General features: G+C 57.2%; 11 protein-coding genes and 1 long non-coding RNA gene across 64 annotated transcripts; 6 read left to right on the top strand and 6 right to left on the bottom strand.

Annotated features, from left to right (window-relative positions):
- Positions 1-9919: 9919 nt before the first annotated feature.
- LOC132593483 (uncharacterized) lies at positions 9920-18596 on the bottom strand. The gene is made up of 3 exons (XR_009559059.1): positions 18038-18596; positions 11398-17414; positions 9920-11297 (listed from the first exon to the last, which is right to left on the bottom strand). It is a non-coding gene; the product is annotated as an uncharacterized lncRNA (long non-coding RNA).
- An 83144-nt stretch (positions 18597-101740) lies between these two features.
- SAMD11 (sterile alpha motif domain containing 11) lies at positions 101741-124260 on the top strand. 7 transcript variants are annotated; one of them, XM_060284814.1, is made up of 14 exons: positions 101741-102581; positions 103679-103770; positions 107294-107472; positions 109041-109091; positions 113102-113226; positions 116197-116286; positions 116489-116599; positions 118322-118484; positions 119436-119551; positions 119777-119855; positions 119944-120440; positions 120665-120789; positions 121096-121206; positions 121322-121683. In XM_060284814.1, the coding sequence occupies exons 1-14, from the start codon at positions 102065-102067 to the stop codon at positions 121565-121567; spliced, it is 2502 nt and encodes an 833-aa protein (XP_060140797.1). In that variant the 5' UTR covers positions 101741-102064; the 3' UTR covers positions 121568-121683. The 7 variants fall into 7 exon arrangements, with proteins under 7 accessions (XP_060140797.1, XP_060140792.1, XP_060140789.1 ...); XM_060284809.1 differs by having other exon boundaries at positions 116465-116599; XM_060284827.1 differs by lacking the exon at positions 101741-102581 and adding an exon at positions 102608-102840 and having other exon boundaries at positions 116465-116599.
- On the bottom strand, positions 121652-134018 carry NOC2L (NOC2 like nucleolar associated transcriptional repressor). 4 transcript variants are annotated; one of them, XM_030882523.3, is made up of 19 exons: positions 133934-134018; positions 133638-133790; positions 132277-132451; positions 132072-132188; positions 131368-131485; positions 131191-131281; positions 129413-129491; positions 129192-129302; positions 128715-128828; positions 127829-128017; positions 127515-127654; positions 126580-126691; positions 125680-125793; positions 125327-125428; positions 124018-124161; positions 123799-123912; positions 122865-123018; positions 122610-122666; positions 121652-122313 (listed from the first exon to the last, which is right to left on the bottom strand). In XM_030882523.3, exons 1-19 carry the CDS (start codon positions 133957-133959, stop codon positions 122201-122203), a joined length of 2223 nt encoding a protein of 740 aa, XP_030738383.1. In that variant the 5' UTR covers positions 133960-134018; the 3' UTR covers positions 121652-122200. The 4 variants fall into 4 exon arrangements, with proteins under 4 accessions (XP_030738383.1, XP_030738376.1, XP_030738398.1 ...); XM_030882516.3 differs by having other exon boundaries at positions 121653-122313; positions 131368-131488; XM_030882538.3 differs by lacking the exon at positions 122610-122666 and having other exon boundaries at positions 121653-122313; positions 131368-131488.
- Positions 134019-135415: 1397 nt separating this feature from the next.
- Positions 135416-142086, top strand: KLHL17 (kelch like family member 17). Of its 3 annotated transcripts, none has more exons than XM_060284917.2 (12): positions 135418-135670; positions 136523-136782; positions 136870-136991; positions 137152-137373; positions 137851-137967; positions 138056-138362; positions 138636-138780; positions 138865-139032; positions 139452-139540; positions 139623-139696; positions 139896-140077; positions 140414-142086. In XM_060284917.2, the coding sequence occupies exons 1-12, from the start codon at positions 135558-135560 to the stop codon at positions 140640-140642; spliced, it is 2028 nt and encodes a 675-aa protein (XP_060140900.1). In that variant the 5' UTR covers positions 135418-135557; the 3' UTR covers positions 140643-142086. The 3 variants fall into 3 exon arrangements, with proteins under 3 accessions (XP_030738420.1, XP_060140900.1, XP_030738412.1); XM_030882552.2 differs by having other exon boundaries at positions 138149-138362; positions 140414-142085; XM_030882560.2 differs by lacking the exon at positions 140414-142086 and having other exon boundaries at positions 135416-135670; positions 139810-139947.
- On the top strand, positions 142077-149902 carry PLEKHN1 (pleckstrin homology domain containing N1). Of its 3 annotated transcripts, none has more exons than XM_030882595.2 (16): positions 142077-142207; positions 142307-142406; positions 144904-145050; positions 145137-145217; positions 145340-145412; positions 145711-145838; positions 145908-146039; positions 146150-146230; positions 146999-147074; positions 147193-147341; positions 147466-147603; positions 147800-147940; positions 148104-148235; positions 148419-148628; positions 148890-148938; positions 149021-149901. In XM_030882595.2, the coding sequence occupies exons 1-16, from the start codon at positions 142125-142127 to the stop codon at positions 149134-149136; spliced, it is 1836 nt and encodes a 611-aa protein (XP_030738455.2). In that variant the 5' UTR covers positions 142077-142124; the 3' UTR covers positions 149137-149901. The 3 variants fall into 3 exon arrangements, with proteins under 3 accessions (XP_030738455.2, XP_030738459.2, XP_030738448.2); XM_030882599.2 differs by having other exon boundaries at positions 145944-146039; positions 149021-149900; XM_030882588.2 differs by having other exon boundaries at positions 145711-146039; positions 149021-149902.
- Positions 149609-163802, bottom strand: PERM1 (PPARGC1 and ESRR induced regulator, muscle 1). 9 transcript variants are annotated; one of them, XM_060284880.1, is made up of 4 exons: positions 151592-163802; positions 151087-151350; positions 150908-150967; positions 149609-150646 (listed from the first exon to the last, which is right to left on the bottom strand). In XM_060284880.1, the coding sequence occupies exons 1-4, from the start codon at positions 153597-153599 to the stop codon at positions 150561-150563; spliced, it is 2418 nt and encodes an 805-aa protein (XP_060140863.1). In that variant the 5' UTR covers positions 153600-163802; the 3' UTR covers positions 149609-150560. The 9 variants fall into 9 exon arrangements, with proteins under 9 accessions (XP_060140863.1, XP_060140833.1, XP_060140837.1 ...); XM_060284850.1 differs by having other exon boundaries at positions 149609-150967; positions 151592-153739; positions 153831-163802; XM_060284854.1 differs by having other exon boundaries at positions 149609-150967; positions 151592-154015; positions 154094-163802.
- A 7222-nt stretch (positions 163803-171024) lies between these two features.
- HES4 (hes family bHLH transcription factor 4) lies at positions 171025-200329 on the bottom strand. 6 transcript variants are annotated; one of them, XM_060284961.1, is made up of 7 exons: positions 199860-200326; positions 195140-196235; positions 173890-174802; positions 173364-173583; positions 173181-173276; positions 173005-173092; positions 171025-172916 (listed from the first exon to the last, which is right to left on the bottom strand). In XM_060284961.1, exons 3-7 carry the CDS (start codon positions 174228-174230, stop codon positions 172531-172533), a joined length of 1131 nt encoding a protein of 376 aa, XP_060140944.1. In that variant the 5' UTR covers positions 174231-174802; positions 195140-196235; positions 199860-200326; the 3' UTR covers positions 171025-172530. The 6 variants fall into 6 exon arrangements, with proteins under 6 accessions (XP_060140944.1, XP_060140937.1, XP_060140923.1 ...); XM_060284954.1 differs by having other exon boundaries at positions 173181-173583; positions 199860-200329; XM_060284940.1 differs by having other exon boundaries at positions 173005-173276; positions 199860-200321.
- On the top strand, positions 183621-184968 carry ISG15 (ISG15 ubiquitin like modifier). The gene is made up of 2 exons (XM_030882484.3): positions 183621-183727; positions 184183-184968. Exons 1-2 carry the CDS (start codon positions 183725-183727, stop codon positions 184816-184818), a joined length of 639 nt encoding a protein of 212 aa, XP_030738344.1. The 5' UTR covers positions 183621-183724; the 3' UTR covers positions 184819-184968.
- On the top strand, positions 186886-219497 carry AGRN (agrin). Of its 11 annotated transcripts, XM_070046231.1 has the most exons (40): positions 186887-187185; positions 189319-189580; positions 201169-201216; positions 204614-204829; positions 205035-205259; positions 205348-205572; positions 205761-205967; positions 207043-207261; positions 207336-207530; positions 207682-207882; positions 207965-208113; positions 208199-208304; positions 209025-209141; positions 209224-209388; positions 209544-209687; positions 209794-209918; positions 209993-210098; positions 210191-210505; positions 210585-210722; positions 211172-211299; positions 211454-211568; positions 211648-211767; positions 211885-212232; positions 212458-212650; positions 212764-212979; positions 213446-213675; positions 213768-213902; positions 214001-214097; positions 214203-214367; positions 214464-214575; positions 214811-214822; positions 215050-215166; positions 215293-215485; positions 215569-215656; positions 215830-215853; positions 216559-216591; positions 216897-217121; positions 217605-217708; positions 218061-218247; positions 219098-219497. In XM_070046231.1, the coding sequence occupies exons 1-39, from the start codon at positions 186979-186981 to the stop codon at positions 218216-218218; spliced, it is 6183 nt and encodes a 2060-aa protein (XP_069902332.1). In that variant the 5' UTR covers positions 186887-186978; the 3' UTR covers positions 218219-218247; positions 219098-219497. The 11 variants fall into 11 exon arrangements, with proteins under 11 accessions (XP_060140768.1, XP_069902332.1, XP_060140750.1 ...); XM_060284767.1 differs by having other exon boundaries at positions 210242-210505; positions 218061-219497; XM_060284742.1 differs by having other exon boundaries at positions 218061-219497.
- A 1673-nt stretch (positions 219498-221170) lies between these two features.
- Positions 221171-235457, top strand: LOC115857865 (tyrosine-protein phosphatase non-receptor type 11-like). Its single transcript, XM_070046222.1, has 15 exons — positions 221171-221194; positions 227050-227172; positions 228169-228366; positions 229048-229234; positions 229311-229430; positions 229628-229741; positions 229896-229992; positions 230235-230314; positions 230639-230794; positions 231006-231137; positions 231842-231996; positions 232104-232171; positions 232361-232679; positions 233651-233747; positions 234209-235457. Exons 1-15 carry the CDS (start codon positions 221181-221183, stop codon positions 234344-234346), a joined length of 1998 nt encoding a protein of 665 aa, XP_069902323.1. The 5' UTR covers positions 221171-221180; the 3' UTR covers positions 234347-235457.
- RNF223 (ring finger protein 223) lies at positions 234487-241119 on the bottom strand. Its single transcript, XM_070046230.1, has 2 exons — positions 237162-241119; positions 234487-235711 (listed from the first exon to the last, which is right to left on the bottom strand). Exon 2 carries the CDS (start codon positions 235700-235702, stop codon positions 234944-234946), a length of 759 nt encoding a protein of 252 aa, XP_069902331.1. The 5' UTR covers positions 235703-235711; positions 237162-241119; the 3' UTR covers positions 234487-234943.
- A 143-nt stretch (positions 241120-241262) lies between these two features.
- On the bottom strand, positions 241263-269533 carry C1H1orf159 (chromosome 1 C1orf159 homolog). Of its 17 annotated transcripts, none has more exons than XM_060284716.1 (13): positions 269420-269533; positions 250960-251189; positions 250785-250873; positions 250361-250535; positions 249719-249859; positions 249368-249531; positions 249183-249258; positions 246515-246601; positions 246134-246199; positions 244356-244490; positions 243738-243763; positions 243593-243623; positions 242343-243225 (listed from the first exon to the last, which is right to left on the bottom strand). In XM_060284716.1, the coding sequence occupies exons 3-13, from the start codon at positions 250854-250856 to the stop codon at positions 242819-242821; spliced, it is 1380 nt and encodes a 459-aa protein (XP_060140699.1). In that variant the 5' UTR covers positions 250857-250873; positions 250960-251189; positions 269420-269533; the 3' UTR covers positions 242343-242818. The 17 variants fall into 17 exon arrangements, with proteins under 17 accessions (XP_060140662.1, XP_060140673.1, XP_060140676.1 ...); XM_060284651.1 differs by having other exon boundaries at positions 249719-250535; positions 250960-250998; positions 251139-251189; positions 269420-269482; XM_060284669.1 differs by having other exon boundaries at positions 249719-250535; positions 250960-250998; positions 251139-251170; positions 269420-269445.
- Between the last annotated feature and the right edge of the window lie 5732 nt (positions 269534-275265).

Here is a 275265-nt window from a genome sequence, read left to right as displayed (position 1 = left end):
GCTATAAAGAGGAAATCAACAGTAACACAATAATAGCAAGGGACTTTAACACCTCACTTACACCAATGGAGATCATCCAGACAGAAAATTAATAAGGAAACACAAGCTTTAAATGACACAATAGACCAGATAGATTTAATGGATATTTATAGGACATTCCATCCAAAAACAGCAGACTACAAGTTCTTCTCAATGGCACACGGAACATTCTCCGGGATAGATCACATCTTGGGTCACAAATAAAGCCTCAGTAAATTTAAGAAAACTGAAATCATATCAAGCAGCTGTTCCGACCACAATGCTATGAGATTAGAAATCAATTACAGGGAAAATAACATAAAAAACAAACACATGGAGGCGAAACAATACGTTTCTAAATAACCAAGAGATCACTGAGGAAATCAAAGAGGAAATCAAAAAATACCTAGAGACAAATGACAACAAAAACACGATGATCCAAAACCTATGGGATGCAGCAAAAACAGTTCTAAGAGGGAAGTTTATAGCAATAAAAGCCTACCTTAAGAAACCAGAAAAATCTCAAATAAACAATCTAACCCTACACCTAAAGGAACTAGAGAATGAAGAACAAAACCCAAAGTTAATAGAAGGAAAGAAATCATAAAGATCAGAGCAGAAATAAATGAAATAAAAACAATAGCAAAGATCAATAAAACTAAAAGCTGGTTCTTTGAGAAGATAAACAAAAATGATAAACCTTTAGCCAGACTCAAGTAAAAGAGGGAGAGGACTCAAATCAATAAAATTAGAAATGAAAAAGGAGAAGTTGTAACAGACACCACAGAAATACAAAGCATCCTAAGAGACCTCTACAAGCAACTCTATGCCAATAAAATGGACAACCTGGAAGAAATGGACAAATTCTTAGAAAGGTATAACCTTCCAAGACTGAACCGGGAAGAAATAGAAAATATGAACAGACCTATCACAAGTAATGAAATTGAAAGTGTGATTAAAAATCTTCCAACAAACAAAAGTCCAGAACTAGATGGCATCAGAGGTGAATTCTATCAAACATTTAGACAAGAGCTAACACCCAATCTTCTCAAACTCTTCAGAACTTTTCAGGGGAAGGAACACTCCCAAACTCATTATATGAGGCCACAATCACCCTGATACCAAAACCAGACAAAGATACTACAGAAAAAGAAAATTAGAGACCAATATCACTGATTAATATAGATGTAAAAATCCTCAACAAAATACTAGGAAACAGAATTAAACAACACATTAAAAGGATCATGCACCATGATCAGGTGGGGTTTATCCCAGGGATGCAAGAATTCTTCAATATACACAAATCAATCAATGTGATACACCATATTAACAAATTCTAGAATAAAAATATGATCATCCCAATAGATGCAGGAAAAGCTTTCGACAAAATTCAACACCAATTTATGATTAAAAGTCTCCAAAAAGTGGGCATAGAGGGAATCTACCTCAACATAATAAAGGCAGTATATGACAAACCCACAGCAAACATCATTCTCAATAGTGAAAAACTAAAAGCATTTCCTCTAAGATCAGGAACAAGACAAGGATGTCCACTCTCACCACTATTACTCAACATAGTTTTTGGAAGTCCTAGACACAGTAATCAGAGAAGAAAAAGAAATAAAAGGAATACAAATTGGAAAAGAAGAAGTAAAATTGTCACTGTTTGCAAATGACACGATACTACACATAGTGAATCCTAAAGATGCCACCAGAAAACTACCAGAGCTAATCAATAAATTTGGTAAAGTTGCAGGATACAAAATTAATGCACAGAAATCTCTTGCATTCCTATACACTAACAATGAAAGATCAGAAAGAGAAATTAAGGAAACAATCTCATTCACCATTGCAACAAAAAGAATAAAATACGGAGGAATGAACCTACATAAGGAGGTAAAAGACCTGTACTCAGAAAACTATAAGACACTGCTGAAAGAAATCAAAGATGATATAAACATATGGAGGTATAAACCGTGTTCTTGGATTAGAAGAATCAATATTGTGAAAATGACTATAGTACCCAAAGCAAGCTACAGATTCAATGCAATCCCTATCAAATACCACTGGCATTTTCTACAGAACTAGAACAAAAAAATCTTAAAATTTGTATGGAGACACAAAAGACCCCGAATAGCCAAAGCAGTCTTGAGGGAAATTAAAAGAGCTGGAGGAATCAGACTTCCTGACTTCAGACTATACTACAAAGCTACATTAATCAAGACTATATGGTACTGGCACAAAAACAGAAATATAGATCAATTGAACAAGATAGAAAGCCCAGAGATAAACCTACGTACCTATGGCTAACTCATCTATGACAAAGGAGGCAAAGATATACAATGAAGAAAAGACAGTCTCTTCAGTAAGTGGTGCTGGGAAAACTGGACAACTACACGTAAAAGAATGAAATTAGAACACTCCATAACACCATACACAAAAATAAACTCAAAATGGATCAGAGATCTAAATGATAGACCAGACACTATAAAATTATTAGAGGAAAAGATAGGCAGAACACTCTATGACATAAATCACAGCAAGATCCTTTTTGACCCACCTCCTAGAGAAGTGGAAATAAAAACAAAAATAAACAAATGGGACCTAATGAAACTTCAAAGCTTTTGCACAGCAAAGGAAAACATAAACAAGACCAAACGACAACCCTCAGAATGGGAGAAAATGTTTTCAAATGAAGCAAATGACAAAAGATTAATCTCCAAAATTTACAAGCAGCTCGTGTAGCTCAATATCACAAAAACAAACAACACAATCCAAAAATGGGCAGAAGACCTAAATAGACATTTCTCCAAAGAAGATATACAGACTGCCAACAAACACATGAAAGGATGCTGAACATCACTAATCATTAGAGAAATGCAAATCAAAACTACAGTGAGGTATCACCTCCCAGCAGTCAGAATGGCAATCATCAAAACATCTACAAACAATAAATGCTGGAGAGGCATTTACTGGAGAAAAGGGAATGCTCTTGCACTGTTGCTGGGAATGTAAATTGGTATAGCCACTAGGGATAACAGTATAGAGTTCCTTAAAAAACTAAAAATAGAAATACCATACGACCCAGCAATCCAACTACTGGGCATTTGCCCTGAGAAAACCATAATTCAAAAAGAGTTATATACAACAATGTTCATTGCAGTTCTACTTACAATAGCCAGGACATGGAAGCAACCTAAGTGTCCATCGACAGATGAATGGATAAAGAATATCTGGCACATATATACAATGGAATATTACTCAGCCATAAAAAGAAACAAAACTGAGTTATTTGTAGTGAGGGGGATGGACTTAGAGTCTGTCCTACACAGTGAAGTAAGTCAGAAAGAGAAAAATAAATACCGTGTGCTAACAGAGATATATGGAATCTAAAGAAAAAAAGTTTATGAAGAACCTAGGGGCAGGACAGGATTAAGGACACAGACGTAGAGAAAGGACTTGAGGACACGGGGAGGGGGAAGGGTAAGCTGGGACGAAGTGAGAGAGTGCCATGGACATATATACGTTACCAAATGTAACATCGATAGCTACTGGGAAGCAGCCACATAGCACAGGGAGATCAGCTCGGTGCTTTGCGACCACCTAAAGGGGTGGGATATGGAGGGTGGGAGGGAGATGCAAGAGGGAGGGGATATGGTGATATATGCATATGTATAATTGATTCACTTTGTTATACAGCAGAAACTAACACTCCATTGTAAAGCAATTATACTCCAATAAAGGTGTAAAAGGAAAAAAAAAAAAAAAAAGAAAGAAAGCCCAGAGATAAACCTATACACCTATGGTCAACTAATCTATGACAAAGTAGGCAAGACTATACAATGGAGAAAAGACAGTGTCTTCAATCAGTGGTGCTGGGAAAAATGGACAGCTACATGTAAAAGAATGAAATTAGAACACCCCCTAACACCATACACAAAAATAAATTCAAAATGGATTAGAGACCTTAATGTAAGACCGGACAGTATAAAACTCTTAGAGGAAAACATAGGAAGAATACTCTAACATAAATCACAGCAAGATCTTTTTTGGTCCACCTCCTAGAGTAATGCCATAAAAAAGAAAACTAAACAAATGGGACCTAATGAAACGTAAAAGCTTTTGCAAAGCAATGGAAACTACAAACAAGACAAAAAGACAACCCTCAGAATGGGAGAATATATTTGCAAATGAATCAATGGACAAAGGATTAATCTCCAATATATATAAACAGCTCATGCAGCTCAATATTAAAAAAACAAACAACCCAATACAAAAATGGGCAGAAGATCTAAATAGACATTTCTCCAAGAGACGTAGAGATGGCCAAGGAGCACATGAAAAGCTGCTCAACATCACTAATTATTAGAGAAATGCAAATCAAAACTACAATGAGGTATCGCCTCACACCTGTTAGAATGGGCATCATCAGAAAATCTACAAACAACAAATGCTGGAGAGGGTGTGGAGAAAAGGAACCCTCTTCCACGATTGGTGGGAATGTAATTGATACAGTCACTATGGAGAACAGTATGGAGGTTCCTTAAAAAACTAAAAATAGAATTACCATATGACCCAGCAACCCACTACTGGGCATATACCCAGAGAAAACCATAAATCAAAAAGACACATTCACCACAATGTTCATTGCAGCACTATTTACAATAGCCAGGTCATGGAAGCAACCTAAATGCCCACAGACAGACGAATGGATAAAGATGTGGTCCATATATACAACGGACTATTAGCCATAAAGAGGAATGAAATTGGGTCATTTGTAGAGACGTCGATGGATCTAGAGACTGTCATACAGAGTGAAGTAAGTTAGAAAAACAAATATTGTATATTAACGCATATATGTGGAACCTAGAGAAATGGTACAGATGGACCGGTTTGAAGGGCAGAAATAGAGACACAGATGTAGAGAACAAATGTATGGACACCAAGAGGGGAAAGCTGTGGGGGGGGGGGGAGGAGTTGGGAGATTGGGACTGACATGTATACATTTATATGTATAAAATAGATAACCAATAAGAACCTGCTGTATAAAAAATAAATAAAATAAAATGAAAAGTAAAATTTTTTAAAAAACGGAAAAAAGTTATTCCCTTCACATACATGTATTTATATGAATGAATTATTTCCATGCTTATATCTATAAGTACAAAAAAGAGGAATAAAACCTACCTTGAACCAAAAAAGAAAAAAAAAAACAGAACCCACCAGTTATACAGATGAAAACCCTATCAGGGCACTTGCTCCAGTGGTAGACAATTCTGAAGTTGGTCAGAGGTGGGGAATCGTCTCGCATGCAGCCAGCAGCCCCCCCGCAAGGAGTGTCCTCATTGCAAGCCTGGGGGACCGTGCCGAGGCGTCTGTGAGTAAACGTGAGCTGAGCCCCAGGCCAGCTGCTGCTGAACTGTTCCCACCCTTCCCAGGTAAAACACCTGAATATGTACAAGGACTTGAAAGCCTACAGGAAGGGCCGTGGAGCCACACCAGCGACAGCACGCTGGCCGACTTGGTGCCTGCAGGCCAGCAGGATTGTCCTGGCCCCGGGCGCTCTTCTGGAAGCTTTCCATTTCCCTGCCTGAGATACCCCTCCTGTCCAGGCCCCCACTGCTTTTCTCCTTCCTCACCTCTGCCCAGGGAGAAATTCCAGTGGCAGTTACGCGTGACACATCCTCTTCTTTAGCAGGTAGCAGCTTGGCAACTCCTGCAGAAAGTCCAGCAGAGCCCACTCACACCAGGCCACCCACAAAGCCGTGGCCCCTCACTCCCACCCACCAGCCCAGCCCCGACACTGCTGACGGGGCAGAGAATATGGCGTCAGGCACAACTACAGGGGCCCTTGCTGCCTGGAGCGGTGTTTATATTGACCTCAACCCAGGCACACCTGGGGAGGGCTGGCCGGCACGGTAAGGCTGCCCAGGTCAGCCAATCATCACCCCTCAGGGGCTCACAGTTGCAGAAAATGGACCTTGCTGAACTGGCCAGGTCCAAGGAACAGGTGTGGGCTCCTGAGTCAGGATAGACAAGGGGCTGCAGCTCTGGCTTGTTTTCTAATCATTTTATCTGGCCCGTGAGTGGGAGACAACTTCAAGAAGACCCTCTCCTAATGAGAGGAACCCAGGAGTCAGGGAGAGGAGGGGTGGTGGGTGGAGACAGAGGCCTGGTGCCCCGGCTGCAGTGGAAGCCTCTGGAAGACCAGGCGGAAGGAGACCACACAGAGTGAAGCCCAGGGTCACAGACGTGTCCCGGAGCTGCTGTTTGTTAGTTCAGGTCCTGCTCTGAGGTGCTCTGTGTCAGCTCTGACCGACAGGTGGGCTGGGGGTGCTCTGCAATGAGGGCTATGTGCACGGTTCCTGTGTGTCCAGCCCTGCCAGGGTACCTGCCCAGGGGGGCTCCGTATCCTGGGAGGGGCCGGACCACGAGAGCCCCGTGGGCTGCTGGGTTCCTGCCCAGGTGAGCTCCGTACCCTACGAGGGGCCTGACCACGAGAGCCCCGTGTTCTGGGAGGGGGAGGTGTGTATGAGCGTCCTCTCTGTACAGCCGGCACAGAGTTGCTTAGCAACTTCCCTGTGGGCAGTGCTGGGATGAAATGAGAACCGGGAGATGCCACGGGCCCCCTGAACCCCTGTCCATCTAGAGTGATGAGGTCAGTAGGCAGGTGCTGGCCACTGTGCTGCATGAGGGAGGCCCCACGGGTACCTCTTGTGTCTTCCACCTGACACCACGGAGGCTTCCCCAGGACAGAGCAGACAGCCTGTCTGGGGCAGGTGGGAGCTCCTGGTGACGCTGCAGGGGACATGAGAGGGACAGACCAGGCAGGAGGGGGTGGGAGCCCAGGCAGAGCCATGGGGCTCGGGGCCGAGGGGGCCTTTCTGGGTCTGAGCTGAGAGTGGACGTGCAGGTGGTGCGTGTGATCCAGGAAAGCTGCCCTGGTGATGTGAGGCTGATCCTGCTTCAGTGACAAGCCTTCCGGGTGATCCCAGAACAGGACAGTGAGACGGATCCTGTTAGAAGAAGGTAAGTGAATCCCCCCAAGAGGAGGCTCTGTGAGCTGGTCCCGGGAGGGGGTGAAGGGAACAGGCATGGAAGCTGCAGGGAATGGGCCGTCCCCCTGGGCGGGTGGCGGGTGCAGACCCCACTCCGTGGTCCCACAGCTGTGCTTCCGGCTGGATTACTTGGCTTCTGGGAGCCTCAGCTTCCTGGTCTGCTCCTGGGGTGATGGTAGCATGGACTGACTAGTAATTTGCTCAGAACAGGGTAGGAAGGGGTCTAGTGGAAATTCCACAGAACACCGTCAGTATGGGAATCGCAGGCCCTGTTTCCCGCAGGTCTGTCTTCAGGATGGGGAGAGCAAAGCCGAGCAGACTTGTAGCAGAGCCTGGGGACGGGCTCCGTTTGGTGGGTCCCCCTGTTTCCTGAGTCTCGGAAGGGGCAGCTCCAGCGGGCAGTGGCAGGTTCACCCCACACCTGGGAGCATCCAGACCTCAAGGCCCAGCAGCCCCCGAGCCCTGTGTCTGGGCCCCCGGGAGGCAGACGGGACAGGCCAGCGTCCTCCTCAGCTCTCTTCCTGCCCAGAACATTCGGGGTCCGGGCCGTCATTAGGGAGAAGCAGGAATGGGGGTGTCCCATGTGGGAACAGGACATGGAGCGGCTTGTGAACGTGAACGTCCACACCGGGAATGTGGGTCTGTGGGACGCGGGCACCGGGAGGGGCAGGCGGTGGGCCTGAGGAAGCAGGGCGGGGCCGGGGTTCGGGGCGGGGGGAGGTACGAGCTTCGCCTGTGCCGGGCCTCAGACTCCACGGGGCTTCCCTCCCCTGGTCACTGGGCAGGAGGGGCCGAGCAGCGTTGGTGGAGGGACCCCTCGCGTCCCCAGGCCCTGGCAGCATCAGCCCTCCAGGCTCTGGGTCGGGGAGCCTGAGGGGCGCAGGCCCAGCTGTGCCCACAGGGAGGCCTGGAGGGGTCGGGCGGGAAGCACGGGTGTGGTCTCGCCTGTGCAGAAGCTCCCGAGCCAGTGTCCAGTGGGAGCCCTCACCTCGCACGTGGGTTTCAAGTTCACAGCTCAGATCACCTTCTAGCCGTTTGGTTTGTTTTCTAGACACAAAGTCCTAATATCTCCTATGTCCCCTGCCCGTGAAAAGGCACGTCTCACCTGGCACCAGGTGCTGCCTCTGGTCCCCCGACTGGACGCCCAGCAGCCAGTGTCACCACGTCACGACTGTCAGGGGGTGTCAGGCGTGGGGGGATGAGAGCACACAGTCCAGGCCCATGAGGCGCCGTGCCATCCACGGAGCCGGTGCTGTGGCTGTAGGTGTTCCCTCCCCCACCCCATGGGCAGAGACCACCGTCCCCTTACAGACTGTTACCAGGTGAAGTCATGTGCACCCTGCTCGGGCCCCAGCCTGCGAGGTGCTCTGCCTCAGCGGGGAAGGTTTCCTTTTCCCACGTGGGTTCAAGTAGGCAAATAACAGAACCAAAGCCGAGACCAACACAGCACAGGCTCTACCCAGTGGCCAAAGAGTGGAGAAGCGGGAACTGAGTTCACAGATCGCCTTCTCGCCCTCCTGGAGAGAGAGGTTTAATTTTAGAGTAAAGACAAAGGGAGGAGCAGTGAGGTTAGTGGTGGGATGAAGAGGCCTTCCGGGGAAGGGGCGGGGCTTCTTCCAAGGGGCTGGGGTGCCACCTCCTTTTACCCGTTTCTGGTCCTTCGTGTCCAGCCACGGCCGCCGGTGGGTGTGTCACTTAATATGCTGATGTAGTAAATTCAACACGTGATGAGACTCGGGGTCGGTTGGAGGTCACACTCATTGCCATCTTGGTCCCAGCTGGTTCCATCTGTTTGTTTGTTTGTAGCATCGTTTCTTATCTCTGGACCCCTTCACTTAAATACTTAGGGGAACTCCTGCTGAAGGTGGGGGTGCAGGACAGCCCTGTGAAAAGTGGGTACACGGGTCCTGAACAGAGCCTGGAGCAGCTCTGACAACAACAGGAGGCTGAGACGGGCGGCCAGTCTGACGCCCACACTGGGGCCTGTGGTCGACATGCGGAGGGGGTCAGCCGGGGGCACGTGTCAGGGAAGGTTCTCAGTGTTTACACAGAAGATGTGAACGTGGGCCCAGATGCACAGCTGCCTGCAGACGCTGCTACAGAAACCGCTGATTCTTTCTTGAGAAAACTGGTGGGCGGTCATTCAGGCAACAGGGCAAACAGCTTGCTCTGGAGGCTCTTGTGGGGAAGTGGGGACTTAGTAACAGGGGCTCAGCCTGCGTAACCCCAGAAGCCCTCCCAGGACAGCCCCAGAACCACTTCTGGAATGGCAAGGAGAAGTGGGTCTTCCACCTACTAGGCGTGGTGGAGAGGGCTGGGGTCTACAGGGCCGCCCTCACCTTCAGGGACTGGCTGGGAGGCTAACAGGACCCAACGTATGCTTGTGGCTTGTGTCCTCACAGGTGATATGGGTCACAGCATGCAGTAGGCATTACCTCGAGGCAAGTGCGCACGCTGAGCGTCCCGTTAGTGAAACAGCATGGTAGCATGCTTTCTCCTTGAGAAGGGTGACTTCAGGTACGAGGTCCTCGAAGAATTCTAAGCAGAGTGTTTTATCATGGCAGCTCAGACAAGGGCCATGACAAAGACTTCCATGTCACATCAGACTAGCCAGAAATGTGGTCCTGAAGGCTATTCGTGGACTATGGAAATGTAGCTCTCCTTAAGGAACGTGCAGTGTGTTGCCCATCACTCGGCATATGCAGAGGGCCTCCGAGGGACTGACCTATGGGCCTCGATGATGGTCAGCAGGCCCACAGGGGTCTGGAGGTACTCAGTGATCCTGGAGGGAAATGATGCACACCAGAGGGGCCTAGGAGTCCTGAAAAGGGTACTTCCTTTAAAATAAAGAGGAACAGCGACTCAGACCTCATGGAAACAGCTGCATGCCTCCCTTTCTGTACGGATACTCAAGGCCTTTCCTCGAGGCAAGTACTCACGTTGCGTTTCCCTTTAGCTCTAGAGCATGGCAGGCTGAGCTCCACCCCGGCCATAGAAGCACCCGCTTTAGATAGAGGAAACTCATTTTCTTCCCAGAACCAGGCCTACAGTGGCTAGTGGCCTGTCAACAGCAGTGAATTTCAGGTCCCTCAAGGCACCATGCATGGCGCTTTCAAAACGGGAAAGCAATGCTAGTTCCATCAGTGCCCCTTTTCCATGGGCACAAGCGGCATACATCCCTGTGGTTTCTAACAAGTCAAAAGGGACACAGGTTACCCAGTGTTACCTTCCCCGTATCAACTCCTCGAAGCAGAGTGTTCTGCATCTACTTAACTGCCTCAACCAAGGTACGCCCTAGCTAGGCTTCCGGGCCTGTGGCTCTTCAAAAGCCGGCAGTGTTACATGAAGAACTGGGTTTTAGATGCAGTAGGAACGCAAGACGACTTTCTCCTGGAGGCAGGGTGACTTCAGGCAGGAGGTCCTACATGGAATGCGAAGCCGAGGGTTTCTCTCAGTGCAGCTCAGACTAGGGCCATGAGTCAGCCTTCCCTGGCATGTTGGACGTGCTAGACCAGTGTTGGTGACACTCTGGGAGAGCTGGGGATTTCAAGATGACCCAAGAAGGACTTCAGGGTGTTGCCCTACACACGGCATACACAGAGTGGCTGTGAAGGGCCACGGGCCTGGAAGTTGCTTAGCAGGCCCAGGGGGAAATGGGGTGACGCACTGTTCCTGCCAGGAACAGGGTGCCCACGCTGGGCTCCTAGGTGTCCTGAAAAGTGTACTGCAGTTAAGATAATGCATAGCAGCGGCTTCAGCCTCATGGAAACTGCTGTACGACTCGGCTTCTGCACGGAAATTCAGGGCCTTACCTTGAGGCAAGTGCTCATGCTGAGTGTCCCAGTTGTGACGCAGCATGGTAGGATGCTGAATTCCTCCTCGAGCAGAGTGAATTCAGGTACGAGGTCCTCGAAGAATTCTGAGCAGAGTGTTGTCCCATGACAGCTCAGACAGTGGCCATGACGAAGACTTCCATGGCAGGTTGGACTGGCCAGAAATGTGGCCCTGAAGGATGTTCGCAGACTATGGGAATGTAGCTCGCCTTAAGGAACGTGCAGTGTGTTTCCCATCACTCAGCATACGCAGGGGGACGCTGAGTGACCGACCTATGGGCCCCGATGTTGCTCAGCAGGCCCACAGCAGTCTGGAGGTACTCAGTGATCTTCAAGGGAAAAGGATGCACACCCGAGGGCCCTAGGAGTCCTAAAAAGGGTAGTTCCCCTAAAATACAGCAGAACAGCGAGTAAGACCTCATGGAAGCAGCGGCATGCCTCCCTTTCTGCATGGATACTCAGGGCCATACCTCGAGGCAAGTACTCACATTGAATTTCCCTTTAGCTCTAGAGCATGGCAGGCTGAGCTCCACACCGGTCATAGAAGCACCTGGTTTAGATACAGGAAACTCATGTTCTTCTCATAGCCAGGCGTATAGTGGCTAGAGTCCTGTCCACAGCAGTGAATTTCACGTAGCTTTAAGGCAGCATGAATGGAGCTTTCACAATGGGAAAGCAAGGTTAGTTCCATCAGGACACCATTTCCATGAGCACACGCACCATACAACCCTGTGCTTTACAACAAGTCAAAAGAGACACAGGTTGCCAAGTGGTTCCTTCCCTGAATCAAATCAAATCCTCTAAGCAGGGTGTTCAGCATGTAGTGAACTGCCCTAACCAAGGTACGCCCTAGCTAGGCCTCCGGGGCTGTGCCTCTTCAAAAGCATGCCGTGTGACACAAAGAACTGGGCTTTCGTGGCAGTCAGAACGCAAGCCGACTTTCTCCAGGAGGCAGGGTGCCTTCAGGCAGGAGGTCCTAGATGGAAAGCGAAGCCGAGGGTGTTTCCCAGTGCAGCTCAGACTAGGCCAATGAGTCAGACTTCCCCGGCACGTTGGACGTGCTAGAACAGTGTTTGTAAACCTATGAGAGTGCTGGGGATTTCAAGCTGTCCCAAGCAGCAGTGGAGTGTGTTGCCCTACGCTCAGCATACACAGAGTGGCTCCGAAGGGCAACGGGCATGGAAGTTATTTCGCAGGCCCAGGGGGGCCTAGGGGTACTCAGTGTTCCTGCGGGGAATACGGTGCCCACGCGAGACTCCTAGGTGTCCTGAAAAGCGTACTGCTGTTAAGATAACGCAGAGTAGCAGCTACGGCCTTATGGAAACTGCTGCACACCTCCACTTCTGCTCGGCAATTCAGGGCCTTACCTTAAGGCAAGCGCATCGCTGAGTATTCCGTTAGTGACACAGCATGGTAGGATGCTGAATTTCTCCTAGAGCAGAGTAACTTCAGGTATGAGGTCCTAGAAGAATTGTAAGCAGAATATATCCCCATGGAAGCTCCGATGACGGCCATGATGAAGAATTCCATGGCACATCGGACTAGCCAGAAATGTGGTCCTGAGGCTGTTCGAGGGCTTTGGAAATGTAGCTCTCCTTAAGGAACGTGCAGTGTGTTGCCGATCGCTCGGCATACAGAGAGGGCCTCCAAGGGATCAAACTATGGGCCTAGATGTTGCTCAGCAGGAACACAGGGGTCTGGAGGTACTCAGTGATCTTGGAGGGAAATGATGCATGCCCAAGGCACCTAGGAGTCCTGAAAAGGGTACTTCCTTTAAAATAAAGCAGAACGGCAACTAAGACCTCATGGAAACAGCTGCATGCCTCCCTTTCTGTATGGATACTCTAGGCCTTTCTTTGAGGCAGGTACTCACGTGGAGTTTCCGTTTAGCTCTAGAGTATGGCAGGCTGAGCTCTACACCGGCCATGGAAGCACCTGGTTTAGATAGAGGAAACTCATTTTCTTCCCAGAGCCAGGCCTATAACTGGCTAGAGGCCTGTCAACAAAAGTGAATTTTAAGTAGCTTCAAGGCAGCATGAAAGGAGCTTTCAAAATGGGAAAGCAAGGCTAGTTCCATCAGGCCACCATTTCCATGGGCACATGCAGCACACATCCTTGTGGTTTCTAAAAAGTCAAAAGAGACACACGTTACCCAGTGGTTGCTTCCCTGAATCAACTCCTCGAAGCAGGGTGTTCTGCATCTAGCGAACTGTATCAACCAAGGAACACCCTAGCTAGGGCTCTGGGCCTGTGGCTCTTTAAAAGCCTGCAGTGTTACACGAAGACCTGGGCTTTAGTGGCAGTCAGAACGCAAGCCGACTTTCTGCTGGAGGGAGGGTGACTTCAGGCACGAGGTCCTAAATGGAATGCGAAGCCGAGGGATTTTCTCAGTGCAGCTCAGACTAGGGCAATGAGTCAGACTTCCCTGGCATGTTGGATTTTCTAGAACAGTGTTTGTGGAACTCTGGGAGTGCTGGGGATTTCAAGTTGTCCCATGAAGGAGGGCAGTGTGTTGCCCTATAATCGGCATACATAGCCTGGCTTTAGTGGCAGTCGGAACGCAAGCCGAGTTTCTCCTGGAGGCAGGGTGACTTCAGGCAGGAGGTTCTAGATGGAATTCGAAGCCGAGGGTTTTTCTCAGTGCAGCTCAGACTAGGGCTATGAGTCAGACTTCCAGGGCATGTTGGACGAGCTAGAACCGTGTTCGTGAACCTGTGAGAGTGCTGGGGATTTCAACCTGTCCCAGGAAGGAGTGCAGTGTGCTGCCCTGTACGTGGCATACACAGGGTGGCTCGAAAGGGCTATGGGCCTGCAAGTGGCTTAGCAGGCCCAGGGGGGGCCTGGGGCGACTCACTGTTCCTGCCGGGAACAGGGTGCCCACGCGAGGCGCCTAGGTGTCCTGAAAAGCGTACTGCCATTAAGATAATGTGGAGCAGTGTCTTCGGCGTCATGTAAACTCCTGCATGCCTTGGCTTCTGCACGGCAATTCAGGGCCTTACCTTGAGGCCAGTGCTCACACTGAGTGTCCCGTTAGCAACACAGCATAGTAGGAGGGTGAATTTCTCCTCGAGTGGAGCGACTTCAAGTACGAGGTCCTGGAAGAATTGTAAGCAAAATGTTTTCCCATGGCAGCTCAGACGACGGCCATGACGAAGACTTCCACGACACGTTGCACTGGCCAGAAATGTGGTCCTGAGGCAGTTCGAGGGCTCTGAAAATGTAGCTCTCCTTAAGGAACGTGCAGAGATTTCCCCATCACTCGGCATACACAGAGGACCTCCGAGGGACCGACCTATGGGCCTCGATGTTACTCAGCAGGCCCACAGGGGTCTGGAGATACTCAGTGATCCTGGAGGGAAATGATGCACACCCGAGGGGCCTAGGAGTCCTGAAAAGGGTAGTTCCTTTAAAATACAGCAGAACAGCGACCAAGGCCTCATGGAAACAGCTGCATGCCTCCGTTTCTGTATGGAGATTCAGGGCCTTTCCTCGAGGCAAGTACTTACGTTGAGTTTACTTTTAGCTCTAGGGCATGGAAGGCTGAGCTCCACCCCGGCCATGGAAGCACCTGGCTTAGATAGAGGAAACTCATTTTCTTCCCAGAGCCAGGCCTAGAGTGGCTAGAGTCCTGTCAACAGCACTGAATTTCAGGTATCTTTAAGGCAGCATAAATGGAGCTTTCAAAATGGGAAAGCAAGGCTAGTTCCATCAGGCCCCTATTTCAATGGGCACACACACCACACATCCCTGTGCTTTCCAACAAGAGACACAGGTTACCCATTGGTTCCTTCCCTGAATCAACTCCTCGAGGCAGGGTGTTCTGCATCTACTGAACTGTCTCAACCAAGGTACGCGCTAGCTAGGCCTCCAGGCCTGTGGCTCTTCAAAAGCCTGCAGTTTTACACGAAGAACCCGGCTTTAGTGGCAGTCGAAATGCAAGCTGACTCTCCTGGAGTGACGGTGACTTCAGGCAGGAGGTCCTAGATGGAATGCAAAGCCGAAGATTTTTCTCACTGCAGCTTAGACTAGGGCAATTAGTCAGACTTCTCCGGAAGGTTGGATGGGCTAGAACGGTGTTTGTGAAACTCTGGGATTGCTGGGGATGTCAAGCTGTCCCATGAAGGAGTGCAGTGTGTTGCCCTGTACTCGGCATACACAGAGTGGCTCTGAAGGGCTACGGGCCAGGAAGTTGCTTAGCAGGCCCAGGGGGACCTGGGGGTACTCAGTGTTCCTGCCGGCAATACGATGCCGACGCGAGGCTCCTAGGTGTCCTGAAAAGCATAGTGCCGTTAAGAAAATGCACAGCATCGGCTATGGATTCATGGAAACTGCTGCACGCCTCCGCTTCCGCACGGCAATTCAGGGCCTTACATTGAGGCAAGTGCTAACGCTGAGTGTCCCGTTAGCGAAACATCATGGTAGGATGCTGAATTTCTCCTCGAGAAGAGTGACTTCACGTACGAGGTCCTCGAAGAATTATAAGGAGAATGTTTTCCCATGGCAGCTCAGACGATGGCAATGACAAAGAATTCCATGGCACGTCGGACTGGCCACAAATGTGGTCCTGAGGCAGTTCGAGGGCTCTGGAAATATAGCTCACCTTAAGGAACGTGCAGTGTGTTGCCCATCACTTGGCATACATAGAGGGCCTCCGAGGGACCGACCTATGGGCCTCAATATTGTGCAGCAGGCCCCCAGGTGTCTGGAGGTACTCAGTGATCCTGGAGGGAAATGATGCACACCCGAGGGGCCTAGGAGTCCTGAAAAGGGTAGTTCCTTTAAAATACAGCAGAACAGTGACTAAGACCTCATGGAAACAGCTGCATGCCTCCATTTCTGTACGGATACTCAAGGCCTTTCCTCGAGGCAAGTATTCATGTTGAGTTCCCCTTTAGCTCTAGAGCATGGCAGGCTGAGCTCTCTCCCGGCCATGGAAGCACCTGGTTTAGATAGAGGAAACTCATTTTCTTCCCAGAACCAGGCCTACAGTGGCTAGAGGCATGTCAAAAGCAGTGAATTTCAGGTAGATTGAAGGCAGTATGTATGGAGATTTTAAAATGGGAAAGCAAAGCTAGTTCCATCAGGACCCCATTTCCATGGGCACATGCAGCATACATCCGTGTGGTTTCTAACAAGTAAAAAGAGAAACAGGTTACCCAGTGGTTCCTTCTCTGAATCAACTCCTCAAAGCAGGGTGTTCTGCATCTAGCAAACTGCCTCAACCAAGGTACGCCCTAGCTAGGCCTTGGGCCTGAGGCTCTTCAAAAGCCTGCAGTGTTACACGAAGAACTGGGCTAGGGGAGTCAGGACACAAGCCAACTTTCTCCTGGAGGCAGGGTGACTTCAGGCAGGAGGTCCTAGATGCAATGCGAAGCTGAGGGTTTTTTTCAGTGCAGCTCAGACTAGGGCAATGGGTCAGACTTCCCCGGCACGTTGGACGTGCAAGAACGGCGTTCGTGAAACTCTGGGCGTGCTGGGGATTTCAAGCTCTCCCATGAAGGAGTGCAGTGTATTGCCCTATACTCGGCATACACACAGTGGATCCAAAGGGCAACAGGCCTCGAAGTTGCTTTGCAGGCCCAGGGGGGCCTAGTGGTATTCAGTGTTCCTGGTGGGAATATGGTGCCCCCGCGAGGTTCCTAGGTGTCCTGAAAAGCGTACTGCCATTAAGATAACGCAGAGCAGTGGTTATGGCCTCATGGAAACTGCTGCACGCCTCGGCTACTGCATGGAAATTCAGAGCCTTACCTTGAGGCAAGTTCTCACGCTGAGTGTTCCATTAGCGACACAGCATGGTAGGATGCTGAATTCCTTCTCGAGCAGAGTGACTTCAGGTATGAGGTCTTAGAAGAATTGTAAGCAGAATATTTTCCCATGGCAGCTCCGACGACGGCCATGACGAAGACTTCCGTGGCACGTCGGACTGCCCAGAAATGTGGTCCTGAGGCTCTTCGAGGGCTCTGGAAATGTGGCTCTCCTTAATGAACATGCAGTGTGCTGCCCATCACTCAGCAAACACAGAGGGCCTCTGAGGGACCGTCCTATGGGCCTCGGTTTTGCTCAGCAGGCCCACAGGGGTCTGGAGATACTCAGTGATCCTGGAGGAAAATGATGCACACCCGAGGGGCCTAAGAGTCCTGAAAAGGGTACTTCCTTTAAAATACAGCAGAACAGTGACTAAGACCTCATGGAAACAGCTGCATGCCTCCATTTCTGTACGGATACTCAAGGCCTTTCCTCGAGGCAAGTACTCATGTTGAGTTTCCCTTTAGCTCTACAGCATGGCAGGCTTAGCTCCAAGCTGGCCATGGAAGCACCTGGTTTAGATAGAGGAAACTCATTTTTCTCCCAGATCAAGGCCTACAGTGGCTAGAGGCCTGTAAACAGAAGTGAATTTCAGGTAGCTTGAAGGCAGCATGCATGGAGCTTTCAAAATGGGAAAGCAAGGCGTGTTCCATCAGGCATCCACTTCCATGGGCACACACAGCATACATCCCTGTGGTTTCTAACAAGTCAAAAGAGACACAGGTTACACAGTGGTTCCTTCCCTGAATCAACTCATCGAAGCAGGGTGTTCTGCATCTAGCAAACTGCCTCAAACAAGGAACGCCGAAGCTAGGCCTTGGGCCTGTGGCTCTTCAAAAGCCTGCAGTGTTACACGAAGAACTGGGCTTTAGTGGCAGTCAGAACGCAAGCCGACTTTCTGCTGGAGGGAGGATGACTTCACGCAGGAGGTCCTAGATGGAATGCTAAGCCGAGGGTTTTTCTCAGTGCAGCTCAGACTAGGGCAATGAGTCAGACTTCCCCGGCATTTTGGACGTGCCACAGCGGTGTTCGTGAAACTCTGGGAGTGCTGGGGATTTCAAGCTCTCCCATGAAGGAGGGCACTGTGTGGGCCTGTACTCGGCATACGCAGAGTGGCTCCGAAGGGCTACGGGCCTGGAAGTGGCTTAACAGGCCCAGTGGGCCCTGGGGGTACTCACTATTCCTGCCAGGAATAGGGTGCCCACGCGAGGATCCTAGGCGTCCTGAAAAGTGTACTGCCGTTAAGATAACGCAGAGCAGTGGCTATGGCCTCATTGAAACTGCTGCACACCTCCGCTTCTACACGGCAATTCAGGGCCTTACCTTGAGGTAAGTTCTCACGGTGAGTGCCTCGTCAGCAACACAGCACGGTAGGATGCTGAATTTCTCCTCGAGCAGAGTGAATTCAGGTACGAGGTCCTTGAAGAACTGTAAGCAGAATACTTTCCCATGGCAGCTCAGACAACGGTCATGACAAAGACTTCCATGGCACATCGGACTGACCAGAAATATGGTCCTGAGGCAGTTCGAGAATTCTGGAAATGTAGCTCTCCTTAAGGAACATGCACCGTGTTGCCCATCAGTCGGCATACACAGAGGGCCTCCGAGGGACCGACCTATGGGCCTCGATGTTGCTCAGCAGGCCCACAGGGGTCTGGAGGTACTCAGTGATCCTGGAGAGAAATAATGCACACCCGAGGGGCCTAGGAGTCCTGAAAAGGGTAGTTCCTTTAAAATACAGCAGTACAGCGACTTAGACCTCATGGAAACAGCTGCATGCCTCCCTTTCTGTCCAGATACTCAGGGCCTTCCCTCAAGGCAAGTACTCAGGTTGAGTTTCCCTTTAGTTCTAGATCATGGCAGGCTGAGCTCCACCCCGGCCATGGAAGCACCTGGTATAGAGAGAGAAAAATCATTTTCTTCCCAGAACCAGGCCTACAGTGGCTAGAGGGCTGTCAACAGCAGTGAATTTCAGGTAGCTTCAAGGCAGCATGAATGGAACTTTCACAATGGGAAAGCAAGGCTAGTTCCATCAGGCCTCCATTTCCATGGGCACATGCAGCATACATCCCTGTGGTTTCTAACAAGTCAAAAGAGACACAGGTTACCCAGTGGTTCCTTCCCTGAATCAACTCCTCGAAGCAGGGTGTTTTGCATGTAGCAAACTGCCTCAACCAAGGTACGCCGTAGCTAGGCCTCGGGCCTGTGGCTCTTCAAAAGCCTGCAGTGTTACACGAAGAACTGGGCTTTAGTGGCAGTCGGACTGCAAGCCGACTTTCTCCTGGAGGCAGGGTGACTTCAGGCAGGAAGTCCTAGATGGAATGAGAAGCCGAGGGTTTTCCTCAGTGCAGCTCAAACTAGGGCAATGAGTCAGACTTTCCCGGCATTTTGGACGTGCCACAGCGGTGTTCGTGAAACTCTGGGAGTGCTGGGGATTTCAAGCTGTCCCATGAAGGAGTGCAGTGTGTTGCCCTGTATTCGGCATACACAGAGCGGCTCCGAAGTGCTACGAGCCTGGAAGTTGCTTTGCAGGGCTAGGGGGGCCTGGAGGTACTCACTGTTCCTGTCGGCAATAGGGTGCTTACACGAGGATCTCAGGTGTCCTGAAAAGCGTACTGCCATTATGATAATGCGGAGCAGCGACTACGGCCTCATGGGAACTGCTGCCCCCCTCTGATTCTGCCCCGCAATTCAGGGCCTTACATCGAGGCAAGTGCTCACTTTGAGTGTCCCGTGAGCGACACAGCATGGTAGGATGCTGCCTTTCTCCTTGCATAGGGTGACTTCAGTTACGTAGTCTTCAAAGAATTCTAAGCAGAATGTTTTGTCATGGTCGCCTAGACAACGGCCATGACGAAGACTTCCACGGCACGTCGGACTGGCCACAAATGTGGTCCTGAGGCAGTTCGATGGCTCTGGAAATGTAGCTCTCCTTAAGGAACGTGCAGTGTATTGCCCATCACTTGTCATATAGAGGACCTCCGAGGGACCTATGGGCCTCGATTCTGGTCAACAGGCCCACAGAGGTCTGGAGGTACTCAGTGATCTTGGAGGGAAAAGGATGCACACCCGAGGGGCATAAGAGTCCTGAAAAGGGTACTTCTTTAAAATAAGGCAGAAACCCAATGAAGACCTCATGGAAACAGCCACATGCCTCCCTTTCTGCATGTCTACTCAGGGCCTTACCTCGAGGCAAGTACTCAAGTTGAGTTTCCATTTAGCTCAAGAGCATGGCAGGCTGAGCCCCACCCCGGCCATGGAAGAACCCTGTTTAGCTAGAGGAAACTCACTTTCTTTGCAGAGCCATGCCTACAGTGGCTAGAGTTCTGTCAATAGCAGTGAATTTCAGGCAGCTTCAAGGCAACATGAAGGGAGCTTTCAAAATGGGAAAGCAAGGCTAGTTCCATCAGGCCCCCATTTCCACGGGCACACGCAGCATACATCCCTGTGCTTTCTAACAAGTCAAAAGAGACACAGATTACAACTGGTTCCTTCCCTGAACCAACTTCTCCAAGCAAGGTGTTCTGCATCTAGTGAACTACGTCAACCAAGGAACGCCCTAGGTAGGAATTCGGGCCTGTGCCTCTTCAAAAGCCTGCAGTGTTACTCGAAGAACTGGGCTGCAGTTGCAGTAGGAACGCAAGCCGACTTATTCTTGGAGGCAGGGTGACTTCAGGCAGGAGGTCTTAGATGGAATGCGAAGCCGAGGGTTTCTCTCAGTGCAGCTCACTAGGGCAATGAGTCAGACTTCCACGGCATGTTGGACATGCTAGAAAGGTGTTCGCGAACCCGTGGGAGTATTGGGTAAATCAAGCTGTCCCAAAACACAGTGCACTGTGTTGCCCTACACGCGGCATACACAGAGTGACTCCGAAGGGCTATGGGCCTGGATGTTGCTTAGCAACTAAGACCCTACTGCTGATCCAACAAAGGCCCTGATGCTGCTGCTACACCATGCCCTGACAGTGTCCCCAGCTAAGGGCCTGACGCTAGGCCTCACTCAGGCCCTGTCACTCTCCCTAAGTCAGGCTCTGATGCTGTCCCTACCTGAAGCCATGATACTGGTCCTAAATAAGGCCCTGATACTGTCAGTAACTAAGGTCTTGTCACTATCCCTAGGTCATTTCCTGACACGATCCCTAAACTTTACCTTAACCCTATCCCTAGCAAATGTCCTGCCTCTTAAGCTAAGTGAAGCCCTTATGCTGTGAATACCTCAGACCCCGTATTTAGTCCCAAGGCCCTGACACTGTCCCTAACTAAGGCCTAGATGCTTGTCCTAAATCCGGCCCTGACACTGTCCCTAACTGAGGCCCTAACACTATTCCTAACTCAGTCCCTGACACTGTACCTAACAAAGGCTCTGATATTCGTCCTAAGTCAGGCCCTGGCACTGTCACTAAGGCCCTGCTGCCGTCAATATCTAAAGTCCTGACATTATCCTGAGCTAATATCCTGACCCATGTCTTACCAAGTTCCTGAAACTGTTCCAAAGTAAGCCATGACCCTGTCCCTAAGTGAGGCCCTGAGGCTGTCCCTAACAGAGGCCCTGAGAATGTCTTTAACGAAGACCCGAAGGCTGATCCTACAGAGGCCCTTATCCTGCTCCTAGGTCATGCCCTGACACTGTCCCTCACTCAGGCCCTAAAGACAGGCCTCACTGGGCCCTGTTGCCGTACCTTAATTAGGCTCTGATGCTGTCCCTACATCAAGACATGACACTGGTCCTGATTAAGGCCCTGACACTGGCCCCAGCTAAGGCCCTGATGCTCTCAATAACTAAGGTCTTCACGCTATCACTAGCTCATTTCCTGACACTATCCCTGGCCTGGAAGCTGACTCTGTCCTGAGCTAATTTCCTGCCTCTTATCCTCACTCAAGCCCTAATGCTCTCCATAACTAAGACCCAGACTAGTATTAACTAAGGCCCTGACACTGTCTCAAACTAAGGCCCGGAATCTGTCCCTAATGCGCCCTGCTGCCGGCAATGACTAAAATCCGGACACTATCCTGAGCTAACATCCTGACTCATTTCTAACCAAGGTCCTGACACTGTCCCTAAGAAAGTCCTGTCGCTGTCCCTAAGTGAAGGCCTGAGGCCGTGCCTAACTCAGGCCCTGAAGCTATGCCTACCTGAGGCATTGACGCTGTGACTACCTCAGGCCCTCATCATGTCTTTAACTAAGACCCTATTGCTGATCCAACAAAGGCCCTGATGCTGCTGCTACATGATGCCCTGACAGTGTCCCCAGCTAAGGGCCTGACGCTAGGCCTCACTCAGGACCTGTTGCTCTCCCTATGTCAGGCACTGATGTTGTCCCTACCTGAAGCTCTGACACTGCTCCTAAATAAGGCCCTGATACTATCAGTAACTAAGGTCTTGTCACTATCCCTAGGTCATTTCCTGACACGATCCATAAACTTTACCCTAACCCTGTCCCTAGCAAATGTCCTGCCTCTTAAGCTAACTGAAGCCCTTATGCTGTGAATACGTCAGGCCCTGAATTTAGTCCCAGGGCCATGATACTGTCCCTAACTCAGGCCCTAAACCTAGGCCTCACTTAGGCCCTGTTGCCGTACCTTAGTTAGGCTCTGACGCTATCCCTACATCAAGCCCTGACACTGGTCCTGATTAAGGCCCTGATGCTCTCAGTAACCAATGTCTTCACGCTATCCCTAGCTCATTTCCTGACACTATCCCTGGCCTGGAAGCTGACTCTGTCCCGAGCTAATTTCCTGCCTCTTATCCTCACTGAAGCCCTAATGGTCTCCCTAACTAAGGCCCTGACAACTCCTAACTAAGGCCCTGACACTGTCTCTAAGGCCCGGAATCTGTCCCTAATATAGGCCCTGCTACCGGCAATAACTAAAATCCGGACATTATCCTGAGCTAATATCCTGACCCATTCCTAACCAAGGTCCTGACGCTGTCCCTAAGAAAGCCCTGTCGCTGTCCCTAAGTGAAGGCCTGAGGCTGTGCCTAACTCAGGCCCTGAAGCTATGTCTACCTGAGGCCTTGTCGCTGTGACTACCTCAGGCCCTCATCATGTCTTTAACTAAGACCCTATTGCTGACCCAACAAAGGCCCTGATGCAGCTCCTACATCATGCCCTGACAGTGTCCCCAGCTAAGGGTCTGACGCTAGGCCTCACTCAGGCCCTGTCGCTCTCCCTAAGTCAGGCACTGACGCTGTCCCTACCTGAAGCCATGATACTGGTCCTAAATAAGGCCCTGATACTCTCAGTGACTAAGGTCTGGACACTATCCCTAGGTCATTTCCTGACACGATCCATAAACTTTACCCTAACCCTGTCCCTAGCAAATGTCCTGCCTCTTATGCTAACTGAAACTCTTACACTGTGCCTAACACTGACCCTGAATTTAGGCCCAAGGCCATGACACTGTCCCTAACTAAGGCCTAGATGCTCGTCCCAAATCCGGCCCAGAACTGTCCCTCACTAATGCCCTAACACTATTCCTAACTCAGGCCCTGACATGGTAGCTAACAGAGGCTCTGATGCTAGCCCTAACGCAGGCCCTGACACTGTCTCTAACTAAGGCCCTGCTGCTGTCAATATCTAAAGTCCTGACACTATCCTGAACTAATTTCCTGACTAATCTCTTACCAAGGTCCTGAAACTGTCCCTAAGTAAGCCCTAACGCTGTCCCTAAGTGAAGCCCTGAGGCTGTCCCTAACAGAGGCCCTGATAATGGCTTTAGCAAAGCTCCTGAGGCTGATGCTACCGAGGCCCTTATGCTGCTCCTAAGTCATGCCCTGACACTATCCCTAGCTAAGGCCCTGACACTAGGCCTCACTCAAGCCCTGTCACTCTTCCTAAGTCTGGCTGTGACGCTGTCCCTACCTGAAGCCCTGACACTGGTCCTGAATTCGGCTCTGATGCTCTAAGTAACTAAGGTCTTGGCACTATTCCTAAGTCATGTCCTGACACTATCCCTAGACCTTAACCTAACCTTGCCTTTAACTAAGGTCGAGTCTCTTATACCAACTATATCCCTGACGCTGTCCCTAACTAAGGCCCTGAAATTGGTCCCAAGGCCGTGAACCTGTCCCTAACTGAGGCCTGGAGGCTCGTCCTAACTCAGGTCCTGACACAACACCTAACTCAGTCCCTGACACTGTACCTTACAAAGGCTCTGATGCTCGTCCTAAGTCAGGCCCTGACACTGTCTCTAAGACCCTGCTGCCATCAATATCTAAAGTCCTGACATTATCCTGAGCTAATAACCTGACACATGTCTTACCAAGGTCCTGAAACTGTCCCAAAATAAGCCCTGACCCTGTCCCTAAGTGAGGCCCTGAGGCTGTCCCTAACAGAGGCCCTGAGAATGTCTTTAACGAAGACTCTAATGCTGATCCTACAGAGGCCCTTATACTACTCCTACGTCATGCCCTGACACTGTCCCTCACTCAGGCCCTAGAGATAGGCCTCACTTAGGCCCTGTTGCCGTACCATAGTTATGCTCTGACGCTACCCCTACATCAAGCCCTGACACTGGTCCTGATTAAGGCCCTGACACTGGCCCCAGCTAAGGCCCTGATGCTCTCAGTAACTAACATCATCACGCTATCCCTAGCTCACTTCCTGACACTATTCCTGGCCTGGAAGCTGACTCTGTCCCGAGCTATTTCCTGCCTCTTATCCTCACTGAAGCCTTAATGCTCTCCCTAACTAAGGCCCAGACTAGTCCTAACTAAGGCCCTGACACTGTCTCTAACTAAGGCCTGGAATCTGTCCCTAATATAGGCCCTGCTACCGGCAATAACTAAAATCCGGACACTATCCTGAGCTAATATCCTGACCCATTCCTAACCAAGGTCCTGACGCTGTCCCTAAGAAAGCCCTGTCGCTGTCCCTAAGTGAAGGCCTGAGGCTGTGCCTAACTCAGGCCCTGAAGCTATGCCTACCTGAGGCCTTGTCGCTGTGACTACCTCAGGCCCTCATCATGTCTTTAACTAAGACCCTATTGCTGATCCAACAAAGGCCCTTAATCTGCTCCTACATCATGCCCTGACAGTGTCCCCAGCTAAGGGCCTGACGCTAGGCCTCACTCAGGTCCTGTCGCTCTCCCTAAGTCAGGCTCTGACACTGTCCCTACCTGAAGCCCTGACACTGGTCCTAAATTAGGCAATGATGCTCTAAGTAGCTATTGCCTTGACACTATCCCTAGGTCATTTCCTGACGCTATCCCTAGACCTCAAACTAACCTTGTCTTTAGCTAATGTCGAGCCTCTTATGATAACTAAATCCCTGATGCTGTCCCTAACTAAGGCCCTGAATTTAGTCCCGAGGCTGTGAACCTGTCCCTAACTGAGGCCTGGAGGCTGTCCTTAACAAAGGCCCTCAACTTATCTTTAACTGAGGCCCTGACACTCTCCCTAATTAAGGACTGAGGCTGTCTCTAACTAAGGCGCTGAGTCTGTCTTTAACTAGTGGCCTCACTCTTTCCCTAACAAAGGTCCTGACACAATCCCTAACTAAGACCCTGATACGGTCCCTATAACTTGAGCTGTCCCTCATTAATGCCCTGATGTGGCCCATAAATGATGTACTGAAGACGGCACTAAGGTCCAGACAATGTCACTAATGACCCAAAATGTCTCTTACTAAGGCACTCAAATTACCTCTGAGGCCCTAATTATGTCCATAACTAAGTCCCTGACACTATCTCTAAGACCCTCAAGTTATCTTTAACTGAGGCCATGACAGTGTCCCTAATGAAGAACCTGACACTGTCTCTAACTAAGGCCCTGAGTCTGTCTTTACCTAACAGCCTCACTCTTTCCCCCAACTACTCCCTGACGCTGCCCCTACCCAAGGCCCTGACGGTGTGCCTAATTGTCTGAGCTGTCTTTCACTAATACCCTGACCCTGTCCATAACTAACACCCTGATGATGTCCCTAACGAACAGCCTCAAGTGTCTCTTACTAAGGCCCTCAAGTTTTTCTCTGAGGCCCTGACACTCTCCCTAATTAAGGCCTTGACACTGTCTGTAAGTAATGGCCTGATGCAGCTGCTACCTGAGATGCTGATGCTCTCACTAAGACCTTGAAGTCTCTACCTGAGAAGCTGACACTGTCTGTAACTAATTTCCTGACTTTTTCCTTAACTAACATCCTAATTTTGTCCCTAAATAACGCCCTGACACTGGTCCTAACTACGGCCCTGACGCTGACCCTATCTAAGGCCCTGACGATGTCCCTCATAGACTTAGATGTCCCTCACTGGGGTCCTGATCCTGTCCATTACTAAGGCCCTGAATATGTGCCTGAGGACGTCTCTGACCCTGTCCTAAGGCCCTGACCCTCTTCCTAACTAAGGGTCTTGATGCTGTCTCTACAGAAGGCCCTGACACTGCCCCTAAATAACGGCCTGACACTGGTCCCAAGTATTGGACCTGATCCTGACCATAACTAAGGCCCTGAAGATGTCCCTCATTATGTCTCTGACACTGCCCTTAATACGCCTCTGACATTGTCCCTAGCTAATGGCCTAAGCTATAATTTACAAAGTCCCTAACACTATTCCCAAGACTGTGACATCCTCCCTAACTTAGACTTTGATGCTGTCCCGTAGTGCCTAAGCGGTCACAAAATAACACCCTGATTCTGTTCCTAAGGCCCTGAATATATCCCTAAGAAAGTCTCTGAAGTGTCCCTAACTAACGGCCTAAACTGTCTCTTACGAAGGCCCTCAAGTGATCTCTGAAGGCCTGACAACACTGTCCCTAACTAAGGCCCTGTTGCTGGCCCTAACTAACGTCCCGATGCTCTTCCTAACTAAGGCCTTGATGCCGATTCTACCTGAGGCCCTAAAACTGTCTGTAACTAATGACCTCTTTCCCTAACACCCTAATTTTGTCCCTCATTAATGCCCTGACACTGGTCAATACTACAGCCCTGATGCTGGCCCAATCTAAGGCCTTGACGATGTCCCTAATAGCCTTAGATGTCCCTCACTGTTGGCCTGACCCTGTCCCTCACCAAGGCCCTGACCCTCTTCCTAACTAAGGCTGTGATGATGTCTCTACCTGAGGCACTGTCACTGTGTATAATAACGGCCGACTCTTTCCCTAACACGCTGATGCTGTCCCTAATAGCCTCATGTACCTCTCAATAACGCCCTGATCCTGTCCATAACCAAGGCCCTGAATATGTCCCTAAGTATGTCTCTGACGCTGTCCTTAACTAAGGCCCTGATGCTCTCTCTACCTAAGGCACTGACACTATCTATAATAATGGCCTCTTTCCCTAACTAATACCCTGATGCTATCCCTAATTGAGGCCCTGAAGATGTCCCTAATACCCTTAGGTGTTCCTCTGTATCACCCTGATCCTGTCCATAACTAAGGCCCTGAATATGTCCTAAGTATGTCTCTGACGCTGTCCTTAACTAAGGCCCTGATGCTCTCTCTACCTAAGGCACTGACACTATCTATAATAATGGCCTCTTTCCCTAACTAATACCCTGATGCTATCCCTAATTGAGGCCCTGAAGATGTCCCTAATACCCTTAGGTGTTCCTCTGTATCACCCTGATCCTGTCCATAACTAAGGCCCTGAATATGTCCTAAGTATGTCTCTGACGCTGTCCTTAACTAAGGCCCTGATGCTCTCTCTACCTAAGGCACTGACACTATCTATAATAATGGCCTCTTTCCCTAACTAATACCCTGATGCTATCCCTAATTGAGGCCCTGAAGATGTCCCTAATACCCTTAGGTGTTCCTCTGTATCACCCTGATCCTGTCCGTAACTAAGGCCCTGAATATGTCCCTAGGTAAGTCTCTGACGCTGTCCCTAACTAAGGCCGTGATGCTGTCTCTACCTCAGAATCTGAAATTCTAATGTCCTGACTCTCCCTAACGAACATCCTAACGCTGCCCCTAAGTGAGGCCCCGACACTCTTCTTAACTAAGGACTTGCCGCTGTCTCTACCTAAAACCCTGACACTGTCTGTAACTAATGACCTGACTCGTTCCCTAACTAACACCCTAGTTTTGGCCCTAACTGACGCCCTGACACTGGTTCTAATTATGGCCATGATGCTGGCTCTAAAGCCCTGAAGATATCCCTAAGTAACAGCCTGAACTGTGTCTAACTAAGGCTCTCACGTTCTCTCTAACTGAAGCACTGACACTGTCCTTAACTTAGGCCCTGATGCTGTCCCTTAGAGTCTAAGCTGTCACCAAATAATGCCCTGATCCTGTCCATAACTAAGGCCCTGAACATGTCCCTAAGCACATCTCTGACAATGTCCTTAACAGCCTGAACTCTCTTCAAGTTATCTCTGAGGCTCTGACACTGGCCCTTCCTAAGGCCTCACCCCGGGGTTGTCCCAGGCTTCCGGGCAGTTTTCTCTTGTCCGGATCTCTAGCCAGCTGCCTGCCATCAGCCACTCTAAGATTCTGCGATGCAGTGGTCCCATGTGGGATGTGCCTGTGTAGGCTCACCTGCGGGAGGAGAGTCATGGCCACTCTGCCCTCCAGGGGGCTGCGGTCAGGGTAGGAGTCTCTCAGCCAGTGTCTGGACACAGGGTTCTGTGTCCTTGTTTGTTGTAAATCCCTTGGAGTTACCTCTAACATCTTTTAAATGGATATCCCCCTCAGCATATTTATAATATAAATTACTTACCACACTAAAATCCAGGAATGACATTATTAGAATGAGCAGGAGACACTGGATGCCCCCCCAATGATCTATTACTTGGAGGATTTAAAATTCTAATGAGAAAACACTCACTCTCCTCACCCTCTTGGGCGTCAGCACAAGGCGGGAATCAGCTGCATCCTTTATTTATCCCTCTGATTTTCCAGAACCTTCCCTTCCAGGAGAAATCTCTGGGCTCTGCGGGAGCTGTGAGTGGTGGCCGTCAGGTAAATCTGAGACTGAAAAGCAAGAGGAAGAAAGACAGAGGAGGAGATGAGAATCGGTGACAGGGAGAAGCAGGGGCGTCCAGGTTCAATCTCAGGCTGAGAGTCTGGGTTACTCTCCAGCGAAGCTAAGGACCACCAGGGTCCGGCCCCACTGGCCTTGTCACCTGGTGTGGGGACTGGGGACAGCCAAACCCCCATGGCCACTCTCAGAGAAATCAGGGAGGTGGGAGGGCACCCCTGAGAGCCAGATTGAAAATGTTCACGCTGTGAAATAATAAGATGCCCTTTCCGAAAAGTGAAGACTGTCCCCTTGGTTCTCAAAGACTTGCAAATACTCTGTGTCCTTCTGGAGGCATGCTGAAGCCTTCAGCCTTTGAGGGCAGTAATGGGAGTGCATCTGGGCTGAAAACCATCCAGTATTCACCCCCTGAGGGTGCTGAGGATGACCCGTGTCCACCCCTCGGGTGCTGTGGGGCCTGAAATCCCCTGATCACCGAGGACGGGAGGGGCCGCACAGACACTCCCCTGGACCACCGGGGGCTTGGCTGCTGGGCTACAGTCCTTTATCAGATACATGGTTTGCAAACATCTTGGGCCATTTTGGATGGTGGATTATCTTATTCCTTGCTCCTTTTATACACAATTGTTTTTCACTTTGAGGAATTCCAATTCATCTATTTTGTCTTTTGTTGCTTGTGCTTTTGGTAGATCTAAGAAATCATGACCAAATCCAAGGTCATGAAGATTTACTCTCATGTTTTCTTCTATGAGTTTTATAATTTTGGTTCTTGCATCTAGGCCTTTGGTCCATTTTGCGTTGATTTTGTATATGGGGTGGGGGGAGGTAAGGGTCCAACTTTACTCTTCTGCATGTGGGTATCCAGTTGTTCCAGAACCTGTGCTCACTGTTTGGGCGAAAATACCTGCAAATGATGCGACCAACAAGGGCTTAATTCTAAAATATACAAACAGCTCATACAACTCAAAAAAGAAAAAAAATCAAAAAATAGGCAGAAGGTCTAAACAGACATTTCTCCGAAGACATACAGATGGCCAAGAGGCACCTGAAAAGATGCTCCACATCACTAATTATTAGAGAATGCAAATCAAAACTACAGTGAGTTATCACCCCGTACTGGTCAGAATGGCCATCATTAAAATGTCTAGAAATAAATGCTGGAAGGGGTGTGGAGAAAAGGGAACCCTCCTACACTACTGGTGGGAATGTAAATTGATGCAGCCACTATGGAAAACAGTATGGAGGTTCCTCAAAAACTAAAAACAGAATTACCATATGAACCAGCAATCCCACTCCTGGGCACACATCCAGACAAAACTATAATTCGAAAAGATACGTGCACCCCAGCATTCACAGCAGCACTCTTCACAATAGCCAAGACACGGAAGCAACCTGAATGTCCCGCAACAGATGAATGGATATAGAAGATGTGGTACATATATACAATGGAATATTACTCAGCCATAAAACAGAATGAAATAATGCCATTTGCAGCTACATGGATGGACCTAGAGATTATCATACAAAGTGAAGTAAGTCAGACAGAGAACAACAAATACCATATGATATCACTTATATCTGGATTATAAAATGAGACCCAAATGAACCTATCTGCAGAACAAAAACAGACTCACAAATATAGAAAACAGACTTGTGGTTGTCAAGGGGAAGACAGGGGAGAGGGATGGATTGGGAGTTTGGGATTAGTAGATGCAAATTATTATATATAGGATGGATAAACAAGGTCTTACTGTACAGCACAGGGAACTATATTCAATACCCTGTAATTAATCATAATGGAAAAGAATATGAAAAATATGTATAGGACTTCCCTGGTGGTGCAGTGGTTGAGAGTCTGCCTGCCGAAGCAAGGGACACGGGTTAGTGCCCCGGTCCAGGAGGATCCCACATGCCACAGAGCGGCTGGGTCCGTAAGCCATGGCCGCTGAGCCTGCGCGTCTGGAGCCTGTGCTCCGCAACAGGAGAGGCCACAACAGTGAGAGGCCCGCGTACCGCAAAAATATATATATATATATGTATGTATGTATATATGAATCATTTTGCTGTACAGTAGAAATTAACACGACATTGTAGGTCAACTATACTTCAGTATCAATTAGTTTGAAGGCACTTTTATAAATTAGGTCTTATTTCTCTTGTCCTTTCATCCTGGGACAAATGTGTAACAGAAACATTTGTTTACCTCCAGTAATAACCTGGATTACTCCGGGATGAACTCATATCACACAGAACTTTAACTGTTGAACAAACCATGAATACCAGTTACACCATGGGATGTCCTGATCCAATATAAAGTTTGTAAACCTTGTATCAAGCCTGCAGAATCCACTAAATTTGGAAATTCAAACTGAAATGAAGCCACCTACCCCATGACTTCTCCACAACTAGTTATACAACATCAACTGGAAACCATATACAATCAAATGAATGTAGACAGAAACGACTATAGCCTTCCTTTTTTTGCCTTTTACATGAAGATGGTATTTAAGGTGATGTCTTGGGCTGTTTCAGGGTGTTACTCAATTTCCTGGGTATCTGCCATGCACACAGGAGGTACCCATGTTAGTTAACTTGCTTGTGCAACTATATGAAGGTAGTTAATACCACAAAACTGTATACGTAAAGTGAATTAAATGCTAAAGTCGTGTTTTGTATTTTTAATGACAATGAAAAAAAGTGCAGCGCTGATATTTGTTACAAAAATGAACATTAAAAACATTCTTAGTGAAAAAAGCCATATAGAAAAGGCCACCTAGATCCCATATTCATCTTGTCTGCTTCAAATCCATCACGGTTGTCCAAATGAGGGGGAAACTCAGTAATGGGTCCAGAAAAAGAAAACCGGATCAGGCTGGAAAAAGACATTTTCATACAGTTGGGACAGTACGTGAAAGTTGAAGTGGGGCTGAGTATTAAATTATAATGTGGACATCAGGATTTCTTCATTTAGGGGTTATGTGCTGGTTCCGTGGGCAAAACACACTGAGCATTTTGTGTGAAGTGGCAAATGTGAGTACTTTTTGCCATTATTGCAACTTTTCTGTACATTTTAAATTACTGGAAAGTAAATTACTTTTCTAGACAACGATGTCAGTATCATGCCAGAAACTCAGATAAGACAGACATCAAATTTTGTTATAGAGGCCAAGACTTCCCCAGACCACGTTCAACCAAAGTTGTGATACTTATTTCCCTTGGCGGAGTCCGCATGGTATGAAGAGGCACCGTGGGAAGAGTATATTAGTAGCTACCATCTCTTGGGTCCTGTGGACTACCTGGGGTGCAGTAGAAACTGTGAGATTTTAGCATTTAAATTTTTCACATTACTTCAAAAAATATGTTAAAAAATAAATTCAGTAAAGTTGCAAAATATGGAATCAGTATACACAAATCAGTTTTGTTTCTATACACTAATAATGATCCACCAGCAAGAAAAATTAAGAAAACAATCCCATTTACAATTCCATCAAAAAGAACGAACTATTTAGCAATAAATTTAACCAAGGACATGAAAGACCTATACTCAGAAAACTATAAAGCATTGATAAAGATACTGAAGACAAAATCAAAAACAGTATTCCATGCTCATGCATCAGAAAAATTACTATTATTAAAGTGTTTGGGAGAGGGGGAAGATGGCGGAAGAGTAAGACGTGGAGATCACCTTCCTCCCCACAGATACACCAGAAATACATCTACACGTGGAACAACTCCTACAGAACACCTACTGAACGCTGGCAGAAGACCTCAGAACTCCCAAAAGGCAAGAAAGTCCCCACGTACCTGGGTAGGACAAAAGAAAAGAGAATAAACAGAGACAAAAGCATAGGGACGGGCCCTGCACCAGTGGGAGGGAGCTGTGAAGAAGGAAAGGTTTCCACACACTAGAAGCCCCTTCACGGGCGGAGACTGCGGGGGCGGAGGTGGAAGCTTCGGAGCCGCGGAGGAGAGCACAGCAACAGGGGTGCGGAGGGCAAAGCAGGGAGATTCCCGCACAGAGGATTGGTGCCAACCTGCACTCACCAGCCCGAGAGGCTTGTCTGCTCATCCACTGGGGCGGGCGGGGCTGGGAGTTGAGGAGCGCAGGGAGAGGACTGGGGGTGGCGGCGTGAACACAGCCTGCAGGGGGTTAGTGCGCCACGGCTGGCCGGGAGGGAGTCCGGGGAAAAGTCTGGACCTGCCGAAGAGGCAAGAGACTTTTTCTTCCCTCTTTGTTTCCTGGTGCGTGAGGAGAGGAGATTAAGAGCGCTGTTTAAAGGAGCTCCAGAGACGGCGCGAGCCGCGGCTAACAGCGCGGACCCCAGAGACGGGCATGAGACGCTAAGGCTGCTGCTGCCACCAACAAGAAGCCTGTGTGCGAGCACAGGTCACTCTCCACACCTCCCTTCCGGGGAGCCTGTGCAGCCCGCCACTGCCAGGGTCCCGGGATCCAGGGACAACTTCCCCAGGAGAATGCAGGCTACTGCAACATCACACTGGCCTCTGCTGCCGCAGGCCCGCCCCACACTCCGTGCCCCTCCCTCCCCCTGGCCTGAGTGAGCCAGAGCCCCCGAATCAGCGGCTCCTTTAACCCCGTCCTGTCTGAGCAAACAAACAGATGCCCTCCCGCGACCTACACACAGAGGCGGGGCCAAATCCAAAGCTGAGCCCCGTGAGCTGTGCGAACAAAGAGTAAGGGAAATCTCTCCCAGCAGCCTCAGAAACAGCGGATTAAAGCTCCACAATCAACTTGATGTACCTGCACCTGTGGAATACATGAATAGACAACGAATCATCCCAAATTGAGGAGGTGGACTTTGAGAGCAAGGTTTATGATTTTTTCCCCTTTTCCTCTTTTTGTGAGTGTGTATGTGTATGCTTCTGTGTGAGATTTTGTCTGTATAGCTTTGCTTCCACCATTTGTCCTGGGTTCTATCCATCCGGTTTTGTATTTTTTGGGGGTTTTTTTAAAAAAAAATTTTCTTAATAATTATTTTTTAATTTAATAACTTTATTATATTTTATCTTACTCTATTTTATTTTACTTGATCTTCTTTCTTTCTTTCTTTTATTCCTTCCTTCCCTCCTTTCTTCCTTCCTCCCTCCCTCCCTCCCTCGTTTCTTTCTTTCCTTCTTTCCTTCTTTCTTTCTTTCTACTTCTACTAATTCTTTCTTTCTACTTTTTCTCCCTTTTATTCTGAGCCGTGTGGATGAAAGGCTCTTGGTGCTGCAGCCAGGAGTCAGTGCGGTGCCTCTGAGGTGGGAGAGCCAACTTCAGGACACTGGTCCACAAGAGACCTCCCAGCTCCACATAATATCAAACGGCTAAAATCTCCCAGAGATATCCATCTCAACACCAGCACCCAGCTTCACTCAACGACCAGCAAGCTACAGTGCTGGACACCCTATGCCAAAAAACTAGCAAGAGAGGAACACAACCCCACCCATTAGCAGAGAGACTGCCTAAAATCATAATAAGTTCACAGACACCCCAAAACACACCACCAGACGTGAACCTGCCCACCAGAAAGACAAGATCAAGCCTCATCCACCAGAACACAGGCACTAGTCCCCTCCACCAGGAAGCCTACACAACCCACTGAACCAACTTTAGCCACGGGGGACAGACACCAAAAACAACGGGAACTACGAATCTGCAGCCTGCAAAAAGGAGACCCCAAGCACAGTAAGATAAGCAACATGAGAAGACAGAAAGACACAGCAGATGAAGGAGCAAGATAAAAACCCACCAGACCTAACAAATGAAGAGGAAATAGGCAGTCTACCTGAAAAAGAATTCAGAGTAATGATAGTAAAGATGATCCAAAATCTTGGAAATAGAATGGAGAAAATGCAAGAAACATTTAACAAGGACCTAGAAGAACTAAAGATGAAACAAACAACGATGAACAACACAATAAATGAAATTAAAAATACTCTAGATGGGAGCAATAGCAGAATAACTGAGGCAGAAGAATGGATAACTGACCTGGAAGATAAAATAGTGGAAATAACTACTGCAGAGCAGAATAAAGAATAAAGGATGAAAAGAACTGAGGACAGTCTGAGACCTCTGGGACAACATTAAACACACCAACATTCGAATTATAGGGGGTCCAGAAGAAGAAGAGAAAAGGAAAGGGACTGAGAAGATATTTGAAGAGATTATAGTTGAAAACTTCCCTAATATGGGAAAGGAAATAGTTAATCAAGTCCAGGAAGCACAGAGAGTCCCATACAGGATAAATCAAAGGAGAAATATGCCAAGACACATATTAATCAAACTGTCAAAAATTAAATACAAAGAAAACATATTAAAAGCAGCAAGGGAAAAACAACAAATAACACACAAGGGAATCCCCATAAGGTTAACAGCTGATCTGTCAGCAGAAACTCTGCAAGCCAGAAGGGAGTGGCAGGACATATTTAAAGTGATGAAGAGGAAAACCTGCAACCAAGATTACTCTACCCAGCAAGGATCTCATTCAGATTTGATGGAGAAATTAAAACCTTTACTGACAAGCAAAAGCTGAGAGAGTTCAGCACCACCAAACCAGCTCTACAACAACTGCTAAAGGAACTTCTCTAGGCAAGAAACACAAGAGAAGGAAAAGACCTACAATAACAAACCCAAAACAATTAAGAAAATGGGAATGGGAACACACATATCGATAATTACCTTAAATGTAAATGGACTAAATGCTCCCACCAAAAGACACAGACTGGCTGAATGGATACAAAAACAAGACCCATATATTTGCTGTCTACAAGAGACCCGTATGCTAACACATATATATGGAATTTAAGAAAAAAAAAATGTCATGAAAAACCTAGGGGTGAAACAGGAATAAAGACACAGACTTACTAGAGAATGGACTTGAGGCTATGGGGAGGGGGAAGGGTAAACGGTGACAAAGCAATAAAGAGGCATGGACATGTATACACTACCAAACGTAAGGTAGATAGCTAGTGGGAAGCCGCCGCATAGCACAGGGAGATCAGCTCGGTGCTGTGTGACCGCCTGGAGGGGTGGGATAGGGAGGGTGGGAGGGAGGGTGACGCAAGCGGGAAGAGATATGGGAACATATGTATATATATAACTGATTCATTTTGTTGTGAAGCTGAAACTAACATACCATTGTAAAGCAATTATGCACCAATAAAGATGTTTAAAAAAAAAAAAAGAACCTAGGGGTAAGACAGGAATAAAGACACAGACCTACTAGAGAATGAACTTGAGGATATGGGGAGGGGGAAGGGTAAGCTGTGACAAAGTGAGAGAGTGGCATGGACATATATACACTACCAAACGTAAAATAGATAGCTAGTGGGAAGCAGCCGCATAGCATAGGGAGATCAGCTCGGTGCTTTGTGACCACCTAGAGGGGTGGGATAGGGAGGGTGGGAGGGAGGGAGATGCAAGAGGGAAGAGATATGGGAACATATATATAACTGATTTACTTTTTTATAAAGCAGAAACTAACACACCATTGTAAAGCAATTATACTCCAATAAAGATGTAAAAAAAAAAAAGTTTATTCTACCTAAAACCATCAACAAACAGTGCCAGGAAAACTAGACACCAGTCTCCAAAGAACGACACTGGTCACCATGTACACTGCACATAAAACTAACTAAAAGCGCACAGTATTCCACATTAAACCCTTTCTCTCCTGAGTGCCCTGAAGATGCACCCCGCCCACCCAGCGGTCAGCTGCACAGGAGGATTCTCCACACTTGCTCATTTTTTCCTCTTGTGGAGTCTCCTCACCAGTGGTTCCTGAGAAAACCCAGCTCGTCAGTGTGGAGAATGCCTCATGGTCCAGAAACCTAAGCCCTGACAGGAGACAAAGCTCCTGTCTGCTTTTCACAGAGCAAAGTCTGTGGGCAGGGTGCACCTGTGCCCCCAGGGTCAGACAGGTGGGTTCGGCGCCACCTGTGGGATGTGAGAAAAGTGCCGGGAGTGCTGCATCCACAAACCCAGAGGCCTCATCTGGAAGGCAGTTCTGCTGTATATACTAAGTTTGGAAATCCAAACTGAAATGGAGCCAAGTGTCTCACTGTATCTTCTCAAAAGAGGGTTAAGGAGCAATTAATTACAAACCATATGTAATGAAATGAATGTAGACACAAACTTTACAACTTAAACCAAAATTCACTCAAAATGCCCATAGACAAATTTAAATTACCAAACTATAAAAATCCTAGGAAAAAAAAAGATAATCTACATGACTTTGGGTCTGGTGACCTTATTCAGAAAACCGGAAGACAAACCACAAACTGCAAGAAACTATTTCCAAAACACATGTCTGGTAAAGGATTTGCACTCAAATTATGCCAACAACGCCATTAAAATTTGGTAAAGGTAGAAACACACACCTGCCCCAAGAAGATAAACAGGCAGTAAATAAGCATACAAGAATATACTCAAGATGCTGGTGGAATGCATGTACAACCAGCTTTGGAAGACACTTTGGCAGTTTTTTCCAAATCTAAAAAGTCTCACCTTAGGATCCAAGAAGTGTACCTCTTGTATTTAGACAACTGCTTTGAAAAACTGTGTTCAAACCAAAACTAGCATCAAATAATGCACAGCAGCTCTATTCATAATGGCTAAAAACTTAAAGATATCAGGATGTCCTTCTGTAGATGAATTCATAAGCAAATTAGGGCACATACATGTCAAGGGGTGCAGAATACACCACCCCAAAATATGCCCATTTGACAAAAGGATTATTTTGGACTGATTAATTTAAGAAACAGCAGACCCAGGAGAATCTTTCAAAACCAAGTAGAAAATGCCCTTTTAGGAGGTACATTTACATTTATTAAGGATATCTCCATTTGTAAGAGTATGTCCCTCTCTGGACCAGGAATTGAATGATGACTAAATATCAAGAAAAGTTTGTTGGGACTCCCCTGCTGGTCCAGTGGTTAAGACTCCATGCTCCCAATGCAGGGGACCAGGGTTCAATCCCTGGTCAGGGAACTAGATCCCGCATGCTGCAATTAAGAGCCCGCATGCCGCAACTCAAGATTCCACAGGCCGCAACTAAGACCCAGCGCAGCCAAATAAATAAATGTTTAAAAAATTAAAAAAAGCTTTTCAATGAAATAGACCTGGATGTAAATCTGTGTAACAACCATACCCTTGTTTACTGGGCTTTGACTAATAACATCCCTTAAATGGCTGCCTCCATTCCCTAACATCTTGCTTTTGTTCTGAAGATAGCATTTAAGGTAACGGCTTGGGCCATTTCAGGGAGTGACTCAGTTTTCCTGGGTATCTTTCAAGTATACCAGAGGTACGCATGGTATATATTAAACTTCTGGTTTTTTTCTCCAGTTCATCTCTTTTTCATTACAAGGGGGATCTCAATAAAGAACATAGAAGTGTAGAGGGAAAATTATTTTTCCTCTCATATACATGCAGTGCGATAGTATTCAGAGATATAAAGGAATGGACGACCATCAACCCGTGCAAAAAAAAAAAAATAGATGCACCTAACACTTACATTGCTAAGTGAAAGAATCCAGTCTGAAGAGCTACACACTGTATGACCTCCTTTATATGACATTCTAGAAAAGGCAAAACTGACACGGTAAACAGTTTACGGAATATGTGGCTGAAATAGTCCATATGATACTTCAGTGGTGAATACCTGTCACTATGCATCTGGCTACACCCACAGATCTTTACAACCCAACAAGTAAGTTACAATCTATCCAAACCTAGCTACTTAGGATATGGGAGTGTCAAAGACTGCAATACAGAAGGTAACGAAGAATCTAACTGATTCAGAAATGTATGAAAAAACTCGCTGTTGGTAGTGGGACAAATGGGCTGACCTAAGTTAACTTTGGAAATGAGCAGAATCTGTAGGCCAAAGACAAAATGTGCCATACGTACACAGGGGACTCTATGTTCTTTCCCAGGAGGGGCAGCAGCTAACAGTACTGAAACTACGATATCAGTCGTCAGATGGAACAAGCACTGAATGTAATAAATGACAAATGGTGGAAGCCAGGTTTCTTACCACTGGAGTTGGATGTTACAGTCAAACAAAGGGAGAAGGTTACAATATCCATGTCATAACAGATCCCCTTGGAGATATCAGTATAAACTCTCTTTAGCCTGCACATAGTTCCACATGGAAACCTTTATGATTCTGTGTATGTGCACAGGCTGGGGTACATGCATATATTTCGATGTACTGTCAGCTGAGCACAGTTAGCTCCCACATGTAAGTTCTTAATACCATTCTCTAATAAAACGAACAAGGGCTCTGTGAAGAAAGGGCTGCTGCTAGGACTGAGACAGTAAATCTATGAAGCAGGATAATCTTAAAATATCAGAAAGTAAAGAAGTACCAAAAATTTTTTAAACCCACAAAAGAAAAATTATGTAAAATGAAAACAAGGGCAAATGGAAAAAGCTCTCAACAGCCAAAGCAAGAATTAACTAAGCAGTGTAATAATGTAGTGCTGGATTATAACCAAAAGTTTACACTAATTATTCACGTGTCCCAACTGGTAAAAATAAATTACACAGTTTTTGATGAATGGTGTTAAACAGAAATCTCCTATGCAGAAAGCTTCTAAACAATGTATAGAGCCACTCAGCTGTCCATCAAGGATGTGAAGCTAACCCTTCTCTCCTCAAGTGTGGCTTCTGCATTATGACTGCCTCCTACATAAGACACACAGGATGGACATGGGAAAAAATTAACCTCACTGTGGGAAAACTTGACAAACATTACCTCAGCTAGGTGACCAAAATTAAGAATATAAGGGAGAAGTTCCCTTAAGAACCTGTCCTCTTGATATATAGTGAAGAGGAAGCACTTCACCTCTGTGGTCTGCTTTTTCAAAGCCACGTCTAACCACGACAAAACCACCAAGCAAATCCCAGCGCCCGGCAGTCTATACAGTACCTGAGCAGCCCTCCTCCACGCTGTCAAGGTCATGGAAACAAGGAGAGTCTGAGCAACTGTCAGAGCCCAGAAGAGTCTAAACAGACATGATGACCATATGTCCTCTCAGATCCTGGAACAAGGAAAGGTATAACAAAGGGAACGTGAATAGGGACTTCAGTTAATAGTAAAGTATGAGTATTTGTTCATTATTTGTCATGATTCTGTAGAAAATTAGACAGGAAAAATTAAACGTCAAATAAGAGAAACCTACTGTAACAAACTGGAAATCTAGAGGAAAAGGGGGATTTCTTTGTAAAAACACATTACCCAAATGGACCCTAAATTAAGGAAAACACAAAAAGGCCAATTAACCACTGAGGAACCTCTTCCCCTACTGGCTATCCTATCACTGTTCCAGGCTTTCCCTCTCCCGGGACAGGGAAGGAGCAGGGACAGAGCTGTTTGGCAGCTCCCCTAGTATATGACCCCACCCAGTGTCTTCACCTCCCCCAGCCACGCCTACCCAGTGAGGACACCTGAGGAAGGGTCAGGGATTATTGACTCAGATGTATCAACCAGGACTTTTTCTTTTCCCAGCGACTGGACACACTTACGGAAGTAAAATAAATTAGTATTTATTGTAAGGGTAGAAATACATTAATACTTGCAAGTGGCAAGTTGAAGAATGGGTTTGGACCTGGCAGGTCCAGTGGCTCACACTGTCTCAGTGTGACCTTGCTTCTCTGCAAACTTTTGTCCCGCTCAGTGCCTTTGGGGGACCCCATTCACAGGCACAGGCTCTCTCACTGCCCTTGGGCCAACAGCAGTTCTAGGCTGACAACCACTCACCATCCATTTTCTGAGAAAGAGTTTCTCCTTTTCTTGGATTCCAAGAAAGTCATGGTTTTAAATGCCTTTGATCTGGCTTGGGTTGCATTCTCATCCTTGACCCATCACCAGAAGATGGAAAATGGGACTGGCTAGGTGTGGGTTGTAAACCCATCTTCGAGCTGGGTGGAACATGGGGTCATCCTTCTGCAACTGTTTGGACTGGAAGCAGGTGAGATATAATTCCCAAAGGAAAACTGAGGCCCTTGGGCCTGAGAACAGATGCTGGCTGGGATAAAGCAACAGATTCTATGTCAATGACAGCTCACTGCACAGCACAGAATCTGACACAAAAGAAAGAAAGGGGTTCACTTAGGGTCAGGGGCTGCAGCAACTCATCCAGTGCTCTTACTGTCCCTCCCAAGACTGCAAGTTCTTTCACTTGCTGAAAAGTCAGGATCATTGGTCGTGGTAAACTCCAGTCTCTTTCCTTGGGCATCAGGTCCTCACATCTCAGAGGCTGGCCCAGAACAGCCCATGTGCCGTCAGAAGACACACAGACCTCATTCCTGCCCCTGAGAGGTGGGAGTCCTTGAGTTATGCCATCTCCCTGGCCATATTAATTGCCCATCCCTGAAAAACAATACTGCTCCTTTTCCAGTTTCTTCTCTCTCCTTTACTAAGAGGAAGAAACCAAATGCTAGGGTGGTAAGGAAACTCTTGTGCAATGAAGTAACGGGAGGCTCGAGAATTATTCCATGCCATGGAACCCATAATCGGCAGACTTTCCAGAGGCCACATGGATGCATAAGGCTCTCCAAGACAATGGCAGTGGCAGTGTAAACCTCACACTGGGAGGTCCAGTTGCCCCCATATCTTTGATTCTTAATGAATATGCATGTCAAAAGTTTCTAACGACTGAAAGGACAGAGGATTGCAGGGCCATGGTCTGCTGCATGGGTGTTGTGTCAGGGCCACACTCCAATGTCTAGAGGATTATTACCTCTCTTGGCAGCCTATGAGGCTGTGAGCGGGAGGCCTTCTTCTCAGCCACATGCATGTTGGTAGTTGAAACTTCTCAAAGGAATGTCTACACTGCCCAGGTAGCTCTTGAATTGCCCGGCATCATGGTCAGCTCCGTAACTGTACATGAGGGCCTGACAATGCCCAGGCTGGACTGAGCTAGAGGACCACAGATGCCTGCCTGGATAGTCAGAGGTCGAGGGCTGTCCTGCCTGAGACTTGATCATCTATTCATGCCCACTCAGATGGGACAAAGGATGCCTCCAGTGCCCGGAGGGCCCCACCAGCCCTTAATAAGGCAGCATCTGGGGGCTGGCAGGTCACTGCACCCAGTCCTTTATAAATCCACACATGTCCACTGAGTGCCCTCCAGTCTGGGCTGTGCTGGAACCTGGGGCTGCCCAGGCAGAGTAGGGCCAGCATCACCCTTTCCAGGTAGGAGGGCAGAAGGAAACCATGCATGACTTCTGACACCCTCCCCAATGCTTGACAGAGGTTGAGGTGGATAAGAAACAGTCCGAGACAAGAACAGACATTTCATTCTTCTCTCAGAGCCCAGGACTGGGCGAAGGGAGGCCGGAAAAACAGTTGTTGACCTCAGCTCCCTGACTCCTGTTTGACCCTGGGCAAGTCCTATCCATTCTGGAGGCTTCAGAGAGAAGGAGAGGGGAGGGCAATGAGGGCCAATTTGTGCTTAAACCTAACTCTAACCTTTACCCTAAGAACCCTAACCTCTAACCGTAACCCCCTAACAACCCTAGCCCCAGACCCCTAGACCCTCGCCACTGACCCCTAAACTCTAATCCCTGACCCTTTAACCACAACCCTCTACCATGACTCTCCAACAATGACCCATAACCCTAAACCGTGACCGCTGAACCCTCACACTGACTCAGCCCCAGGCCTAAAGCCTGGCCTAGTGGGTACCAAGAAAGGACCCTATGAACTCTCAAATAAACCGAGGAATTACATCTTCCCGACCACGAATTTAGCAATGATTTCTTAGATTTGACAGTAAAGCATAAGAAATGAAAGAAAAAAATACATTGGATTTCCTCAAAATTACAAACCTTTGTGCATCAAGAGGCTATCCAGAAAGTAAAACGAGAGCCCACAGAATGGAAGACAATATTGGCACATTATATATCTGATAAGACTCTTTACCTAGAATATACCCGGGACTTTTCCAACTCATCAACAAAAGACAAACAATACAATTTTTGAAACAGACAAATAACTTGCATGGACTGCTCTCCAGGCAAGACATACAAATGGTCAACAAGGACATGAAAAGATGTCAAACGTCAGGAGTCATGACGAAAATGCAAATTAAAGCCACAGTGTGATGCCCCTTCACACACACTAGAATAAAAATAAATTTTAAAATAAATTTTAAAATATGTAAATAAAAACAACAAATGTTGGCAACAATGCAGAGAAACTGGAACCCTTAAAAGTTACTGTGGAGATGTACAATGGTGCAGTCTGTGTGCACAAACCTTTAGCATTTACTCAAAGATATAAAATATAATTACCATGTGGTTCAACAACTCCACTCCTAGATATATACCAAAAAAATGGAAAACAGGCGTTCAAACAAAAACTTGTACACCAATTATTCATAGCAGCACTGTTCACAATAGCCCAGGGCAGGAAAGATTTAAATGTCCATCAGCAGGTAAACGGATAAGCAAAATAAGGTAGATCCATAAGCTGCATTATTCTGTCATGTAAAGGAATAAAGTAAGATTATACAGCCGCTGTGGAAAACTGTATGGTGGCTCCTCAAAAGCATGGAAAATGTATGATCCCTTGATTCCACTCCAGGCTGTACACCCGGAATATTAGAAAGCAAGGACTGGAACAGATATCTGTACCCCACATTCATAGCAACATTATTCACAATAGCCAAAAGGTGGAGGCAACACAACACATCCTTCAACAGATGAATGGATAAGTACAGTGTAGTATATACGCAATGGAATATGATTCAACCTTTAAAACTAAGGTAATTCTCACACATGCTACAATGTGGATGAACCTTGAAGTCATTATGCTAAGTGAAACCAGCCAGACACAAAAAGGACACACGTTCTATGATTCCACTAGTATGAGGTATGCAGATAAGTCAAATCCAAAGACAAAGTAGAATAAGGTTGCCAGGGGTTGAGGGGAGTCAGTGTTTAATGGCTACGGTTTCACATGGGGAAAATAAAGTTCTGGAGATGGATGGTGAGGATATTTTTACAACAATGTGAATATAGTTAATGCCATAGAACTGGATACTTACAAATGGCTTAAATGGGGCTTCCCTCGTGGCCCAGTGGTTAAGAATCCACCTGCCAATTGCAGGGGGCACGGGTTCAAGCACTGGTCCTGGAAGATCCTGCATGCCGTGGAGCAACTAAGCCCGCGAGCCACAGCTACTGAGCCCTCGTGCCACAACTATTGAAACCCGTGCGCCTAGAGCCCATGCTCCATAACAAGAGAAGCCACTGCAATGAGAAGCCTGCACACAGCAACGAAGAGTAGCCCCCGCTCGCCGCAACTAGAGAAAGCCTGCGTGCAGCAACAAAGACCTGACACAGCCAAAAAATAGAAAATAAAATAAAATATTTTTTAAAAAGCTTTTTAAAAATGGTTTAAATGGTAAATGTTATGTGTTTTTAATCCCAATGGAAAAAATGAATGAAATAATGATCAATGTTACAATGCGGTTAAACACTGAAAACATCCCAAGTGAAAGAAGCCATACAGAAAACCCACCCAGATCATGCTCATCTTGTACACTTTCAATCCAGCAAGGTTTTTAAAGTGAGGAAAAGCCCCACTGATGGTTCCAAAAAGAGAAAACTGGATTCGAATGGAAAAATACATTTCCACAAAGCTGGGGCAGCTGGTGAAAGTTGAAGCGGGTCTGTGGATAGGATTATAATGTGGAAACCATAATTATTCCTCATTTTGGGGTTATGTGCTGGTTCCCTGGGAGAGTGGCCCTCCCAGTCTCACAGGGTAAAACAAACTGGAGTATTCTGTGAAGGTGGAAAACTTTATACTGTTATTTAAAGTTTTTTATATACTTGAAATTTACTAGAAAATAAAGCACTTAGCAAAACAACCATGTCATACCATGCCAGAAATACAGACATCACACTCTGTTATAGAGGCCGAGCCCTACCCAGATCCAGTTCACCCACAGTGGGGATGCTAATCACCCTTGTAGGAGTCCACATACCACAAGAGGCACCATGGGAAGATTATATTGGGAGCCACTATGCCTTGGGTGCTGTGGATGACATGGATGTAGATCAAACAGTGGGATTTCTGAATTCTAGTTTTCCACATTCAACCACCAAATAACTGTTACATCTAAAAAATGAATTCAGTAAAGCTGCAGGATACCAAAATAAAAAGAAAAATCAATGCACAAAAATCATTTGTGATTCTGTACACTGATAATGAACCATCAGAAAAAGAATTAAAAAAAAAAAATCCTGGGCTTCCCTGGTAGCACAGTGGTTGAGAGTCCACCTTACAATGCAGGGGACACGGGTTCGTGTCCTGGTCCGGGAAGATTCCGCATGCCGTGGAGCAGCTGGGCCCGTGACCCATGGCCACTGAGCCATGGCCACTGAGCCTGTGCATCCGGAGCCTGTGCTCCGCAACGGGAGAGGCCACAACAGTGAGAGGCCTGCACACCGTAAAAACAAAATAAAATAAAAAAGAAAGAAAGAAAAAAACTACCCCAATATAACTTATAAATATGAATGTAAAAATCTATCACAAAATAACAGCAACATGAAACCAACAGAACTTTAAGTGGATAATGCCATAAGCAAGTATCTCTACACCAGAAGTTTCAGGTTGCTCAACATATTAAAAGTAAGCAATGTATTAAAGCACAATAATGGTGTGAAGTAAAAACACATAATCATATCAATTAATGTAAAAAAACTACAGTGAAAATCCAGTGTTATTTCATGACAAACACTCAAGAAAGCAGGACTAAAAGGAAATTTGTTCAATATGGAAAAGAGTGGTACAAAAAGCCACCGCAAACATCATGCTCAATGCTGAAGACTGAAAGACTTACTCCTGAAATCAGGAGCAAGGCCAGGAAGCTGGCCTCCATCACCGTTACTCAGTGGTGACTGGAAGTTCTACCCAGACTCTTGAGGAAAAACTGAAAGGCATCCGTGGGTGAATGGAAAAATTACAACTGTGTCTCTTCACAGAACATAGGTCACATCATCTTAAATATAAAACTACCTATAATCAGCAAAGAAATTATTTGAGCTAATCAACTAATTAAGCAAAGTTATAGAACAAAATATCAATTCATGAAAATCTGTCTTATATGTATACACTAGCAAAAAATAATCTGAAAAAGAATTTATGAAAACAATTCCGTTTTAAATAATGTCAACATCAACATTTAGGAGTATATTTAATCAAGGTACAAGACTTGTTTTATGTATGTAAAGTTGTATGTTTGAAATTACTGGAAAGTAAATTACTTTTCAAAACATCATGTATGTCAATAGCACGCCAGAAAAGCAGAGAAAACATCAAACTTCCATATAGAAGCCAAGCTTTACCCAGATCCAGTTCACCCAAAGTCCACATGTCATTTAGAGGCACTGGGGGAGGGTTATATTAGGAGCCACTGTCCTCCGTGTTGTGGACGACCTGGATACGGTAGAAACAGTGGGATTTTTGAATTCCAATTTTCCATTTCATTCCACAAAAAAGCTATTAGAACTAATAAATGAATTCAGTAAAGTTGCAAAATCAATACACAGAAATCAGTTGCATTTCTAAACACTAATAAGGAACCATCAGAAAGAGAAAGAAGGCAACCCTATTTACAACTGCATCAAAAAGAACAAAATACCTGGGAATAAAGTTAACCAAGGATGTGAAAGACCTGCACACTGAAAAGTTTAAGACATTGATGGAGAAATTGAAAAAGACACCAATAAATGGAAAGACACCCTGTTCTCAGGGGACGGAACAATTAATATTGTTAAAATACCCATTCTACCCAAAGCAATGGACACAGTGAATGCAACCCCTCCCAAAATTCCACGGTATTTTCCCCCAAAATAGAGCAAATCCTCCTAATATCTGCGTGGAACCACAAAGGACCCCGAAGAGCCAAGGCAACCCTGAGAAAGGAGAACGGGCCGCAGGCATCTCCCTCCCTGACTTCACACTTCAGCACGAAGCTACAGTCCCCAAACCAGCGCGGAACTGGCTCAAAACAGGCGCAGGGACCAGAGGAACAGGACGGAGAGCCAGAATTCAGCCCACACGGACGGGGTCAGTCAATTCATGACACAGGGACCAAGGACACACCACGGAGCACGACACTCCCCACAGTAAATGGTGCTGGGAAAACTGGACACCCCATAGCTCATGCTGGCTACCCTGCACACAAACCTGACCGAAAGCCCAGCTTTCCACACCGAGCCCTTCCTCGGTCACATGAAGACGGACCCCCTCGGCCGTCAGTCGCCCCCAAGAAGCTTCTCCCCACTTTTCCTCGCTGTCTCCTCACCTTTCCCTCAGGCATCACCTGGGTCCTCAGGAAACCTGTTCCCTAGTCAGCGTGGACGCAGCCCCACTTTGTCCTGAAGCCGAAACCCCAGCGAGTCCTAAGGAGACCGAGCTCCTGTCAGCAGAGACGCTGAGCCGGGCGTCCCACCCGAAGCCCCCGCCCCCGCGCCGGAGGAGGCACAACGCCTCTCAGCTGCGCTCACAGTCGAGTTCGCGGGGGACGAGCATGCGCTGCGGGTCAGAGAGGGGAGCTTGGCGCCACCATGTGGTCAGTGCAGGAAGTGCAGGCAGCGCCTCCCTCACAGGTCACTGGAGACAGCGCGCCCTACTGACAGAACTGCTGAATCCATTAAACTGGAAATTCAAACTGAAGTGGAGTCTCTATTCCAAAAGTTTTCTAAAATTAGTTGAGGAACAATTAATTGGAAACCATTTGGAATGAAATGAATGTAGATGCAAACTTTACAACTTATACCAAATTCACTCAAAGTTATTCAGAGGCAAATTTTATTTTATTTTATAATTTATTTTTCACTGCATTGGGTCTTCGTTGCTGCACGTGGGCTTTCTCTAGTTGCATCCAGCGGGGCTACTCTTCGTTGCGGTGCACGGGCTTCTCATTGTGGTGGCTTCTCTTGTTGGGGAGCACAGCTAGGCGCGTGGGCTTCAGTAGTCGTGCCGCGCAGGCTTAGTTGCTCTGCGGCATGCGGGATCTTCCTGGACCAGGGCTCAAGCCCGTGTCCCCTGAATTGGCAGGCGGACTCTTAACAACTGCGCCACCATGGAAGTCCCCACAGACAAATTTTAAATACAAAACTATTCAAATTATAGAAGAAAATTGACATGAGCTTGGGTTTGCCCATGTAAATCATGAGCTTTGGAGTTCTAACACACAACACAAAAAGGCAATCTAAAAATGAAAACAAGCAATAACATGGACTTAATTAAAGATTTGTACTCTGTGAATGACCTTACTCAGAAAATCAAAAGACAAGTCACAAACCAGGAGAAAAATATTTGCAAACACATATCTCATAAAGGTTTTGTCTCAAAACACAAATAACTCTAACACAAACAACCCAATTAAAATAGGGAAAGATCTGAATGGACACCTGGCCAAAGAAGATACACAGACAGTACACAAAACTATGCCCAGGACTAGGGGGCAGAAAAACAATGGTCCAGCTCAACTCCCTGAGCCATTTGTGACTGTGGACTAGTCCTGTCCTTCATGGAGGTGTCAGAGACATGGAGAGAGAGGAAGGGGAAGAGGGCCAGTTATGCTTAAACCTAACTCTAACCCTGACCATTCCAGCCACTTTCATTTGACATGGTCTAAGAAGTCCTAGTCATAGTAATGAGATTTTAAAAAATAAAAATAAAAGGAATCTCATGGCAGAAGAAAAAGTAAAACTGTCACTGTTTGCAGATGACGTGGTACTCTATACAGAAAACCTTGAAGATGACACCCAAAACCAAATAGAACTCATCAGGAAACCCAGTTAAGTTGCAGCATACAAAATTAATCTACAGAAATCGGTTGCATCTCTATACACTCACAATAAAATGTCAGAATGAGAAATTAAGAAAACAACCCCATAGACAATGACATTAACAAAGATAAAATGCCTGGGAATACATCTAACCGAGGAGGTAAAAGACCTATACTCAGAAAACTGGAAGGCATTGATGAAAGAAACTGAAGACGACACAAATGGAAAGACATACCATGCTCATGGATTAGAAGAATTCGTATTGTTAAAATGATTCCAGGGCTTCCCTCGTGGCGCAGTGGTTGAGAGTCCGCCTGTCGATGCAGGGGACACAGGTACGTGCCCCGGTCCGGGAAGATCCCACATGCCGCGGAGTGGCTGGGCCCGTGTGCCACGGCCGCTGAGCTTGCACGTCCGGAGCCTGTGCTCTGCAACGAAAGAGGCCACAACAGTGAGAGGCCCGCGTACCGCAAAAAAAAAAAAAAAAAAAAAAATGATTCCACACCCCAAGGCTATCTAGAGATTCAATGCCATTTCTAGAAAAATACCAATGGAATTTTTAGGTGAACTAGAACAAAGACATGAAGCCATAAGACTCCTAGAAGAAAACATAGGCAGTACACTCTTTGACATCAGTCTTAGCAATACTTTTTGGACCTGTCTCCTCAAGCAAGGGAAACAAAGGCAAAATAAAGCAATGGGACTCCATCAAACTGAAAAGTTTTTCAATGGCAAAGGAAACCATCCACAAAACAAAAAAGGCAGCCTACTGAATGTGAGAAATATTTACAAACAATATATCTGGTAAGTGGTTCATACACAAAATAGACCAAGAACTCACTTACACAAGTTAGCCTCCAAAAAAACAAAAACCCAAATAAAAAATTGACAGAAGACCAAACATGTTTCCAAAGAATATATACAGTTGACCAAAAGACACATGAAAAGATGGTCAGCATCACTCATCATCAGGGAAATGCACATCCAAACCACAGTGAGATTATCAGCTCACACCTCAAAGAATGGCTACCATCTAAAAGACAACAAATAACAAGTCTTGCTCAGGATGTGGAGAAAAGGGAACCCTCATGCACTTTTGTTGGGAATGTTCATTGGTACAACCACTATGGAAAACAGTATGGAGGTTCCTCAAGTAATTAAAAATAGACCTACCATATGATGCAGGAATTACACTTGGGGGTATCTTTCTGAAGGAAACCAAAACACAAATTCAGAAAGATATATGCAGCCTTATGTTCATGGCAGCTTTATTGGCAATAGTCAAGATGTGGAAGCCACCAAAGTGTCCATCAACAGACAATTGGATAAAGAAGTTTCATATATATGTATGAAAACTGGACACACACACACACACACACACACACACACACTGGAATATTACTCAGCCATAAAAAAGAATGAAATCATATGACAACATGAATGGACCTAGAGGGCATTATGCTAAGTGAGATGTAGCAGACAGAGAAAGACAATTACCTTACGATATCACTTATATGTAGAATCTACAAAACAAAACAAATGAACAAACACCACAAAACAGAAATGGACTCATAGATGCCAAGAACACACTGGTGGCTGCCAGATGGGAGGGAGTGGCAGGATGAGTGCAATAGTTGAGAAAGATTGAGAAGTTCCAAATCCCAGTTATAAAACAAATGTCCTGGGGTGTGGTTTACAGCATAGGGAATAGCGTCCATAATACTGTAATAACATTGTATGGTGACAAATTGTAACTAGACTTATCTTGGTGATCATTTTGTAGAGTATAAAAATATCAAGTCACTATGTTGTGTTCCAGAAAACTAATATATAATATTGCCTGTCAAGTATACCTCAATTTTAAAAAAGAAGAAAAAATACTATCTTAAAAAGAGGAGGGGGAACTTCCCTGGTGGTGCAGTGGATAAGACTCTGCGCTCCCAATGCAGGGGGCCGGGGTTTGATCCCTGGTCAGGGAACTAGAACCCACATGCATGCCACAACTAAGAGTTCTCATGCCACAACTAAGAAGCCCACATGCTGCAACTAAGTAGCCCACATGCTGCAACTAAGGAGCCCATGTGCTGCAACTAAGGAGCCCACCTGCTGCAACTAAAACCCGATGCAACCAAATATATAAGTAAATATTTTTTTAAAAAAAAGAGGGACTTCCCTGGTGGTCCAGTGGTTAAGACTCTGTGCTCCCAATGCAGGGGGCCTGGGTTCGATCCCTGGTCAGGGAACTAGAGCCCACATGCAGTAACTAAAAGATCCCGCGTGCTGCAACAAACACCCGGTGCAGCCAAATAAATAAATAAATATATTTTTTAAAAAGTGTTGGGGAATTCCCTGGTGGTCCACTGGTTAGGACTCTGTGCTTTCACTGCTGAGGGCGCAGGTTCAATCCCTGGTCAGGGAACTAAGATCCGGCAAGCTGCACGCTGCAGCCAAAAAAAATTTTTTTTTAATTAAAAATGTGTAAAAAAGAGTGTAGTGAGATAAAGAGCGGGCATCAGATGAAACTTTGAAAGGATGCTGATTGAAAGGCCAAGTGCCTCCTGAAGTTTGACTCTCAAGTGGCCCAGGCAAATTGAGGACTTGAAGAGGAGGAGTCATGTGATGCTGCTGGAATGTTCATTTGTTTCTTTGTTTAAATGGGGTTTATTATTTTTTTAAAGAAGTTTTGAATTCACAGCAAAATTGGGCAGAGTACAGAGAGGTGCCACGTGCCCCCTGCTCTGTTGTTACTGCTCTCTCCATCCACCCCCTCCCCGCCACCCACACATGTGCTCAGAGTTTCCCTCTCCCCAACTAGCCTATCAACATTCTGTGTGTTGGTCACTATCGCTGAATCTACATGGACACATCATGGTCATCAGAGTCCAGAGTTTACACTAGGGTTCACTCCTGGTGTTGTACATTCTATGGGTTTTGACAAATGTATCTCACCATGAATGTATCACAATGAATAGTTTCACTGCCTTGAAAGTCCTCTGTGCTTGACCTGTTTATCATACCCCACCCCTTAACCCCACCACAAACCCCTAGCAACCCACCCTTTCCGTGGTTCGCCTTTTCCCGAATGTCATAGGTAGTTGGTACCCTAAGCTGTGGCACCTTTCCAGATTGGCTTCTTTCAGTGAGTGACATGCAGTTAAGGTGCCCCACCTGTCACCCCGTGGCTCCCTCTCTCTCTCATTTTTCTTTTCAGTGAGAAGAACATTCTGCTGCATGGATGGAGCCCCGTCTATCTGTCCATTCACCTCGCGAAGGACATCTTGGTTGCTTCCAAGTTCTGGCAGTTATGAATAAAGCTACCGTAAACGTCCAGATGCAAGTTTCTGTGTAGATGGAAGCATTCGACTCATTTAGGTCCATCAGTACCAAGGAGTTTGAGGACTGGATCGTAGAGGAAGAATGCGTTTCATTTTGAAAGACCCAGCCCATGTTCACAGAGCTTCTGAAGATGGTCGCTGAGAGCATGTCAGCATGCTGAGGAGTCAAGCCAAGGAAGCAGGTAGAATTCAAAGATGCCGGTGGGGAAGATGTGGCCGAGACCGAACCTGACCTCCACCCTCTTAGAGCTGACGGCTGGTCCTGAGAATTAAATGGGCGTGAAACAGACTCACAGGAGGGAACCATACACATTTATTTCCCACAAGTTTTACCTGACCAGGGCGCCCTCTAAGGAAATGAAGAAAGACCCAGAGAAGTGGCAGAAATTCTTTTCTGTTGTGTTGAACACAGAGGCGATTGTGGAAAAGGAACTACACTATGTGGGGAGGCTAAGGAGGTTGAGAATTAGGTTGAACAAGGTCTGTTTGTACAGAATTCTCTCACTCTCCACTCTCTGCCCTTAACGATCGCAATGTCACTCTCCTTCCAGCAGAGGGAAGGCGTCTTCCTCTGGGGGTGGGGCGGGGGGACATGTTATCTGCTGCTTCCAGGAAGAAAGAGGAGAAGGCTCAGAACGCCCTTCTGCACCTGCTGTATTGGTGGCGGGGGGTGGGGGGGAGAGTTGTTTTTGCTTTGTTTTTTGAAGTGTCCGCAGCTCAAGACAATATTCTGGTTTCCTTTACATCTAAGTCCTTTACCTGGGGTTAGGCTTCTGACAAGAGGAGGGACACATGTTTCTGACATGCCGGGCAGGGCAGGCAAGGAGGGATAAGATGGGTGCGGGCCTGTGCCTGTTCTCTTCTCATGTGTTGGGAAGATGATTCTGCTCTTGCCAAATGGGGTCTAACTTCTCCATGAACGATCTAGCAAGATATCAGCTGAAAAGAGGAAGAGTAAAGATCAGAGAAATACGGAGACGATCGCTGATAGACGCTGGGGTCTCCTGAGCAGTGATTTTATCGGAGGCGCATGCACATCTCTGGTCTCTGAACCACCATGTTTAAGGCCGATTTGGTGTGTAGGCCATTTTCAATGTACGGTGGTACCATCAGGCCACTTCGGGGTACTGTCTCCGGCTCACCTGAATGGTGCCGTCGTGCCCACATAAGACGGGGCTCACCCGGGGTTGGCATGGTGCCAGAGAAAGGGAGACAGCGGTATGTCATTGAGCTTAAGGTATTTCTAACAGAGTGGCTCTCTGGAGAGGTTGAGGTGGAAGGAGGCCAGCTGGATGTCTGTCTGCTTGTTTGTTGGGTATTGGGGGGGAGGGGCGTGTGCTGTTTATTTTCTGGATGAGGCGAAAGAACTCTTCAAATGGAGGTGTTTGTACAAGGGGTCTGGCAGGATGGGAGGGTGGGGCTCGATCCATGTGCCAAGATATCTAGAGAATCTATAGCGGCTCAGACTCAGGCCGTTTCTCATAAACAGGCAGGGAGAGGAGTTGGCTTTGTCATCACAAAGCTAACTAGCACCACAGTAGTCACGACAGAAGGTTCCCAGAATGAACTAATTTGCAGGAGCCAACACACACAAACTGCAAAAGCATTCCTCATAACCAAGGCCGGAGAATAGCTGTGGTCCAAAAACCTCTTGAAGATCAATGTTCTAAAAAGAGAGCAAACACATGCAATTCCACTGAGAGGCCGTGCATATGGCCAGTGTATGTGAGAGATGCTCAGCCTCTCAGATGAGGACACATGCAAACTAAACACTATGGAGACAGCTTTGGTCACCATCACGCTGGCAGGTTTCTAGTCTGGTGACCACCAGCCCAGGGGACAAAGTGAGGAAGAAGAGGCCTCAGCAGATCCCCTAGAGGGAAGAGTGACCAGACACTCCTCTCTGGGAGAACAGTGTGCAGGACCCATCAAAGTCCCACAGGTGTGACCCTTTACTAGCAGTGCTGATTCTTGGAGTCGATCCCACTACAATCCCTGCACCATTTTTCAAAGATGTCATTTCAAGGATACTCATCACAGCACTGGCTGAAACAGAAGGTGATTGGAAACAACACTAATGTTCATGGAGAGGGGGTGGGATCCATCAGTCCTGGTCCACACGGATGAATGGATGCTGTGCAGCTGGGAAAGTGGTTGCAGGGTCTCTACCTGACGACAGGGGAGACTTCAGGGTGTATATGTGGGATGCATGTAAACCAACCGTCTGCACCCAGGATCCCATCTGTAAGACTGCATATATGTGAAATCAACATAGATGTAAATGAATCTGCTTGTGTGTGAGAGAGAGAGAGAGAGATAGAGACAGAAGGAGAGACAGAGCCTGAGAGAGATGCACCAAGCCATCCATGACAGTCGCCTCTGGGGGTGGGGTTTGCAAAGCTCTTCTCTTCTCCCTTAGGTGATACTTCAATTTTTATAATGTGTGTATTACTTTAATAATTCTACAAAGATTAAAGTCGTATGTTGTGTGATCCATTTGTATTCATCTGTGGAGTAACTAAAGTACATTATTTGTTTTTTATTTTAAAATGATTTATTACAAGGACAATAAATACTTATGACAATAATGAATTCTAAAGGAACTAAGAATTAAGTAAATAACAAAGGCTTTTGGTGACTCAGTTCCAGGCCAGCTAGGTGGCAGTACACGGCAGGGTTGGGGCAAGTTTCTCCAGGAGGTTGTGTATGTTCTGAATCAGCATTCAGTAGAAGTGAGGAAAAAGGTGGATAAGACTTGTACACTGATCTGATGACATTGAGAAAACGCAAAAAGACTTGTACACTGAAAACAACAATAGCTTGTTAAAAAAATTAAGAAAAAATTCTAAATTTCTGGAAAATAACCCCATAGTCATGGGTCAGAAGGCTTAATTCTGTTAAGGTGGAGGTACTCCATGAATAGATCTAAAGAGTCAAAAAACCGCTATCAAAATCCCAGGTTATGTTTTGCAGAAATTGACAACCAATCTAAAATTCACGTGAAAAATGCAAGGGGCTCAAAATAGATCAAGGAATCTTGAAAAAGAAGAAAAAGTTGGAGGTATGGAGAGTCAGGCGGAACCCCACGATTGGTATAAAGACAATTTATACCTGAATATACTTGAGATTGAACAGATACAGAAAAAAAGCCTTCTCGGAGTTCCCCTTATCTGAATAAAAGCAGAAACTTTTGAGAAATGACCACGGCCATAAATTCCTTCTTCAGGGTGGCTTCTATTCCCAGGAGAGAGACCAAAATAAACCTACCATAAATCCCTTCTGTGAGGTGTTTTATGACCCTGAAGAAGATGCAGAGAACACTCACGCACAGACAGACAAACATGATCACAAACTTTCTTATAACCCGTTGTATTCCAAAGAACCTGCTGTCTTTCCTGAAGAAACCCATCTGTTCTTCCCATAGAAGCCAATTCTCCCCTCTCCCTTTCTGCTATTAAGTTAGGTTTATAAGCTTTTAACTTTCACCATTTAACATGTCAGTTACTTTTTTGGTTGGCTCTTGGCTGTAGAAATAACCCTTTCCTCTTGTTCATCTACTCTTTATTTCTTTGGGCTGTCTTTGGGAGTGACTCTGGATCATGGGAGCTGCTCTTTTTTCACCCTCTTTAGTGACATCTTGTCCATGGTTAAGCTATGAAAAGGCTTATTGGGGGGTCCAGTGGGTAAGGGTCTGTGCTCCCAATACAGGGGGCCTGGGTTTGATCCCTGGTTGGGGAACTAGATCCTGCGTGCCACAACTAAGAGTCCGCGTGCCGAAACTAAGACCTGGAGCAGCCAAAATTAATTAATTTTTTTAAAGGCTTATTGGGGCTTCCCTGGTGGCACAGTGGTTGAGAGTCCACCTGCCGATGCAGGGGACACGGGTTCGTGCCCCGGTCCGGGAAGATCCCACATGCCGTGGAGCGGCTGGGCCCGTGAGCCATGGCCGCTGAGCCTGCGCGTCCGGAGCCTGTGCTCCGCAACGGGAGAGGCCACAACAGTGAGATGCCTGCGTACCGCCAAAAAAAAAAAAAAAAAAAAAAAAAAGGGCTTATTGGTTTTGACTCACATTTGGAATAGGTATACCCTTGGAGACCCCCTGCAAGGAAGAAACAGGTTCAATACTGCCAGGAGAATTTGCCGGTTGTCCTGGCCAAACACCTGATAAAACAATATTTGCAAGGATTTTTTTTTTTTTTAGGTTTTCACCTTAAAACAAAGATCGTATTGAAACCTCTCAGATGATCAAATTAAAAGAAATACAAAGGAGTATCATGGAGAGCCTAAGAACACTTCCTTAACAAAACAAAGAACAGAAATCAGATTTAGAGCAAAAGTTAAAGAGAATTCCCTGGCTGTCCAGTGGTTAAGACTTCGTGCTTTCACTGCCGTGAGCCTGGATTCAATCCCTGGTTGGGGAACTAAGATCCTGCAAGCCACATGGCGTGGCAAAATAAACCAAACCAAAACAAAACTTAAAATCCTTGTACACCATCAATCATCCCACCCATATATACACTGTGCTCATGCCATCCTCCAGATGGGCAGGTCAGCCTCTTGAAGTTATCATTGAGTAGGATATGCAATTCTTCAAAGAATTAAAAACAACGATCTGGGACTTCCCTGGTGGCGCAGTGGTTAAGAATCTGCCTGCCAATGCAGGGGACACGGGTTCGAGCCCTGGTCCGGGAAGATCCCACATGCCGCGGAGCAGCGAAGCCCGTGTGCCACAACTACGGAGCCTGCACTCTAGAGCCCACGAGCCACAACTACTGGAGCCCACGTGCTGCAACTACTGAAGCCCGCGCGCCTAGAGCCCGTGCTCCACAACAAGAGAAGCCACCACGATGAGAAGCCCGCACACCACAACGAAGAGTAGCCCCCACTCGCCACAACTAGAGAAAGCCCATGCACAGCAGCAAAGACCCAACACAGCCAAAAATAAATAAATAAATTTATTTTTTAAAAAAACAACCCTCCGTGCTTTACTAATCTCACCTATACAGAAGCAGAAATGCAGCTCTAGGAGGAATTCAAAGCCCACACAACCTTCTTATGGATATCAAAGTCTCCACTTTCTTCTTATGTCTGGGCGTTGGGAAAAGAACTGTCCTACACTCTAGAAAGAAGAAACACTTAAATAGTAATTGCCCTACACCTCTGATAATAGGATACTGGCCCCAGAAGTTCTCCTTTAAGATGCTTCCATCCTTCCTCAGAACCTTCTGCCAGCAAGAGCTGTCCTCCTGGTCCTGAGAACTGAGTCTTTAAATGTGAACATCCAAGGAAATAACTCTAACTTGAGGGTGCCTTGCCTTTAATTGTGCTCCTTGCCTCCTGTCATAAAACATGAGACATTTCTTTCTTCACCTGATAAGTGCAATTACAATCTCCTCCCCACCACACCCCAAAAAAAGTCACAACACTTTCTTCCTTTGCATGCTCAGCCATTGAAAGTAGCTTAGACCACTAAAATCACTGCCTGAGGCTGGAAAGGAAAATGCAAACTGTAGACAAACTGGGTATTTTATCCACTCAGATTGGCTTCCCTGGTGGCGCAGTGGTTGAGAGTCCGCCTGCCGATGCAGCGGACGCGGGTTCGTGCCCCGGTCCGGGAAGATCCCACATGCCGTGGAGCGGCTGGGCCCGTGAGCCATGGCCGCTGAGCCTGCGCGCCCGGAGCCTGTGCTCCACAACGGGAGAGGCCACAACAGTGAGAGGCCTGCATACCGCAAAAAAACAAAAACAAAAACAAACCAAAAAAAACACCAAGATGCACACATGGTATTTCCAAAAATTCCTCTGTCCAGAGTTTAGTCCACAACCTCCATAAGATTACATATCAGGGCAAATCTGAATCTTAAAAATCTTCTCCACAAATATTAGTAAAAACCTTTAGCTCTCACTAAGCAAGTAATCTTTCTGTTCCACCCGCCAGAAACACAGTTCAGAGCCCACTATTTGACATAAACAGATAGTATTTTATTACTCAGATTTACTGACTCATGGCTAAAGCTTTGTAAAGACAGACACATCTCTTTGCATTTGTCTGTATGATTATGTGTGTCTTTTTTTTACAGGAGGGGGGATCCTCAATCAAGAACCTAGGAGGGTACGGGGAAAATTGGTTTTTCTCCCATACGCATACAGTAAAATACTATTCAGAAATAGAAAGGAAGAAACAAAAAACAAGGATGAATCATACGTGTATACTGCTACGTGAATGGATTCAGTCTGAGGAGGCCACACACTGCATGACTCCATTTCTGTGGCATCCTGGAACAGGTAAATCAGAGATGGCAAACAGGTTATGGGGTGGGGCTTGAAATATTCCCTGTGATACCTGAGTGAGAGATACCTGCCACTATGCATTAGTCTAAACTCATGGATTTTTACAACCCAACAAGTAAATCAAATATTCAAATGTAGTTATTCAGGATATGGGAGTGTCAGAGGGTGGAAGAGAGAATGTGCCAAAGAACCTGATTTAGAAATGTACGAAAGAAAACCCACTGTTGGTGGTGGAGCGAAAGGTACTTGAGCTAGTTAGCTTTGGGAGAGAACGGAATCTGCAGCACAAGGGCGAATTGTGCCATGCGCAAACACTGGACTCTGCAAGTTCTTTCCCAAGGTGGCAGAGGCTCATAATACTGAAACCACTGCATCTGCAATCCGAAGTGGAGCAAGCAGTGGATTCAATGAAGGACAAATGGCGGAAGCCAGGTTTCTTACCCTCGGAGCGGGACGTTACAGATAAGCAAAGGCCAATGGTTACAATACCCATGTGACAATGGATAGTTTACATTTCCTCAATTTTAAAAACTTTTGTGCATCAAAAGGTGCTATCCAGAAAGTGAAAACACAGCCCACAGAACGGAAAAAAGTATTTGCACAGGATATAGCTAACAAGAGACTTTTCTTCAGAATACATCAAGAACTTATACAAATCATCAACAAAAAGACAACCCAAATTTTAAAATGGAAAAGGACTTCAACAAGGACCAGACAAAAAATGCAAATGGTGAACAAGCACATAAAAAGATGTGTACCAAGAAAGAAAGAAACCCCCAAGACGGAATTATGTCAGAGGAAAGCAGGAGCCAATGGAAAGAGCTCTGACTCGCCAGAGCAGGAATGAACTGAGCAGGCATATACTGTACTGCTGGCTTCTAACCAAAAGCTTAAAATAACTACCCGAGTGGGCATCCACACCGGTTAAAATAAATAATTACACAGTGGAGGTTTCTTTTCCTCAGGAGCGCTGAATAGAAATCTCCTACGTGGAAGGGTTCCAAAGAGTTGCTGTAGATACTCAACCATTCATTAAGGAGGCGGGGCTGACTCCCCTCTCCTGGAGTGTGCGGGCCGCATAGTAACTTCATCCCAAGGAAGACACACAGTACAGACTTGGGGAAAATCTGACAAACACTACCTGAGCCAGGAAGGCAAAGTTAACATGAACAGTGGTAAGTTGCCTTGATGTATGTTCCCGTGGTACAAAGTAATGAGATAGCCCTTTACCCCTGTGATCTGCTTCCTCAAAACCCACGACCCCATTCTAATCACAAGAAAAACACCAGGTAAATCCCCACTCGGGACAGTCTGCACGGAGCCCGGCTAGTCCGCCTAGGCCACTGAGAGAAGGGCAGTGTGAGAAAAGGTCAGAGCCATGAACATACGAAAGTGACACTATGACGAAATGCCATGTGATAGCCTGGGTGGGATCCTAGGACAGAAAAAGGGAGAATGAAGGGAACCTGAATAAAATACGGATTTTAGTTCATAATAAGGTATCCATATTTGTTCATTAACTGTGACAATTCCGTAGAAAACTAGAATGAGAGGTGAAATTAAAAGTCAAATACGAACAAGCTATTGCATCACCCTGTAAATCTAGAATAAAAGGGTGATTTCCTAATAACACACAAATAAAATGAACCCTAAAATATGGAAAATACAAGCAGACCAATTAACCATGCTATGACCCTTTTTCCCAGCGAGCTCTCCTCTCATTGTTCTGGTGTTTCCCTCTCCTGGGACACAGAAGAAACAGACACAGAGTGGATTGGCAGCTCCCCTTAGATCTGACCCCACCCAGTATCTTCGTCTCCCCCCGACACGCCCACCCAGTGAGGACATGGTGCCAGAGGGTGTCTCAGGGACCATTGGTCCTGACATCTCAGGACTTTTTTAATTACAAGGGTTTAGACACGCTTACTCAAGTAAAATAAATTAATATTATTTTTAAATGACAGAAATAACTTATTGCTTCCAAGAGACAAGTTGAGAGTGGGGTTGGAGGTATCAGGTCCAAGGGCTCACATTCTCATAGTGTGGCCTGGTCCCTCTCCAACCGTCAGTCCTGCTGAGGGCCTTGGGGGCCCCGTTCACAGGCGCTGTCTCCCTCACTGCATCTGCAGGATGACACACACTCGACGTGCCTTCTACTGGGAAGGGTTTCTCCCTCCCTAAGGCTCCATGCAAACACATTACTTTGAATCCTTTGGCCTGGCTTGGGTCACATTCTCATCCTTGAACCAAACACAGCAGGCAGAGGACTGAAACTGGGATTGTCTAGACGAGAATCATACATTCATCTTCCAGGTGGGTGGAACATGGGTCAGCCCTCTGAAACTGTTTGGACTGGAAGCAGGTGAGATGTAGTTCCCAAAGGAAAGCTAGGTGCTGCACGTGGACATGAGGACAGATGCTGGCTCGGTGAAAGTATGAGATTCCACGTCACTGACAGCCCGCTGCACAGCACAGAATCTGAAGCCCAAGGTCGGAGAGGATTCACTTAAGGTCAGGGCTGCGGCCACCCACCCGATGCTCTTGCTGTCCTCCTGCGACAGCAAGAAGTTCTTCCATTTGCTGAAAAACATGGCTGATGATGGTGGTAAATGAAAGGATCCTGTCTTGGGCACCAGGTACTTGTATTCTCTTCTATCCCATTCAGAAAATAGAAACAGTTCACATTCACATGGAATGGACAATATACATTTACTCTCTCACCTCTGTCAAAATATGGTCCAAAGAGATCTGAACATCATGGCATGCTGCAGAGCACAACACTGATCCATTTCATTGATGAAATTATGTTGATCAGATTAGATGGGTAAGAAGTGAATAGCTTGCTGGAGGTTTTGGTGGACACGTGACTAGAGCAACTTGATTCTTGGGTATTTATCCTACAGAAATTAAAAACTTAGGTTCACTCAAAACCCTGTACACAAGTGTTCACAGCAGATTTGCTTATAATAGCCAAAAACAGGAAACTCAAATATCCTTCAATGGGTGAATAGATAAACTGTGGTATATCCATACAATAGAACACTGCCTAACAGTAAAAAGAAATAAATTATTGATACACGCAGCTACTTGGGTGGATCTCAGGACATTATGAGTGGTTACATGCTGTATAATCCATTAATATTCTCAAAGTGATAAAATTATGGTATTAGAGAACAGATCAGTAGTGGCCAGGGCTTAGGGCTGGGGGAAGGGTGTGACTATTAAGGAATAACATGAGATAGTTTCTTTGTGAAGTGGGAACATTTCTGTATCCTGATTGTGGTGATGTTTATTCAAATGCCCCTGATAGGGGCTTCCCTGGTTGCACAGTGGTTAAGAATCCACCTGCCAATGCAAGGGACACGGGTTCGAGCCCTGGTCCGGGAAGATCCCACATGCCACAGAGCAACTAATCCCGTGCACCACAACTGCTGAGCCTGCACTCTAGAGCCCACAAGCCACACTACTGAAGCCCACGAGCCACAACTACTGAAGCCCGCATGCCTAGAGCCTGTGCTCCGCAACAAGACAAGCCACTGCAATGAGAAGCCCATGCACCGCAACGAAGAGTAACCCCCACTAGCCACAACTAGAGAAAGCCTGCATGCAGCAACGAAGACCCAGTGCAGCTAAAAATAATAAATAAATAATAAATTTATTTTTTAAAAAAACCTGAAAGAACTATACAACAAAGAGTGCATGTAAAAGCTGGCAAAGTCCAAATAAGTTCTGTAACTAAGTTAATAAAATCGTACAAAAATCAGTTTCCTTGATTTACCAGTATGCTATGACTATGTAAGATATTATCATTGGGTAAAGCTGAGTAGAGTACACAGGAAATTTCTGTGCTATTTTTGCAAGGTCTTTTGAGTGCAAACTTTTCAAAATCAAAAGTTATAATGAAAATTGAAACTCACTAGATCCACCTCACAGTCGTGGATCGGGGATTTCACAGGGCACGAACACCAGGAGGCAAGGGTTACTGGAGGCCATCTAGGGCTACCACACTCCCTAACAAGCATCTTGCACGTTTGATGCCGTCTCAGCATCCGCTTCCAGGTAACTCGTCCTGTGATGACCATGGTAGGTCTAGGGGTGGCTTTCTTTGTATTTATCATGCTTGGGGTTCCTCAGCTTCTTGGACTTGTGTATCGACATCTTTCATCAATTTTGGAAAATATTTCTTTCCCTGTTTCCTCTCCTCTCCTTTCAGGACTCTAATTATACCTAAGTTAGACTTTTCGATAATATCCAACAGGTCTTGGATGCCTGGTTAGTTTTATCCATTCCTTTTACTCTTTGTGCTTCAGTTTGGAGCTTCAGTTTGGATAATTTCTATTGACCTGTCTTCAATTTCATGGTTCCTTTTACCACTCTGCCCAGACAGACTGAATTAATTCTTCAATTTCAATACTGTATTTTTCAGATCTCAATCTTCCAGTTGGTTCTTTTTAGTTCCCATTTATTTGCTGAACTGCACTATCTTTTCACCCACTTTTCTCCATCATTTCCTCTAAGGCCTTTACCACATTTATGATTCATTGTTTTTCAGTCCTTCTCTGCTGATTTCAACACATGAGTCATCTGTGGGTGTCCTTCTTGATTATGGGTCACCTTCTCCTGCTGCTTCATGTCTCAAAATTGATTTTGTGTCCCAGACACTCTACAGTAGAGACAGAAAATGTTTCTCCCAGAAAGCGTTCACTATTTCCTCTGTCAGGCAACAAGGGTGAAGGGTGATCTCTTCCAATTAAACAGCATCAGGTCTGGGTTGATTCTTTAGTTTCACTTCACCTCTGGTTCAAAGGTGTTGATGGTGGGGTCAGGCCTCTGCATCCCACGGGACTTTGAGACACCGCAATGCTCAGAATGCCCAGTGCTGCTGTATACTTAACAGGAGCACCATGTGGGAAACTGGTGGGCCGGGAAGATGCACTCTACCCTTCAGGGCTCCTCCAGATTCCCTTTTACCATGCCAGCCAACACAAACACATCAAAAGTGTGCCTAGTTTGTCCTCATACCCGCAAAGTTTCCTTGCCCGTGACATACCGGCTCCTATGTCCCCAGACCCCAGAATTATTCCCGGGATAAAAGCAGCAGCCCAGTCTGCTTGCACTATAGTTTGTGGAAGAGAACTTACTTAAGAAAATTAACGTAACGGGCTTAGCACACAGCCTGGCACACAGTAAGCAATTATTCATTTTCACTACTACTGATGGTGTCCCCATGTGAAATTATGAGTTCCTGGAAGGAAGATGTAGTTATTTATTTCTCTTGAACATTCTGTGGGCCCAACGCGTTTCTGACAGTGGGTGAGAAGGTGTGAACTGACCGTGTGTGTAAATGTTACGTGGGGAAGAGACAAGGAACACTACGATCCTTGTGAGAACATGCTGATGCCCAGGCCTCAGGAGTTCACAGAGAGGAAATTTCACCACCTGCCACACTGGGCCTTCTGGTGCCCATTGTATAGGCAAGAAGAACTGAGGTTCCACGGGTGGGTTTTAGAAGAGCAGTGAAGCACCAGGCCAAGGAAGATAATATGCTTACCTATAGCAAAGACAAATGACTTTTAGGAAAGGGGAGGAAAGCCTCGGCTTACCTGGGACAAGGATGCCAGGAGCACAGCAGCATCCCTTCTGTGTTCCCTTCGTGGGTCCTGAGGAGGCCACAGGACAGAAGAGTGAGGTGTATCAATACTACCCCAAAACTCTCACAAAACTAACAAAACTAACCTAGAAATCCTCACACATCAGTTTGTGCGTCCCTGACATTCTCTAAAAAATGATAAATCAAAAATGTACCTAATAAATGTGGAATCTAGAAAAGTGGTACAGATGAACCCATTTGCAGGGCAGGAACAGAGACGCAGATGTAGAGAATGAACATGTGGACGCAGAGGGGGAAGGGGAAGGTGGGAAGAAGTGGGAGATTAGGATTGACATATATACGCTGCCATGTGTAAAATAGATAGCTAGTGGGAACCTGCTGTATGGCACAGGGAGCTCAGCTTGGTGCTCTGTGATGACCTAGATGGATGGGATTGGGGGGGAGGGAGGGAGGCACAAGTGGGAGGGGGTATATGTATACATACAGCTGATTCACTTCGCTGTACGGCAGAAACTAACACAACATTATAGAGCAATTATACTCCAATTTTAAAAAATGTATCTAAGACAATGAAGTAACAAATACACTTTTGTCTACTGGCTGGTCTCTCTATCAGGAAGTACCCACGTTAAAAGTCACAACATTAAGGTTGAAGCATGATTTTTCCATATTGTGAACTTAAGTTAATCCTAGTAGCAACCAAGAGCGACTGCAAGTTTCTGGAGCTCTTGGTGCGACACGCAAGTGTTCGCTCAACGTGGGAGTGGTGGAGAGTCAGGTATAAAGCAGTATATGCCAACAGCTGGGAATAGGGAATGAATGGTTTCATCAACTATTGCCAGAGAAAGTGACAAAATAACAGATTTTTTATTAAGAGAGATTTAGAAGAAGATAAAATAATCATAGCAGAACTTAAAATAGCCTTCCACACTGTACTTCTTCATTCGTCTTTCTACTCAAACAGCTGTTTGAATATCTTTTCTGATTCCAAAATTGCAAGCAAAGCTTCAAATGCCAGGATGAAATTTACTGCCCTCAGAGAACTGTAACAGCTCCACTTTCTATCACATAAGTTATGAAAGGTCTAAATGTCTCACCTTTTCACAGGATAGTCATGGAGGCAAGTATTCAGCGCAGAAGAAATTTCCCTTTGCTTGTGCAACATTTTTCTCATGAAAAGTTTTGTTTATAAAGCTATTTTGAGTACTGTTCAAACGGAGTGAATTAAAACAAAAATCACATGTCACTTTACCCCTGTGCATGTACAAAGGTTGGCAAGGCAAGGGTGGGGCACGTGGAGGCCGGAGGAGTGTAAACCGGTGAAGCATTTTCTGGAGTGCAATCTGTCAGCACTTGGTACTGCTGAACACACGTGTCCCATGACACAGCACTGCAGCTCCAGGCCGTTCCTGAAGAGACAAGGGTGCCCGTCGCAGCTTTACCTGGGAGCTGGAGGCTCCTTCCGGCCCATCACGGGGCAGGCGAGCTGGGCGGGGCAGGCGCCTATGCAGGACAGCTGCACTGTGCACATGTAACGTCGCACTGAGATTGCACTGAGCGAGAGGTGCAAGGTCTGCAGCCCAGTAACGTGCACAGAGACCAAAAGCACACACACACAAGCAGGGCATGAAGGATATGCACATAACCTAAGACATGTTCTCAACGCTTTCGCTCAGGGGTCTAAGATGCTGCGGAGACATTAGGGTAGGGAATGGAGAAGAAAATAAAATAAAAACCAGGGAGGAGGCTGGCACGCCCAGATGATTGCCAAAGAAAGGGAAGAAAAGGAGATTTCAGTTTTCAAATCCAGAGTCCTAGCTTCTGAAAAAAATCAAAAGATTTAGCGGCACTGGGCCCGTCGCCACACGGCAAGAATGCAAGGGTGCTACATAGCACGTCTGCTCTGCCATCCACTCTGTGCACCCAGGCCACCTCCCTCACTCCACACCACGAGTCCAGCCCTGCAGGCCCCTGGGGCCGCTGATGCTTGAGGACATGAGTTTTGATGCCACAAAGAACAAAAGTGGTCCTATACAGGGTGGGACTGGGAACCAAACAGGTGTGGGGACTGAGAGAAAGGGAGAAATTGTAGATAAGACCTGGATTTCTGCCTTAATCAGGTGGGCAGGTGAGCTGCTGCTGAGACAGTGGGTGCTGACACGGGGCAAGTTTCAGATGAAGAGCCTAAGTGCCATTTTGGTTACATTAGGTTTTAGGTGCCCGTTAAGGATCCTCAGAGCGCTGAGAATTCTGCTCTAAAGAGAGTCAATTAGACAGGGTTTCTTCTGGGGCCAAGAGAGGAGTTTAACTCTCCTCATGCTGAGGAAACCCCATTGTGCACTGATGCAACCTCTGTCCAGCTACGCCAGGCTGGGCACATCTATACTTGGGTGAAAAACTCACTGCCCAAGTGTCCCATAGGGTTCTGGATTTGCAGGATTAGAGCCTCCTGGGGGCACACAGCACTCCAGGTGCAGAAGGGGCCTGGAGGTTGAAGTGCACGGTGAGGAGTGTGGCGTAGATGCTGAGGAAAAATGCCCGGGAGGAAGCTCCTACTTATGTGAGCCACGATGGCCCTTCCCAGGGCGCAGAAGCATGACGTTTAGTCGAGGGCACTGGATCCCAAGCAAGTCAAAGGAAGCAGATGCCACGAAGCCTCTGAGGTGGGGTCGTCCTGCCCAGTGGAATCCTCAACCCCCAGTCAAGATCTCCCTGGACCAGGATATTGAGAACTTCTCAGAGCACCACAAAGTTTGTAAAAAGAGAAGACATTGCCCCACCCAGAATCCGAGCAGGAACCTGTAGGTGTGATGTAGGGAAGCTCAGAGAACTGGGACCACAAGATCTCTGCCTAAGAGAGGGGTGCCGCCTCCAGGAGCGCAATCACAGGGAAAGTGTGTGTCTGACTCCAGTCTGGGACCCACGCAGCCTGAATGCTTGGCAGACGTGTGAGTGGAGGGTCTAGTGATGATGGGGCAGATGGGCAGAGAGTCCAAGCTAGTGGTGCGGATTCGGAGATGTGCACAGAGGTTCTCACTGAGGCTGGGTTCCGAGCGAGACCATCCAGAGAGGGTGCCGGGAGAGAAGAGGGTAGAGCACAGGACACAGACATTGGCGGGAAGAGAGAGAAGGGCCTCAGAGGAGAGAAGGGTCTCAGAGGAGCGGCAGCCAGGCAGCCAGAGGCCAAGGGCAGAGGACATTTCAGGAAGGAATTGGAGGTCCCATGAGCAAAGACAAATCCAAATGACTGGCAGAAAACCACACAACTTATCTCATTAAAAAATTGGGGGCTAACGGGGTTTCCCTGGTGGCGCAGTGGTTAAGAATCCACCTGCCAACGCAGGAGACACGGGTTCGAGCCCTGGTCCGGGAAGATCCCACATGCCTTGGAGCAACTAAGCCCATGCGCCACAACTACTGAGCCTGCGCTCTAGAGCCCGCGAACCACAACTACTGAAGCACACGTGCCTAGAACCCATGCTCCGCAACAAGAGAAGCCACTGCAACGAGAAGCCCACACACCGCAATGAAAAGTAGTCCCAGCTCGCGGCAATGAGAGAAAGCCCGAGCACAGCAACGAAGACCCAAAAATAAAATAAATTAATTAAAAAAAATTTTTGAAAGTATTACATCATTTTTTAAAAGGGGCAGCTAATACTCCTAATACATAAAGAGTTTTTAAAAATCGAAAAGAAAACAACGTAAAGCCCTTTTAAAAAAAATAGGCAAAATACACAGACAGTCTGTTCCCAGAAAAGACAGCGAACAGCCCGTGAGCATAGAGAAAGATGCTCGATTCCACTAATAATAGAGAAATGCCCTTGAGCATAGAGAAAGATGCTTGATTTCACCAATAATAGAGAAATGCCCTTGAACATAGAAAAAGATGCTCGATTCCACTAATAATAGAGAAATGCCCTTGAGCATAGAGAAAGACGCTTGATTCCACTAATAATAGAGAAATGCCCTTGAACATAGAGAAAGATGCTTGACTCCACTAATAATAGAGAAATGCCCTTGAACATAGAGAAAGACGCTTGATTCCACTAATAATAGAGAAATGCCCGTGAACATAGAGAAAGATGCTGGATTCCACTAATAATAGAGAAATGCCCTTGAACATAGAGAAAGACGCTCGATTCCACTAATAATAGAGAAATGCCCTTGAACATAGAGAAAGACGCTTGATTCCACTAATAATAGAGAGATGCCCTTGAGCGTAGAAAAAGACGCTTGATTCCACTAATAATAGAGAGATGCCCTTGAACATAGAGAAAGATGCTTGACTCCACTAATAATAGAGAAATGCCCTTGAACATAGAGAAAGACGCTTGATTCCACTAATAATAGAGAAATGCCCGTGAACATAGAGAAAGATGCTGGATTCCACTAATAATAGAGAAATGCCCTTGAACATAGAGAAAGACGCTCGATTCCACTAATAATAGAGAGATGCCCTTGAACATAGAGAAAGACGCTCGATTCCACTAATAATAGAGAGATGCCCTTGAGCGTAGAAAAAGACGCTTGATTCCACTAATAATAGAGAAATGCCCTTGAACATAGAGAAAGACGCTCGATTCCACTAATAATAGAGAAATGCCCTTGAACATAGAGAAAGACGCTTGATTCCACTAATAATAGAGAGATGCCCTTGAGCGTAGAAAAAGACGCTTGATTCCACTAATAATAGAGAGATGCCCTTGAACATAGAGAAAGACGCTTGATTCCACTAATAATAGAGAAATGCCCGTGAACATAGAGAAAGATGCTCGATTCCACTAATAATAGAGAAATGCCCGTGAACATAGAGAAAGATGCTCGATTTCACTAATAATAGAGAAATGCCCTTGAGCATAGAAAAAGATGCTCGATTTCACTAATAATAGAGAAATGCCCTTGAACATAGAAAAAGATGCTTGATTTCACCAATAATAGAGAAATGCAAATCACATTACACTGACATCATGAATTAGTTCTCGTCTATCGAGGCGACAAAAATCCGGAATTCTGACGAAATGCTCCGCTGGAGAAGCTGTGGAAGGATATGGGCAAAGAGCGTGTTACCAGCTTCAGCGGCAGGGTCTGGGGAACGGGCGGCAGGTGCCACGTCCGGTGGCAAAGCTGAAAGAAGCAGCCCCTGGAGCAGCCCAGGAAACCGGCCAAGGGGGTGGTGAGGAAGGTGAGGCATTCCCGCAGAAACAGGAGGACGGGCAGAGGGAAGGCGAGGGGCTAAAAGGGAAGCCGCGGGGAAGGGCCCCTGCCACGGGGGGAATTCAGAAATCTGGCCAAGAAAGAAGCTGTTCCTTCTGCCCGAGGCAACGATGATCCTTAGCCCCACTCTTGTGTAAACATCTGGATTCCCTGCCATAACATCTGTTGCCACCTACAGCTAGAATGAAGCGTTGTCTCAAAACCTATTGTACACTTAAGAAACATACAGTGGCTCATCTTTTCTTTAGCTCTTCACAGCCATTTCTACCTCATCTGTGAGATCAGAGTAAACCCAGCCCAGAATGTGTGTTCTTCGGGTTCTGTTCTATCCTGAATTCTGTTCCACCTGGAATTAAACCAACTCATTTCAAATGGAAAAAAAACAAAGAGTATGTTATCAATGAGAAGAATTTGATTCCGTCTAACAAAGTTATGGGTACATTGCCCGTTGACCTGGCAATCCCACTTCTAGGAATCTATCCTGAAGGTACACCTCCACAAGTCAAAATGTTATATGCCTGAGGTCTTCACTTAAAGCAATATTTGTAAAAGCAAAATATTAGAAACAACCCAAATGTCTCTCAGCAGGGAACTGGCTGAATAAACTGCAGTGCATCTGCATATGCAGAACTATGCACATAAAGAGCAGGAGGGGTGACTTCCCCGGTGGCGCAGTGGGTAACACTCCACAGTCCCAATGCAGGTGGCCTGGGTTCGATCCCTGAAGAGGGAACTAGATCCCACATGCATGCCGCAACTAAGAGTTTGCATGCCACAATTAAGGAACCCACGTGCCGCAACTAAGAAGCCCTGGAGCCGCAACTAAAGAGCCCATGTACTGCAACTAAGATCCGGCACAACCAAATAAATAATGTTTTTTTGGTTAAAAAGGCAAGAGGAGGGTCCCCATGTGGAAGAGTGGAGGGCTCCCCAAAACACAAGCAGGGTGCTGGGCAGCCCACACAGTGTCTATTATCTGTGAAAAAAGAAAGTGAATGAGAAGGTCCGTGTGGGCATTTGCATAGTTTGCTTCCAAAATAAGGGTTCACCAGAAACTCACAAAACGTGCTGTGTTTGGGGAGGAGGCAGGTAGGGAACAAAGATTTCCAGGTCTTGCTGTTGGTCTGAGTTGTGAACCATGTAAGCAACCAGAAAACTGAACAAGACAGCAATAGCTGCTTAGAGACTTTAGAAAATGGGCATGGCAGGGCTGTAGTCCCCGAGAGAAGGGAAATAAAACTGTGAGCCCTAAAGCCACCGCAGCTCCCTTCCTGGCCCTGGCCTCTGCTTGGGCCTCCCTTGCCGTGACCACCCAGACCTGCGGGGCATGGGGCAAGGACATTCCCTGCATCTTTACCAAGAAATCGAGTGTCTAGCAAATTTAACTTAAAAAAAAAAAAAAAGGTGTCTCTCAAATTTAATTGAGAGGCCAGGATACAATACATCAAATCAAGATAACCAGAAATACACACATGCCAAAGCAAAGCCAGTTTAAAGAGCACAGCAGTTTAATCAAAACTATAGAAATCTGTCTGCCTGGGAAAATAATATGTAAGCAAAAGGGAAAAAAACCAAGTTTTATCTAAGAGAAACCTCACAGCGAAGAGCTGTCTCCTGTCACTAGTCAGCAGGCCCTAGACAATGAACCTCTTGTGGAAAGTGTGGCCCCGGGGGGTCACTCACAGGTCAGATCTCTGAACTTAGCTCCCACCATAGAACACTTTGGTCCTGTTTTTCTAGTCAGGAGGCACTATGATCTTAAAGCTTGTGTTCTCCCGCATCCACACCAAAATTCACATGTTGGAATCCTAATGCCCAATGTGATAATGTTAGAAGGTGGGGCCTTTGGGAGGTACTTAGGTCATAAGGGTGGAGCCTTCACGAATGGAATCAGTGCTCTTGTAGAAGAGACCCTACAGAGCTCCCTCACCCCTTCCACCATGTGAGGACACCAGGAGAAGGCACCAGCTAGAACAGGGAAGGCCCTCATCCAACTCGGCTGTCACCCTGATCCTGAAGGTCCAGCCTCCAGAACTGCTGTGTGCAAGCACCCCTTCCACGGTGTTTGGTTACAGCAGCCTGGACAGACTGAGACAGGAGGAGCACCGTAGGACGTTCTTCCTCCTTCGCGGCCTGTGTGTTGGCTCTAAGCCGTGTCTGCAGACTTGGAGTTGACACCAAGGCCTGTCCATTCTTGACCAGAGGAGGCAGAACCAGGAAGCCAGCTCTGAGCTCTAGTCTAAGCCCTGGGCAGTGACCAGAGGAGGCATGTCTGGGGCCTGGCATTGCAGGTTTCTCTCTTTGAGTAACTGGTCTTATGTATCTGCCCCTCGGTGGAAACCCATGGGGAAAGTAAGAAGTAGGGGTGAGGCAGCTCTGACTCCAGGCTAGCGCTGCTCTGAGCACTTACTGCAGCCAGGCCTTGTTCTTAAAGCTGACAACAGCAACCCTATGAGGTAGGTGCTGCTATTACACCCTGTCCACGGATGCGGAGACTGAGTCACAGAGGTGTTAACAGGCTTGCCCCAGGTCGCGCAGCCAGGAGGCTGTTAAAGGGTCTCCCCGCTTCAGCCCTTGCCTCTCCAGAGTAGCCGAGTGATCCAGTTAGAAAAACGCCCAGTACTGTCACCCTTCTGCTCGAAACTTTCCAGTGGCTGCCCATCTCAGCCAGGGAAGATCCAAGAGCCCTCCAGCCCTCCATGCCCTGGCCCGTTTCCCACCCCCACCCTCACTCGCACCCCCCACGCTGCTGCCCTGCCTCATCCTCAGGGGTCTGCCCAGGTGTGCGCGGGCTCCCGTCATATCTGGGCCTCTGGTCCAACGCCAGCTCCTCCGCGGGCCTTCTCCGAGAACCCTATAAAATAATACCCCACCCCTAGTCCCCTCCTCCCCCCCTCCCCTCCCTGGTGCACTTTCCTCCTTGGCACCGTCGCACTGGGGCTCATCCAGCGTTTTTTTTTTTTTTTTTTTTTTGGCCTGCATTGGGTCTTCGTTGCTGCGTGCGGGCTTTCTCAAGTTGCGGCGAGCGGGGGCTTCTCATTGTGGTGGCTCCTCTCTTGCTGCGGAGCACGGGCTCTAGGCGTGCGGGCTTCAGTAGCTGTGGCACACGTGGGCTCAGTAGTTGTGGCTCACAGGCTCTAGAGCACAGGCTCCATAGTTGGGGTGCACGGGCTTAGTTGCTCCGCGGCATGTGGGATCTTCCCGGACCAGGGCTCCAACCCGTGTCCCTTGCATTGGCAGGTGGATTCTTAACCAATGCGCCACCAGGGAAGTCCCTCATCCAGCTATTTGAGTGTTGCTGTCTGACTGACGAGTGTCCATCCCGCGAGGGCAGGGACGTTTTCGTGGCTGTTGCATCCCCAGCGCTCAGAGCACTACCAGGGACGCAGCAGTGGTCAAGTACTGTTGAATCAATGAATGACACGGTGCCGCGGGTATGCGGGCAGCGGTGTAGACCCGGGGGTGGGTAAATGCAGGCGGTGCCAAAAAGAACTTACGTCCCGAGGCGACTGACACGGTAAATGCTCCCACACCTGAAGGCGCAGAGATAGTGGGGCACGTGCGAGGGGCGCTCGGCCCACGCTGGGCGGGCGAAGAAGGCGGGAAGTCTGTTTCGTTGACGGGTACCTCGTTAGCCAAACCGAAAGGGCCCCCAAAGCAGAGCGTCGCCTAGGTTCTCGACTTCTCAGCAAAGGTGACTGAGCGGCGTGGACTACACTTCCCAGAAGGCTCAGCGCCGGGCGGAAAGGGTACGGACGACGCGGAAGGCGCGAGGTGTTCCGGGTCAAAGAGGGCCCCGATTCGGAGGGAGGGTTGCAGAGTGTCGCGCGAGAGAGGAGTCGGTGTTAAGTAAGGCTGAAAGTTTGCCCTGAGCAACGATCAATTTTTGACTTGAAGATGTCGGTGGAAGTTGGGGGGGGGGGCAATCCTAGGAAGCACAGGTGGGGGGGGCATGCAAGTCATCGCTGCGGGCAGCTGGACTCGGCCCTTCCGGGGACCTCACGGAGACTGTGGGACACACCTCAGATTTGCACCCTGGCACTGTGGGGGGCGAGGGGGGCGGCGTTGTTCACTGACCTCCATCCATCTCTGTTAGAACGCTGCTTCGAGGGCATGAGTTCTCTGGCACTTTGGCCTGGGCGTGCACGTTCCTGCGACCAGAGAAAGCCCTGGGCACAGTGCAGCAGCTTGCGATAAAAAGCTGTAGGTGGGTGTGGAGGACAGGTGTGTGGGCTCCGACAGCATCTGCTCCAACATCCGTGTGGAGGTGTGAGTCCCTGTGAGAGGGAGGGCGAGAGGGGTGCACGTGGATAACGTGTACAGCTGTGAAACCAGATGAGATCGTCACAGAGAGGGCAGTGTAAAAAGAGAAGAAGCCCAAGGACAGAGCACCGGGACCTCCAGCTGTCAGAGGTCCAGTAAAGAAGAAAGAATCAGGAAAAGAGACTGAGAAGCCTCGATCAGGTAGGAGAACAGCAGGAGGTTGTGACATCCTTGAAACCCAGTGAAAAGCAGTGATCGGAGGAGAAGTGATCAACTTGACGGCAGATGGCATTTACCAGTGTAGAGGTCATTGATGACCTTAAGCAACAGTTCTGGGGGGTTGGGATGGGGAAACTTGACTGGAAATGATTCATGGGTTTTAATAGCTGCTCTCATTCAAAACCTGTATTAGTCAGCTTCCTCTAGGTTATGTTGAGTGATAAACAAGGTCAAAAACCCAGCAACTTACAAATATCACTTCTCACTGCACCTGTCAGTGTCCAGTCAGGAGACAGAAACCACACGAGTAATTTAATATAAGGAGTTGTTGGCTAAGAGAGCTGGGTAATAATAAAAGGTAAAAGCCCCTGGTGTGTCTGGCCCTGGGTGCTTCGGCGGCCCAGATCTGTAGTCCTTTCCCTCTGCCCGCCCTGTGAGAGTGAGGCCCCCTGAGGAGGTGGCATAAACGGCGTCACCAACATAGGGCCACCCTCCCTCACACTATGTGTTCTGTGAGGGCCACCAATCACAGTTTTCTGTGTTCCACCCTTGGGTTAACAAACAAACAATATGGTTTGTTTTTTCTCTTCTAAATATAAAATACAATTCTAAAAGCACCTTCTCAAATGACACTAGGAGTGCTGAGACTGGCCAGCCCTCAAGGCCACGTCTGGAAGTCAGTAAGGGGGTGTGGGCCAGTGCCAACCCGGGGTCCTGAGCTGCATCCCCCATGGTTGTCACTGCCTGCATGGCGTCCAGGACAAACAAGTCCCTGCATCTCCCGGGCACAGCAGGGAGAGGCCAGGACTGTCTTCTCTGAGGGAAAAGCCCCGAGACTACCGAGACAAATGGTACCTAGGCCCACAAAGAGCATTCCATCTGCCCTCCCTGGCCTGGAGTCTCTGGAAGGGATCCCAGGGAAAAGAGCCACCTAGAAAACCCCTCCCTTCTCTCTAGGTGCGTGGGGTGGGGAGGGCCCTGTGTGAAAGGGGAGTATGCACAGGCAGCCGGGTCTGGGTGGGGTGAGGTGAAGGGAGAGTGGGCGTCTCCTGTGTGTGGTGGGCAGGGTCCATGTGGGCTGAGTGTTCTGGGAGGGTGAAGGGGATCCATACACCCGTGGAGGGTGCCGTGTGTGTGTAGCCATGTGTGCGAGGTCTCTGGGGGTCAGCATGTGTGACCAAATGAGGTGGCAGCCAGGTAGGCAGCTCTGTTTACTAAGAACTCTCGGTGCAAGGGTGTCCTCGTGTGTATCCGGGGAAGAGGTCGGTCTTTGCATGCGACCCTGGGTTGGGGGAGTGCCCTGTGCGACGTGCTTGAACCGGGGAAGGAGCCTCGGGGACAGCTGTGACAGCAGGTTAGTTAGCAGACCCAGGAAAAGGACTTCCTGCCTGGGGCACCATGGAGAGCAGGTGGCAGATCCCCTGGGGGGATCCCCAGGGGCAGACGGCTCTGGTCTCTCCTGGCCCAGCGTCCAAGGCTGCTGCTGGGCAGAGCCCATGGGCTCCTGGGCTTCCTGCCTATCTCACCCTGAGAGCTGGCCACAGGGCCTCAGGCCTCATCCTAACTGAAGGACACTGCTCCGTCCAGGGGGCTCTGCTCCCCAGCCTGCACTACCCTAGAGGCTGTGCTCCCCTGTACCCCCTGGGGGACAACTGGGGTCAGGCCCCCAGAGGGGGAAGGGTGGGTTAGTGGGGGGCAGTTAGTAGCAGTTCCCTCTCACCTGAGTTCTGGGAAATCAGTCAAGGTTCAAGTCTCCTCCGCTGAAAGGCAAAGCTGGCTTGCAGGAAGTGGGGCGCACAGGCCCAGCGTGTGGGCTGCACTGTGTCACTCACCATATTTGTTTGCCAGGGCTGCCACCACAAATAGCACAGACTGGGTGGCTTAAACAACAGAAATTTATTTTCTCACAATTTTGGAGGCTGAAAGTCCGAAATCAAAGTGTCAGCAGGGTTGGTTCCTCCTGAGGCCTCTGTCCCTGGCGTGGAGACGGCCGTCTCCTCCCCATGTCCTTACATGGCTGAGCCTCTGTGTGTGTCTGTGTCCTAATCTCTTCCTCTAATAAGGACACCGGTGCTTATCTATCTTTTCACAGTCCTGGAGCCTGGGAGCCCGTTTCTGTTGTTGGGGCCACCCAGTCTTTCATGGCAGCCCAGGCCGAGTGACACGGTGGGAAACGGGGAACCCAGGAGAGCTGCACTAACCCCCGTCACCACTGTCAGGCCCAGGCCACCCTCTCAAGGAGGGTCCAGCAGTGAAGGTGTCTAGAAGGCGGGATGCCCGGTCAGGGGGATGGGTGACCCCTACCCACAGAGAGGCCTGTGGGAACACAGGTTGGGGGCAGCTTCATTTGGGACCGGCCAAGCCTGGGTGTCTCTGGGCTTCCAGATGTGGGGCTGGAGGCCTCAGGAAGGGCAGTGGGGGGAGGGGTCAGTCTGCGGCCATGGTGGGCTGTCTGCACAGCCTCCCGAAGAGCCCCCCTCCACGTGCTTGTTCCAGGAAGGTCCCGCTGCACCTGCCAACAGGTCCGTAGGAGCGTGTCAGGGCCTGGTTTCTTCCCAGTGTTTGCCAGGACCGCTGGGCCATGGGCACACTGGACACTTGTTCAAAAGCAGGGGGGCCATAACTTAGAGCAAAAGGAGGAGGTGAGGAACAGTCACATGTGGGGTATGGATGTTTTGGCCCCTCCCCCCACCCCGGCTTCTCCTCCTGAATTAGCACAGTCTCTGGAAAGGCAGATTGAGCTCCTGCCGGCCCCACTCCTGGGCACTGAGCAGGGATGGGCCACCGTCTCAACAGAAGCCAGCCTGACGCCCACCCCCTCCCGCATCCTCTAACACCCTGAGTCCCAAGCCCCCTGCTCCTTCCCCCATTCCCCAGCATCTCCCTCCCCCCAACCCCGTCTGAGCCCCTCTTGTTTCCTAGCAGCGAGACACGGTGGGGGGGGGGGAAGGGAGAGAGTTAATAACCGCAGGGGAGGAGCAGGGAATGTGGCGAGAGAGCGTAGTACTCCCCCTTGGAGCTCTGGGCGAGAGCGCTGGGCTCATGAGCCAGTGAGCAGGGTGCTAACTGCTCGCAGTAAATGAGCAAGAGACCAGCAGCAGCTCCTGCAACCGGCAAGGCAGGCTCAGAACCGGAAGCAGATACGGAAAAGCCCAGGCGAGGAAAGCGCTCTCACCTGGGGGCGGGGGCGCCCCGGCTGGGACCCCTGCGGCAGGTGCACTGCAGGCACCTCTCAGGAGCAGCCAGGCCTAACGCTGACTGTCCTGCTGGGGATCTGGGGAGCTGCGAGCTTCGGGCACTCCTGCCTTCACCAAGCCACACAGGAGCTGAGGCCTCGGCCATGAGTGTGGTCCTGGGGCCCGAGGTGTCCTTGGGGGCAGGATTGGAGCTCAGACACTTCTGGGGGCCTTCCAGATCCCCACTACATACGGCAGGGAATGTAGTTTTCTCCGAAAGAAGAAAGGTGAGTTTGGCCGCAGAGGAGCTGGGGAGAACAGAGAGGGGACATGGGGACAATGGGAGGGCGGCCTGGCATCTAGATAGCAGGTAACAGTTCGGTTAGAGGGTGAACACCAAGGGTGCTGCTTCATGGAAACTTTGGAGGCTCTGGGCACAAGCGCGGTGCTTCAGGCCTGCGGGGTTACACGCCCTTCATGGCTCCACCGCAACCAGGACAGCTGTGCCTGCCACACTGCCGAGGTGCTGATGAGAATGTGAACTGGAGGGGAGACCTGGGGAACTTACGGGAATATCTGGAAACTTTCAGTGGCAGGGCTCATGCTGGAGGAGCCCTTCATTCAAGAAGAGTCCCTGCCTGGTAACCCTCCTTCTCAAGGCCAGTCTTTTTCTCTGTATTTTCTCCATTCCATGAGCTGCCTTTTCATTTTGTTGATGGTTTCCTTTGATGTGCAGAAGCTTTTTAGTTTTTTTTTGAAGCTTTTTAGTTTGATGTAATCCCACTTGGTTTTTTTTTTACATTTGTTGCCTTTGCTTTTGGTGTCAAATCCAAAAAATTTTTGCCAAGATTGATGTCAAGGAGCTTACCACTCTATGTTTTCTTCTAGGAGCCTACATCTGGTCTTACATTCAAGTCTTTAATCCATATTGAGTCAATATTTGTGTATGGTGTAAGACAGTGGTCCAGTTTCACTCTTTCGCATGTGGCTGTCCATGTTTCCCAACACCATTATTGAAGAGATTGTCCTTTCCCCATTTTATACTCTTGGCTCCTTTGTCATAAATGAATTGACCATATAGTCATGGGTTTACTTCTGTGCTCTCTGTTCTGCTTCATTGATCTATGTATCTGTTTTTATGCCAATACTATACTGTTTTGATTACTATAGTTTTGTAATATAGCTTGAAATCAGGGTGTGTGATACCTCCAGCTTTGTTCTTTCTCAAGATTGCTTTGGCAATTCAGTGTCTTTTGCATTTCTGTACAAATTTTAGGTTTTCTTTTTTTTTTTCTGTGAAAAATGTCATTCGAATTTTGATAGGGATTGAATTGAATCTGTAGATTGCATTGTAGATATATGCTGGACACTAAGGAGTTGAGAGTGAAGGAACACGCCACGTCTATGACTTCTGCTAACACAAGTTCATCTCCCTCCTCTAGATTGTCCTCCACCCCCACCCCCACATAAAGCTCCTCAATTCATCCTCAAGGTCCGGATCACAGCCCTCCTCAGAGACCCCGGGGCATGGCATTAGAAAGGGGTTCAGAGGCCCATGCTCTTTGGACACTGGCTCAGCCTCCAACTAGGCCCTGCATTAATTTTACATTCATGTATGTAAATGCATACTATTGTGAAGGGTCATATTTTTAGCCGGAAAAAATTTCTTAAAAAGTCAAAGACAGGGCTGAATACTGGGCTTGGGCAGGGGGAGCCAGAGCCAGAGGCCCAAGGAGAAGGATATCCCAGGCCTTTTCCTCTGCCAGTGAGGAAAGAACTGACACCAGAGGGCAGGGACAGACAGCGTCACAGGTGACCAGGCCCCGGAAAGAGCTCGGATCCGAGCTGGACCCGGAATTTGGCCTAGTGAGGGGTGTCTCAGCGAGACACCTGTGGCTCTGGGCTAGACCGCTGCAGCCAGAGTTCCCCCGGCAGTGGGAATCACTGGGCCGCACAAAGGGGCTTGTGGGTGAGCACTGTGCCAGCCGCACAGGACGCAGTGATCCGTGCCCCTGATTTGAAGCAAGGCCTTCAACCCTGCTGAGCCTCAGCGACGCGCTGGGAAGAGCAGCAGGAGGGTGGGAGGGCACTGGGTCCCGCCTCTCTGAGCCCAGATTTCTCCTCCTCAGAGCCAGGGCCCGGAGGAGATGAGGGTGGAGGACCCTCCTCACACGCAAATCCATGAGGTCTGAAGAGGCCCTGCCACCCGGGATTTTGGTGAGGCTCCAGGGCCACCTGATACCCCCGCCCATCACCCTCCTTGTGTCGAGGAGATGCGCCCACATCAAGGCCCCTCCTTCTGCTCACCCTTTTAAGAAAACCCCAAGAAACAGGGGTCCTGGGGCTTGGGGTGCTAGGCCCATGTCCCTGCCTGCACCTGGGCCTTCCCTCCTCCAGAACCTAGATGACTGAGGTGCTGCTGCCTCCCACCCTCCCCGTACCCCTGTTCTGTCCCTCGATGCCCTGGGCTCCCGCATGCTGCTGCTGAGGGCAGGGGTCTCTGTCCATTACCTGCACCCAGAAGGCACCGCCCACCTGATTTCCCGGGCGGGAGCGGCGGGTCCTCCGCGCAGGCTCGCAGCGCCGCCACAAGGGGGCGCTGCCCCCCTTGAAATGCCGCGGAACTGTCCCTGGATTTGGGGCAGCCCTGCGAAAAGGAGTTCCAAAACACAGGCGCGCGGAATTAAGGGTGAGCAAACGGGAAGCTTTGACGGAAGCGACAAACATCATAAAAATGGCCAGGTTCCCAAAGTTCTGGTCTAGTTCTGGACCCCAAAGTTACATTAAAGAGGCTCATGTCCTGGGAAGTACCTGCCTATTGAAATTTGGTTCTGACATCTGCCCTAGTCCCCACTTCTGGGTGACCACATGTGGGACTCCAGCGCCACAGCGTGCAGGTTTGTGGCCTTTTGAGCTCATCTGGGGACGAGCCTATTTCCCAAGACACAGCCTTGTAGGGACAGCAAAGAATAAATAGGGGAGAAGAAGGCTTTGAAATCAGCAAATTCCTTCCCTAGTAAGAATCCACATGAGTGAGTCATCCAGCCTCTCTGAGGCTATTCTGTGATAGAGATAACAGTGCCTCCTGGAGGGGTCGTTGGGACCATCAGAGGCAATGATGCTGCTCCCACCCCACCCCCAGACAGCTGAGCCCTCTCCGTCCTCCACACCCCACTGGTACACTGCTGCCTTCTGAAACCACTGTCCAACTGAGAAAACAAATACATAAAACAAACAAACCAGGTACCACTCCACATCCACTAGAATGGCTATAATCTTTTTTAAAGGGGGAAAAAAAAAAAGCAAGTGTTGGGGAGGCTGCGCGGAAGTTGGAACCCTTGTGCGCTGCTGGTGGGGATGTAAAGTGGGGCAGCCACTGAGGAACAGTCTAGTCATTCCCCAGAAAGTTACACATAGCATTGCCATTCCACTCCTTGGCAATATGCCCAAGAGAACTGAAAATATACGTTTGAGCAAAATCTGGTCCACATATGCTCATAGCGTCATCCAAAAAGTAGAAACAACCCAAAGGCCCATCAGCTGATGAATGGATACAAAAATTGTGGCATAGGGGACTTCCCTGGTGGCGCAGTGGATGGGACTCTGTGCTCCCAATGCGGGGGGCCCCGGTTCAATCCCTGGCCAGGGAATTAGAGCCCACACGCATGAGAGCCGCAGCTGAGAGATCGCATGCCACAACTAAGGAGCCCATGAGCCACAACCAGGGGGCCCACATGCTGCAACTAAAGAGCCCGCCTGCCACAACTAAGACCCCGCACAACCAAATAAATAAATAAATTTTTTTAATTGTGGCATATGTACCCAATGGAATATTACTCAGCCATAAACGAAATGAAGCACTGATGCAGGCCACAACATGGATGAATCTTGAAAACATGCTGATGCAGGCTACAACATGGATGTATCTTGAAAACATGGAAGAAACCAGTCACAAAAGGTCACTTATTGTACGAGTCCATTTTATGAAATGTCCAGAAGAGGCAGCTCCATGGAGATGAAAATAGATGAGTGGTTGCCAGGGGTACAGGAGAGGATAACAGGGAATGACCGTGTAACGGGTGTGGGGTTTCCTCTTGGTGTGATGGAGATGGCTGGTGGCACAACACTGTGAATGCACTAAATGCCACCAAACTGTTCCCTTTAACATAATTAACTATACATTATGTGAATTTAATCTCAATAAAATAAATAAGTAAACCAAGTCAGCATTACGTGCCTGGAGTAATGGGAGCCCAGCGACCCCCTGGGACGCCGGCCCACAGTCTGCTGCTCTGGGGCGAATGGTTCCCCCACCCCCACCTGCAGGCCCCCCCCCCCATGCCCCTGCTGGCACCTTCCTCTCCACATCACCTGCCCTCACCCAGGCCCTCCACCTTCCTCCGGCTTCATGCCTCTCGTCTCCTGCTTCCTCCACCCCCCCAGGGGACCCATGACCACCCCAATTCCAAAACCCACACCCCAATGCCAGTGACCCGGCAGCAACCTTTGGGCCCATTCTTCCTCCTCTTTCACCAGCCTTGACCTGACCTGTCGGGCACTCCTGTCCTCAGCCTGAGGCTGGGCTTCCTCCTCCTGTCCAAGGCTGCCCTTGCTCCTTTGGGAAACTCCTCCTGCCTCTTCAACCACGGCCTCTAAAGCAGACCCTTGGCCTCTAACACACTCAGTCGCTCCCAAATTGAAGGAGGAGGCATCAGCTTTCCCTCCGCTCTGCTCCTCTCTCTGGCACTCCTGGTCAGGCCTCCAGGCAGTGTAGCCCACAGGCAGACCTCTGCTCACCCTGTGCCCCGGGCCGCATCCCAGCTTCATGCCGGCCTTGCTGGCCCAGGAGGCAGCTCCAAGGAGCGCTTCCAGCACTGCGTTCCAGCGTCCCCATGGCCTTTCTCGGGGCCGACGGCTCCCCTCCTCTCTAAGCCCCCTGCTGCTTCCTCTCACTCCTCCCGAAATGTGAAGGCCTGTTCTCCGAGCTACCCTGGACGCCCCCTCTTCATCCACCTTGGGGCCGGGTGGGGGGGCAATGATAGCTACCTTGTGTTCATCAGGGTGGGCAGACATCTGGGGACACATAACCCAGAATTGGAGCCTCACCCCACAGTCACTGAGGTCTTTTCTCACTCGACAAAGTTGTGTGGGATCCCCTGGGTGGCTCTCTACCTGACCTGAGGGAGCCAGGTTCTTCCACCTGGGATAGCTCCTTCCACGCTCCAGAGAAGGCGAGACCCCCAGGAAGGCACTGGAAACTCAGCCTCCACTCACCCTCTCACCCCAGCCACTCCTCACCTAAAATACAGAGGCCAGGAAGACAGTCGGGCTGCCTTCCTGCGGAACCCTACACTATGGGATGGGGACGGCGGGGTGGGGGGGCTCTGGGGGATCAGCGGCGCCTCTGTCACAACCTGCAGGCAGGTTGTCTCCCATTAGCTACAGACAGACAGCTCAGTGCCTCCTGGGTTTGCAGCCACCTCCCCGTTAAACACACTCACCCTACAGTTTTCTGCGCCCAGACACCCAGCCCCAAGTCTTGGGGAGCACAGGTTACAGGGCCACCGTGTGAAGAAGCTGGGCCCACAGAAACAACTCGGGGAGCCCCACTCTGTGACATCTGATCTTCCCCGTAGTAGGTGAAACCTAAGGTAAGTCCCAAGACTTTTCTGTCATTCTCCAGTAACTGAAGTCTTCTGTTCCTTAAGGTCATTTTTAAAAGTCTCATTTCAGTGATTAGAATGCCCAGTCCTGTGTGAGTGGTCAAGCCGGCCTCCCGCAGTGGGCAGAAGGGACTTGGTTCTGCGTGCGTTTCCTCCGCCCCTGCAGGGTCAAGGAGGAGAGGGCGGGGTCGGGGGTCTCACCCGATTAAAGCTGCTGAAATCCACATTCTTTGGGCTCAGCGAGTGTTTGGGGCTGACACTTCCTCCCCCTCCCCCCCAGCGATCCTTGCCTGCCAGCCCTCATCCTGAGCCCCAGGAGTCCCACAGTTACCTACCCGTGGGCCACATCGCCTCCGGCACAGTCCACCTGGGGAACCAAGAAGCCCCCAGTGTAGCGCTCTTTCCCAGACATTAAGAAATCTCGAACTCCCTCTGTCCTGACCAGCATGGCAGTGCAGACCCCAGCGTGGAGATCACCCAGAATCCCTGCACCCTCCCCTGCCCCGCCCACCAAGCTCAGTCTTGCCTTAGGGCTTCCCAGGGATCCTCTTTCTACCTGAAGGGGCTTCCCTCTGACCAAGACAGACATCCAGCCAAGAACTACCGCAGAAGCACTGAGCTTGTTAAAACCACTCTCTCTCAGTCCTCCACATAAGACTGTCTAGTGTTTTTCTTATTTATTAATTAGTCTATTTGTTCACTATCTGCCCCACCCCTAGTGGAATACAAGCTCCTGGCACCTAGCAGAGCTCTGCACACAGTAGGAGCTCAATAAAAACTTTTCATCAGTATATGGGGCCGTTAAAGCTGCATGGCAGCAGGCGTAGAACAAAACAAAAAGGTACAGATGGGAGTGCAGGGGATCCAACACTGAGGGTGAGAGTGTGGTTTAGATCCTGGGTTGCAGGGAGGGGTGGGTGGAGTCCTGGCAGCGCCTGACAAAGCGGTTTCCTGGCTGGTGAGGGTGGAAGCTGGAGTGTGAAGGTTACAGAGCAGGGGAGACTGTCAATCCTCTGCGAACAACTCTAGAAGTTTTGCTGAAACAGGAAAGAGACAGGTGTGGCTGAAAGGAAAGGTTTGTGCGTTGTGATGTGTGAGGCTGTGGGGCTGGGGAGAAGCAGCTGCAAAGGAAGAAGAGTCTGAATGTACGGAGGCGGGTGGCGCAGGTGGGGCTAGAGGGGGCCTTGGCCCTGAAGCAGGAAGCAGGACGCTGCTCATGGGGTTCTTGGTGACTGTGGCCAAGTCCTTGCCTGTCTGGTCCGCCATTTCCGCATCTGCACCCTGAGGCAACACAACGATTGTTAGCTTCACGACTTGCATGAACAGCACAGTGCCTAGCACACTAATAATACGGAAAATGTCATTGTCATTGGTATGTCATTGTCACCCCTGTGATGTCGGGAGGAAGGGCAGGAGGGCAGATGTGGCTGCAGAGAGCCTGGTGGCCGTGGGGCCGAGGCCGGGAGGGCTGGTTTCCTCAGTGACCCGGGAGGACCCAGCCGCGGGTCCCAGACCTGCAGCTCCCGGGACCGCCCACCGGGACCTCTGCCCCGGCGGCATAGCGGAGCCGGGGACACCCAGGCTCTGCGTGCCGGCCTCAGGCCCGGGTCCAGCCGAGTCGCCTGGCACCTGCGCGCCAGGCCGGAGGGCCGGGGAGGGAAGGGTTAAGCCGCGCGGCCGGGTGGCTGTGGGGGGGCGGGGGGAGCCGCGGGCGCGTGGCCCCGATTGGCTGGGGCGCAGGCCCGGGGGCAGCTACGGGCGGACGGCCGCCCAGACTTCCCGGACGCGCCTGGCGCCTCCGCCGCGCCGCCCCCGGCGTGGGGACGCGCCGCCGGCTGCCTGGGGACAGGTCCGCTCCCGCGCCGGCCCCCAGCTCCCGCCCCCGGCCTGTGGGCGGCGGGCACTGTCTCTCGAGGGGCTTGTCAACCGCAGTGACAGCGTCGCCGCCGGCGCCTCCCACGCGTGCCGCTAGGGCTGGTGCCCACCAGCCAGCCAGCGCCTCTCCCCGCTGCAGGGCTCAATGCGTCCTGAGGTCCAGCCGCGGAGCGACCTGCGGGTCCCGTGGAGCGGAGGGGGTCGCCCCTCTGTAGCCGATCGCTTTGGCTGACCGTACCTGGTGGGCGGGGGCGCCGGTTCTGTTAGTTCCCGCCCACTCCCAGACCCCAGACCCTCGCATCCCATAACAGACCGGGGTGAACCTGCTCCCTGGGCACCCGGTGGCTGCTACTAGCACCCTCCTGCCCCGCCGTCAGCCACCCGACCTGATGCGGAAAGCTCAGCTTCTCTGCACACCGGTGCGGAATGGAATCTCGGAGACAGAGTTTTGGGTAAAGTGGAAAAGGAGAGCTTTATTGCTTTGTCAGACAAAGGGGGACACAGTAGGCTCCTGCCTCAGAAAACTGTGTGTCCCCACCCGGGAGGATGTGATGAGGAGGTACTCATCAATACTCAGTACTTCAAGGGAGGGGTTGCTGACAAGATCAGGGTGTGTGCAGGGCTTGTACTCCCGTAATCTCATCTCCGCTGGTCGCTCTCCGAATCTTGAGGAGGAGCTTCTCGGGTCCCTCGAATCTCGCCTCAGGTGGTTTCCTGGCTGCTTCCCCCCTGATTAGCAACTGTTCGAATCCGCCCGTTGGAACCCAGGGAAGGTCATGGAGGCTGGAGTCTCGCCTACAAGAAATGGGAGACAAAAAAAAAAAAAGAGGCCTCCATGCCCAGGAGCCTCACAGGGCCGCACTCGGTTTCACACTGTGGCCGAGGACCTTGGTGGTGGACGGGCAGGTGAGCACCCCCGCGCACACCCAGCAGCAGCTGTTCAGACTAGAACCCTAACGGGAGCACCTGGAAGAGGCTCCAGAAAACCCAAAACTGGCCCCCAAGCGTTGAGATAGTCTCGGTTGTCATTTTGAAAAGTATAGATCTGCTTGCTCATGCCAGTGAGCTGAGCACTGTTGAAAAAGATATCAGTTCATAGAGAATTTCATCACAAATAAAAGATGGAGTTGAGGCTCCTGGGAAGGACTGTGGCAGTTTTCAGACAAAAGTTGCTCCGCGTTTTCCGGTCTGGACACTGGAGCAGCGCCCCTGCCCTGCCCCCCACGTAGGCCCCCCTAGACCTCGACCCTGAATAGCACTGGGGGACACATCTGCCTGCCTGCCTGGGCTCCCACGGTGTCCTCTGCCTCCCCCACCCCAGCCCCACGCCGGCCTTGCCCACCAGGCTCTCTGTGGCTTCTCCCCACGCGTCCCCTCCTGGCTGCCTTCCCTTTATAGAAGGGCAGGAATCTCCTTCCAGCCTCCCTCTCCAACGGGAGGGAGGCAGTGAGGCAATCATCTGCCCCGCTCCTTCATCTATCACCCTGAACTGTGCTCCTTCGTCTATCACCCTGAACTGTGTTTCACGATAGAATTACTCATCCTTGGCCAGTGATAAAGGAAATCAGCCCAGAGGCAACCACACCGGCTGGGGGTAGGGACGCCCCATTCAGGGTTTCTGGGCCTGGGTGTGGGAAACCCAGGTAAATTGTGTCTCTGTGTTAACACACAGCCCGGAAAGAGCCAAGTTAGTGGGTTTGTGTGACCTGATCTGTATTCTTGCTGGTAAGAAGACACACGCGTGTGATTCTGTGCGTGTGCTCTGAGCCAGCGTGTCAGCCCTGCAGAGTGATGATGGGGGTGGTTGGGGGCCGAGCCTTGGAGGGCGACCAGTGGGGATTCAGAATCCCGGCATGGTAGCCAGGTGGGTGCTGAGCAAGGCCCCAGAGCAGAGAGGCTGCATCCCCAGGGGAAGCCACTGGAGGAATCAGAAAAGTGGGGTGAGCCACAGAGTGGGGTGCTAAGGCAGACAGGAGGAGGGGCTGGTGTCTCGGAGCCCAGCCTGCTGCCGAGGCAGGGAAGCAGGCAGCTCGTTGGCATACAGGCAGGATGACCGGCACGGCACCCCCTGCAGGTTCGTGCGTCACGTGAGCTCCTGGCCTTCCAAACAGCAGCCTGCAGACCTTCAGGCATCCAGAGCTCAGGCCGCTCTCAGCATCTTGCCCGACAGCAAGACGACGTCCAATGGCGCCTCTGGATCCTACTGGCTCCCCTGCTTTCTTCTGCTTTTAGCCCAGGAATCCCTGAGAAGTCCTTAGCTGATAATTAAGGGGGTAATGAATAATCAAAGTGATGAGCTCAGGAGCAAGCCTTGGCCCGGAGCAGCTGAGGGCTTGTTTGATTAAAGCACAGAGGATGTGGCCGCAAGGCTCTTCTGCCACCTGCCAGCTGTCACCTGTAACAGGAGGTAAAAAGAGCATCTACCTCATAGATGCTCTAAAGGCACCTGAGATTATGCTTGCGAAGCTTGTGAAATGCTGAGTCATTATGACACATATTTATTTCCAAGGCCTCCTGAGTGCCAGCTGCCCCCAGAACAGAGAGGAGACCCCTCTGGGGCCCCCAGTCCAGGTGGGAATATTGGATTCCTCGGCAAGTCAGAGCCTGAGTTCTGGGAATGCAGGAACACATGCTCACAAGCTCAAGGGACAATGTCCTCATCTAACTGGAGAGATCCAGAAGGTTTCATGGAGGAAGTGGCGTTTGAAATCGGCATCAAAAGATGAGTAGGGAGCAGATGGAGGGGACTGGCGTCAAAGTGCTGTTCTGGGATGCGGGGGATCCCGCAGCTCCTGGGTTGCATCCTGCAGGGGCTCTGAGAGGTGGGTCTGCCCAGTCCAGGAGGTGGGTCGGAGCCTCTTCTCCAGCTCCCACACCAGGAAGGAGGGACCGTGTGAGCCGCCCACCTTGTCCCAGGTGTGCAACACTGTGCCTGGCGCAGAGGCAGGCTCAGTGCTAGTTGAACAAATCACGGAGAAACGATAATTGTGTGCTTGTCCTTCTGGCAGTGGGGCCGTGGAGTTAATGAGTCGGGAAATGACAGGTTGAACGCTCCAAGCAGCACCAGAGAGGCCAGCGGGGCAACAGCAGGGGCCTAGGGGGGCTGCCCGGCAAGGGAGGCCTGAGCCTCTAACAGGGGGCAAGTGCGGGGCAAGTGGCGGGGGCGGTGGAGGGGGGTTCCCACCTGAGATCCAGCCCGGGGCTGGAAGAAACGGCTGGGCGGGGTCTGTGGCATCTGTGCTGCTCAGGCACTGAGCTTCCCAAAGCCACCGACTCTGAGGACAGTGCCTCCCAAACGAGCACTGGGCTTCAAGCTCCCCTAGGGCTGCGTCGAAGCAGCACCCTCCCCACATCGGCCTCTGACTTGGGGTTCCCAGAGGCTCTAGCTTGCTGCTGGCTGTGTTGAAGGTGGGTGGCATTTTGAACTAGGCCCTTTTCCCAGGCTCTCTCTGGGAAAGTTTTACCTGCCACTTAAAGAATGCCTGGCTCCTTGAAGCCTGTGGGTCTCACGCGCCCCACAAACAGAAGAAACATAGCGCAGTTCAAGACCAAGATTCATACGGATGACACCCTCACTTCCCCTCCGCTTTGTCCACCATCCCCACCCTGCTCAGGAAGAGCCCATCCACCTGCAGAGCTCGGGGCCAAGGCCCAGGTCTGCCTGCAGGTCAGACGTCTGCCTCCTCTGGGTACCATGCCCCAGGCTGCTCCTGTGGCCAGAGGGCCAGCCCTAGAGAATCCTCCGCGAGCGCCCCATGTCAGCAGCACCCTGTCCTTGGAGCCCCTGGGCAGTGACAGGCTGAGATCTGAACCCACCTCTGTTTCAGACAGTGTCCACTCTAAGCCAAAGCCTGATGCCGCCAGCCCTGCCTGTGTCCCGTGTGTGACATGTCTGTGTCCATGACCGAGGCTGCTGCTCACACAGTCTACAGAGTGTACTTGCAGGAGATAAGACGAACCAGGGGCTTTCCAAGATTAAATTTCTTCTCCCAGTGACTGTCAGCGGGGCACTGATGACAAAGCTTTCCCCACTGATGGATGGAACCCCGGTCCCGGGCCCACTGGGCTCTCCCCAGAGTGGACTCAGACTCCGTCCCAGCTCTCGCTGCTGCACGCATGGGGAGCACTTTCGCCTCTAATGTGCCGTGGCCCTCGCTCCCTGCTCCCATGCGCCCCTGGTCCCCATAGTAAAGCCACCAGCCGCCCTGGGCAGCAGGGATGGGCCTAAGGGCCTGGAGGTGGAAGTGGCCAACAGAGGACATGCTGGGGTGCTGCAGAGAGCACGTCTTCCAGGCCCTTGACCATGGAGCCCCCTCTGACGCCCCCTCCCTGGGATGGAGTTCAGGATGTCCCGCCTTTACCAGGCTGTGGTGAACTGGCAAGTGATGGGGCTGAGAGTCTGCTGTGAGGCAGACCGTGGGGCCCAGAAAACGCCTGCCGAGGGACTTCCCTGGCGGCGCCATGGCTAAGACTCCGTGCTCCCAATGCAGGGGGCCCAGGTTCGATCCCTGGTCGGGGAACTAGATCCCGCATGCCACAAGGAAGATCCCGCACACAGAAACGAGGATCCCATGTGCCACAACTAAGACCCGGCGCAGCCAAATAAATAAATATTCTTTAAAAGAAAAAACGAAAATACCTGCTGAGAGCCTCCTCTATGCCTGGCCCTGTACCAGGTATGGGGCAACTTGTGAGCTCGTGGGACAGGCACTCTGACAAGACAGAGCAACCAGGCCTACTCTCCTGCCAGAACAACTCAAACACCAGGCAAAATACAGGAAACAATGGCCCTCGAGACAGCACATCAGATGTCAAGGGACGGGGAACCATGACGCCGAAGCATCGGGATGAGCCCTTGGGGTGAGCCCTCGGGTCCCCCAGCGCGCTGCCTCCAGGGTCTCCAGCTGTGGCGCAGGCAGGGGACCCAGGAGGGCTCAGGGATGCCCCGGCGGGGAGACACGGAGCTGGGAGGCCCAGAAAGCCAAGGCGGCAAGAGTTCGCAGCACAGAGAGGAGAGAGCCCCAGAGTCTGCAGAGCACGGATCAGCCCGTGCGTGTGAGGATCGTGCCAGAGGCCAGGAGAGACCCACCAAGAAGGTTAAAGGGAGTCGGGTCCAGAGCTCACACGGGCTGTGAAAAGTGCGGGCTCGTTCCAACAGCCGGGCCAGAAGACCTGAAAATGGGGCAGAGGATCAAGTGGGTCTTGCCACAGTAAAATGGGACAGAATTGGCCCAAGACTAAAGGCTGCTCTGGCTCTCCCAGCAAAGCTTAAAAGCAAGACCTGAAGGGACCAAACTGCTACCAAGTAACTTCCTGGTGTCCGGTGCAAAGTGCAAGGATGTTTCTGAAAATATTCAGCTCCCAACAAAACTCACAGTCCTGATTACCCAACCAAAAACCAAGAGGCACGCACGGAGGCAGGAGGATACAGCCCAGCAACAACTGGGATGAAAGCACGGGTGCTCCAGGACATGGAAACTTTTCCTACAACCGCATCCAGGTGTTCGCGAGGCCAGAGGACACACTGAATGTGTCTGGAGCAAAAATGAATGCTGCTGTGGGGTGGGGCTCAGAGCCAGACCCTGCGGAGGCCGGCGGCACACGTACCCCGCCCCACACAGGCCTGGGATGCCTGGCACAGACTAGGTGCTCAAGGCATATACTTTCATCTCGTTTAATTCTTACTCCCTTTTTACAGATTCAGGCTCAGAGAGGGTGAAGTTTGTCCCAGGGCCATGCAGCCAGTAAGTGGGGGGTGCAGCGGCCCGGGCATGTGGCCTTGGGCACTCTGCGCTGCACACCACTGACCCCCAGGTCTTGCCAACCTGGCGGGTTCAAGGTAGGCTTAGGGTAAGCAAGCCGGGACAGGGAAGCCCATCAGCGTTCAGGTCCAACATTAGCTGGCAGGAGAGAGGTGTCGGTGCCCGCGTCTGATCCTGCCACATTCTCCGTCCGGGACGGCTGGAGCCCAGAGCCCCCACCCCAACCTCAACCTGACCTCAGCCTCGGCCTCCTCAGCTTGGGGGTGGGAGCCCGGTCTGAGGGTGCTCATTTCTGTAATTCTGTAATTACCATAATTGCCTTAACCACCACTCAGGCTGGAGCACGCTGGGGTCTGTGGCCTCGGCGTTCAGCCCCCACGTCTGTGCACTTCAGTAGCTCCACCTGGGGGCACAGACGCACAGCCCAGGGGACAGCCCCGGGCCACCCCCCTCCCCCGGCTCCACCCCGCCGCGGCTCAGGGCACTTCCGTCAGACCAACCACGGACCTAGACTGTTTTCTCGCAGCCCGCCTGCCTGACCAGGAGCCCAGTGCTGGACACAGGAGGACAGGATGAGCCAGGGGGTGAGTGCCATGCCTGCAGGTACGCACACCTGGGACAGGTGCCTGCGCTGCGTCCCACCCAGGGAGGCACCACAGACGCACCTGGAAGAGGCCACACAAACCCAGACACCGATCCTTCCTTCGCCCTGGGTGGGGCATTGTGGGGAGGGGTGTGGGGGCCTCTGTTGTGCTGGTGATGGTGACCTCGGCACTGACCGGGCAAGTACCAGGGGCCAGGCGTGGGAGGCCGCTTCAGCAACCTCCAGTGATGGGGCTTCGCCGGCGGGGGCGGGGGGGTGGGGGGGCGCTGTGTTGAGGTCCAGAGCACAAGAGCAAAACCCCACAGCCCCGCCTGCTCCAGAGTCGGCCTTGGCACCAGCCGCAGACTCTAAGCCAAGGCCGAGGCTCCAGGGGTCCCGCCATTAAGGGAGGGAGGATGAGGGGCCCCCCAGAGTCTCCACAGCAAGCAGCAGCTGAGAGCCAGGCCCAGGCAGGCGGGGGGACTGCCGCCGGCTCCTGCCAGGCCCCTGGCAGCATGAGCGATGGCGGGCTGAGCGATAAGAAACTAATAATTTATGTTTCCAGCTCCCGCGGCCCAGGCGCCGAGGGAAGGCTGGGCCACAGCCTTCTGCTCCCCGAGCGGCCGCGATCCTTTATTGCACAAATTATTAACGACCAGAGAATGAATGACTCTGTAATCAGATCAGTGCTGCCAGCACTTTTCATTTTGTTTATTTGTATAAATTCTGAAGTCAGGGTCTAGCCTGAGCTCCAAAGCCAGCCTCACGCGGGCCAGTGCCCAGGCCCCCACCTGGCCAGAGGACACCCCTCCCTCACCCTCACCCTCACCCAGGACTCCAAGGGGGTATTGACAGAGCGGGTTGCGGGGGGGGCAGGGAGGGGGGCCTGAGCTGCAGCACGCCCACCGAAACCTCCTCAGACAATGGGTCCCGGGCCAGGGTCAGAACTCTGTCCTTCAACCCACCGTAGGGCCCTCTGCTACCTGTTCTCAGGGCCAGGGCCTTCCCCTGGCCCTAAGGGAGCCCCTCTGCGCCCCCTGTCCTCCTACTCCCCAGGTCCCTGCTCCAGGCCAGCCTCGCCGCCTCTGGCCCCAGCCCTGCGCCGCACTGCGTCAGCTTCTCCTGCCGCCCCCCGCGCCACCCCCCCCACCCGGCGGTGGCGTCGCCTGCCTCCTGGGCTGCTCTCTCTCCTGCCCTTCCTGTTCCTGCCCTGCCGCTCCCCGGGTGCAGGGGCTGCTGGAGGCTTTCTGCGGCAGCGCTGAGGAGTGAGCTGTCCACGGTCCTCTCGCGAGCCCACTTTTAATCTCATTGACCCCTCGTTATACTGCAGCACATAAACTCAGATGTGGAGAGCTTCTGTTCCATCATAAACTGGGCTGGCAGACTTCCGATCAACAAGATAAAGCTGTCTCCTGTGAGGCTGGGGGTTTTATTAGTCTTGGCCTCAGTGCTGCAGGCAGGGGAGGTGGGGTGGGGGACGGAGGTCTCTGGAATCCTCCCGCGCTGTTCAGAGGGGCCTGATGGTTCCGCCTGTTGTCATGGGCAGACCCCAGGGACACGGGCATCTCCTAGACCCCTATCCCCACGGCAGCAGAATGAGCAGCCACTGCTGGACCCCCAGGCTAGGCACCGGAAGGTCAAGAGGGAGACCCCATGTGCGCCTAGGCCTGGGTCGGTGTCTGCCTCTCCCCGTGGTGGGGCTTTGTGAGCCTGGACAGAGCCAGAGTGGGGTTCAGGGGTGGGGGAGGCAGCTGGACCTGCCTGGGCATCCTGAGGGCCAAAGGGCTGGAGGAGGGGCCCAGAGGGAGGGCGTTCAGGCCCCAGCTCCAGAGATATGGTGGCCTGGCACAGCTCTGTCTGCAGGTGCAGGTGCATCCCGCCGGGATCCCCAGAGATGGACATGGGGACGTCTTGGCATCTATGGGCCACCGTGTACCTGGGCTCCTACTGCCCACCCAGAATTGGGGGTGATGTCTGCTGACCTTGCCTGCCCCTCCCTGAAGGCCAGGTTCTTCTTCAAGAACTCAGTCTCGGGACTTCCCTGGTGGTCCAGTGGTTAAGAATCCGCCTTCCAATGCAGGGGACGCAGGTTCAATCCCTGGTTGGGGAACTAAGATCCCACGTGCCGCGGGGCAACTAAGCCCGTGCACTCTAGCGCCCGCACGCCGCAACTAGAGAGAAGCCTGCATACCACAGCAAAAGATCCTACATGCCACAACGAAGAGCCTGCCTGCTGCAAGTAAGACCCAATGCAGCCAAATAAATAAATACATATTAAAAAAAAAACACCTCAGTCTCTGCCAACACTCCCTTCCCCTGCTCCTAGCACTTCTGGACCAGCTTCTGGACCAGGCTGCCAGCACCACCTCTCATTGAAGCCACCCAAATCAGCACCCCCAAGGGGGCACCACCTGACCCTTGTAAGCCACCAGCACCCTGTTCCTCACCCACTCTGGGTTCAGTTTGGTTGGAGCACCTCTGAGCACCCGGGCCTGCCCACGGCTTTGGCAGCACAGCAGGAAACCTGTGGGACTAGGGTATGTGCTGCTGTTCTGGACACAGCGGGGCCCTAACAGGGGAGGAGGGTGATCCTGGGAGGCTTTTGGAGGAGGGGATGCTGCCGTGGGTCTTGAAGGTGAGTAGGGAGCAGCAGGGCCGATGTCACCACCAGGCACAGAGGGTATAGCACCTGGACCCCTGGTACTTTTAAGGATCACAAAAACATTTTTATTTTAATTTCCTTTAAAGTCAGAAGGAAAAAAGAATATAATAATAGTGAATAATGAATCTAGCATGGATTATATTAGTCTTTAATGGAGGAGGTGGCCCACAAAGGCAAAAGTGGCATGCAAGTCGGAATGGGACCCTGGGTGGCTACAGAGCGGTAGTATTGGGAAGCGGGGCTCCTGGGCAGAGGAAACCACTCAGCTGTGCTCTGACATTGAGGGAGGGCAGGGAGACCAACAGCTGGGCCCTGGAGCAGAGGCAGGGCCTGGAGTGCAGGCAGCCTGGGCTGTTCCCCGAGCAGCCCAGAGAGCAGTGTGGCCAGACGTGCCCATCAGGCGCCGGACAAGCTGGGGCGGAGTCTGGGGTGTCATGGAAATAATGATGGGTGAGAGGGGCCAGGTAGGTCACCAGGAGGGAGAGGGATCTAGGCGGGAGCACAGATGAGGCTTGCCACTCGGCTAACGGGGAGGAGTCTAGGGTGGTCTCTGGGTGACTGAAAGCCAGACGGTGATGACAACACAGTGGTGGGAGAGGGGCTCCAGGGACTGTGAAGTGGACACATATGGTGAGCTGTAGACTCTTTAGTATCTGGACTGAAGCTAGATCTGGGGTCATAATCTATAAAGGAAACCACAGAAGTACACAAGAAAGAGAAGAGCGCCTAGGGCGGAACCCACCCAACCATCATCCACTCAATCACCCGCCCATCCACCTATCCCTCCATCAGCCATCCACCCATCCATCATCCATCCACCCATCCACTCATCCCTCCATCAGCCATCCACCCATCCACTCATGTACGCATCCATCCATCCATCATCCACCCAGCCAGCCAGCCAGCCAGCCCATGTTTAAGGAGTGGGTGAAGCAGAAGGATCGGGAAGGAAGGAATGAGTGAGAGAATGGGAGGCTGATCTGAGAGGAGGGTCTCGGGGCATGCGCCCACGAGCGGAGCTCATCTAATATACATTCACCAGCTAAAAGCAATAAGAAAAACCCCAATGTGTCAAGGCCAGCCTGCGGCAGAAACAGGAAGCAGAACGTCAGCCCGGAGCAGAAGCTGACAAGTTTGCTGAGGGCCGTGTTCCTGGCTGAAGGTGGGATGACCCAGCCCAAGTCCTAGGTTTGCCCTTTACCAGTTTTTTGGGTTTTTTGTTCTTTTTAAAAAAATATTTATTTATTTATTTTGGCTGCACCAGGTCCTAGGTGCGGCTCACGGGATCTTCGCTGCGGCATGTTTAGTTGTGGCATGCAGGCTTCTTAGTTGCAGCATGCAAACTCTTAGTCGCGGCATGCTTGAGGGATCTAGTTCCCCGACCAGAGACCGAACCCGGGCCCCCTGCATTGGGAGCACAGAGTCTTCCCCACGGGACCACCAGGGAAGTCCCCCTTTACCAGTTTTCAATCACCTGTCACATCTCTGAGGACTCAGGGGCTCAGGAACCCACACATTCCCACTGGATCTCAGACACAAAATTACTCAACTGCTGACATGGGGCAAACTCTCAGATTTTGACAGTGCCACCGAGTCCAGGCGAATGACCTGTCTGTTCTGGCAGGAGAGTCTGTTGGCATCTGCATGTACACAGAGCATCAAAAGTTGGGCTCCTCTGACCTGGCAGCACAGGAGAACCCCACACTTGGAGATGCCTGCACTCCTCTATAGAGAGGTGCAAATACCTCAAACCAGCCCCAGCCCTGCCAACTGCCTCTTCTCCTCCCACTTCTCAGTGGCCTCTGAGCAGTCTTCCCAGTTCCCCAGTCTGCAGGCGGGAAGCCCCCAGTGCCAACCTGGGACTTTGTTAAGTGCCCTGGGAAAAGTGTCAGGTTGTGGCCTTGGACACAGGCATGGAGCTGCTGCCCTCCCATGTCTGTGGTAGGTCTGGTCTGGCCTCTGCACACGGGCTCCACTCAGGGTCTCAGCTAGTAAGAAGCTGTACCCTCCAGCCAACCCACTGCTGGGCGCCGTGCATAACTCCAGGGGCGTGCGCATCCCAGGGCTGCCCATTGTGACACCCCAGACATCAGCACAGAGGACTGGATGGCCTCGTGGAGAGCTCAGCAGGTCACACCCAAACAGCGCCCACAAAGACATCAAGGCGCCCCACAAGGATGTCACTGACTCAACCTGCCCTGGAGGGATAGGATCGTTGGCAATGGGAGTCCAAGACTTGGCCTTGGATGGGGTCCGTCTAAGTCCGTGACCTCAGAAGGCCAGGCTGGGCCAGAGTTGTGAGGATAAACAGTAAAACTCACTGTCCACCTCAGCTTTCCTCTTCTGAAAATCCCTGACGGACAAATCAGTGCTGACAAAGTGACCGTTGGCCCTCCAGGTGACCCTGTGGGCGGGACTGTGTTCAAGAGACTCAGACCACCAACCCCTCCTCCTGCTGCAGGCAGGTGCAGAGCACAGGTGGATGAGTTCCTAAAATATACAGCCAACTGTACGGTGAAGCCCTGTAAATTGTTGGGGTGCAGCTGCGGTTTACGTGATGTTCTTCAACAGCCCTGGCCGCACTTAATGGACGTGAGGTGGGCACCTGTGTGCAGGGGGGCGGGGGTGATGTTCTGCGTTGTACACCCACGTGCATGGTCCCATTGTGTTGTGTGCCCATGTGCACTTTGCTATTCTGTGTCACGTGCTACGTGTACCCAGGCCACACTGGCACAAGGGCAAGTGCCCATGTGAGGAGCTCTACGTGTGTGCTGGGACCTGCACCTGCGCCGCTGCATCCCCACCATCTGTGTCAGGCTCTCCAGGGCTGCTTCTTAACAAGGAGCTCATTACCCAGGACAGAGTGGAGGCCATTTCCAGGTAACTGGCTGTTTTTCTTTATTTTGAGGTTCCACTCTGCTTCCCCTGTGCCTGAGTTCTGCCCTCTAAGGCCCCAGAGACCTTGTCACATGCTCGTGACCCCTCCATGTAGCACAGAGAAGGCACTTTGTGGGAGGAACATGAGGTCAGGAGGCCTCAGGTAGCCACAGCCTGTACCAGGGGTGCAGTATCTCGGAGACCCCTCCAAGGTCTGCATCTGCTTCTTCACACAGGAGCAGGTGCAAGCCCTTGCCCACTGCTGCTGGGTGGGATCCATCATGGGGCCTCTGTGCCACCCCCAGGTCACCGGCAGGGACCTCGGAACAGGCCACCACACCTGTCCCTGGACTCTGATCTCCCCCCTCAGTGTGGGGGGTGGGTGCCAACAATCAAGGGTGCCCACCCTGGCCCCTGCCGGGAGGGTCTCCCAGGCTCCTGAGTCTTCTCTCTTGCTCTGGTGAAGAGGATGCCTGTGGCCAACTTCTTAAGAAGCTTCTCGGACAGCAGGGTATTCAGAGTCCTGCCTGGGCAGAAGCTCAGCGGGCAGGTGCTGGGGGAAGAGATGAGGCCAGGCTGGGCCGGGAGGGGCTGCGCTGGTGCAGTCCCTGCGGGCAGTCCTCAAACACTGACACGTGAGTGTGTCGGAGGACACACCAAAGCCCTGCTCGCAGGGAGCTCACATTCGGCAGGAAGTCCAACATATAAATGGTCACTGCTGGGCCAGCCTGGACTCCCTGCACAGCCTGGGAGCCTTTCAGAGCTGGGCCTGGGGGCAGTGACTTCCGCCCCCAACCAGCACCTCAGCTCCAGCTTCCCTCGGCCTCGAGGGTCCCTGCCTGGATGTCCTCTCTTCTCCAACTTGCACCAGTGGCCTGGCAGAGAGCCCGCCTGAGCTCACTCTTCCACAGCCCCCTCCTGCTGCCCCCAGGGTCCCTGACTGGTGCCCTGTGGCTGAGGACGGCACAGTGGTGTCTCTGGGGGCCCTGGAGGACTCTATTCCTTCCCTTTGCTTGGCCGCACTTTTGTGGGGAGCCCTCCAGCTTCTGCATCCTGAGACCATTTATAGAGGACGCATGTAGGGTATGCCAGGCGCCCTCACTGTACGGCCCATTTCACCCTGACTGCTCTGCTCCAAGCCAAAGGGGACCCCACAGGTTTTGAGGCCCTCTCTCACTTTCAGATGGGGAAACCAAGGTCACGATAAGGGCAGAGGGGGCTATGTCACACAGTGGCCGGCCAGGAGGACCCAAGTCTCAGGCCACTGCAGGGTCTGCTCTCTCCACCGCCTACTTCAGCCTCCCCAGCACAGCTCACGCCCAGGCAGGGCCACAGCACCGAGCAGGCTGCCCTGAGGCAGAGCCTGCTCTCTGCCCCCAGTGATGCCAGTAAGGGGGTATTTTCACTCCTAGGGAGGGACCAGGCATGCAGAGCCAGTGGCAGCCAAGAGTCCCACCCATGTGAGCAGACAACAGCTTCCTCTGTGCTGACGTCAGTGTACCCAGTGCACCCTGTGGTGTGTCGAGCACATGTGTGTCACTGCTCGTGTCTGGGGTCACTGCATCTGTCTGAGAAGGTGTGTATATGTCAGCCTGTGTAACATAGCCTGTGACTATCATGGCATATGTAGCCGACAATGTGTGCCCTGTGGGTGCCCCAAGTCTGGACACTAGGCCCTAACTCTTTGCTTCTTTAAATGGCATAAGTTAAGGTCAGGGAACAGACCAGCCTCAGAAACACCTCATTTCCTGAGGGAGAGGTGGCATGGCCTGCAGCCAGCTCACAGTTGGCCAAAAGCAAGGCATGTCCCAGCAGGGCAGCCCCTCCTGTGTCTGACCTGGATCCAAGAACAGACACATTCCTGGAGGCTCTGACCACTCTCGCAGGGGTGTCTGATGGAGCCCCAGCTAAAGTGCCACAAACCTCTGACCTCCCACGCTAACCCTTCCTGGTGGAACAGTGCTACACACAAGACCCTTGCACCAGACAAGCTGTCTTGGACATGACACCTCTATCGATCTGGCATTCACGCTGCAGGCCCGTGTGTCTATGTGTGTTTTGTGCACAGGTCTTGGTGGTGTCTTCGATCTTGGCTGCCATGTTCAGTTAGCACACACACTGTCTGTGCATGTTTGTGGCTAGGATGTCAGCATCTGTGCCTCTGCACCTGTCCTGTGCGAGCAGCTTTGGGAGCTGCTGTGCATGTGTGTGGGTGTGAGCACACGTGTGGGCTGCTGTCTGTGTGCTTTGAGAAGGCATGCATGTGTTGGTTGCCGTGGGTGCTGTGTGGGCATGTGTGTGTGCACTGTGCCCACACCTGTGGGGCCCCTGTGATCCGTCCCTGCATGCCTTCCTGTGTCTGGGCAGGTCTCGGCCTGCACACTCCCAGCCTTTCAGGCACCCGGGCTGAGCACAGGAAAATGGAGGCTGAGGGGGGCAGGCCCGGCCCTGCAACTGTGGCCTCAGGGACACACTGCTTTCCTTTGCATCTCTCTCTTCTTCCAACCCCACCTCTGGGTTTCTCTTCCTGGGGTTTTACCACATCTGGTGCTCAATAAATGATTGGTGAACGAATGGATGAGAAGGGGGCTCCAAGGGTGCGGTCTGGCGAGGAGGTAGGCGGGCACTCCAGGATGGGAGGAACCACCAGCTCTGGGCAGGCCGGGCAGCGCCAGAGGGGCGGTCAAGGCTGGCCGAGCCTGGGCTGGGGGCAGCAGGGTCTGTGGGCCGCCCCCGTGCTCCCCGGGGACGTCTCGGGTCACCGTCTGCACCGCCGGCCGCGCCGCCCCGCGGGTTATTTATGACCCCCTCTCCCTCCCTGGCGGCGGCGGCGGCGGCGGCGGCGGCGGCGGCGGCAGCAGCCGGGGCGGCGGAGGGCCCCGCGCGGGGGGGACCGCGAGCAGCGATGGCGCCGCGGAGGCCGGCGGGCGGCCAGGGGCGGAGCTCCGCCGGCCGGAGGAGGGGCTGCAGCCACCGACCCGACCTGTGTTCTCCACGGGGCCTCCGGGCCTGAGGGCCGAGCAACGGTGATCCCAGCGCCAAAATTCTGTCCCTCTTCCCTCTGGTTCCAGTCTGCGGAGTACAGAGGAACGTGCGGGCTCAGGTGCCAGACCTGGACAGGCGGGAGGAAGTGAGCAGATGCTCCTGCGAAGAGTATAATGTCCAGGGGTGAGGATGCCTGGTCCCGTCAGCGTGGGAATGTCACTCTGAGCCCCGTGGGCAGAGGGCTCTATTTCCCAAGAACAGGGGGCGACATGTGTGTGGGGGGTGAACTGCCCTGGTCAGCCAAGACCCCGACAGCCCCTGGAGGGAGGTGTCCTTGGAGTCAGGGAGTGGCCCCAGGAGGAGAGAGCGTCCTGCAGAGAGCTCTGGGCCCAGTCACGGTCTTTTCAGGAGGGAATCCTGGTCCTCCAAAGAGGGCTGGAGCCAGATGGTGGCGTGGAGGTTAGGCTGGGTGAGCTAGGTCAGCCCCCACACCTTGCCAGCTGGACCCCTCCCCTGAAAGCCAGAGTTGGGGCCCCCCATGGCACTCCTTAACCATTGTGGGCCAGTGTGTGATGAAAGAGGCCAGGGGTGAGTGAGGGGTGGTCCAGCAGAAGGGACGGGAGGCCCCCCTCCTCAGGCTCAGGACAGAGGAGAGGCCTGGCCTGACAGCTGCCTGGTATCTTCTCACATCTAGAGATGTGCTTTGCCAACCTCCCCTCCCCAAACCGCAGTGTGAAGGTCAGGGGTTAGGAGGCCTAAGGCTCAACAGACAGGTGCAGGCAAACATTAGAAGAGATGGGTGGAGGCTGTCTTTTGGCAGCAGGGTCAGGGCTGTGGTCAAGCAGTGGGCACACAGGCCCACTTGGCCTCCAGCTGAGCCCTGATGGCCTCTCCACACTGAGCTATGACCACAGATTAACAAGAAGGCTCCTCCACGGGCCTTGGCTCTCAGGCGAGGACAGCCTCCTGCATCCATTTGACATGGAGGCATCGCACCTGAGAGCAAGACACAGGCTACAGAGGCTGGGTGTGGGGGGAGCTCCCTAGCTCTCACTCCTGGGGTCAGGTATGTGCAGGTGTCCAGGTTACAGAGAGGGCAATGGGGCCAAGGGTGGTGAAGTAAGGAGGGGGTCACTCACAGTCACACCCATCTTCCCACCTGCCCCTTAAACTCCCACAGACAGAGATACAAGGAGTAAAGGGGCAGAGGGTCCCAGACACATGCCTGGTCTGAGCCCAGACCTCACTCCCCAGGTTGGTCTTGGGGCTGGCTGGTACCTTAGCTGAGGATGAGGCGGGCAGCACGCATTAGCACACGAAAGCAGCGTGGTCTCCGGCAGTCGGCCACATGCCCAGGTGGTGCTGGCGTCTGGCAGGAGGGGCTGAGGGGGATTGTTCCCTCACTCCCAGCCCCTCCCTTGCAGAAGGTGCGAGCACTCCTATGACCCAGCTCAGCAGCCCCCCCCCCCCCCCGCCCAAGCCTGGTCAGGAAGATGCCCACATGGGTGCCCTACCAGGTGCATCTCAGAGGGGCACGGGCAGGGGTCTGGGAGCTGGCTTGGGGTCAGAGGCTACTCTCTAGCTTGTCCAAAATGGCACACCAGAGAAATACAAGGTCTCGCCAGCTACTATCAAAACCACCGAGGCTCTCAGTTTCTCTTCCCAGTTATCCCACTGCGAGGCCGCCATGCTGACCTGCAGGGAGGTGTGGGTTGATCCCAGGGGACAGCTGCCCTCATACCAGGCCTAGAGCAAGGCTGGCCTCTCCCCCGAAGGCACGGAGGTGGACGTGGATGCGTAGGTCCCTCGTCCCCAGACTCGCACGTGGCAAGGAGCAGCAACGTGCCCCGCCGCACGGCCCCCCATTCAGCTGCCCCTCCCCCCCCGTCCCCCACCCCTAACCACCTTCTCGCCCCACCCTATGGCTCAGATACTGTCTGCCGCGGAGGCAGACAGCCTGGATTTGAAACGTCAGCACAGTTACTTGGCCTCTTTGTATCTCACCTTCCTCATCTGTAGAATGGGGATAATAAAGGAAAACGCGTGTTGGGATCATCAGGTGAACTAAGGTGTGTGAAGTGTATGGTGAGGGGGCAATGGTTGATGGAACTGTTATCGTTGTCATTCACACACCACGAACCCTCCCCAACACCTTTGCCGAGGCCACACAGCGCACACCCTGTAGAGCAGAGGAGACCACCCATGCCCTCCCCACTGATGCCCACCACCTACCCAGAGCTGCCGGCTCACACACACCCCCGCCAGGCAAGCGGCGATTCCGATCCCGGATCCGCTCCTTCGCAAGGAGCCAGAGTCCAGGACTCCAGCTGGGGCGCCCAAACAGTGACTCCCTCAGCACCTGGCGCGGTCCATGCGCACCGCCTCTCGCTGGCATCCGTCCCCCGCACCACCCCCATCCCCCCCACACACACACCAGTCTCCTTTCCTCCTGTTCTCTCCCACTCGGGAATAGGGCAGAGGGTGCAGCCGGGGCCCGTCGGGTCCCCCCCGTGAGCCCAGTCGGCCGTCACGCACCCCCTGCTGGAGCCCGTGCCGCCCGCCCGCCGCGCCGGGGCCGTTTAAATGGGCCAAGTTGTGGCGGCGGCGGCGGCGGCGGCGCGAGTCTCCCAAGTCCCCGCCAGGCGGGCGCGCGCTGGAGTACGCGGGTGCGCGGCTGGGACGGCGGGGCGGGGGCCTGGGACCCTCCGGCGGGGCGGGGCACGCGGCCGGAGGCTCCACACCTCCTCACTGCCCGGCTCGGCCCGGCGGGCGCAGCAGCAAACCGGGCGCGGGGCCGCCCCGGGGGGCGCGGGCGCAGGTGGCCCAGCGCCCTGTGGAGCCCCAGGGTCCTGGAGCTGCGGCGCTGGGCAGGTCGATCGGGGATCGATACAGCTCCGGCAGCACCATGTCTCAGGCAGCAGAGGCCCCGCCAGCCGGCCGGGCAGCGGTCCGAGGTGGCCCGGCTGGGGCGCAGTAGCGGCGAGGACGGGTGCGCGGCCAGGAGCCCCCCAGGCCCCCGCCCTCGAGACCCAACTCCAGCCCGGGCCGGAACTAGTTGGGCCGGCTGCGGAGAGCCAGGCTGCAGGACCACCCGCCCACCATGCCGGCGGTCAAGAAGGAGCTACCCGGCCGCGAAGACCTCGCCCTGGCTCTGGCCACCTTCCACCCGACCCTGGCCGCGCTGCCACTGCCGCCGCTGCCCGGCTACCTGGCGCCACTGCCCGCCGCGGCCGCCCTGCCCCCGGCTGCCTCGCTACCAGCCGCGACCGCGGGCTACGAGGCGCTCTTGCCCCCGCCTCTCCGCGCCCCGCGCGCCTACCTGAGCCTGCACGAGGCCGCCCCGCACCTTCACCTGCCCAGAGACCCTCTGGCCCTCGAGCGCTTCTCGGCCACTGCGGCCGCGGCACCGGATTTCCAGCCGCTGCTGGACAACGGCGAGCCGTGCATCGAGGTGGAGTGCGGCGCCAACCGCGCGCTGCTCTACGTGCGCAAACTCTGCCAGGGCAGCAAGGGTCCGTCCATCCGCCACCGCGGCGAGTGGCTCACACCCAACGAGTTCCAGTTCGTCAGCGGCCGCGAGACGGCCAAGGACTGGAAGCGCAGCATCCGCCACAAAGGTGCGGCCGCCGTGGGGGCGCGGGCCTCTCCGGTCCCTCCCCTCTGCTCCCCGAGGACCCGTGGGTCCGGACCCCCCTCGTCCTGACACCTGGGAGACTCCATCTCTGCCTAGAGAGGGCGCTGCGACTCCGGGGCCACCGCAGAGACGCCCCCTTCCCCCAAGCACGGTCGCCTTGGTGGACCCAGGCAGAGCGCCCTCGGCCTCCGCGGTCCCCGCAGCGCTGGCCGCACGAGCCGGCGGCTCCTTCCGTCCGGAAGGTCTTTGCGGGATTCCTGGGCCTGAGGCTCACGGGGAAGTTTACGGGAACTCGGGAGAGCGGGCGGGAGGCCGACTGGGCGGGGTACTCCCCTGCGGGGTCGAGGAGCCACCGGTTCTGGCGGGAGTGGAGGGGCACACGTGAGGCGGCCGGGTGCGGACGCGCGCTGGTAAAGCGAAAGGCAAGGTGCAGGGGTGGCGCAGGCAGGTGGGGGGCGCGGGGGCGCGCGTCGGGGCGGGAGCGCGCGCGGAGCCGAGCGGCGGCGGGGCTGGGAGCAGCCGCTTGGGCTCCCGCAGGAGTCTGGCTCCGAGGGCGCGACGTGCGGGCGCCAGAGCGGGCATGCGGTGGGGGAGGCGGGGTGAGCGCCAGGCCGGGGGTAGGGGGTGGTTAGAAAGTTAGGGGCCCGGTCACGCTCGTCGACTTTGGGGCTCACGGCTCCACGAGGTCAAGCGCAGTCCCGGGTCCCGACCGCTCCGCTCACCTGCGCCGGGCCCGACCCTCCTCCGCCCGGCTCCGGGTTCCGGAGGACCGGCTTGGAGAGCGTGGAGCGCGGGAGGAGTGGCGCAGGGGGAGGGGAGAAGGCCGCCCTCCGTCGAGGGGGGGCGCTCACCGGATCTTGAGTTTCTGAGCTCTGCAGATCCCCGCGGCGTCCGCGAGGGTAGGGTGAGCCGCGAGGCCTGGCGGAGGGTTCGGAAGTTGGACGGAGGCGGGTGTTCATAGTCGTGGTAGGAGGGAACCTGGCCTTGACCCTGACAGCGCCCCGGAAGCGTGCCCGCGTGCCCGGCCCCACCTGTGCCCGCCCCGCTGCCTCACTGGTCCTGCCTCGGCTCTCCTCGCAGGGAAAAGTCTGAAGACGCTTATGTCCAAGGGGATCCTGCAGGTGCATCCTCCGATCTGCGACTGTCCAGGCTGTCGAATATCCTCCCCGGTGGTGAGATGCGGGAGAAAAATTGGGGCTTCGGGGTCTTGTTTCTCCGCCGCGGAGCTTGTGCCTGTATTTTCTAGGATCAGTCCTAACTTCAACCCTGCCGATGGGCAGGAGGGAGCCCCCAGGGACTAAGAGAGGAGGTGACTTTGGGTGGGAATCCCGGGGCACCAGAGCCCTCACCCCCTTGATGCAGGGCAGGGTCCTGCCTATCCTGGAACCTCTCCTTGGGAGTCTGGGAGCTGCTTCTCCTGAGGTCCTGGGGACAGCCCACGGTGTGAAGGATTCCTCCCTGGACAGTGTCACCTGACTGGGGCTTGGGGACTTTGCCTTGTCACAGGTTGGGAGGGGGTCACCATGTCAGCTGGCCCAGCCTGGGAGAGGGGCCAGTCCTAAGGGAATGCTTGTTCTGGGATGTGACAGTGTGACAGTGTCGGCTGGCCTGGATGTACATTCTGGGGTGGCCACAGGCTTGGATGTGAGTGACGTGCATCTCTGGGTGCCCAGGGCTGGAGCCCTACAGGGCAAGGTCCTAGATGTCCAGGAGTGTCCGGGGATACAACCCAGCTTGGGGCACAGGAGGTGCAGTGTGGGCCTTGGGTGTCAAGAGAACTGCAGCTGGGAGCTGGTGTGGGGCCTCCAACCCAGTGTAGACGTCTCTTGACCCCTCATTAGCCTAGGGGAGCAAGAGAGACGGGGCCTGTGCCTGCCCCTGAAGCACTGCCTTCCCCATCGCATGCCCTCCAGGCAGCAGTGGTTGGAGGGCGAACCTGAAAAGGAAATTTCTCCTTGAGGGGGACAGTTCGAGCCCCTGGGGGAGAGCCCATTAGGGCCATGGCTCCTGGCACCACTCGGTAGCCCCGCTGCCAGGAAGGCCTGAGAGGACCCTGCAGGCCGCCCTGAGCTTGTTTACTTTGGACTGGCGGTAGGGTGGGGGAGGGGATGTCCTGGATTCCTCGTGGGCCCTGGGGGTGGGCAAGCTAGGAAGCCACACGCAGTCCTGTAAAGACACACAAGTTGGGCAGGGGAAGAGGACGCAGCTGAACCTCCCCACGTGCCCACCCCACACACTGTCTGGCATGAGCTCGCCATACTCACAGGCATGCCCGCCCACAGAGCCCCCCAGACAGAGCATGTACACAGGCAGCCCACCTTTGCCCGCTGCCACCATACCTGCCTGGGGCAGGAGGCTGAGCTCTCGCTCCCCTTCTCAAGCAGCTGGTGCCCAAGAGGACACCCTCCAGGCTGGTCTGGGTTTTCTGCCCGGGTGAGAGGAGCCCTGCCTCTCCCATCATCCCCTTTTGAAGGTCTCCCGTAGGAGGGGGGTGGGCAGGTGGCCTGAGCACAGCATCAGCCCCCTCTAGGACATTGCTTGCAGGGCTGCCTGCCTGTCAGGGGCTCCCAGGTCCCTGCCCTGCATGAGGGATGGCTCAGACCTGGGCCTGCCTCTTCTGAGCCCGGTCCCTCCCAGGCCCATCCCTGCACCCCTCCCTTAGGAAGGAAGGAGTCTCATGGACCCCCTTGTCTTTCCAGGCCCCACCTTTTCCACAGAGAGACTGTTTTCCCCTACTCCCCGTGGCCAGGTCCACAGGTATGTGCACACTGCACGGTCACAGAATATGGGTGTGCACACGGCGCAGGGCTCACGCAGCCGGCCTCCACACACCCACCCTCGCTGTCTGAGGAGCCAGTGCGTGGCTGGGGCAGGGGCTTAGCACCCAGTTCTTAAATCTCTGTGCTGAGCAGGGGTGAGCAGCTGAGGTCTCTGGTGTGTGGGGGGGAGGCATGTGAGTTCCCTGTCCTTGGCCAGGGTCAGCAGGGCTGCCCATCCTGGCCCCCCACCCTGGGGCCATCCCAGGCCACCCTAGCTGGTCTGGCCGCACCCCACGTGGCAGCCTTACTGCTCTGTTTCCCTCTCCTCTTCCTTGTCCCACAGATGAGAAGCAGAGAGAAATGCATTTACTTTTTTCTTAAGAGAACAGCTGAATTAAAGCGGAAAGGCAGGAGAGGAGGTCCTTTTGCTTGGGCTACAGCAGGCTAGAGAAGGGCAGAGCCGAGGGGCCTTTGCAGCTGAGCACACTCCTGACAGGTCAGGGCTGTTGGGAACCCTCCCCCCAGAGCCTGGCCTGAAGAGGCTCGGGGCCCAGATGGGCAGTCACCCCCTCCCCCCCGCCACCCCGCCTCGCCCGAGCTCTGCTGTCGCTGGTGTAGCACCGAGCCAAGGCCAGGCCCCCTCGTCTTGCAGGCCTACCCCGGCTCCTTCCCGCCCACGCCACCCGTCCGCAGCACTGCCCAGTCCATCTTGCTGAGTGTGTGCTGCAGAGCCGACCATGGGGGGGCCTCCTGGGTGGATGTGTGAGGGCAGGTGTGGCAGAGACTGGCTCCCAGAGCCTGTCAGGGGCACTGCCCAAATCTGGGGCTGGGACGGGTCGTGTGGAGGTGAGGGTGGTCTGGGTCTGAAGAGAACCTTTCCTCTGGAGGGTAGCACTGTGGTGGCTGCACACCGCGGCCCTTCAGATCCAGGGCGACGCTGTGCGGGGAGGGGCGAGAGCCCCCTGGACACCTTCTTCCCCAAGCTCCTGCGTGTGTCCTGCGTGTGGCGGGGACACGTTGTCCTAGCAACAGGAGGGTGGGGTCCTAGGAGACCTCGGTCACTGAAAAGATGAAAGAGAATTAGGTAAGCCCCAGGCCCCTGCCACCTCCCTGAACCAGTCACCTGTTATTAAATAAGAAAGAGCCCCCTGCCCACCAGACAATAGGAACTTTTTTTACCTAGGGTGGCAGCGCCTGCAGGCACTGGCAGGTACCATACCGTGCGGGCCCGAGCACGAGCCACCGGCTGTGCGTGGGCTCTGAGCGCCTCTGTGGGGGCCCTGCGCGTGTGCCCCTGCTCCCCACTCACGTGGCGGTCTCAGGGCCGGGACAGGTGCGCCTCGTTGAAAAACTCCGAATCTTTTAGTTCCTAACCCAGGGGGCAGAGCCCCCCCCAGGGCCCGTGGGACAAAGGGTCTCAGCTGCCAGGTGACCTGTGAACCAAAGACCTGCAATTTGCCAGGGGTCAGCTTCAGCTCCCCCTGAGCTGGGCTCCATTTGGCACTAATCAGAAGGTGGGCTTGGCATGGGTGGGGGGTTCACGCAGAGTGTGAGGGGGGTTGCCAGGCAGACATGCAGGCAGAGGTAACTGCACGTTGAACGGTGACAGGACCCACAGCGTCCCGCGGGTACTCGCGGCCCCTCTGCGCTCCCTGGAGCTGGGAAAGCCGCGCTGGTCTCCAGCAGGCGAGTGCCTGTGGAGGGGCCTGGGCCGAGTGTGGAGCCCCGACAAGGCACTGCCACACCCCAGCCCCCCAGGGTGGAGTGGAAGGCAGTCTCTTCAGGGGTTCCTGGTGGAGGCCTTGCCCCCCTGCTCTTGTCTTGGCCTCTGGCCGGTTGTGACGGTCCTGGAGGCTGGAGGCCCCTCTGCTGTAGGCACCCAGGAAGCTGAGCGACCCGGTTTGTCCTAACCTTCCTCTCCCCACTCCCTGTCCAGAACCGGGGGCGGCTGGCAGACAAGAGGACAGTTGCCTTGCCCCCTGCCCGTGTCCTGAAGAAGGAGCTGACCCCCAGCTTCTCAGCCAGTAGTGACAGTGACAGGAGTGGCCCGGCCTGTGGGCAGCGGCTGGGCTTGAAGCAGGAGGACGACCCGCATGTCCGTATCATGAAAAGAAGGTGCTTCAAGGGCCAGGGTGGGAGGGCACGCGGGCTCTGGCAGGTGGCAGAACTGGGGTCTCCAGGCAGCGGAAGGCCACATCAGGCTTCGGGTGGGGGGCCTTTGCCCTGGGGATAGGGCCCCAGTTTAGCTTGCTGTGTCTCCGTGGACGCTGATAGCTGCCACGGCTGAAACAGAACCTGGACCCCCGGGGACCTGCCACAGGATGGCTGCGAGCCCACCTTGCCCCCGCCTGGGGGCCGAGTGTCGGGCCAGGACTCGGTGGCATCGCCGGGGAGCGGGCATCACCAGCGGTCACGGCCAGAGCAGGCCACGGAGGGTAGTTGGCCGGGAGGCCCGGAGCCACTGGGTGTGAGGAAGGAAGGCGTCTCTAGGAGGAGGGTCTGGCGGCACCGCAGCCAGGCGGGGAAAGGGGAGCTGGGCGGGCCCCACGCTCGCTCTCACCAGAGGTGCCACTCCCCCCGGCTCCTACTGTCCCTCCCAGGCTTGAGGCTACCCTTCCTGACCTCCCACCTTCTCCCCTCCTGACAGAGGCCCCTCCCTCTGTCCACTCACCCCTTTTTCCATCCTTCCATCCATCTGTAGGTCCATCATCTGTCTGTCCGGCGTGTCTTGTGCATCCCCAGAATTTTAGGCCCTTTCTCTTCCTGCTTGGTCTGTTTTTTTTTTTTTGAGGTACACGGGCCTCTCACTGTTGTGGCCTCTCCCGCTGCGGAGCACAGGCTCCGGATGCGCAGGCTCAGCGGCCATGGCTCACGGGCCCAGCCGCTCCGCGGCATGTGGGATCCTCCCAGACGGGGGCACGAACCCGTGTTCCCTGCATCGGCAGGCGGACTCTCAACCACCGCGCCACCAGGGAAGCCCCTTGCTTGGTCTTTTAACATGTTCCAGTTTCTCCTACCCTAACCCTAACCGTCCGGGCCACCCGAGACACACCCCCCCTGCCGCCCCCACTCCTACCCGTGCTAAGGTGAAGCACCACGTGGGCCTCCCACTGCCCTCCATCAGCCCGAGGGCCTTTTCAGGGGTGCTGCTGGGATGAGAGCGTGGGCACAGGGCAGAGCTGCTTCCTTTCTTGCCCTCGCCTGCCTCCGCTGTGTGATGGTCGCTTTCAGGAGGCAGGTTGGCAGCAGCCGGGACCCAGGGGCCACCACTGGAGCCGACAGTGGCCATGGGGCTCATTCCCTGCCCGGAGCAGCTCTAGCAACTAGGAAGTTGGGTTCAGTCACACAAGTGACACGTGCAGAGGAAGCCACAGCCCCACCCCCAGCACAGCGTGGGGGCTGCTCTGGTTCCACTGCAACAAGAAGCAGAGACTCGGGCTCTCAATTCTGCCCTTCCCGATTCCTCTGTCTGGTGAGGCCAGGAGCTGGCTTCTGCCCCGTGAGCCTGTCCTGGCGGCAGCCGCCGGCCTGTTGAGGGTGCTCTGAGCCAGCCCAGTTCCCTTGAGGCTGGCGCTCCAGGGCAGACACAGGGTGTGCCCCCCCCCCCACACACACACACACGTCCTTCTGTCCCCGTGCCGAGTCCTGGAGGCCACACTGACCCTCTGCTTCTCTCTTTGCAGAGTCCACACCCACTGGGATGTGAACATCTCCTTCCGAGAGACGTCCTGCAGGTAGGGCCAGGCTGGGGCCAGGCTGCCCCCACATGCTGTGCATGCGCAGGACAGAGCCTTCTTGCTCCACGTCCCCTGGGTCTGCTTCTAAGTCTCTCCAGCTTCCCTCCCCTCCTCCTCTCCTTAGTCCGTTGTCTGTCCGTTGACTTGTGCCTAGGCTGTGACAGCAGCACGGCCGTGGGTGCTGGACTGCCCAACCCTGAAGCCAAAGTGCGCTCCCCCTCGCACATTGAAACCCATCTGCCCAGAGCTAAGGCCATGACCAGCCCCTCCCACCCTCCCAGAGAACCACTGGGATGTGAGAATGGTGATGTGTGAGTGGGGTCTTGAAGGATGCATAGGAGTTCACTAGGGAAAGGGGATGTCTGCAAAGACATGGAGGAGGGAGGGAAGGGGATGTGAGAAGGGAGGAGGGGAAGCTGGTAGGCCTGGCTCAACTGGATGCTAAAGGGCCTTAGATGCTGGGACTGTTGGCATTGTCCTTCAGGCCGTGGGGAGCCACTGAAAGTTCTTGAGCAGGGGAGTAACCAGTGTATGTTTTGACAAGGTCCTGCTGGAGGCCCCGCCCAGCAGGTTGGGGGTTTGCTCCAGTCCATGGTGATCCAGGCATGGTGGAAGCAGAGAGGCTGAGGGGGCTGCCAATCCAAGATGTAGTAAGGAGATAAAAATGAGGGAACCTGATGAGGAGGCTGGGGCGTGTTGGGGAGACCCAAGTCCCCCGTTTCAGAAGGGCAGGGGTGGATAGTCTGTGGGCAGAGCCCAGGCTGTGGTGCTTGTGATGTCTGCTCAGTGGGGTCAAGTCTTGGCCCAGCGCTTCCAGGGAAGGCCCAGGAAGGGCCCAACCGAGCAGGCAGTGGGCGTCCAGCACTGAGTGGCCCCACTTGCTGCCTGGCTTTGTGCCAGATGTGTTATTATTTATTTATTTATTTTTGCGTTGGGTCTTCGTTGCTGCGCGCAGGCTTTCTCTAGTTGTGGCGAGCGGGGACTACTCTTTGTTGCGGTGCATGGGTTTCTCATTGCGGTGGCTTCTTGTTGCAGAGCACGGGCTCTAGGCACGCGGGCTTCAGTAGTTGTGGCTCGCGGGCTCTAGAGCGCAGGCTCAGTAGTTGTGGTGCACGGGCTCAGTTGCTCCGCGGCATGTGGAATCTTCCCGGACCAGGGCTCGAACCCGTGTCTCCTGCGTTGGCAGGCGGATTCTTAACCACTGTGCCACCAGGGAAGTCCCGGATGTGTTATTATTTACATTTCTGAGAATGTCTGGGTCCTGGAGCCAAATTACAAGGAAAACATCTTTAAACTTATCTCCACCTCATTTTGAAGTTGCCCACTCAACTGATCATTTTTATGAACCGTCATGAACATTGACGACGTTTTATGAGCCTTTTACTTGGGAAGCTACATGATAAGTTTGTCAGCGAAGCCTGTAGGGAAATCCCAGGCTGCTCCTCCGCTGCCTGTAGCCCCCTGCTCACCCCACCTGGCCATGGGATGTGGGAGAGGGCCCAGGTGTCCAGACGCAGGGAGCCCCTAGCAAGAGGCCAGGCCCCAGTGTGAGGGTGCTCCTTCGGCCTGGCACAGGCGCTCAGAGCAGCAGGGCTGATTTTCTGGACTTTGCCAGAGGAGAGACTGAGGGGCTCAGCTAAGAGGACTTACAGCCCATCGGCCCCCCCGCCAGTCCCCCACTGCACACCCCGGCGTCTGGCCAGGGAGGGCTGGCAAGCACACGGCCCAGCAGCCTCACACTGCCCCCACCCCGGCTCTGTCTTTGTCTCCTCCTGGCTCCTTTTGGCCCTGTCCATGTGTCTTTCTGTCTCTAGTCTGCTGTCTGTACTTCAGGCTCTGTCCATCTGTTTGTCTGCTGTTGCCATCCTTTCTGTCGGTCCAGTAGCGCCTGTCCATGTCTGTCTGTCCACCTCCGTCTGTCTGGTCATCTGACTTCATCCATCGATCTTCATCTGTCTGTCTGTCCATCGGTTCCATCCGTCGGTCCATTCGTCCCCGTCCCTCTGTCTGCGTGACTGCAGTGAACCACCTGCCTGGTTGGAGCTCCCCATTAGGCCCCCTGCATCCCGGGCAGCAGGCAGGAGATGTGGCCCCTGCCCTCCCGAGGCCCCTGAGCTGGCCCGGAGGTGGACAAGGGCTGGACAGCACAGCAGGCACTGGAGGAACCCGAGGGCCCCTCACGGGGAGACGGGATCTGAGGGTTCACACGTGTTCAGGCTGGCGTGTACAAAATTTGTTCACGGTTCTTTATATAAAGCCTGGCGTGAATGACACCAGGCTTTATGTAAAGTGAACGACGGAGTGACCACACAGGTTTCCTGGGGCCCATGGGGCAGACCCCCAAGGCAGGGAGCAGGGGTTTGGTGGGCGGACTGTGGCCTGTTTCCCACTAGGCTTCACCTCCCTGGGGCTGCAGCACCTCCCGTGCCTGAATGACCAACGAGTGAGAGCACTGTTGGCCACGGTGGTGGTGAGGGGGGCAGACCCAGTCCCTGCGTGGGGCTCTCGACTGAGGATTCATGGGGAGCAAACTGATGGGGCCTGACCCTACTCCTCAGTCTCTGGGGAGTTGGTCCCCCTCCTGCAGGAGTCCTAGGGACACCAGAAGGGGGTCCCCTCAAGGGAGAGCTCCGTGGCAGCAGCAGCCTCGCCGCTAGGCACCCGCCGCCCCTCCCTGGTGCTGAGGACAGCACTTCTCTCTTCCACCCCCCCCACCCCGCCCCGCCCCCGCATCGATGAGGATGATAGAGGGGGTGAGGATTGCTGCCAATTAATCCCATAAAGTACTTATTCCCACCCCACCTGCCCTCTTGTTTGCACGGCGGCGGGGGCCTTCTCGCCTCCAGGGAAAGGGGGTGGGGGGTGGGAGAGAGCCTGCATCAGGGTCTCCCAGAGGCTCTAGAGCCCAGCCCTGGAGGCTTCGGAGCTGAAACTGATCTGCTTAGGGGCCAGCTCTGGATTAGCGCGCTCCAGCCACCCAGGCTGGGGGGAGGGGTGCTGGGGGCTATTTAATGAGGTTTAGGGTTGGTTCCCAGGTCACTCAGTGGAGGCCCCCCTTGCAGTGGCCCAGACAGGAGGCTGCTCCGTTACAGGTGGGCTGGGGAGCGAGGGTGCTGGGGAGGGAGCGCTGGCGAGTCACAGGGTGGGCTGGGGAGCGAGGGTGCTGGGGAGGGAGCGCTGGGGTGTCACAGGGCGGGCTGGGGTCCGTCCCTGCTCCTCTTCTGTCGTATCCCAACTTCCTGCCACTCCTGGCTGCATCTGCAAGGTGGCGAGTGGCCCTTCCCTGTGCTAAAGGAGATGCTCTCAGAGCCCCAAGAGCAAACGGGTTGGCGGACCATTCCCTCCCTCTTTTCTCTGGGGTTCTGTGATACAGGCATTGAGCTGATTTGACAGTAAGAGAAATGAGGGAACGAAGTTAAATTTGTGTTCATCCCAGGGTTCTTGGCGGGGGCCCTGGGGAGAACAGAGTGTCCTGAGCACGGGCACACCGGGGACCGCGGTGCGCGTCTGTCTGTGTGTGTCTGCAGGCCTTGGTGAGTATGCGTGCGCCCCTGTGTGTCCCTGGACACGCGCACACCTCATTGGCTGCAGACTTTGCTCTCAACCTCGGTTTCCTTATTTGAAGAAATCGAGAGTCCATGGGTGACTGCAAGTTTAGCACGTGCACAGGAATGAGTGCTGGGCCCCTCTGGCAGCCTACACCCCAGGAGCAGGCCCCCCGAGGCAGGAGGCAGGGACACCGTGGCCGGTCTCTCTGGAGAGAGCACTGCAGGACAGGGCCAGCCCTGCACTCCAGACAGACCCTCCCTGGGAGCAGCAGTGGGGTCTGAGGGCAAGGCCTCCACGTCCAGCCGACACTCGGCAGGAGCTGGTGGGCCCAGGTGGCGCCTGCGTGGGTCAGGGTGAGAGCCCACGCCCACCAGGGAATGGAGATGCTCACAGCGCTCACACGCGAGCTCAGTCAGGAGCCCCACCGCGTCTCACCTTCCCCATCTGCTTCGCTGCAGCCAGGACAGCGACCTCCCCACCCTCATATCCAGCCTGCGTCGCAGCCGCCACCTCGTTATGCCCGAGCATCAGAGCCGCTGTGAATTCCAGAGAGGCAGCGTGGAGGTCGGCCTGGGAGCCGCAGGTGAGGGGCCAGGGCAGTGCCGGGGGTGGGGGGGTGGCGGGGGATGAGGACGGGGCTGCCGGAGCCAGGGCAGCTCAGCGAGAGCATGGCCGCCCCACGGCCCTCCCTGCGTCTCTGCCCGTCGGCTCTGGGTGCCGCCACCGCCCCCAGCAGCCTTGGCGGGCAGCCAGGGAGGCCAGCGGAGGCGGCGGGAGGGGGCGAGGCCGGCTGTCCCCCGGGGCTCTGTGTGATGGTAATTGTGTTAATCCCGGCCAGCCGTGCAGACAGAAGGCGGAGGCGGTGGCTCCACCGTGGCTGCTGCTGCAGGGGGCTTGGAGCGGCGGAGGCCCCAGGGGCAGCGGAAGGCAGGACAGTCAGGGAGTGTAGGCCTCACGGAGGCTCCGAGGTGCACACCTGGGAGTGGCTCCCGGATGGGCAGGGACACGCTCTGCACGCGCGGAGTACCCACCGACCCCACAGAGCGAGGGGCCCCAAGAGGGAAGGGGGCCACGCCCTGAGAGAAGGGGGACTGGGGCCTGGACCTCTGCAGGGGTGGGGCAGGAGTGTGCTGGCCCAGGAGCTCTGTCCCTGAGGAGGGGCGGCTCTTGGTGACAGCAGGAGCTCAGAGGGAGGGACAACTTGGGGACCCACGAGGCACCACTGCAGAGACTGTGCGGCATGGCTGAGCTGTGGCTGAAGGTGTGGGGGGGTGCTGAGAGGAGGTGGCAGGGGTCCCTTGCTGCCCTATGGACCAGGGCAAACCCACGGAGTTCCCAGCAGTGGCTGCAGCTCTCAGGAAGGCTGGGCAGGGGATGGTCCACCGTCCTGGGACACCTGAGTACCCCCATCAGGGCCTCCAGGTGTGCCTGTGCCTAGGTAGGCCTCTGGGGGAGTGCTGCTTCTGGAGCCGTGTTGGGGGCGGAGCAGGCGGCTGATAAAATCGAATTGCCCCATCAATCGGGGGAGCCTCCGGAGCCCCACAGTGGTTGAGATATTCTGAGCCGCCAGGCCCCCTGCTGCCTGCACACGTGGAGTCCTCCCCATGGTGCGTGGCCTGAGTGCGCGTGTGCGCCCCGGACCCGGCCAGAGGCCTGGGTATCCACTCACGCCCGTGTGACACGCGTGTGTCAGGGTGCCCTCACTCTTTGTGCTCAGGTGCAAGGCCCGCATATGAGCACTTCGGGGGTCCCACGTGGTCTGCATGAGGCACCACGTGTGTCCAGGTTTCGCCCGAGCCCTGCCCTCCTCTCGGGACTCCACTTCTCAGCGGCTCCCACGTCCTGCGGCCGGCCCCTGGGTGGAGGCCTTCGCCCGCCCTCACCTTCTCAGCCCCAGCAGCACGTGTCAGTCCTGTTCTTACCCGGGCCGGAAGGGTCGGGAGGAGAGGGCTTGGGGCGGCCCTGCAGACCTCTGGCGACCGTGTGTGTGTCTGCTTCTGGCTGCCCCGGGTGTGCCTGTGAGTAGATGTGGCCTCATGAGGGCCTGGTGAGCCCCAGACCCCCACGGCAGGAGCCCCCTGCGGCCATGGGCCTGGTTCTCACTGTGGGTCCCCCCCACAGTCAGGTGCTCCCCAGCACCTCTCCCAGGCAGAGAGGAGCCCCACCCCCAGCATGGAAAATGGGAAACAGATCGCAGGGAGGTGAGAGCCCTGGGTCGTTCTCTGGGTCCAGGAGGCGTGCGTACAGGGTGGGGTTCGGGCAGCAGGTGTGGACCCAGCCCAGACCCACCCTCCCGTCTGGCACAGCTGGACGCTGCAGCCCTGCTGGCCGGAGACCCTTTGGCTTCCCGAGGGGCCTTGTGCAGGTTGAGCACCCCCCCCACCCATCCTGCTAGGTCACTGAGGTAGGACCCTTCGTCTGGGCGGTCCCTCGTCCCTCCCGGTGCAAGGCCTGGGGCTAGGCCCCTGGGCCCCGGCCAGTGGCAGGAGGTAGCCGAGATCAATAAGTTATTAGCACCATTCTGTCAGCTGTAAAGTGCAGATTGATCTGCACGCACTTCCCCACCTGATAAAAATGACAGATTAAAGGAATAAGGAGAAGGCGGGCCCCTCACCCACCCAGAGCCCCGTGAGGATGGAGAGGGGGCCAGGAGCACGGGGTCTGGACGGGAGGCCAGCACTGTGGTGGGTTAGGGTAGGTAACTGTGGTGGGTCCAGGAGACCAAGCCAATTGCTGAGCTGTTCCACAGAAACCTCCCAGGCCTTGGGCTCGGGAGGGAGCCTGGCGTCTGGGTGCAGGGGCTGGGATGGATGAGTATGGCTTGGATGTGGTACCTGAGAGAGGACTTCAGGATGGGGGTGGGGCTGGGGCGGGGCTTGGGCCACGTGAGCGGCTGTACGCAGTGGGTGAGGCTGCTTGGGGTGCCCTTGGGGGCTTAGCCCAGCCGGGCAGGTGGGCATGTGTGTGACAGGCCAGGCCAGGGTGGTGGCTCGGGCTTTCTGGGGGCAGTGAGGGATGTGGCCTGGGGGCAGGGGCCCAGGAAGAATGGGTGTGGCAGGTGTGCCGGGGTCTGTGGCCTCTAGGAAGAGCTTTGGGTACCCTGGCACGGGACTGCACTGCCGGTCCTCACCCGTACCCTAGGAGGAGAGGTTGGTTTCCAGTCAAATCAGGGTGCTGAGGAAGGCTCCTTACCCTGCAGAGGAGACTAGTCTGGCTGGTGCGGGCAGCATGGCACCTGTGGGGTCCCGAGTTGCTACCTGAGGCCGTAGCTGTGGATCTCCCATCGTATCTATGCACACACAGTCCAGAGCCCAGGGTCTGGACCGTCCCAGGCCCTCGCCCTGTCCCAGCCCCACATGAGGGACCCCAGGCTGGGCACGGCTTTAACCTGGCCAGGACCCACAGGCACCCCTGAGGAATGAGGGGTGTGGTTCCAGGCTGAGCTGGAGCTGGGCCGGGACTGAGGCCGGTATTGGGGTGGGCCTGAGCTGTTCCCGCCCTGGCCCCTACGAGCCCTGAGAGGCAGGGCGGGGTTCACTCTGCCCTCTCCCAGGTGACCTGTTGGGCAAGAGGCTGGGTCGCTCCCCCCACATCAGCGGTGACTGCCCTTCGGAGAAGAAAGCCCGAAGCAAGTCCCCTCAAGGTGTGAGCCCGACCCCCGGGGGGTGGAGGCACAGGCACTGGAGAGGAAGGGGGACAGCCCGGACCCTCTGCAGGGCAGGGTCAGCACAGCAGCAGTTTCTAAGAGGGGAGCCCCTTGCCTCTCCCCCTCGGCTGTATCTGAAGGGGAAGACCCCCTCTCCTGTGCTTGCCCAACACAGAGGGTCCATTGCTTCCGGAACTAGGGCCCGGCATGGCCCCCGAGGACCATTACCGCCGGCTGGTGTCCGCCCTGAGTGAGGCCAGCACCTTTGAGGACCCTCAGCGTCTCTACCACCTGGGCCTCCCCGGCCACGGTATGTAGCCCCTCCCCAGCATGAGAGCCCACCACGTGCACCGGACTCTCCCTGTCCCGAGAGGTCTCTGCTCACCCTGCAAAGAGGCCCTGGGGTCTCTGGCTGCTGACACCAAGGCTGGGATTGCATGCAGGTCTTTCGGCCCCTCAAACCTCGAAAACCCTTGTAGGTGGGCAATGAGGCCCACCTCCTCCTCCCCCTGCCCAAGCAGCGCTTGTTTGGGTGGATCTGGGGGAGTCCCCCCACAACAGGTCTCCCACAGACTCTCCCAGCTGGGCCTCGAATGGCCACTGTCACTTCACAGATGAGGAAGCTAAGTCTCGGGAGCCCACGCGAGAGTGGGAGGTGGGGGTTTCCCCAGGCCCAGCGCACGCAGGGCCCCGTGGCCCCTGGTCTGGACGGCTCCGTCTGGCGAGTGCCAGGTCCCTCCTCGGGGAGGCCAAGAGCGGGGCAGCAGTCAGCCCCTGAAAGTCCACTGTGGACGTCCGTCCAGAAGCAGGATGGGCGACGGTTCAGGTTTGGCCGCCCGGCCTTCACCAGTGCTCAGAAGGCGCTCCGGACAGAGGCGCCATGCCCATCCCACCCGGCTCCCAGATGGGACGCTTGGAAGCCCCCCTGCCACCGCGAGGGCACAGTCCAGCACCCTGTCCAGCTGCACCCGGGCTTTGCAGACCCCAGTCCGGGGGCTGGGGCCGGGGGCTTGCCTTTCTGGCTGGAACTGGGTGAGAGGGTGCTGGGAAAACGGGGCCGGATTTCCTCTCCTTACACAGGCACTGTCCCCCAGGGCAGTCAGGCACCGAGAGCCTGAATAATTCACCAAATGTTAATAATTTAAAAATCTTCCTTTTTAATTGCTTTCCCTGCCCTGCCTGGGGCCGGCTCCGCCGGCCTGCGCGGGGAGGGGCGATGGCCGCGGGGAGCGGCGCGGAGTCGGGCTGTCAATCAGGCCCCCGCCCGCCGCCCCCGCCCAGAGCCGACGGTAAATAACCCAGGCCGCGGGCGGGCGGGGGCGCGGGGCCCTGCCGGGATCGGGATCGATGCGGGCGGCCGCGCCGGCTGGGCTCGGCGGCCTGGCACCCGGCCCCGGGCAGGACCCACCTCCGCTTTTCGGGTAATTAATTTATAAACAGGCGGTGGCGGCGGAGCCTGCACAGTGGGGGGGCTACGGGGGGGGGACTGTGAGGTCCGGCCCTGAACAGGACAGAGGGCCAGGGGTGGGGAGCAGAGTGCGTAGACCGCACAGTGGGCCCGGGTGTTACCTAGGAGGGGGTTGGAGACCCGCCCCAACTCCTGGACAGGTCCCACTGCCCTCACTCTGGGGCCTTTGCACGACGCCTCCCCTCACGGGCTCTGCAGCCTTGCTCTCGGCAGTCTCAACTCTGGTTCCTGCACCACCAGACTCCCCTGCGTGAGACCTTTCCCTCTCTCCATCCCAACCACTTTCTTGTTTCTGACATCCCCATATCCCTTACAAATGCCCACTTGGCCCCCCTCCCAAGACCGGTGGGTGCCACCAGCGGGCCTTGCGCTGGGATGTCTGGTGTCGGCCCTGCCCCATGGCCTTCTGCTCGTCTTTCTGTCCCGGTGACGAACCAGCAGGGTCGGTGGGAGAATGTGCTCCGGGTCTGCGTGTCCTTGGCCAGTGTACTCCAGGGTGTGGGGGACATGAGGGCCTGGTGGGGGCTGGCCTCTGGGTCACTGCTGCTGCTGCCCCCTCCTCAGATCTCCTGAGGGTCCGGCAGGAGGTGGCAGCGGCAGCCGTGAGGAGCCCCAGCGGCCTGGAAGTCCACCTGCCCTCATCCACAGCAGGTCAGCGTCGGAAGCAGGGCCTGGCTCAGCACCGAGACGTCACCGCCCCAGCTGGCGCCCCGTCCTTCTCAGAGAGGTATCGGGGTGCCTGCATTTCAGAGAGACCCCTACATTCCCTGTGCTTGTTTCGGGGCCACAGAGCTGCGGTTGGCAGACCTATCACCTGGTTTCTGCATGTGAGGTCCACAGCCCGCACTTCCCCTTCGCCGCTGTACAGCCGCAGGGTCCTGAGTGAACCGGGCACTGTGCTCGGGCCTCGGTTGGTGGCAGCCGGGCAGAGGCCCAGAACACTTCTGGGGTAGAATGTGTGGGGGTGACCATCTCTCTGGGTGGGGTGTGTTTCCACGGAGCAGCTGTGGGGCCCGCTGAATCCAGGTGCCCCTGAGACAGCTGAGGGCTTTGCTCCCCCAACAGGTAGGTGAGGGGGCTTGAGGCAGAGGAGGGGGGGCAGTGCAAGGTCTGGGAACCCCAAAGTCGGAGGAGAGCTGGGGGCGGGGAGAGCCCCCCAGCAGTACCGATTCAGACACCGGAGCCGCTAGCAGCACAGGCGAGGCCTCCGGGGCTTGTAGGGGCCGGAATACCCCAGGAGGGGGCTGGGGCGGAAGGACTTCGGAGGCTCCCCGCCCCTCCCGCCGGGAGGCCGCCCTCGCGCCCGCGCCCGCGAGTTTCTGGCTGCAGCCGCCGCCTCCCGGACCGCGGTTAACTGCGCCGCGTCCGCGCAGGGTCGGCTAGGGGCAGGGGCCGCGGGGGCGGGGGCCCCAGCGCGGTAATTACCGCCACAGTCGCCGCCGCCCGCCGGGCCAGCGCCTCCGCGCCGCCGCCGAGATTAATTGGCGCCGCCAGCGGGGGCGGAGGCGACCCGAGCCGCGGCGGGCGCACATCGACCGCCCGCGGGGCCGGCAATTAGCAGAGGCGGCCGGAGCGGGGGGCCGCGGGGGCGGGGGGCGGCAGTTCCGGGAAGAAGGGGGCGCGCGGGGAGGGGGCCCGAGGCTGCGGCTCGCGCGGCTCACCACCCTGCTGTCCACAGGGAGTTGTCGCAGCCGCCCCCCTTGCTGTCGCCCCAGAATGCCCCCCACATCGCCCTGGGCCCCCACCTCAGGCCCCCCTTTTTGGGGGTGCCCTCGGCACTGTGCCAGACCCCAGGTGAGGAGTAGGCTGGTGCGCGATTCTGTGCCCCGGAGGTTGGGGGGTGGGGTGGGGCTGTTGGTGCGGGGCCAGCCGGGTTCGTCTGTCACAGACCGCGTGTCCATCAGTGCTCCCGGCGAACCCGCCCCTCCCCCTATGGAAGCCAAGGACAGACCAGGGCGGGCTTGGGTGGCCCTGGACCACTCGGCCACCCGGCCTCGTGGTCTGTCCCCTTCCCACCAGGCTACGGCTTCCTGCCCCCTGCCCAGGCGGAGATGCTCGCCCGGCAGCAGGAGCTCCTGCGGAAGCAGAACCTGGCCCGGTAGGTGCTTCACCGGGGGGTGGGGCGGCGGGGCGGGAAGTGTCACTGCCGAGCTGGCTGATACTCTGCGGTCTGTCTCCACGGCCAGGCTGGAGATGTCAGCAGAGCTGCTGCGCCAGAAGGAGCTGGAGAGCGCGCACCGGCCGCAGCTGCTGGCACCCGAGGCCGCCCTGCGCCCACCCGACGGTGCCGAGGAGCTGCAGCGGCGCGGGGCTATGCTGGTGCTGAGACACAGCTCTGCGCCCCTGCTGGCCCTGCCTCCCCAGGGACCCCCGGGCCCCGGTCCCCCCACCCCGCCCCAGGAGCCTGCCCGCCGAGCTCCTCGGAAGGGGGGCCCCAGCCCTGCCTCAGCCCGGCCCAGTGAGCCCAAGGAGACCACAGGGGCTGGGCTCTGGGCACAAGACGGTTCTGAAGATGAGCCCCCCAAGGACTCAGACGGAGAGGACCCCGAGATGGTGGCTGCTGGGGGCCAGGGCCCAACTGGAGGGGCCAGCTCTGAGGGGAAGGGGCTTGCCTCAGGGTCCATGCTGCCCCCTCCACTGCCCCTGGGCTTGCCTTACACGGTCAGCCCCTACTTCCACACAGGTGGGCACCCCCGCCATGCCTTTAGATCCCTCCATGGGGTGGAAGGAGACCGTCCCCCATCCCCCACCCAGGGTCTCAGGGAGGGCGTCCACCGGGAGAAAGATCCCTTTCCGTCATCAGTCCAACATTTCTGAACAATTAGGGCGAGCAAAGGTCAGCAGACAGGGGTGGGAGCATAGGAAAGAGCTGGCCAGAGTCCTAGTAACACTCTACCCCCAACCCAGGCGCCACGGGGGGCCTCTTCATGGATGGGGAGGGCGCCACAGCGCCCGAGGATGTCAGCAAGTGGACAGTGGACGACGTCTGCAGCTTTGTGGGCGGCCTGTCCGGCTGCGGAGAATATGCACCGGTGAGGGGACCCGCCCAGGACGGTCTGAGCACCCCCGCTACCCAGTGCTGCTTCCCACCCCAAGTTTCTCCTCAAAGACTGCGGGGGTGGGGTATGCACCAGTGCCCCCAGTCAGTGCGTGCTGTCAGTGCTTCCGCCTCCAAGGTGGGACACGTGCCTAACACACAGGAGACTTTCATCTGACGCTTCTTCCTGCAACTGCGCCAGCCGCTCCTCTTGGCTCCGCTTCCTCTGGAGAGCTTTGAGGCCACCCCAGGACGCACGGCCCTGGCACTCATGCCCTGACACTGTGCCCCCCACCCCCAGGTCTTCAGAGAACAGGGAATTGACGGGGAGACCCTGCCCCTGCTGACAGAGGAACATCTCCTGACCACCATGGGGCTGAAGCTGGGGCCTGCTCTCAAGATCCGGGCCCAGGTGAGCGCCTGCTGGGGGCAGTGGTCTCCAGACAACGGAGGGGCAGCACTGAGGCTCTGCGTGTGGCTGTACGGTGGCAGCCCCGCAGGCCCCATCCAGGCCCGTCTCTCCACAGGTGGCCAAGCGCCTGGGCCGAGTCTTCTACATGGCCAGCTTCCCCGTGGCTCTGCCGCTGCAGCCACCAACACTGCGGGCTCCCGAGAGGGAGCTCAACTCGGGGGAGCAGCCCCTGTCCCCAGCACCGGCCCCCTCGCCCTATGGGGGCGCGCAGCCCCCTGCCAGCCGAGCCTCACCCAAGCAGGAGAACGGAACCATGGCTCTGCTCCCAGGGCCCACGGACCCCTCCCAGCCTCTGTGCTGAGCTGGTGTCAGACCCCCCATCCTTCACTGCCGGCTGCTCCCCGGCAAAGGCCCCCAACCCCACAGCTTATCCTCCTTTCGGTTTTGGATGCAAAAACACAATTTTTAAAACGAAAACACATGATTTAAGAGGAAAAGAATGCGTTTCCGAAGACTCTCCGCGGGTGCCTGCAGGGCCTGGTGCAGACCGCGTGGGGACTGAACCCAGGCACGGGGCGGGGGTGCTGCACGCTGGGTGGCTGCGGACAAAGCAGACATGGAGAAGGCGCAGGCGCACCCCAGGCCCTGCAGCGTTGGCCGTGCGCACGGCGTGACCGCGTGCCAACGCCGGGCAGAGCCCCACTCCAGGTCGGCACCTTCACGGGGTAGGTGCGTCTCACCCGCCACCATAAGCTGCGGCAGGAGGCCAGCCCCACGGTGGTTTATGGCCGCCACTCCAAGACTTGGAACAGCACTTGGTCCTTTCTGGTCGCTTATGTTGTAAAAATAAAGCCCTATCCACCATCTACGCCCTGCGTGGGCACAGACCCCAGGGCCTCGGCTCAGCCGCAGCCGGGAAGCAGCACACCTGACTGCCTAGTGAGGTTGGGAACGCCATGCAGCAGCCCCCCACAAGGCTCCAGGCGGGCAGCCCTCAGTCGTCCTCGTCTTCGGAGAGCTCTAGATCCTGCAGCTCATCCTCCGGCCCCTGGGCCAGCCGCCACGGCTCCTGGGGGTCCGGCCCCGCCTCTGTGTCTGGGTTTCCATCTGCAGGGAGAGCGCACAGCTACATAAATTCTGCTTTATCAGGAAGAAGCCAGCCTGGGAGGTTACTCATCACTAATTAATCACAGCACTAATTAATTTATCGCTGCTGCTGTTGCTGGGGGCCAGAGTCAGCGGGGATGGAGCAGCTGGCCCAGTGTGTGGGGGAGGGGGGGAGGGCGTGGGCCCAGCTTAGAGCCGATGGCCCTGCCCACCCACCGGATCCCCCATGACAGTCTCGGTCCCCAGACAGATGGGCTCAAAAACCACGGCACCCCACGCTCTCAGGAACCACTTACCCTCTGAGCCGCTGACTTCCTCCACCCTCTGCCAAGCTCTTGGGGACCCAGGCGTCCCTGGGGACCAAGCACAAGAGCCCATGGGGGTGGACCCACCAGCAAACGCACAGAGGGGCAGCTAAGGCAGGACGGGGGCCGGGGCACAGCCCTGGACCCCACTTTCCCTTAGGTCTCCTCTGTTCAAGTGGGAGAGGACCCAGAACTGCCCTGAAAGGTGGTGGTGGGAGGGGGTGACACAAGGCCTGGGGGCCCCACCTCTCTCTGGGAAGTCGGGGGCGGCGTCGGCGTCCTCGGCGTCGACGTCCTCAGCGACGTCCAGATCAAAGAGGTCCTTGAATTCTGCTCTGTCCTCACTCTTCCTGTCCGCCACCTTGCGGCGCTTTACCTCTGGGAAGTTCAAATCTTCCAACTGGAAGGACAGGGACCCAGAGCTGCAGGTGAGGGTGGGCTCTCAGGGCTGCCTGCCCACTGGCCACAGCCCAAGCCCAAGCCCGACTCACATTCCAGACCCAGTCCTGCACCCTCCTACCCCGTGAGGCCCTCCTCTAGCCTCCAGCCCCCACCCCCATGCAAGGACCCCGCTTGGCCACTTTTGGGACACTTGTCGGCATCACTGGGTAGGCTCCCTGGACAGCCGCCCTACCAGGCCAGTGAGGAGGCCGCTAAGTGACATCAAAGCTGCAGGCTCCAACCATGCTCCTTCCCTAATTTTCAGCCATCACTCCCAGAACAGATGGCCTGCCCATACTGACACCAGGACAGGGATGCAGACAGTCATGCGGCTTGGCACGAAGCTGTCCCCTCAGGTCACAACGTCACGTACCCACCGATCAGGCCCAGACCCAAAGACAGAGCTAGAGCTCTTCCTGTACCTCCCTGCTGGCCCTTCTGGTGTCCACAGGCTGGCCTAGGTGACAAGGTCAGCCCAGTACTCACTCCTCCAAAAGCCCCAGCCCGTCAGGCCTGAGGGGTAGCAGCCTCTGCCCCAGCACAGCCCTGGGGCCTCTCCACCTGAAGGTCATGGGAGAAGCCCCCAGACTCTCCCCGGTTCTGCCCGCCATCCGCCTCATCAGAGCATCGGCAGCGCCAGCACACGGTGCAGCTAGGGTGGCTGGGGGCAGCACCCACCGACCCCTGCTGACATCCTCCCAGCCGTGCCCACATCCCCAACAACCCACCACCACCATACCCGCTCTTTGCCACTGATCTCCAGCTGGATCTCACGGTCCCTCAGCTTCCGCCACTGGCTGTAGTACTTCGTGAGTGGGGTCCCCTCCTCCCGGGTTCGCTTCTCCCAGGCATCCTGTGCAGGGAGATCCAGGGTCACGTCCCACCCCGGGCAAAGCCCCAGACCTCAGCCACACACTGACCAGTGGCCCCCGGGCCCCGGCACCAGCCCCCAGCTGACCACTGCACGCTGGTCGGACACGCCGAAGGAGACCCTCTGGCGGAGCCTGCGGATGTGTTCTGCGTTCTCCTGCACCTTCTCGAGCAGCTGGCGCACCTGACGGCAGTAGTTGGCCACCTTGCACTCCCGGAGGAAGGATTTCAGCTGCAGAAGAAGGGGGGCTCAGCCTAGCCCCAGGCACAAGGCTACTCTGCACCCTGCAAGCGGTGACCACAGGCAGGCGGGGGCGGGTCATGGGTTCGTGTGTCTCAGAGCCCTGGGGGACACACCTGAGGTTGGGGGGAGCCCCAGTGCAAGTGTGGGGGGGGGCGGGGGGGGGTTGGGTGACTCTATGGCCCAGCCCTTAGGGACCTGTGGGGGTCGAAGGGCTGACGGGAGGATGACCACCAACCCCGTGGGCCAGGCAGAGGGGTGGGCAGGGGCAGGATGGATCCACCCTCCAGGCCACATCCCGCCTGCTGCCTGTCTAAATAAAGTCGTGCTGGCACACGGCACACTCATTCGTTCCTGCATTTCTGTGAATTTTTTTGCACTTCTGCGGGCAAGTTGAGCGGATTGAGAAACGCCGTGATTGCAAAACCTAAAATATCTACCATCTGACTTTTTACCAAAAACGTTTGTTGACCCTCTTCTAGACCATGATCCCCAAGACTCAGAGAGAGGACGACGCACACACACCTATGTCTGAGCAACGCTGCCCCACTCACTACCAGGGCCAGACGGGCACAGGCCTCCCTGAAATGAGAAACCTAGGCTGAAAGTAAACGGATCTCCAAGGGGCTTCTGAGAGGAAAGACCCCCCCCATCCCACCCCGAATGTCACCTGAAGAAAAGCTGAGGTGGGCGGCCAGGGCTTCCTGTGACCCCCTAACGTCTCCTACCTCCTCACCTGGCCCAGGAGCACCTGGGAAAGCATGCAGTGAGACCAGCCCGACCCAGAGCCGGGGGCCGGTGCAGCCTGCTGAGCCCCAACACCCCCAGGAGCCCTCACGGCTGGTCCAGGCCCTGGGCTGTAGCACGTTAGAGCGGGGCTGACAGGTCCTGGGGTCCTCCTGACGCACCCGGGCCAGCGCCCTCCTCAGGCTCCCAGGCATGTACCCCAACACCACGGCCCCGGGGACCCAGCTGCCAGGTGATGCCAGCACAGAGACCCCAAGCTGACCAGGCCCTGCCACTGGCCCTGTGCGGCTGTGACAGGGCTGCCCTGCTCTGGCCCCACGCGAGGGGCGCCAGCCCGTCAGGAGGCGGTCTGGTCTGCTGAGGGGTTGGGCCCACGGAGGGACTCGGGCGGGGGGCAGCGGGCACACACCTGCAAGACAGCGGGCAGCGCCAGCTCGGGGAATGCAATGCTGTGGGCCTGACCGTGCAGGTACTCCAGGCTGAGGTCGTACAGCTGCTCCACCAGGCCATCCTGAGGCAGCGAGGGAGCGGACAGCGTCAGGGCAGAGGGGAGCTCAGACCTCGGAGCCACACTCGGGCTCAGGCTCATCAGGCTACCCAGCCCCGGGAGGCCCACAAGGTTCAAGCCTGGAGGGTAGCGGGCCTTCTCCCATCCACACTCGTCTACCTCCAGTCACCCCGCACGCTGACCTCGGTGCCCCGTGACATCCTGCCGTGACCCCGCCCAGGGCGTTCCCGGACCCCTTTGGAGGCTGGGCTCACCCGGTACGCCTTCTCCTGCAGGTTGACCTTGGACAGCTTCAGGATCACAGCAAAGTTGATGGGCCTGGAGCTCATGCGCCCCGGCCTCCTGTTGAAGTCGACCTGCTGGAAAATCTGCCCCAAGGACCCGTCAGCCTAGCCTGCCCACCCCAGTACCCTGGGTCTCTGGACACCCATCTTGAGACCAAGGACAAGTGGCCAGACACAGTGCCAGCCCCACGGCCTCACAGACACCAGCCCCTCCCCGCACAGCTCCAGATCTCTGGTCCCCAAGGGAGTCCCTCTGCCCTAGAGCAGGGCCCTGGTCAATGGGGCAGGACCAGGCCACACCCTTACACACTGCTGCTGTCCCCCTCCTGAAACCGGGCCAGAAAAACATGAGAACCAGTGTCTGGAGACAAAGAAGGGTCCCTCCTGCACAGGGTCACCATCACTGCAATTTCCTCACCCACGATCGCATCCCCACAGCCTGGTCCCGGCCCTAGTGGACCTCTAGCCTTTGGACTGAAGCCTCTCCCTACCTAAGCTACGTGCACACGTATACACACGGATACACACGCACAGAGGCAGCAAAGGGAACACAGCTTTGGAATCAGACGGGGCTTTCAGCCCAGCTCCGCCGCTCACTCTAATCTTGGGGAAACACCCAGATCGACCCAAGTCTGTGCCTTAAAATCAGCGCCCTCGGGCCAGCCCAGCAGAGCAGCCGTACTCACCTGCGGTGCCACTCTTGCCTATCGGGCAGGCACCGCACACAGTTAACACCCTCACAACCCGTGTGCTATGGGCAAAGAGCCAGCACTCAGGAGAGCTGCACCGAGTTGAGGAGTAGTCGGGCCACATGCGGCAGGAGGCGTCTTCCCTCCCGCACCCTCCGCCCCACCTCGAGCACCTGCTCACCTCAAGGATGAAGGGCAGCACCGGGATGAAGGTGCCTGTGCTCTCCGAGAGCAGTGTCAGGGTGCGCACGCAGTGCATGCGCAGCGGGTAGAAGCGGGCCGTGGGGACCAGCCTGGGGATGTGGGAAGGCGGGAGTGAGCAGAGACCCCAGACTCAGACACCCCCAAACCAGCCTCACCTGCCTGGCCCCGCTGCCTCTGAACTCTCCCCACCCCCTGGGCTCCAACCTCAGGAGGGGCTCCTCCCCGGCAGGGTCAGCAGCCACACCAGCCTCAGACAGATAAAAGCAGGACAGAAGACCCCCACCGAAGTCGCAGTTCTAAGGACCTGCCTCCTTGCTCAGTTACGGGGGCGGGCACCCCACCCCACCTGGCTAGCAACTCAATTTCATTTTAACACGTGAGACAGCAAAACTGTTCTTTCTTCTCCCTTCAGGAGAACAAGGATGCCCTCTGCCGGCCACGTGTGGCTCCGCCCGTCTCTGCCCCCACAGACCAGCATGATATTCATAGGCAAACCAACCCCAGCCGTGCCTCGTCACTCCAAACCTGCTCTGTCCAAGACGTCCAGGCAGATAACCCCAAATGCCTTCAAACTGCACACAGTCCCCTCTACCCCGCGTCCCCAGAATGCACGTGTGTGCGGCATCCTGGACTAAGGTACCAGGTCACAGGCAACCAAGAGGCCCAGCTGACAACAATTCTGGGATACCGGGGACAAGGCCACGGACAGCCTCAGCCCAGACCTTCCTCAGGTGCTGCCAAGTCACAGACACCACACCTGGAGGCCCCAGCTGCCAGGGGCACTGGCCAGACCCTCTGTGAACAACCCTGACCCTACCCTGACCTCCAGGACAGCCTCCTGTAACCTTCTCCCTGTGTAGCCCTGGCCCCACCTCCTTCGGCCCTCGGGGCAACCCCCCAGCCGCGACTCACTTGATGCAACCGATGACAACCTGGGACAGGGGGTAGATCAACGGCTGCAGAGCTTCACTGGGGCAGATGGTGCTGAGGGCGCGGGCCCACAGGTGGAGGCAGTGGACGAACTGCCAGCTGTACACGGACTGGCGCGTCTCCTGGGCAGAGCGCAGTCCCCCCGGTCAGCCCCGCCCAGGTGAAGGGGTCCCCTGCACCTATGCCACAGCCCCCGCCAGCAAGGGCCCTGGCGCCTGCCGCCAAGTGGCTGAGCTGCCTCTCGCAGGAGGCCGGGCCCCCACCCCCGCAGTGGGTCGGGCCCCGCCCCCACCCACCTTCTTGCGCGTGGTCATGGCATTGCGCAGGTGGATGGCGAGCTGGCGGATGTAGAGGAATGCGTGCTGATAGGCGACGCCCGCATCCAGGGCCAGCAGCTCTGTCAGAGTCCGCTGCATGAAGTTGACGAGGGGCAGGGTGCTGGGGGAGGTGAACCTGCAGTTCCTCACATACGTGATGTACATTTGCTGCCGGAAACACCTTAGTCAGAGCCACCTCTGAGCTCCCAGGGCCGCATGCCCCCACCACCCAGCTCCAAGCCCCCTGCAGACACCCGGGCCTTTCCCTCAGAGCTCGCCTCAGCAGGAACCACGGCCCAGCCACGTGTGCCGCAGACCCCCCCGCCGCACGGCCCTGCTTCTCGAGGCCCCACTGCTGCTCAGCCCACCGGCCCCGGGCAGAGTCTGCAGTGCCGAGGGGAAGGGTCTTACGGGGAGGCCTAGACACCCAGGAAGGAGGGAGCTGCAGCATGAATAATCATGCGAAAGGGCAAGGGCCGTGGACGGACCAGAAGGAAAGGAGGCAGAGAAGCCCCAGCTGCCCGCCAGGCTGATGCAGGGCGCTTCTAGAGGGTTCTGTGCAGGGCAGGCCACCCCAGGCTTAGAGCCAGGCAGCAGGGTCCCCGTCCTTCTCCACGTCTGATGTCCTCGTCCACTGAGGGGAGAGCTGTGCAGGCCACTCCATGTGGAGCCCCAGGGGGACCAACGGCTCCTGTCCCCATGCCATCCCGTCCCCCACTTCTCTTGGAGAAAGCCATGACGAGGACCTGGGTCTGCCCAGGGTCACAGCACCCGCGAGAAACACCGACCACAAAGGCAGCCTGCCCAGCCCTCAGATCAAGACTTTCAACCCGGACCCTAACGGAAGAGCCGGGGGCACTGCTACCTTGAGGACGGGGCTCAGGAAGACGTCCTTCTTGTGCCGGCAGACCTTGATGAGCACCAGGAAGGCCAGCACACGCAGCGTCTCCTCACCCGTGCCCCACAGGACCACCATCCTCTGTGGAGGCGAGTTGTCACCGCCTGCCCCGGGACCCCCACCCCCCACCCCGAGCCCGGCCAGAGACAGTCCTTCCCACAGCACCCCCCCCGGGGAACTCCCCGAGTTAGGGCTCAATCGGGGAGGAGCGAAACCAAAGCACGTCACCCCTCCTGAAGGCCGTATGGTGAAAACTGACCTCTGCTGTCCAGCGCATGTATGCACGTGGGTGCCAGAAAGCTGCCCCCCGCCCCCCAGGGGAGCCCGTCCTCGCGTGACTGGGCTGTGCTGCCTCGAGTGTGCCCCAAAAACAGAACCCCATGGGGTGGCACAGATGCCCCCTGCACTCCAGCCGGCAGCTGGGCTGCCCTGAGGCCAACACACCTTGAGCAGCATGCGGCACTGCTTGGGGAAGGTCAGGTAGTAGGGCACGGAGCTGCTGACGTGCTGGAGGACGGCCGCCGCTACTGTCGTCTCTGCCACACAGGCCACCAGCTGGGGAAGCAGGAGAGGTCAGCGAGGCCCGGGATACGAGGAAGGATTGGACCGGTGGATGCGGCCAGGCCCCCATGTGACCCGGCAGGCCCCGCCCCCCAGGACTGCACCTGTGTGACGGAGCTCAGGTAAGCCTTGATGTCTAGCCGGAGCTTCCCCCACAGCGGGCTGCTGGATGGCTGCCGCACCCTGCAGGGAGACCGCGCCCTCCAGCTCAGACACGAGGCCACAAGGAGGGCACCAGGAGGCCACCAGGAGGCAGGGGTGTGCCGCAAGCCACGTCCCATCCAGGACACACACAGTGTCCAGGACGCAAGGGCACATGGGCCCTGTGGTGAGACACCCCGCCCCCCATCTTTCCCATGAGTTCAGGGACCTTTCCAGCTGGATAGACGCGAGAGACACACCAGGACTCTCTCAAGGATGGCCCACAGCTACACCTAAGGAGGGGTACCACCAAGCCCCAAGCCCCCCACAGGCCACCCCACCCGGCCAGAGGGCTGACCATCCTTCCTGTCTGAGCCCAGGGCCAGCCACTTCCCCCAGAGCCCCCAGACAGACCCCTGGCCTCTCAGGCACCCACACTCCGCAGTCCCAGGTCTGACCCAGGCATCGCCAACCAGCACAACAAGCTGTCTTCCTTTGGGCCACGTACAGTTTTTGTCGTTGTTGTTAGCCTTGCGGCTTACGGGATCTCAGTTCCCCGACCAGGGATTGAATCCGGGCCACGGCAGTGAAAGCACCGAATCCTAACCACTGGACCACCGGGGAACTCCCCGGGCCACATACGCTTTACAGAGATCAAGTCATTTACACCTTAATTTCAGCAGCAGTGACTGGTGCCTAGGAGGTTTCTCAAAGGCATCGCCTCTCAACACTTGCAAAACTCAGCACGTTAAGTGTCTGTTAACTTTGCTAACGTGTGCAAAAGAACCAAGGACAGGGGCCCCTGTTAGCCTCCCCATGGGCTGAGGCCAGCTGCTGGGCACCTGGAGCCACGACCCAGGCGGCGCTGCCGCTTCCTCCCAAGCCCGCTGTCCTCCATGGTGACCGCTCTCCCCACTGCAGCGGCCCCCACGGAAGCCCGCACCCAGCCAACGCCAGCACCACTGAGCGCTGCCTCTTTGCTGCCCACTCACTCACTGCCTGTGGCCCTCCACTCTCGCCAGCAGCCAGCTGCCCTGCCCCCTCAGGCAGCCACCCCTACGCGGCCGCATCAGTCCAGCCCCGACCATGCCCCCAGGCCCAGGTACTCCCAGCCCCGAGTCCCGGCCTCTTCCTCCTCCCCCGCCAGGTGGTCCCGGCGGACCTCTCCCTGGAGCTTCCTTCTCCCTCTGAGCAGTGTCGGGGTGAGTGTGACCCTCCAAGCCTTTCCTGCCTCCCGGTCACGTGGCCGCAAGCTCCTGGGAGCCCCAGTGGAGCCCGCAAGCTGCCAAATGCGGGCTGCTGCTCCGCCCCCTCTGGAAACCTTCCAGGGCCTTCGCTCAACTGACCTCTCACACGGAAGTCAAGGTCCTCGAGCCAGCATGGATGGGGCCCCTGCCTAGACACACACACTCGCACCAGCCAAAGAGCAAGGAGAGCGGACAAGACTTGACTTGTCCAAAGAGAAAAGTGAGAATCCTGACCAGGAAAGCCAGGGGAGCAAAGCCCAGCACACACTCTGTGGCCCTTGAGGAATTCTGGGCAGGAAGGAGGAAGGACAGGGCTACCCCCATAGGGCCCTGAGTGTCCAGCCTCTCCCAAGAGCCCCACAAAGAGCCTGGCTCTGTCCTCCGCATCCCTCTGTGCCAGCTAGGCCTAGAATGGGCCCCTAGGTCCCAGAGCCCCTGCCTTCCCCAGTGCAGGGCCCGACCATGCCGCCCCATGCCATTCTCCTCCCTCTTACCTGCTACTGTCCTTCGGGGCTTTTCTAAAGAGCAGCTCCTGGAGACAGCCAAAGAGATCTCTGATGCAGAAAGTGACCAGAGCATTGAACACTGCAACGAGGGAACCAGAGATGCCACTCTCAGGACAGAAAATGGAACACAGAGACTGTATCCCTGGTCCCCTCACCCCAGCTCACCAGCACTGTCCGTGACCTGGAACTTGCTGGTCTCAGTGCCTTCCTGTTCTCCTTGGGCGGTGGCCACGGCTGCTCGAAACGCCTGCACAACTTCGTGGAATAGCTTTGGAGTGAGGTGCTGCTAAAAGGGCAGAAGGACCCAGAATGTTGGAGGAGCAGTCAGCTAGCTGGGGCTCCAGGAATCTGCTCTATGAGAGGAAGGCATCCTCGGCCACATCCTCAGACCAAGAGCAGAGGTGGGAGCAGCGTTACGGAGCCATGTGCAAGGAACAGAAAGAGTCCAGCATCCTCCTGGAAGGGCCATGAGGGAGGGGCGGAGGAGCCTGAATCTAAACAATGGCTAACTCCAAGTGGTATCTGGAGTCCTCCCTTTCCGGCCTTTCTTTTCCCCGCAGAAACCACTGCAAGGCCCTCAGAAGGGCCCTGGCTCCACCAGCGAGCAAAGGCACAGAGACTATGTCCTGCCCACAGTGGACTTCAGAGAGCCCTGGAGAAAAAGAGAGGAAAGGAGAAGGCAGAGGCCCTAGTCTCTGAATGAAGGAGAGAATGCAGTCCTGAGCCCTCCTAGCATGCAGGGAAAACTGCGAGATTCTCTCTCGTGCTGAACGGGATCAGAGGGGGCTCCTCCCACCTGCACTGCCCCAGGTAAGTGAAAGAAAGCAGGGGGACGGGAGCTGGGGCGGGGTCAGCGGCCCACTTCTCACCTTCGCCGCCTGCGTCCATCTCTCAACCGTGGCGAGCGTCACAGAGGCAGAGCCCCTCCTCCTCCCCATAGGCCCTCTGGGGGCCCCGTCCTCCTCATCTTCCTCCTCGCTCGCCTCCTGCACCAGACACAGAGGGCCCCACTGGACCAGATGCAGAGGCCACAAACACGCCCCCGCCCCCACCCAGCTGTGCACAGGCTCTCACCTCCAGCGCGTCGGGCAGGGAGTGGAGCTGCTCCTCCTCGCCCTCAGAGCTGTCCGAATCACTAAAGTTCAGCAGGCTCTGGTCATTCTCCTGCAGGAACTCGTAGAACTCAGGGTCTTTGTCCTTCAGTCGAGAGAGCTGGTCCTTGTGCTCAGACGCACGGCCCTTACGCCGGCTGAGAAGGTGGGGTCATCAAGTCTGACCGGCTGGCACAGCCAAGGCCAAGGGGGGAGGGGGGATCAGCCTTCCTGTCCTCCTCAGAGAACCTATGAGGCTTCGTCTGCTCCCTCCACAGCAGCTGCTAACAACCAAGGCAGGGAGCTTTCCAGAGAGCAAGTTTTCAGCAGATCTCTCTCTCCCCCAAACTCCGGACTCACACGTCCGGCAGCCTCTGCACACGTGTTTCAAACCCAAGGCGTGTTTCAAAACAACGCTGAACTTGCAGCTTCCCCCGAACTTACTCTGCCCACACGCTGCTCTACCTCAGCTGTCGCTAACTCCCCCTTTCCAGGTACTCACGTGAAAGGTAAACCCTCTCTGTCTCTCCCACCCAGCGCGCACTCTGCCACGAGATCTCATCATCAATACTTCCAAAAGTCTCACGACTCCTCTCAAACCAGCATCATCTCTCAATTCACTTGGCCACTCCAGCCCCTTACAACCTGCTCTCAGCACAGCAATCGGAGGGACCCATCCTGTTACATGTCACGCGACGTTACTTCACTACTCAAAACCCTAGGATAATTTCTAACTGTACTGAGACGCCATATAAACGGTCTACGAGATCCAGCCCCATCACCGTCTCTCCAGCTTCACCTCCTACTACTCTCCTCGCATTCCTGCCACAGCCATGCTGAACTCTGCGTAAGGCTCACTCCCAACTCAGGACCTTTGCTGTTCCTAATGCCTAAAACACCCAGACATTCTTCCCCTACTGCTGCAATTTACTCCCTCAGGTTTCATAAAACGGCCTTATCCCCTCCACCTAACGCTGCCGCAGAAGCTCCCACCTATGCTCCCTGTTCCTCCAGCTCCTTCTGCTCTTCTTTCCTGTCTGCAGCACTTATTTCTTCCACCGCCCTACACGCTGTAGTTTGTCCAAGACCGAGTAAGCTCTCCTGGGCCAAAAATGAATACTATCCTCCAGCGTTTCCCAACACCGGGATGACTTATCACGGAGCAGTCACTCCGTAAATACCGCACGGAAGAATAAACAAATCGAAAGGTCTGGGGGAGAGATCAGAGGTCCCTAGGCCTCAGTCCTGAGGCCCCAGGAGTGGTCAGCACCCTTCCGGTGGGGCGGGCCAGGACGGTTAAGTGGGCTCTGCTTACACACGGCCCGTAGAAGACGCTCCACTCACCTGGCCAAGGGACTCCCACCTGGCCCATCCGGGCTCCGGGTCGCTCCGCGCGCCGCCCGCGTCTCCGCCTCTGGGGCTCCTTCGGGCTCCGAGTCGGACTCGGAATCAAAGCCCGAGGCCAGGAACTCGTCCACCGTCAGCTCCGCCAGGCGCCTGCGGGCCATGCCGTTGGAGTCATGACTCCCCGCCAGCCCGATGTGCCCCAGCCCGGCCGCCCCAGGAACACAGAGAGGTTCAAGAGAAGCCTCTCTGGATGCAAGCGCCCGCCGGGAGGCCTGATCGGAGCCTCAACTCACCGCTTGCGGGTCCACGCCGCCGCCATAACTGCAGGCCCGTAGCGTGCGCCCCACTTCCGGCCCCAGCAGGCCTTGCGCCAGGCGCACTTCCTGCAGGCAACCCCGCCCCTGGCCCCGCCCCGCCGCGCCCCGCCAGGTGGCTTTAAGGTTCTCCAACCTTGGCTGCGGCGGCATCCAGGCGGGAGGGCGCGTTCGGATCTCTTTTTGGGCGGGAGGCGCTCGGCCTCCCAGGGTGGCACGCGGGATGAAAGCTCCCTGCGCAGGCCTGGTTCAGTCACGGCTCCCGCTCGTTTCCGCTGAGGGACAGACTGCGGAGCTCCAGCACCCGGCAGGACTGCGTAGGGCGGAATCCCGCCATTCCGCTCACAAATCTGTGACGTTTACCAAAAAAGGCACTAGTAACGACACCGACCTGGGGGAGGGCCGGGCCGGGTCACCGTCGCCCAGCCCAGCCCACAGCACACACCCCCCCGCCCCCTCCATGGGTTCCGTGAACACGTGCCTGTGAGGATGTCAATGCATTGACCACGGAAAAAATGCATGGGGGGAAACGTGTCAGAGAGAACTTCTATACAAAGAGCTCTTAGAAATCAATAATAAAAAGCCAACAATCTTTAGTAGAAAAAACAGACGAAAATAGAAATGGTGATGCTATAGATGAGCTGTTTGGGAATTGATAAATGACACTCTGATGAGGATCAGAACGATGAGAGCCGTTTCCACTTCACTGGACAGCCCCATAGCACCTGCGCTGGGGGAGCCAGAGGGGTGAGACAGCGGACAGACCCGAGCACTGTTACTGAAACCAGGTTGGCCAAATCTCCCTGAAAGAGGATGGCTGATATTTCAGTCCAGCGAGTCCTCTACTGGGAATTCAGCTACGAACACATCTGCCTAAGTACCCAGGCCGGCCCCGGCGGGGACAGCCACTTTTGCTCTGCCCTATCTGTGGAACAGCCTGCAGGTGCAAAGGCCCGGAGGCTGGAAGGTTGCCTTGGGGAAGGAAGGAGGTGGGGAAGACAACCTATGCCCTCCCCTCCCCCCACTCGTCCTAATGGCGGAGGTCCGCCGGCCTGGACAGCCAGATCCCAAGACAGGGGATCCCACAGCGCCCACGGCGTGCACCCCACCCCCCTCCCGCTCTGCAGCCAGCGTCCAGATCAAGGCCAGACGGCAAAGTGGCCTGCGTGGGGTTGGAGAGAGGAGGGCAGACGCGGCCCCCTGCTGGCTCAGGTCCCAGGGGCATCACGTGGGGCCATTCGGCCCCCCAGGAGATGCGGGGTCCCGAAAGGGGAGAGGGGTGCTTCTTGAACGAGTTGAGGCGGGCGGAAGGTCCAGGAGGTTTCTTGGGGATAGGCGGCGGGCGGGGCCCGGGGGGCTTCCTGGAGGAGGAGGCGGGCGGAGCGCCGAAACATTGGGAGGATTCGCGCGCTACGCGGCGCCCCCGAAACCTCGGGGGAGCGCGGGAGGCGGAGCGGGCGGCGCCGAGAAACAGCGGCTGCGGGCAAGCGGCGGGAGCGAGGAACGCAGAGCCTGCCGCCACCGCCGAGCAGCCCTCCAGCCGTTCGGCGTCCGCTTGTCCGAGCGTCCTCCGCGGATCGGCGGCGGGCCGGCGGCCGAACCCATGCAGCCGCGCAGCGAGCGCCCGGCCGGCAGGACGCAAAGTCCAGAGCACGGCAGCCCGGGGCCCGCGCCCGAGGCGCCGCCGCCGCCGCCGCCGCCGCAGCAGCCGGCAGCGTGAGTGGGCCGGGGGCCTGGGGACCGTGACTGGCCAAGGCCGAGGAGGAGGGGGGAAGGAGGGAGGGAGGGGCGCGCCGACCCTGGCAGGCTGCCGGGAGGGGGCGACCTCGTGCCCCGCAGGCTCGGCCCTACCGCGGAGGGTCCAGGTCCCCTGCGTTACCCGCGCACACATTCGGCGCGGGGCAGGGCGTCCCGAGGAGTCTGCTCCCGGAGGCTCTGTCCCCTCCCACCGCCCTTGAATTCCGGCTGCGCCGTTCAAAGACTCGGGCGGCCTGTCTGAATGATGGGGGGTTGGCGGTCAAGAGAGGTCACACTTGCTGGTCGGTGTAGGGGTCTGCTTCAGAGCCACCGGTCAGTACGGAGCGGTTTCACCTCGTGCACTTCCCTCATGCCCTGCCCGTGCCGAGAACACCGGACTCTGATGGGGGCACGGGAAGGGTTGGTTGCCAGCGATGGACAGAGAGCCTAGTCGCGAGGAGGGTCTAGAGAGCCGGGTTCTTCACGGAGGCCCCCGGGCGGAGGGAAGTGTGGTGCTTGATTTGAGCAGGGGTCGCGGCAGAGGAAGATGTACAGGTTCAATGACGGACCGGGGTCTGCCGTGGGATCCGACCTCACTCTGGTAGCAGGTTGGAGCAGAGTCTAGTTGGGCTCCCTGGATGCGAGGGAGCAGAGTGCGGTAGCGCCTGGAGAGCAGGGGAGGTCCCGAGGGGAGTGGGTCCTTGATGGAAACCTGGTTCGGGCTGCTGGGGGCGGGTGGCCTCCTGGGTGCCCAGGCCCTGCCCAGGGTCTCAGGGGTGGGTGAGCAGCTCCCTGCAGAGCACACCGTGACCAGGCACTGCCCACCTACAGCCCCGAGGCAGAGCGTGCCCGGCCCCGGCAGGCCCGGCCCACGGGCCCCATGGAGGGTGCAGTGCAGCTGCTGAGCCGCGAGGGCCACACCGTATCCCACAACTCCAAGCGGCACTACCACGATGCCTTCGTGGCCATGAGCCGCATGCGGCAGCGCGGCCTCCTGTGTGACATCGTCTTGCACGTGGCTGCTAAGGAGATCCGGGCACACAAGGTGGTGCTGGCCTCCTGCAGCCCCTACTTCCACGCCATGTTCACAAGCAAGTACTGCCCCATCGGGTCCGGGCACTTGGGGGACTCTGCAGCTCTTCCAAGGTGGGGACCAGCCTGACCTGCTGTCCCCACAGATGAGATGAGTGAGAGCCGTCAGACGCATGTGACGCTGCACGATATCGACCCTCAGGCCTTGGACCAGCTGGTGCAGTTTGCGTACACGGCCGAGATCGTGGTGGGGGAAGGCAACGTGCAGGTGAGGTTGCCTCACCTCTCATGTCCTGTACCGCTACCGTGCTTGTGCCTCTGCTCTCCCCACGCCCCCAGCATCCCCTGTACTGCTGCCACCCCTTCAGTCCTCACGTCCATTTCTCTGTCCCTGCTCCCCTGGCCGTCTCTCCCACCTTGCCCCATAGACTCTGCTCCCAGCCGCCAGCCTTCTGCAGCTGAATGGGGTCCGTGATGCCTGCTGCAAGTTCCTGCTGAGTCAGCTCGACCCCTCCAACTGTCTGGGCATCCGGGGCTTCGCCGACACACACTCGTGCAGTGACCTGCTCAAGGCGGCACACAGGTACGTGCTGCAGCACTTCGTGGACGTGGCCAAGACTGAGGAGTTCATGCTGTTGCCGCTGAAGCAGGTAACGTGGCAGCTGGAGCACAGCCTGGACCTTGACTCGGACCCCAACCCTGACCCAATTGCCAGACCCCAGTACCAGCCTTGGCCCCCCGGCCCCCATCATCTGGGCCCATAAGACCTGGTCTTTTGCCCCTTAGTCTTTATCTCCAGTCTCTGACTGACGTTCCAACCCCGCCAGCCATCCCCTGGGAACCCCCCACCCCCATTTTCTAACCCCACACAAGCTATCACCATTGATACCTGACACTCTCCTCTGCTGATTACACACCTGCCCACAGTCTCCCGTGCCTGGTTCCGTACTCCCAGGACTGCTCTGGAGCTAGGCCCCTGGGAACTGGGTCTGTGACTCCTGACCCTGCTTGGGTCTTCCTCATAGGAACACTGGGCCCCCTTGGACTCTCCCTCCCAGGCACCTTCAGGGCTCCATGGGTCCCCAAGCCCCTCCCCAGATCTCAGGTCTGAGGGTCCCCACCCCCAGGTGCTGGAACTGGTTTCTAGCGACAGCCTGAACGTGCCTTCAGAGGAGGACGTCTACCGTGCCGTCCTGAGTTGGGTCAAGCACGACGTGGATACCCGGAGGCAGCACGTTCCTCGGGTGAGGCCAGGCGCTGGGGGGCCTTGCGGTGCGTGGGAGGGGATGCAGTGACTGAGGATCAGGCGTGCCTGGGCCCTTCTGTGTCCAGAGATCCCACAGGGGTGATGCAGGCATGTGTCTTGAGGAGGGTCCAGGACACATGAGCAGGCCCGACCATAGCAGGCGTGCTACCACACCCCAGCTGATGAAGTGTGTACGCCTGCCCCTGCTGAGCCGGGACTTCCTGCTGGGCCACGTGGACGCCGAGAGCCTGGTGCGGCACCACCCAGACTGCAAGGACCTACTCATTGAGGCCCTCAAGTTCCACCTGCTGCCCGAGCAGAGGGGCGTCCTGGGCAGCAGCCGCACCCGGCCCCGGCGCTGTGAGGGCGCTGGCCCTGTGCTCTTCGCTGTGGGTACGCCCACCCGTCCCGTCCGGTCCCCCATCCCTGCCCTACGCCCTGTGTCCCTACCCACAAGCCCAGCACAAGCCCCCCCACCCCGTGCCGAGGCCACCCTGCGCTCACCCCACACCTGCTCTTCCATCCACCGCGGTGTGACCTGCTCACCAGTCACTGGCCCCACTTGCCCTTGGAGCCTCCAGGTCCTCAGCCTCGGGCTGTGCTAGAGCCTCCTAGCCCACTGTGTCCCTGGCCCCTTGTCCTGCCCCATCACCTCCCCCTGCCTAGGTGGTGGGAGCCTGTTCGCCATCCACGGCGACTGTGAAGCGTACGACACACGCGCTGACCGCTGGCATGTGGTGGCCTCGATGTCCGCGCGCCGGGCCCGGGTGGGCGTGGCGGCAGTCGGGAACCGGCTGTATGCTGTGGGCGGGTAAGAGTGGGGGCTGGGCTCGGGTCAGGGGCTTGGCATGTGCCCACTGGGCCAACCCTGACCGGCAGCGAACCCCTCCCCTAGTTACGATGGGACTTCAGACCTGGCCACCGTAGAGTCCTACGACCCTGTGACCAACACCTGGCAGCCTGAGGTGTCCATGGGCACAAGGCGCAGCTGCCTGGGTGTGGCTGCCCTGCACGGGCTCCTGTATGCAGCCGGTGGCTACGATGGGGCCTCTTGCCTCAACAGGTAGTGGCTGGGGTCAGGGCCGGGTGGCCTTTCAGGGTTGGCTTAGCAGGTGTGGCTGCACCAGGACCGCAGAGGTCCTGCCTGAGGGGAACCAAGGGGGACCCTGCCTGAGTCAGGTCACCAGGGTCCCCTGTGCCTCTTCATCTGGGCTAGCCCAGTGGCCCCTTCTTTCCTCTCTGGCATCCTTCCCACCAGGCCAGGGGCTGGGCCCAGGTGGACACTCGCCCAGCATTATCCAGGTAGCCTGTGGCCTGTGTCCACCCAGCAGGCCCTGCTTCCTGCTCCAGTGGGACTCTGGGGTCAGCCTCCGTGACTGCCTAGCACAGAATTTTAGTCATTCCTCGGGGGAGGGCAGGTCGTGGGGCCGGGACTGCCTTTCTGCCACTGCTCAAGGTCAGCAGCCGTCCTGGTGTCTACAGTGCCGAGCGCTACGACCCCCTGACGGGAACATGGACGTCGATCGCCGCCATGAGCACCCGGAGGCGATATGTGCGCGTGGCCATGCTCGGTGGGTGACTGCTTTGCATAGCTCCCACCCCAGGGACCCCCGCACACAGCAGGTGCACCATGGGTGTGTTGACTCTCTGCAGATGGGAACCTGTATGCCGTGGGCGGTTATGACAGCTCGTCACACCTGGCCACCGTGGAGAAGTATGAGCCCCAGGTGCGAAACACCCCAATCACACATTCCCCTCCCCAGAGCTACTTCGGGCCATCACTCTCTGGCCACCCCCATCCCCCGGAGGGTCATCCCTTTACGTCCACCCTGTCCCACAGACATCCCACCCTGGACTAGAGTCCTGCACGTGGAGACGGAGGGAGGCTGGTAGTGGGTCTGCCCCCAGCCCGTCCCTCCACCGCAGGTGAGCTCCTGGACGCCCGTGGCCTCCATGCTGAGCCGGCGCAGCTCCGCGGGTGTGGCGGTGCTGGAGGGGGCCCTCTACGTGGCTGGTGGCAATGACGGCACCAGCTGCCTCAACTCTGTGGAGAGATACAGCCCCAAGGCGGGTGCCTGGGAGAGTGTGGCGCCCATGAACATCCGAAGGTGTGCTGGCCCCCACACCTGTCACCACCACAGCGGTCTGCACCCCCGACCCCGACAGATGTGTCCCAGGCTCTCACCCCTGCGCGGCGTGTGCCCCCACCTCCTTCCCAGGTCTCTCCCTCCAGGGCCCCGCCCCCACTGCTCCAAGGCTCCGCCCCCATCATGCCAAGGCCCCGCCTCACCGGCTCATTTCCCCCTCCCATCCGTCCCGCCCCCATGATACCTCCCAAGGCCCCGCCCCCTGAGGCGCCTCATGTCTACCGCCCCAGACCCGGCCCTGCGCCCTCCTCACCCCCAGCCTCGCCCCTTACCTCTCCCTGTCCGCCCTGCCGGCAGGAGCACACACGACCTGGTGTCCATGGATGGCTGGCTGTACGCCGTAGGGGGCAACGATGGCAGTTCCAGCCTCAACTCCATTGAGAAGTACAACCCGAGGACCAACAAGTGGGTGGCCGCGTCCTGCATGTTCACGCGGCGCAGCAGCGTGGGCGTGGCAGTGCTCGAGCTGCTCAACTTCCCGCCGCCCTCTTCGCCCACGCTGTCCGTGTCGTCCACCAGCCTCTGACCCGTGGTGCGGCTGCGCAGAGACCCGCCCGCGGCCTCCCACGTGCCTTAAGCCCCCTGGGCCCAGCGCCTGCCTCCCCTGCGCGTGGGGCGGGGCTCGGCCCCCACCAGGAACGTCCGGGGCCGTCTGTCCAGTCTCCGCGCGTCTAGGCCGCGGCTTTCTGTGTTCCTTCCTCGGTGTGTGTTTGTGTGTGCCGTTTATCTATTCACTCGTTTATTTATTGACTGGTGGTGAGCAGGCTGCAGCTGCCAGTCTCTCCGTTTACTTTTAAAGTGTCCTGTCTCTGGGACCAGGCTGCCCTCCTGGGTGTCCTCCCACCGTGCTAGGGGCACTGGGGAGCGACAGGGTGGACACTGGCGTTGCCCGTGGGTAAGGGGCCAACTTGGACTCTCTAGACCTGGAGGGACCGAGGGGTGATGCAGAGCACTTATGGGGGGGGACTTTCTGAGCAGGTGCAGACCCCCAGCCTGAGCTGTGCACACCTCCTTGCTTCGCCCAGCCAGGCACACTCCCGGCGGGGGCGGGCACGAATCGGGCTTCCTTCCCGTGGCTGTGGTGTCATTTCTGGATCCTGCACTGAGCTGGGCACACGTGCACCGCAGGCCGCATACAGCAATATGAGCCCCTTGAACAATAAACACATTTCCTGGGCTCTGCGGGCCTGTGGCTGAGTGTCCATCTCTGTCTTCCAGGGTCCCGCCTGGGGTGACCAGGAGGGCCTGGGGTGGCTATGCGGCTGGGCCGAGATGCTGTGTTGGCACCTGGGGGCTTGGAGGCCGCACCATCACATCCAGGGGCAGGGCTGTGGTGGCCGGTGTGTTAACTCCTGGCTATGCGTGGCATTCCCCTCACCATGGCTGTCCCAGGCGCACCTGGGAGGGTCATGACCTCCCTCCTGGATTCTGGTTAAGCCTTGGGGACCCTGACCTTGATCTGGGGTGAGGATTGGACTGAGGCAAGAGAGGAGGCTGCGGGAGGGTCCTGGCTTCCCCTGACCCAGTTGCAAATTCCTGCTTCAACAGCTGAGAGTCAGCACACAGCCCCCTGCAGTCACTGGTGACTCAGCAACAGGCATTTCGGTGGAAACAGGATGTGTGCTCACACGGTGGGGAGGTCTGGAAGGGGATGCCTGGGCTCACGGAGCTCCAGCTCTAGGCACCCCCAGTCTGATGCAATCACAGTCTGGCCTGTGGGCCCCCTCCTGTACAGACTGGGGACTCTTCGCTGGGCGGTGAGAGGAGGGGAGCCTTCCCTGCCCCCCGCTGGCTGGCGTGTGTGGAGGACCCCGGGCAGGGAACTGAAAGGCTCAGCTCAGCCTCAGGTGGGGGCCAGGTCCCTCCCAGAAAGGCTCCGCCTCCCCGGCCCTTGGGTACAGGGCAGGCTGCCCCAGAGCCCCGCCCCAGGAGGTGGGGCAGGAGGCTCGGGACAGAGGGACCCAGACCTGTCGACCTGCTCTACTCGGGCCGGCTGCCACCGCTGCCCATGGGGAACAGCCACTGTGTCCCTCAGGCCCCTAGGAGGCTCCGAGCCTCCTTTTCCAGAAAGCCCTCGCTGAAGGGGAATAGGTGAGGCGGGGCCGGGTACAGCCGCGGCCACTCGGTCACAGGATCTCCCTCAATCTGCCTCGGGGGCCAGGCTGTGAGCACCCCTTCCCTTGTTCCCAGAGAGGACGGCGCCCGGAAGCTGGTCGGCCTGTTTGGCACCGAGGCCAGTCCGGATGGGGACACCACTGCCGACAAGATCTTCCGCTTCATCCCTGGAACGGTGAGCAGCCGGCCAGTGAGCCCTGGCTCAAGGGGGCGTGGCAGTGGTGGTCTGCGTGTGACCGCGCGTGTGTGTCCTGCCTGTGCTGGGCCCGGGGTCTTCCCCGTCGGACCAGGGGAGTCAAGTCCACGGCACAGGGAGGAAGTAGGTGCAGCCCTGCCCTGGGAAGCTCATCGGCCGAAAGTCTGAGCAGAGTGAAACTGAAGCCCGGCCCTGAGTCAGTGGGGCGGTGGGGCGGGGCCTCCACGCCTCGCCACGTGCCAGCCCTGCCTGGGGGCCCTGGTGTCCGCCCCCCGCCCCGGGCCCGGGCCCAGGACAGCGTGTCTGGGCACGTTGGAGCTGGACGAGCACGCGTGTCTTGGCTGCTGCCGTGTGGGCACGGGTGTCAGGCTGGTGACAGGGCCATGAACCGCCACGCCCCCCTGTCACTCGGAGAGTTAGGGGCTTCGGGTGCACAGTGAGCCGGCCTCCCCCCTACCCTCGGCCCCGGTTTCTCCAAGGGGTGTCCCTTCAGTGTCCACCGCTGCCTCATCCCACAGCAGCCCCTGCGCCCCGCCCCCAGGCCCTGCCACAGGGCCATGGCTCCCAAGCGCACGGCAGGCCACCCCGAGCTGAACGCCACCCCCAAGCCCCTGCCCAGCTGGCCGAGGGGGAGAGACACCCGCCCTTTAACCCAGCATGGCAAGGGGCGGGGCAAGGCTCTGCTGTGTGCAGAGGCCCTGGGGTGTGAGGGAAGTGACCCCCCAGGTCCTTGCCCCAGACACAGCTGCCCTGCGCCCCTCGGTCCTCACAACAGCTGGTGTGGGCTCCCAAGCCAGCTTCCCAAGTGTCCCCGTCGGGCTGTCCCCTCTCCTCCTCCCTGGGGTGTCCTGGGCTCCCTGTGGCCAAGTGCTGGCTTCAGAGACCAGGCTGCCTCAGAGAAGTGGACAGAGCACTTCCGACAAGTCCCAGGCGGCATCCCTCTGTGTGGCCGCATCTCACACCACAGCTCCCTCTGTCCAGGCCCCGCCTGGGCCGGGACATGGCAGCTGGAGAGGGGACCCGGCTTGCTGAACCTCTGGGAGTGGGGCCGGGGGAGGAGCCAGCGCTCCGCGAGCCCTGCCCGGGTGTGGGTTCTACACCCACACGAGAGCCTGCCCAGCCACGGCCCCAGGGCTGAGCCCAGGCCACAGGGCCAGCTGCGTGGCCCTTCCTGCGCTGTGGCCTGTTTTGCATGGGTCCCGTCCGGCATCATTCCCCGCACTGGGTGTGGGTGCAGGAGGCCCCACCCAAAGGCAGGGACGCCAGCAAGCTGTGAGTCTGTCTGTTCACATTCCTGGGCTTGCCCAAGGGGTGCCTCAGCTTGGTCAGGGCGCAGCAGCCCCTGCCAGCTCCCCAGCACGCCCTGATCCCAGACCTCAGCCCCTCCAGCCCCAGGTCGGCGCCCGTCCCAATCTGACTCCATTCTGACAGTCAAACCCCTGTTTATAGAGGAGTCTCTGTGTGCCAGGGTCAGCTGTTGGCGGGCGCTCACCCTCCCTGTCTTCAGCAGACAGACGTGGAGCCCCCAGCACACTCCAGGCCCGTCCTAGGCCCTGGCCCAGCAACGGGCCCCATTCTCGTACCGTTCTCACCCCATGACCGAGCCAGGTGATAAAACAAAGAAGTAAAAGACAGAGTAAGCCACACATGGCCAGCGCTGAGCAGAAACGTACAGGAGGACCAATGCGCGGGGGTCAGTGAGGCTAAAATGTTGGAAGGGCACCCGGACAGGGGCTCACAGAGAAGGGGGTCTGAGCCAGGCTCTGGATGGGGTGAGAAGGGGCTGGGCTGAGTGGTCCGGGCTGAGTGGTCCAGGCAGAGGGGGCAGCAAGGCCGAGCTCCTGAGACAGGCACGTGCCTGATGTGAGGGGAGAGGACCGCTTGGTCATTGTCAGGACCTTGGCCTCCGCTGAGAGGGAGATTGGGCGCGGGTGGCAGTGTGCTGGTGGCTTGAAATGGGCTGTGACGGGAGTACTTACACCAGGGAAATTGGCAAATACTACAAATCAGCCCCCCTCTTTCTTGGTAGAACCAAGTTTTAAAATGTTAGTAGCCAACCCTGAGATGTGGGAGGGATTCGAGTATCGTCTCACGTGGACACCTGAAAACCCTTCTGACCAACAAGTCTTGGGAGGTTGAATAACCAAAATGAGGGAACACGGTTAGGAAATAACGAAGCTAAGGTTGTATCTGCGTTGAACTGAAACCTCGACGACTCCAAGACTAGCGCACAGAGTTCTGTGACCAGCATGGAGGCTGTGTGTGTGTGTGTGTGTGTGTGTGTGTGTGTGTGTGTGTGTGTGTCTGTGTGTGTGTGCTGCGTTGTTTGCATGTGAAGAGGCTGTGAGTGTGGACAGGGTTCTGTACACACGTGTGATGCTGCGTGCGCCTTCTTAACCTGTGTATTGTGAGACTGGGGGCCAGGGCTGCTGGCCGCTGGTCAGGCCCCCTCGCCTGAGCTCTGCCCCCACCCCAGAGCATCCCGAGCCTGGAGAGCCAGCAAGAAAACCTGGAGCAGCCTTTCCTGAGTGTGTTCAAGGCAGGGCAGCGGAGGGCGCCCGTGAGGAGCCTGGGCACGGTTGTGCACTACACCAAGGTCCAGCTGCGTTTCCAGCACAGCCAGGTGGGGGCCGGGCCGGGAGGGGCATGCTTGAGGGCCACCCCGGGGCCTGCCCCCAGCCCTCAGACCCTGGCCCCACTCTCCCCCAGGACATCAGCGACTGCTACCTGGAGCTCTTCCCCTCCCACCTCTACTTCCAGGCCCATGGTTCCGAAGGACTCATTTTCCAGGTGAGGGGACATGGGCAGCGGAGGAGCTGGGGGAGAGGGAGAGAGCAGCCCCTTGGGGGGCACGCGGCCCAGTCCTGCTGGGCCCAGTCCCCCAGCCCTTCCCTCCCGCTGTGCTCTGGCAGGGGCTGTTACCACTGATGGAGCTGAGTGTCTGCCCGCTCGAGGGATCCAGAGAGCATGCCTTCCAGATCACAGGTGCGCAGGGGCACGGGGGTGCTGCCTGTGCTGACCTGGCCCCCAGGAGGGCGAGAGCACTAAGGCTGCTCAGTGAACCTGGCCGTCGACCGGCCCCAGGACCCGGGCGGGGCTCGGAGCACGTTGAGGGGTCCTGGCCTTTTCTCCGATGGGCACACGTGCGTCTGCCGGGCTGGGGCGGAGGGCAGTGGGTCGGGGGCCTCCAGAGCTGTGCGTGTGGTCATCAGTGGCTCCCCCCAACCCTTGAGGAGCCTTTCTTGTGGCCGCTGGCCTAGCCTACTCTGCCCCTCTCCCGCAGGCCCGCTGCCCGCCCCCCTTCTCGTGCTCTGCCCCAGCCAGGCCGAGCTGGACCGCTGGCTCTACCACCTGGAGAAGCAGATAGCCCTCGTGGGAGGGGTGCCGCGCCGCCACCCAGCACCGCCGCAGGTCAGTGCTGGGAACCCCACGCCCCTTTCCATCCCCACTCTCCTCCTGCCCTTGAACCCCCTCTCCCAGGGCCCCCCTGAGAACGAGCTCCCCTGGACTCTGCAGCGCAGGCTGACCCCGCTGCGGACGGCATCAGGGCTCCAGGTGGTGGGCACCGCCATCTGCGCCTCGAGGGTCAAGCTGCAGCATCTGCCCTCACAGGTGGGTGGGGGGCGCAGAGGTGGAGGAGGTGGGGGAGGGGTGCAGGCGGCAGGTGGGGGCCCTGGGTGTGTGCCGGTGGAGCCCCTACTCTGCTCTGTGGCCCCTCACAGGAGCAGTGGGACCGGCTCCTGGTCCTGTACCCGACCTCCCTGGCCATATTCTCCGAGGAAGCAGATGGGCTTTGCTTTAAGGTGGGTCCCTCCCCACTGTGGACCCGCCCCAGGGACGCACCCTCTGCGTGGGGGTGGGAGGGGGCAGCAGCTCAGGAGGAACCTGTATTTCGGGGCCTGTTGGGACAGATAGCACTGGCCCCACCCACCCAGCCCGCTGCCCTGGTCAGTCTGGTCTTAGCCTGACGTGGACAAGGAAGGTGGGTGCCCTGCCTCAGCATCCCGTGTCATCCTAGAGGGTCCTCAGGCACCAGCAGACCCATCACCTGGGGTGGGGGGTGTGGGGGCCCCTAGCGCCCCTAAAAGGGGCCTATACCTCTGAGCAGGCATCTTCCTGGTGCCTGAGGCCTATGCGTGTGCGTGTGCACGTGTGGGCCCGGGCGTGGGTGTGAAGGGCCTTCGGGGCCAGAGCGAGTGTCATGTGCATCAGGGTACTACATTCTACTGTGGGGGTGATCATGGCTTTCAGTCACTGAGAAACACACAGAGGGCTTTCTCGTAATCCCTTCCCACCCACCCCCATCTTAGCAGGTGGCCCAGGGGACCAGTCCCCGACCAGTCCTGTGTCGGCCACTGGCTGGCGAAGGCCCCACCTGGAGACCGGGGGTGAAGGCACCCCCCAAGGACAGACGGGGAGTGCCTGGCCTCCCACGGGGTGTCGGCCTTGGACCTGCCTTGCCCTCTGCCCGGCGTCCGAGTGCCCACCCAGCTCGGGAGGACAAGACGGGGCAGTGGGCACAAGGGTTGCTCCCCCTAACTAAGGCCTCGTCCCCCATGGATGCCCCGCAGGGGGAGCTCCCGCTCAGCGCCATCCACATCAACCTGAACGAGACGGAGAAACAGATCCGCTCTTTCCTGATCGAAGGTGGGCAGAGGCCAGGCCTGGGAGAGAGGGTGTGAGCCTAGCGCGCACCCAGCTCTGCACCGGGGCTTTGCAGGGGGCACCCTGCCCGCCAGGCCCCCTCACGGCATCTGTGTGCCAGGCCGTCTCATCAACACCATCCGTGTGGTGTGCGCCAGCTACGAGGATTATGGCCACTGGCTGCTCTGCCTGCAGTCGGCCTGCCGCGGGGACAGGACCTCCCCACTGCCCGGCCCCGAGAGCTTCCCGGGGCTGCGGGTGCCCCCACAGGTGAGGAGTCAGCAGGGGAGGTGCCGCTGGGCAGCGGTGAAACAGGAGGGTGGGCCTGGGCCCGGGGCGGTGGGGGGAGGGGCCCTGCCATCCGGCTCACCCTTACCCACCGCCGGCTGCCCAGGCTGTGGGCAGTGGCCGAGGCTCACTCTCCTCTGACGGACGGACCAGCTGGGACTCGGGGTGCCCAGCACACGCCTCCAACCATACCAGCCACTCCACGCCTGAGTCCACTGGAGGCTGCCCTGCCCGGCCCGCACCAGTGAGTATCTGGGGGGAAACGGGCAGAGGAAGGGGGCGGGGGACACTGCGGCGAGTTTGTGTTGGGGACACCACTGCAAGTAGGGCCCTAGTTCTTCAGGGGAGGGGACTCAGACCGGAGGGGCTCTGTGTAGTCTCAGAGGGGTATGTGGGAGAGGGCCCCGGGGAACATTCTGGAAGGCCCTTGGTCCCCACAGGAGCAAGCCAGCCCTGGCTGCACCAGCGTCGGTGGGCACAAGGCAAAGCTGAGACGGGCCGGCAGCAACCGATCACCCAGGAGCAAGGCCCAGGGCGAGGGGCCCGGCCCAGCCACCCCACTGCACCTGGACCTGATCAAGGTGGGCCCAGCACGCTGACCCCGGCTCCAGGCATGGCTCTCCCTCCCGCCCTCCATCTCCCCGGCCTCCTCGGTCCTGGAGCCACCCAGAGGCTTCTTGCACAGAGAAGGGAGGGCTTGGACACTTCCAGCTCCAGCGGTTCTGTCCTGTTTCTTGCCTGTAGTTGAGGCTGGAGGATGGCCCTGAGGCCCCAGACCATTCTCTGGAGACACCGCACTCCCCGCTCTACGCTGACCCCTACACACCACCTGCCACTTCCCGCCGCAGGGTCACAGACATCCAGGACCTGGACAAGGTCAGTCCCCTGCTGGGTGACAGAAAGAGCTGGACGTGGCCACAGCCTGAGGTTGAGAGGGTGCCTGAAGCCTGAGATCTGCTCAGGCTGCCACGGGAAGTTAAGGGGGTTTCTGGGGCAGGGGCCCCTCAGCTGCACGGAGGTCCCAGCCCAGGGCCTCAGTCACCAACGCTCTCCTGACAGTTCCTCAGTGCGATGCAGAGCTCACTCGGACCTGAGCCCTCGAGCCCATTCCCCTTTGGCCCCGTGTCCGTGCCTGTCTCTGACCCCAGCTCTGGATTCTCCGGCCCCCACTTGCTCTCCGAGAAGGGAGTCCCGCAGGCCCGAGCCTCTCAGCGGCATCGCGGGTCCATCAAGGGCCGGGGGTCCCGGCCCCCAGGCTCCCCTCAGCTTGTGAGTAGCAGCCCCCACCCCGGGCAAGGGGTTCTGCAGCCGAGGGTGGAGAGGAGACCGCATGGGGCCTCCTGGGACCCTGAGGGAGCAGGAGAGACGGAAACGGGGGAAGGGAGGATGGGCGGAGACCAAGGACGGGAGCAGCGGCAGTAAGGGGGTGGGGGCAAGAGGAAAGGTGGGGGTGGGGTCCGGCAGGTCCCTGAGCTGGCCGCCAAGCCGGTCCGAGGGCCCATCCCTCAGACTTGTCGTTGGGGTCCCCAGGTCTCTCCTGCGAGGGAAGTTGCGCCCGAGCCCCCGCCACCTCCCCCAGGTGAGTGAGGGCCCTGCCTTTTCCTGGGAAAGCTCTGGGTGTTGCTTCCTGAAAGCACATGCACCTCTGCCCTCCCCACCAGACGGCCGCCCCCCAAGGAGCTCCAACAGTGCCCGGGACAAAGCTCTGTCACCTTCCCACCAGCGGTGGCCTCGAGGAGCAGCTGAGGCTGAAGGCGGGCTCGTGCAGTGGATCTGATGGCCACCAGGAGGCTGCTTCTCGGGACCACCTGCCTGCATCGACCCTGCAGGAGGGGCTGAAGCAGGACCTGGGGCTTTTCAGTGGGGCCACAGGCACCCAGTATCGAGTCAGGGTCTGACCCCAGCAGGTGGAGGGGGCCTCCAGAACCCTGAGTTACCCTGGGCTCTTGAGGGGTCAGGAGGGCCTCATCCTTAGGACACCTTGGCCAAGGTGACTGGACGCCCAGAGGGGCCAAACCCCGGCCTGCCTCTCAGGGAAGGAATGAGGGAGGGGACTCGGGGTAGGGGCTTCAGCTGGGAGAGGGGGGGATGGCACAGGTGTAAAGGTCAGAGGGCTGAGAAGGTCAGTTAGCGAGAGTCAGAGTATGTGAGGCCAGAGGGCACAGGGTCTGAGACATCACAAGCAGGAGGCAGGAAGGTGGCCTGGGCGCGTGTGAGCGTGAAGGTCGGGAGAAACCGGCAAGAGACTAAACAAGAAAGAAAGAGATTTTATTGGTGCCGTGTGTCCACGCGTTCTGTCCTGAGCAGCAGGAGTCTCCTGCGTCCTGGGGACCCTGTATGTGCTGCCTCGTAGCTGGACGCCCCCCCAGCGCCTAGTCTGGCAGCCCCCTTGCTCCACTACTGCCCACACCCTGTCCACCTTCCTGTGTCACCTCCGGCTCCTGTCAGCTCTGGGCGAACCCAGGTGTCCCGTCCCTCCACCTGATACCCTTGCCTTCTGCCTCTGCACCTCCTCCAGGGCTCCCCAGAGGAGGGGCTCCAGGCTCTGCCCTACAGACCCCCAGCCTGCAGGGCCCCTCTGGGTACCTGCTCAGCATCTCGGGCGGGAGCCGAGGAGGCCTTGACCACAGACCCCTGGGGTTCAGGGGTTAGAGAGGCCTCAGAGGCCTCCAGCGGCCCAGCCCACTTATAAACAGGGCAGAGGGTCCCTGGGACGCCAGCCCCCAGCCTCAAGGCCCTCTGCCCAGATCTCCAGCTGGGGCCTCGCTGCTGCTCTGAAGCCCCATCATGCCCCTCCCTCCAACAGGATAACCACATAGGATTAGGACTCCAGTTAACTCTGGCTTCAGATAAACCACAAATAATTCCTTAGCATAAGTAGGTCTCAAACTACTCCAGTTTCGATGGACACCTTGTGTTTTTTGTTGCTAATCTGGCACCTTACTAACGCCCAGCTCCCTGCTTGGCCTACCCTCCCAGCCTTCCAGAATCTCCCCACTCCCAAGTGTGGAACACAGCCTCGGCCTCGGCCACTGGCTGGACCCTCGGGTGGAGTCCAAGAGAGCCAGGACCAAGGACGCAGGCTCCTTCCTAGACGCCGCAGAACGCAAGGGTCAAAGGGCGAGGCCTGAGGGCAGCACCTCATCCTGAGCACCTGTGGACATTTCCTCATCCTGCGTCTTCCTGGGCGGAGCCTGGGTCTTAGGAGCTGGGGCTGCGGCGGCCCCGCCCCACCTGCCAGCGGAAGTACCGGATGGCGGAGATGGTGCCGATGTTGGCCAGCAGAACTGCAGGAGAAGTACAAGACCTCCTGAGTGCCGGCTCCATTCCGGCCCGGTCCCCACCCTCCATCCACACGGCGGGGTTCTCAAAGGATGGGAGGAGGCCAGCGGGGCGAGAGTGGGTCAGCAACGCAGGAGACCCGTCAGGAGAGACACCTGCGCCTCCCCATGTGCCCCTCACCCCTGCTGGCCCAGCAGCTGGGACACTACCACTGCCCCTCCCTTTGGCTTCTAGACACCAGACCCCCGCCCCCCGGGCCCACAAACCTGTTTTCCAGGCATCTGGGGCATGCAGGTCTGATGTTCTCACAGCCCAGGTAGCGAACGCTACAAACACCAGGCACATGTCATTCTGGCTGAAGGTAAACGAGGTGAGGGGACCCCGGGGTACCCCTAGGAAAGAGAAGCATGTCCTGAGCTCCTGCCGTTGTCCCACTCAGACGCACCTGCCCTGGGACATGTCTCTCCTGGCCATGTCTGTCCTGAGACATGTCTGTCTTGAGTCACATCCTCCCCGTGATACAGGATAGCGTGTGGCATAGTTGAGTCAGGCTGACTTGGGCGAGTACATCTGGAGCACAGTTTCCTGGTTTGTAAAATACCGTCCAGGGGGAATGCGAGCCTGCTCTGGCAGGCGGCATGGCCTGAGCTGGAGCTGCCCCAACGCCTGCCTGCTACAGGCTGGGGGCAGGCACTGCTGTTACCTGGGCCTGAACACAGGGCGACAGTCAGTGTGGAGCCAAAGCCCTGCTCGACTGGGGCTGCCCCACCTGGACCGGGTCCTGGGGTGGCCAGGAGCTGGTCCTTCCTGCCCAGATCATCCCTGAGGGCCCCCACCAGCTCGCAACCCAGGGTCCTGGCTTGCCCCTCCCCAGTGGCCCTCTTGGCCCAACTCCCTGGACAGTGTGTACCCAGGTCCTGGACAGGCCATGGGGTCCCCGCAACACACACCTGCTTGCCTGATGGCCGGGGCAAGCTGCTTCGCTGAGGCTGGGCTGGGCCCTGGTGGGGTGCCGGTCCCCACGTCCCAGGGGACTGACCTGGGGGGCTCCGTGGCCTGCATCTGGAGAAGCACAGCCGGCCCCAGCATGCCCCCTGACACGTCCTCCCCGAGGAAGTGTTCGTAGGCCTCGGGGATGGAGATGGGTGTGGGATCTCCTGGTGGAGGGGCCGGCACAGGCTCAGCCTGGAGGGGTGGGGCCTGGGAGTGGCCTTCCTGGTGCCTCGACCTCTGGGTTTGGCCATCTTGGAAGAAGAACTCGCACATGTCCGGCCACTGGACTTCGGCCAGAGCCTGGCTAGCCTCTGCTTCCTCCTCAGTGTCTTCATCCTCTTCCTCGATGGTGTCACAAAGGAAGAACTCATAGGCTTCTGGGAGGGTCACCGCAAAGGAGCAGCTGCGCCCAGGCCCCGCTGAGGCAGAGGGGGCAGGGGGAGGCAGGTGCTTCGGGATCCGAGGCTGGGGGGTCCGGGGCCCAACTGCCACAGTGTCCCAGGCTCCAGATGCCCTGCGGCCCCCAGCTGCTGTCCTGGGGGCTGTGGCTGGGAAGGCTGGGCCTGAGGCCTCTCCTGACCCTGGCTCCTCGGGGCTGGGCACAGCCATGGAGAATCGCACTTTCTTCTTCTTGGGGGCTTGGATAGGGCCTAGCGGGGGCTCCCCAGTGCGGTGTCCAGGGGCACCTGCTGAGGGCTCCCCTCTGAGCTTCTGTCGGCCCCCCTCTGGAGACCGAATAGGGCTCAAACCCAGCTTGGCCACTGGGGCAACCTCCAGCTCCGCCACGTCAGGCCCAGCCTCAGGGATGGGAGCAGGTGTAGACACACCCACATCAGACCCAGCCTCAGAAACCAGGTGAGGCAGAGCTGTACGGGGAATAGCCTTCGAGACAGGCGTAGATGAACCCACCTCCAGCTGGACCCCTGGACCTGGCACAAGCAGGTCCACATCCAGTCTAGGCTCGGAGGCAGGTGTAGACAGAGGCTCATCGGGCTGAGGCTCGGAGGTGGGTGTGGACAAAGCCACGTCTGGCTTAGCCATTGTGACACCTGCAGAAGCCTCCAGGTCAAGCGTGGATGTAGTGCGTGGCTCAGTTCTGAGGGTCATTCCGATTAGGTCTGTACCCTGCTCAGTGGTAGGGACAGATGTAGACAGATCCACACCTGGCCCTCGCCTGGCCACCTGCTCAGGGGCTTCTGGAGACTCTGGCCCCAGCTCGATCTGCCCAGCTCCTGCTGTCTGCCCTGTGGTCCCCACCCGGAGGCCCTTCCCCCTGGACCCAGCCAGGCCAAGGCCGTCCTCGGCCCCGGCCTCAGTGAGCAGTAGGGAGCCCAGCTGGGTGGGAGCAGGGCCTGGGTCACCCAAGCGCCCACCCGCCTTGGTGCCTGCAGCCCGCCTCTTCTTTTGGCTGGGGCTGCGCAGCGGGGCTCCAGGGCTGCCAGGGGGCCTCTGGGGGGCAGCGCTGCAGCCGGTGGAATCGGGGCTCCGAGCGGGCTCACCCGTGAGAGTAGGGGCAAGACCCCGGGGGGCTGCCCCCTGCAGAAGCCTCTCCCTCTCGCCTCTGGAAGACACTGGCCCCGGGAGGGATGAGCCCTGGACCAGAGGGGCAGCACCAGGGCTGAGGGACGGCTGAACTTCTGGCCGCACGGACACGCTGGGCGTCTGCTGACCGGCCTCCGGGGCCAGCACGGGCTCACACCAAGACCTGCTGACCAGCTGCCGGGCGGGTACCTTCTCCCCCTCAGAGCCAGGCCGGTCACTCCCCCTGGGAGCCAGCTGCCCCTCAGGAAGGGGCAGGGGCCCTGGGGGGCTGCTGCCACTGCTGTCCCTTTGGTCAGTGTCACTGGACAAGAGCTCATGCCCAGAGGCCAGGCCGGCCCGCGGGAGGCCACACTCTGCGGCAGCGGCTGAAAACTCAGCCCGGTCCTGGCCGCTCAGCTGGACGCTGCACTGGAAGCTCTCCATTCTGGGTCAGCAGAGGCACGTGAACCACAGACCAGGCTCTTCATGGGCCCAGGCCTGGGGCCCTGGCCGGCACACACTGCCCACACCCCACCTGCCCCCTGGCTGCTCCCTGGCTCGGGGGCCAGCACTCCATCTCCGTCCTGAAAGAAAGCAGAACAAACAGAATCCAGAGGGAAGCTGTGCTGATCTCAAACCTGCTGGCTTCCCGGAGCTAGAACATCCGAAACCCACCTTCCGTGCTCCCAAACTGACTGCAGATGATAACGTTACAGTGACGCATTGCCGCAGTCCTGCATTCAGGTTAGTGAAGTTCACTAAAGAATAGGCTTCCTCATGTTTGAGTTCTCATCCCCAGGAGGAGCTTTCCTCCACAACGTTATGCATCTTCTGTCCAGCTGGGTCAGCCTCCAGCTTTCCTGCAGAGGTGTTGGTACCGAGGCCAACTCTATATACCAAAGCCCATTTCAAGGACCACCCACCAGGGCTCAGTTTACCTGGGCGACAGTCAGCGCCGGACTATCCCAACATGCCTCAGAGGAGCCGCAGTGTCCAGCAGGTGACCAGTCTTTGGTGATGACCTTCCACCGGCCTTGGCTGGGACAGACTGCTGGGCTTCCTCTGAGCTTACCAAGGTCAAGCTAGTGCTGGCCAGAGCCCTCTCAGGGGTCATCAGGGCGAGCCTGGCTCTGCCCCTGCCTGGGCAGGAGGTCCCACAACAGAAATGAGCCTCCTGATTCCCACCAGCCCCCCCGGGGCCATCCTCAGTGTCTGTGCCCCTGACCAGATCTGCCCAGCCGGCAGAGGTCCCCTCCCCGCGTCTCAGTGAACTAAGGCAACCCTACCTGGCTGACACCCCCTAACCTCTCAGCCCCCTGCAGGGGGCTGCCCTTTGGGCCTTGGTCAGCTGCCACTGGACCCAGGGCGGTGGGAGGTCACTCTGGCCAGGCAAGTCCTGAGATGGAGGTGCCTTGAGACCAGGGCACTGCGGCTTCCTGACCCCGCTGCACCTCGTCCTCCCCTCTGGTCCTAGGGGAGGTCCCAGTGGGGGCTGTCTGCCTTGGGACCCCTTAGGGTGGGAATGAGGGGCTGACAGTACTGTACCTGGGACCCCACAGCCAGCCGGGGCAGCGGAGCTGGGCATCCAAGCTGCCTGTCCCAGAGCAGCATGGTGCAGGGCTCGCCACGCAGGCCCCACCCCCATTGCCCAAAATACCACAGCTCCGCAGTCACATGTCTCCTGCCAGGCGGCAGGGTACAGGCCACAAATAGATGGCATTTGAGGGGCTGCCAGCTACGTGAGGGACGCCTTCCTGGTCAGGGCAGATGCCAGTTAGAGAACGCTGACCAGCAGTCAGGCCCACAGGCCCTCCCTTTCCTAAGCTGAAGGCTACCCTGCTGCCCGTCCTGGCCGAAGGCTGCCCTTTCCTCTTCAAGTGGCCCCGCCCACTGTGAAAACTCAGCCCTCCCCACTCCTCCTGTCACCTCACCTGCCGGCAGCCCCCCAAGACCAGCACCTCTCCCGACCTAGGCTCCTGCAAGCAGGGCCCAAGGCGGGGGGTGGCAGTGCAGTCTCTCTCTCCAGGAACAGGGGTCTGGTGCTGCCACCTGCAGGTCACCAGGAGGAGCCGGGCAGGAGGCATGGCCTCTGAGAACAGCCCCTTACAGGCATCACCCTGCCCAGTGCCCTGAGCACTTTTCCAAAATGTGTCCATCCTGAGAGGGATGCCAGGAGGATCCTCCTTCACAGTTGAGCTTGGTAAGGCACAGAGAGGGTGAGTGAGTTGTCCATAGCCACACAGCTAGTAAGTGGCAGAGTTGGGCCCCAAAGGCCCTGCTCAGAGCCATCCTGCCCTCGAGGCTGGTGTTGCCTATCCCCAGCCTGGTCATTGTGACACACACCCCTCCCGCTGGGGACAGAGGAGGGAGTAGGGGGGTTGGACAGCAAACATTGAAACTAACAGGTAAATAGGATCATTTCTGACAGCAACACATCTTAAGAAGGACCTAGAGTGGAGAGGAGGGTGGCCTCTGAGGAGGGTCCAGGGGATTGAGACTGGGCAGGTGGGGACCACGACAGCCGAGGCTTCGAGTGGAGGAGGCCGAGTCACCCCGGAAGAGCGAGGTCGGGTGATGTTCTCGGCCACCCTGGGTGGGCAAGCCTGGTCTGGGGTCTCTCCTCGCTGCCTCTGTGTGTTGGGAAAACCCAGGTTTCCCTCCTATGTCTCTCCTGTGAGTCTCCTTTACTGGTCGCCAAAAGTGTGTGTGTGTGGGGGGGTGTCCCACGCCAGGCAATTCGGTGACACTAGCGGCGTATCTGACAGGTTAACTCAATTCTGATAATATCTGGAGATGCTTAGGGGCTCAGTCCCACAGACTGCCCCCAACTTCAGACGCCAATGGCAAGGAGCAGGTCCCCAGGTCACCCACCACTTCTGTCCGACTTGGCTACAGATGTGAGCTTCCCACGACCCATTGCCCCTTGGATTAAATTAATTTGCCAGAGAACTCAGGGAGACATTCACTAACGCTCACCAGTTCATTATAAAAGGGTAGGATGAAGGATGCAGATGAGGGTCCAGGTTGGGAGATGGGCAGGGCTTCGTGGGAAGGAGCGTGGACGCAGCTCCACCCACCTCCAGCGCTTGGGATTTTGTGGAGGCTTCTTCACACAGCCATGATCGATTTAACCCCATTTTCAGCCCCTCTCCTTTCTCAAGAGGATGGGGGCGGGGCTGAAAGTTCCACGCTTCTCATCAGGCTTGGTCTTTCCGGTGAGCAGCCCCCACAGGAGCCTCATTAGAACAAAAGATGCTCCTGTGCTCTCAGCAGGAAATTTCCAGGTTCAGGCACTCTGTGCTGGAACGGGGCAGAGACCAGTACCCATGCTCTCTGCCTTCTAATCCCACAGTCCTCTTCCCCGTTCCTCCTCAGGCTCTGGACTCGGTGGCTAAGGCTGTGTTGGTCAACTTCGCCGCTGAGGGTGGTCCACGTGTGATCCGTGCATCGCTTTCCTGTGGATGGAGATTTGGGTCATTTCCAGTTTGCAGCTATTCCCAGTGATGCTATGAACATTCTGGAACATTTCTTTTGGCGGTCTTGGAGAGTTGTGGGGTCAGAGGTGTTTGTCCAGCTCTAGAGGACACTGCCCAACAGTTTTCCGGGGTGGCTGCGCCCACACTGCCTACGGCCTGTCATCGCCTGGCGCAGCACTTTCCTTAAGAATGAAGGTACTGGCCATTGTCATCTTCTTTTTAAATATTTATTTGGCTGCACCAGGTCTTTAGTTGCGGCAGTCAGGATCTTCGTTGCAGCGTGTGGGATCTAGTTCCCTGACCAGGGATCGAACCCCTGGACCCCTGCATTGGGAGCGCAGAGTCTTAACCGCTGGACCACCAAGGAAGTCCCCACTGGCATCTTCCTTTGTGAAGATGTGTGTCTCTTCAGTGCTTCTGCCTCTTTTCTATGCCTTTTTCTTATTGATCTGTAGGAGTTTGTTACCCATTCTGGGTAAAGATTCTGTTTTGAATATTTGTACTATGAATATCTCCCCCCCCATCTCAACTTTTCAATCTCTTAACAGTGCCTTTTGATGAACAGAAGTTTTAAATTTTAACATAGTCCAAATTATCAACAATTTTCTTTACGCTTATCACTGTTTCTGTCTTTTTTTATTAATTAATTAATTATTCTTGGCCGCGTTGGGTCTTTGTTGCTGCGCGCGGGCTTTTCTCTAGTTGTGGTGAGCGGGGGCTACTCTTCGTTGCGGTGCGCGGGCTTCTCATTGCGGTGGCTTCTCTTGTTGCGGAGCACGGGCTCTAGAGCGCAGGCTCAGTAGTTGTGGCTCGTGGTCCCAGTTGCTCCACGGCATGTGGGATCTTCCGGGACCAGGGCTCGAACCCGTGTGCTCTGCACTGGCAGGTGGATTCTTAACCACTGAGCCACCAGGGAAGCCCTGCTTCTGTCTTTTTACAGAACTCTTTGCCTGCCCCAAAAAGTCATGAAGATTTCACCATGTCCTTCCACGTTTTTAGAACTTCATCGTTTTACCTTTCTCACTGGGACTACAACCCACATGGTACTGATTTTCGTGGATGGTGGGTGATGGGGGTCCTGTCACACCTTTTTGTTTCTGTGTGGACACCAGTTGGCCCAGCGCCACATCACGACTCCGTGGCGCACACGTGTGTGTCCGTCTGTCTACAGAGCCACAGCAGCAGAGCCCCCCCCATGGACTTCCCAGACAGAGGAAGCTTGGAGGGTTTGGGGCAGGGGCTTTTCTACGGTTGCCATGGCTGCCCTGGAAGAAGGCAGTACAGGACCCGAGGGGAGGCTGTGGGGAGGGCGCGGTGTACCTGGTTCCTTCTGAAGAGCAGCTGTGGCTGGAGTTACCCGAGGCGTCCCCTCTCTCTCCTCGCCCCCCAATCATGGGTCTCCTCGTGGGAAGGGCTCTGCAGCACACGGGCATCTGCGCGCTTCTGACCCAGCTCCGCGCTGGGGGCCTTAAGTCTCTGTGGAGGCTCGTGAGCGGGTGCAGACGGACGGGCTGGAGGAGCCGCCGGGGAGTGGCGTTGCCGGGCACGCGGCCTGCGGTACCGCCGGAAGCCACCAGCGGGCGAGCAGGCTCCACCGGAAGTTGGCAGAGCAGAGCCGTCGGCGCCTGGCTCTGCGAGGGCGGTGTGTTTGGGGGCGCCAGGGCCCCTTCCCGAAGCCACTTAGCCCGCTTTGAGCCCTTGACCCTGAGACATAAGCCCTCAAAAATAAGAGCCGACTTTCAACGAGCAGCTATTACACGCCCGGCAGTCTTAAATGCTTTACATAGATTACAGGCTTTTTACTTTTCATTTTTTAATAGTTTACTGATGTACTGATGTATAATTTAATATGATAAACTCCACATATTTAAAGTGTAAAGTTAGCTAAGTTTTGACAGGTGTAGTCACCCGGGAAGCCATCACCACACTCCCATCATCCCAAGGGTTCCTGTGCCCTTTCTGACGCCGCCTTCTGCCCAGGCAGCCACGTGGGCCTTCCTTCCCTTCTGTCACTGCAGTTGGGTGGCACCGTCCAGAACACTTCATGTAGATGGGACCATACAGTAGGCACTCGTTGGTAGAGTACAAAAGAGTGCAGTATGACTGTCTTCTGTCACTGAGCATAATTATTTTGAGATTCGTCTATGCCACTGTGTATGCCAATAGTTATTTTTATAATTAATAAGTAGTGTCCCATTGTTGGACATGCCAAGATTTGTTTATCCATTCACCTGTTGATGGACATTTGGGGCTATGTTATAAACATTTGTGTTTAAGTCTTTGTGTGAACACGTGCTTGCATTTCTCTTGGGTAAACTGTTTTCCGGCGTGGTTACCATTTTTTCATCCCCACCAGGAGTTCCTGAGAGTTCCAGTTGCTCCATGTCCACACCAGCACTAGGTCTGGTCAGACCTTTTTTTTTTTTTTTTTTAAGCAGAGGTCTTCTTAGAAGCCCATATGATTTAAATTTATTTATTTATTTATGGCTGTGTTGGGTCTTATTGTCTGTGCGAGGACTTTCTCTAGTTGTGGCAAGCGGGGGCCACTCTTCATCGCAGTGTGCGGGCCTCTCACTATTGCGGCCTCTCTTGTTGCGGAGCACAGGCTCCAGACGCGCAGGCTCAGTAGTTGTGCCTCACGGGCCCAATTGCTCCGCGGCATACGGGATCTTCCCAGACCAGGGCTCGAACCCGTGTCCCCTGCATTGGCAGGCAGATCCTCAATCACTGCGCCACCAGCAAAGCCCTGGTCAGACTTTTTAACTTTACCATTCTAGTAAATGGTTAGTACTGTCTCATTGTGGAGTTTTCTTGTTTTTTTGCTTGCTTTTTTTTTTAAACGATTATTAAAGAGGGTATTTTATTTTATTTTATTTTATTTATTTATTTTTTTGCGGTACGCGGGCCTCTCACTGCTGTGGCCTCTCCCGTTGCGGAGCACAGGCTCCGGACGCACAGGCCCAGCGGCCATGGCTCACGGGCCCAGCCGCTCCACGGCACGCGGGACCTTCCCGGACCAGGGCATGAACCCGCGTCCCCTGCATCGGCAGGCGGACTCTCAACCACTGCACCACCAGGGAAGCCCCTTTATTTTATTTTTTAATTTTATTTATTTTTTTGGTTGTGCCAGGTCTTAGTTGTGGTAGGCGGGCTCCTTAGTTGCGGCTCACCAGCTCCCTAGTTGTGGCATGTGAACTCTTAGTTGCAGCATGCATATGGGATCTAGTTCCCTGACCAGGGATTGAACCCGGGCCCCCTGCGTTGGGAGTGTGGAGTCTTCACCGCTGTGCCACCAGGGAAGTCCCTCATTGTGGTTTTAATTTGCATTTCCTTAATGACTAAAGTTGAGCATCTTTTCGTGTGTTTAAATGCATCCAGGAAATTCCCTGGTGGTCTAGTGGTTAGGACTTGGCGCCTTCACTGCCGAGGGCCTGGGTTTGATCCCTGGTCGGGGAACTGAGATCCCACAAGCCGCGTGGCAAAAAATTTTTTAATAAATATTTAAATTTAAATAAAAATTTAAAATTTTTTTTAAATTTAAATTTAAAAATTTAAATAAAAAATTAAATTTTAAATAAAAAATTTTAAATAAATAAATGCATCCATATATCTTCTTCCATGAAATAACTGATCAAATCTGCCCATTTTCGTCATTGGGTTACTTGTTTTCTTATTGTTGAGTCTTAAGAGTTCTTTATATATTCTTTACATAAGTTCTTCATCAGTTACGTGATATGAAATTATTTCCTTCTAGTCTGTGGCTCATCTTTTCATTTTCTGAACAATGTCTTTTGAAGGGCAGAAGTTCTTAATTTTGATGAATTCCAATTTATCCATTTTTTATCCATTTTTCTCTCATGGATTGTTCTTTTGGTTGTATGTAAGAAATCTTCGCCTAACCAAAGATTTTCTAAATTTTCTCCAAGAAGTTTTTTTTAGTTTTAGGTTTTGCATTTAGGTCTATGATCCATTTTGAGTTAATTTGTGTATATGGTGTAAAGACATGCTCCAGATTATTTTATTTTTGTGTGGATATCCAATAGTACCTATACCATTTGTTGAAAAGACTCTTCTTTCTCCACTGAATTGTCTTAGCACCTTTGTTGAAAGTCAGCTGACCATATAGGTATGGGTGGTTCTGTTTCTAGAATTCTAGGTTGATAGTTTCTACTTGCAGTAAAGACGTAGTTCCACTGTCTCCTCACACGCATTGTTTCTAACAAGAAACCGGCCATTGTTTGTCCTTGTTCCTCTGTATATATCATGTCTTTTTTTCCAGAGGCTCTTAAAACCTTCTCTTTACTGCTGTTTTTATAGAGAAGGGGTTAACAGTTTTATTGATATATAATTTACACCCCATACAATTCACCCATTTAAATTAAATAGTTTTTAGTATAGTCAGAGTTGTGCAACCATCAATATAAACAAATTTAGAACATTTTCATCACCCCACAAGGATACCCCGTACCCCCGTATGTAGTCATTCCCCATTCCCCTGGACCTCCACCCCAGCCATGGGCAACCACTAATCTACTTTGTACCAATTTGCCTATTGTGGACATTTCATGTAAATGGACTCACACAATATGTGGCCTTTTGTGTCTGGCTTCTTTCACCTGGCATAATCTTTTCAAGGTTCATCCATGTCATAGCATGTATCAGTACTTCATTCCTTTTTGTTGCCAAAGAGTATTCCATTGTATGGATATAGCACATTTTATGTGTGTGTATGTATGTAAGATATGTAAATAATAAGATATGTAAATAAATTGTATGTATGTGTTATTTATTAATCTTTTTGGCCATGCCGAGCAGCATGTGGGATTTTAGTTCTCCAACCAGGGTTTGAACCCACATCCCCTGCAATGAAAGCAGGGTGTCTTAACCACTTGACTGCCACAGAAGTTGCCTAGCCCATTTTTAAATTTCTCCATTCATCAGTTGATGGAATTTGGGTTATTTCCCTTGGCTATTATGAATAATGCTGCTGTGAACATTTATGCACACATTTTTGTGTAGACATGTTTTCATTTCTCTTGAGTATGTACCTAGGAGTGGAATTGCTGGGTCATATGGTAATTCTACATTTAACCTTTTGAGGAACTTCCAAACAGTTTTCTAGAGTGGCTGCACCATTTTGCATTCCTATGAACAATGTATAAGTGCTCCAATTTCTCCACAAGCTCACCAATACTTTTTACCATCTGTCTTTTCAATTATAGCTACCCTAGGGGGTATGAAGTGGTATCTCATTGTGGTTTGATTTAAATTTCCCTGATGGTTGATGATGTCAGGCATCTTTTCGTGTGTTTATTGGCCATTTATATATCTTTGGAGAAATGTCTATTAAGATTTTTCTCCAATTTTTTAGTTGGGTTGTCTTATTATTGAGTTGAGAGAGTTATTTATACATTTTAAATACAAACCTCTTGTCAATATGTTTTGCAAATATTTTCTCCCATTCTATGTGTCTTTCACTTTTTCGATAATCTCCTTTGAAGCCAAAAGTTTTAATTTTTATGAAGTCCAATTTATCTTTTTTTTTTTTTTAAGCTTTTGTCACTTTTGCTTTTGGAAACATATCCAAGAAGGCTTTGTCTTCTGGACCTGACTTCAGGTCCTTCCTGACCCAAGGTCCTGAAGAACTACTCCTAGATTTTCTTCTAAGTGTTTTATAGTTTTAGCTCTTACACTTATGTGTATCATCCATTTTTAGTTAATTTTTCTGTATGGTGTGAGGAAGGGGTTCAACTTCATTCTTTTGCATATGGATATTCAGATGTCCCAGCACAATTTGTTGAAGAGACTGTTCTTTCTTCTACTGGATTGTCTTGGCATCCTGGTTGAAAACCAAGTGACTAAAAGTGAAGGCTTCTTTCTGAACTCTGAATTCTATTCCATCAATCAATATGTTCAACCTCATGCTGGTACCACACTGTCTTGATTATTGTAGCTTTGTAGTAACTTTTGGGATCAGGAAGTTTGAGTCCTCCAACTTTGTTCTTTTTCAAGATTGTTTTGGATATTCTGGGTCCCTTGGATTTCCATATGAATTTTGGGAGCAGCTTGTCAATTTCTGCAAACATGTTAACTGGAACTTTGAAGAGATTGTGTTGAATCTATAGATCAATTTGGGAAGTACTGTCACCTTAACAATGTTAAATCTTCCAATCCACGAATGTGGAATATCTTTCCATTTATTTAGGTCTTCTTCAATTTCTTTCAACAATATTGTATAGTTTTCAAAGTATAAGTTTTGTACTTCCTTTATTAAATTTATTCATAAATGTTTTAGTCTTTTTGATGTTATTATAAATTGAATAGATTTCTTATTTCATTTTCAGATTGTTTGTTGAAAACGTATAGAAATATAACTGATTTTAAAATATTGATCTTGTACCCTGCAACCTTGCTTAACTCATTCATTAGTTCTAACAGTTTTTCTTAGTGCATTCCATGGAATTCTCTCTATATAAGATCATGTCATTTGAACATAGATAGTTTTACCTCTTTTTTCCAATATGGATGCATTTTATTTCATTTTCTTGCCTAGTTGGCCTGGCTAGAACTTCCCACACCTTTTGCTTTTTGTTTGTTGGCTTTGTTTTTGTTTTTGTTTTGGCAGTTCTATAATTTTACTGGACAATCAGCAGATAGTTCTCATCCACATTAACTGTCTGTAGATTTTTGAAAGTGGTGACAGGTACACAGGTAACCAACGTATAGAGCTTGTTTGGTGAATCTTCATCTTCATTATGCCCACACCTCTGACTAGAAGTTGTGAGAGCGGAAATCATTTTTTTATTGCTGTGTTTTAGCAATTTGATTATGATGTTCCTTGATGCAATTTTCTTCAAACTTCTCGTGCTTGGGACTTCCCTGGTGGCGCAGTGGTTAAGACTCTGTGCTCCCAATGCAGGGTGCCTGGGTTCAATCCCTGGGAACTAGATCCCACATGCATGCCGCAACTAAGAGTTCACATGCCACAACTAAGGAGCCAGCGAGATGCAACTAAGGAGCTCACAAGCTGCAACTAAGGAGCCCACCTGCTGCAACTAAGACCCGGGGCAACCAAGTAAATAAATAAAAATAAATAAATAAATAAGCAAACTTCTTGCGCTTGAGTTTCCTTGAGCTTCTTGGATCTGTGGGTTTATCATTTATGTCAAGATTGTAGGGCTTCCCTGGTGGCACAGTGGTTAAAAGTCTGCCTGCTGATGCGGGGGACACGGGTTCATGCCCTGGTCCTGGAAGATCCCACATGCCGTGGAGCGGCTGGGCCCGTGAGCCATGGCCACTGAGCCTGTGCATCTGGAGCCTGTGCTCCGCAACCGGAGAGGCCACAGCAGTGAGAGGCCCGCGTACCGCAAAAAAAAAAAAAAGATTGTAAAACTTCCAGTCATTATTTCTGCAAATGTTTCTCACCTTCCCCCCTCCTCTGAGACACCAATTACATGTATGTCAGGCCCTTGACGTTGACCACAGTTCACTAATGCTCTTTTTTCCCCCAGTCCCCACTTTCTAAATCTCTGTTTTATTTTCAATAGTTTTTATTTTTATGTTTGCAGTTTACTAATAGTTTTCTCTTCAATGTCTAATCTCTAGTCTGCATTACTCCCACCCAATGTATTTCTTACATCAGACATCATAATTTTGCAAAAGTTCAATTGGGGTTTTTGTACCTTCAATGTCTCCAAGACATTCAGTCTTTCTTCTAGCTTCTCAGTCATGTGAAGTGCAGCTATAACAACTGTTTTAATGTCCTTGTCTATCACCTGTGACATTTCTAGTGTGCTTTCAATTGATCGAACGTTCTCATTATGGGTCAGATCTTCCTGCTTCTCTGCATGCCTGGTAAACTTTTACTGGATGCCAGACATTGTGAATTTTAACCTGTTGGGTGCTGGGTATGTTTATGCTACTACAAACATTCCTGAGCTCTGTTCTGGGTGTGGCTGTTACTTGGAAGCAGTTTGACCCCTTCGGGTCTTGTTTGTAAACTTTGTTGGGCAGGCCTAGAGCAGTGCCTAACCTATGCTGATCATTCCTCACTGTTGGACAAGACCCTGCTGGGCACTCTGCCACCCGCCCTGTAGTTATGGCGTTTCCATTCTGGCTAGTGGAGACTGGAACTGTGTCTGGCCCTGTGTGAACTCAGGGGTTGCCACCTAATTCTTTGGGTGGTCCTTTCCCTGGCCTGGAGGAGTTTCCGCACAAGGATGTTCTAATCAGGTCTGAGAGGGAACCCCTGCAGCTCTCTGGAGTTCTGTCTCTGGCACCACCTCTCTTCCTTCTGACACCCTGTCCTGTGAACTCCAGCTGCATTGGCGCCCCGGACTGTCAGCTCCACCTCCCTAGCTCAGGGAGTCTCCCTGGCTTCCTGCCCTGCACCGTGGCCTGGAAACCGTCTGCAAGCAGTCAGCTGGGGCAGTGTAGGGCTCACTTCATTTCTTTTCCACTTCTCAGGGACCATTTTTTCCTTTTTGTTAAAGAGCTGGGCTTTCTTTTTTTTTTTTAACATGTATTTTTGGCTGTGTTTGGTCTTTGTTTCTGCGCGTGGGCTTTCTCCAGTTACGGCGAGCGGGGGCTACTCTTCGTTGAGGTGTGCAGGCGGTGCACACCTTCTCATTGCGGTGGCTTCTCTTGTTGCGGAGCACGGGCTCTAGGCACGTGGGCTTCAGTAGTTGTGGCTCGCGGGCTTCAGTAGTTGTGGCTCGCGGGCTTCAGTAGTTGTGGCTCACGGGCTTTAGAGCACAGACTCAGTAGTTGTGGAGCACGGGCTTAGTTGCTCCGTGGCATGTGGGATCTTCCCGGACCAGGGCTCAAACCCGTGTCCCCTGCATTGGCAGGTGGGTTCTTTTTTTCTTTCTTTCTTTGTTTTTTTTTAAATTTATTTTGGCTGTGTTGGGTCTTCGTTTCTGTGCGAGGGCTTTCTCCAATTGCGGCAAGAGGGGGCCACTCTTCATCGCGGTGCACGGGCCTCTCACTGTCACGGCCTCTCCCGTTGCGAAGCACAGGCTCCAGACGCGCAGACTCAGTAGTTGTGGCTCACGGGCTCAGCTGCTCCGCGGCATGTGGGATCTTCCCGGACCAGGGCTCGAACCCGTGTCCCCTGCATTGGCAGGCAGATTCCCAACCACTGCACCACCAGGGAAGCCCCGGCAGGTGGATTCTTAACCACTGTGCCACCAGGGAAGCCCAGGGACCACTCTTTTTCATGCTGCAGTTTCATATATTTTAACCAGTTTTTTAATTGTTTTAGGCAGAAGGGTAAATCTGGTCTCTGCTACTCAGTCTTGGCTGGAAGCTGTCATAATGCAGATTATTTATTTTATTTAATCCTCTCAACCACCCAGCTCCACAGGCAGGTACTATTACTAATCCCGTTTTACACTTGAGATTTTGTGACACACAGTGACAACATGCAAGGTCACAGTGACAGCAGAGGTAGGGTTCAGTCCCGGACTGTGTCAGGCGCATCCCTGAACCACTGGTGGGGAGGTCGAGGCTGTCCTGCACAGGCGCCCCGTGTGGAATGTGGGGGCAGGGTGTGGACCTGCAGGTACTCCAAACACAGAGCAGACTGAAGAGGCCTGAGTCTCTGTGGGGAGGGCCCTGGCCGGCTCTGAGAGGCCTCTGTGTCCGACTCGATTTATTGACTGTGTCCTGACCATGAGATGGTGGGTCTCTGGCTCTGTGCGTTTGTTCTCCTCAGTTACCTGCCCAGGTGGAGACTAGTTCTGGTGGGCTGGTTACTGAGAGCCCAGAGGCAGGTGTGCTCCAGGAACAAGTGGTAACTGTCTCCCTTTCCCCTTCCCTCCTCCCGACTTCCCTCAAGGCCACATCACTGTTCCACGCCATGGCAGTGAAAGCTCGGAATCCTAACCACTAGGTCACCAAGTTTCTCAGCTACGTCTGAGAAACCTGCAGCAGCATCACAGCTGCACCGGTCACAGCTGCGGGCCCTGTCAGCACAGCCACCGAGCTCTAGGCACCCTTTGGGACTGGGACACTTGATGAAATAAAATTTATATTTTGGGAATTCCCTGGCGGTCCAGTGGTTAGACTCAGCACTCTCACTGCTGGGGCCCGGGTTCGATCCCTGGTCGGGGAACTAAGATCCTGCAAGCCTTGCAGCACGGGCCAAAAAAACCCCATATTTTACGGCAGGACAAGAGAAAATTAAACATAAGATTCTCTCCGTGTGTTTGTTTGCGCCTCCTCCTTCCCTGACCCGCCATGTGCATCTGCATCACACGCGAACCGGAGCTCCTCCAAGGGGGGGCGCCTGTTCCATCGGAAAGATCAATTTTTTTCTTCTGATGCCAGCAATGTAACTTCTTAAAGAATAGAGTCCCTGGGCTTCCCTGGTGGCTCAGTGGTTAAGAATCCACCTGCCAATGCAGGGGACACGGGTTCGAGCCCTGGTCCAGGAAGCACCCACATGCCGCGGAGCAACTGAGCACGTGCGCCCCAACTACTGAGCCTGCGCTCTAGAGCCCACGAGCCACAACTACTGAAGCCCGTGAGCCACAACTACTGAGCCTGCGCTCTAGAGCCCGCGAGCCACAACTACTGAAGCCCACGTGCCTAGAGACTGTGCTCTGCAACGAGAGAAGACACGACAATGAGAAGCCTGTGCACCGCAACGAAGAGTAGCCCCCGCTCGCGGCAACTAGAGAAAGCCCACACACGCAGCAACGAAGACCTGATGCAGCCCAAAATAAAAACAAATAAATTTATTAAAAAAAAAGAAAAGAAAGAAATGTATTCATCATGGACCCAGAGGCTGGTAGCAGCACAGGCAGGTGCCCGTGAGGACCTCTTCCAGGCGCGAAGCCTGCCTTCCGGCTGTGTCCTCACATGGCCGACAGAGTGGGCGAAAGCTCTCCCGTCTCGTCCCTCTGTAAGGGCACTAATCTCATTCCATGACCCCATCCCCTCCCAGAGGCCCCTCTTAAGGCCACCACCTTGGGGGGCAGGTTTCAACATATGAATTAGCAGGGAAGGGGGGTAGGAAGTAAGGGTTGTGGACACAAACATTTAGTCCATCGGACCCGGTCTCTGCTCTGAAAAGTCCGACCGAAGATTGCAGACTCCAGGTGGGTAGACCGGTCAGCTCAGTCCTGGGATGGTACCCTCACCTCTTAATTCAACAAAGCAAACTCCTAGGGACACAGAGAGAAGAAAGTCCCATGTACACACAGCCAGGCGATGCCCTGTCCCACCTGGCACTCCGTCCAGAGCCGGCCTCCCGGTCCAAGTAGAGGAAGAAGCTTGGCCAGGTCTCGCCTAACACTTTTCTGACCTTAGGCTGGCAGCGGAAGCCCAAGCCCAGGGCCCCACAGGCCTGGGGCCTTGAGAGGCCATAAGAAAGGAGGACCAGGAGCTGGGGATGCTCCGGCTGGAGCTTGGCCAGCCCCCGGCCCCTGCATGTGCGTGTATGGCCCAGGCCGTGGTCAGCTCATATGTTGGGGGGTGGGCGTAGGGGCCAGGAGAGGACAGAGTTGCCTCCCCACACCCAGAGCTGCTGAGCCCTACCCCACTGTGCTAGACAAGGCAAGGGGTGCTGGGGGGACCATGGGCGAGGGCAAGGGCGTGGCCTCTGGCCCACTCGTGGGTAAGGATGGGAAGGCAGGAAGTGGGCCCCCACCTCCCCACACAGACATGGGGATTCCTTCTCTGAAGCGGGAGCCCAAAGCCACCAGATGGGTGTCAGGGTCAGGCAGTCCACCAGGAAGAGACACCTTTGAAGCAGAGCAGCCAGCTGCTTCTTGGTCACCATAGATACCAGGCTGCAAAAAGGGCTGACGTGCCCATTGAGGGCAGGCCAGTGTGGCCCTGGGGCAGGCTGGGTTCTGTGGGTCTCAGCACGGAGCATCTCCCGCACCTGTCCTTGTCTGAAGTCTGGGGCCCATGAATCCCCTACGCCATGCCCTGTCAGTTACCAGAACAGAATGGGCCCCTGCCCTGCCCAGAAGCCACAGGGATGGGCCTCGGCTGTCCCTGCACCCCCAGCTGGAGCTCACGGGGAAGCGCCTTCCCGGCAGACATCAGGCCAACCCACTCTGCTCTTCACAGCTTCAACGGCTGTTTCCGGGTCCCGCCCCGCCTGACCTCTTCCACAACCCCATCAAGTGGGCACGTGGTGGTGGCCCTGGGTGGCGGTGGGCACATTAGTTGTTTATTGCTATTGTTATTTATATTTATTTTAATTTTACATAAAACATTATTGTTATTTATAGCTGCATGACAAATTAACCTACAATTCAGCAGTTTAAAACAACAGACGTTTATTATGTCGCACAGTTTCTGAGGGATAGGAGTCAAGGAGCTGCTCAGCTGGGTGATTCTGGCTCTCAGTCTCTCAGGGTTGCCCTTGAGATGCCGGCAGTGGCTGGGGTCTCATCTGAAGGCTCGACAGGGCTGGAGGATCTGCTTCTAAACACCACACTCTGTTGGCCTCTCCATAGCAAAGAACAGCTGGCCTCCCTCAGAGTGGAGAATATGAGACAAAGAGGTAGGCCAGGATGCCCCTGCAACCTCGTCTTCTACAGGACCTTACTGGTCACGCAGGTCAACCTCAGTACATTCACAAGGCTGAATACCAGGTGGGGGCTCTTGGGGGCCTCCTTCCTTGCCCAAGGGTGCATCCTAGGATGGGTATGCCCCCCAGGGCTCCATGGAGCAGAGAGGAGCCAGGCACAGCTGCAGGACCCTCTGGGCTCAGCTTCTTCCTCAGGAAAAGGGAGCAGGCCCTGGAGCCAGGGCATGCCAGTGCGTGCCAGGGGAGAGGAAGAGGCTGCTGGGGCCTAGAGACACTCGGGCAACCGCAGGAGTTCTGGTGGGGGTGCTAAGGCCTCACCTCTCACAAGCCAGGGCTCCAAGCAGCCCCAGGCCCTGCCCCACCCCAAATTCCCAAGTGACTGGAGTTTCATGGGCCTGGCCAGGAGGACTTCTGTCACCACGAGGACTAATTCTTTCTCCATATTTCAAACACCTATGACTTGCTGTCATTGTCTGGTCCCCAAGCCCTGACCCCACAGGCGAGACAGAGGGGCCCAGCGTCACAGGGCTCCACAGGGCTGAGACACCCGCAGAGGCAGGCAGACCACCTGACCTTGCACATGAATTCAGCAGCCATTTATTGGCCCTTGGTCCCTGCCAGGGCCCAACTGGGCTGGAAGGAGGCCACAGATGAATGAGGCTCCACCTGCCAGTGGAGGAGAAATGATCAGCAGGCCTTCTGGCCACACCCTCCCCCCAGGAGGAGGAAGTTCTGACTCCTCCCACACACCCCCAAAGGCCTGCAAGACAAAAGCCAAGCCCAAGGGGTGGAGGGGGACAGAGGAATTACCCAGAGCCCCTGTGAGGCATGGGAGGGGGCAGGAAACGGGCGGAGGAGGGGGGAGGGTGGCAGTAGGAAGAGCCCCTGGTGTGAGGGGGAGACCCCCCCCAACCCAGCTCTCCGCGGATGGCGCAGGTGTCCAGGCTGTGGCCTCCTCCCACAGACAAGGATACTGCGGAGGGGTGGCCTGGGGAGGGGCCCAGCCTCAGCCCCCGCTGTGCTCCCTCACACCCCCCTAATCTAACCAAGGGCGACACCCTCCGCAAACCTCCTGGCTCCTCCTTCATCCAAGCTAATTAACGAGGTCTGCATGGCCTGAGCCCGACCTGAGCGTCTTCCTGTTCCAGGCAGGTGCTGGGGACAGGAGTGAGTGACACAGACACGGCCCTGGCCTCCAGAGCCCTCGGAGCCTGGGGTGGCTGCCTCAGGTGGGAAAGTGGGGAGAGAATGGGGCGGGGCGGGGGTGAGTACAAAGGGATAGAGACGGGAGGAGCTTGCCTGTCTGAGTAACAGTGTGGTTCCCTCTGAGCCTGAGAGGTCCCTGGAGGGCTAACAGGGTGCTCGGCACAAAGATCCCTTTGGCAATAGCGTCTTGAGAACAGATGGCCAGGAACAGGAAGTAAGGAAGTAAGGGATGGGTTTCCGTGGTGGCGCAGTGGATGAGAGTCCGCCTGCCGATGCAGGGGATGCGGGTTCGTGCCCCGGTCCGGGAAGATCCCACATGCCACGGAGCGGCTGGGCCCGTGAGCCATGGCCACGGGAGAGGCCACAACAGTGAGAGGCCGTGTACCGCAAAAAAAAAAAAAAAAAAAGTTGTGGAAGTAAGGGAGGGGGCAAGGCCCTGGGACGGAGGTGGGGGGGTCTGGTCTGGCGCTGTCGTCACCCTCTCCCTGAAGAAGGGAGAGTGTGATGACCCAAGTTCCAGGTGACCTTCCCAGGCAGCCCTTCTCTCTCTGGCCACCAGGTGGGGTGCTCCCCCTACCCACGAACCCACCCACCCAGCTTCATATCCCAAAGCAACCCCCACCCCCCCACCCCAGCCCACCCCTCCTGCACTGAGGCCCTCCCTGAGCAGTTCCCCTCCCCCAGCCAAGCTGAACTTCTGGCTTCTGAAATGGACCCTCTACAATTCTCCTGCTGGGAGGGCCTCCCAGGCTGGTCAGGAGCAACTCCCCCACAGTCCTGCTGGAGACCCGGCTCTCCCAGCCTCCCCAGGGCCTGTGTGCAGAGGGTGCGGCACCTGGCCTGCATGGCTGCAACTGTCCAGGACCACTGGCCTGGGCCCTGGACACTCAGGAAGACGCGCCAGGCAGCTAGAGGCCGGGGAGGAACTGGCTTGGTGGGACGTGGCAGGCCCTGCCGGGTGTGCACGGCTGAGTCCAGGAGGGCAGGTGAACCCTGCGCATGACACGGACACGGGAGCTGATGGGGCCACTGGAGGAGGGGCAGGCCAGCCCCGGCAGTGATTCACCCTCCTCCTCCGCGACGGTCCCTGGCCAGGCAGGCGGCCAACAACCATCAGGTGAACTTGGCTGTGGTTGGGAAACAGATCTTGCCTCAGCCTCAGCAGGGCTCAGGATGAGACACTGCAGTCCCAGCTGCGTGCCTTGGACCACCCCCTCACCGCACCCGGAGCACAGCCCCCAGCAGCAGCCTGGGGAGGCCTGGGACCACAGGACAGCGACTCTCGGGGTCGGGGGTGGGGGGCCATGCCCAACGCCGCCTAGGATCGCTGTATTGTAGGATGAACACACAGCCGGTGCTCAGGACGGATGCGTAGGCCGGACCAACGCCAGTTCCTTTGTACTGAAGGGGTACCTCCCCTCTCAGGGCAGGATGGGGCACACAGCAGGGCTGGGCTCTGGCAGGAGAAGAGCCCCAGCACCAAGTGCCCTTTGTCGGGCTGGCCCCCGTTCCCTGCCCCTGGGACTCAGATGCGCGCTCCTGCTGGCAGCCCTCTCCCGGGCAGACACTGGCCTGGGGCAGGCTCAACGCACGGGTGGGCACAGGCAGCTTTGTGCTCAGCCACAAGAAGGCAGGAGATGGAACAGGCCAGAACCGAAGCTTCAGGGACAGTCAGCCCTCACCACAGCTCAGCACCAAGACAACAGTGTGAAAATACATGTCTCCACCTTCCAGGGTCCTCGCGAGTGAGAGTGGAAAACAACATGCCCAGTGATGCTGCGGGACCGCTTCCCAGCACGGAGAGACATTCTGGAAAAAGTGATGACTGGCCCCGTCCTGCCTGAGCCTCCCGAGGGACCTCTCACACACCCTCCCCCCCACTCCAAGGCGGGTCGCGGCTCCAGTGCAGTTAGATACAGGCAAACGCAAGGCCGGCCGAACGTCCGCGCCGGGCACCTGCGGGCCCAGGTGGGAGCAGAACCCCCGCGGCCCGCCCTGCCCGCTCGCGCGAAGACATCAGCCGACCCCGCTGCCGGGCCTCTGCCGGACTGGACCCTTCACGAAGACGACAAAACAAAGCTCCCGACGCGGTCTCTGGAAATAAATATTTTCTGGCACAGTCTCAGCGGGTTCTGGGGCCGCGACCTCACCGCAGCCACGGCCTCCAGGGTGCGCCCCGGCCCTGAGCCGCGGCTCCGGGGGCGGCGAGGGGCTCCCCCGTCCGGCCCGGCAGGAAGGGCGGCGCCAAGACCGCCCTGGAGCGCGGCAAGGGGCAGGGGCCGTCGAAGGCTGGCGGCGGCGAGCGGCCCGCGTAAAGCGCGGGCGCCAGAACTTCGGCGGCGGGGGCCGGTGGAAGCGGGCGGCGCAAGGGCCCCAGCCGGGCCAGGCAGGTCGCCAGATGGCCGAGCAGACGGGACCGCACGCCGGCCGGGACGCCCTCGCAGCCAGCCAGGAAGCGATTCACCTCGGCCAGACACTCGTGGAAGCCGGCGCGGTACTTGCCCAGGACTGCCGGGTCGGCGCGGAGGGCGGCTGCGGGGGCGGCAGGGGACAGGCGGTCGGGGCCCGCGGTGGCGGCGGCTCCGGCCCCAGAGCCCTCGCCGCCGACGCCCGCGCTCACCTGTCACCTGCACGCGCCGCAGGCTCTGCAGGTGCTTCACGGTCAGCTCCAGGATGTCCGCCTTCTCCAGCTTCGAGCGGCGGGAGCTCTGGGGGCGGGGCCGGTGTGGGCGGCTGGCAGCCCAGGAGAGCCGGGATTCCAGGCTCCCCGATCTCGCCCTCCCGCCCCCGACTCACCTCTTTCCTGAGGGCGTCCAGGAGGAGGCTCTGGAGCTGAGCGAGGCTCTCGTTGATGCGCGCTCGGCGCCGCTTCTCCATGACGGGCTTGGAGGACTGCGGGGCCGGCAGCGGCTGAGTCCCCCGGGCGTCAGCTCCCCTCGCCCCCCCGCTCCTGCCAACCGCGTCCGGCCGGGTCCCCACCTTCCGGTGCTCGGCCGCGCTCCGGGGCTGGTCCGGGGTCCGGCGGGCACCGGCCGGCGCTCCCGCCCGCGGCGAGGCCCTCAGCTTCCCCGGGGTGTCGGCAGGCATGGTGCGCCCCCGCGCCGCGCGGGGCCGAGGGCGGGCCGGACGCACGGCTTCCCGAGCCCCTCTCCCGCGGGTTCCAGGCTCCGGGACCGAGCGCGCGCTGCCAGCCGCCTGGCTATTTAAGGAAGCGCCGCCGCGGGGCGTGTGAATCCGGCTCCGCGTTCTTTCCCACACTCGCGCCAGCCAATGAGCCGCCGGCGCCGGGCAGCCCGCCCCCGGCCGCAGCCCCCGCCGGCTGTCAGTCACGCGTCCGCTCCCGGCCCACCGACCCCGCGGGCGACAAAGGCGAGCCGGGGCACCCCGCCCGCGCCCGCCTCTGGCGGCGCCGGGCCGAGGCGGGGAAGTCGCCGCGCCCGCTCCCCCGTTCCGAGCGGTGCGCCGGGAGGGGACCTCTCCGGGAGGGCGGAGGCGCGAGGCTCACCTTCCGGGCGAGCTGGGGCCGCGGGAAATCTGAAAGGAGAACTCGCGAGGGGAACCGGGTGAGGCGCCCCCGAGGAGCCGGCGAGCCTCGGCCCGCACGCCTCTGCTCTCCGCGGACCCAGCCGGGCCCTCGGGCCTCCGCGCGGCCTGCGAATCTGACCCCCGCCGGCTGCAGCACCTGCACGAGGCCCGTGACACAGTGGACGTGGAACACCAGCCACTGGGCAGGAGACAGGCTGGCCGGCCAAGGTCGTAGACAGGCAGAGTGGCATCACGGGACCAGTGAACGTGATGCCACAAGGCGGGCGGAGTGACGTCATCAGTCAGGCAGGATGACGTCATGGAACAGAATGTAAGGTGTCACTGGTCACGCTGGTGACGTCTCAGGGTTAAGGTCGATGATGACACAAGCCAGATGGGGTGATGTCATGGTCGCTGGTGATGTCACTCTCTTCCAGATTACCCAACAGTGAGCCAAGCACCAGCAAAGTAGGGCTCACAAAAAATGAGGGACACTTGTTAAAATTTTGTTTTTTAGTTCAAAGTGGCGTTGTGGGGAAAAAAGAGGGCTAAGCTTATTTTCGCGTTTGATGTTTTCATTCTGAATTCCCTTGCGCCAGCACTCTGGTCTTCTGAGTACTGAGGGTTCCAGCCCACTGTGGCCTGGCGGCCGTCTTGTCGGCATCGCACAGATGTCTCCTGAGGCCCACGGTAGACCCGGCCTGCCCTTGGGGCTGAGGAAGCGTCTCGCGGGTTCTAATCCGACGCGGGGGGCGACGGCAAACAAGCAATGTTATGTCGCAGTTGCCAGAGACAGAAAGAAATGGGTAGGTTGCTGGGGGAGAGGAAACCCCTCTTTCGACTGGGTGGTCCGGACGGCTTCTTTGCGGTGGGTTCCAGGAAAGAAGGCAGATCTGCAAGGTCCGGAGAGGAAGTGTCATGCCCAGGGTGGAAAGGGACCACAGGCCCGAGGGAGGAGGGGCAGGGGTAGGTGGGCGCGGGGCCTGGGAGAGTCGTGCTGGACTTTTCGGAGCAGCGGAGTGGGCCGACTGGCAGCTCGGAAGGGTCACCTCGGTCCTAGGCGTACCTAGTGGGTGGGGTCGCCGGCTGGCCCCTTACCCAACACCAGTTCCCGGGGTCCCAGCCCGGGGTCACGGTGTAGACGCCTTTTCTCCTTTCTGAGGCCAACCTAGTCTGGCCCTAGCCTCGCTCTCTGGAACCCCCCAATCCCACCCCCGGCGCGAAACCGACCTCTCAGCGGTCTGCGGGGGCGCCCGGGGCGGGGCGGGAGGCGGCTACACTGGGTGTGTCTGTGGGCTGTCGCCCCCGAGGCCAGGCCCCAGAGGCGCAGCCCCGGAGGAGCGTGTGGGGCGGGGAGCGTTGGGAAGCCGCGGGCGTCGGGCAGGAGCGGGCGGTGGGGACCCACCCAGAGCACAAAGCCCTGGGAGCGCTGACTGCCACGGCGCCGGGGTGGCTGGGACCAGCCCTGAGGGGGATGAGGCCGCGGGGGTCCTGGAGTCCCCACCCCGCCCCCATCCCCCCCGGCGGGCTGCGCGCAGGAGAGAAAGTCCGCGAGTGCCCCGCTGGGAAGCGTCGGCGGAACCCCAGGCCGGCAGGCGGGGCGCTGGGACCCGGTCTGGGTGGGCTCGGCCCCCCACCCCCAGGAGACCACACAGGCAGGGGTTTCAGACCGCAAGGAGAGGCTCGAGGAGCCATGTTTGACCATGCTTTACCTGCTGGTGGTTAGACGGGTTCGCTTACCCTCCGGTACCTGTTTCCTCACCTGTAAAATGGGCTATCTTTTCATTTATCCCTGGGCTGTTGGGAAGATAAATGAGCTCCTATTCTGAAAACACGCAGCACATGTCAGCTTCAGTTGTTACTGCCTGGGGGAACAGACGCAGGCAGGGAGGAGCCACCTGGACTCACCTCGGCGATGTGCCCTTCTGCACCCTCTGCCCTCTGAGACGCCCCCTCCCCACCCAGGGTCTCCAGGGGCCTGTGTCTTGGCCTCCCAGCCCCAGCCCCAACAAGGAGACTTCACTAGCCCAGAACAAAGTGAGTTTCCCTGGGGGTGTCACCCACACCGTCTGTGTGGTCATGTCTCTGGGCCCTCCTACCTCTGGCCGTCCCCCCACCCCGCCTTTTACATCTGGGCTTGGATCTCTGGTAGGGCCACCGGGTCTCCTGGGGGTCGTAGGAGCTCCCTTGCTCTGGGCAAGGAGGGAGAGTCCTGGGCTGCAGTTGGGAAATAGTGCTGAGGAATACTGTGGAATATTGCATTTTCCAAAGATGGCTACAACAACATTTCCCACTCCAAATACCCTTATGGTGCACCTTGGTGAGATTTTGTGATGACATCGACCAGCAAAGACAGGGGCAGGGGTGAGATGTGAATTCTGAGGCTGGACCTTAAAAATGCCACACACGTTCACCTTGCTGTCTTGGGAAACCCGCTCTTGGAACCCGTTTGCCCCTCTGTGAGGAAGCCCAAACTGGCCCCATGGAGAGGCTCCCAAGGGGAGGCCATTGAGCCAGGAGCCCAGAAATCTCAGCTGCTGGACAGGTGATCCCAACCTGCTGCTTCAGAGCCCCCACCTCATGCCTTCCCAGCTGCTCCTGGGTGCTTTGTTCCAACTCTTGATTCACAGAACAGGACAGTTGTTACTGTGATCTTTGGGGGTCATTTGTTACACAACAGTAGTAACTGGTATAACTAAGATGGCCCAAGCCCTGGATCTGTTCCTCCGCCCCTCCCCTCTCCCTCCCCCACCCCACTCCCCATCTTGTTCCTCCTTTTCTCCGGCAGGAAGCGATGCGCCGGAGCCTGCAGCCCTGGCTGTGTCCAGCTGACGATTTGAGTTGATTTTTGCAAGCCATCAAAGGCCAACTATTTGTCTTCCGAGATCCAGGCTTGAGTGGGCTAAGCCCCCGTTGGCTGGTGGTCCCAGGGGCATCTCCAGGGCCCACTGGTGGCCACCGGGTTTGGGGAGCAGGGGGCTGAGGCAGGAAAGTCAGTGGGGGAGTCTGTGTGGAAAGACGGGTGTATTTCCCAGGCCAGACACTGGGCTCCAGCCTTGGGTTGTGGGGGAAGGGATGGTCCTCTGCCTACCGTGACAGCGTTCCACACAACATCATTCAGACAGTGTCCCTTGGGGGTCTGCCACGTGCGATCTGTGAACACGTCCTTCCCAACCTCCAACATGGGGGTGGCACCTGCATTCCCACTCTGCCCCTCAGCATTCCACAGGTATATGAGCCCCAGAACATCAGAGACATCACAGACCACGCCCTCCGGCACCCCTTACCCTCCTGTTCCTTCCTCTTCTGCCAAGAGGCAACGGCCTGTGGACTCAGGCAGCCGGGACCAGAGTTGCCAAGTAACCAGGCTAGAACCATTGCAGGTCCTCTCCTGCAGCACGGGAGTTGGTCGCTGTGATGATAAAGTGGCAGAGGCCAGGGCTGGAGGAATCCAGCCTTCAGGCTAGAGATGAGGGAAGCAAATAGCCAGGACCCAGGCAGAAGCCAGGAGCACCAGGATGCCGACAACAAGCCTTGAGGTTCAAGGGCAGTCCCCACCCCTGTGACTGAGGGGGCGTCTTCCACCCTTACAGGTCATGAGACCAACGTACCTTCCCTCGGCCACCTGATGCCAGGTAGTGGGAGCATCCTCCCAACACCCAGTGTGTGACGGTACCTTCCCCGTGATCTGGGCGCCGTCAACATCTTTCTCCTGAATTGCGCGTTGACACCTCTCCACATTTGGGGAGCCATGTCCCCCAACTTCTGGGTGGTGACAGAATCTCCTTCCAACCCCTATCTGCCTGGCACGCTGCCTCCCTGTGGGCCCCCGTGGGTGCTGCTTTTCTCTCCACTCTCCTTGGGCCGGCGCTCCTGGGGAGAGGTGAGCTTCCCTGTCCTTCCTGCTTGGCGCGTCCAGACCGGTGTCTTCTTCACCAAAAAAGCTCCAGCTTTGAAACCTCACTTTATTAACAGACCGCCCCTTTCTTAACAGACCACACAGACTACAGTCGACCGAAACCTTCCTGAAGGGTTTACTCCTGGTTCCCTGTCACCTTCTCCAGACACTCCTGTCACAGTTTCTGGTGATTTCAAAATCCACACGGATGAGCCTCCAACTTTCTGGACTTCCTCGCCTCCATGGGGTGTCCTGGTGCAGCGTCAATAACTAAGCTCCGGATCCCAGGTGCTGGGTGTTGGCTGTAGCTCTCAGTTTCCCACCCACCCTGGAGGCCCCACCCACCGGAAGCCCCGCCCACAGGGGCCAGGTCGGGGCTGGAGCCTGAGGCGGAAGGTCCAACGCCCTTCGGCTGCTGTTGCAACAGCGTCGCCTGGGGTCCTGCCTCCTCCCTCCACATCCCCATACCTTTCTCTCAGCTCCTGTCTCCCGCATGACCACTGGGATGTATACGCAGTAGCCTGGGCGAGAGGTGACTGTGCCCTGGACCAGGGTGCACAGGTGTACGTGGTGAGGACTGTGAACTTCTTGGGAGGGTTTTTTGCTGTTACTGCTGCTGTTTGATCATTGAAGGGCTTAAAAATAAAAGCAAGTGTGTTAAACATGATATAGATACTGTCTTAAAGGTTTAAGGAAGTTTAAGGTAGTTTGTAAATGAAACCAAATATTAACCAAAGACCCCTTTATAAGTGGCTGTTGTAATTTCATAAATAGGATATTCAGGCAGGTTTGTGACTAGAATTTATATATTTTGTGGTCATGTTATTAGGTGCATACAAATTTAAAATCTTTTTTTTTTACCAATGAACTCAACCTTATATTGCTATGCAACCTTCTGTATCTAATAATGCTTTGACTGGCCCGAGGCAGGGGAACGCAATCAGACTCACAGGTTGCATCAGACCGAAACTTTCCAGACCACCCAGTTCCAGAAACTGACCTGGAGACTTTCAGGACCACCCGGTTCCAGGAACTGACCTGGGGACTTTCCACCCGGCCCAGCCTTCCCGCCTTTCGAGGGGCGGGACTAACGGTCCCCCAGGATACCCGAAAAGACCACCAAATAAGGAATACCCTGCGCCCTCCCAGATTCACCACACCCCTTTCCCTTCTTCCCCTATAAATTCTGCCCAAACCCTCGCCCGGGCGCGACTTCCCTGGCCCCTTTCACTCGGATCAGTGAACCTCGCCCGGGAGCGTTCCCAAATACAGCTTGCTTAAGCTCTCCTCTGTTTCTTGGTGCCGTTCCTTACAGTAAGATTTCTTTGTTAATCTGTTAATAAAATTGTTAATGTAGCCACATTGGCTTCCTTTTAGTTAACATTTACCTGGTAGGTTTATTTTCATCCTTTTACTTTCAGTTTCCCATATCCTTATATTTCAGATGATTCGTGTCTTCTGTAAGCCACATAAAATCAGATTATTTTTAACCAGGCTGACAACCCTGGTCATTTAGTCCCCCTGGATTTCAGACCTCTGCTCTGTAGAACTTTGAGGGAATCCATTTCTGTTGTTTTAAGCCACCAGTTTGTGGTGACTTAAAAGCCACCAAGACAGGGAGACACGTGCTTCCAGGTGCTATCACTTTGTCTGCCTAAAGCCTTTGTGTTTAGTTCCTCTTGTCAAAAGCAGGTGACAGGGCTTCCCTGGTGGCGCAGTGGTTGAGAGTCCGCCTGCAATGCAGGGGACACGGGTTCGTGCCCCGGTCCGGGAAGATCCCATACTGTGGATGGGCCCCTGAGCCATGGCCCCTGAGCCATGGCCGCTGAGCCTGCGCGTCCGGAGCCTGTGATCTGCAACAGGAGCGGCCACAGCAGTGAGAGGCCCGTGTACCGCAAAAAAAAAAAAAAAAAAAAAAGCAGGTGACATTCAATGAAGTAACTAAAAGAAAATAAAGACTCTATTACTGTATGTCAGTATTAAGAAATTAGGAGACGTATGCCATGTTTTTGTTTTCTCTTTTCAAATTTCTAATTTCTTTTTAAAAATTTTAAATTGTTGTATCTTTGCCATGTTTAATAATGGTCATCTGGGGACTTCCCTGGTGGTCCAGTGGTTAAGACTCCTAGCTCCCAATGCAGGGGGCATGGGTTCGATCCCTGGTCAGGAAACTAAGATCCCGCATGCCGCACCGCATGGCCAAAAACAAAAACAAAAAAAATAATGGTCATCTGAAGGAGATTGAGAGATTTTCACATTCTGTATTCTTTGTTATGTTTCTGGTTTTCTTTTTATAATACTAATATTATTTATGCAAGGAATGCGTCGAGATAGAAACTTAAAATAATATAAAGAAACAAGTTTTTAAACTTTTGTGCATGTTAACAACTTTGGTGCCATATGAGATTATTTTGGGGGAGGGGAGGTGGAATGATTAATTCATATGCAAAACAATTTGTTTTTTTCCAGTCTTTTACTTATTTAATTTTTTATTTATTTGATTTTTTTTTTTTTTTTTTTTTTTGCGGTACGCGGGCCTCTCACTGTTGTGGCCTCTCCCGCTGCGTAGCACAGGCTCCGGACGCGCAGGCTCAGCGGCCATGGCTCACGGGCCCAGCCGCTCCGCGGCATGTGGGATCCTCCTGGACCGGGGCACGAACCCGTGTTCCCTGCATCGGCAGGCGGACTCTCAACCACTGAGCCACCAGGGAAGCCTTATTTATTTGATTTTTAATGTATTTTAAAGTATTTATTTTTAAGTATTTATTTTAATTTTATTTATTTACTTACTTATTTATTTTTGCTGTGCCATGCGGCATGTGAGATCTTAATTCCCTGACCAGGGACTGAACCCATGCCCCCTGCAGTGGAAGCCTGAAGTACTAACCAGTGGACCACCAGGGAATTCCCTAAGTATTTATTTTTACTTTTAGCTAACATATGCCTGTGATATGCTGTTTGTGATAGTAAAAACTTGGGAATAACCTACATATTCAACAATATGGGACTGGTTAACTAAATTACACTGTATTCTATGATGGACTCATTATACTATGGGCAACATATACAGCCATGAAAACAACTTGCATAAAAGTATCTGTTCATATGGAAAAATGTCTGTGAGTTACTTGTGAATGAAGCACTTTAGAAAATGGTGAGAGCAGCATGCGGGTTTCTTTGTTTGCAGTTTCCTTTTTCACTGAGGTGAAGTTCCTGTAACTTAACCATCTCAAGGGATATAGTTCAATGGCATTTAGTATATTCAGTGCAACCATCACCTCTATCTAGTTCCAAAACATTTTATCATTCCCAAAGGAGGCCTTGTCTCCATGAAGCAGTCACTCCCCATGCCCCCTGGCCCCAGCCCCTGGCAATCACTTTTTTTTTTTTTTTTTTTTGCGGTACGCGGGCCTCTCACTGTTGTGGCCTCTCCCGTTGCGGAGCACAGGCTCCGGACGCGCAGGCTCAGCGGCCATGGCTCACGGGCCCAGCCGCTCCGCGGCCTGTGGGATCCTCCCGGACCGGGGCACGAACCCGTGTCCCCTGCATCGGCAGGCGGACTCTCAACCACTGCACCACCAGGGAAGCCCTAATTATTTTCTTCTTTAACTTTTTTTTTGGCTGCGTTGGGTCGTTGTTGCTGCGCGCAGGCTTTCTCTCTAGTTGCGGCGAGCAGGGGCTACTCTTTGTTGCGGTGCGCGGGCTTCTCATTGTGGTGGCTCCTCTTGTTGCGGAGCACTGGCTCTAGGCACGTGGGCTCAGTAGTTGTGGTACACGGGCTTAGTTGCCCCTCGGCATGTGGGGTCTTCCCCGGAACAGGGCTCAACCCCATGTCCCCCGCATTGGCAGGTGGATTCTTAACCACTGCACCACCAGGGAAGTCCCTTGTGGACATTTCGTATCAGTAGAATCACACAATATGTGACTTTTTGTGTCTGGCTTCTTTCACTGAGCATCATGTTTTCAAGGTTCATTCACATTGTAGCCTGCGTCAGTGCTTCATTCCTTTTTATGGCTAATATTCCATTACAAGGATGGACCACACTTTGTCTATGCATCCACGTGCTGATGGTGTTTGCTCCCCCAGTTTCTACCATTCATCTCCTGTGAATAGAGCTACTGTTAACATTTGTGTGCAAGCATTTCTCTGAACACCTGTTTGGAGTTCTCTCGAGCATATCCCTAGGAGTGGAATTGCTGGGTCACGTGAAAATTCTGTTTAACCTTTTGAGGAATGACTAGACTGTTTTCCACAGTGACTTCACCATTTCACATTCCCATCAGCAATGTATGAGAGTTCCATTTTTTCTACATCTTCACCAACACTTGTTATTATTCCCTTTTTAATTATTATAGTTGTGCTAACAGGTGTGACATAGTATCTCACTGTGGGTTTTTTTTTTTTAATAAATTTATTTATTTATTTATTTATTTATCTTTGGCTGTGTTGGGTCTTGGTTGCTGCGCGTAGGCTTTCTCTAGTTGCGGCGAGCAGGGGCTACTCTTCGTTGCGGTGAGGGGGCTTCTATTGCAGTGGCTTCTCTTGTTGCGGAGCACGGGCTCTAGGCGCACAGGCTTCAGTAGTTGTGGCATGCAGGCTCAGCAGTTGTGGCTTACGGGCTCTAGAGCACAGGCTCAGTAGTTGTGGCACACGGGCTTAGTTGCTCCGCGGCATGTGGGATCTTCCCGGACCAGGGCTTGAACCCGTGTCCCCTGCATTGGCAGGTGGATTCTTAACCACCGCACCACCAGGGAAGTCCCTCACTGTGGTTTTGATGTGCATTTCCCTAGTGACCAATGATGTTGACCATCTTTTCATGTGGTTGTTGGCCATTTATATATTTTCTATTTTAAAATGTCTATTTAAGTCTTTTGCCCAACTTTTAACTGAGTTGTTTATCTTTTTGTTGTTGAGTTGTAAAAGTTCCTTATATATTATGGATACTAGACCCTTATCGGACATGTGATTTGCAAATATTTTCTACCATTTTGTGTATAGTTTTTTTTTTTCACTTTGTCAATAGTGTCCAGGAGTTCATTTTTGTAGAAAATAAGATACATATCTTTCATTGAAACAATGAGAACAGGGACTTCCGTGGTGGCGCAGTGGTTAAGAATCCGCCTGCCAATGCAGGGGACGCGGGTTCAACCCCTGGTCCGGGAAGATCCCACGTGTCGCGGAGCAAATAAGCCTGCATGCCGCAACTAGCCCGCACGCCTAGAGCCCGTGCTCCGCAACAAGAGAAGCCACTGCAATGAGAAGCCTACGCACAGCAACAAAGAGTAGCCCCCCCCCACTGCAACTAGAGAAAGCCCGTGCACAACAACGAAGACCCAAGCAGCCATTAATTGATTGATTGATTAATTAAAAAACAATCTGAACAAATATTGTCATAAACAAATGGAGGTTATCTCTGGGTAGTTTAGATTGTCACTATTTTATGTTATTTCTGAATTAACCCTGGCAATGATTTCCGAGTTTACTAATTTTGCAGATTGGTAAATGGAAAGTGAAAGTTTCCAATTGTTCGCTCATGTTATGATGTGTGTGCGTCTTGCAAAGGACCCGAGGTGTTGGACATGCAGGGGGTTTCTGAACACACACCCCTGGAGGCGGGATGCTGTCACAGTCCCCAGGCCCCGCTGGCCAGGTGGAAAGCCCCAGCCCACCCCTGCCTCAGTTTCTTGTCATTGTCATTCTGTTTTGTTTCTGCTATTCACTCCAGGGCCCGCCTTGGGAAAAGGAAACCGAAACTGAAGCTGAATTCGGCTACTGTGTGGCTGGCTCCCCGACACCGCCCTCTGACGTGGTTGCTCAGGCTTTAAAAGGGCTGAGCTGCCACGGCTGGAGAAGAGCTGAGAGCGGAGAGGCAGCCAACCAGTGCTTGCAGAGGACCTGGCGCCAGGGCCCACAGCCATGGTGAGGCGGGTTAGACAAGGGGGGCAGGTGTGCTCGTACCCCTCCCCCGGTGGCATCTCCCAGGGGCGGAACACCTACATGTGCAAGGCAGGCAGAGCTGCTCAGAACCCCCAGGTTCTTAAGCGTGAGGGGAGGGACAGGGCTTCTTCTGACAGCAGGGTCTGGGTCCTCAGAGGTGGGTTCTGCCCAGTGGGCAACCCTGAGATCCCTTGGGATCAGCACAGGGGGGCGTCTTAGCAGGTGAAGGGAGGCAACATGATGGTTGTGGGTGGTGACTATTCTAGAAATGCCCGCATGCACTCTCCAGCACCTGGCGTCCCCCTCCTGGTGGGAGGGGAGGCTGGAGAGGAGGGGGCAGCATCATGGGGTCTAGCAGCTTGCCCCACTGCCAGTGTCACGCGTGCAGTGCTCCCAGAACTGGTGCCAGGGTCTCTGAGCCTGTGTGATGCCCACAGGGTAGGAACCTGAAGGTGAAGATGCTCGGGGGCCAGGAGATCCTGGTGCCCCTGAGGGACTCCATGCTGTCATCCGAGCTGAAGCAGCAGATCACCCAGCAGATCGGCGTGCCCGCCTTCCAGCAGCTCCTGGTCCACCAGGACACTCGCAAGGTGCTGCAGGATGGGGTGCCCCTGGTCTGCCAGGGCCTGGGCCCCGACAGCACCGTCCTGCTGATGGTGCAGAGCTGCAAAGACCCCCTGAGCATCCTGGTGAGGAATAACAAGGGTCGCAGCAGCACCTACGTGGTCCGGCTGACGCAGAGGGTGGCCGAGCTCAAGCTGCAAGTGTGCCAAAAGGAGCACGTGCAAGCCGACCAGTTCTGGCTGAGCTTCGAGGGGAAGCCCATGGAGGACGCGCACCAGCTGGGGGAGTACGGCCTCACCACCATGTGCACCGTGTTCATGAATCTGCGCCTGCGGGGGGGCGGGGCAGGGCCAGGAGGGCCGCGGGGAGGGCGCCCCACTGAGCACCAGGAATACAGTTGTAGCACCCTCTGTAGCACCATTCTGCACCCTTCTGGTGAGATTGGGGGAGGGGTGGAGGAGGGAGTGGTAAGAGGGGACCCAGGGTCGCTGGGGGAATCAGCAGGCTAGGGTGGCCAAGTTAAGGGACAAGCCTAGTGGGATCAAAATGGTGACCTCCGCCTGCCCCCAGAGAAACTGAAGGTGTGTCCCCACATCTTTGGGAAATTAACTTCTAGAGAAATAAAAAGAGGCATATCTGCTGGAGCCTATCGCTGTCTTCACATTGAGCCATGGTCAGCCCCTGCCTGCACAGCTGGTCCCCACTCCTCACATCTGGGTCAGCAGGTAGCACAGGGAGGGGAAGGCCTGGCGAGGTCCCAAAGGCCACAAGGCGAGTGTCCCTGGAGGCGGTGAGTCCGTAGGGCCTGCCTGGGCCAGTTGTGAGGGAGGCTTCCCCACACCAGCTGGGGTCTGGGGGCCTCTTGACCCTCCAGGAACCATCAGCCTACACTGTCCAGCCTGCATTGGTCTGGGGAAAAGTGGTGACAGGGCCTTGGGCACTCACATCACCATCAGGGCGAGCTGCTGAATCAGCAAATACGCCCTCCTTCAGGGTTCAGTTCATGAAGGGGCCACAGCCAGTAGGTGAGGGGGTACCTGGGATAGGGGTTCCTCCCATCCACGTGGAAGAGTTTGTCCCAGATAGGGGGCACCTAATTTGGCAAAACTACAGCCACTTCCACACCGGATGCATTTTTCTGTGCCAGTTTTCCACATGAGCCACTCGGGAGCCAGGCTGAGTCAGCCTTAGACACGGGTGGGGGGGGTGCGGGGGAGCATAGAACGTACACCTCTCTGGGCCAAAGTCCATGACTCTGGGGACACTCAGTCCTCAGCCTTCAGACTCTTCAGTGACATTTGGCTGCAGACCCAGAAGCCCCCTTTCTGGTCTGTGGGGGTCCGTATCTGAGCTGGGGGACCCCCCAGGTCTGGCTTGCCTGTGACAAATATGTGTAGACATGCAGGTGTGGGGGGGGGAGGGCTCCTGGCTCCAACCTCATTTCCTGGGCCCCCAACCTCACCTCTTTGTCATACTGTAACTTAACAAGTGTAAGCACACCCCCTCGGTGCCACCCTCCTTTCTTGAACCCCCCCCACCAGGGTCTAGGCGACGTAGGGTCCCCCGAGGGGCCTCTGCTGCTGCTCACCCTTCATTGCCTCCAGCTCAGAGGTCCGTGGCTGGCGTGGGTGAGGGGATGTGCGGCAGACCCGGCCCTGGAGGGACAGAGGGATCTCCTCTCCCTCCCCACCCCCACCATCTTCAGCTAGGTCGGGGTCTAATCTGGACCCTCTGGGTCTCGGTTTACCCGCCTGGACCCTGTGGGAATGTCTGGAGAAGCGCCTTGGGGGAGCTGGGGAGGGGGCGTGGCTGGCCGTCCACCGCAGACGCAATCGCCGCCTCGGACAGCAGGGGGAGCCCGCAGCCCTGCAGAGGGGCCGGAGCTGACCCGGGACCGGGAGGTGGGCGGGTCTGCGCTCCGTTGCGACCAATCGCCGCAGCCCCCGGCCCGCATTGGTCCCGGCAGGCCGGGGGTCCCGGGCCGGCCGAGCTTCCGTCCCCAGTTCCAGCGAGGGGCTGGGGTCCCCCGTCAGGTTCCTCCTGCCGGGGGAGGGGCACAGCCCTGCAGGGCTCGAGGGGCGGCGGGGCCCCGGATCTGGCAGCCCCTCCCCGCGGCCGGGGAGCCCCCGCCGCCCCAGCCCCGGCACAGCCTGGAGCCCCTTGGAAGTCCCGTCACGTCGCTTCCAGATTATGCATTAACCCGATTTCAGCCGCATTTCCTGGCGGGGGTGGGGAACGTCCGCGCAGGCGGGGGAGGGGCGTCCGTGGGGGTGCGCCGCAGCAGGGAGAGCACCCTCGATCCCGCCCTGCCCCCGCCCCTCGGCCGGGCCAGGCCCATCACCCACATTGGCCCGACCCAGACTGGCCCTCTCCCTCCCCCAGCCAGGCCTCCGCCCGGCGCCGCCGTCCCGGCGCTTTGTTCGCGGCCGCCGCGGGTCGCAGGGCGCCGGGCGGGCCGGGGGCGGGCGCGGGCGGGCCGGGGCGGGGGGGGGGGGGGGGAGGAGGGAAGGGGGTGGTGCTGCCCCCGGTCCCGCCCCCGGCCCGCCCCCGCGCCGCCCGCGCTCCCGCCGCCTCCCAGGAGCTGCGTCCCGTCCTGTCCAGTCCAGTCCCTGGCGCGGCCCGGCCCGTGAGCTTGCTCCGGCCGCCTTCCGCCGTCCTCCGCCCGCGCCATGGCCAGCCTGCGGCCGTCCGGCCAGGCTCCTCTGCAGCCACTGCTGCTGCTCCTGGTGGTGGCCGCGCGCGCCCTGCCCGGCGCCGACGGGACGTGCCCCGAACGCGCGCTGGAGAGGCGGGAGGAGGAGGCGAACGTGGTGCTCACCGGCACCGTGGAGGAGATCCTCAACGTGGACCCGGTGCAGCACACGTACTCGTGCAAGGTGGGCCCCCGCGTGACCCCCGGGACCCTGAGCCCCCTTCGGACCGTCCTGGAAGCCTGGGTTGGGGGCCTCTCCCCCGCGATCCCGGCCCCCTAGCCCGGAGGTCCTGCCATCGCGACGCCGGCCGCCCCGCTGAGACCCCCGCCCCGGGCCGTGGGAACGAGCCCCAGACGCTCCGCAGCGCCCGCGCCCGCTCCCTTGGCGACCGCCAACCCCCGCGTGGGGCGCCGGGTCTGGGAAAACTCGCGAGCGCTGGAGGGAAAGTTCTTGCGGTCCCGCTGCCATCCCGCCTCGCGGTGCCCAGGCCCCGGAGACCTGATCGTGTCTGCCCCTTCAACCCAAGCCCCCTCCCTTACTGGAAACAAGTGCGCCTCCCCCCAGGGAGAATGTTCCGCTACGGCACCCCCTACCCACCGGCCAAAGAAAAGGAACAGGGACGAGGGGAGGTGACGCTTTCTGCTTGGGGTGGAGGTGGGGTTTTGGCCTGTGGTCAGTGCTGTCGCCCCCCCCCCCAGAGGCGAGAAGGGGTGGTCAGGAGAGAGTGGAGGGGTGCACATCTTATCTCCCAACCCCAGGGCTCCTGGTGGGGCATGCTGCAGTGATGGGTTTGGGGGCCGGAGCAGAGAAGTGGGCGGGGCCGTTGCTGAGCCTCAAGTGTCGGGGTGCAGGGCAGGTACCCCATCCTGCTCCTGAGAGACCTGAATCTCCCCCGGCCACAGGGAGGGAGAACTTGCCTGGCCTCTCCTTCAGTTGGATCTGGGAGCCCCCTGGGATAGGTCTAGTGGGTTTTTTCCCACAATCTGTTCCTAGGGAGGGCTCAAGGGACCCAGGGCCCTGCCCCCCTCTGGCCCCTAAAACCACCTCCCCGACCAGAAATCGGATCATTCCTCTTCCGTGGAGATGGGGAGGGGTGGCAGCTTCTTTCAGCCTGGCCTGTGCGGGCTACATCTGGGATCCCCCGCCGGGCCCCCTCCCCTCCACCACCGCCAGGGCACTTTGCCAAGTCCCTGCAGGATTTTCCCGACTTCCTCCCCGCTGCTCCTGGGTGTGGCTGGGGTGGGGGGAGGCGATGAAAGCCACCCAGCCCTCCCCTGCTAGCTGTCGTCCTTCTAGAGCCTACTGTGTGTCTAGGGGTGGGGGGGCGGGAGTCGGCCAAGGCTCCCCCACCTCCCCATGGCCACTGGAGGGTGGAGGGAGTCCCTGCAGATTTCTCAGACCCGAGGCTCCCAGCAGGGGCAGGCAGGTGGACGGGCCACCATTGTCTTTCATTCCCCATTCTGGAAGTCCTGGCTCCCCAGAGCTCCCGAGGAAAGGGGTGTCTTCCCAGGTGCAGCATGAATGGGCACGTATCCCCATGGACCTTTTCCTTTAGGACCGCCTGTTCTGACTGCAGCCCTCCTCCCCCCACCCCCAGCAGGCCGTGGGCGTCCCAGGGCCTGGTTTGTCAGAGCAGGTACCCTCAGGGCCCCAAGAGCAGAGTGGGGAGGGTGGGGCTGCCCTGTGCTGCCCAGGCTTGATTTTGAGGTTCACAGGCTGCCTTGACCGCACGCACTGTAGGAGCCTTGCAGGAGGAGGGCGTTTCACCTGCCGGGGGGCATGGTGTCTTTGCCCACCCACAGGGCTGCATGGAGCCCAGCTGGCCCAGAGCCCTGAGCTCAGAGCTCATCACCCTGAAACTTCATCATCCACCTTAGCTGCTCCTGGCTCTGCCCATACAGAATGGCCGGAACAGTGGGTGGGACGATAGGGAGAGTGGGGCACGGAAGGCAGGCACCCCAGCCGGCTGGGTCCCCTTCCCGTAACCAGGCTGAGCCGAGAAGGACGTTGTTGGAATTGGGGTGGCTGGGGGTTGGGGGGCTGCTTCTGTTTGCAGGCCAGGTGTCCTAGTGTGTGACACACACGGGTGGGCAGTGGCATCCATCGTGTGTGTGCCTCCCTGCAGCTTCCTCCTGGGGGGCTGACCCAAAGATCTCCACACATCTGCCCAGGGTTTGGGTCTATCTACTCTGGACATCTGGCCTGAGCAAGTGAGGTGGGAAGAGAGGAAGAAGCCCAGGTGTCAGCCTCTGCGGCCACCCCTCCCCAGTGGGAAGAGGACCACTGACACCTGCGCACCCCCCGTGTCCACCCCAGGTTCGGGTCTGGCGGTACTTGAAGGGCAAAGATGTGGTGGCCCAGGAGAGCCTGCTGGACGGAGGCAACAAGGTGGTGATTGGCGGCTTCGGAGACCCCCTCATCTGTGACAACCAGGTGTCCACTGGGGACACCAGGATCTTCTTTGTGAACCCAGCCCCGCCGTACCTGTGGCCGGCCCACAAGAATGAGCTGATGCTCAACTCCAGCCTCATGCGCATCACCCTGCGGAACCTGGAGGAGGTGGAACACTGCGTGGAAGGTGCGTGAAGGGGCAGAGCAGGGGAGGCACCGTGGGGGCAGGAGAGAGTTTGCTGGCGGCGAGAGCACTTGGCATCTCGTGGTGCAACCTCCTTTTCTGAGTCCCAGCTCCCTGGCTTCCCAGCCGTCTCAGCTCCAATCTCTGATATAAGCAGCGCTCCCCACCCTGGCCCTGGAGATGCCACCACTTTTTGTCTTGGAGCCAAGCGAGTCCCAGCCCTGCAAAGGGACAGGCCTCCTCTCTCTTCCCCTCCCCCTCCGTAGTTCTGCACGCCCCTTCCTGGAGTTCCCTGTTCTAGGAGAGAGGCTGGGACCAGGTGAATGAACATCAGTTGTTTGTGTTCTGCAGAAGCCCAAACATCTGTTTAGACAGGGCCCAGATGTTGAGCAAACCCGTTGGGGTGGGGCTTAAGGGTTGTGCTGGAGGTGGGGCTACCCCACCATGTGTTCCAAGAGGCCTGTCATTTCTGGGAGGGGCAGTTATGTGGAGTGGGCTGCTTCCAGAGTTTGAGTGGGTGTGGGATCCCCTCACAGAGGTACAGAACCTCTCCTTGTCTGCCCTCCCCATGCGTCCGTTCTGAATGGCCCAAGAGCATCCCTCCCTCACCCCAGCCTCCGAGAGGTGAGCAGGAATCACACGACCAGGGCTCACCCACCCACCTCAGCCCAGGCGAATCCCAGCTGGGGGCTGAGATCCATGGCTGAGGAACGTAGCAGGGAGAACATAGGAACTGCCTGTCGCCCTCACATCCTGTCTGTCCCCTCATGGCTGCCTGGGAAGGGATGTACCGGAGAGGGCGGAGAGAGGAGAGAATGCTTCCTCCCAGGGCAGTGGGAAGGGTCCTTGACTTCCTGTCCTGGGAAGGTGACCCTGTCCCTCTGATTTGCTCTGTTGGCCAGCAGGGAAGTTCCATCTTCCACCCAACTTACTGCTGTGGTGCTGGCTTGGCTTTTGCGGGGTCCTGGGTGGTGGACTGTGCAGGGCGAGGGGCAGGACCTGAAGTGGGGAGCCCTGTAGCGTCCTGCGTGGCCTGTAGTCCATTGCTCCTGGGGCTGTGTCCAGGGTCCCAGCCTGCAACGTCATACAGCGAGGCCGGCGGGGCTGTGTCACTGGTCCCTTGCATCACCAGCTTAGCTGAGGAGGTCCCAGCATGGCCCTCCCACCAGGTGAGGACTGGAGACCCTGGCCCTGCTCTGGAAGCTTGTGGTCTAGGGAAGAGATGGGAGGGTGGCATGGAGATGGGGCAGGCTGTGGGGTGTGATGCCCAGTTTTGAAAGATGAGTTGGGGGCTAAGGAGAGGGTCAGGGCACAGAGAGCCCCCATTTCTGCAAGATCAAGAAGGCACATCACTAACTCTGCAGCTGGACGGGTCCAGCCTGAGGGTCCACGACTCGGTAACTGAGCCCTTCTGTGGGGTCAGAGGGCATGTGGCAGGAGGGCCACCCCAGGCAGAACAAGATTTGCCGTCTTGCCAGATCCTGCTCTACCCAGGCCAGGCCCTGGTTCCGGATACATCAGGCTGGGCAGAGGGACACCTGGAAAGGAGGGCCCACAGGGAGAGCTCCCAGCGAGACTTCACCTTCTGTGTGCCGGCTGCCCAGGATAGGGACCGGGCTAGGCCCCCAGCTCCAGTTGGGCCGGTGGGGGAGGGTGGTGCTGGGACCCACAGGCCAGTGTGTAGCAATGGGGTGAGCACCCAGAAGGGGCCGAGGCCACCAGAGTCTTCTGGGGTGGGCCTGCCAGGAGGAGGGTCTTGGGGAAGGAGGTTCATGGAGAGAAAAGGAAAGGAAGTAGCCTTGACTGTAGCTTGGAGCCTTGTGGTAGAGCCAGGGTGGAGGGGAAGCCCCCAGGGAGGGGAGGGGCCCAGAGTGAGAAGCTTGGGGTCCACTGCAAGGGGCCAGGGAGCCCTGGAAGTTTTGAGCCCATGACACGGATCCCTTCTTTGGAAGCAAACCGGGGCACCTTGAGGAGCAGGGGCTGCGGGCAGGGTGGGTGCATCCCAGGGACCCCAGTTAGATGGGGGTGCCTCCCCCTTGAGCCTCCCGAAGGCCTGAGGCAAAAGGCCCCCTGGAGCTGGGGCCGGGCTTGGGGAAGAGACAGTCCTCTCCCCACCTGCCCCAGCAAGGTGCGGCTGGGAGGAGGGCCCGCCTTCCACTCTGTGGGAGATAAGGGCCTCAAACCCCACTCCAGGCTCTCCAGGGAGACAAGGCTTCACCCTAGTGGGGGGTTAGGGTTAGGGATGGACAGGGCTTGAACTAAGATGACCCCTCCCTGTCTGATTCTGACCCTGTTCTGTTCCTGGGAGCCCACAGCTGCCCCTGCCCCACAGGGCCCAGAGTGAAGGCCACTGATTTGTGGAGGTGACCCCAAGACCACCCAAGACCCCTGTCTCTAACACACCTCTCCCCGGCCCCCAAAAGGCCCACAGCCGCGAAGGTCAGGGGCACATCCTGCCAGGCCCACCTCCCTGGATGCCCCCAGCTCATCCCCACCTGGGCCCCAGCTCTACTGGGACTACCTTCCTCAGTTTCTCCCCCAGGGCCTGCAGGGTCTTCCTGGCTCTGGGCCCCTTCCCCAGCCTCCAGCCCCCAGGAAGCTCCTCCCCAATCCTCCGCCTGGGGAGCCACATTCCGAGCATAACTGAGACAGGTATGTGTCCCTCCCTCTGCGCCACCTGTGGGTGAGGGAGACGATGCTCTGCTTCACAGCAGCCTCTTCAGGAAGGAGCCCCTCGCCCCCTGCTTTGTCAGGGAAGTGGCCTGGCCTCTTCCAGTGCCAGCCGCCCACGCACCATGAGCCTGCCCAGGCTGGAAGCTGAGCAGGCATCTCCTCCAGCCTTCAGCCACTTTGCCCTGGTCTGGGCAGCACCCATACACTCCCACCACCCTCCCCTCCCCCACCTTATGAAGACTGGTCCTGGGGCCCCCTGAAGCCCCTAGGAGGGATGCAGGCCTGGGGCCCTTCCCCAGGCCTTTCCCTGCCCACTAGGAGCCAGGAGCAGAGAAAGGAAGTGTTGTCTGCCCTCTCCAGGTCTGGCACAGGGACAGGGTCGGTGAGTCTGGCTGTGGCCCAGCTCAGCCCTGCCCAGCCCTGAAGCCCGGGGTCCTGGCGGCCATGGCCTAGCCTGGCCAGCCTGATTCCAGTGAGCACCCTCCCTCCCTTCCTCCCTGCCAGGCCAGCCTTCTAGGGCCTTTGGGAAGGCAGTCCTACGTAGCTCAGGCTGGAGAGGTGCTGGGTCCCGGGCCAGCCTGGCACTGGTGCAGGCGCTATGGCCTCGGAGCTGGATGTGGACTGCAGACACCCCCAGACAGGGACTGGCTCTCCCTGAAGCAGGGCGGGGGCAGGTAGAAGTCCAGAGGGAGTTTCCTGGGCGGGCTCCCTCTGCTGTCTGGCACTTAGCTTCTGTACCCCCAAGTCCTCTGAGCCTGTCCTACTCCCGCCACATTCCTCCCTGAGGTGGGAGGTGGCTGCTTCCTGTCCCTGTTTCCCTCTTCCAGACTGTAGGTTCTCACCCCACCCCTCCAGACCCGCCTAGCGCCCTCGGCCCCTCCCCCAGGCAGGCCCAGGCTGGAGGCTGCCCGCCCAGGCTTTCTCCTTCCTTCTAGCAGCCAGGGGTGGGGCATCAGCTCAGGTGGGGTGTGACCGCCCCCCCCACCCCGCCCGCCTGTCCTCTTCCCACCTGGGGGCCCGTGGTAGATAGTCAGCGCTAGAATGGACCTGTGCCGGCTTTGTCTTCCCCTGGGCCCACGGTGGGCTGGCTGGTGTCCTCCCTGGGGCAGCCCCAGGGGGCTTGGGTGGGGGGCTGCTCCTGAAACCAAAGGCCTTTGGATCCAGTCCCTTCACTGCGCCAGACTGAGCTAGTGGAAACAGCTCTTGGCTTTTTCCAGACCCCACCCCATCCCCCTGCTCCACACCCAGAGAACAGCCCTGGTCTCCATTCTCCCCTGCAGATTGGAAATGCAAAAAAAAAAGTTGTTTTGAAACTGTCCTCCCCTCTCCTGCTGTCTATACTGGCCTCCCCCAGGGTGCTGGACAGAGTGGATTCCGGTGGGGCCTGCCTGTGCCCTTACAGCATCTCTGGGGGTGCTGGGACCCACGTGCACAGAGGAGAAATTAGATTCACCTGGTCAGGGCTAGCTGGCCCAGGTGTGGGGCTACAGCCCCCTGCCCCGCCAGTCCTACAGGCTGAGGTGGGGGGAGTGTAGAGGGTGGCATGGGGCTGCCAGGTAAGGTTAGCAGGGGAGTGGGCCCAGACTTCAGGGCCGTGGATCTAGCCAGAGGTCACTCTCACCATCACCCTGCTACAGTCAGGCCAGCTCAGCCTCCTCCAGCCTGCTTTGCTTCCTTCCTAAATGGTTAATTCTCCCCAGCCCCCTGAGAAGCAAAGCCTGCCCCCACCCCCATCACCACAGGAAGGTGGAAAACAGCTGCAGAAACAGGCCTCTCTCCTGCCCCTGCACCTGCCCCAGCCCTTTGCCTCCACCTGCAGGCTCCAGGCCAACTGCCCTCCCTCCCCCCACAAGTTCTACCCTTGCCTAGAGGCCTGGGGCGGGGGGCGGGGGGGATGAAAGCTGGGCTCCGTCTCCTGTCCTGCTCTGCTGGCCCCAGCCGCCCCCCCACCATTGAGATAGGTGAACCATGGCTCCCCACACAGGCCCCCAAGGCCCAGCCGGGCTGGGGGCTGCAGGCACAATCACTGAAATAGCCCCAGTAACCCCTGACACCCCAGAGTCCCAGAGAGTGCCCGCCTCTCATTGAAGAGCAACAGGGATCTCAGAAATGAGACAGCACCCTAGTGACAAGCACTCTGGTGACACTGATGCAGCTCATCAGAGGGCACTGTGCCCCCACGGGCTACACTGGGGCTCAGGAGGGATCACGTTCCAGTCCCAGGCTGCGGCTGGGAGCCGGGCAGGGGTGACTAGGCCTCTGGTGGAGTTTCCAGTGGGGAGGGAAGCTCCCCTAGAAGGGGCCTCTCCCCCCAGAGCAGATCCTGAGAACTTCCTCTGAGGAAGGCCCCCTGCCAGGGGCTGCTTACAGCTGGACCTGGGAAGGGGAAGATGGCCCCTCCCACTCCCCTCCCCACCAGGGCATAGAGGCATGGGAGGCGCCGGCTCTGTGTCCTCCCAGGCAGCCTGCTGTTGACAGCTGTGTGACCTGCACGTGTGCACGTGTGCCTGCAGCCTCAGGTGTACCAACCGGCACACGATTCTGATTGAAACCCCAGCTGGGCTGTGGTTCCTGCCACCCTTGGATCAGCCTGGGGAGGGGACCCTGCAGGTCCTCTGCCAGCAGGCTGGTAGCAGGCAACCTTGGCTTGTGTCCCTGGGGGCCTGGGAACAGGGCTCCAGCCCTCTGCCCTCATATGGCTCCCATCTCCTGCCTGCTGCCCCAGTGTCCAGCTATGCCCTCCTCCCACCCACCCCGTTCCCGGCCGAGGTCTGGGCCCCGCCTCCTGTGGGCTCTGCCTCTGGGTTTTTCAATGCCAGAGATGGAAGGACTGTGGTAGGGACAGGAAGAGTCTCTGGGGCCACTTGGATTCCCTGTCCCATCTCGTACCTGCCGGACCCTGAGTCTGGCACTGTTAGGGGTTAGGTGTGGCACGTCAGGAGAGGCTGGTCTGCCTCTGGCCTGAGGTGGGCCTGAAGCTTCCCTGCCCCTCCCATTGGCAGCTACCTCTGGGCCGCCCCGCGCTGGCCCCGGCAGAAGCAGGCAGCCTGTCCCTCTGGCCACAGACGCGGGCTTCCCGTGTACATTAGGGCGAAATAAGAGCACAGCATCTGGGCCAGACTGTGGCCTGTCCCTGACCCACCAGTGGGGAGCAATGTACGTCCACTTCTCTCCCTGGAGGGGAGGCGGTGAGGGTCGCTAGGGTCCATTTGAGAATCCATCCGTGGGTTCCTTCCTCAGCCACCCGTCCACCACGGCCCAGCAGCAGATCCTCACAGGGCCGCTGGAAGGGCTGCCGCTGCCACCTGCACAGGGCCCTTCGAGGTTCTGGACGGGCTTTCCAAGGAGGCCAGGTGTGGCTGTGTGTTGAGGAGCGAAGGCCAAGGGGGAAGGGTATTCCGGGCAGGAAAGGCAGCACAACAAGGTCTGAGATGCAGGGAACAGCAGGCAGTCCCTGTGGCTTGGCTGCGGGGTGGGACAAGGCAGCTGTGGGCGTGGTGCGGGCCAGAGAGCTACAGCCCACGGGCTGGAAGAGGGGGACCCTCCTCTCTGAGCAGGAGCCTTCCCACCTGACGCTGCGCCTTGGCTGCTGGTCCCGGTCACCCTCCCCCACGGGAGAAACTCCGCCTGCACCCTGGCTGCGTCTGCAATCTCCTGGTCTTCCGTCTTTGCGGCTCTCTCCTGTCTGGCCGGTCTCTCTGCCCCTTTGTCCCCTGACTTTCTGGTTCCAGTAGGTGTGTCTGTCTGTCACTCCTCTTCATCTTGACATCCAGCCGGTCAGTACCTCCAGGAAGCACCGTCCCCCAACTCAGACCGTTGTGCTGGACTGTGCATCCCTCACTGCCTGGCGTGGCCCTCAGCAGGACACAGGGTCTCCACTCACCAGGCACTGACCACACGTGGGTGCCACCCTGGCTCTTCCAGCTTGCTCCTTCCTCCCGGAGATGGGCAGGGCCTGGCCAAAAGAGGTGGATTTGGGGCTGTCCTGGAGGGGAGGGACCGAAGGCATGGATCAGCTCCACCGCGGCCCCCTTTTCTGCAGGTGCCTACCGCCCCCCTCCTCTGTTCGTCTGGCGCCCCCTGGTGGCTTCAGTCTATGTCTTGGCAGGTGTCCAGGCCCTGGACTGGGCTCCCTCCTCCCAGCGTTCCCCAGGCCGGAGGACCTGCCCATGGCCCCTGTCGCCCTGAGGCCTCACCAGCCTGGCCCCTCCTGGCCCCTCCTGGCCTCCTGCAGCCTCCTGAGCCCGTTCTCCCCTGGGCCTCTGTAGTTGCCTCTGTCCGGAGGTGCAAACCCCTCTCCCCATCCTTCGGGTCTCTGTACAGATAACCCCCCCACCCCCACCCCCCGACCCTCCGACCTCTAGTGCTCTCTCTGTCACAGGGTAAGCCCCCAGGGTGCAGAAATCCGACCCGACTCGGGACACACCTCCTGCACTGCGCCTACCCCCGGAGGAGCTCAGACGGGCTGCTGAGGGAGGCTGGGCCCCGGGCAGGGTGAAGGCTGAGTAATGAGGGAGGAGGGAAGCCAGGGGTCAGCGGCCGCAGCTGCCGTCCAAGCCGCCAGCGGTCGCCACCCTACGAGCTGGCCCTGCTGAGCCCCGTCCCCAAACTCTCACTCAATCCCACCGCCCGGCGGCGCCGGCTAACCGGCAGAGTGTGGGCCCTGCCCGCGGGGCTGGTGGGTGGGCACACAGCCAGCGGACTCAAACCTGGGCGCCTCCCGGCCTCGGCCTCACCTGAGGCGGCGATCGGGGCCCGGGCCGGACGCCGCCTCCTTCCCAGCGGCGGGCCCGGGTCCAGCAGCGACGTCCCGCCGTGAAACGCCCATTGTCTGCTGAGGCCGAGGGGGAGGGGACGGCCGTAGCCTGAGACCAGACACCAGGAGGCCGGGGCTGGGGGAAGGGGCCGCCCTGCCCCGTCCTCTTCCCCTCCCCCACCGGGGCGGCCAGACACCTGTGACTCCGGGCCGCCTGGCGGCCGGCGCTCGACTGTTCGATGCGCTTCACACACAAGCGGGATACCCTTGAGGTCCCGGCGGTGGGGACAGGCGGACCGCGCGCTGCGCGGGACCAGCCGAGGCGCCGCCGGCCGCGAGGCCCGACATTAAAGGTGTGTGCGCACGCGCGGAGTGTGCTCGCCGCCGGGAGGGCGGTGCCGCCCCACCCCCACCCCCTCCTTTCCGGGGGAGCTGGGCCCGGCCCCTCCGGAGTGAGGGAGGGGTCATCTGCGTAAGAAAGGGGTCGGCGGGGGGCCAGTAGGTAGGACTTCCCATCCTCTCTAGACTCTATTCCCCATCTTCCTTCTCAGGGAAGCACCTGGAGGGGCGCAACCACACCGTGTACTTGGGGGCACGCCCAGTGTGTGCTGTGTGACTGAGGGGCAAGTTTTGCATTGCATGAGGGCGTGCAGTGTGTATGCACGCAGGTGAGTGTGTGACACCCAGTGCCTGTGCAGACTTGAGTGAGTGGGTGTACATGTATCTGCGTACGTGAGACCTGGGACGTCGAGTGCGTGTGTACACATGTGAGCAGTAGCATGTTGCTGTGTGTAAACCCAGAGGGGGGCCGATTCTTGGCTCGGAGCACCCTCTGTTCCTGGGGTCTGAGCCTGCGTGGCCTGGTCAGGGCTGAATGATTTTGAGTCTGAAGATCCCAAAATAGCCCGGGTAGCCTGAGCTCCCCTCCCCCAGCTGGCTCTGAGGCCTCAATGGCCCTTTGTCTCTCTGAAGGCATCCAAGCCCTGTGGGGGCTCAGGCTCGGGCTGAGGCTGGGAGGGACCGGGCTGCATGCGGGTCCCCTTTCCCCAGGCCAGACCTGACAGGCCTTGCGCACCGCCACCACCACCACGTGAGCCCTAAGTCCAGCCCATTTGCTGGCAGAGTCCAGGGTCTCTGCCTGGGGGAGGCCTGCCCTGCCAGCACGGGCTCCCCCTGATCCCAGGGCTTGCCCCTCCCACACTCTGGTCCCCTTGCCTCCCCTCCTCCAGCAGGGCCCACCCATGATGTCCCAAGCTGCAGTGGCAGCAGCAGACAGGGCTCCTGTGCGGGTGTGTGCTCAGTGCGTACGTCTGTGGTTTAAACCCTGGCACTGTCTGTGGGCCCCTCCCTGAGTGGAGGGATTCCAACTGCAGTCCTGGGGGCTGCAGTGAGAAGTAAATGGGAAATGTGTCACTGCCTGGGCTCACCACACCAAGTTCTGGGCTGTGGGCCAAGCTCTGCCCGGAGGAGATAAAAAGTCAGACCCTGCCCTGGGTGCTCCAAGTCCGGGGCATTGCCACTCTCAGTGTGGTGTGGGCAGTGCCAGGGTGTGGTGAGGTGAGGTGAGGGGGTGGGAGGCTCCCCTGAGGAGACAGTGAGGCCAGCCAGGGGCAGGGTCTCCAGGTGGGCTGACAGATTGCTACTCTGTGTCCATCGCGGCCCGGGGTGGGGGGGACCACTTTGTGTATTGACTTTTCCTGCAAGGTTTCAGTAGACCCTCAGGTTCCAGGGCTCCAAGAGGTTTGAAGACCCCTGCTGTGGATGATTGGGGACCGGACAGGGTGGGCTGACCCTGTTAGGATTTGGTACTAGTGTGTCTGGGCGCAGGACTGAAAGGAGTCCAAGGAGATGGACCTGAAGAACTGGGTGCTGGCTGGCAGGTGCTTGACGAGCAGGGAGTGAGCGAGGTGTGTGTGGGAGGACTCCAGGGACATGTTTGTGAGGCAGCTGCACACGTGATGGGGAGGACGGGAGTCCCAGGTGGGCCGCGCGCCCTGGCCCGCTGTGACGTCAGGGTCTCGACGTTCCCGGAAGGCCTCTGGGGGGCGCTCCAGGCTTGCGGTCTGGACCTGGAGCCCCGCGACTATTTGCATAACGCTCATTTACATGGGACTCATTTGCATGATCCTGTCACCTCGCGGACGCGAGTTGGGGGTGTGCGGATGGTTTGAGGTGCTGCTGTCAGGTCCTAGGGAGGGGTGGCGCACCCTCTGAATTGAGCCCAGCCTACTCCCCACCTGTGTGTATGTACCTGGAGACGCTACCCCCACAGTGCCGGGGTCGCGCCAGCGGGGGCAGAGACATTGACACGCACACGCGGTAGCACGCAGACCGCAGCCCAGAAACCGGGTCCTTCGTGCAGGTCGATCCCCCCTGCGGGGACACAGACAGACCCTCGGACACTCCGCCGCGCCGCCGCTCACACGCACAGCCCAGCCCAGCCCAGCCGGGTGGGAGCGGGAGGGGACCCTGTCCCGCCCACCTACTCGACCCCACTCCGCAGCCCCCCACCCCGACCTCACACGTGCCTTCTCTCCAGCGCCAGCCTCCGCTCCCCCTCATCTCCGGCCCCGACCCCAGCCCCCATCCCGACCTGCACCCTCCGCAGCCCCAGCGCCCCACCTCTGCGCCCTCCCCGGCCGCCGCGCCCTTCCAGCCCCGGTGCCCCCAGCCGACCCCCAGCGCCCGCAGCCTCTGCGTTGTCTTTTGTGCCGTCGCCCTCCCGTCCTCATCCGCCCGATGCTCCTTGCGGCGCGAGCCGCGACTCCCCGCGGACGCTGGGGTCCCCGGAGGCGTCTTCCTTTGTCTCAGCTCCCCGCCCTCCCTCCGCGGCGCCCCTCGCCCCTCACTCACCGCCTCGGCCCCGGCCTGGGCGCGGGGAGCGGGCGCGGCCCTCCGCGGCCGGCTCTTTCTTCTCTCTCTCCGGAGGCGCGCTCGCCCCTCCCGCTCGCAGCCGTCGCCGCTCCCGCCTCTGCCGGGGACCGAGCAGCCGGGACCCGCCGAGTCCCGGGCGAGGGGCCGCTCGCCGCCCTTCCCACTCGGACCGACTTCTCCTGGGCGGCCGCGCGGGCACGATCCGGGGCTGCGCGACTCCCCGAGGCTGGCTCCGGGAAGCCCGAGCCCCGCGGAGAGCTGCTGGCGCCTCCGGCCCAGGCCCTGGCCGGTGTGGACGGCAGGGGTGGTGCTGGCCCTCGGTTCCTCGTCCACCTCCCTGCGAGCCCAAACTTGGGATTTCGACTCCGGGAGAATTCTGCACACCTCCCTTTATGAGCCTCAAGGGCTGTGGAGGGGGCCTGGCGCCCCCCCACTCCCCAGCTGTGACTGGAGCTGAACTTTGAGAATGTAGCTGCTGTCAACTGGCCCAGGGGTCCAAGAATGGGGCGAGTGGCACCGAAGAGGCCCAAGGGCACCCCGTGAGGACCCCCACGCCTCAAGAGTGGGGGCTGAGGATCCCGGGCCATGCCTCCACTGCCGCTGGAGCGGGACCCCCGGCAGCGGCGCGGGCTCTCCCTGCTGGTGCGATATTTCATGATCCCCTGTAACGTCTGCCTGATCCTCCTGGCCACCGCCACGCTCGGCTTCGCGGTGCTACTCTTCCTGAACAACTGTACGTCTGTGGGTGTGGCAGCCTCCTGGGCCCAGGTGACCCTGCCTGTCTGCTCGCTGAGGTCCCCTGCCTCAGCCACCAAAGATTAGGGGACAGGCAGGGTCACAGAGAGGCCACCAGCTGTGACGTGGCTCAGATGGGCCGCTGCATCTTCTGGGAACACCTGGGTCGTTCTCTGGATGCCTGGGCCCCCCGAAGGCTGTCTGTGGGCTGGGGGGGGGGGCAGGGGCCGGCCCACATCCTGAGCTGCAGAGACAACTTTCGTTGGGGGGGGGGGGGTTGGGGGCAGCTGGCTACGCTGGGAATGGGGGCTTTGGCAGGACCTGGGGCTCATCTCGGGAATAGGTGGCTGCCCACACCCCTGCCACTGGGCCTCCCTGACAGGTGTCAGACCATGATGATACAGCCAGAGGGGCAGAGGAAAGCCAGGGAAGGGATGTGTGCAGGCAGGGGTGACCCCTCCAGGCTGGACAATGGGACAGGCTATGGAAGGACTGGCTCGGGCTGGGGAGTGGGGGCGGGGGTTGCCTGACTTGGAGATTTGTTTTTTTCCAGACAAACCTGGGACCCACTTCACGCCAGTGCCCCCAACGCCTCCGGATGGTGAGTGAGGGCTCAATTGGTGACAGACTGAGCTTGGCAATCTGTGCCTGGAGGGGCGGTGGCACTCTTGGTGGTCAGGGGGTCATTCTTGGGGCGTGTACATCAGACATGTAGCTGTGTCTGGAGCAGGAGGAGGCTGGATGAGGGAACCTGGATCCTTCCTGGGGAGTCCACAGTGGTGGACAGCAAAGGGAACCTGGGGTCCGCAGTCCCTGGGCCTGGCCCCACCTTGGCCTCAAAGTTGGGACTGACTTAGTGCTGGAGCCCACGGGTTGAGAGATGGGTCAGAAGATGTGTACAGAGGGCGTGGGGGGCCAGGGGCTCGGGGAGAGGGCCTCAGCAGGACCAGCAGCAGCTGTCTGAGGAGGGATGGGCGGGTCTGTTCCTGGACTGAGCAGGCTGGGCCTGGCCTCCTTGACCTGCTCTGTGGGCTGGGGCCCGGCCTCCCTGGGGGGCTGCTGTAATTAAGCTAATGTGAGCGGGGAAGAGAGGAAGCTGTCAGTGCCTCCGGAGGGCAGGGGAAAGGGGTGGCCTGGGGTCCTCTTGGGAGAGGGGGCTGCTCCCAGGTCTGCTTTCAGTGCCTGGGCCCCCTGCTGGGCAGGCACGGCCCAGGTCCCTGGAAGTACACAGAGGGCTGTCCATACATGGGATGGGCCATGGGAGGGCGCAGGTCTGCACTGGGCTGGGGGTTTGGGCCCAGGACTGAGCCTCTCATAGGCTGTGGACAAGAGGCCTGGAGCTGGCTGGATTTAAACACCTTCCTCTCTCCCAGCGTCCTCAGCCTTCTCTCCTCAAGCCCCAAGGCCTGCTGTGTCTCTTTTCCTTCACACATGCATTGGCGCGCCCCACAGCCTTCCACACGGGCCCCGCACCTGCCCTCGGATCCCATCACACATTTCGGGACAGCTACCCCACATGACCTTCGTCATCCCTCCCAGGCGCACACACAGCACATTCTTGGTCACAGGCAGGGCTCAGGGCACGCGCTCCATCCTCCAACCTACCCAGGTCTGGGGAGAGAGTTAAATATACCCACTCCAACCGGCGGAGGCTATAAAAAGCCACCACCGCCTCCGGCATCGCACACTGTGAGGGAGCCTTGGGCAAGGAAGGAGTGAGGCTCCTTCAGGAGGGCAAGCATGGCAGAGCCCCAGAGGTGACGCTCAAGGGCCGGGAAGCTTGCAGGTCTCTGGGCGCTCCACCTGCGCTAAGGAGGGGCAGCCTGCATGATGAGGGTGCAAGTCTTGGAGGACGAGGAACCTACTGGTCATAGAGGAGTAGGTGTCCTTGGCCCAGGGGTCAGGACCTTGGGTGGTGTCCGGCTGGACCAGGGTGACCAGAGGGAGAGAGAGGCTTGAGCCCGAGGGGCAGTGCGGTGACCAGGTCCTCGGCCATGGGGTCAGGACCCTGGGAAGGACCTTGATCAGCAGGTCCAATTGAAGCCAGATAGAGCAGCCAGCCAGACGGGGCAAGTGCCCCTGGGTTTGGCCTGGGGGTCCCCAGGGCCTTGGGCAAGTGAGGGCTGAAAGTGAGAGGAAGTGCTAAGGGGAGAGAGAAGGAGACCGCGGGAGACGGAAAGTGAGGAGAGGGGCTATGAGTAGACAAAGTGTTGAACCAGGACAAGGGATGCCCCATATGCTAGCAGCTCTTACTGCTCTAGTCATCGCAGTGGCTGACCCCCCCACCCGGCCCAGAGTGGAGTGCTGGGCCTCTCCAAGCCTTTGCAGGTATTGGCCCATTTAGCCTCACAACAACCCTGGAGGGTAGGTTCTATTGTCCCCATTCACTGGAGGAGATGCTGAGGTAGGGCGAGGCTGTAACTTGCCCACCGTCACTTGGCGGGTGAATGCAGGTGGGGCAGCCTGGCTCCAGGATCTGATGAAGCATCTGCGTGGGTGCCCAGATGAGGTCGGGGGAGGACGGCGGGGGGGGGGGGTCTGCAGGGAGTTCAGCCTGGGGTATCCATGCTGGCCCCGCCCTTGCCTCCAGCCCCCGTTCACTCAGCCCGTGGGGGGTGGGGGCAGGGATTCCCAGACAGACTCGCGGGAGCCTGGGGTGGGCTGTTGCTATGGTGACAGCGCCAGCTGCCTGTGCTGCTCCAGACCCCTCGGAGTTGAGGCTGCTTCCTCCTGCCCCCCTGCCTGAGCCTGCTGGGAGGTGATGGGGGGCGCCCCCCGACCCCCATAACTTATTAATGATAAGTGGACCCAATTAAACATTTATTGCATCCAGACAGCCGCAGCCGGTAATGGGCCTGCCCCGCCTATGGGGGTGTCACCCTGGGTGGGAGTCCTGAGGAGTCAGCCTGCCCGCTGCCCTGACACTGTGCCCAGGAGGGCCTGTCCTGACGGCTCTGCAACTCAGTGAGCGCGTGTGCGCTGGCGACACTGCAAAGTTGAGAACTACAATGTTTAAAGAAGAAAACAGTCGGGTCCGCAGGGCCCGGTGTGCTAGGGTCCCTGAGGAGGTCATGCTGAGTGTGAGGTGGGGCAGCAGGGCCTGGGGAGGGGGTGGGGGCGGCGACATTTCCTGAGGTGGGAGCCCAGGAGGATAGGTGAGGAAGGATGAGGTGTGTGGGTACCCGCGGGGCCCTAGCGAGAGATTGCAGCTGGGAGGCCACGAGCCACAGCAGAGCACGGACCTGGGGGAGGCTGGCTGTGGGGACGTGGAAGGTGGGGGAGTGGGCAGACAAGAACCCAAGTGGGGACAGGCCTGAGGAGAGGGGAGGCCTCCAGAGAAGCAGGAAGGGGAAGAAGTGAAAAGAGAGGGGTGGGGGCCGGCAGGGCACTGGGTTCTGGGCCGAGGGTGGAGCATGTGACCTGACCTCAGATAACCCCACCCCCTGTCCTGCAGCTGTATGACCTCAGGCCGGTCCATGAAAGGCAGAGGAGCTGGTCCCTGGGGAGGTGGCAGGGGCCAGGTGTGGGCGGGGACACTGGAGCAGCTCCCAGGGAGGGGGCGGGGCGGTCCGGGGTTCTGAGGAGTAGGTCACAGTCGGAAGAGGGGCTTTGATTTTGAGGTGGGGATGCTGATTCCCTGTGATAGAGTCGGCCTGGGGGCTGTCTGTCTGTCCTCTGTGTGGGGAGTGGGTCAGGAGCAGATGCAATGCCCCTTCCACAGTTGCGGGGCTGAAGGGGGCGGGGGCAGAGAAGGCTCTGCGGGGGGAGGGAGGTTGTTGAGAGGGGGAGGGCACGAGGCCCTGGCTGTGATGGGCGCACCCGGGGTTCCTGTGAGCGCCAGTACGAACATGGGTGGGCACGCATGTGCATGTGTGACCGTCCGTGCAAGATCCTGGCCGGTGTGCGGACGTTGGACTGTGTGCATGATGACCGTGGGCCTGGAGGCGGCAGGGGCCGGGCCCCTACCCACCCCGTCGCGTCTTCCGCCCCACCCGCAGCGTGCCGAGGAATGCTGTGTGGCTTCGGCGCCGTCTGCGAGCCCAGCGCGGAGGAGCCGGGCCGAGCCTCCTGCGTGTGCAAGAAGAGCGCCTGCCCCAGCGTGGTGGCGCCCGTGTGCGGCTCGGATGCCTCCACCTACAGCAACGAGTGCGAGCTGCAGCGGGCGCAGTGCAGCCAGCAGAGGCGCATCCGCCTGCTGCGCCGGGGGCCCTGCGGTGAGTGCGGGGCGGGGCCTTGGTGAGGGGGATGCAGAGGGGCGGGGACTGTGGTGACGGCGGTGGGGCCTGCAGTTGGGGGGGCGCGGGGGCGGGGCTGGAGCGGGCCTGAGTGAGGAGGGATGAGGAGGGCGGGGCCTGCGGTGAGGGGGTGCGCGGAGGGCCGGCCGCCGGCCAGTGTGACCCCACCCTGCTCCGCCCACAGGGACCAGGGACCCCTGCTCCAATGTAACGTGCAGCTTTGGCAGCACCTGTGCGCGCTCCGCAGATGGACTGACAGCCACGTGCCTGTGCCCTGCCACGTGCCTCGGGGCCCCCGAGGGCCCCGTGTGTGGCAGCGACGGCACTGACTACCCCAGCGAGTGTCAGCTCTTGCGCCAAGCCTGCGCCCACCAGGAAAACGTGTTCAAGAAGTTCGACGGCCCTTGCGGTGAGCGCTACCCCTGCGCGCGTAGCATGACCTCAGTCAGTGTGTGCACACTGCGGCAGTGCCCTGACCTCCGCCTTCCCGCCCCCAGACCCCTGCCAGGGCGCCCTCAACGACCTGAGCCTCATCTGCCGTGTGCACCCACGCACGCGGCGCCCCGAGATGCTCCCGCGGCCAGAGAGCTGCCCTCCGAGGCAGGCGCCCGTGTGTGGGGATGATGGGGTTACCTACGGTAACGACTGCATCATGGGCCGAACCGGGGCCACCCGAGGCCTCCTCCTCCAGAAAGTGCGCTCTGGCCAGTGCCAGCCTCGAGGTGGGCGGCTCCTGGGGGAGGGCCCCGTCCTGGCACTCTGCATGACCCAGGGCCCCGCCTGTCCCCACCCTCCCCTGCATGCCTCATGGGTCCCCACTCATCACCTCGTGTGCCCGTGGGTCCCCTGCACATCCCAGCGTGGGGGCTGGCGTGGTACTCTGGCTCTTCTGATCTCCTTGCCCCCCCAGACCAGTGCCCAGAGGCGTGCAAGTTCAGTGCCGTGTGCCTGTCCCGCCGAGGCCGCCCCCGCTGTTCCTGCGACCGTGTCATCTGCGATGGGGCCTACAAACCCGTGTGCGCCCACGACGGGCACACATATGACAATGACTGCTGGCGCCAGCAGGCCGAGTGTCAGCAGCAGCGCAGCATCCCCGCCAAACGCCAGGGCCCGTGTGGTGAGCACCGTGGGTGGGCTCTGTGCTGCGAGCAGGCTGGGCCGGCAGTCCCCGCTGCCTGTCATCACATGCCATCTCCATCCTGAGTCATGCTTCTCCTCCCTGGGCTTGTGGGCGACAGCTGGTCACTCTGGGGAGCCTTGGCAGGGCTGTTGCCTGTCAGCGGGCTCTGGGGAGGTGGCATCTGTCAGGGACGTGCCTGCAGCACCTGGGAGGATGTGCGGCAGAGGCAGGGGTCCGTGGGCAGGCTCCCTGGGACCTGCCCGACAGCCCTCAAGTCCTCCGGGTGCCACACTCTTGGGACACACAGCCCCCTTAGAGGCAGCGTCTCAGTCGGGCTTCGAGGGACCAGGAATGGGCAGAGACAGCGCGTCCTGAGTGGACTGGGGCTCTGCCCACCTCTACCTCCGTCCCCGTCGGCCGGTCTGCCCATCTTTCCGGTCTCTCTTTCTGCGTCTGTTTCCTCTCCTCTGCTCTCCCTTCCCTCTTGGGTCCACCTCTTGTGTCTTCCAGCCTGACCTGCTGGCAGGATGAGGTACCGCGCCTGCCGCCAGGAGCCCACAGCCCGAGGTCTGCCCCCCGCGCGGCAGGGGGGGGTGGCTCGCTGCTGCCTGGCCTTGCGGTCCTCAGAGCAAGTGGACAGACACCTCCTCCCCCGTGTGGCCCTGGGTGTGGCTCTGGGTTGCAGACTCCTCCCCCCCCAGAGAGAGCACCCCCGCCCCCACGCATGGGTGTCCCAGGGCTGCTGGTGGTCAAGGGTCAGTGGCCTGGGTGGGCTGGTAAAGCTGGCCCTCCCACCAGCCCCTGAGACCAGTCCAGACGCTCCTGCGTCTAGAGGGCAGCCCCACCCCACACTCACGCCGGGACCTGGGGCCGTCTGAGTCTGTGTCCCTGCCCACGTGTGTCCGCGTCTGTCCCTTTCTCTGCTGTGTCCTGCGCATCCCGCCCTCCTCCTGGTCCACTCTTCCCACACCATCCCCACCCTGGGAAAGGGTCTGCTGCGTGGGGCTGGGGGCTTTGCGCGTCGCCTGGGAGAGCAGGTGGGGACCCTGCTGAGTGCCCACATTCTCCCCAGACCAGCCCCCGTCCCCGTGCCGCGGGGTGCAGTGTCCATTCGGGGCGATGTGTGCTGTGAAGAATGGGGAAGCCGAGTGTGCGTGTCAGCGAGCGTGTTCAGGCATCTACGATCCTGTGTGTGGCAGCGACGGCGTCACGTACGGCAGCACGTGCGAGCTGGAGGCTACGGCCTGCGCCCTTGGGCGGGAGATCCGGGTGGCTCGCCGAGGACCCTGTGGTCAGTGGTGGGTGAGTGGGTCTAGCTGGGGGGTGGCCGCCCTCGCCACTGTGGTGATGGAGCGTCCTCCCCAGACCGCTGTGGGCAGTGCCGCTTTGGAGCCCTGTGTGAGGCTGAGACCGGGCGCTGCGTGTGCCCCTCCGAGTGCGTGGCCTCGGCCCAGCCCGTGTGCGGCTCTGACGGGCGCACGTATGCCAGCGAGTGTGAGCTGCACGTGCACGCCTGCACACGCCAGATCAGCCTGCACGTGGCCTCGGCTGGACCCTGCCGTGAGTGGGGCTGGGGGCGCCTGGCGGGCTGTGGTCCCGTGGCCTTGGCTGGACCCTGCCGTGTGTGGGGCTGGGGGCGCCCGGCGGGCTGTGGTCCCGTGCCTCCTCCACCCAGTATCAGCTGACCCCCGCCCGGCCCCGCCTTCTGCAGAGACCTGCGGAGACACAGTGTGCGCCTTCGGGGCCGTGTGCTCGGCGGGGCGGTGCGTGTGTCCCCGGTGCGAGCGCCCTCCGCCCGGCCCCGTGTGTGGCAGCGACGGCGTGACCTACCGCAGTTCCTGCGAGCTCCGCGAGGCGGCCTGCCAGCAGCAGATGCAGATAGAGGAGGCCCGGGCGGGGCCGTGTGAGCAGGGTAGGTTCGGGGGCAGCTGGTGTGGGCTGCTGGGCGCCAGCCTCGGCCGGGACCCCGAGGTGACCTGGCCTCCTCCCCACAGCCGAGTGCGGCTCGGGAGGCTCGGGCTCTGGAGAGCACGGTGAGTGTGGGCAGGAGCTGTGCCGGCAGCGAGGCGGCATCTGGGATGAGGACTCAGAGGACGGGCCGTGCGTCTGCGACTTCAGCTGCCAGAGCGTCCTGAGGAGCCCGGTGAGGCCCCCCCTCCCCTGACTCCCACTGGGCAGTGAGGCAGGAGCCGTGACCGCCCACACCTGCCCTGACACCCTTCCTGCAGGTGTGCGGCTCGGACGGGGTCACCTACCGCACCGAGTGTGAGCTGAAGAAGGCCAGGTGTGAATCGCGACCAGAGCTGTACGTCGTGGCCCAGGGAGCCTGCAGTGGTGAGTGGGCGTGCGGGCGTGTCCGGCTGTGTGTGGGCACACATGTGCCTGTTCAAAGGTACGTGTGCCCACGGGTGTGAGGCTTGTGGGGGTCCATGTCTTGTTCGAAGTTGTTGCGTGTATGCTGTGGTGGGCGTGTGTGAACACGTGTATCGTGTTTGCAGTGTGTGCTGTTAGTGTATATCCGCATTTGTGCAGCTGTGGTGCGTGGACGTGTGTGCCTGCCAGTCAGCAAGTGTGCACTGAGCACCTACTGTGTGCAAGGGGGCATCAGTGAACCAGCGAGGCCCACCCTCCGGGCACTTTTTCTTCTGGGAGGAGACTGATGGTGACCGGCAATCGTTGTATCTTTGTGCACGCACAAGTGCTCCTGTGTGTGTCTGTGCGCGGGGGAATGTGGTGTACATGTGTGCCTGCCACCTGGCAGAGGCCTGCTAATCCGAGCGTGTGGCTCTGGTTGTATGTGTGTGCACGGGGCTTCACGTCCACGATCTGTGGGCGTTTCACATGTTGCTGGTACTCGGTGTGCAGACACGTCATTGTTCTCATGTGCGGTATGGGGTTCCCGCCTGTGACCCGAGCTGCAGACCCATGGGCCCTGGTGGGAGCCGGCATCTGGAGGGCTGAGTGGTGAGGGCGGGGGCGGTTGAGGCAGAGGGGCCGTGCCCAGGTGGAGCGTCTGGCCCTGCCTGGCATCTCAACCCCTGCCCCTCCCTGCAGCCCCCACCTTGGCCCCGCTGCTGCCTGCGGTTCCCCTGCACTGCGCTCAGAGCCCCTACGGCTGCTGCCTGGACAACATCACTGCTGCCCGGGGCGTGGGCCTGGCCGGCTGCCCTAGTGAGTACCCGAGCCTGGCCCTGACCCGCAGCCAGGCAGAGCCACGCAGCTGCGGTGACCCTGCCTTGCCCTGGCCTTGCAGGCTCGTGCCAGTGCAACCCCCACGGTTCCTACGGTGGCACCTGTGAACCGGCCACAGGCCAGTGCTCCTGCCGCCCGGGCGTGGGGGGCCTCAAGTGTGACCGCTGCGAGCCCGGCTTCTGGAACTTCCGTGGCATTGTCACCGATGGCCGGAGTGGCTGTACCCGTGAGTGACGGGGCCCACGATCGGTCCCCAGCTGAGCACTGCTGCCTGCCCACCCTGTCCCTGCTTTCCTCATCCCCCCTGGCAGGGGCTGGGCCAGGCCCTGGAGCCCGCGGGGAAGCCGGACACAGGTCTCAGCCTCTTCTCCTGCCTCCCAGCCTGCAGCTGTGACCCCCAGGGGGCCGTGCGGGACGACTGTGAACAGATGACCGGGCTGTGTTCCTGTAAGCCCGGGGTGGCCGGACCCAGGTGCGGGCAGTGTCCAGACGGCCATGCCCTGGGCCCTGCTGGCTGTGAGACAGGTGAGGGCCAGACCTGGCACTGCCCCTGGCCCCCTGTGCTGGGGATGAGGCCGTCATAGGGACGGGGTTTCCTGAGCCAGTGGGCTCTCCCGTGTCTGTGCCCCAGACTCCCCGGCACCCAAGACCTGTGCTGAGATGCTTTGTGAGTTCGGGGCGTCCTGCGTGGAGGAGGCTGGCTCCGCCCACTGCGTATGCCCAACACCCGCCTGTCCAGGGGCCAATGCTACCAAGGTGAGGGATGGGTAGTGTGGAGGGTGGAGGGGTGCGGAGGGGCCTCCCCCCAGCATCCGTGTCCTGTGCCCCAGGTCTGTGGGTCAGATGGAGTCACCTACGGCGACGAGTGCCAGCTGAGGACCATCGCCTGCCGCCAGGGCTTGGACATCTCTATCCAGAGCCTCGGCCCTTGCCAGGGTAAGGCCTCACCCACTGCCCCAGACTGACCAGGAAGGCCTGACCCTGCTCTGACCACCGGCCCCGCCACCTGGAATCTCCTCTCCTTACAGAAGACATCACTTCCGGCCCCCGTCCGACATCTGCCTCTGTGGCCCCCTCAGGGCTTGACCTGAGCAAGGTGCTGCTGCCTCCACCCGGCGCCCTCCCCCCGGCTCCCAGCAGCACCGCTCGACCCACATCGCAACCTTGGACCACTGCCAGCGTCCCCAGGACCGCTGCAAGGCCTGTGCTGACCATGCCTCCCACGGCCCCCTCCCCGGCAGCCAGCCTCGCCACATCTGCCTTTGGCGAATCTGGCAGCGCCGATGGGAGCGGCGACGAGGAGCTGAGTGGTGACTTGGAGGCCAGTGCGGCTGGCTCAGGAGGTGAGCACAGGCTCCGGGACGTGGGGGCAGGGCCCAGGAGGGCTGCATCTGGGGCTGGGCTCAGATGGCACCTCCCCAGGACTCGAGCCCCCTGAGAGAGACAGCGCTGGGACCCCCGGGCCACCCATGGAGAGGGCGTCCTGCTACAACTCGCCTATGGGCTGCTGCTCAGATGGCAAGACACCCTCACTGGACGCAGAGGGCTCCAACTGTCCTGGTGAGTGGGTGGCCGGGGGCCTGGGTGGAGCGTGTGGAATGGCCTGGACACATCCAGAGATGCTGTCTCTCCTCCCGGCCGCAGGCCTGTCCAGCAGGTGGGCACCCAGGCTTTGTGATCTTCTGATTTTAGCACACATGTGCAAGCGGTCTTGGGGATTCAGTACATGCACACGTAACGTGTGTTCTCGGCCCCCGCACACGCGTGGGTGCCCAGGACCCCGTGGCTAACCTGTTTTTCCTGTGCAAGCCGGCCTGGGGCACTGCTCCGAGGAGTCTGTCTGGTAACCGATGCCAGCCCTGCCCCGGGGTCCGCACTAACCTCATGACCATCTGACTAACCGCCACCCGCCCTGCACCCCGCGTGGCTCACTGCTGGGGCCTGTGCCCATGGCTGGCCCAGAGGCCAGGCAGGTGCCGGGCAGGACCTCACTGCTCCCTCCCCCGCAGCCACCAAGGTGTTCCAGGGTGTGCTGGAGCTCGAGGGGGTCGAGGGGCAGGAGCTGTTCTACACGCCGGAGATGGCCGACCCCAAGTCCGAGCTGTTTGGGGAGACGGCCAGGAGCATCGAGAGCGCGGTAAGTGTGGGGCCGTGGCCAGGGTGGCAGCCCCTACCCAGCCACTGGCCTTTTTCCCAGGACAGACCCAGAGAAGCGCTGTGGGGGCGGAAGGAGGGCCCAACAGTCCAGCCTGGGCAGCTTCCCGGAGCCCTAACTCACTCTCCACCCGCAGCTGGATGATCTCTTCCGGAACTCGGACCTTAAGAAGGACTTTCGAAGTGTCCGCCTGCGGGACTTGGGGCCCGGCGACTCCGTCCGAGCCATCGTGGATGTGCACTTCGACCCCAGTGAGCCCCCACCCCAGGCCCTCCGGGAAGTGGGGGGCTGCCCTGGCCTCCACCATGCTCAGGGTCCCTCCTCCACCAGCCACAGCCTTCAGGGCACCCGATGTGTGCCAGGCCCTGGTCCGGCAGATCCAGGCATCCAGGCGCCGGTCACTGGGCGTGAGGCGGCCTCTGCAGGAACACGTGCGGTTCATGGACTTCGGTGAGAGCCTGGTCCGGCCGGCAGCCACAGCTTGTCCCCACCCTCCGTCCCCCACGCCGCGCACTGCGCTTGGGATCCCTGCTCCTTGCGGATCCTGACAGCTTCCCCTACCCCCAGACTGGTTTCCTGCGTTCTTCACGGGAGCCACCCCTGCTGCAGCCACGGCCAGAGCCACCACTGTGGCCCACCTGCCACCTTCAGCTGTGACCCCTCGGGCCCTCTATCCCAGTCACACAAGCCGGCCCGTCAGCAGGATCACAGTGCCCTTCACCGCGCGCCAACCCTCCACCCCTGCCCCTAGCCGTATGCCTGCACACCGGCCCTCGCCCCCAGGCATCCTGCAGCCCCCAAGGCCCTGTGACTCCCAGCCCTGCCTCCACGGGGGGACCTGCCAGGACCAGGGCTCAGGTGGAGACTTCACCTGCCGCTGCACAGCGGGCAGGGGGGGCGCTGTCTGCGAGCAGGGTAAGGTCATCCACGCGGGGGAGGGGCAGGGAGGCAGAGGGGGCCAGGTTGGGGAGGGCCGGGCCACCGGGAGTGGGGGGCCGGGCAGGGGGGCCAGGCTGGGGTGAGCGGCCGGTTGGACTCCCTGGCCCAGCGCTGGGGACAGGGTTGGGGGTTTCGGACCGGCAGTCAGAGCCCGGGCAGCCGGGTCCTCTGTGCCCTCCACTGCCCCTCCGTCTCCTGCAGCACCACGCCCCTCCGTGCCGGCCTTCGGGGGCCACTCCTTCCTGGCCTTCCCCACCCTCCGTGCCTACCACACCCTGCGTCTGGCGCTTGAATTCCGGGCGCTGGAGCCCCAGGGTCTGCTGCTGTATAACGGCAATGCCCGGGGCAAGGACTTCCTGGCACTGGCGCTGCTGGGGGGCCGCGTGCAGCTCAGGTGGGTGGCGGGCGGTTGGGGGGGTCAGGGCTGAGGGTGGGGGTTGGAGGGCAGGGCCAGCCCGTGGTCCTGGCTCCGTTTGGCTGTCCCAAGCGCCTGTTCCCGCCCCCCAGGTTCGACACAGGTTCGGGGCCCGCGGTGCTGACCAGCTCAGTGCCCGTGCAGCCCGGCCGGTGGCATCACCTGGAGCTGTCTCGGCACTGGCGCCAGGGCACTCTCTCGGTGGACGGTGAGACCCCTGTCCTGGGCCAGAGCCCCAGTGGCACTGACGGTCTCAACCTGGACATGGACCTTTTTGTGGGTGGCGTCCCGGAGGACCAGGCTTCCGTGTGAGCATGGAGGAGGGTGGTGTGGCCCCGACCGCAGACCCCCGACCTTGGCCCTGATCCCTGACTCTTGGGGTGGCATCCAGGAGGTCCAAGCTCCCTGTGGATAGCAAAGGAGTTGGAAGTGTGGGTGTGGACCACGGCTGTGACGCTGGCCTCAGCCCCAGCCCTTGACCGTGATCCTGATTCTGTCCTGATGCCGAGGACCAAGCTGCCGTGTCATCACCAGGGAGGGGCTGGGCTGGCCCTGACCCTCAGTCCCGACCCTTGACTCAGCCCAACCCGCCTCCTGATTCTGTGGGTTGACTGTCCATCTTGTGAGGACCAAAAGAGGGGTCGGGGACGGGTAGCAGCCCTGACTCACGACCCCGGCTGACTGAGGGACGCCAGTGGCACAGCTGGTTGTGAGAGAGGACAGACAGCTCTGGTCTCTGGCCTGTGGCCCCTGACCCTCTCATCTCGGTGGCAGGGTGCTCGAGCGGACCTCTGTCGGTGTCGGGCTTAGGGGCTGCATCCGCTTGCTGGACGTCAACAACCAGCAGCTGGAGCTGAGTGACTGGCAGGGGTCTGCGACCCGAAGCTCTGGAGTGGGCGAGTGCGGGGACCACCCCTGTGTGCCTAACCCCTGCCTCGGCGGGGCCCCGTGCCAGGCCCTGGAGGCCGGCATGTTCCACTGTCGGTGCCTACCCGGCCGCTTTGGTGAGGGCGGGCCCTGGGCCGGGTGCTGGGGGGACTTGTGTGTCTGTGCTTGGGACTCAGGCCTCCCGGGACCCCAACCTGCCTCCCTCCAGGCCCGACCTGTGCTGACGAGAAGGACCCTTGTCAGCCGAACCCCTGCCATGGGGCAGCCCCCTGCCGCGTGCTGCCCCAGGGCGAGGCCAAGTGCGAGTGCCCTCGGGGCCGGGAGGGCAGCCTCTGCCAGACAGGTGGGGACAGCGGTGCTCAGGGCAGGGAGGGCGGTGGGGGCTCTGGGGCTCTGGGGTCAGGGCCCGGCACCCTGTGTGATCGTCTCCTGTCCTCGCAGTCTCAGAGCGCGAGAATAGCCAGCCTTTCCTGGCCGACTTCAGCAGCTTCTCCTACCTGGAGCTGAAAGGCCTGCACACCTTTGAGCGGGACCTGGGGTCAGTTGGGCAGAGGGGTCGATGAGGGGAAGCGGCCCCCAACCCCATCCAGCCATGGGGTGAGGGGGCATCGAGACACCCCCGCCTGCCCTCATGTGACCCCAGGGAGAAGATGGCGCTGGAGGTGGTGTTCCTGGCCCGGGGTCCCAGCGGCCTGCTCCTCTACAACGGACAGAAGACAGACGGCAAGGGCGACTTCGTGTCGCTGGCACTTCACGACCGTGTCCTGGAGTTCCGCTACGACTTGGGCAAGGGGGCAGCGGTCATCAGGTGGGCCGCGCGGGGTGCAGGGGGCTGGCCTCAGGCCCCTGCCGGGCAGGCCGGCAGAACCCCAGTGCGCTCACGGCGCCCCACCCCCCCCTCCAGGAGCAAGGAGCCAGTGGCCCTGGGCGCCTGGACCAGGGTCTCTCTGGAGCGAAACGGACGCAAAGGAGCCATGCGGGTCAACGATGGGCCCCGTGTGCTGGGGGAGTCCCCGGTGAGCTGAGCGAGTGTCTCCAGGGCTGCCCCCCTGCTCGCCGCCGCCCTCCCCCTCCCGGGAGGCGCGCGGCCCCGCCCCATAGCCTGAGCTCACTGGACTGTTTTCTCTCCTCTGCCCTGGGCCTCTGTCTGTGTCTCCTCTCTGCTCTCACTGCTCCCTGGCCCTCGCTCTGCAACCCCACCCCGCTCGCTCTCCGCTCTCCGCTCTCCGCTCTCCGCTCTTCGGATGCCAGAAATCCCGCAAGGTACCGTCTCCTCTCATCCTGCCTCCTTCCTCTTCTGCCGCCTCCGCCCCTAGCGTAGCTCCGCCCCCACTAAGCCCGTGTGGCCGTGTCTGTGATGAACGCTGCTTCCAGCAGGCTGGAGGGCGCGGGGTGGGTCATCACCGCGGGCGGGCCCTGGTCTGGGGCTCGAGCTGTTCCTGCCCGGTGGGTGGGCTCCACACCCCTCAGCCCGCTGCACCTCCCCCCAGGTGCCGCACACCGTCCTCAACCTGAAGGAGCCGCTCTACGTGGGGGGGGCCCCTGACTTCAGCAAGCTGGCCCGGGCAGCCGCCGTGTCCTCTGGCCTGGATGGTGCTATCCAGCTGGTGCGTGGGGCGGGGGCGGCGCCCTGGCACAGTCTCGAGGAAGGGCCCATCCCAGAGGGGCTTCTGTCCTCCTGGGATGGGGGCCGCCCGGGCAGGCTGGACAGAGGCTCTCGCTCCCGTCCCCAGGTCTCCCTGAACGGCCGCCAGCTGCTGACCCGGGAGCACGTGGTGCGGGCGGTGGGTGTCTCGTCCTTTGCAGACCACCCTTGTACCCAGGCCGGGGGTCACCCTTGCCTCAACGGGGCCTCCTGTCTCCCTCGGGAGGCCTCCTACGAGTGCCTGTGTCCTGGGGGCTTCTCAGGGCTGCACTGCGAGAAGGGTGAGCGCTTCTGGCACAGGGCCAAGGCTGGACGGGGCGGGGGGGAGCCTGCCCGAGACCGCACTCACCCCGCTGTCTCTCAGGCCTGATTGAGAAGTCGGCCGGGGACTTGGACACACTGGCCTTTGACGGACGGACCTACATCGAGTACCTCAACGCCGTGGCGGAGAGGTAGTGTGCCCTCCGGAGCCAGGCGCCCCTCCGCCCTCCGCTCTCTGGTCCTGTCTGCGCAGCTGCACAGGGCTAGCTGCGGGACCCTCCACTCCGGCCCCCGGCTCTGTGCCCACCTCCGCCCCTCCTCCACCCTCCTTCCTTCTCACTGTCTCTGTCTCTTTGATTCCAAGCGAACTGACCAATGAGATCCCAGCGTAAGTAGCTCCGCCTCCACCCTCACTGTCAGTCACCATCCTCTGCTCCCCACCCACCGGGCAGCACATCCCAAGGGTGGGCGAGGGCAGAACTTTCCATCCCCAGTGGAGGAGGACGGGGCTTCGGGGGAGCTGTTGGTGCTGCCGGGGCTCCGTTTCCCCGCTTGAAAGTGGGGAGCCGCCCCTTCCCAGATGCGTGGAATGCCCCCTGCAACTACTCCCCTCGCCGCGTGGCACCGGCACAGCGTGCGCGCGTGCGCACACTTGCAAACGTGCACATTCGTGCCCACGTGTCTGTGTGCATACACGAGCACGTGTGTCTCAGTGTGCACACGAGTCCATGTGCTCCCATGTGTGCGCACACCCACGTGTATGGGGGGCCATCCGGGGGTCTCTCCCGACCAGGGGCCCTCGGTCTTCGTTCCGTGTCGCCCGTGCCCCAGCTGTTTCCTCTGCACCTGGCCTGGGCCGTGCCTACCAGCTCTGTGTCTGCCCATGTGTGTTGCATGTGTCATGGCCAGGGCTCTGTGGTGGGTGGAGCCGACACCCCAGGGTCCTGTGTGTCTTCCGTGGATGCTTGCTCCGCCTGCCTTCCACTGGTGGAGACGGGGTGTGGGGAGGGGCTGCTGCTGGGTCCCGCCCCACCCCACACTACAGCCTGTCTGTGCCCCTGCTCACCTGCCTCCCTCTCTTCCTGCATCTAAGCCCTGAAACTCCGGATTCCAGGGCCCTTCCCAGGTGAGCAGCGGCCCCTGGCCCCTGCCGTCTGCCTGTTGCCTTCCCATCTCTCTGAGCATCTCTCTGCCGAGCTGTCCCCGTGTCTATCCACCTCACTCCTCTGATTGCCCGTCTGGCCCCACCTCCCACCATCCATCTCTCGGCCCATCTGTCCCACTGGTGGTGTCCACCAGCTGCCCATCCAGCTGCCCCGGTGGCACCACTAGCCCTCATGGCCTCTGCAGTCATGCCCCTCACCTTCCTACCACCCCTACCCCGTCCCCACCACCCTCCCAAGAGGTCCTGACCAGCCCTCTGCCCACCAGCGAGAAGGCGCTACAGAGCAACTACTTTGAGCTGAGCCTGCGCACCGAGGCCACGCAGGGGTTGGTGCTGTGGAGTGGCAAAGCCACAGAGCGGGCCGACTACATCGCACTGGCCATCGTGGACGGGCGCCTGCAACTGGCTTACGACCTGGGCTCCCAGCCCATGGTGCTGCGCTCCACCGTGCCAGTCAGCACCAACCGCTGGTTGCGGGTCAGGGCACACAGGTCAGCAGGGAGCCTGGGGCCACCGAGAATAGCAGCGGGCGCTGCCTGGACTTGCCCGGCCAGGGCATGCCTGGCCACTCGTGGCTAGGGTAGGAGTTTGTTAGGGGGAGGAGGGTGAGGAGGGCTGGTGGCCCGACCTGAGGTCACTGCCAGCGCGGGAGGAGGGATGAGAGGGTACAGGAGAAGCAGTGATGGCCAGGGAACCCCTGATCTGAAAGGGGTTTCCCCGCTCTACCCAGACGCCGGCTGGGGACATGTCCCTCTGGTCTGAGCCTTGGCCGTCCCCTCCAGCAAAGCTTGACCCACAGGAGGTCCCCCTGCCCTTGGCCATCTCGTGCTCTCCTGGGGTCAGTGCCACTCCATCCTGGCCCCCAGGGGTGACACTTGGTGACGGTCCCCAGGGTGTGGTGTTGGGGCGAAAGGGATGGAGGGACCAGGACCTGGAGCCACCTGATGGCCTCACCCCACCCACCACACCCCCAGGGAACAGAGGGAAGGCTCCCTTCAGGTGGGCAATGAGGCCCCTGTGACTGGTTCCTCCCCACTGGGTGCCACGCAGCTGGACACAGATGGAGCCCTGTGGTTGGGTGAGTGATTGGTGGGGGGGAAGCCAGGGGAGGGACAGCGAAGGGTCTCTGAGGGACAGGTCCCATCCCCTGGAGCTGACAACGAAGAGTGGCACCCGTGTCAGTGCTATCCAGGACAGCAGATGGGCCGGCTGGGGTGGGGCCCTCTCCCCTCCTGTCTTAGCCCCTGCTGTGCCCTGGGTGGTGTGGGGCCAGGAGGCTGGAGCTCGTCTGCTGGTCCCCTGGTCACCCCCGGGCACTGGCGGGCTGCAGGTAACTCACCTGGTCATTCAGATGCAGTGGGGCCCTCTGCCCGCCAGTGTCCGGCCTGCCTGTCACTGAGCCCGGTGACCTTTCCTCCGTCTTCCTGCAGGTGGCCTAGAGAAGCTGCCTGTGGGCCAGGCCCTGCCCAAGGCCTACGGCACGGGCTTCGTGGGCTGCCTGCGGGACGTGGTGGTGGGTCGGCGCCCGCTGAACCTGCTGGAGGATGCCGTCACCAAGCCGGACCTTCGGCCCTGTCCTGCCCCGTGAGCCACAATGCAGCCACGACCCACCCTGCTGTAATTATTTTCTATTTTTGTAAACTTGTTGCTTTTTTGATATGATTTTCTTGCCTATGTGTCAGCCGGAGGGACTGCTGGCCCGGCCTCCCTCTCGTCCAGGCAGGCGCGCTGCAGAGACAGACTTGGTGCCAAGGGACTCCAAGGGGTTGGGGGAGGAATGCTGCACATGGAGGGCTTGGCGCACTCAGCAGCCTTGGGACGTGCCCCTCTGCCTTGGGACACCGTGTCCTGGCCTCTCAGGCTGTGCCTTCCCCAAGTATCCACTCGTGCTGGCCCCTGTGTTCCCCAGCCTGTCGGAGGCCCCGCATACATACATTGCCCATGTTCCATCTGGCGAGGCCTGTGTCCCCAGAGCAGGTAGGCACTGTAGGGTTTAGGGTGCCCTTCCTCTGTGCAAGCCCCACGGGGCCTCTCTGGGTTCCCATCTGAGCTGCCCCTCCTCCCTGCCTATGCTGGGCGGGGCCAGCCTCACCAGGGCCCGCCGAGCCCAGGCCTCCTGTGCCAGTCCTGTGAAACAATGTCACTGTTGACGCCATGCTGTGCCCCTCCCTCCAGCTGAGTCCACCTGTCCCAGGGCACTGGAGAGCAGAGGCCGGGCACAGGCCTGTTCAGGGCACCCTGGCCCGCAGCTGGCCCTGCCCATCCACCCAGCCACCCTGGACATGGCTGTGTCCCCCCTCCTCCCCCCAAGGCCCCACGAGGAGCCCTGAGAGGGCGTGGGGCCACTTGTGATGTGGTGGACGTCACTGCCTGCCTGCCGGGGGGGGGCCAGCATCCCCTCCTGAGGATGCACGTCCAGGCCTGGCCACCAACCGCAGAGTCTTTATGTACTGATTTTATTTGACAGCTGGGGTGGCAGGGCTGTTGTCTTTCCTGTCCTGGCCCGAGGGCAGCTGAGGACGCCGCACAGCAAAGCTTCCCAGTTGTGGTGTGAGGAGGGGTTGTCCTTATCCAGGAGTGACCGGGGGCGGGCTGGGCGTCTAGGCAACACCAAGGGGCAGGTGCGGGGTGGCAGAGACGGCTGCAAAGCCAGAGACGCCTTAAACTGCAATGTTAGGTCTCATCTGGTCCCGTCCCCCCGGCCGCCCTCACCTGTCCTGGCGGGGGGTGGCAGCCCCTCCCCCAGCCCCTCCCCCAGCCCAGCCAGGCTGTCAGGCTCAGAGGCTGCAGGAGCCTCAGAAGTCCTGTTACTAACTCCAATTTGTGTTTGTGTCAATCACCGTGAAATAAAGTCTGAACACTTGCAAGAGGTGCTTGCGTCTGTCCACACCAACACCACAGCGCTCAACCCCGCCTGGCCCTGCGCTCGCCCACCCGGCCAGTTCCTGTCCCGGGAGCTCCTCGCTGAGCTTCATGGTGGCATGCAGGCTTCAGGCTCTCTTAGGTGGCTCTGGATGGAGGAGGGGGTCCTGTGCTGGGGTGGGGGCTGCTTTTGGCGAGGAGACCCTGAGCGGCGAGTGCGCACACTGTTGTGCAAGGGGCTGGCCGGGTGGGCCCGTGAGGCCTGCACCCCAGGTCGCCTCCTTAGGGATGGCGGGCCTTGCGGGCAGGCTGCAGCCCCCGCCACGTGTGCATGTGTGTATGCGTCTGCACATGTATCAGCCTACGTCCGGGTGTCTGTGAGCACAGGATGGGAAGAGGGGCTGCGAGGAGAGCGGGCTGGCGGTACTAAGGGCAAGGAGGGCCTCTGGGGGAGCCAGGATGGGGTGGAGGTGAGGCCTGAGGGAAGGGGACCCTGGTGGGCCGGTGTGGGCTGGACACAGGGAGGGGGAGGCACTGACTGAGGAGCAGGGGCACCTGGGCAGGCCCCCTGCTGCGTCTGGAGTGGCTGGGTTGAGGGGCTGAGGCCGCCTGAGTGGAGTCCAGGAGGCCGTGGGCTACCAAGCAGAGGGGAAGCTGGGCTGAGGCCGGGCACGTGAGGGAGGGTGGGCTCGGCTGAGTGAGGGGAGAAGAGACCCCCACGGTGGGGGGACCAGGAGAGGGTGCTCTGGGAGCTGATGCTTCCAGAAGGAGGGGCTCTCGGGGCAACCAGTGCTGAGGGTGCAGGACCCTCCAGGTTGCCAGGACGGTGAGGAAGGGGAAAAGCCAAGGAGGGCGAGGGGCACTCCAGCCTGCGCTCGGCACTGGTGGTGGTGATTTGGGATCAGGGCTTGCGAGCAGCAGAAGGTTCCAAGCTGGTGCTGTACCACTCCTGGAAAGGTGGGCGGGGGGGGGGGGTGGGGGGCGGCGTGGCGCTGGGCAGGCCCTGACAGTCCTAACGGGATCCCCAGGTTAGGAGCCCAGGCGATTGGCCAGCGGGCCCTAGGGAAAGCCGGCCTGGTGGGGGCACTTGTAGCAGGAGCAAAGGCCCTGAGGTCAAGGGGGTGTCAGCATCACTTAGGAAGTGTGGCGACTAGGCGGGTGGCAGAGGTGGGGAGAAGGGGAGCCGGCAGCCCAAGCTAGGACGGCTAAGAGGGAAGAGCTGGTTATCACGTGGGCTCCCACCTCCGCCCCTCTGTGGTCCCCCTCCGGGACGCGGGGCCGGTGGGACCTGTTCCACCCGTTTCTCTAGCTCCGAGCCCCTCCACCCAGGGTGCGGGGAGTGCAGCCCCTCCTCCCCCAGGACGGAGGCGGAGCTCGAAAGGTTCTTGGAAGGAAAGCACCCAGAGGAACAGGACACAATTAATCACTTAACGCGCCTCTCGGACCGGGGCCGCCTGGCGCCTTCGCCCTCCGAGCCCGTGATGTGGCGTGAGCCCCTCGTCCTGAAGCCCGGCGCCCTGGGGAACTGGTGCAACCTCCCAGTACCGTAGCGAGACCTGAGGGCGCGGCTCCTTTTAAGGGAGCTCGGGAGGGGCGGGACCTCTAAGGTGGGCGGAGCTCCGGTGGGCGGATCCTCGAGGTAGGCGGGGCCTCCTCCGTGCGGCCGGAGCACCCTGAGCCCAGCAGACATGACCTCGCGCAGGTGAGCCCGGCCTCCCGGTGGCCAGAAGCCGGGACCCCACCACGTGCGGTTCCGGCCGATGGGCGGGGACAGGGGGTGCGGGCGAGATGCTCCCCGGGACGTCTCCTGCTCCCGACCGGTGGCGCTCAGGCCCGACCTTCTGACACCTGCCCCCTTCCACGCGTCCCGGGCCATCGAGGCCCAGCCTCACCCCTGCGGGTGGATAGGACTCTTTCCGATCGGGGGCTGGGTCTGGGTGGGGGTTCAGAGGTACCCTGACTCTAGGGAATGGATGGTGCTCTTGGGTGGCAGTGGCTGGAGCCTAGAGTGGGCAGCACGTGTCAGGTCAGTAACAGACCCTCTCTCACTCCCCTGGACTCCTTGCTTTGTTCCAGGCTCCCTTTGGGCCACCAGAGATGTGTTACACCTGGTGGGGCCCCCCGTTTCCCCAGTCCTGTAACTGGGGCCATCCTGGAGGCTCTGGTCTCCCCCTCTAGTTGTGGCCCCTTGACCTGCAAGGATCAGCCCTCCCTTGACAGGCTCATCCCCCACCCCGACCCGACCCTCCTAAGGACCAAGTTTAGGGGTGAGCTCCCCGGCAGGGGTGTGTGTGAGAGCCGGGACGGGGCTCAAGTCAAGCCAGCTTCTGGCCTCCATGAAGAGGGAAGACGGGACTTGCCTTTCCTGCCCTTTCCACCAGACCGCCCCCCTCCCCGGGTGTGCACACACTCCTGTGAGCTCAGACCCCAGCTGGATGTGGACATCTCTGGCGAGCCACAGTTGTGAGACGCCTGTCGCCACTTCCTGGCACATCCGGAACAGCCCCTCTGGGGTTTGGTGAGGCTGGAGGTCACAGGGAGGGTCGCCCTAAGACCCCGAGTGACTCCCTAGATCAGTGAGGGGGCTGGACAAGATCTGATCTGCGGGGCCAGGGCAGTGCGTCAGCGGTGAGGGCTCCAGAATCCCTACAAGGGGTGTGGTGAGCCTGGCACGGTGGCCTCCGGCAGGGTCGAGGGCCCTCTTAGGCTCGGGAATAGTGCAAGTGGGTTGGGTCTCCAGGAACCTGTCAGCCCCAGAGCCCTGCGATTCCCAGGTTTAACATCCAGCTGGAGCTCAGGCAGGAGGATGTTTTGGGCTCTGCCTGGAACCAACCCTCGGGCTCCACTGGCCTCACTCCTTCTTGTCCCCCAGGCAAGTTCTGGTGCTCAGAAAAGGTCATGTCCGCGTCATGTGCATGTGACCCTGGGCCAGCCTGGGAAAGCCCCGGTGCGGCTCTGCCTGCCCTCGCCAACCCTCCCTGCCCCGCCCTCTGATGGCCTTCTGGACGGTCCCTCCTCTGGCCCCCGGGTCCCTGCCCACGCCCCTATCGGGCCTGGGCAGGCCCAACCAAGTCCCAAGCGAAGCCCATCCCCCTACACCTGCCCCCACCCTGTGGCGCCTCCCCTTCGCCCTGTGGTTTGTGGGTCAACGGGCACCGTCATCGGCACCACTCGCCCCAGGACTCCGGTGCTGTGGGCAGGGCTGGGCGCAAGTCCTGCCTACTGCTGCTGCTTGATGTGTTGATATTGGTGCTCGGGAAGGAGCCGGGTCCTATGGGGAGCTGCTGAACACCCTCGAGCTCCCCTCTGTTCCAGATTGGAGAGGAAAGCGTGTCTCTGGTTAGTTCGGTTCTGCATAGACAGGACAGGCCTTGGTTGAGGTTCCTCTGGGACCAGGAGGGGCTGGGGGCAAGGAGATGGAGAAGAACACTGACTGTGCTCTGGGGTCCCCAGCCCTGGAGTCCCAGCCTGGGACCCTCCCCACTTGTCTGTGTATCTCCCACCATCATGACAATGTCTTCCCTGCAGGTGTGTCCAGCCCCTGTACCGTGTGTGTAAGCGTGTCGACAGGCCATTCATGGGTCTCCCAGGGTCCCAGGGTTGGAGCTGTACCATCCACAGCTGGGACACCAAGGCCACACAGCAAGCTGGACCAGACAGTGGCCAGTGGGTTCAGGCTGGGCTGTTCTCGGACTCCGGGGCACTGACTGGGCTCACCTTGGCCTTGGCAGGCCCAGGCTGTTAGACCCATGGGGAGCCCAGCGTGCCCTGCCCACCTCACCTGCCCCTCTCCCAGGCCTGCCTGACCATGGGACCAGGGCAGAGCTGAGTCACCGACCTGCCACCGAGCAGGGAGCCCTTTGGCACAGAAGTGACCCTGGTGTGGAGACTGGAGACGGGACTGCAGCCTCCCCACCTCGTCCCGCCCCTCAGCCTGGGGCCGCCGGCTGCGCCAGCCTGCGGACACCTGGCTCCACCGCTAGGCCTGGTCGGGGGAGTGAGGCCTACCTTGGCCTGGGGTTGCAGCTGCTGTGGTGTGAGCTGCTGTGGCCTCTCAGGATACCCCACCCCTGGAGATTTCCACCCAATAGACCCGGGGCAGCTTTCGGGGAGGAGAGAGGGACGGAGAGTATGAGCGAGAGTCCCAGAAAGGACAAACAATATGCCCTTCACCTTGCTCTGTGGCTTTGATGCTGGGCCTCCACACTCTGCCCCTGGTCCCACACTCTGGGCATCGCCCATCTTGGACTGGCGTCTGAGGCTGCTGGGACTGGGGGAGGCGGCATCTGGGCACAGGATGTGGTTCAGCAGAGTGGGTGGCCCCAGGGTGGGGGGGGTCGGAGGCCTTCCTTTGGGTTCCAGTGTCCCCCCCACACACACTGCCGCGTCTCTGACGGCACGAGCCCTTCGCCCTTTTCCTGGTGGCCTCGCCTGCTGTCCTGTGATTGGCCCCGGAGGTCATCATGTGGCAGCTCCTCCCCCTGGAAGCCTTCCCTGGCAGCTTCATCTGCTGAACCACTCGACCAAATAGCCCCCAGGTCCCACTCCTCTAGAGCCAGCGCGGGAGGGAGCTTGAGACCCCAGGCCCAGAAAGTGCCCAGGAAGCGCCTGGCTGGTGGTAGCCCTCCTTCCCCCGGGGCGAGCTGGATAGGCGCTCTGGGTGGCCCTGTGCAGGTCACCTGAGCTTCTGGGCCTCTCTGAACCAGTACATGGACCCTGGGGAGCCATGGAGGTCAGAACGGAGCCTGTCCTCCCCCGGGGCTCATGTCTGGTGATGAAGACACGGGGAGACAGGTAAACGCAGAAGCCTGTACGTGCCTGTCTGCTGTTGCAGGTGCCACACGTGGAAGGTGGGCCAGTGATGCAGCTGCAGCGTTGATGGCAGGGGCCGCGGGATGGTCAGGGAGGGAGCGTGAGCCGTGCCCCATAGGGCCGGCTGGAGGCGGCCAGATGCGGAGTGACGTCAGTGAACAGAGACATGGCCAACAGGGGGAGGGGCTTTCTAGTGGGGGGTCCTTGAGGTGTGTGTGAGCGTCCTGAGAGCCACGCAGGACCACTGGCAAGGTTTAAACGGCTCTGATGTGCATTTTCTGAGAACCCCTCTGTCTGCCATGGCTCTGCTGAGGGTGAAGCATGAGGCCTGGAGACCTGGAGTCGATACTGCCGTCCAGGCAAGAGCCGGTGGGCACTGGTCCCAGGGCGGTGGGAGAAGTGGTTGGTTCTGGGGTGTTTGGAAGTCAGGATAAGAGGGCACAGCGTTGGGAGAGTGCTGGGGAGTTGAGGGCAAGGACCTGAGTGATGGGCGGGCGGTGACCCCCTTCACTGAGCGAGGACTGCATAGAACGGGGCCCTCTCAGGAGTTTCGAATTTTGCAAACGTTAAGATAGAGATGCTGTTACCTTTCAGACAGAGATACTGGAAAGAGTTGTGTCTATGAGCTTGAAGCTCAGAGCCCAGGTGGGGCTGGAGATGTAGACAGTGCGTGGACATGGAGACACGTGTAGGGCACAGGTGGTGGGGCTCCAGCACCGCGGGGTCAGAAGAAGGGAGAGGACCCAGGCCGGCTGAGGTGGGAAACCAGGGGAGTGTGGAGAACTCCCGTGTGGAGTACGTGCTTCTGGAAGGAGGCCTGACCACTGGCCCTGGGAGGCCGGGGGAGACCCTGAGAGCCCAGGGAAACAGGTCTGTGGTGACTCAGGCGAAGATGGGCAGTGTGGACCAGCACAGGCCACAACTTTCTGTGATGGTGGAAATATTTCTTTCCCACCCGCAGTCGACAGCCTCCAGTGGCCACACGTGGCTTTCAGCAGTGAAACGTGGCCACTGTGACCCAGGAACTGGGATTATGATTCTGCTGAATTTTAATCCATTCACCTGCACACCCCACACCTGCCATGGGCTGTGCGTCAGACAGCGCGATGTAGACTGAGCACAGTGGCTCCTTGGAGGGTTCAGGAAGGAGCTGACGGCAGGGACGAAGGGGCCCTGGAGAGGCAAGGGAGCGGCAGGAGGACTGGAGGAGGCGTGCAGGCCGGCTTTTACGCAAGAGATGTGATCTGATTCCCATTCCAGAAAGATCTCTGGGTCAACTGTGGGGCGGGGCAGGGTCTGCCCAGGGCACAGCAGCCCCACCCCATTTGTGCCCGGGGTTATGACTGCGAACAACTGGGCGGGGCCTGGAGGGGTCGCAAGGCAGCAGAGCTGGAGTTGGGGGCCCTGGTTTCCCACTGGATGCAGGATGGGGCAGGGCTACCCCCAACACCGTGTGTCACCTGCACGGTGAACCAGGGACACACCTCTGAACCAGAGATCCCAAGCCCTTCCTGCGGTGACCTTTGGGAGACACAGTGTTGCCAATGGAAGGCCAGATACTGTGTCACAGTGTCCCTCTGGGGGATCGTGCAGGGACCCTGCTCTGAGACGCTCTGGGGCCACCGCACGAGTATGATTTAATCCCAGCGCCAGAAATTCCTGCCCTAATGGGGGAGACACACGGAGACAGAAGCCACCGGGGTAAAGTTAACAGCAGTCATGATCTCAGCCGTGGGCTCATGTGCAGTCCTGATGAGGTCCCCCTGCCCTGTCCCCCCATCTCGTGCGGGAGGCTGTGAAGGTCAGTCCCAGAGTGGCGGGGGTGGGGTTGAGTCCCTCTCAGCCTGGACCCCCAGCAGAACAGATGGTGACTCTCTGGGCTCGCCCAGCACCCACCACCCATTCATAGGTCGCTCCCTTCTGAATTCAAGGATGTTTGTTAATGCCCAGGCTCTGTTTTCAACCCTGCCGTACACACTGCCCTTGTGGGGCTTAAAATCAAGGAGATAGACTGCAAGCCAGTAAATATGTAGCATATGTCAAGAAGGTGCCAATACTGGGAAGAAAAATAAGGCAGGATAGGTGGCGCAGAGTGAGGGGAGAGGGTCCCCTGTCACTCGATGTGGGCCGGGAGCGGAGAACAGCTGGCGCAGAGGCCCTGAGGCGCACGGCCTGGTGGGGTGAGGGGCCGGGACTGGCAGGCGGCAACGGGGTGGGGGGCGCTCTCGGGGGTGACGGGCCTGTGGGCTGTGCTCTCGTTCCGGGGGTGCTGACCCAGTGACTGGCGTGCCATGCTGGGGTCCCTCGGGAGAGGGTGGTGGCCAGGACCGGGAGGGGCGGTGAAGGTGGGGGGGGGGTGGGCCACCAGGGTCTGCTGCTGGGCTGTAAGGGGAGGAAGGGAGCCCTGGGTGGCCGTGGGGGGTCCCGAGTGCCTTCGGCTGAGCTGGGGCGCCCGGTGGGCGGTGGGAGAGACGGCCGAGGGCTTGAGCTGAGGTTCCTGCTGGTGTCCTTGTGGGGGCTCTGGAGGGGGTCTGCCCTCCCCACCTGCCACTGTGGTTCAGTGTCTGCCCACCTGTGTCCCCGGTCCCCCCCAACGCCCCCTCCTTCCCCACGGACCCCAGACCCTGTGGTCACGGCTCAAGGACGGTGGTGAGCGCAGGGCAGCCCCAGCAGGCATTGTGGGTGTGGTCAGGACTGCCCAGTGTTCCTGGCTCTCTCGTCACCAACTTGCTGTCCTCGTTCCAGGTGGTTTCATCCCAACACCGGCGGGGCTGAGGCGGAGCGGCTGCTCCTGTCCAAGGGCCGGCACGGGAGCTTCCTGGCAAGACCCAGCAAGAGCCGCCCGGGGGGCTTCACGCTGTCCGTCAGGTGGGTGGGTGGTGCTGCCGGGTGTGGACAGGCCCCGAGGTCCCGCAAGACTTCAAGGGGTCGGAACACCCTCAGCTGGGGGCACAGCTGTGGATCAGGCTCCCCAGTCCTTCCAGAGGGGGTGGGCAGTGTGGACCCTTGCTGGGGGTGAGATCTTGGGGGGGAGTCTGGCAATCCTGGCCAGGTGGCCTCTGGGCAGGAGGGGGCCACTTAGAGAGGCCTTCAGGGAGGGCTCCGTGAGGTGGGCTTCGGCAGGGCCTCCCTCCCACCCTCTGAGGGGCCTCAATGGCTGGGATCGTGCCCCCATCTCCTGGGGATGCCGCACACTGGGGGTCTCGCCGGAGCCCTGAAAGGGCCAATGTGTGGGGAGGATGGGCAGGAGGAGTCACGACCAGCAGAGTGGACAGCCGGATCCGTGTCCATCCACCCTGGGTGAGGCGGGTCAGTCTGGGGTCTGGGGAGGGGTCTGCCCAAAGGGCTCCAGCTCCTTCCGGGTTTTCTACTAAACCTGGGCAGCAGGCGGGATGAGGTTAGCCCTCAGGATGGACCTCCCTCACCTTGGAGACACAGACATTCTCTCCTGGGCCTCCCAGGCCACACTGGGACACCTGGGGAAGCAGTCTCGGGGCCCCAGTCCCCCATCCTCTGGAGCCCCTGGGCAGGTGGTCTGGAATGAGGCAGAGTCTGTCCGGAGAGGCTGCCCCAGCCTCGGCCTCCAGGCCAAGGGAGAGTCAGGCCTGTGGTCGACAAGCCCGATCTTGGCTGCCCCATGGGCAGTGGGGGTGGGGTGCCCGCCACCCAGGGTGGGGCCCGGACACTGGCTGGACACGGGGAGCTGCAGAGGGGAGGGGCCTGGCCTTGGCCGTGCTGTTCGTGGCAGGGGGACAGCAGAGGCCGAGATCTCAGGGCAGGAAAACCCCAGGCACTGTTCGGGAAGCTGAGGGTGGTGATGGGAGCAGCAACCCCCAACGGCGGCTGGCGCACCGGCCCTTCCAGGCGCCACGACGAGGTGACCCACGTCAAGATCCAGAACACAGGCGACTACTATGACCTGTACGGAGGGGAGAAGTTCGCGACGCTGGCCGAGCTGGTGCAGCACTACACAGGCCAGCGCGGGGCGCTGCTCCGAGAGCGTGGCGGGGCCCCCGTGGAGCTCTGGCACCCGCTGAGCTGCCAGGACCCCACGTCGGAACGGTAGGCAGCTGGGTCTGCATCTAGCCAGGCTTCTGTGTCTGCTCAGGTGTGCGTGCGAGTGACCGAGGGGGCAGGGGCCGCTGGGCATGGCCTCTGGGTGTCCTCTGCCCCCAGGACTCAGGGTCAGGCTTGGGCACAACTGTGGCAAAGCTGAGGGAGCGTACTGCACCCCCTCCCCCGGGGTTCTGGCCTCGTTTCTTCCAGGTCCCAGGCACCAGCCACAGGGGTGAGTGCGGGGTGGGAGGGCTGCAGCCAGCCTGCCCCCTGCCTTCCTGGCTGGTGACTTGGGGAGAGCAGGTTCCCCCAGCCTCGGTTTCCCCATGTGCACTGCAGAGGTCTGAGCCAGCTGCATCTGCCGTGGAAGCAGGGTGCGGCTGGCCTGGGGAGACCATCCTGCTCCTCCTTGCTGAGGACGAGGCTGCCACCTGGTGGTCACCCTGGGGCACTGCAGGGCCCGCCTGTCCTGCCTCCTGCTGCTTTCCGGGTCGGAGGAGGGTCGGAGAGGTGGGCAGGGCTGACGGAGGCTGGCCTGGGTGCGGGTGCTGCCTGGGCCCCCGAGGTCTGGGTGGGTCTGTGCCTCTCTCGGTATCTGTGTCTCAGAGCCTTAGGCTACGTGTGGGTCTGTGTCCCTCACCTGGACAGGCTGGGGCCCCTGGTCTCACCTGTGCCGTTCTGGGCCAGGTGGTACCACGGGCACCTGTCTGGCAAGGAGGCCGAGAAGCTGCTGATGCAGAAGGGGCGTCCGGGCAGCTTCCTGGTTCGGGAGAGTCAGAGCAAACCTGGGGACTTCGTGCTGTCAGTGCTCACACAGCAGCTGGACAGGGCGGACCGCCAGGCACGCGTCACCCATGTCATGATACACTTCCAGGTAGGAGGCAGTGGCCGGGGTTGGGGGGTGACCCAGGGGAGGGGGCACCACCGGCCGCTCACTGCCGTCCCCACAGCCAGATGGGAAGTACGATGTGGGAGGCGGCGAGAGGTTTGACACCCTGGGAGATCTGGTGGAATGCTACAGGAAGAACCCTCTGGTGGAGAGGTCGGGGACCGTAGTGCACCTCCAGCAGGTATGCCCCTGGGCACCTGAACCTTGGGCTCTGAGTGGACTTCTCCACCTGGGGGGGCAAGGGATTCTGGCACAGCCCCACCCGGGAAAAAGGACACCAGGCTGGCGCCGGGTGGCCGAGGGCAAGGCTGTGGGCGCCGGGGCACTGTGGGGTCCGCTGGACCCTGCTAAGCTTGGACGCGGGCCTCTCCCTGCCAGCCCCTCAAGACCACGAGAATCAGCGCCACAAGCATTGAGAGCCGTGTGCGGGAGCTCAACGAGGCCATGGATGCCAGCGAGAAGGCCAAGCAGGGCTTCTGGGAGGAGTTCGAGGTGCCGGACTGCTGCCCGCTCCGCCCCGCCCCAACTCCCATCCTCTGGGGCTGTGGCAAGGGCCAGCAGAGGGGTGTGGGTCAGGGGGTGTGGGTGGGTGTTGAGGGCTCCCGGGAAGGGTTGGGGCCACGGGCTAAAGCCCCACTTCCCCCAGATGCTGCAGCAGCAGGAATGCCGGCTCCTGTATCCCCGGAAAGAGGGCCAGCGGCTGGAGAACAAGCCCAAGAACCGATACAAGAACATCCTCCCCTGTGAGGCCAGGGCCTGGGGCCACATGGGGGGCCAGGGCTCCATTCACCACATTCAGGGGCCCATCTGGCAGAGGGGTCCTGGAGGGTGGAGGCGGGGGTCACTCCCCACCAGTGGTGTGACGCCCCCTCTTGCTCCTTTGTCCTTTGTCTCTGCTCACCACGGGTCAGCGGGCCAGGAAGCAGGTGGGGTCCACGAGCATCCCCTCTGCCCTGGAGACCTAAGCGGCACCTTCCCTTCCCAGTTGATACCACCCGTGTCATCCTGCGTGATGTGGAGGACAGCGCGCCTGGAGCCGACTACATCAACGCCAACTACATCAGGGTGAGTGTGCATGACGTGTGGGTGGCCAGCTGCACGCGTGGCCCCGCGTGGATCAAACACCAGTCACCCCATCCCCCATAATAATGAGCCTGGAGCTCTGAAGTGATCTGTGGACCTTGGCAAGACAATAGATATTCAGGGGGATATTCAGGGTGCGGCAGTCCACAAGGGGTCCTCAGAGCCTGCTGGACAAATATTCAGTGCCCTCGGCGGACTGCGTGTGAGCCACTGGGCTACTTTGCATATCATTTGCATCAACTTGCATTGGTCCTCTGGCACTTTAATTCCTGGAAACAGCAGGCAGTTGACCCCACCTCCTTTCAGAGTGACCCAGAGGAGAAGCCAGGCCACGGACCAGGCAAGGTGTACATCGCCACCCAGGGCTGTCTGCCAACTACAGCAGCTGCCTTCTGGGCCATGGTGCACCAGGAGAACACGCGTGTCATCGTCATGACCACCAGAGAGGTGGAGCGAGGCCGGGTAGGGGCTCAGGCTCGTGTCCCTCCCCTCTGCCTGCCGCATGCCCCACTGGACCGGTGCTGGTGCTGGCCCAGCCTTGCTTCTTCAGTCTTAGGGATGCTGGGGGAGCAGGGAGGGCACTGAAGAGACCCCGTGTGTGTCCCACGGGGCAGAGGGGCAAGGGTGCTGGTGGTCTTCCAGTATGGCTGATGCCATGCCCCCACCCTCCCAGAACAAGTGTTTCCGATACTGGCCAGAGCTGCACGGCAGCCAAGCGTATGGCCGCCTGCGTGTGTGCAACGTTGCTGAGCACCAGGCCCAGGGCTATTGTGTGAGGGAGCTGCAGGTGTGGCGGGCAGACCAGGTGAGCCTGGAGGGCAACGAGACCTGTGGGGCCAGGGTCAGAGTGGTCGGGAAGTCCCCAGGTCTGCGCTGGGGTGAGGAGGCCCTGGGCTGGCCCTGGTGGCTTGCACGTCCCTCAATCCAGTGGGCACAGTCTTGGACTGGGCTCTGCTGGGCAGTGTTTCCAGTCGGGCACGTTCTCAGCCACAGTTGCCTGGCTCCAGGGCGGCCTCACACCCACATGCACCTCTCCCTCCAGCCCTCCCTGGGCCGTCTCGGCACCTTCGGCCTCCTGTGTACGCTGGTGGTGCCCATTCCTTTCCCAGGCACAGATCCCTCCTGGCCAGTTCCCTTTGTCTAAGCACCTGGGGGTCCTGCCAGCCTCTGCATTTGGCCTTTCCCAAATCGAATTCACTTCCCAGAAAGCTGCTCTCTCCCCCAGACCATCTTTCTTCCTTTCCCCAGGCACCTGAGCCTCCTGGGGCCATCTGGGGGGTCCCCCAAGCCCTGAATCCCATCTTTTCCTCCCACTCCCTCTTGCTCTGTCCGGGACCCGCTGGTCACTCCTTCTGGCAAACCCCACCGCGCCACAGCCTGCCTCCTCCCGGTTCAGTCCCTGGGCCCCTCCCCACCGAGGGTCACAGCAGCGTCAGCCTCGACACTGCGCGGAGCGCCTGGGACCCGCCCAGACCCCCCGGCTGGCGCTCACCAGCCCGCCCTGCCCAGGAGGAGTCACCGCGCACAGTGGCGCACTGCCAGTACTTCGGCTGGCCGGACCACGGAGTCCCGGCCGAGCCCACCGGCGTCCTTGGCTTCCTGGACGAGGTGAACCGGGCCCAGAGCGGCATGCCGGGGGCCGGACCCATGGTAGTGCACTGCAGGTGCGACCAGGGACGGGGCGGGGCCAGCGGCACAGGTGCCACCGGGGAAGGGGCCACACGGCTTTGTCCCGTCAACTGGCCACAGGCCTCCTGGTCCGTCCCCACAGCGCCGGCATCGGACGCACCGGCACAATCATTGTGATTGACATCCTGGTGGACGTCATTCGCAGGCAGGGTGAGCCACCTCAGGCAGGCCCCGCCCCGCAATCGAGCCCCGCCCCCTCCCATCTAGCCCCGCCCCGGTACCGGCCCCTCCCCTTCTATCTAGCCCCGCCCTCCTGCAGTTGCCGGCCCCGCCTATTTCATCTGGCCCTCCCACCTCCTCCCTGCCTCACCGCCCCGCCCTGAGCTCGCTCGTCCCCAGGGCTGGACTGCGACATCGACGTCCCCAAGACGATCCAGCATGTGCGGCGGCAGCGCTCGGGGATGGTGCAGACCGAGGCGCAGTACAAGTTCGTGTACCTGGCGCTGCAGCGGTACATCCGGGGCGAGCAGCTACGCCTGCGCGAGCAGGTGGGGGCAGGGCCGGGCCGGGGCGGAACCTGCGGGGGCATCACCATGGTGACCAGCGGCCCCTCCCCTCAGCGCGAGTCGCCCGAGGAGCGCGACTCCCTGAAGGCGGGCGCCTCGCCCGCCGACCCCGGCTGTAGCCCCGGAACCGCGCCGTCCCGGGCGCCGGCGGCGTGAGTGGGGCGTCAGGGACCGGGGGTGGGGGTGGGGCGGAGTCCCGGCAGGGAGGCCTCGGGGGCGTGGCCCGGGCGTGGGGGCGGGGCCCGGGGCGAGGGGGCGGGATCGCAGGTGGCCCCCAGCCGAAGCCCGTCTCCGCCCGCAGCACCCCGGAGGCCTCCGGCCACGTGTACGAGAACCTGCTGCGCCTCTGGCCGTGAGGGCTCCGAGTGCGCGCGCCCCGATTGGGGCTGGAGCCGTGCGAGAAGGCGGGAGCCCAGCAAGGCCGGCCCTCGCGTTCCTCCAAAGGACGGTGTTTAGGATTGTGCAGACCGGCGCCCAGCCCAGAGCGTTGCGGGGTTGGGGGGCGGGGGTCCCGGGTCTGCCGCTCAGACCCTCCCTGACCAGGTCTGCACGTCCAGAAATGGTGAGGGAAGGTTAGGAGATCCGGTGTCCCTGCCCCTCCTGGAGGAGGGGAGGCAGGGCTGCAGGGCTGCGGTTTGTCTCAGTGTGGGAGGCCACCAGTGACCACCTGCACGGCGCAGTGACGATGTGTGACCTTTTGTGTGCCACACGTTTGAGTGTCAGCCTGTATGTGGAACACGAGTGACCAGCAAGTGAGTGCCAGTCCGTGGTCACCAGCGTTTGTGCCCCTCTCCCCTGCCTCCTGCATGCTCCCCACCCCTTCCAAGCTGCTTCTCAGCCCTGCCCACAGCCGTGGTCTAGGATGTGGGCCAGGCAGTGGCTCCGTCCCTGCCGTGTCCAGGCCTAGCCCAGACCGTCACGTTGCTGTCACGAGTGGACACGTGTTTGTTGAATGAGAGAATATGTGACGTGCTCGTGTGACCACGGAGACGAGGGCGAGGCTCCATGTGTGCCTGGCTGGTTTGTGACGGTGTGATGTCACTGGCCTGTGGTCCACGGCTGCACCCTCCCATCATGGATGTCCCTGTGGCTTTGTGGTCTCAGTAAAATGCCTTCTTCTCAGTTCTGCGTCTTTGTTGGGGCCTGGAGAAAGAGAGCATGTGGGTCCCCACGACTGCGCCCAGCTTCCCCAGGGTGTCCCTGAGCCAGAGGCCCAGCTGGTAAGAGCAGGAAATCCTGGGCTTTGGGGTGAGGGGTGAGGAGGCTGGACCTGTGCGAGCCAGACCGGCCTGGCCTCTCTGCCATGCCAAGCTGGCAGTGCAGGATTCCTGGGGCTGAGGGCAGAACCGGGTGGGGGAGGGGTGGGGGCTGGCAGGACTCCCGCCCGCCCTCGCGACACTCGCTTCACCAGCCAGGCCTGGCCCGGCCCGGGAAGGTCTGCTGGAGGAGCCTGAGGTCTGTGGGTCTTCAGAACACGCTGGTTGTCACCAGCCCCTCTTCCGTGCACACTTGGACTTCGGTTCCCGGGGGCCACGGGGTCCTGCGGCCCTCCAGTCAGGGCTCCAGGCGGGACTGTGGGGCCGTGACTTCTGGGGGAGGCGGCCTGGTGTGACCGTGGTGGGGGCTGGGGGGGAGGGCCCTGGACCAGGCCAAGGCCCCACAGCAGTCCCGCCTGCCTCAGGTGCCCCAGGCCCTCTCCATCTCCCTGGGAGAGCCTCACGGCCCCCGGGGGCAGCCAAGTCCAGAATCGCCGCAGCCCATCCACAGCCCAGAGGGGACAGCAGTCGGACGCCCTAGAACCTGCGGCCATCCACCCTAGGTGCTGCTGGGAGTGCAGTCCAGTGGGGGTGTCCTCTGGATGGAGGGTCTTTGCAGAAGGGGCAGACTGGGGGTTTTTCTGGAGGGAGGGGCTTAATGGTGCAGGAAAGAGGACACAGAGAGTGAGGACCCCTTACCAACTGCGAGTACAAAATAGTTTATTTAAAAATGTACAGTTCAGGAGGGTGGGCTGGGCTCCCCGCCGCTGCCCTCTGTCCCCCTGGCCACCCGAGGGAAGGGGCCAGCCCTGCCTGGGCAAGGGAGGAGCCGTGGGCGAAATGTGAAAATAAAAGAAAGATGGCGAGCCCGCTCCCTTTTCAGCAAGGGGCTGGTCTTGCGTGCGATTCACAGTGTGTATGGGGAAGGGGCCTCGCCAAGCTCTCTCCTGGACCTCGGTCTTCCCATCTGCAAGATGGAAGTTAGGGGGACGGCCTCTGGGGCCCACAGGGATCTGGGATCTCTGGGAGCTCGGGGGACCATTTTGTCCACCCGACAGGAGCCAGCCCCAGAGAGCGGGGGCAGGTGTGCCGAACCGGGTGTGGGTTCCTCAGAGATCCCAGGGGGCTCCTCTGGGATCCCGGGGGTGGGGGCGGTAACCCTAGTTGTCAGCCAGGGACCCGAGCGAGAAGGTGGCGGCGGCGGGGGCAGTGGCAGGGGGTGGCCGGGGGAGGCAGTGCAGGCTCCCGGTCCTGAGCGCGCACTGCACGGGCCAGAGCACCACGCAGAAGAGTGCGAGCAGCAGCACGGCGATGAGTGCCGCGCGCCTCCAGTCCCTGCGGCGGGCCCAGCAGCGGGCCAGGCAGCCCGGACGGCGGGCAGGGCCCGGGGTGGGCACGGGTGCTGCGGGCGTGGCAGGCTTGCTCGGGCTCACGTCCACGTACACAAAGCCGGGCGCCGCAGGGCCAGGCGCAGAGGGTGGCGGGCGGCAGCACAGCTTGGTGCCCTCCAGCCACACGGGCTCCTCCCGCCGCAGGTGTGCTGGCATCCGAGCCTGCAGCTGGCGGCTGGTGTGCAGCGCGGGGGCCCCGGCAATGGGCACGGCTGTGGGCCGCCGGCAGAACGGGCAGGGCACGACCTCGCTACCCGGCTGGCCTGCGGGCCGGGCGGCTGCCATCCGCGCAAGGCACTCCAGGCAGAAGACGTGGGTGCAGGAGAGCTCCTTGGGTGTCCTGAAGATGTTGTCGTAGCCCGAGAAGCAGATGGAGCATTCCAGCGGGGAGGCCGTCTTCTCTGATCCAGGGCTGCCGGGGGACCTGGGGCTGCCGGCCGAGCCGCGGGACCTGGGCACTGTGGCGGTGGGGCTGCTCCTGCCGGCAGGCGGCAGGGCCGTGTGCCACACCTGCGGGCCTGATGACATGGTTCTGGGCTGTGGGACAAACAGAGACCCCTGTGAGTGACCTCGATTGCCCCTTTCCTGCAAGGTCTGTCTGTCGCTGTCTCCCCATCCCTCTCTTGCATCACCCAGAGATTCCGGGAAGGACACTGCCCATCTGCAGGCACCCCCACCAAGTCCCACCTGTCCCTGGCTCAAGGTCTTTCTGCTCAAGTTGTAACCCTGCGCTCCCCAGCCCCTCACCTGCTGAGTCAGGGCTCAGCATCCTGGGGTGTCCCAGTCTGCCTGGGCCATGTGGACCACTGCTCTGTAGACCCCTCCCACCAGCCCTGGCCTACCTGGACGTGCCACTGGGCAGAAATAAAGGTGATGATGACGATGGCCCACAACAGTTACTATTTACATCGGGGCTCTGCCAGGGTGGGCCCTGGGCACATGACACAGAACAGCCACGGTGCAGAAGAGGCGGCTCGGAGGCTGGGGTGACAGCCAGCGGGGCCCAGGCTCTCACAGGAGGAGTGTGGCTCTGGGTCAGGTGAAGTGGGTTTGAACACAGGTCCCAGTGTGGGCGGCCGATTTGGTTGGCACGCACCCGATCTGCGGGCAGTTGTGTGAGGGTGGGTGCCAGGCCTGGCTGGGTGAGGGCTGGGACTCTGGATCTAGAGCCGGCCTGAGCTGGCTGCGCTGCGGGAGACTGGAGGGCCCGAGCAAGGGTGGTGGCCGTGGCCCGAGGAGGAGGTGTGTCCCCCAGCCACGGCCTGAACCTGCAGGGCTGCCTGGTGCTGGCCCTCAGGGCCTGGAAGTGACCCTCAGCCTGTGGCCAGGGGAGCGGGGGGCGGGGTGCTGGATGAGCCCCAGCCATCCTCCCTAGGCCGGCCCGCCACCTGGGAGCGTCACACCAGCCACAGCTGCCATCAGGGGGCAGTGGGATGTTCTCCCTCTTGCCTGCTGCCCCTTCACGGGGCCCAGGTCTCCTTCCCAGACAGCCACGTGGCTCCTGCTTGGAGGAGGGCGGGTAAGGGGCTGACTCGCCCTTCACCTTCACGACGGACAGAGGAGGCCAGGGCCTTGGGAAGACGCTGGCCACGTGACCCCATGGAGCCCAGGAGGCCCCCCAGGGGTGACCTGACCCTGACTTGCTGGTCAGTCCAGGAGGGATGGTGGGATGACTTCGCAGTGACGTGTCACGAAGGCTCAGGGGTTGCTGCCTCCTGCCGGTGACCGCCGTGAGTCACGGTGACATCACTGTGATGTCACCAGTGCCCCGGCATCGCAGCATGAAGCGTCATTACGTTTGGTGACAGCAGTTGCCACAGGCCAGGCGGCAGCCTCAGCAGGGTCTGGGGGTACTGCAGGCTGTCCTCCCCCAGCCAGTTCACCCCACATAACCGGTTCCTTGGCACGGAGGCCCCACCCCTCTGAGGAGGTGCCCCACCCTGAGCCCGTACAGGTGAGAGGTGAGTGCCAGCTGAGCCAGCCTTACCTGGTAGCTGGGGTCAGCGGGGCCCAGGCACGACCCTCTTGGCTGTCACGGCCAGGCTGCGGCCGCGAGGTCACTCGTCCTGGCAGCGCTGGGTCCTTCCCCTCCCGGCCTGGCTGCTGTTCCTCTCCAGGGCCGCCGGGGGGGGGGGGGGGGCGGGGGGCCGGGGGGCGGGTGTGTGCACTCCTCCAGGTGTGGAGCGCTGTCTGAGGCGGGTGTGAGTTCTCTGGGCGTGGGCTCCCAGCAGGTGTGTTTATATACTTGCTGGGATCATGCTGGCCGGGGGCGCGGCCCGCTTCCGGGATTGGCTGGCCTTCTGTCCTGTCCCTGGCAGGCTGGGCAGTCAGCCGAGGGCGGGGAGTCAGAAGTGAGAGGTCTGGGGTGGAGCCTGGGGTGGGGCTGGGGGTCGGTAGGGCTCTGTAGTCTGGGCAGGTCTGGGGAGGTGGCTGGGTGCCTGGGTGAAAACTCTCCCCTACCCCCGTGGCCCCTGAGATGCCGGAGCAGCCCCTCCGGAAGCAGATCTGCTCACCAACCCTGTTCCAGGTGGCTGCACCTGAGCTCCTGGGTGGGCCCCCCGGAGGGTCCCTGCCAGGAGCCCCCCACTCACGATCAGCTCACTGATATGCTCCCCGAGCAGCCCCTGCCGCTCGCCCCAACACCTGCCTCATCCGTGTGGCTGCCCACCCCGAACTTGGGCTTCTGCTGCCCCCGCCCATCCCTCCCCACCTACAGCCTTTGGGGGCCGGGAGGGAGCTCCCTGCTCTGGGTCCAGAGAGTGGGGTGAGGGGTCAGGGCTGGGAGCACCCAAGGGCTGAGCCAGGGGTGAGGGCGGGCCAGGCGCCGGGCTGGCCACACGAACTTGTTTCAGGGGAGCGTCTGCTGGGACACCTCAATTACACATGTAGGGCAGGGACTCCAAGGCAGCGCCCACCCAGCCAGGGGAGCTGGAAGTCTCCCGGGGGACGGGGAGCGGTTTCAGCCAGTAGGTACGGGGTCCCAGCAGACCACAGGGCCAGCCTGTGCAGAGGCCTGGCTGGAGGGCAGGATGCAGGGGGTGAGGGCTGGGCTGGAGGGGCCCGGGTCCTAGCCAGGGGCTCCCCCATCTGACACGTGATCCTGGCCCCAGGGTCACAGCAGGCTCTCCCCCACGCCCCGTGGCTTCCCTGCCCCCACCCCGCAGCCGTACGCAGCACACCTCAGTGTACACCTGATCTAGACTTGGGGCCCAGCCCTCCTGAGATGGGACCCCAGTCACGAGCCTGTGGGGAGGGGATGCTGGGCTTGGCGAGGCTGGGAGCAGCGGTCCACCCTGGTGGGGGACGGCCCACCTCATCCCCACCCACCGGGCAGGGGCCCCCTGACTCCTCAGCGGGTAGTCCAGGACCCCCGGAGGCTGCCCAGCCCCAGTAGCACTAGGAGGGGCACTGACAGCCAACAGAAGTCAGAGGTCAGCAAGAGGAAGACCCTCCCTCAGCGTTAGGAGGTGGGTGCCCAGAGCAGGCTGCCTGGGCCAGACCCCAGGAGGAGCCACAGCGGGCTGGGGGGGGCAGCCAGGCCTGCAGCCACAAGGAGGCTGAGCTGTGGGGTGGCTGCAGGGGCGGAGGGGACCTGGGCTTGGGAAGGGGCTGGGGCTCCCGTGTGCTCCAGGAAGGGGGAGGAGCCTCAGCCAGGGGCTTGACGAGGGGGTGAGGAGTCTCTGTGAGGGGCGGGCCAGTCCGTGCGAGATGGGACTCGGGGTCGGTCACATGCTGCCTCCAGGAGGCATCCTCGGTTCTCTGAGAACACCTTCCCAAGGCCTCCTGGGAACCTCCGGGCTCCTCAGTGGACAGTCAGTGCCCAGAGGCAAGGGGACAGGAACACCTGAGGGATATGCCATCTGCGGTGGTGGCCAGGGCTCACCGCACGGGATCTCAGCACATTTGGGGCCCACCTGGTCCCCACACACCTGCTTGCTCTCCACATTCACGAGGGAAGAGCAGCTGCTCCAGGTGTGAGCGTGGGCTTCGCCTGAGTGGGTGAGCTGTTCACCAACCCAACCCGGCTAGGTGTGCGAGCGCACGTGTGCAGGTGTCTGCGTGCGCGTGCAGGTGTGTGCACGCGTGAGGGGAGCACGGCGGCCGGCACGTGACCCTGGGGCTGGGACTCACTTGCCGGACCGGGCAGAGAACGAGGCCCACGGCGACCGCCCCTGTCCAGTTGCGGCTCTCAGATGTGGGGTCCCGGAGTCCTCAGGACACCTGAGAGTCCTGGGCTGGACACAGAAGCTGTCCTTGGCCAGAGGGGCAGGAGAGAGGCCTGCCCCCCAAGGGGTGGGGTGAGGACCAGCTTCAGATCCCTGAGGGCTGCCGGGGGCACATGAAATGGCCAGTGTGGGGAGAGGTCCCCACACGGGTGTAGAGTCTGGTGTCCCCCACAGGCCAGAGGCTGGGCTGAAGCCGGGGCTCGGGGGGCGCACTTGCGCCCGGCCCCCCCACCCCCACACACACTCTGGGCTCCCGACAGGCTTGGTGAGGCCCTCTGGCCAATGAGGGGACTCCTCCGGTCCTGTCTCTCCAGCACCCAGCAGTGAGCTTGGTCCCCAAAGTCGGCCTGGCCTTGGAAGCCGGCTCCTACTGGGGCCCGGCGCCCAGGCCCCTGCCAGGCCCTCTGCCCTCGGGTCACCCCCTCAGGCCCTGCTCGCCCTGCCGTGCTGCCACCTCCCAGCTCTGCAGTGGGTACGGCCTCTTGCTGACCTCTGACTTCTGACAGCTCTGGGTGCTCCTCCGGCGCTGAGTGAGCGGATGAATGGACCAGCGAGCTGCAGCGTGGCCCCCGGGCCGGGCTCACCTCCCGGGGCAGGGGTCCCCGTGGCGGTTGACACAGTGGGGCTGGGGGGACGACGGGCGCCCCACCTGCCTGCTTTGGCCCGAACTGATTAGCCCACAAATCGGCCTTATCTTGGCTTCTTATGTGAGGGCCTGGAGTCCGGGTGAGGAATGGGTGACGGAGAGAAACTGGGGAGGCGGCTGTGCGTGGTGCCCGGCCCAGACGCCCTGCACCTGCCAGCTGCCCCACCCCCATCTCGGGTGCCCCCCAACCCTGCCCACCGCTTTCTGGCCAGGATGCCCATCAGGGTCACGGGCTCACGAGTCCAGTGATGCCCCCCCAACTATTTGGGGGCCTGAGACAGTCGCACCCAGGCCCAGGGGTCTCCGGCGGCTGAGAGCCCAACGGGCCAGGCCACACAGGCCTGGGAAGTCAGGGGAAGCATCTCACGTGTGGGGACCAGAGGGCTGCAGGCTGAAATGCAGAGTTGAGTTTTGCTGCCGGGGATGGGGCAGGGCTGAGGCTGGGGGCTGCAGGCAAGGCAGGGGACAGGACATTAGAGAAGAGGGGCTCTAGGGGGCCCCGGGGAAGCCGAGGGTCATCTTGCGCCCACAGGAACCCCATGGGCGACCCACAGCCCCTTAAGGCTGTCAGCCTGGAGGCAGGAGGTTCCCGGGCAGCCGCCCCCCAGAACAGAGGGCAGAGCCTCCCCGCAGCCCTGGCTGTGCTGACACAGCACCCAGGGCCAAGCAGACGCCCCCCGGGTGCCCCGATGGCTGCAAGCCTGACGGGGTGGGCCAGGCTCTCTGCCCTGCCCCAGCTGTGTCCTGGCGGCTCTGGCTGGGACGCCCGGGATGAAGCCCGCTGCCAGTCGGCAAAGGTCCCTCCGAGGGCCACCCACCCACGGGATCCCACCTCCCCAAGGTGCCGCCAGCCTGCACTCTGTACCCACGTGTAGCTTCCTCCTGGGGGCTGTGAGCCGGGCACCACGGTGACCTCCCCGAGAGGCCCCATGGGTGCCCTGGCCGCACGGGGGCCTGCAGTCACCTGTGACTGCATGTCCCCCATGGGCCCGGTCACTTTACAGAAAAGCCCCCCTGGGGGCACCCACACTCTTTCCCATCTCAGTCCTGACGGCTGGGGGCCACCAGGGACTCCTGCTCTCTGAGGCAGCTTGGGACAAGCCCCCTTCTCCCGAGGCTAAGATCCTGAGGGCTCCCTGCCCTCCCCAGTGCGAGGCAGGGCTCGGCAGCAAGGCTCCACCCCTGCTGAGGAGCTGGTGAACCTTGGGCCGGCGAGAAGGGCCTGAGTGGTTTATTGACGCTGATTTCAGGTGGCCGCCCCTCTCAGCTGCCGGTCAGTCATCGTTCATGTCCTGGCGACCGAGCTTGTGTCCATAAACCACAAACACCGCAGTGGGAATCCCAGTGCAGAAAGCAGGAGGCTGGCCACACAGGCCCTGCCGTGGGCCCCGCGGATGTGGACCAGACACCGGAGGAGAAAACGTCAGTCCCCGTGGAGGCTCTGGGGAGGCCAGGCAGCACCCTGCCTGTGCTCAGTGGGCACCCCGACGCTCCCCCATTTCCACAGGAACCCGGAGCCGTCCCTCCGCAACCGGCCGAGGCAGGGAACACGGGCTGCTGCCTCGGGGCAGGGGCAGCGGGACAGGACTGCTGGCCAGGGCGGCCCTCGGCAGGTCCAGCGAGACAGCCAGTCCAGGCGGCAGTCACAGGTAAACGTGGCCCCGGGTTGACACGTCCCTGGGGGGTCTCGACCTCCAGCAGCTTCGGGGCAGTGTCCATCCCAAGGTGGATGAGGACCTCCAGTGCCTGGGGCCCAGGCGGGGTGCAGACGACGGCAGCGTGCCTCTTGGACTTCTATGCAAAGTGCTTTCTGCTTAAGCACAGGTAAGAGTCAGCAGGAGGCCAGGCGACTCACTCCCGCAGCGCCTGGAAGTGGGCAGCTGTGGCCATGCAGGACAGCCCTGCGGGCGCCTGAGCCCAGGGGCCGGTTTGCAGGCCCCAAACTGCCTGTGTGTGGATGCGGCCGGACCCCCCAAAGGCCTCGGCCTCACTGCTCTCAGAGGGGGTGCGGGGGGTCTGCCCACCATGGGCTCCAAGGTGGAGGGGCACCCGGGTCCTGCAGGTCGTCTCTCCCGAGGAGCCTGGACCCCACGCGGCCTGGTTCCCCGGCCCGGCTCAGGGCCAGAGGCTGGAGTGCTGCCCCGGGTCAGTCACGCTGAGCGGCTGTGTGCGCTGAGGAAGGCCTGCGGGCAGGCGGCTCTCACTCCACATCTGTGGCTAGAGAGGGACGAGCCAGGGCCGTGTGCAGGCCTGTCCTGAGGCCTCGCTGGGCAGCGCCCAGCCTTCGTGTGGGCCCCCCCTCAGCAGCACGCGGGGCTGTGGATGGGCCGCGGGATCAGACGTTGCTCACCCGGGCCTCCACGGAAGAGACGGCAGTGGGGCCCACGTCCCTGTCCGAGGGCCGCTCGCGCCGGACGTAGCGCGGCTTCCGCACTGAAACAGGGTCAGAGACAGGCGGGATCAGAGTGGGGCCTGGGGCGGCAGGGAGGGCCTGGGGTCGTGGGCCTCCCTGGGGCTCACGGGAGGGGGGCTGGAGCAGCCGCCAGGGAGGAAGCCCACCGGGCTCCAGCTCCCGGACACCTGGCGCCCCTCGGCCCGGGAGAGGGCCCGGCTCTCCCGAAACACAAAGGCACAGGTCATGTGATGCGCTGCAGGGTGGATGGTACCCCCCCCCCCAACTACAAACGCATGTCCACACCCTAAGGCCCAGAACCTGCGGGTGCAACCTTACTTGGAAAAATGGTCTCTGCAGATGTGATTATCTGATGGGCCCTAAATCCAGCGACCAGTGGCCTCGGGAGAGGGAGGGAGACACAGAGGGGAGAAGCCAGCGGAAGATGCAGCAGCGGCTGGAGGGATGCGGCCCCAAAAGCCCAGGGATGCCTGGAGCCCCAGAGGCTGGGAGAGGCAGGAAGGACCCACCCCAGAGCCTCCGGAGGGAGCAGGTGGCCTCCAGAACCGTGAGAGAAGACATTTCTGTTCTCCCGAGCCCCCGGCCGCCCCAGGAGACTGACGCAGGCACCTTGTGCTTGGACATGGCGCTGCTTTGGAGAGATCAGACAAGTGTCTCACTGGACAGGGCAGATCTCGCCTTGACCGAGGGACTTCTCTGTCCCCAAGGAGGAGGATGTCCTCACCTGTCCCCACTCCAGACCTCCACACGGTGGCAGGAACACGGTCTGGGGAAGAGGCAGGTGGCCTGTGTGACGTGACCTCTGTGCTCACAGGGTCAACTGTGACACAGCTACTGCTCAGGAGGGACCACGGGAGGGCCCCGTGCCGGCCACTGGCTCCCTGCTCAGGCAGAGCTGGGACCTGGTGGAGGGCTGAGGGTGGCAGGGCTGACCCCTGACCCGTATTGGGAACACCCCGCCCCCCTCGACAGACACAGCATCTCAGGAATAAAAGGAAAAAGGCACGAAAGCTGTGGATGATGAAGAGGGGCTTGGCCAGCACCCCTGCAGCGGCCATGGGCCTGGCGTTTTGAAATTCCCACGAGAGACGAGGCATCCCGACAGGGCGAGGGACAGGAAAGCACTGACGCACCTGAGGACGGAGGTGGGGGAATCATCGCGGCCTTGAAAAGGGGAAAAGGCACAGTGAGAACTGGAGACGGGATGGCCCCCAGCCCAGACACACAGACACCCAGACGCACACACACGGGGCCTCAGCCCACCTATCAGGTACTTACAGCTTCGCCAGGCTGCAGGCTGGGGGCTGTAGAGGAGAGCACAGGTGTCACCTGGAGGCCACACAGCTGCCTCAGCCTGGGGGGCCCTCAGCCTGGGCGGGGGTCCCTCAGCCTCGGGACAGGGGTCTCTCAGTCTGGGAGGGACCCTCAGCCTCTGCTGCTGGGCCCTCAGCTTGGGCAGGGGTCCACAGGCCTGAGGTGGGGGTCCATCAGCCTGAGGGTTCCACAAGCCTGCAGAGGGTCCCTGGCTCCAGGCTCACTCCAGTCCCTCACTCCCGTGCCCAGCGGTGCCCTCAGCCTGCCCGGCCCCATCTCCCACCACACTCCGGCGGTGTCCCGCCAGCGCTCTGGGACCAGCCGCCCCCACCCCCAGCTTCCCACCAGAGCAGACAAGCCGGCCTGCAGAGTGTCTGCCCCCGTCACCCTCCACACTGAGACCCCACGACATCCACCCAGAGCACTCCCAGGACGTGACCGCCCCTCTTATCCTCAGGCCCGAGAGCCACGTGACAACCCAGTCCCCTCCAGGGTGCCGCAGATGCGGCCTTGCACCGGACACCTGCATCTCGGCCCCAGCCCCGCTCCGTGCCCCCGGGCACACCCCGGCAGGAGGGGTACCTTTGTTTCTTCCATAGAAGACGTCAGGCAGCTTACTGGCACGCTTGAGGTAGAAGAATGCAGCCACGGAGAGGATGAGGCCCGAGCTGATGAGAAACGTTCCCAGGAAGAGGGAGGCTGCCACCTGGGGGCCCCCTGCAAGCGAGGTGAGGGCTGCCAGGGGTGCACACCTGGGCTCCCGCAGGGGCCAAGGGGTTCACACACAGGGGTGTGGGTCCCCCCTGCACTCGAACTGCCCAGGCCTCAGGTTCTCCGGGGCGTGGGCTGTCAAGACGTTCAGTGATCCTGGCCCCCGAGCCCCCCATCTCCTCCCTTGACACTCGGTGCAGACTCTGGGGCCCCCGTGGCCCTGGCGTGTGGATACACCCCACCTTGCCTCTCTGGAGCTGGTCAGCTGTCACCCGGGGTGGCCCTCCCAGCACCAAGATGCCTGCTGTCTTCACCTCCACAGGTCCAGGCGGGCCGGCGGGCGGATGCCCAGCTGGAGGCTCTGCGTTTAGGTGCCCGTGGGAAGCGCCTTTCTGACCCTGACACAGGCACAAGGCCGGCCACGCTAGAGCCTCAGGAGGGACGGGTTCCAGCTACACCACCCCAAACTTGCCAACTGGAAGCGGGCTCAACACTGGACTGCAGGGGCCTCATCTGCCACCCTCTGCTGCAAGGCCCAGGCCCACATCGCAAGAAGCTGGGGCTGTCCGGGCCCACCCTGCCCCAAACACTGCTGGTCGGCCCACGCCAGCACAAGGCCCCTTGCTTCCGGTCCTGAGACTCGCAGGGAAGGCCTGAGCCGTTGGTCTAGGTCAACGTGTCCTCTGCTGAAGGACCAGGATCTGGGGGGTCATGACCCCCATCGCAACCCAGTCACCTCAGAAGAGGTGGCTACACCCTGGGGCAGGTCCCGCACCGTGACTGCAGTGGTCACTGGTGGCCTGGGCACCACACTCCCGCAGCCTGGCCACTCCCTGTGGCTCGGCCAGCGTCTCAGGTACGACAGGACGCCTCGCAGCAGGAACAGGCGGGGTACCAGGGCGTCTCCCGTGTCTGCACCTGAGGACCAGGTGGTATGGAGGGCATGTCTGCCTGCCTACAGCGTCTCAGTCCCCTCCAAGACCTATGTCCTAGAAGAGCCACCGGGGACGGTGCAAGGGGACTTCAGATGCCCTCCCACCTTGGAGAACTGCACATCCTGAGCTCCCAGGGACCAAGGGGCCGGGGGGCCTCTGAGCCAGGCAAAGGGTTAAGACATGCAGCCCATTCAGAGGCACATGGGGGTCCACGCCAAGCGACCCCAGCCGCACCCACCCTTTTGTTTATTTATTTTTTGCGGTACACGGGCCTCTCACTGTTGGCGGCCTCTCCCGTTGCGGAGCACAGGCTCCGGACGCGCAGGCTCAGCGGCCATGGCTCACGGGCCCAGCCGCTCCGCGGCATGTGGGATCTTCCCGGACCAGGGCACGAACCCGTGTCCCCTGCATCGGCAGGCGGACTCTCAACCACTGCGCCACCAGGGAAGCCCAGCACCCACCCTTTTAAGTCAAGCCCAGCCCCTGACTTCAAAGCCGGCCGAGCTTCCATGCCGTCCGGGGTCCTGCTCCGTGACCAGGGCTGGGTCCCAGGGCTGGGTCCCGGTACAGAGCTCTTGTCTGGGGCGGAGCCTGCCCTTGACTGTGGACGTGGCCCTGCCGTGGCCAGCATCGGCGATTGGGTCTGCGCTGGGAATGGCTCTGATGGTGCCCTTGTGTCCCCCCGGGACTGGTCCGGTGAGCCGAGAGACTTACCAAAACTCGGCCGCCCAGGCATCCCCGTGCTCCTGTTCATGGGGAAGTGCGCGCCCCGGGCAGCGACTGCGGGGGAACAGACCAGTCAGTGCGGCTGGCTCCACAGGCCGCCCAGACCCACGTGAGGTCCTGGACCAGGCACAGGGGCCCCGCAGAGGACCCCTGGGGAGCCAGAGATGCAGCCCAAATGGGCCGGAAATGAGACATGGAGGTTGTCCTGGGGGGCAAGCGGACTCGGGGAGAGGGCTCCTGGGAGGTGTCCACCGAGGGACAGTGGCCCAGGTGTGGGGACAACAGCGAGAACCCCCACCCTTTCCTCCAGAACATGGAGGTGTGGACCCTTGGTGAGCAGCAGGCAGGGGGAGGGGCGGGGGGACATACAGCCTCTGCACTCGGAGCTGTTGTGAGTCCCGTTCCTGCAGCGGATGCAGCTGACGGTCCCGTCCTCGGCCCGGTGCCCGTAGCAGCCTGTGCCGGGAGACAGGAGGCTCGGCTCAAAGCAAGCCCACGCCAGCCGGCTGCCTTCGGGGAGCGCTATGCTTTGAGTTGTAAAACCACATTCATTCCAGGACGCTAGTTCACCCACTCTGGAGCTTGGATGGACTTCAGAACAAGAACCGCCTCCGCGGGAACCGCAGCCAGCCCTCTCTCGCACGGGCATTCCCACCGGCCCCTTGCCAGGCGCCTCGGAAAGGGCTGCAGAGGCCCGGATGGGGACCTGACACTGACAGGTGCCGAGTATACACGCTGGAGGGGACGAGAGGCGAGCCCCACCTCCCACATCCACCAGGGGCTGCAGCGCACTCCCACTCGGCCGCCACGAGGGACAAGGGGCGTCTGCGCCAGTGTGCTGCCGCCCGCCCCCCGCCCCCGGGCGGCCCAAGCACGCTCGACCCGCGTTCCTGCCCTGCCCAACGCCGCGGCCAGCGGCCTCCCCACAGCCTGCGGCCCGACCTGGGGCTGGGAGCTGTCCAGCGCGGGCCAGCCGGCGGTCTGCAGGCAGTCCACCTGGCCCACTGCACCCTTTAAGGGCAGAGATTGCGTCTTACACCTTTATTTCTTCTCAACACCCCGGCACGTAGCGCGGGCTGAGAGAACGTACTGGAGAAATATTGGTTGCAGGTGCTGGAGGCCGGCACAGACTTGACCAGCACGCAGTCTGCACACAAACGGGTCCCCTCAGAGGAAGGCCTTCCTGCTGTGACGCCAAGCGGATGGCAGGGTCTGAAGAGTGCCGGGGGCGCACGGGCTGAGCGCCGTGCCAGGAGGCCACGTCAGACCCAACGTGGGATCATACAAGTATCAGCAACAGGCCTTCGTTTCTCGTAAGACCAGGGCTTCTCTTCTGAAGTAGTTGGGCTCTTTCCCTTCACTCGGCATTTCTTGGGAGGGGCTGACCTCTGGGGGGGCTGATCGAGGAGGCCTAGGAACATGGGGTCCTGGGTACAGACCTGTCGCCAAGGCAACGATTCTCCCGAGAGCTCCCTCCGCCAGCCCCAAGGTACCTGGGCTCCTTGGTGAAGCCGCCAGGGCTGCTGGCCACAAGGAGGCCCTGCGCTGTGTGTGCAGGAACAAAGCACAGCTGGGGGCCAGGCCCAGTAACCAGATCTAAGGAGCGAAGGCTGACTTTGCTGAGCCTTAAAGCCCCTTGAAAAGCAGCGCAGGGCCTGGCTCACTGGGTTCCCTGCCTTGCCCAGTGAGTAAGGAAGGTCACCGCCCGGCAGGACCAGGGACCTCAGGAAGAGAGGAGTTCACGCAAACCTAGAGGTACTGCAGGCAAAGTCTGGAGCTGAGTCCTTGGCTCGGCCTCCTGGACTCAAGAGGCCCTGGGAAAAGGCCAGCAAAGCAGACTTCAAAAGCGCCTGGTGGTCAGTCGCTGTTGTGGCTAAATTTCCTTCAACAATCAGGCCAAGTTTAGTGAGGCTAGGCTTATTTGTAAGACAGTTAGTGTCACTGTGACTCTCTTTGGTAGAAAGCGGGCTGGCTGCGGAGAGAAGTGACCTTTCAGTAGGAAACTCTGATCTGCCTGATGGAGCAGATTCCAGTCCTGACCCGGGCCTCGAGGCCCAGCCGCCTGTAAACTGGACCGGGTGCTGAAATCTCCCAGTCTCCCCCACTGTCTGGCTCTGACTCTCCATACTAACGTTTCCGCTTCTCTCCCACCCTTCTGACCTGGGTATCACAAGGACCAGAACTGCCGTTTCCCAAAGCCCTGCAAACTGATGTGAACTTCAGGCAGTCACCTCGACAGGTTGCGGCAACGGCGGGCCACTGGGAAAGTTCCTGAGACTAGGGCTGCGTCGAGGGTCTCCACGCTGTCCCCGCCCCACCTACTGCCCACACACGGAGGTTTCACCGGTGGGAGCCCACCCACAATCCTCTTCCTGAGCTGAGTGTGCCGGGACGGGCTGTCCCAGGACTGAGGGCCAGTGAGACACGGGAGCTGGCGCTCATCTGGTTCCTTTCTGCTCGTTCCATCTGTCTCCCCTCCCCTTTGCCGACCTCCTATCCCACAACTTCTAACCCAAATCTCGCCACAGCTACCAACTTGGCTTTTAATATGTGAAACTTTCTGAAGGTAAAGTCTCAAGTGGGGAGGAGACAAACCCCATATGGGAGCTGCCCCCCGCCCCCCAACCGGGAGAAGACGGGAGTCGGGCGACCATGTTACAGTCATCCCCGTCTCCCTTCGGCTGCCCCAGTGTTTTAGCCACTTGCCCACAATCGCCTCCTTGTTCAACCTGCTGTGTAAGCGCTGATTCTGCCACTTACTTGGGACTCCACTGCCTCCCATGTCCTGTAAAACCTGTACACGTTTCTGTACTTTGCTGCTCCTGTCTTATGTCAGCTTACCTCAGGGCAGCTGAAACTCCCTGCGAGGGAAGAGGCAGTCTCACCCGCCCCCACCCCGCAGGCCTGGGGCCACCGTGTCCTCCTGGGGTCCTGCCCCCACCTCCCAGGACGAGGCCCCATCACGCTCGCTGCCTCTGCCCACCCCTCCGGCCCCTCCTTCCCGAGGCCATCTAGGCTTGCTCATGCCAAAGCTCACCTGGGCCACACAGGTTAGTGCCTGGGCAGGTGGCGTTGGTGTCCACCACGTCCACACAACACTTGGGCTGCTGGCCCTAGAGGGGAGATAGTGGTGAGTTTCCAGACCCTGCGGCCGGGCAGCTTGTGCGGGCCAGGCCCAGGGCGATATCCGCAGAGGGGCTCCCGGCAAGCTCACCCCAGCACCTGGGGCTCTGGCCTCTTGTAGTCAGCGTCCGGTGACTGTGCCTCGCTGACCCAGAGCAAGGTGAGGACGCACGGCCACACCGCACAGACGCTCCCTGGGACAGCACTTGGTGTCCGGCGAGCGTTTGGTGACTGAACCAACAACCGAAGTGTTGGGCTGGGACCTGCCAGGGCACATTCCGTGGCACCTGGACTCCCAAAGGCAGGAATCCCTCAGGGGATCCCTTGGGGCCCACCCAGAGATTCTGTTGGGGGTGGGCTGGAGCAGCCTGGTGGGCAGGGGGTGGTCCTCTCCTCCACTGCCCGCCCACCCTCCCCTTGGGGCCTCCCTGCAGCCCCTTCTTTTCTCACGGGGGTCTCCTGGGTCATGGGTAGAGCCGCCACCTCTCGCCTTGTGGGCCACAGGTGGGCACAGGGCAGGCATTTCAACCGTGGAGTTATTTATATTAGTCGCCACTTGCAGCTGGTGGCTTTGAAAATCAAAAGACGAAGCTGCTAAGAAAGGAAGCACATATGTTTCTGGGCAGTGGTGAAACAGGAAGGTAACTCCAGGCCCCCTCGGCCTCCCTAGTGAGAGGCCTGTGCAGCCCTCACAGCGCGTCTGCCCGCGCTCCCGACCAAACAGCCCACATTCCTGGACGCTCCTGCGATGCTTCTGCAAGTCTACAGGCACCTCCATCGGGGGTCCAGCTCGGCCCCCACAGAGGAAAGGCCAGGTCCACGCGCAGGAGTGGGCGCTGCGGGCACTGCACTCACAGACCAGGCGGCGGCAGGGGCCTCGGGAGGCGTCCGGGCAGCTCCGCTCCGTGCGCTCAGCCCAGCCGAGCTGGTTTCCCAGGACTAGCACGCTGTGATTTGCAAGGGGCACCTCAGGGCGGCTGAGGAATGGTGGGCGCATCCTGGACTCCAGGGGGCCGAGGCCAAGCCCGAGGGGGAAGCCTGGCCGTCCTGTCCCACCCAACCCGGCAGGGGCAGAGTGGCTGGAAGGCTCACCATCCTGGAGGACGAGCAGCTGGGTGTGTGCACACATGGCCGGGCACCTCCAGAAACCACAGCCTGGCACACCTGTGTCACCGGCTTGGGAGAGCCATGACCTGGCCGAGTCTGAGCCTGAAGTGGGCGTCTCTGTCCGCCCCACTAGCTGTGGCCAGTGCCAGTGGGGGCAGCTCTGTGGAGACCCTATTTCAGCTCCAGAAAGAGGTCTAGTTGGGCAGAGGGAAAGGAGGTTCTAGCAGGCAGAGTGGAGCGGGTGCCAGGGGCGGGGCTGTGCATCTGCTGCCCGCCCAGAGGCACAGGCCCCTCTGACCCTGGCAGTGGGCACGGCCAGCATCTCGGGGGCCGGGACAAGGGTGGCACCTAGAGGTGGAAGGGCGAGCCCCTGGGTGAAGAGCCCACGAGCCACGTGCTGGGTGCTCACCGCACTTCCTGAGGATCTACTGGCAACTTCCACCAGGAGGCTGGCCAGGAGGACGGCGCGCTGGAGCGCCATGTCCCGGAGCTCAGGGTCTGCGAGAGAGAGGGGTGCCGTGTGGCCACAGGCGACGCCTGGCAGGGCAGGGCACCGGGCGGGGGCCAGGGCGCAGGATGCTTACCTGGCCCTCCTGGAGGCCGGCAGACCCTCGGTCCGGGGCCTGCAAATCGAGGTGGATAGGTGAGGCCGTGCTGCTGGCCAAGCGCAGCCAAACCACGCCCGGGGCTCGGGGTCCAACTGGACTTTTCGTCAGGAACCCCCACGGCTCGGCCCACCCGGATCAGGATCTGATGGACTCACTTCCTCCTCCGCCAGTTTCCCACCGTTCGCTGCTGCTTCCAGGAAGAAGGACTGAGCAGAGAGGGTCTGGGTGAGCCAGTCCTGCCCCAGAGCTCGGACGGCCCTCCCACCCGCCATCTCATCCTGTCCTCATAAGACCCGAATTCGATTTCCAGTATTTTCACCCAGAGACGGAATGGCAAGGGTGCCTCTAGGGGGGCCAGGCTGGTCAGGACCCCTCGGTCTTAACAGTTTTGTGCCGTTGGCCCTGTTGTCATCACGGGGGGGTGTGTGGAAAACACCCAGCTGGGGCACTAAAAGCCGTGACACAGGCAGTACTGGGTGCAGGTGCCTCTGGCGGGTGATGGATCCAGAGAGCAAACAGACTGCAAGTAAACGTCCTAACGCTAAAACCACACGAAACGCGACAGCCCACGCGATTCAGCGCTCACGGTGCCACACTTCTAACGTAACCGGGGAAACACACCGGCCTGCACAACCCCGGAAGTAAATCGTGAGTCGGGTTTTTATTCTGAAAGGTGGGAACTACAATTATAATCTGTCCCAAACACATAAAAGTCACCTCTAAAAACACTTTTTTCTTAACAAAAACAGCTGCAGGGTGGAGCTGCGCGTGAGGGGGGCTGGTTCAGGTTCCACAGAGGGCGCGCTTGGGGCTGGGGGGCGAGAAGCCCCTCCGCCCACTGGCCCAGGGCCTGGGGGTCCCGGGCTGGGGTCTGTCCTGCCATTCGCTCTGTGCTGCCTTTAGTCCAGGCTGATGGAGCAGACGCCGCCCCCCACGTCAAGTCCCCCCATTAAAAACACCTGCTCTTGGGCTTCCCTGGTGGCGCAGTGGTTGAGAGTCCGCCTGCCGATGCAGGGGACGCGGGTTCGTGCCCCGGTCCGGGAGGATCCCACGTGCCGCGGAGCGGCTGGGCCCGTGGGCCATGGCCGCTGAGCCTGCGCGTCCGGAGCCTGTGCTCCGCGACGGGAGAGGCCACAGCGGTGAGAGGCCCGCGTACCGCAAAAACAAAAAGAACACCTGCTCTTTCCTGCGGCACCATCCCCTTTCTAGAATGTGAAATCCCCTCAGGTGGCAACTACTGGTGTCACAGCCGCATTGATACCTTTGATTCAGGAATCAGGTCTCAGTCGACACCTCTGTCTGCTACTCAGTGGACACGACTGAGTACGGTGTCCACACCGTGCGGCCCCTCCACGGCCCCCGCCTGCCCGGCCAAGCCCTGCCGCTGCATGTGGACGGTGTCTTCTGGAATTTCAGGAGAACGGACCACACTGTCCGCGCACCTTGTGTCGGGCTCCTGCCCTTCAGCATGGCCACAGCGATCTTCAGATTCCTCCATACTTTGCCCTCTCGTGGCTGAGTGGCATCCACTGCGAGGACACTTCCCTTGCCCGCTGCCTGCTGATGGCCATGTGGCTGCTTCCACGTTTTGGTGGCTAACGCTGCTGGGGGCGTTCTTGGGCCCGGTCCTGCACAGTCGCTTGCTTTCCTTCCTCTTGGGTAAATGCTTGGAAGCAGCAGGTCAAGGGGACTCTCTGGGAAGCTGCCCTGCTATTCTCGGGCAGCGGCCCCGTGTGCAGTGGCTGGCTCACCTGCTCTGGCCCTGCCAGCTAGTGGCCTCGCACCGGCGGCCGGGCAGCGGTTCTCCTGCTGTTCCAACCTGCGTTTCCCTGGCAACTAGCGACAGTCAGCACCTCTGTCCTGCTTGTCAGCCATTCACACATCTTACATCTCTCATAACGTGTCTGTTCACATCTTTGGGCCACGCTGTTCGGCTGGGCCATCTGTCTATTATTACGTGCTAACTCTTCATGTATTTTGTCAGATATATGTACTGTAAATATTTTCTCCCATTTTGTGACTTGTCTTTTCATTCTCTAACGGGTATCTTCAGAAGAGCAAATGTTTTCATTTTGGTAAAATCGAATGCATCCATTTTTTCTTTTATGGTTCTTGCTTTTTGCGTCCTAAGAAATCTCTGCCTTGACCTCAGGGTCATAAGGATTTCCTGTGTTTTCTTTGAGTTACTTTTGTGTCATGGTGTGAAGTAAAGATCAAGTTCATTTTTCTTCCCTATGTATATCCAGTTGTAGCACCATGTGTTAAAAAGGCTTTCCTTTTCATATTAAATTCTCTTGACATCCTTGTTGAAAATCCATTGTCTGTGTGTGGGTCTACTTCTGGACCTCCTATTCTGTTCCGTTCATCTGTGTGTCACCAGTACCACACAGTCTCAACTACTGAAGCTTTACAGAAAGTCTGAAGTCAGGCAGAGTGAAGCCCTGCTTTGTGTAATTGCTTTGGCAATTCCAGGTCACCTGCATTTCCATGTTTTAGAATCATCTTGTCAATTACTACAAAAAGCCTTCTGGAATCTTGACTGGGATAACTGACATTTTAACAATATTGAGTCTTCTAATCTACAAACATGCTCTCTCTCCATTTCTTCAAGTTGTCTTTGTTTATTTTTTAAAATATTTATTTGGCTGCGCCGGGTCTTAGTTGTGGCACGCGGGATCTTTTTTTAGTTGCGGCATGTGGGACGAGTTCCCTGACCAGGAATTGAACCCGGGCCCCCTGCACTGGGAGCACAGAGTCTTAGCCACTGGACCACCAGGGAAGTCCCTTCAAGTTGTCTTTAATTTCTCTCAGCAATGTTCTGTGGCTTTCAGTGAAGAGGCGCTCTTACACATCTTTTGTTAAACATATTACTAAATATTTTGTCTTTGGGTATTATTGTAAATCTAATTAACTCTCTAATTTCTCTTTTCTTTCTTTTTTTTGAACAACACTTGAATGACCTTTAATGTGCTTAGAACAAATCACTTTACAAAAAGCACGAACACTTTTAAAAACATAACTTTGGGGACTTCCCTGGTGGCGCAGTAGTTAAGAATCTGCCTGCCAATGCAGGGGACACGGGTTCGAGCCCTGGTCTGGGAAGATCCCACATGCCGCGGAGCAACTAAGCCCGTGAGCCGCAACTGCTGAGCCCGCATGCTGCAGCTACTGAAGCCCACACGCCTAGAGCCCGTGCTCTGCAACAAGAGAAGCCACCGCAGTAAGAAGCCCACGCATCACAACAAAGAGTAGCCCCTTCTCGCCGCAACTAGAGAAAGCCCACACGCAGCAATGAAGACCCAACACAGCCAAAAATAAACAAATTAATCTTTTTAAAAAGTAACTTTGGACACTACACAAATTAAAATAATAACAACACAGTCGCACGGTCTGATCCTCTAAAGTGGACTTTAGGAATCTCTGAGCAATTTACTAGAATTCTAAATGTTCATCCAATGAGCCTAGGTATGTTTCTACAGATCTGAACGTTGCTCTGAGAACAGGTGCTCAAAGACGAGTTCCCTCTGTCAATCCCCACAGTTTTCCAAGGTCAAGTCACCTGTGAACCCATCTGCAACCTCACTCCTTAAAAGTGTCCTATGAAATAAACCAGCAGGAAGTACTGGGCAGAAACTGATTCCCAGGAGACATACAGATAAGCAAGTCAAACATGAAACATTCTATTTGAAAGAGATAAAAAGCAAAGAAAGATGCACCAATACACGTCGTTCAAGGAATAGAAGTTTCTACTAAAAGGCAGAAGTTGCACAGCAGCAGTTACGACTTTTAATGGTATTTTGTTACATGGGAAGACATATCCTGCCATATACCTTGCAGGGAAACTTTCAAGAGGGGTCATGCCTAATCTATCCCATAAACTTAAAAATGGCCAAATCTGAAACTCACCAAGCCATTTTGGAGACGGGGAGCAGGGCCACAGGCGTTAGGTGCCGGCGTTTATGGCCATCAGGAGTCAGCGTTTTATTCACTAGCCCCTGGCTGAAGCACTCTACCCTTTACTAAAGGACTTCATCCTCTTGCTAAAAACCCACGCCATCAAATGTCCCCCTGTTCTAACCACAAAGCGGTCTGCAACGTAAGCCACCTGCTCCTCTGTTTTCCTTGAGGCCAGATTATCACCGGCCAGGACTTCTGTATAAGGACCTTCCCCACGCTTGAAGTGGTAATTAAGTCAACCGCAGGCCAAGCTCTTTAACGTTTTCTCTGTCGGGATTACTTCTCTGCGCCTGCTCTGCACCTCTCGGGCTGGGCAGCCCCGGATGTGCTAACTGTCCTAACAGAGGTATGTCCACAGGGTAACCTGAGCCAATGCTGACTGTCATGGTGACGCGACATCAGAAAGTTTGAAAAGCAGAGTGGGAACTGCAAACCCACGTGAACGGTTCAGGTTAAAACGGTCAAGTTCAGAGTAATACTGGCAGACAGGGAGGAAAACAGCGTGCGAAAAGATGGTCTAATTCACCTGCGTGAGTCGATCCCACTTGGTAAGGCGGTGGGACTAGAAGTGAAGAACGGAGAGGAACACTGAGGGGAAAGAGACCACAATGGAAAGCAACGGTAACTCAAGGTCAGAGGAACAGAAACACCTCAGTCTGTGCTCCTGCAAAATATTCACAGTGATCTTCCAACTCTCATGCTTAATAAGGTGTGTTGCCTCTGGAGTCCGTAGGAGGAAGTGGTGAAGGACGCAACATTTCAGAGGTTTTCCAGGGTAATTTCAAGCTCTGTAGCCCCAGCTCTCAGACAGCGGCAGTCTGATTCTACTATGTCTTGTCCTCCTCTTGAACTTTGTCCACGTGTCCCGCTTCTGGTGGTCCCTCCTCCTTCTTCCTTCAGCCTCCTCCTTCAGCGTGGCTGGTGCGGACCTCCGCCAGCCCCTCGCAGCAGCAGCGCCCCACCTCCACCGGCCCCCGCTGCCCGGGGACTGAGCCGTTCACTGGCTCGCAGTTCCCCCTTTCCAGACTCCCAGGGGCTGCGGTGGCCTCTAATTGCATTTCGTAACGGTTTGCTGTTAGTATACAAAAATACAAGTAAAATTTGCATATTAACCTTGAGTTCTGAGATTTTGCTAAATTCACTTAATAGTTCTAGCAGTTTTCACAGATTTCTTAGTGTCTTCTGTAGAATCGTGTCCTATGCAAATAAACACAGCTGTACACTACTTTGCTTAGAAACTTGTTTCAGGGCACAGCAGCTGGTCTCTGTTAGAGAATATGCACTTAGAAGGAACTTGTGTTCTGCTTCTGATGGGTGTGGCTTCCACAAATATCAATCAGCTCAAGATGCTTGGGAGCACTGTTCAGATCCTCTGTCTTTACTGATTTCTTTAGGTCTTTTGTTCTAATAACTGGTGAGAGAAAGATGCTAAAATTGCCTACTATGATTGCTTACTACTCCCTTTATTGGGTGCATTCATAATTGATGTTCTCCTGATGAAACAACCTCTTTATTAATGGAATTTCCTCGTTCTCTTTAGTAATACTCCGTATTGGGACTCTACCCTATCTGATATTAATATAGCCACTCCAGCCTTCTTGCGCTATTTGTATACATACACATTTTGCATTCACTTATTTTCAACCTGTGTTTTTGATATTTAAAGTGAATCTCCCACAGACGGCATGTAGTAGGGTCTTGCTTCTTTACGCATTCTGATAATCTCTACCTTTTACGTGGAGAGTTTAGTCCATTAACATTTAATTTAATTATCACCGTGGTTAGACTTAGGTCTACCATTTTATTATTTTTCTACTTGTTCCTTGGTTTTAATACATAAAAGACTTAATTTTTTGAGAGCAGTTTTGGGTTCACTGCTAAACGGAGCAGGAAGCAAGAGAATTCCCATACACCCCCTGCCCCCACACAAGCAGAGCCTCCCCCACTGTCAACATCCGGCCCCAGATAGGTACTCTGATGAACCTACACTGACACATCACTGCTGCCTCAAGTCCATATTTACATCAGGATCACTCTTGATGCTGGGCATTGGCAAATGTATAATGATGCTATGGTTGGATTTAAGGCTACCATTTTATTATTTGTTTTCTGCTGTCTCTCTGGTGTTTTATTTCTCTGTTCTCTCTTTCCTGTTTTCTCTTATATTATTTGAATATTTTTAAAAATCCCCTGTCAATTTATCTTTTGGTTCTTCAGTTATGAGTCTCTGCATTATTTTTACGGTTATCGCTCTAGGACTGCAACACACATCCCCACTGTTTCACAGCTTACTTAGAATCAATACTGCAGCACTTCAGGTAAAGGCAGAACCTGCAGGTCCACAGATCCCCTTCACTGTTCCTTATGCTACAGTTATCATACGTATTTCATCTGTATGCATTACAAACCCAAGACATGTTCTGATTTTTTCTTTAAATACGTATTTTAAAGAAAACGTTCCCCCCAGATATTTACCCTTTTTGATGCTCATCACTCACTCATAAAGACCTGAGTTTCACTCTGGTAGCATTTTCCTTCAGCCTGGAAAGACTTTCTTCAGCATGTCTGGCAGTACACAGATGATGGCAACAAATTCCATCAGTCTTCCTTCTTCTGAAAACATCTGTATTTAACACACACTCCTGGAGGGTTGACTATCTTTCTTCCAGAACTTTATAGATGCAGCTCCACTTGCCTTCTGATGATAAGTTCCTAGTCTTTGTGATGCTGTGTGTACGTAGTCTTGTTTTTCTCTGGCTGCCGTCAAGATTTTTAAAGTTAATCTTAAAGTTTTCAGTAATTTGAAAATGATGTGCCTGTTTATGGTTTTAGTCATATTCATCCTGTTTGGGACTCACTGAGCTTCTGAAATCTATAAATTTACGTTCTTCACCGTATTTGGAAAGAGTCTGATCATTGTTGTTCAAGTACTTCTCCTGCCCCACTGTGTCTCTCGCCTCCCCTCTGGGCTCCATAGTTACCCTGCGTGAGACACTTCACACTGCCCCATGAGTCCCTAGGGCTCTTCATGCTTTTCCCTCAATCATTTCCCCAGTTTTTCTTCAGACCAGATGATTTCTACCAATTTGTCTTTGAAGTCTGACTACTTCCTGTCATTTCCATTCTATTATGCCCATTCAGTGAATTTTTTATTTCAGGTGTTTACTTTCCAGTTCTAAAGTTTCCAACTGGCTTGTTTTGAAAAATATTTTCTACTCCTCTACCGAGATTTCCTATGTTTTTGTTCATTATGAGTGTATTTTCCTTTACCTCACTGAACACAGTTACTAAGCCAGCTGTGAGGTGCTTGTTTGACTATCCAACACCTGGGTCATAACACGATTGGCGTCTGTTGACTGTCTTTTCCCTGAGGATGGTTCACATCCCCCTGGCTCTTTGTATGTTGAGTACTTTCAGATTGTAACATGTATGTTGCAAATGTTATGCTGTAGAGACTCTGAATTCCATTATATTGCTCTGAAGAGAGTTTATGGTTTTGCTTTAGCAGGCGATTAATCTCATTAGATTCAAACTGCAAACTGTGTTGCTGTTGATTTTGTGGGAAGCGGTGGCCTCGCTCTCACTCCAGGTGGCTTCTCCCCATGCCCTGTGTGTGTGCACGGTTCAAGGCTCGGACAGAAATCTGAGCAGAGTTTATTCGCAGAATTCCGCGTTCCAGGATTTCTCCCCAGCAGCTGTGGATACCAGCTCCTCCCCTTAGTCTAACGAGGAAGCGCACGGTCTTTCCACCCAGAGTTTTAGCCACCACACCACCCCTGCAGTGACTGTGCAGCCCTCAGAGGAAAGATGTGCAAACAAGAGACACACTGTGTGCCGGCCACGCCTCTAAGTCTAAGCTGCCCTCAGGACCTGCCTGCTGTCCCCCCTTCCAGAGTCCTCAGGTAGCTGCTTTTCTACCTTGTCCCGGGATGATGATTGCCATCTACGGGAGAGTCATTTGTTGGAGCTGATTCTTCTATGCCGGAAATGACTCCACTGCATGGCTTTTCTATTCAGAAACCCAATGGTAGGCACAGAGGTCACTTGGAGAGAACTGCAGTGCCACCAGAGCCTCGTCTCCACTGGGCAGGAGTCGGCCTCAGGGAAGCAAATGGGGATGGATGCTAAAACACTCTTCTCGGTTAACAACGTGAATCCAGTTGCAAAAAGATAAATTTAAGATCATAAGTTAGGGCTTCCCTGGTGGCGCAGTGGTTGAGAGTCCGCCTGCCGATGCAGGGGACACGGGTTTGTGCCCCGGTCCGGGAGGATCCCACGTGCCGTGGAGCGGCTGGGCCCGTGAACCATGGCCGCTGAGCCTGCGCGTCCGGAGCCTGTGCTCCGCAACGGGAGAGGCCGCAACAGTGAGAGGCCCACGTACCGCAAAAAAAAAAAAAAAAGATAAGTTATACTTAACATTATTTTAGTAGCCCTTTTCATCTCTAAAACATTCCCCAAAGAATGAACAAATTAATAATCTGAGGTTTATTCTCCTATGAAAAGTAATTTCACACCTTAGAGGTTTGTCACATACACAGCTAGGGCTGGACTTTCATGCCCGTGTTGGTTTGCGAAGGATGAAAAAGTCTCTTTTTGCTGCAGATCCTGGATCTCCAAGGGATGTGAACCTGCTCACTGTGTAACAACAGCAAGAACAGCAATTATATAGCACTTGCTGTGTGCCAAGCACCACTCTGAGTTATTCATTCATATTAACTCATTTTACCCTCCTAGCAATGCCTATTATGGACCCCCTTTTTTAAAAATTAATTTATTTTATTTTATTATTTATTTTTGGCTGAGTTGGGTCTTCGTTGCTGCGTGCGGGCTTTCTCTAGTTGCAGCGAGAGGAGGCTACTCTTCGTTGCGGTGCGAGGGCTTCTCATTGTGGTGGCTTCTCTTGTTGCGGAGCACAGGCTGTAGGCACGTGGGCTTCAGTAGTTGTGGCACACAGGCTCAGTAGTTGTGGCTCACAGGCTCTAGAGCGCAGGCTCAGTAGTTGTGGTGCACGGGCTTAGTTGCTCCGCAGCATGTGGGATCTTCCCGGACCAGGGCTTGAACCCGTGTCCCCTGCATTGGCAGGTGGATTCTTAACCACTGCGCCACCAGGGAAGTCCCTGGACCCCTTGTAAGAGGAGAAAACAGGCTTGCACAAGATCACACAGCAAGTACATGGCACAGCGAGTACACGGCAGGGTGAGGACTGGCCAGGCCCCTGGCTCCAGAGCCTCTACTTACCCCCCACACTGACCTGGGGTCTGAGAGTTTTCTACAGGGGCCAGTGGGTACTGCTTGTTTTACAACGTTCAACTAATACATTTAGCATGTCAAGCCAAGTACGGCGCAGTTCTACAGAAATTCTCTGTTTCTTTTTTTTTTGGCTGCACTGGGAGGCTTGTGGGATTTTAGCTCCCTGACCAGGGATTGAACCCGGGCCCTCGGCAGTGAGAGCACAAAGTCCTAACCACTGGACCCAGAAATTCTCAATTTAGTAAACAAAGGCATCCAAGACTTTAACAATTAAATGTAATACACCTCTAACTATTTTTAAAGACTATTAGCTAAAGTAAAGATGAAAACTGTGTTGTAGAATTTTCTAGCACAAGAACTAAAATATATGCGGCCAAGAGCACCAGAAGTAGAAGGTGGTCACTGGGACCCTCTGTACTGTTTGTGAAGTATAGGATTAACTTTTAAGGTAGACCATGATAAATTAAACACACATATTTAATCTCTATAGGAACCACTATAAAATAACACAAAAGGGCAGAACTAAGAAGTCAATAAACGACATAAAACAGAATTTTAAAAACTTGATTCACCCAAAAAAGAAAAAAGGGAGGAAAGGAGAAACAGAGAAACAGATGGAAAAATAGAAATCAAACATCAAGATGGTAGATTTAAACCCAAACACTCTAATAACCGCACTAAATGTAAACAGACTAAATACTCCATCAAAAAGCAGAGATTAGCATCACTAATCATTAGAGAAATGCAGCAAATATACTACTCCACACCCATGAGGATGGCTACTATCAAAAACACAGAAACAACTGGGACTTCGCTAGTGGTCCAGTAGCTAAGACTCCACGCTCCCAATGCAGGGGGCCTGGGTTCGATCCCTGGTCAGGGAACTAGATCCCACATGCCACAACTAAGACCCAGCACAGCCAAATAAATAAAATAAATGAACAGATATTTTAAGAAGAACCAACCCAGAAACAACGAACGTGGAGAAATTTGAACCCTTGTCTGCTGCTGGGGGAAGCGTAAAGCGGTACAGCATTACCATATGATTCAGCAATCCCGCTTCTGATTACGTACTCAGAAGAGCCGAAACAGGGTCTTTAGGAGGTATTTGTACACCAGTGTCCACAGCAGCACTACTCACAACAGCCAAGAAAGAAAAAAGTGGAAGCAACCCAAATACCCATTGACCAATGAGCGAATAAGCAAAATGTGGTCCATCCATACAATGGAATGTTCTTCAGCCTTAAAAAGGAGGGATTCTGACACCTGCTACAACATGGGTGACATTATACTAAGTGAAATAAGCCAGGCACAAGAGGACAAATAATGTATGACTCCACTTACATGAGGTCCCCAGGGTCCTCAAATCCATAGAGACAAAAAGTAGGAGGGTGGGTGCCAGGGCTGGGAAGGGGACGGCAGTTAGCGTTTAATGGGGACAGAGTTTCAGTTTGAGAAGATGAGAAAGTTCCAGAGGCGGGTGGTGGTAAGTGTTGTACAACATCATAAATACACTTAAGGCTACAGGCTATATATTATAAAATGGTTAAAATGGTAAATTTCATGTTATGTATATTTTACTACAATAAAAAAAATCTGGAAGAAATGAAATTACATAATGCCTATAAAGTGCCTCAATAAATGGTAGTTATTATAGTTATTTTTTTGAAAAGTAGAGACTGTCAGATTAGATAAAAAGCAAGACCAAATGATATGCACTTTATAACAGACAAGCTTTATACATAAAGACACAGAACACTGAAAGCACAGGATGGAGAAGACAGACTATGCAATTACTGAGTATAAGAACACTCACACAGATATACTGATAGCAGACAAAGTAGACTTCGATCTTTCACAACAATAACAGCGTAAATTCATCAGGAAGATAAACCAATCGTCTTGGATTGATTTGTATGCACTGAATAAAACCTTGCAAATACATGAAGTTGAGAGAACTAAAAGGAAAAAGACAAATCCACAAATGTGACTGGAAACTTGAATACCCCTCTTTCAATAACTGATTGAACAAGTAGACAAAAAAAAAAAAAGAGTAAGGATATAAAAGATTTGGGCAGGGCTTCCCTGGTGGCGCGGTGGTTGGGAGTCCGCCTGCCGATGCAGGGGACGCGGGTTCGTGCCCCGGTCCGGGAAGATCCCACGTGCCACGGAGCGGCTGGGCCCGTGAGCCATGGCCGCTGAGCCTGCGCGTCCGGATCCTGTGCTCCGCAACGGGAGAGGCCACAACCGTGAGAGGCCCGCGTACCGCAAAAAAAAAAACAAAAGATTTGGGCAATATTTGACTCAACTGACAATTACAGAATATGACACTCAAAAAAAGTGTAATACACACTCTTCTTAAGTGCAAACAAAATATTCCCTAACAAACCATATGTTTGACCATAAAACAAGTATCAACTAATTCAAAGGGTGAAAATCATACAGAGAATATTCTCTGACTAAATGGAATTATATTAGAAATCAGTAACAAAAGATATTTAGAAAATCTCCAAATACTTGTAAATTAAACAACAGACTTCTAAATAACTCATGGATCAAACATAGGAAATTTTAAAATATTTTTAACAGAAAGATAAAGTGCGATCTATCAGATTTTGTGTAGGAAACTAAAGCAGCGCTTAGAAAAAAAATTATAGTTTTTAATGGTTGTATAAGAAATGAAGACAAGTGTGAAATCACTGATCTGTGCTTCCGTCTTAAGAAGACAGAAAAACGAGAGTGAATTCAACCGTATTAGGCAGATGAAAGGAAATAATTTGAATTAAGATGAAAGGAAAGAAATTGAATTAATATTTGTAAAACTTCCCACAAAGAAAACAGTGAACCCAGACAGCTTCACTAGTGAAGTCTACCAAAAAACTAAGGAAGAACTAATACCAATACTAAACCAAGTCCTTCAGAAAACAAAGGGGAAGGGAACCTGTCCTAGCTCGTTTATAAGGCCAGCAAGCAAGACTCAAACATAGGCCAGCATAACCCTGACAGAAATCCAGACAAGGACATTACGAGGGAAAAAATGCAGACTGACATCCCTCATGAATACAGACCCCAAACTCTAACAAAACATTAGCAAACTGCATTCAGTAAAACACAGAAAGGTGACAGAACACGCCCAAATGAGTTTCTTCCAGGAACATAAGATTGACTTAACGTAGGACTTCCCTGGTGGTCCAGTGGAGAAGAATCTGCCTTCCAACGCAGGGGACACAGATTCAATCCCTGGTTGGGGAACTAAGATCCCACGTGCCGCGGGGCAACTAAGACCCAACGCAGCCAAAAATAAAATTTAAAAATAAATAAATAAACATTTTTTAAAAACTCTTTGTAACTTCGGGGGAAAAAAAAAGATTGACCTAACATACAAAAACCAGTCGATGCAATCAACCACTTTAATAGATTAAAGAGGAAAAAAACCATGTCACCATTTCAGCAGATGCAAAACGAGCATTTGACAAAATTTCAGGCCCATTCACGATAACTCTCAGCAAACTGCAAACAGGAGACACCCTCAGCGTGAGGCAGGGCATCTCCAAAAACCCCACAGCTGATGCCATAGCAGCAGTGAAGAGGCCAAGGCCACCCAGCCTTAGCAGGTCTAGTCAACACTGTCCTGTGGCTCAAGCCAGTGACTACAGAAAACAAAGCAAAAGCCACAAGGTTAGAAAGAGGTGTGATCGCGCCTCTGTCCACACGGCATGGCCGTTCACATGGAAAATCCTAGGAAATCTTAAAAACCTACTCTAATTTGTAGGTGAAGTCAGCAATGTTACAAGAATATAAAGTCAATATGCAAAAGCCACTGTCATTCCTATATACTAGCAACATGTAATTGGAAAATGAAACTTAAATATCATTCACAACGGCACTCAAAACAGTCTGTTCGTGGGGATCAACTTAATAAAAGATGTGTGAGACCTGTACACAGAAAAAGATAAAACTGCTGAGAGTTGTTCAAGGTCCACATAATGGAAAGACATACAATAATGGTACATATGTATCAACATGAACACACACACATATATGTGTGTATCTCCATTCATCCACGTGAATGGATTAGAGGACTCAATATTACTAAGATTAATTTCTCCCCAAATTGACCCAATATTTAAGATAATCACAATCAAAATTATAGGTTTTTTTTTTTTTTTGAGGAACTGACAACCTGATTCTGAAATGTATATGAAAATACAAAGAACCTAGAATAGCCAGAGCAATTTTAAAAAGAAGAACAAGTGGGACTTCCCTGGTGGTCCAGTGGTTAAGACTCCAAGCTTCCAATGCAGGGGGTGCAGGTTCGATCCCTGGTCGGGGCACTAAGACCCCACATGCCACGGGGAGCGGCCAAAAAGTAAAAAAAATTAAAATTAAAAAAATTAAAAAGAATAAAAGCACAAGCATGGAGGACTTACACTGCCATACCTGAAGACTTATTATAAAGTCACAAGACAGTGTGGATTGATGAACAGATAGACCAACGTAACAGAATAGAGAACCCAGAAATAGATCCTCACAAACACAGTCAAATGATTTTTGATGAGATGCCAAAGCAATTCAATGGAGAAAAGAAAGTTTTTTTCAGGAAATGGTGCTGGGACAGCTGGTTACTTACATGGAATAAAAAGTGAAACTACTAGACTCACATCACATGAAAAATTAATTAGAGATGGCTCACGGAGCTAAACACAAAACTGCATCTATAAGCCTTCTACAAGCAACTACAGGAGACTATCTTAGGGGCTTTGCGTTAGGCAAAGACTTTTAAATAGGACACAGAAAGCATGAGCCAAAAAAGAAACACAACTGATAAACTAAACTTCATCAATATTAAAAACTTCTGCTCATGAAAATACACCATTATGGTGGATATAAACTCCACGCATTTGCCAAAATCCATAGAATGATGTATCACAGAGAGCAGACTTAATACATGCAAACAAATCAGCACCACCCACCAGAATGCCAGGGGTGGCAGGATGGAAAGCAGACTGTGACCACTGAACCTAACTGTATCAACGTGTGACACCAACACACTGAAGGGGACAGGAAGACAGTGTTTTGACTAGGAACTGTAAGACCAACGATAAGAAGAAACCAAATATAAACATGGCACTCAAGGTGATAAATTTGTTTCTCAGAGTGGGGAGGTATATGGGAGAACAATTCTGAAACTGCTGTCTATGTACACTGGGGTGGGACAAATAAGAAAATGATGGTGATGGCAGTGAGGAGGTTACATATAAGCACTTTTCTAACAGACTACAGGTTACAGACACACAGGTGAACAGATACATAGTTACCTATCTGCTAAGAGGACTACAGGCAAGGACACCCCAGCAGCAACGCCCACACCCGCTGCCAGGTCCTCGTTTCTAAATCCCACTCTCCCATGAAACAAACCAGCGCTCCCCGGAGAACTGGGTGATTCTAGGGCTGAGGCGGGAACACAACAAGATGAAGGGAAGCTGGCGTGGCTGGCAGTGCAAGAAAGGAAGGAAGCGCTCACAAGGGGCGGGGGGTGGGAGGGGTGGGCAACGACAAGGTCCTGGCGGCCAAGGCTGGAACGAGGTGGGCAGCCAAACCGACAGCGCGGAGCTGCGTCCCCACCAAAGTGCAGACGACACCCACACGTCCATCCTCCTTACGGGAGTCCAGACCACACGGTGGGTCTTCCCCAGAGCTTCGCTCCCACCCCCGGGAGGGTGGGCTGCCCCTCTGAGTGGCTGCCAGAGAGACGGGAGGACAGGACAAGGAGCGACACTCCTTGGCAGATCCCCCCTGAGCCAGGTGACCAGGCCGACAGCCCCCGTGATGTCGTGCGGACGTCAGGTGCCCTGATGTGATGTCACGAGAGTGCCACCTCACCTCTGGGGACTTCTTTCCATAAACCACAACCCCTGTCTAACCAGAAGAAAACACAGCAGACAGAGCCCAAATCAGGGACACGCTACAAAACACCTGAGTGGTCCTCCCCAAAACCGTCAAGGTCACGAAAAAGTAGCCTCCCAGATGGGACCCCGGGCAGAACGAGGACCCTGGGGCAGCGCATGACCTGCAGCCTGGAGCGCGGGGAACAGTAACGGAGCACCGTCGTGTCCTAGTTTCCACAGTGTGCCTCGGTCTGCATCTTTCTGTTAACCTAAAACCACTCCAAAAGAGTTTAATTTTAAAAAGACGCTATTAATAATGCGAATAGGCAAGTCAAACAATGGGAGGTAATACTCTCTCTCTCTATATATATACATATATATATCTCTCTGACATGGCTTGTATCCAGAAGACCTAGAGGAAATTACAACTTGATAATTTTTATAATTTTGTTTTATTCATTTATCTTTGGCTGCATTGGGTCTTCGTTGCTGCGCGTGGGCTTTCTCTAGTTGCGACGAGCGGGGGCTACTCTTCGTTGCGGTGTGCGGGCTTCTCATTGTGGTGGCTTCTCTTGAGGAGCACGGGCTCTAGGCTCGTGGGCTTCAGTAGTTATGGCACGCAGGCTCAGTAGTTGTGGCACATGGTCTTAGCTGCTCCGCGGCATGTGGGATCTTCCCAGACCAGGGATCGAACCCATGTCCCCTGCACTGGCAGGCGGGTTCTTTACCACTGTGCCACCAGGGAAGTCTCTACAACTTGATAATTTTTAAAAAGGCAGGGTGCTTTCCTGGTGGTCCAGTGGTTAAGAATTCACCTTCCAATGCATGGGAAGAGGGTTTGATCCCTGGTCGGGAAACTAAGATCCCACATGCTGCGGGGCAACTACTGAGCACATGGACCACAACTAGAAAGCCCACGTGCTGCAACTACAGAGCCCATGTGCCATGGAGCCTGCGTGCCACAACTAGAGAGAAGCCCACGTGCCACAGCAGAGGATCCCGCATGCTGCAAGGAAGATCCCATGTGCCGCAACTGAGACACAGCCAAAAATAAATTTAAAAAATAAATATTTAAAAATTAAAAAAGGCAAAAAACTTGATCAGATGCTTCGAGCGGGTGTCGCAGACGGACGCATGCCCAGCATCACTGCTCAAGGAGATGCAGATGGAAGACACTAGTGAACACCGCCCTGCCCACCAGGCCTCACATGGCAGTCTCACGCCCACAGAACACAAGTGCAAGAATGTGCATGACCCCATCACCCAAGACAATGCCAGGAACCCACCCAAGTGCCGTCCCAGGTCAGGCATTGCGCTGCGGACAGCCAGGGAGCTCCACAGACCATGGAGTCTAACACAGCACCATGAAGGAACGTGGCAGAAATCAGAACTATGCCGGCTCCTGGGGGGCAGGGCTGGGAAGGCTTACGAGGTCTCAGTCAGCCCAGGGCAGCTTAGACAGACACTGTTCCTCACAGAACCGGGGCGCGGAGGCCCAAGGTCCAGGTGCCGGCAGATCCGGTCTCTGGTGAGGGCCCTTCCCGGCCTGCAGACGGCCGCCTTCTCGCGGTCCTCCTGGCCTTGCCTGGTGTGTGAGCAGGGAGGGGGGTCTCTGTCTTCCTCTTGTTATCAGGGCACCGATCCCCTCATGGGCCCCCCTCACCCTGATCACCTCCCCAAGGCCCCACCTGCAGACAACATCACGCTGGGGCTTCGACACAAGGATTCGGGGGACACAACATGAGGGAACCTTTAGGGATGACAGAAATGTGCTCTATCATGTCAGTGTGCAAGTTACACAGCTATACATTTGTCAAAACTGGGCAAACTGAACCTATGCACTTCACTTATGTGGATTATATGTAATCACGAACTGAATAAATGCAATTCATTTTCTATTTCGAAAATCTTATTGGAGCCAAAAATCTAAGGAATTGGGTCCAAAAATTTCTACAAGGTAATGAAAAGTTTGGTGAGAATTTAAATTATACCATGTGTTCTTTCATGACTCTCATTTATCCTTAGAAGCACTGGTTTCAAAGAAGTCACTGTGATTCTGAACAAGTAACACGTCAGGTAACGGCGGGGGGCGGGGGGCGGAATTATTCAGGTCCCTCAATAGCTGTTGGGTGCTGGGCCAGAAAACCACATAAACAACTCTCCGACAGGAGGCCCTGCCCGGGTGACCACGGCAGGGGGCGGACGCGATCTTCCAGCCTTGCGGGCAGCTGTGGCTGGAGAGGGGAGAGGGACAGGTGGTCACCAACTTCACAGTTCACGTGTGCTGCCCTTTCCTTCTCCCACCGTCGAGCACAACGCAGGAGGGCCCGCGGCATCTCCAGAGCCTCCGTGCGGGTACCTCCAGTCAGCCTCTCGGCGAGCAAAGGGCGCCAACGGGCAATACGAGAACCGCGGACCTTCTCATTCTGCTGCTTCCCATTCTGAAAATCCCCCCACGCTCAAGGAAGATCAGCGCAGTGAACGATCTGACCGACGTAAAGGACACACTCCCGGCTGCTGACACTTACGGCTCGGGGGCCTCAAAAGCCCCGAGACGGAGCTGCCGGTTGGACCCTTGGAGCCCACCTGGGGGGGTCCTTGGCCTTGGGGACGCGGGATTCCCAGTGCTGTGGTGACCAGAGGTCGTTCTTCAAGTGAATTACGCGACAAGTCACAGCTTACCTCGAGGCACAGGGCGATGCAGGGAGGGGCGGGCGGCGCCCTAGGGGTGCGGGGCTGAGCACCCTCGAGCCGCGGCTGCCCCGCCTTTGGGAGGAGCGCCCAGGGCCAGGTGGGGTGAGCGTGAGCCAGGAAGAGAAACTTTCCGGAAAACCCAGGTTTGATTTCCTTCTAGGAGCTCCTGAGATCACCGTGGCCGTTCAGACTCTGGCTAACACAGCCTGCTGCGGAGGCGCGGGGAGGAGCAGAGAAGCACGGGGCCCAGCTCTGCCCCCGGCCCCGCAGGGGCCCGGGAAACAGGACAAAAGGGCCACCCTGGCGCTCGGGCACCGAGGAGCTGCGTTGGCTCGAACGCTGCTCCTTGAAACGCTGTGATACGCGCGTCCGAACCCCGGTCTCAATTAAACCGAAACTAAAGCGTCAATTAAATCGTCCTGGTGACGACGCACACAGACCCTGCTGGACCACACTGGACACTGTGGGGGCGATATCCACCTGCGGGCCCTCCCGCGCGGCCGGGGCGGCGGGGGGCGCGGAGGAGCAGGGCGGCCGGACCCCGCGCCCTCCGCCCCGCCCCGCCATTACCGCCCGGCCCGGGGTCCGCACCCCGAGGGTAGCCCCCCGCCCTCTCCCCGCGCGCCCGCCCCCGGCCCCTCACTCACCCCCGCGCCCTTCGGGTTCCTCTTTCGTACCCCCCGCCCTCCAGGCGGTCGCGCTGCGCCCCCTGGGACTTGTAGTCTCTCTGCAGCCCGAGCCTGGGTACCAGGGAGCGTGGCTCCCAGCCCAAAACTACACCTCCCGGCGGTCCACGCGAGAGCCCGCCCCTGCCATGTAGGTGCCAGGCCAAGGTTCTCGCGACATCTGCAAGCGCGCGCGGAGCGGCCTGGGAAGTGTAGTCTAGGGCCCTGAATAGGGCAGCGGAAGCGACGGGAGGCCTGTGCTGGCCGGGCGGACAGCTGTTCGTGGACGGTCGGCGAGGCTGCCCGTCGGTGTCCGGCGGGGCAGCGATTCCGGAGACAGCACGGGGTTACACAGCCGCGTCCCGGAGGGCGGCGCCGCGCTGCGAACAGGGTTCCGGCTGCGCCTCTGGAATCGGCCTGGGGGCCGCTCCCGGCGCCCGGGGGCCCGGCCCGCGCTCGGGCGCGGTGGACGGGGGGGCCGGGAAAAGGCCTCTGTGGGGTTTGCATCCTCTGTGCGCGGTTCCCCAGGAAGGACGCTGTTCCTGGACTGCCCCTCGCCCAGCTCTGCCACTTTCGGGACCTCAGGCGGAGCCCTTCTCACGGGGTGGGGTCGGGGTACGTGGGATCCCCGGGTCCTGGTCCGCACCAAGGCTGCCTCTGGGGAAGGCTGTGACGAGGAGCTTGGAGAAAAGAGAGTAAGACCGACCACCCCCCTTGTCGTGCTTTCTGTGCCGTTGGGCGGGGGCCGACTTTCCTTAAGGGCGGCTACTCGGAGAGCGGTATCTGGGCCGGTGGGTCTGAGCAGAGAGGCCTGCATCGGAACGGGCACCCACGCCGAAGACTGCAGTCCGCATGGACGCCTGTAACAGGGGCTTTTCGCGTCTCTCCCAAACTTCCTCATTCAGTATGAAGAGGGGTGGCTGGGAAAGACGCGTGGTCTCGGGTTTCTTTGAACTGGTGAAGCTGGTCGGACTGGTGGTTCTTTCCACGAAAGCTCCCACCCCGTGGCCTTGTGGTGCCTCCCAGGCGCTGGGAATGCTCCCCAGTCAGTCCCAAAGACCATGGGGTCTAGGTGACAGGACTGTTGGCGTCCCAGGCTGGTTTGTCCCGACAGGATGACACCGGAGGACGTCCGCCTTGTGGTCTCAGGCTCTGCCTCTGCTCTGTGTCCTGCACGCTCCTCGCTTCTCAACACGTGGGGTCGCATGTGTGCGATCAAAGGGCCAGGACCCCGTCGGCCTCGGTGGGGGCATCGGAGTGAGAGTCGGGGCAGGTTAGGGTCGGGGTCTACAGTGTACGGAGTGCTGTAGGACAGCTGGCACCAGCCTACGCCTGGCCCCTGGACTCCCAGTTGGCTTCTGCACCAGCTGGCCATCCGGCCCGAATTCCACGGGTTCTCTTCCCCTTGGGAGCTGCCTCAGGACGTTCATCCCAAGTTTGAATGTCCAGAGTTTTCAACAGAAATAAAGCATCTTGCGGTGTGAGGCTACTCTCCAAGTAAGAGAACTGGGGCAGAAGGACAAGTCGCATTTGTGTCTTCTCTTCCCAAGGACAGCGGTAGCTGAGTTTCTTTAGTTGGAGGCGGGGGCTTGATCCCAGGGTGGCCCTCGGGGGCCTCCGTGGGAGGAGCTGATGTCGGCTCCAAGAGCGATCTCGTGGCACTGCTTTTCTGTCTGTCAGAGATGTGGCGGGGGGGGGGGGGACTCTAGGCGTGCAGGCTTCAGTAGTTGTGGCTCACGGGCTGTAGAGCGCAGGCTCAGTAGTTGTGGCACACCGGCTTAGTTGCTCCGCGGCATGTGGGATCTTCCTGGACCAGGGCTCGAACCCGTGTCCCATGCATTGGCAGGCGGATTCTTAACCACTGCGCCACCAGGGAAGCCCAATGGTGTGACTCTTGATGGCGATGTTAAAGTCTCTCAAGGACGAAATTGTGCCTGGGAATGTGACAGCTCTCGTGGGCCCGTGCGGTCGGGAGGAACCTGCACGGTTCCTGCACTGGGATGTTTGAGAAACATCCTTGGGCAGCAGAGCAGCATCTCTGCCGCCTAGGGGCCCCGCACCCGCCCGCCGTGCCTGTTGCAGAATCATTGCTCCGTTGGACTTTAGTCCACTTCCACTTTCTTGGTGGTTTTCTGAAGGCAGGGGAAACAGTGTTCTTCGCCGCCTGCTTCAGCCCCACGTGCCCCTAAGGTCAGGCCATCCGTTAATAACAGATCATTTACTATCAAGGGGTGACCTTCTCGCTCCGGCGATTCTCAGTCCTGTCAAATGTGGGTTTCCTGAAAATGCCACCAAAGAAGTCTGCAGACGGACAAAGCACGTGCGTTCTCGACTGGCTCCCTGCAGAGTCCGCATCGGCGGCTGGAGTCTGGGTCAGGGCGGGCGTGCGGTGGGGAGGACGCTTGCTTCGGATCGGGCGAGGGTCCCCAGGCCGGGGGCACAGCAAGGCGAGGGATCTGAGGCATCTTTTCGTGGGGTCCATTGAAAGCCTCGTGTTTACATTTTTTCCCCCTAAAGTTTCTGAAATGAACAATAAAATGATCTGCAACTTTTATCTTTCCTTGTAGGAGTTTCTTGAAGGCCCTTGTAACCCGCTGTCCCCTCGACACCTCTGCTTGGAAGTGTCATCCATACTTCACACCCATGGGCCCAAAGGGAACCCCCATCTCACTAAGCTGAGGAAGTTTCTTCTACTTCTACTTGGTTTTTCTGTTTGTTTGGTTTTGGTTTTGTTTTTAACCGGGAATGGATGTTGGGTTTTGTCAAAAGCTTTTTTAAAAATTTGTTGAGAGGGCTTCCCTGCTGGCGCAGTGGTTGAGAGTCCGCCTGCCGATGCAGGGGACACGGGTTCGTGCCCCGGTCCGGGAAGATCCCACGTGCCGCGGAGCCGCTGGGCCCGTGAGCCATGGCTGCTGAGCCTGCGCGTCCGGAGCCTGTGCTCCGCAACGGGAGAGGCCACAACAGTGAGAGGCCCGCGTACCGCAAAAAAAAAAATCTATTGAGAAGAGTCCGTTCATGTGGTGAATTATATTGATTCTCTAATGTTAAACCAACCTTATGTTCCATCTGGTCATGATGTGTTACCCTTTCTATATATTGCTGTGTCAATTTGCTAAGGTTCTCCAAGTTAAGAATTAATTTGCTAAGAATTTTTGCATCTGTGTTGCAAGGGACACCGGCCTGTGGTTTTCCTGTAAGGCCTTTGTTTGTTATCAGGGTCATGTTGGCCTCATAGAAGGGTTAGGGTTAGCCTCCTCTTGAATTTTCCGGACCAAGTATCAGAGAATTGGTCTTGACTCTTCCTTAAATGTGTGGTAGACTTTTTACCAGTGAAGCCGTCTGGGCCTGGAATTCTCTTTGTGAGAAGGTTTTTAACCATCATTTCAGTTTCTTTAGCGAAGTTATCTACCTGTGTGTGAGCAGGCTTTGGCGATCTTCGGCTGGTTGCCAGATGTGAACTGACCTTGGTGCTGGGCATTTTGTATTCCATCAGTATTTGAGCTTTGTTCTGGGATGCGCAAAAGTTACTTGGAAAGAGTTTGACCCTTTTGGATCTTTCTTTTGAGCTTTGTGAGGAGATTCTGGGCAGCATTCACTGTTCCTCACTCCTGAGGCCAGCCCATCTGAGAGCCCTCGCAGCCCCCGCGGGTCCGAGTGTGCACGAGTGCTCGCCTGCGCCTGCCCACCCTGCCTGCCCCTCTGCGGCTCCGTCCTGGGCACTCCAGCCGCACTGGGCCCTCTGGGCCATCAGCTCCATCTCCTGATTCGGGGGGCCCTGGGCCCCGCATCTTGGGGGTCACTGTCCTTGGTCACCCGATGTCCACTACCTTGTGGGCGGTCGTCTCCTGGATCTTGCCTGGGTTTTAGCTGGTTGGGGGAGGGGTGATCGGCCCAGTGACGCCATCTGGCTACGAGCAGAAGTCTGTTTCTGTTTTTGTTTTTATCTCCAGCTCCCAGTTCCTGCTCCTCAGAGAAAACAGCCCTCTGAGTGTGTGTTGTGGTTCCCCGCCTCCCCAGCAATACACGTGAAAGTTATGCTGGCTTCCTGGGTCAGCTTCCAGTGTTAGCTGTCAGGTGTTTGCTCTGGGCAGCGCCGTGTTGGACTCGCCCCCAGCGCCCCCCCGCACAGGCCTGTCTCCCGGCAGTGGCATCCAGGGCCATGTCGTCAGTGGTGTGGAGTGTCAGGGCTCAGCCAGCTCCCTGAGTGCCAGCCCCTGCTCTGTAAGGCGGGCAGGGGCTTACCTGGCCCCCTCCAAGGGCAGGGAGAGGCCTGGCAAGGCGTGGGGAGCAGTGGGGGGCAGGGGCGGGACACGTCATGGACGTGAGGAAGAGTCTGTGTCAGGTGAGTGGCTGCTGGGCGGTGGCACCGTATGGTCCAGACGAGGCTGAGAGAGCTGTTCTGGGGCCTTCTGAGGATCCCCAAGAGCTGCACAGCCCCAGTTCCATCAGGTTGGTGGGGAGTATGAGGACGTCTCTTAGGAGCCCATCCGGTTGAAGAATTTCCAGGCTAAGATGGAAAATAAATTTACTGTCTTAAGGACCACAGAAATGCCAAATCCCTTAGAGCAGTCCCGTGGGGGGGAGGCCCCCTGCAGGCCACAGGGAGCAACGTGGGAAGCAGGCCGGCTGCCAGCAAAACCTGCCAGGGTCAGCGCCTGGAGTGAGTCAGCGTCCCGCAGAAATCTCCGCGGTCGAGGTTTCCGCCTGGGCCTGTGTGCAGACTTTCCCTGAGTGGGGATTTCCCAGCTGAGGGTGGGGGGTTGATTCACTGTGGGGAGGGCTAGGAGAAACAAAAAGTCAGGCGCTGATATTTGTGTGTGTTGAGTGGAATCAGCACGTGTTTCGTGTTTGTCGTGCATCTCCTGTTGAGATGGTGAGCTTTGCCACCAAATCATCGTTCAGGGGAGGACATTATTTACACTTGTTGCTTTAAGATGAAATCCTACTAAACTGATATAAGTAAGTGTTGAAAATTTCAGAGAAGTTTTGGAATAACCTGCAATGAGTTTAATTAAGATAGGTATCTCGCAGTTATATACCTCCAGGTATCTGGAGGATTTTGTTGATTCAGATAAAGTTGAAAAGGAAATAGAATGTCGGGAATTCCCGAGCAGTCCAGTGGTTAGGACTCAGCATTTTCACTGCCGGGGCCCAGCTTCAGTACCTGGCCGGGGAGCTAAGATCCCACAAGCCAAGTGGCGAGGCCAAAAACAAAGAAAAACAAATAGAATGTATTACCTTTGTAAATAGTTTAAAATATTAGAAGGTGGGCAAGAGACATGAAGAGACATTTCATTGAACAAGGTCTACAGATGGCAGGTAAGCGGATGTAAAGATGCTCAGCATCATTTGCCATCAGGGAAACACAAGATAAAACCACGTGAGGGGCTTCCCTTCCCTGGTGGCGCAGCAGTTGGGAGTCCGTCTGCAGATGCAGGGGACGTGGGTTCGTGCCCCGGTCCAGGAGGATCCCACATGCCGCGGAGCGGCTGGGCCCGTGAGCCATGGCCGCTGAACCTGCACGTCCGGAGCCTGTGCTCCGCAGCGGGAGAGGCCACAACAGTGAGAGGCCCGCGTACCGCAAAAAAACACACAAAAAACAAAAAACCACATGAGGTACCACCACTCACCCATCAGAATGGCTAAAATTAAAAATAGTGACAACACCGAGTGCTGTCGAGGCTGCAGAGGACCCGGATCACTGTTGCATTGCTGGTGGGGGGTGAAAGGGAACGGGCCCTGGGAGGCTGTCTGACAGTTTCTCATAAACTGAACATCACCTACCGCATATGCTGGCAGTGGCACTCCTGGGCATTTATTCCAGAGAG

This window comes from Globicephala melas, chromosome 1 (genome assembly GCF_963455315.2).
Source record: "Globicephala melas chromosome 1, mGloMel1.2, whole genome shotgun sequence".
NCBI classification, from domain to species: domain Eukaryota; kingdom Metazoa; phylum Chordata; class Mammalia; order Artiodactyla; family Delphinidae; genus Globicephala; species Globicephala melas.
Note: the sequence above shows the minus strand (reverse complement) of the source record. Positions and strands in the feature narration are given on the sequence as shown.

Excerpts from the sequence above, each read along its gene's own strand:
- SAMD11 (XM_060284806.1), top strand. The coding sequence starts at position 102,065 with ATGCCGGCGGTCAAGAAGGAGCTACCCGGCCGCGAAGACCTCGCCCTG. Across the intron at positions 109,092-113,101 it reads TTCCGAGAGACGTCCTGCAG|CCAGGACAGCGACCTCCCCA; the intron begins GTAGGGCCAGGC and ends GCTTCGCTGCAG. Across the intron at positions 116,600-118,321 it reads CCTGGGCCTCCCCGGCCACG|ATCTCCTGAGGGTCCGGCAG; the intron begins GTATGTAGCCCC and ends CCCCCTCCTCAG.
- NOC2L (XM_030882516.3), bottom strand. The coding sequence starts at position 133,959 with ATGGCGGCGGCGTGGACCCGCAAGCG. Across the intron at positions 128,018-128,714 it reads TCCTGAGCCCCGTCCTCAAG|CAAATGTACATCACGTATGT; the intron begins GTAGCAGTGCCC and ends TGTTTCCGGCAG. Across the intron at positions 124,162-125,326 it reads CGCTGCCCGCTGTCTTGCAG|CTGAAATCCTTCCTCCGGGA; the intron begins GTGTGTGCCCGC and ends CTTCTTCTGCAG.
- KLHL17 (XM_060284917.2), top strand. The coding sequence starts at position 135,558 with ATGCAGCCGCGCAGCGAGCGCCCGGCCGGCAGGACGCAAAGTCCAGAG. Across the intron at positions 136,783-136,869 it reads CTTCCACGCCATGTTCACAA|ATGAGATGAGTGAGAGCCGT; the intron begins GCAAGTACTGCC and ends CTGTCCCCACAG. Across the intron at positions 137,968-138,055 it reads GGAGGCAGCACGTTCCTCGG|AGATCCCACAGGGGTGATGC; the intron begins GTGAGGCCAGGC and ends TTCTGTGTCCAG.
- PLEKHN1 (XM_030882588.2), top strand. The coding sequence starts at position 142,125 with ATGGGGAACAGCCACTGTGTCCCTCAGGCCCCTAGGAGGCTCCGAGCC. Across the intron at positions 142,208-142,306 it reads CCCTCGCTGAAGGGGAATAG|AGAGGACGGCGCCCGGAAGC; the intron begins GTGAGGCGGGGC and ends CCTTGTTCCCAG. Across the intron at positions 145,413-145,710 it reads GCATGCCTTCCAGATCACAG|GCCCGCTGCCCGCCCCCCTT; the intron begins GTGCGCAGGGGC and ends CCTCTCCCGCAG.
- PERM1 (XM_060284845.1), bottom strand. The coding sequence starts at position 153,599 with ATGGAGAGCTTCCAGTGCAGCGTCCAGCTGAGCGGCCAGGACCGGGCT. Across the intron at positions 151,351-151,591 it reads CCCGGCCATCAGGCAAGCAG|GCCCAGGTAACAGCAGTGCC; the intron begins GTGTGTGTTGCG and ends CCCTGTGTTCAG. Across the intron at positions 150,968-151,086 it reads AGAGACATGTCCCAGGGCAG|CGTTCGCTACCTGGGCTGTG; the intron begins GTGCGTCTGAGT and ends TGGTGTTTGTAG.
- HES4 (XM_060284940.1), bottom strand. The coding sequence starts at position 174,230 with ATGACGTCATCCTGCCTGACTGATGACGTCACTCCGCCCGCCTTGTGG. Across the intron at positions 173,584-173,889 it reads GGCCCCAGCTCGCCCGGAAG|CCAGGCGGCTGGCAGCGCGC; the intron begins GTGAGCCTCGCG and ends TTCCTTAAATAG. Across the intron at positions 173,277-173,363 it reads GCGCGGCCGAGCACCGGAAG|TCCTCCAAGCCCGTCATGGA; the intron begins GTGGGGACCCGG and ends CCGGCCCCGCAG.
- AGRN (XM_070046231.1), top strand. The coding sequence starts at position 186,979 with ATGGCCAGCCTGCGGCCGTCCGGCCAGGCTCCTCTGCAGCCACTGCTG. Across the intron at positions 207,531-207,681 it reads GGCCTCGGCTGGACCCTGCC|AGACCTGCGGAGACACAGTG; the intron begins GTGAGTGGGGCT and ends CGCCTTCTGCAG. Across the intron at positions 213,903-214,000 it reads GGGCAGCCTCTGCCAGACAG|TCTCAGAGCGCGAGAATAGC; the intron begins GTGGGGACAGCG and ends CTGTCCTCGCAG.
- LOC115857865 (XM_070046222.1), top strand. Across the intron at positions 229,431-229,627 it reads CCGTAGTGCACCTCCAGCAG|CCCCTCAAGACCACGAGAAT; the intron begins GTATGCCCCTGG and ends TCTCCCTGCCAG. Across the intron at positions 230,315-230,638 it reads TCAACGCCAACTACATCAGG|AGTGACCCAGAGGAGAAGCC; the intron begins GTGAGTGTGCAT and ends ACCTCCTTTCAG.
- RNF223 (XM_070046230.1), bottom strand. The coding sequence starts at position 235,702 with ATGTCATCAGGCCCGCAGGTGTGGCACACGGCCCTGCCGCCTGCCGGC.
- C1H1orf159 (XM_060284662.1), bottom strand. The coding sequence starts at position 250,856 with ATGGCGCTCCAGCGCGCCGTCCTCCTGGCCAGCCTCCTGGTGGAAGTT. Across the intron at positions 243,624-243,737 it reads GCCTGCAGCCTGGCGAAGCT|GCCGCGATGATTCCCCCACC; the intron begins GTAAGTACCTGA and ends CCCCTTTTCAAG. Across the intron at positions 243,226-243,592 it reads TCCCCCACCTCCGTCCTCAG|ACCGTGTTCCTGCCACCGTG; the intron begins GTGCGTCAGTGC and ends CCTCTTCCCCAG.